General features: G+C 46.4%; 12 protein-coding genes across 65 annotated transcripts; 9 read left to right on the top strand and 3 right to left on the bottom strand.

Annotated features, from left to right (window-relative positions):
* Positions 1–248: 248 nt before the first annotated feature.
* On the bottom strand, positions 249–25,683 carry UBN1 (ubinuclein 1). 10 transcript variants are annotated; one of them, XM_080557137.1, is made up of 18 exons: positions 25,537–25,683; positions 24,824–25,249; positions 23,416–23,502; positions 22,389–22,484; positions 21,958–22,092; positions 21,176–21,279; positions 18,959–19,394; positions 16,217–16,287; positions 14,784–14,913; positions 14,442–14,560; positions 13,825–13,950; positions 12,724–12,867; positions 9,765–9,815; positions 8,566–8,608; positions 6,989–8,218; positions 5,659–5,911; positions 5,244–5,333; positions 249–2,676 (listed from the first exon to the last, which is right to left on the bottom strand). In XM_080557137.1, the coding sequence occupies exons 2-18, from the start codon at positions 25,061–25,063 to the stop codon at positions 2,624–2,626; spliced, it is 3,408 nt and encodes a 1,135-aa protein (XP_080413263.1). In that variant the 5' UTR covers positions 25,064–25,249; positions 25,537–25,683; the 3' UTR covers positions 249–2,623. The 10 variants fall into 10 exon arrangements, with proteins under 10 accessions (XP_080413263.1, XP_080413269.1, XP_080413265.1 ...); XM_080557143.1 differs by having other exon boundaries at positions 5,797–5,911; XM_080557139.1 differs by having other exon boundaries at positions 25,413–25,549.
* Positions 25,684–30,971: 5,288 nt separating this feature from the next.
* Positions 30,972–60,828, top strand: LOC308178425 (TBC1 domain family member 24-like). Of its 5 annotated transcripts, none has more exons than XM_080557029.1 (11): positions 30,972–31,084; positions 34,357–34,440; positions 35,505–35,647; positions 40,544–40,776; positions 42,511–43,543; positions 45,441–45,458; positions 49,987–50,145; positions 51,113–51,176; positions 53,995–54,090; positions 54,516–54,750; positions 56,105–60,828. In XM_080557029.1, the coding sequence occupies exons 5-11, from the start codon at positions 42,585–42,587 to the stop codon at positions 56,257–56,259; spliced, it is 1,686 nt and encodes a 561-aa protein (XP_080413155.1). In that variant the 5' UTR covers positions 30,972–31,084; positions 34,357–34,440; positions 35,505–35,647; positions 40,544–40,776; positions 42,511–42,584; the 3' UTR covers positions 56,260–60,828. The 5 variants fall into 5 exon arrangements, with proteins under 5 accessions (XP_080413155.1, XP_080413153.1, XP_080413157.1 ...); XM_080557030.1 differs by lacking the exon at positions 30,972–31,084 and adding an exon at positions 31,165–31,453; XM_080557027.1 differs by lacking the exon at positions 35,505–35,647.
* Positions 60,829–70,932: 10,104 nt separating this feature from the next.
* ATP6V0C (ATPase H+ transporting V0 subunit c) lies at positions 70,933–82,253 on the top strand. Its single transcript, XM_080557127.1, has 3 exons — positions 70,933–71,284; positions 80,387–80,570; positions 81,432–82,253. The coding sequence occupies exons 1-3, from the start codon at positions 71,209–71,211 to the stop codon at positions 81,634–81,636; spliced, it is 465 nt and encodes a 154-aa protein (XP_080413253.1). The 5' UTR covers positions 70,933–71,208; the 3' UTR covers positions 81,637–82,253.
* A 6,909-nt stretch (positions 82,254–89,162) lies between these two features.
* AMDHD2 (amidohydrolase domain containing 2) lies at positions 89,163–97,708 on the top strand. Its single transcript, XM_080557084.1, has 12 exons — positions 89,163–89,326; positions 89,559–89,663; positions 90,133–90,269; positions 91,056–91,195; positions 91,587–91,641; positions 92,052–92,264; positions 93,319–93,407; positions 93,643–93,787; positions 94,053–94,160; positions 94,853–94,921; positions 95,487–95,588; positions 95,981–97,708. Exons 2-12 carry the CDS (start codon positions 89,581–89,583, stop codon positions 96,067–96,069), a joined length of 1,230 nt encoding a protein of 409 aa, XP_080413210.1. The 5' UTR covers positions 89,163–89,326; positions 89,559–89,580; the 3' UTR covers positions 96,070–97,708.
* Positions 97,709–97,805: 97 nt separating this feature from the next.
* LOC308178431 (UPF0488 protein C8orf33 homolog) lies at positions 97,806–105,217 on the top strand. 14 transcript variants are annotated; one of them, XM_080557078.1, is made up of 7 exons: positions 97,806–97,871; positions 98,507–98,583; positions 100,713–100,850; positions 101,036–101,763; positions 103,250–103,340; positions 103,465–103,611; positions 103,748–105,217. In XM_080557078.1, the coding sequence occupies exons 3-7, from the start codon at positions 100,838–100,840 to the stop codon at positions 103,942–103,944; spliced, it is 1,176 nt and encodes a 391-aa protein (XP_080413204.1). In that variant the 5' UTR covers positions 97,806–97,871; positions 98,507–98,583; positions 100,713–100,837; the 3' UTR covers positions 103,945–105,217. The 14 variants fall into 14 exon arrangements, with proteins under 14 accessions (XP_080413204.1, XP_080413198.1, XP_080413199.1 ...); XM_080557072.1 differs by having other exon boundaries at positions 97,813–97,871; positions 98,507–98,646; XM_080557073.1 differs by having other exon boundaries at positions 97,818–97,871; positions 100,716–100,850.
* Positions 105,218–105,616: 399 nt separating this feature from the next.
* On the top strand, positions 105,617–129,638 carry LOC308178446 (uncharacterized protein). Of its 2 annotated transcripts, XM_080557124.1 has the most exons (7): positions 105,617–106,019; positions 107,276–108,087; positions 120,780–120,828; positions 123,318–123,408; positions 125,999–126,113; positions 126,209–126,259; positions 127,396–129,638. In XM_080557124.1, the coding sequence occupies exons 2-6, from the start codon at positions 107,719–107,721 to the stop codon at positions 126,212–126,214; spliced, it is 630 nt and encodes a 209-aa protein (XP_080413250.1). In that variant the 5' UTR covers positions 105,617–106,019; positions 107,276–107,718; the 3' UTR covers positions 126,215–126,259; positions 127,396–129,638. The 2 variants fall into 2 exon arrangements, with proteins under 2 accessions (XP_080413250.1, XP_080413251.1); XM_080557125.1 differs by lacking the exon at positions 125,999–126,113.
* A 1,037-nt stretch (positions 129,639–130,675) lies between these two features.
* On the top strand, positions 130,676–147,912 carry LOC308178422 (uncharacterized protein). 8 transcript variants are annotated; one of them, XM_080557020.1, is made up of 15 exons: positions 130,676–132,849; positions 133,610–133,690; positions 134,186–135,311; positions 137,713–137,929; positions 139,098–139,255; positions 139,608–139,709; positions 140,514–140,711; positions 142,295–142,854; positions 143,492–143,750; positions 144,338–144,545; positions 145,425–145,567; positions 145,809–145,922; positions 146,107–146,310; positions 146,726–146,819; positions 147,633–147,912. In XM_080557020.1, the coding sequence occupies exons 3-15, from the start codon at positions 134,441–134,443 to the stop codon at positions 147,694–147,696; spliced, it is 3,192 nt and encodes a 1,063-aa protein (XP_080413146.1). In that variant the 5' UTR covers positions 130,676–132,849; positions 133,610–133,690; positions 134,186–134,440; the 3' UTR covers positions 147,697–147,912. The 8 variants fall into 8 exon arrangements, with proteins under 8 accessions (XP_080413146.1, XP_080413148.1, XP_080413144.1 ...); XM_080557022.1 differs by lacking the exon at positions 133,610–133,690 and having other exon boundaries at positions 130,676–132,249; XM_080557018.1 differs by lacking the exon at positions 133,610–133,690 and having other exon boundaries at positions 130,676–132,482.
* Positions 147,913–148,580: 668 nt separating this feature from the next.
* Positions 148,581–156,295, bottom strand: LOC308178436 (uncharacterized protein). Of its 10 annotated transcripts, none has more exons than XM_080557100.1 (5): positions 155,777–156,295; positions 154,367–154,485; positions 151,001–152,413; positions 150,712–150,890; positions 148,581–149,402 (listed from the first exon to the last, which is right to left on the bottom strand). In XM_080557100.1, exons 3-5 carry the CDS (start codon positions 151,383–151,385, stop codon positions 149,025–149,027), a joined length of 942 nt encoding a protein of 313 aa, XP_080413226.1. In that variant the 5' UTR covers positions 151,386–152,413; positions 154,367–154,485; positions 155,777–156,295; the 3' UTR covers positions 148,581–149,024. The 10 variants fall into 10 exon arrangements, with proteins under 10 accessions (XP_080413226.1, XP_080413228.1, XP_080413225.1 ...); XM_080557102.1 differs by having other exon boundaries at positions 154,419–154,485; XM_080557099.1 differs by having other exon boundaries at positions 155,781–156,295.
* A 143-nt stretch (positions 156,296–156,438) lies between these two features.
* RNPS1 (RNA binding protein with serine rich domain 1) lies at positions 156,439–165,532 on the top strand. The gene is made up of 7 exons (XM_080557108.1): positions 156,439–156,592; positions 159,497–159,652; positions 159,959–160,150; positions 161,347–161,449; positions 162,287–162,440; positions 162,907–163,048; positions 164,417–165,532. Coding segments are annotated over exons 1-7 (855 nt in total). The 5' UTR covers positions 156,439–156,590; the 3' UTR covers positions 164,523–165,532.
* A 150-nt stretch (positions 165,533–165,682) lies between these two features.
* TELO2 (telomere maintenance 2) lies at positions 165,683–185,017 on the top strand. 3 transcript variants are annotated; one of them, XM_080557025.1, is made up of 20 exons: positions 165,683–165,990; positions 166,241–166,518; positions 167,076–167,144; positions 167,817–167,964; positions 168,323–168,425; positions 168,744–168,812; positions 169,781–169,922; positions 171,770–171,906; positions 172,652–172,740; positions 173,948–174,058; positions 174,691–174,779; positions 175,103–175,194; positions 176,219–176,335; positions 176,957–177,028; positions 177,598–177,762; positions 178,457–178,548; positions 179,328–179,427; positions 179,820–179,884; positions 180,532–180,647; positions 183,783–185,017. In XM_080557025.1, the coding sequence occupies exons 1-20, from the start codon at positions 165,698–165,700 to the stop codon at positions 183,887–183,889; spliced, it is 2,454 nt and encodes an 817-aa protein (XP_080413151.1). In that variant the 5' UTR covers positions 165,683–165,697; the 3' UTR covers positions 183,890–185,017. The 3 variants fall into 3 exon arrangements, with proteins under 3 accessions (XP_080413151.1, XP_080413150.1, XP_080413152.1); XM_080557024.1 differs by having other exon boundaries at positions 173,945–174,058; XM_080557026.1 differs by lacking the exons at positions 179,820–179,884; positions 180,532–180,647; positions 183,783–185,017 and having other exon boundaries at positions 173,945–174,058; positions 179,218–179,352.
* IFT140 (intraflagellar transport 140) lies at positions 184,854–262,486 on the bottom strand. Of its 9 annotated transcripts, none has more exons than XM_080557005.1 (31): positions 262,124–262,374; positions 261,170–261,256; positions 257,906–258,081; positions 256,440–256,661; positions 253,097–253,218; positions 252,238–252,380; positions 249,083–249,258; positions 246,470–246,561; positions 245,157–245,263; positions 244,207–244,355; positions 241,212–241,415; positions 240,781–240,853; positions 240,562–240,653; positions 239,588–239,715; positions 238,029–238,146; positions 237,454–237,581; positions 233,780–233,927; positions 232,560–232,691; positions 230,106–230,299; positions 194,216–194,393; positions 191,212–191,402; positions 189,970–190,065; positions 189,464–189,596; positions 189,229–189,372; positions 188,659–188,787; positions 188,269–188,451; positions 187,488–187,694; positions 187,065–187,277; positions 186,813–186,979; positions 186,469–186,610; positions 184,854–185,327 (listed from the first exon to the last, which is right to left on the bottom strand). In XM_080557005.1, the coding sequence occupies exons 3-31, from the start codon at positions 258,050–258,052 to the stop codon at positions 185,124–185,126; spliced, it is 4,362 nt and encodes a 1,453-aa protein (XP_080413131.1). In that variant the 5' UTR covers positions 258,053–258,081; positions 261,170–261,256; positions 262,124–262,374; the 3' UTR covers positions 184,854–185,123. The 9 variants fall into 9 exon arrangements, with proteins under 9 accessions (XP_080413131.1, XP_080413130.1, XP_080413129.1 ...); XM_080557004.1 differs by lacking the exon at positions 262,124–262,374 and adding an exon at positions 261,996–262,108; XM_080557003.1 differs by lacking the exon at positions 262,124–262,374 and adding an exon at positions 261,732–261,840.
* Positions 200,471–229,835, top strand: TMEM204 (transmembrane protein 204). The gene is made up of 3 exons (XM_080557118.1): positions 200,471–204,715; positions 216,197–216,352; positions 227,613–229,835. The coding sequence occupies exons 1-3, from the start codon at positions 204,442–204,444 to the stop codon at positions 227,855–227,857; spliced, it is 675 nt and encodes a 224-aa protein (XP_080413244.1). The 5' UTR covers positions 200,471–204,441; the 3' UTR covers positions 227,858–229,835.
* Positions 262,487–265,228: the final 2,742 nt, after the last annotated feature.

The following is a 265,228-nucleotide window of genomic DNA, read 5'->3' as shown; positions in this document are numbered from 1 at the left end:
AAGCAGGATCACGCTGTTGCTCCAGCAGATGTCAACTTCAAACCCACCGAATGAGAGGGCCCAGTTCTACCACCACAGTGGCTACAAAAGGAGCTGTAATTTGCTTACAAAAAGGTGTTAGCTAAAAAGGTAATTGATTCAGTAGTCACTCAAGAAACAGATGATCAAGAGATGATCACCCAAGCTAAAACACAAATTCTTGAAAACAAAATCATGAAACCAGAGGGAAGGAGATGGAAAAAGGAGCATTTTGGAAACTTTGAAACAATTTATTCAGTTGTTCTGTACAAGATTAACAGTTTTCATACCACCCCCACCATCTTCAGCAAGACAGTCCCAACACACACAAAAAAATATAATAGTAAACCGCAGCTCTTACACCCAAAAGGAACTGCCATACTAAGTAAGTGCCATGGGAGCCTCGCCGCCCCACACTGTCACGAAGTGCTGCAAGTTGCCCCGTCAAGGCAGAGGTGCTGGACTCCTGGCTCCCCATCAGCTGTCAGGTCTCCGCGTGGTTCTGCCTTGCTGCGACTCTGCTCAATACCATTCACTCATTCATTATAGCATGTAAAGAAAAAATATCCCACAGAATTTCCACCAAATAAACATTTCCCTGAGGCAAGAGGCTTCACTAAATTCCTAGAACGAGGGCATTCTGCTCTGGCCACGCACATGGGTGCCTCCCAGCAGAAGCATTCAAGTGAAAGCAAAGAGAGGGAGTAGAACCAGTACCTCGGGTCACTCGCTGAGTCCCTATCCTGCCAGGCGTTCGCGTGCTCTTCCAGATACCATGGGAAGTTAAAGGTGCAAAGCACCTCTCAGGATTAGGCCTTCGATGGGAACTGTGCGACATCCGCTGATCAGAGACCATCAGTAACTGCTGTGCTTAGTTTTAGTAACACAAGTTCTGTCTTTGGCTCTTTTGCTACAACCTAGGTATTTTCTGTAAACAAATTTTGATTCTGAGCTGCATTTTTTTTTTTTTTAATACAAACAACGCACTGATCTTGGGAAGTTACTCATCAGCTCAAATTGAGAACAGTCCATCATGGATCTTACCAGAAATGGGGAAAATAAAAGCAGATATTTGCTGGTATACTCGGTGTCAGCATCCTTCCCCAAAGCCCAAGGAGGAAGGCTGCAAGCTTTTGCTTGAAATACCAGTAAAGTTTATGCAGATCAGCGCCACCACTGCATGTTTCAGATGTGGCTATAGGGGCCTGAGAAAAGAGACTGGGGAGAGCAGAAAACCAGAACCCATAAAGCTCACTTGGAATCACAGCCTGCCTTTAGCTACGCACAGTTTGAAAGGGTGTGCTCAGGGGAGAAATATTTAGGTCTAAGAGTTAAAAACATTAAAAAAATAGTAATAAAAATGACACACCCCAACTCCAGATGGTCCCCATTCCTGCAGCTGTGACAAGCACATGATTCTAGTGCAGAAATCATCAAGGAGAGCAATATTATTCTCTGGGATTCATTTGAATAGTAGTGACCTTGGTTAATCTAGATCATTCCCTCTGCCCACCAAAGAGATCATAACTGACGACCCTAGGAAAGAATGGCTTTAGGGGAGGGTCTGGAACCCGCTTGCACAAACTCGGATAAGAACTGGTGCTCTTGCTGGATTTGGTACTGTGTTTGCAGTCACCAAGACACCATTGAAGTCCAGACAGTGCAGCTTTTTTTGATGTGCAACCATAAAAAGCTCTATTAAATAAAACAGAATACATCTTAAATACAGAATGATTAAAAAAGGGTTGAGGAGCACACAAAATAGGGCTGAAATGTGTGTCACTAGTCCATTCTTGCTCCACCATAAAAGGCACTGGAATTATGTCTTCCTATACATGTGACATGCTGAGAAGTGTCCCATTCAATCCAATGCATTCGATGGCAATGACGATAAAACTGAGCAGGAAAAAAGCATCCCTTTGGAGGAAAAAAATCCAAAAAACAAAATATGTAGAAATCTCAATGTCCATGAGTGCATCTAGAAATGTCTCTTCAGAGAGTCTTCATTCTCCTCCAGAGGGGAACATCAGGTGGTTCATCAGATTCACCACACAGGAAACGTTAAGTCTTCCAATTAACTGTAGCACAGCTTTATAGTACAATTGAAAAGTTAGTCAAATGTCTTCAGAAAGCACTGGCAGTGCTAGAATTATCCAAGTAAATCCAAAGCAGAAGAAAGAAGCACCTTTCATACCCTCCACTGGGAGACCAAGGAGGTAACTGGACTTGGAGGTACTTGGCAGACGTAGACACAGGTGGGTGGAATCCACCAGCACCGGACTTTCTGCGAGAAAGCCAAGCCACCCGAGTTCCCCTGCGTATTCTAGCTCGTGCCAGTGCCAGGGAATGCGTGAAGGGCAGCAGCAATAAAACAGTGCTACAAGTGCTTCTCTCATTAGGACATGGCTCAAGGTAGCCCTTGGCGTGGGGATTCGCTCTGAAAGCCTCTGAGCAAACTCTGAAAGCCTCTGAGCAAACACACCAGTGAGCTCCTCATTGCAGTTTAGTCTCTCCAGTTGTCACGAGAAAAAGACGCAGCCGGTATCCATGACCTGGTCCTCTGGATTTGATCCTATGTGTGCTCTAGCTCCCCTCCTTGCAGACGTCACAATTTCCGTTGCTGTGCGTTGGACCCTTTGCCGTGAAGCTGAGAAGCATCTGCAAGAAAATAAAACCAAGTGGGAAGGGGTTTCAGCATCAGCTCCGTGGAGCTGCGTGCAGCCGGGGTGGCAAGATCTCTGCACGGAGAGATGTACTTTCCCTCTGCAGCCCCAAGAATCAGGGGGTAGGAGAATGTGTGTGGAGAAGAATGTGTGTGGAGACATCTGCAGACTGGGAGCAGCCCTTCCCCTGCACCTAAGCAAGAGTCACAGGAAGCACCAAGGCCTCCTATGGCCTCCCAGCAAAAGCACCACAGCACAGATTCAGATTGCTGCGTTGACTCTCCTGGCAGTCTATGCCCTTCTCTAAAAGCCACGCTACCATGTCTCCCCGTCTAGGGAACTATAAATACATGGTACTTGCTGCCTAGCATCTAAAGTTGATTTGAAATATAACCATTAGTAGACCTTTGCCGTTGTAATGAAGGCCTTAGGTGCCCACTGATAGTAACAGGAGTCACAGGAATCTAACCACTGGAGTAAGAGAAAGGAGCAGACGTGAGGGGAAATGAGAAAATGCACTGAACAGAAAAAAGTAAGGAAGTTTAAGGTATAAGAAGTTCTCCAGGAGCAATTAAAACTACCGTCAGACTATGGTGAACAAATGGGTGTACTGAGACGTGCAGTCAAGCAGCAGTGGCACCAAGCAGAGCAGCAACAGCTTCTTCTCCAGGACAAGGACAGTTCATTCCATGCAAGATCTCAGTCCCAGCACAAGGTATTCCTAAAGCAAGCAGTCGGAACCATCGCCACAGCACCAGCACACAGGCACCTCCATCAGCAAACGCAGCAGCGACAACACACAAGTACACGTTGGATGCTCCTTGCTCAAACGCTTTTTGATGAATGCTGGTACAGGCGGTCACATAAGACATCAACACTTCCTTGCATTTGTAGCAACCTCCCATCACACCAGAGTCCTTGCAGCTTTCAGAGCGATACAGCCATGTAATATGTTTTAAGACCATGGTGGCCACTTAAACAGCTACTTTGATCTTCTGCAAAGCACTGCAATTGGTAATATTGCCAGAAGTGATAGCACTAATCTCAGTCTTCCACATTTATGTGAAAACACCAGGTGAGGAAGCAGGTCCCTGCAGAAGCTGTCTCAATGGTCAGTTTGTCCCCACTTATTCCTAGTCACACTGTGTGTACTTGCAGCTCTCGTGGCCCTAAGCCCTGCCTAAGAGCAGCAGTCCATCAAAAAAATCTTTTGTTTTAAGCCCTATAAGCAACAGGGAAGTAACCACTCTAAATTCCCTCAAATAATGAGGCAGGGAACACCTCCTGCGTGACACAGAAAACATTTCACAACCCTGTTTCAAACAGAAATCAATCATCTCACTCTCCTGAAACTGTAAGTTCACAAACAGGAAGGAGAAGTCCCTCACACCAGCAATCGCTGCTGGTAGCTGCTGCTTCTGCTCCACCACATTGGAGAGATGGAACAAGTCACCTCAGACAAGCTTCAGCAGGAGAAGCAAAGGAGATGAACTCTTTGAACTTTAACCAACGCGCAGCAGTCTCTTCTTTCTCCAGCCAACACATGCTGTCCTCAGCAGCCAAGTATTTCACCCCAGCCACACCAGGAGACCACATTACCTCCGGCAGTTTACCCACACATCTGCTCCTGGCCTCAGTGCCACGGCGTTACGGTGGCACATCCGCTCCCCGGCCAGCCTCATGCTGCCCAATAACACAACCGCAACAGAAGCGGGTACTAAGCCAGCGATGCCGTACGGCACTGAAGAGCCAACACATACTTGATCAATAAAGCAAGAATAACTGTAGCGATTACCAGTGGCATAAGCAACTCCCCAAACAGACAAGCCCAATCTGGTAGCCCTACACTTCAGTTTTCGGAATGCTGAACTTACTGCCCTTCCTTCTCTCCTTCTACAACAGCGCTGCCCTGTTTGCACACTCACAGCCCTCCAGGACACAGCAGGCAGGACTCCATTTATGAGCAGAGGTGTTCTTTGGAAATTTCTTCTTTTACGCATTAGCTCTGCAGGCAACAAACTAAGGCGAGAGCAGGCTTAGCTGCAAAATCCTCACATCACCAACACCAAGTGAAGCAGTCTGCATTCACACTACAAACTCGTGAGGGAGATGTAGGCAATTAGCTCAGCGCACAGATGCGAGACATTCTGGTCTGACACATTTTATGTAGGTCACCAGTGACAAAACTCCACAAAGCCAGAATATTCAATTCTGGGCAGTCCTGGCAGACTGCACATAAAGAGGCACAGCTTTAATCCTAGCAGAACAAGCCTTTACCACGACGCAAGCAGCAAAGCCAAATACCTCCAGGAACCAACACTTGCTCTAAGCACTGAGGGCTCCTCGTTTCAGAAGCGCACAAGCTTGCACTGGCTAACACAACAGTAAAGGGCACCGAGGGCTACGCCTAGCTTTGTACCGTGGGGAGGCCGGAGGTCTCAGCAACGACCACACCGGTCAGACAACGAGGGCAACAACTCTGCTTTCACCCCTAAAGTCCTCCTGCTGAGATACAGGATGACTCACGACGCAGAAGACAAACAAGACCGTCTGACAAGTTACCTGGCAGACTTTGCGGTAAATGAGTGGACAGGGCAGAATGTGGGAGTGGCGCTGCATGGTGGGGGCTGGAGTGCAAGCCAGCTAGAAGACCTAGAGAGAAAAACAAAGAAAGGAGAGGGGAAAAAAAGAACAAATACACATCAAAGACAGAAATGAGCAGAGGAGCTGCAGCCGTTAGAGCCTATAGCTTAGTTTCCAGCTGTTGGGACTTCTGGGCTAGCTACAAGGATGTGAGGATGTGCCCAAGGTTCTCCAAATGCAACTGCTAGAGATATAAATGGATGAACTACAGCACGAAGCAACAGCAAGAGAGATGAGTTCCCATCTGCAATGGGTTAACACAGCAGAGCACTGGTTTTCTTGTTATTCGACAGCACAGGCACAAGTAACACACATGCATGAGCAGTACACTCACTGTGGCCAAGGCCATGGTGGAAAGTTCCTGGAGCAGGTCCTGTAACTATTGCATCCTTTGATACTCCTGCTTTCGGGGAGGAGTCTGAAGTGAAGGAGATGACATGAAGAGGGAAGGTATGAATAGGAGAGATAATACCTAAAGGGGTGGAGCTCAGGGCAGCTGGCAGCTTTGGATTGTTGGACTTGTAGGATGGAGACAGGACACTTAAGGAGGAAGAACTCGTTAGCAGCACAGCTCCACTAGTTCCTTTCTGAAAAGCAACAGAAAAGGTCAGTCAGGAGTGGGAAAACCAAGGCATGTCAACATTTATACTTGCAAGAAGCATCTTCACAGCCGGGGCCCAAGAGCTGCCAATTCTCGAGGTCACCTAGAGGCGTCCAGGACACTAAAAATCCAGCTGCTGGATGCTATTGTCTTCTACACATGACCATACTGGATTTGAGCCTGCTGTTCCCTTACTCTGGCACCACGCCTCCAACAGGCAGAGCATGTGGTTTTAAGGCCCATTTAAACATCTCCATCAAATTGCTCGCCTCCTTCCACGTGCCACAACAGAACGCAGACACGAGCAGCTGACAACAAATTAACGCAACTACATTAGGAGTGTCTGCGGATGAAAAACAAGGCCTGTACATCATTAAATGCAATGGCTGAACAATACAAGTTTGTATAGGCATCCCAGGAGTCCTTCACAAGACGCTACATCCCACTGAACTGTCAGACCCAAACACCGCTTCACTGCTTACGGGAGTGACTGGGGAGCAACAGAAAGTGGACGAAAATAGCTGGGCAGGCATTTTGAGTTTATAGCCCAGTATCATAAGTTGTTTATTCTATAGATCAGTAGTGAAAAGTGTCAATAATACTAAAATCACTTGTGATAATTTAAGTAAGGTCAAATTAGCAGACCTAATTAAAAACAAATTGGTAATTATAATTTTAGTTTATGCAATGGTTTTAGCTCTCATGGCAATTTGCTTTACTGTGTTTCCTCCTGGCCTAACCAGGAACATTACTGCCCCCATAACTCACAGTGTCCGGCCAAGAACACTACACAGCCTGTCCAAAATCTGCTGTCTGGAAGGTACCAGTGTATTTTGATTATCTGTTACTTTACGCTGAAAATGAAAGCTTGAATTCTGGAGCACAGACCCATGGCAAAGGCCAGCTCTTCCTAGTCTAAGCAGCCATGGTCCACAGAGTCATTCAAGACTTTGAGGAACTTCTTTTGAAGTCCCCATTTCAGGTCTCAAGTTCGGAGACTGCCTGACGCAGCGCAGTGCCTTTCCTTCCCGACATTAGGCTAGGTCAGCGCGTTCTTGCTTACCGGCACAGAGGTAGAAGATGCGGTGCTGCTGACAACAGCTGGCTTTAGGGAGGAGGTCAGCAATTTGGCCACCCCTTGAGTGCCCCCACTAGAATCTCCATTTGAACCTCCAGGAGGTGCCACCAGAGTCAGCTTCTGCGAAACAGACGTCTTCTTCACTGAGGAGCTCGGGGAGGGGCGGCTGGACGCCTGGCTTGAGGAAGGGGCCTGCACAGCGGGCAGCAAGCTCCCTGAGGAGCAGCCCTGGTTTGCAGATGCTCCCGATGAGGAGCTGCTGGAAGAAGCCCCATGCTTTGAGAGGGAACCAGAAACAAAGGGTGATTTGTAAGATTGTCCTGAAGAACTAGAGCCACTTGAGTGCTTTCCTGTATAACTGATAGACGATGAGGATGAGCCTGGGCTTTTGTGGGAACTGCTGGAGTTTTGGGTGCTGCCTGGGGAGGCAGAGGAATGGAAGCTCTGAGCTTTGGTTGATGATTTGACCTGCTGGAGGAGAGCGCGTTGGGGCAATGGGGAGGAGGACTTGGGATTCTGCAGTTTGACAAATGGAGCCGGGGAGGTGAAAGTTTTCTGTGGCTGGTTGCTTGAGTGAAAGACCTTCACCTGAGCGCCCGGCACTGGGGTGGAGGTCTGAGGCCCATGGCTTGGTCGGACCAGGCTGTGATGTTTCTGTTTAGCCTGGTGTATGTCTGAAAGGATTTTGCTGGGTGAGGCTTGGCAAGAGAGTTCTTTGTAATTAGAGTTTTCTGTCTTTTTGTCTTGAGAAGTTTGGCCCAATGCCAGGGCCTGTTCAGCCAGGAAATTTAGAGGAGACTGGAGAGAGCCAGCAGGGGATGATGTAGGGGCAGGGCTGGCCTTTGGAAATGTCCTCTTCTCCTCTGACGACGCAAGAGTTGGGATCTTCTCCGGAGGAGCTTTTGGAGCTCCAGAAAGAGTAAAGTCAGGGCTCCCTCCCGCTCTGCTGTTGAGCACAGCCAGTTCTTTAGAGACTGCTTCAAGGGAGGTAGTAGGATTATGAATTAAGTCTTCATCCAAGGAGTCATCCATGAAGGCAGCAGGAGTACCAGTGCTGCTGGCTGCCTGGGCTGTCCCGAGGGACAGGAGTTCTCTGGTCTGGGCGCTGATGCCCAGACCTCCCACCTGGGGCTCTGATGACAAAGATAAGGTGTTGCTCGAGTGCATTGAAGGAATAGAAACAGAGATCTTTTTGTCTGGTTTACAGGAGGGTTCCTGGAACAATATGACAACAAAAGGCAGAGTCAGAACAGAGGCAGGGTTTATTGCTGAAAAGGGAAGGAAAGGTTCCTGATTTTGGGATGGAAGGTGCAGTACCTTTGGGACGAAAGGCACAGTTACTGTGCCTGCTGGTCCCCCACAACACCCTCCCGACTGGTACTCCTGCTGCCATCAACTCTAGCTGCTGTTCCAGTTTTTCCTCAAGCCCAGCGCAGACTAGTGCTGTTTAAGAATACAACTTCCTTACACCTGATGCATAGATACACGGCTCAAAAACAGGATCTGAGAGGGCAGTCACTCGACTACTGGGAACCATGAGGACCAGCAAACACAGAACTCACCTTCACCTTCACCTTGGTAGGCGCGATAACTTTCTTCTTCGCCCTGTTTTGAGGGAGAGAAAAGAAACAGGCTCACTGAATGCCTGCAGGGAAGCATTCAATTAGGGAGCACACTTGGGCCCTGTTAATGACGATCCACTGAGCCTTTTGCAAAGAACAGAGGCAGCATCTCAGGTTGCTAGGATTCAAAACCATATGACATTTGTTGCTGCTCTTGGAAGCCCCAACTCCCACACAGGGGAATGAATTAGGGAGCGGAGCAGAGTCTCTGAAATGGTAGCAGAGCAGCGAAAGCACTCAACAGACACATCCTGCACCAGCTGCAGGGCCAGGAGCTACTACTGGAACCCACCGCTATACCAATACCCAGAGAGAAACTGATACACAGACTATTTTGGAGAAAAACTACAAATTTCTTTTTGGTTCCCAGAAGAAGTCAAGGATGCAAAAGCATCTGCCAAATTCACGGAAAATAGATCATTTGGTCTGGTCAGATGCAGTCTCTGGTACAAGACATCCCTGAACAGCTGGAATGACAGGGCCGAGGGAAGGATGACTACGCTATTTCATACTCTTTCTCATACTTCCCCTCATTCATCCAGTGCCAAGAACAGGACCGTCTGTCAAACAGACATCAACCTAAATCCATACCATCGTCTGTTATAGACTGCCAGCAAGATCCATGAGACCCTTTGGCATTAAAGCACCTGCCCAGCTGGATTCCGATGGCTCTCTTGATTTGCCACCCATAAGCCTGTTTCTCCCACCTTCGCTAGCTTGAGCTCATCATAACCCTCCTTCAACCAGGCAACAAGAAAGAGGGAATCCAGAATCCAGGGAGGACTGACTGAACAGGTAGCAATAATCACAGTGCTGGCAGCACGCTCCTTTTTACCTTGATCTGCCTCCCAAGGCCTAGCACAGAGGCCTGACTCCAGTCTGTTGAACAAGGCCAGGAGGCAACCTGGCTTCAAAGCTCTTATCTTTGAGCCTACTCTAAGGCTCAAGCACCTCAGGAAGGCTGTTGTTGGGAGATGTCACACACAAACAGCTACTCTCCCTAGACCTCCCCAGATGAAGCAGCGCCAAACTATCTGACGGGAGCCAAGCAAGCTCAGGTGCTCCTGCATGATCCACCCAGGCCCCAGGGAACGGAGTTCACCAGTTACCACTCTAAAGGAATGCTGCGCGATACTCACAGGACTGATGTGAGGTGTCCGTGTACACGCCTGCTCTCCTTAAACAGTGTCCTAAGAAGGGAAGAGAGCAATGAGAAGTGATATCCAGCAAGACCCAGTAGAGCAGCTGGGATCACTGGAGACAGAGCTGCACAGCACAGCAGGGGACTTAGTGAAATTAAAACCACAGAGAGTAAACAAATATTCATCTGCTTTCCAGGAAAATCCTCTTGAACACCCCCACTCAATTCCCTCTGGGGGGAGCTATGCTTGTAGGCGCTGGAAAGGCCGTTAAGGCGGGCGTTGGACAATAACTAAGAAAAAAGCTCTGCCAGCCTAAAAAGCTGACAGCCAGCTGGAGAGGCAGTACCATCGTTCAAGCTGGGTGTTACTGCTGCCAGAGATCATCCAAGAGCTGGCAGATCAGCCAAGAGCTCTTCACCAACTTCAAGGGAGAAAGGTTTCCTTTCCCTGCCTCACGTACAGCGACACGGAGGAGAAGCCTTCACACTTCACATTGCTGTTGCCTTTGCATCCCCAGCAAACAGCGGAGGTGACTTCTCAAATTAGCACAGCCACTTCTGTAGCAATTGTCTAGCCACGACCAATAAATAGAACTAACAGACCAATAAATAGAATCCAAAAACCTTTACTACTGAAGCTAAGTAAACCAGAATCTTACACAAGCACTATTTCACCTAAAACAGCTGCCACTCAGCTGCTTTCTTAGATGTCAGGGTGAGAAGCTTATAAATACACCATCAGTACTGACACGTGGAACATGCTTTCCCAGCAGACTATTAACATACTGAATTTTTAAGACAGACTTTTGTCATCCTTTTCCTCTTAAAAAGCACATATATTTTAACCTTATATTCCGTTAGTCACCTTTTAGTGCTAACCAGGAAAACAGAATCATGGCAGGGCCACTCTGAACTCATACACAAAGTTGCTATTCTGTCCATCTTCAGGCTCCTCTTGAAGATGAACTTCTGTGCTCACAGTGACAGCGAACCAAGCTGATTAGTCCAGAAAAGCGTTTACAATTCTCTTAATGTTGTCAAACCCTCCCCTTCATTTCTGCCCGGACGGCAGACTAGCTTCTGTCTTTAAACCACAGAGTCCCAGGAGTAGAAACCATTGTCCTTTAGCCACTGGAAAGCAACCAGGAAAACCACTTTTCTTCAGTCATTCTGTGGTCAGCTTCACTGGAGGGCTCTCTACACCGAGTCTTGGGGGAACACAAATACACTTGAGAACAGTTTTACCTACAGCTCCAGGGAAAATATTTATTTACTTTTATTCAAAGAAAGAGGTTTTAAGCTTGGCAAGCCAGGACCCCAAGCTGGCAATATCTTCATTAACTAAGGAGTCTGCACCCAGCTCCTAATGCCATCGTTCAGCTCCCGCACTGAGCGGCACGCCACAAACATGCACAATACTGTACTTCATGTGCACATGCAACTGCAGTAAATGGCTATGGATTCTTCCAAATGGATCTGTAATTTGCTTCTCACACTTACTGCTCTTAAGAGCTGGTACCCATGAAACCCAAAAAGCAAATTCAGCAGAGAAAGAAGACAGTGCCATCCAGCTCTTTAAGATAAGAGATTCCAGCAGTTGGACTGTACTTGATTTAAAACCAGTGAGCAAAACAAAGCAGGCTAGAAGCTGATGACAGTCCCAGCAGAATGACTCTCTGCAATTTGCATGGCTCTCTGCAATCGCCAGCTCAACGGCATGGATGATGGAGGGCATGAAAGAGCAGGAAACAGCAGTGAAGACATGGGATGGGGTAAAGAAAACCACACCCAGTTCCTACTTACTCTGTTGACTCTGATGCGTCTCGTGAAAGTCCCAAAGTCGCTAAAGCTTTCTGCTTTGCTTTCTTTTGGGAAGGTCTAGGGGAGAATTCCCCAAGGGTCTGAAAAGATCTTTTGTCATACAGATTCAAGAAACCACTGGCCAGTCAGCCTCACCTCAGTGCCAGTTCTAACTCGTGACTTGTCATACCCAGGGGCATCCATCAGAGGTCAATGCTGGGGCCAAGACCACTCAACAGCGTCGCTAACAGCCTGGACGACAGCAGACTGTACTCACAGTAAGTCTGAAGGCGACGTGAAAACAGGGTGGGAAGCATTGGAGGGCACGGTTGCCATTCACGGGGACCTAGACAGGCTGGAGAAAGGGGCCAACAACACCTTGTGAAGTTCGACAAAGACAAACGCAAAGTCCTGCAGCTGGGATGGAATAACCCCAAGCAGCCACACAGGCTTGGGGACAACTGGCAATGCAGCAGCCTTGCAGAAAAGGACCTGGGGTCCTTGCAGACAAGCAGAACACAAGCCACTGCTGCAAGGGTGTACTGCTGAAAGCTAACTAAATACTGGGAGCAAGAGCACAGCCAACAGTTCAAGTGCGTATTCTCCTCTGTTTAGCACTTGTGAGGTCACATCCAGATACAGTGTCCAGTTTCAGGGTCCCCACAATACAAGAGATGTTGACAAACTGGAGACAGTCCAGAGCCACTGAGATGGCTGAGGAACATGTGACATACAAGGAGAGGTTGAGGGAACTGGGTTTGCTCAGCCTGGAAAACGCAAAGACCAAGGAGGGATCTAATGGCAATCTTCTACTACCTAAAGAGTTTTGGGGACAGGGAGCCACAGAGACGACGGAGGCACCTTTCTCAGAGGCACTCAGTAAAAGCAAAGAGGGAACAGTCGGTTCAGCGCAGCAAGGGGAATTCTGATTAGAAATAAGGAGAAGAGATTCATGAAGAGTGAAGTATCAGAACAGTGGCCCAGAGATGCTGTCGTAATCTCCATCCATGGAGACTTTCAAAACTCGATAGGACGCAGCCCTGAGCAATCTGACCTAACTTTGAAGCTAGCCCTTCTTTGAACAGGGGTAGGACTTATGACCTTCAGAGGTCCCTTATGATAAGGAATCCCTGGTGTACAACATGATTCTTGCTCACCTGGCCTGCATCCAGCCTTTTGGCCAAAGGGGCTTCACCTCTCCATCTAGGAAGGTCTTCACATAATCCTCCAGAGACTGAGCCTTATTCTTGTCAAGCTCATAACCATCCAACTTAATCTTCACCAAGTGGCAAAGCAGCTCCCTGAAGAACAGGAAGATTTCAAATACAGTTACTTGGATTAACTTTCCCCAGATGGAGGTCATTCTGCTTATCCAGGGCTAGATGAATATGCTAAGATGTGCCTGGCTTTGCATAAGTATTCTGGATCAGACTGTAGCCAGCTGAGCACAGGATTCGAGTCCGGGCATTCCAAACACCCTGCTAATAAAGCTAACCCTGAACTGCCTCTGTAAGAAAGAGGCAGGGAAAGGCACATTTCTCTGTAGGTGTGCACACAGACACAGATGCACCAGAGGAAAAAAGCCTTATACACCTTCCCATTTTAATATCTTCAAACAGCAGAGGTGGTAAACCAGTGACAGAATTAGAGGCGTTATTTAACAGCTGCGGACCCAAACCCCTCTGCAGAAGTTTCTGCTGAGAGCAATGAGAAGGCAGGAAGTGCAGCCCTCTTTGTTCTAAATGAATCTTATGGAGCAGCACCCCAATTTGTTATGGAGTAAGATGAAAAAGATAACACGATTGATTCTTTTTTTATCCTTTGTCACTCTCCCCTTCATCCAGCACTCTGTTCTTTGTCAGACCCTTGGGTGCCAGGGGCAGCAATCCCCATTAGCTTTAACTGTTTTCACAGCCAGAAATCTAATCTTGTTTAAGAGTCTAGTCAGTAGGATTTCAGCAATTCAACCAAGTTACTTCTTTCACCAAAAGATCTGTCCCTCTTTTTGGCCTCCACACAGAGGCTTAGTGCTTCTCTCGGAGTTGGTCTGTACCTGAAAAGAGGTTAGTTTTGTGATGTATTTAAAGGTGAGATTTAGTAACCACAGTAGTGGTTTCCACAAACCTCCAAGGTGACTATTACTAAAAGCCATTAGTGCTGCTCCTCTGAAACCAAGATACAAATATTAAAATGTATTATTCTGCGCAGCTGGAAGTGAAGCAAGTCATAGGTTGCCTTAATATCTAAATTATGCAAACCTGATTTCATTATTCCATTGAAATTTCTTTCGTGGTCCCATAACGCGTTTTCCTCCCTTTTCTTCATCCTCGTCATCATCAGAGCAAACTCGATCTCGCTCTTTGTCCTTTTCCTCTTCCAGCATTCTAAAACAGAGATGAGAACAGTGTGGAAGTCATTGTCCTGGCTAATTCAAAACCAGGATGAATCTCTGAACAAGACTGTTCAGAGGTCTTGCTAGTCAATGATAACAAACCCCCAGAAAAGGGCCTAAAAACCTTGCTTACGGTGCAAGCTGAGCTACGTGCTCAATGTTAAGAAATTTCCCAGTACTATGTAGTAGAGACCACAGGTCTGATCCAGCCTGACTGTGCTCAGACTGCCATCTTTCTAAAAACAGGCCTGGGCAGAAATGAAACACTTCAGCCAAGTTCTGATCCCATCAATGCTGCTGTAGGTGGCATCAGTATAGATAGTGCAAAGAAGACAAAAAGCTTAATTAGGCCAATTAATGCCCATCAGCAATTCTTGAATACAGAACAAAAATGGGTGGTAAACTTCATGAGAGCAGCCTACAGGTCCCAGGGAACCTGCCGAGAAAAGCTACAGATGCTTAACAAGCAAACAATGAGCTTACTTGGCAAATTTGGCCTGAGTATGGGCTTGGCATTCCTCTTGGTACTTAGTCATCTGCTCTGGCATGACTCGACCAATGGCTTCTTTTAGCTTCTGCAGAGGCTCCTTCAGTCGGCCACCCTAGAGCACATCACAAAGCAGACTGAGGTTCTGCACTGTGTTTCAGCCACGACACTCAAACCTGCAGGACAAGACCTTGCCAGTTGGGAATCCGCACCACCAGCTGTGGAGCCTGAAGCATGCTCACATGGAGGACAACAGCACATTACACAGAGAACAATTCTGCTCTGGAGATCGGGGTAACATGCACATGAGACAAGGCTGTGCTGCCAAATTCACTCACCTGCTCATAGAGATAAAGCTTACGGGCACGCTTGACTAGAGTGTCCTTACTGCAAGGTAAGAATGCAGCCAGGTGGGCGTACACCCCTGACCGGATCTGGCTGTTCAGCTCCCGGGTCTGCAGTTCTATGCTGAAGAACAAGACAAACACAGCATTAACCAGGGACCTGGCATGGGTCCTCTAAGCAACTGAAATGCAATTGTGATGCAACCTGGGAAGCTGAAGGCAGGGGGAGAGGGAGAAAGTACATGCCAAATTACATGACGGTTCATTATATTTTAGAATCAATGGACGCAAGCCCTTTATCCCAAGCTATATCTTTCATTGTAGCTTCAGAGTATCTTGAAAAACAACAAAATACGTCAGCAATCTCGTTTATTCTACATTTCATGTTGGCAGCTGAGGAGTGGGAGCATCAGACAATGAAATGGGAGGCACACGCTGCTTCTGTCAGACACTACTGTGGTCTAACTCAGGATAATATAGAATCAAACCTTATCCCTTGGGCTTGAACTTACTTCCCAGTGAACAGGCTAGACAGGTCAATGCATGTCAAACCCATCTATGCAGTTATGTATAACTTAAGAAACTAGCTTTTTAAGCCACCTCTAAGTGTCAGTTGCCAGTGTAAAAACTCCGAACTGATTCTACTGCCAAGTCATACAAATTCTTTTAAATCACTTCTGAAAATGGCTAAAATTATCAGGCTTACAACAGATTAGGAGTGTTTGTACAGTCAGCACTGGAATGTGAAAAGGTGATAATCACCACTTGAAAGGAGAAGCAAACAGACTCAGAAAATTCCTTCCAGCAATTCCCTTCAAATGTCTTGATAAACCTTAAGGAAAATTAAAGCCTCTGTTTAAGCATTACACTGAGATGATCACAAAGCTGTATGCATTCATCCATCTTCTGCAGGCACTTGAGGAAGAATGAAGCCATTGTCAACAGCTGTGTGAAGCTGCCCTGGCATTCTACATTTCTACAAGGATACGGAGCAGTAATAAGTTCCTCCAGTTTGCACAGAATGCCAGTTGAACACAGCAGCCTTATTCCAGTTTAAAAATATTCCATACAGCACAAACAGCAAAGAATATGCCTGACATCTCTGACAGGAGATTTAGTGTTCTTGTATCATGCTGCAATCACAAGTCAAGTGAAAAAAATAAGTGCACGAATATCAAGCATTATCTTGAGAATGAGCTATAGATATATATCCTGCAATCTTCTCCTACCTCAAGTACACCCATTTCGGCAGAAAGCCATTCCTAGGAGACATTCATGTTTTCTTAGGCATGTTCAGTGTGGAAGGCCTGTAGGAGGACACCCCCGCACCTCCTGTTAAACCTGCTCCTGACTTTACCAGAAAGTGATGCTCTCCCTGACATTTTCCTTTCCCCACATCAGCCCCACTCCTTCCTGGCAGCACTTACTCCAGTATGATGTTGTTGATATCCTGAGTGAAGAATCGCTGTTTGCCTTCTCCTTCTGCAGCTCTGGCAGCCTGGAAAATAGCAAATAATGCCAAGTCAGCATCGTTTCGCATACAGATATAGACAGGCACAAGCAACCAAATGGTTTTTTGAACCACTTCAAAAATACTACAGAACAAGACAGCTTTATTTCACTGAACTCTGCACCAGCCACCTGCTGGAGGTGGACTAGAAGCTGCCCCAGGTGACAGACTGTTGAGAGGTTGTGCCCTTTCCGCTTAGGCCTCCTCACTTCAAGTCCAGCTCTACCACCGGAGCTGGTACAGCCAGGCCTGCCCACACACCTTCCCCATCTGGATTCTCCCGTCTGGGTGCGCTGGCATTGAATACAGCGGGGCTGGTACAACGCAGCAAAGATTCCTCCACTTAACGGGGCAAAGGAGACTGCTTGGTGGCAGCTGGGTTCCTCGGCATAATTCCCGTGGGAAGAAGGGACAGATTTAGGACAGGGTTTTAACTTCTCCCTGGAGCTGTTAGATTAAGTAATACGAGCATAGGGCTTGTCCCTGGAACAAGAAAGATCATCCTAGTCACGTTTAATGAGGGGCGGGGATACTCATCACCAGGCTTTCTAGATCAACGTGGACACTGAGCCAAGAAACCAACGGAAAGACTAGTAGCCAGAGGGGATACGTTAGTTCCTATCAACACCATGGAAACTAAAAAAAATCCTGTTCGGGAAGCTTCCTGAGCTATGACTGCAGCACACACAGCATTGCCCAAAAAATCACACCCATGAAAAATATGTCCAGCGGGAAAATAATTCCAGGAGATGAATGAGATGGCAGAAAGTTGTCACGGAGCGTTCAGTCTGTTGACTGCAGGAGAACTGATGTAAACAAAACTGGTATTCGCCACAACAAAACACATCAAGTTACTGCTTCCTTGCATGGGAAAGCCGACCAAGAGAGATGGGCGTGATTTTGAAATCCCCTGATTTAACGCATCCATATTCAGGCTGGTAAGCAATGAAATTACGCCCAGAAGGCACGTACATTCCTGCAGCAATCTCTCTGTCAGGTCATAGGAAGCTGGCGATATCAAAGGAGAAGGCTCAGTGCTAAAGGGAACCCTCAACATGAAAGTTCGTTTAGGAAGGGGAGCGTGAAAAATCAAACCAGTTGAAGCAGAAGAGGAAATGCCTGGAGGCTCTGGTTAACCCCTGAGGTGCTCCCACCTGATGGGATGGAAGCAGCAGGCTCTCAGGCAGAGCTGTGGCACCTCTCCACTCCCACCTGCAACAGAGTTCACGTCCCAAAGTCCTAACTGACCCATAGACTTCAGTTTGTCACTCCTTGCCTTTTGTGCTCACCCTCTTAACAGAGTCCAGCGATGAGACACAGCAGCAGGAAGCTCTGGGGACGGCCTGCTATCACCCTAACTTGCGGCAACATAATCATTAACTTGGTATCACAGAAGCCTCTGCAATAATCTCCTTTGGGTCAAACAGAGCTTGGAAGCAGCTGTTTCAGTGCTTTCTGTTAACAGCACAACTAGCAAGTAGCAACATCCACAAAGAGCCCATCCTTTTCATCAGCGGTGGCAATACTTAGTTCAATTCCTACTTCTCTTCTGTCTGCCCATCACCACTGTGCACGCTTAAAATTTCTCAGCAGAACAGTTATCTTTAACAGAAGCTAATCTTCAGTAACAGGAGTTATTAAGCAAGAGATGCTTCAATAACAGGCACTCTAAATCGATCTGCACCAGATGGCAGAACACACACTGCCACTGCAGAGCTCTACGAGTACTGTTTAGGGCTTAAAATCAATATTTATAAGGAAGCCTAACAGCAGGAACCAAACAGGTCGGCATTTGTTGGCAGGCTGATGGTGACAGCCATCAGAGAACCCCCCAGTCAGAAAGTGTACTTCTCTGGCATGCCAGCAGAGGGATCCCTGACCAGCACCTAAAGCTCCCCGCTCCTCCAGAACTGCTTTCTGAGGCAGGTTACGGCATTTTTGGAGAAGATGGGCAGTCCCACAGAAGTCCAGCTGCAGGAGGAGCTACAGGCAAAGATGCTCACCCTTCTTAATGCGTTCCACTCCCTCAGCAGTGCTGCAACGCTGGGAAGTTAAAGAAGGGGAAAGAACCCAGACTGTCAGCAAGGAGACTCCAGCCTGCGAGCTGCCGAGCAGTACCCGTGCCTCACTGAAGGCATCCATTTGCGTTACAGAGAAAACAGTTTTAGCAAATCCTCCAGCCCCCTCTGCAGGGCTCTCCTCACACTGCACAGCAGGTACTGCTTTCCAGCTGCACCCATTTCACATAGAGAACTCCACATGCCCCTTCGTAAATGCTGCCCTGCTCATCACAGCACATAAAAACCGTTACGGTGGGATTTATCCCTCAACCCCATTGGTTCACATTTTAAGTCCATTCACGTTAAATTGCCTTTGGAGTTACCTATCGCATCAACCCATGCTTAACCAAGGGAGGTAAAGAAACCACAGTGACAGCTGAAATCCTGAGAGCGGTGAATTCAGTCTACAACCAGGCTGAGGACCAGCGCTTTGCCTCTGTCTGACACGCCGGCGTTCAAGAAAGTGCCTTGGCCATAAAAGCAAACCGAGCGACAGAAAGCTGTGCTCCTGCTTGGCCCCACCGGAGCGTGCTCTGAGCCTGGGTGGAGAACCCAGCAGAGCTGCCCCCCGCCAGCAACCAGGCAGCGATCTGCTGTACCTGAGCCAGTTCTTTGATGCGTTTCTCCAAAGGGGCTGGCAGTCCTTCTGGGAGGGAGGGCGGTTGCTTGAAATCCTGCTCCAAGCCTGTCCCAGCAGGATCGCTCCCATCCTCCACGTCGTGAAAGGGACTTCCTTCGGGGGACTCGCTGAAGAGCCGCTCCAGGTCAAGGTCAGTTAACGAGTCCATAGCCGTGGCTGCCTGCAGTAGGTCGCTATCGCTGGCATGGCCAAAGAGCGATAGCAAGGGGTCAGGCATTGCCTCTGCCTCTCTTGGGGCTGGAGGCTCTGCAGGTGGAGTTACCACTTTCTGCTCTTCATCTTTTTTCTTCTGAGCTTCCTTTTCTTTCTGAAACTTCTTCAGCATCTCCTTGACGCTGAGAGCTCCGGAGTATTTCTTCTTCTTCTTCTCCTTACTTGCATTTAATGCTGTAAATCTGCAAACAAAGAAGGGAAGAAGATAAGAAATTAAGAGAGAAATAAGTAAGATCAAGAGGAACAGACAAGGATACTTTCATCCCAGTTCAGCCACATGCACCAATGCTTTGGAAAGTCTTAGCCCTTAACCAATTACACTAGAAAAATAAAGTGTTTCCTCTTAAGGCCATACCTAAGAGTTAAGAATAAGACTGAAGGCCCGAAGCCTCGCTGGGTATCACATGCCCAACAGGACAAAGTATTTTCATTCATTCCATCATGTCTCTCTTTTTCAGTAACTTATCCATCAGGTGTTCACTTATCCCATTTCATCAGACTTAAGTTTCAGTTCCTCTTCTGTAACCTACTAAGCTTCCCAAATGCACTTGTCTCACAACTCCTGTATCAGATTTAGTCACTATCACCCATGAAACAATAATTAGGGAACGGAAAGATGTATGCTGTTTAACATAACTGCCCTAAAGCACATTATGCTGTAGCAGAGGAAACAGTACAGTCGGAAACCAGGGAGACTCGGGATGCGCGTACCACTGCTGCTCTGCATACTTCCCTGCCTCTCAATCTGACAGTTGTTTTGGGCTATATATTCCATTTTTAAGGCATACAGCTGCTTCAGGGATGCAAACCACTCTCTCTCCATCCATTACCCCTGTTCTACGGATCCCAAAGTAAAACCCTTCTCAACTGTGCAACCTGAAATTGAGGGGAAACAAAGATTCATGCAACGGGCTCACGACGTGCAGAAGCACTCACACCAGGGACAGGACTGCCTCAGCACAAGACTCACTGATGTACAAGTCCCTTCTCACTGCAGAGCTGATGGAGCTCAGAACTTCCCCACCCAGTTATGCTCTTTTTTAGCCCTGTGCCTTGTTCTAGAAAAGATGAATTGGAAATGCACAAACAACTAGTGCAGAGGAACCAAAGCAGGAGTGTGACAGCAGCTTGAAGCTTCTCGTCTCTGCTAGAAACAGGGCAGCAAATTCCCTTCCCTTGTTCCCAGCTAGCGGATCGTGCACTGACTGCACTGGGTCAGACATGGTTTGGTGCTGCCAGAAAGCAAATCCATACAGGAAAAAGGGAATCCAAAACAACAGTTACAGGAAGAAGGAAAAAAATAGGAGGAAAATGTAGCAAAAGACACAAAGGCAGCAGACATAAACTGAAACAAAGAGGCCAGGCAGACCTGAGCAAGTACAGACCAGCAGAACAGTCACACTCCTTGAGAACAGAAAAACCACTCAGGTTTATAGCCCTCAAGGAGAGAAACTACAGAAAATGTAATCACTCATCCAAGAAATACTCTGGGCAGGAATACAAACTCTTGGCCAGCAATAGCTGCAGCAGACAACTTTCTTCCTGCTCTTGCCATCCACGGCCTTCTGACTTCTTTCTCCATGCTGGCCTGACACTCACACAGCTCTGAGCTCACGCACTTCCTTCCTGCCTTTCCTTTCCCACCTTGGTCCCAATATTCATTACCCCCAACGCTCTCCCACATCTGTTCCCACCTGCAGTGCCTAACCAGAGCTCCAAGGAAGAAGAGCCGTTCAGCTCCGTGCCCCTTTGCTCTGACAGTCCTGCTGCGGGGCTGTGCTCTGTTCCCAGCCAGGAGCTGCCTTCTCCCGACTCGTGAAGCACTGGCAGCTCACCCCTTGGTGGCTAAGCAGCACGCACCCAAGCCGCCCCCAACACAACACGTGCTACCGCAGCGTAACAAATGCCACCTGTAACCCCGAAGCAAGGCGCCAGGCAGCAAGCGTTCCCTATTCCTCCTTACCCGGCTTTTGGGAACTTGGACTTTTTTGATTTCTTTTCCTTGTCATAAGAATCGTCTTTCTTCTTCTTCTTCATTTTTTCACCTCCATCTTTCAGCTTCCGCTTCTGGAAAGGATTAAAACCAAGTCAGAATCAAAGTGTTTCCTGTTCACGGGATTGGAGCTGCAGCCCCAGAGCCAGTAGTGTGAGAACAGCTCCTTCCCCACCACGCACGTTAGCCCAAACCAAATACACGAACCACCACAGTTCTGGCACATTCCATCTTCAACATTTCACAGTGCACCCAGCTCTTATGCTGGAGAAGATCTTGTCAATAAAGGTGAAGGGATCCCAAGCGCTCCTCCTGTCTCCCCTTTTAGCCACGCCACTTCAGCACTGTGAAAACATTGCTGTTTCTAAAAGACAGTGCCACAGAACGAAAGCACTGGCTTCCCAGTGAAGTCCCCGGCACTCCCCAGATGAGAAAGAAGAACCCTCTAATGCATCTCATCGTTCCTCCAGTGCTAAGCCACTCTGGGGTGACAAGAGGCCGCTATCATTTCTGCTCTGGGAACCAGGAAACTCCACCAGTAGCCTCATGCATGCCAGACAAGCTTCATTTTACCATCAAATACGTGGACAGAACGTGATTATGAAGCGCTCATCTGTGAGCCTGCAGCTCCCTGCCTGTTCTGCCCACACCAATTCACAAGTCTCTCTCTACTTTGAAAGTCAACGCTCTTCATGCGGCAAACCCACCAAGCTCTAACAGAGGGAATACTCCTAGAAAGCTGGCTTGCTGACCTTGGGAGATTTCTTCTTTTTCTCTTTAACATACTCGTCTTCAGAATCAGATGCTTGCCGAAACTGCAGCGTTCCTGAGTTGATGTAAAACCCTCCGTATTTTGTAGTAAGAGAAGCCGGAACAAGCTCATCGTACTGGAAATAAGAGAGAACAATCCATTGGTATTGTAAACTTGTGTCCATAAAATCTCTTTTATTCTCTACTTGAGCTGCTTGGAGGATGGAGTGGGACTTGTGCTCCCCGAGGAGCAGGTTGGGCTGTAGACACCCATGCTAACTAGCGTCCTCCTGCCATGCAGTTGCCCCAGGAGTCCTCATTACCCAGCCCTGGCACACTCCCTGCTCGCACTGAGCTCACGTTCTCCCAGGTGCCAGTCCAGTCCCCCCAGGCAGCTGAGTTTCACCACCCTCACACCTGCCCGGGTACTCACTGCTTCAGAATTATCAATGAAGGAGTCGGATTCGTCGTATCCATACCCCATATCAATCAAGTCCTGAATACGGTCCTTTCTACGTCTCTTGCCACCCTAAACAATAAAAGATTGATGGTATGCTCATCTTCTGTTCTAATTACCACAGGGATAGCCTTGCTATAGCAGACTGACATTCTCGCCAGTTTAGAAAAGAGAACGAGCTCTTTTACGAAACCAGCGTTGACCCACATCACGCTCTAATCTAAGGGTACAATTAAGTTTTAGGCCTTGTCACAAAGAATCAAAAACAGTGCATCCAAACGAAATAAAATGCTGGCCCAACAGAGAAGCCAGCTCTGTACCAGCAGACTTTATGTTACGTTGGGTCTGCTCCCCTGCAAGCTCTCTGCCAGCGCAGAGACCGATAGTTCTTCATAACTGCTGCAGAGCCAGGACAAACTCTGCACTGCGAGCACCGAGCACGCACACAGTGCATGAGGACGACCAAGAGGTGCAATTCACATCACAAGACAACACAGCAACTCACACATCCAGAAGTACCGGCTGTAAAACACAGCACTGTTTTATTGCCATCTACAGAAGTGACGTGAGAGGAAGAACAGCAAGGAAATGGGTAAGACGGATCAGCTCCTCTTCCCCTGTGCAGCTCAGCACTGTCCGAACGGCGGCAGGCTCAGCACCGTGCTTAGAGGCTTGCCAAGCTACGCCATGCCATGACTGCAAGGCCTGGACATTATTTTTGTTGCTTAGAATAAATTTCATAAATTCGTAAATGGCATTTGTCACTCCAAGTAACAATATCATTCCCTTTAATCAGACTGTCGTTGGATTTACGAGCGTATCAGGACTGGTGGAGGGGACACAGAACACAGGCAGCAGCACGCTCCAGCCACGCTAAGGGACTGCACGAAGACGGGACTATACGAGCCAGCGACTGCTGATTTCTGTTAAAGTAATCTTGGTCAAGAGCTGAACAGCATTACCCATTCTAATGGATAGCATCATATAAAGAAGAGGAACGTACATATTTTTCTTCAAACTTCCTAGCGAGAGCCTCCGCTTTATGCCTCTCCTTTTCATCATCATTGAAGGGATCAGCAGGGTCCTTCCTCTGCAGAAAGAGACAAAACCCATCAGAATCAAGCCTGTCACCCTGCCACCCAAACCCATTAAACGTGCATTAGAAGTATCACGATTAGAACACGCAGGCAGAAGCTCAGACCAAATCGGCCTTTGGTACAGTATTCTTAGAGGGCTCTCCTCAGTATGAGCCACCTAGAAACAAGCCCACAGAACTCTACCGGACAAGAAAAGAAAAACCAAGTTTCTTGGAGAAAACGATAAACCACAGAAGTGTAACTAAGGGTCTCTTCTCTCAACTTGGGCTTTCACAGAAGAGAAAGGAGAGGATGACGAGACAGTACCCTACCACTCATCTCCAGATTCTGTGTAAATCCCTCTGGTTTTTTGTTTGTTTGTTTGTTTAAATTACTGCTGTTCACCAACCAACAAACAGATCTCGGGGCATCTCCCTTCCCTCTCCCACCCGCTCTCAAGCTCACATGAATGAGCTTTAGCAGACAGAACCGAGAGGAGCTTGTCCTTACCCCGCTCTTTACCGGATGAGATTTCTGCAGTTCCTGGCTGCGCCTGTGACACCCACAAGCATTCAGGGCTCGCTGCAGTCTCCACATTTTGGGTGCTCTCTCTGCTAGTCCTGTACCTGTCTCTGCTTCTCCTGTCTCTCAGGAAAACAGCACAAACCCCCAACTGACTGCCAGCCAGAACTGAATAGCAGCAGTGAAAACGAGTAGAGCCTGATCAACTTTCTCGAGCATCACCATGCTGCTGTCAGAAGCGGCAGTGACAGCGCTGGAAGAGTCGGGAAACCACAACTCCTTCACGTCAGTGGAAAGCCCAGTGTTCTCTTCGTAACTACACAACACAGAAAAACATCCGTAACACAGAATTTGGATGCTACAGATGTTAGCATGTCACTGCACCTGAGAAATGACTCCCAGGAGGCAAGCAGAGCTGTCAGGCAGCACCTGAGAGCACCGTGGCCATCAAACGGGAATGGATGCTGAGCACTGCAGTGAAAGCATTCACGTGCAGTAAAGCAAAGTCCCAAGCAACTTCAAACTCTATCAGCGCAACACGCCATACTCTGCTGGCAGCACATCGGCTTGCAGATGTGCAGAGCCAGGGAAGAGAGAGGAATACAGCAGCTGTCTGACAACAGGAACCCGCAGCTGGATCCCAGCTCCATGGCCTGCATGGTGTGTGACCGCTGAGCTGTCGTTTCAGCTCTCAGCACCCCACAGGTAACACACCACCACCTCTCACAGCAGCGTTAAGAGAAGACCACTGCGAAAGTCCCTGAAATCTTCAGACACAACCTCAGCTTTGCCACGGGCCGTGCAGACACTCACCTTGTCTCCTGCAGAAACACCCTTGTTTTTTGCCTGAAAATTCTTCACGAGATCCGGGTAGTAAAACTCCGGACACCGCTTGTGGTCCGGCTCGAAGAGAGTCAGCGTGATCCGCATGGACGTGGGCTGCTGCTCCGCATCCTGGGGCTGCTCTGAGTCGTCCTTCCGAGGCTTCTTCAGGAAGCTGCCGCTCAGCGGGCCGTGCAGCGTGGTGAAGGGAACCCTGTGGGGCTCCGTCATGGCTCTAGCCACCCCTCAGCACCTCTCAGGGCGTCGCTCCCATGGCAGCGGCCGAGCCGTGCCCCAGCTGCACACGCACATCGGGAGTCTGCCGGCGGGACGGGGCCGGGGGCAGAACGAGCTGGAGGGGGTGCGGGGTGCCGCGGGGAGCGGCCGAGGCTGGGGCCGTCAGATCGCCGCAGGGCTCTGAGGGGACAAAGCGGGGGTCAGGGCAAGGGGAAGGGCAGCACAGCCGAGCCCCGCAGCCCCCCGCGGCCGCCCCAGCTCCACCTCAGCGCCGCCCGCCCCGCTCCCAGCGGCCCAGCTCCGCGCCGCGTCCCGGGCCCGGCCCCGCTCCCAGCGCCGTTACCCGACCGCGGCCAAACCGGCGGGGCCCCGGCGCCCGGCGGGGCAGGCCCGGGCCCAAGCGGCGGCGCTGGGCTGCGCCTCGCGGAGCCCCGGTCCCGGTCCCGGTGCCGTCCCCCCCCGCTCACCGCCGTCGCTGCCGGCCCCGCTCCTACGTCACAGCCGCGGGGGGCGCTGCCTCGCGTAGAAGCCGGCCGGCGTCACAAAGCCGCGCGCCGCCGCCGGGCCCAATCAGCGCCGCGCCCGCGGTCACGCCTCGGGGGGGCAGAGGCACGTGACGGGGGCGGGCCTATCGCCGCCCTGCCCGCCTCCCTCCCGGCAGCCCCCGCGCGGGGGGCGGGGTGTGAGGGGAGGGGGTAAGATGCGGCGGTGGAGGCCCTGGCGCCCGGCTCCGTGCCGCTGTCGCGGTTCGGCGGCCCCGCCTCGGGTGCCGGTGCCCTCGGGTGCTGTAAGCACGGGGCGGCGCCTCCCCGAGGGGCAGCAGGGCTGCTGCGGGGGCGCTTGGCTCCGATCTCCGCCTGTTAGCGACGTGCCGGCAGGCCGGGGCGCGCCGCTCAGCCGTCTGACCGGGGGGGCTGCGCCTGCGGCCCTGCGCGGTCCGCTGCTTCCTCCGGCGTCGGGAATAGAGGGCAGGGGAGGGGACTGCGGTTCTGTGACCGCTCAGCTGCAGCCACCATCGCAGGGTCCCCGTCACGGCAGGTACCGGAGCGGCGGCTCCTCCCGGTCCCAGAGGTGGCTAACCCCATCGCCGGGGTTAACTCCAGCAGCCTGACTCCCTCACACAGGCTCCCCTACAGTCACCTTCCTAAATGATTTCAATATCTTGACAAGCTGTGGCTCCTTCCCCATTAGCTGTTCCACCTGTGCATCTCCAGGGCATGGAAGAATTGCCACTAGCAGCACGTTCCTGCCAGTGAAAGTGAAGCTGTGTGGCACAGGGAACAAGCTCACATCCCTGCCAGCACCGGTCTAGAGCCACCCCCTCCACCCTCCAGGTCCCCTGGAAAACAACTAGTGGAAGAGGTGATGGGATTCTCCAGAGTTTATTATTAAAAAAAAAATGGATGACTTATGGGAACAAACAATCTCCAAGATGTTTGGAGCTGCAAACTACTGCTTGGAGAAGGCCCTGAAGGCGGGAGGAGCTCTGCCAGAAATGCTGCGTGCTGCAGTCAGGCAGCTGAGGAGAGCTGAGCTCAGAACATCTCAGCCCACACACAGCAAAGCCCCGGGAACCTCGCTCCTTCAGGTTTCACCACGGCTGTTCCACAGCAGAACACACCACCCCTGTCCCTGCCCCTATGCTCTGGCAGGAGGCTCGGGGGACTCAGAGCATAAAGAAACAGGCGGTGGTGTGAAAATCAAGAGGAACAGCGAGAAAAGATGGGGCCCAGGAGCACAGGACAGAGGAACACATTCACACGGGTGGCTCTGAGGCTCTCTTGCAGCAGGTCCTGCCGTCGCAGGAAGCCTCCAGACGCTCACAGCAGGAGCCTGGCTGAGTCCTCGGAGCCTCTTCCTCCTCCAGAGGCCGCTTGCGCCCTGCAGGCAGGGGACAGGTGAAGTGAGGAGGGTCACCGAGCTGGGTCAGCCTTGGTCACCAGCCCCTGCGCTTAGCCCATAGCAGGTTCTTTAAAACCCTTTGGTGGGGAACCTCACAGATGCAGGTGAGGACAGGGATCACACCGCCCCACAGTGACCAGCGCGCCTCTCCCCGTGGCCAGGAGCATGCGTCCTGCGCCAGGCAGTGACAGGAACAGGGCCCAGCTTCTGCTTTCCATTAGTAAATCACCTTGAGCCTGGGATTTTAGGATGCCATAGCAAGCAGAGCAGCTACATTAACTACTTACTGCAGCAGATGGGAGGGAGGGGAAAAAAAAAAAAGAAATAGCTGCAATTGCAGTCAGCTGAAGTACTGAGTTCCAGTCAGAGAGCAGCTCCCAGAACCCTCCACACACAGAAGAGAAACCCCCACAGCGACACCACAGCAGAGCCCCCAGTCAGCCCCAGGGCCTAAATGAAACAGACGGAAACGTCCTGTGCCCGAGCGAGGAAGACCCACGCTTCCCTCGGGCTCCCTCATCACTCGTAGATCCAGCGCTCGGCCGCGTCCTCCCAGCACGTCAGCTCCTCGGGGCGGAACCAGAGGGAGATCTCCTGCCGGGCGCTCTCGACCGAGTCGCTGCCGTGAATCACGTTCCTGTGCGGGAAGAGGAAGGGGTCAGCCAGCACCACGCAGAGAGAGGCTGGGGAGGGGAGCTGCAGGTGGGAAGATTTCACCCTGACCAATTTAACCGAGCCCGCTGAGCCGGTCACGTCACACAGCGCTCCTTGCCACCCCGCAGCCCTCCTCCTCCCAGCTCGGTGGCTGCTCGTGAGGTGGGTTAGGCCACGTATGTGTAGGAGCTGCCAGTTTCCAGCAGTCCTCTCTTCTGTAATAAATTATTTATGTGCTGAAAGCGGCTGTCGGTCTGGGGTTCACCTTTGTTTTTATGTTAGCAACTGAAATTCTACCTCCAGCTTTCCCCCTTCTTTCAGGGGGAATAGATCCTGTGAAGCAGGTTTGGTATCGGACACCAGGGAGCAGGAACCTAACAGGAGGGTGAGATAAAAAGTTCACCTACCGCAGGCCAGGCTCAGCTACAGCCACCGGAGGTCACCACTGGTGCGTAAAGGCTCCCGAAGGGAGTTCGGATCTACCCACAAGCTTCCCTTGGGAGCACTTTTTAATGGGAGAAAGTGGCACCGTACGTGTTTTTTAGGGTCCTAATTAGGGTTCGGCTCAGTGTTACGGGATGCCCGTGGCATCTGTGCTATGGCAAGGTGAGCGCCTGTCCCTGGAAGGCAGGAGGTGCCAAGGCTGGGGAGAGGGAAGTGGCAAAGTGTCAGGAAAAGCCAGTTGCGATCTGTCCAGCTAAACGCGAAGTACAGGGTGTGCGCATCACTTCCTTGAGCCAGGGAAATCGGTGGCCACCCTCAAAACAGTCCCCCAGGACTTCTTGCTGAAACGTCCACCGGCACGCTCCTCATTTTGGTAGGTTTTAATCTTTGCCAGGAAGAACATCAGCAGATCGTCCAGGGGGAGGGATCCAGATCTGGCTGCTGCAGATGGCTGAGAAGGTGATCCACAGCGCTGGGCAAGCATCCCAGCATCCTTTATACGTGACACATAAAGGATCCACTTCATTATCCCACGGTAATTCCCGGTTTTACCCACAGGAGGTCACACTTTGCCAGGCTTATCAGCTTTTGATGCAACCAGCCCTGCGCAAACGGCATTGCTGCGGGACCAGCAAAGCCAGAGGTTTAGTAGCCCAGCTCAGGGTTTGGCCTAATCCCTTCTGCACATCCTGGACTTCTCTGACAATGCTCCGGCCACTCTCCTACCTCCCTGTAAGGGTGCCAGCCCCTCTCCAAAGCTGTTGCACACCCACGGGGACAGCTTTCCCACCTGATGGCCCATTCCACCTCTTTTGTGTTTCCTTGTTTTTTTATTTTCCTTTTCCTTTTCTCTTTTCTTTTCCCCATCCAGCCATCCAGTCCCTCTGTTGCCACTGACAGAAAGACTCCGTTACGTCCACACATGCCTAGACCGTAACCCTAGCATGGTTTCATAAGAAAATGAGGTATGTCCAACTGCATGCATTTCTGTTCAAATACGTTTCAGGAAAATGAATGGTGAGGTGGAAGAGCATCGCCATGCAAATAAATGGCTCAGCATCAGCTCACCCATTTTTGGTCTTCAGAAACACAGACGAAAAGCACAATCAAGACACAAACCCGTAAGAAACCAGGTTTCACTAAACGCTGTACTTGTGGAACTATTCATTTTGCACCACGTGAAAGTTCTCCAAAACTCAGGGGAGTTGTCGACTGGCAGTCCTATAACTCAGTATCTTTCATTAATCCCCAGAAAGCCTTTGCAGGCTCATTGCCCTTGGTGCCTAGGCAGTCAATGGATCTTGCTCTGTATTTGAGTTGCTGCAGTACTTGGAGCCCGAGCATTCCTTGCTTTCTGTAAAAAGCTGCCAGCAATGAACATCTTTCTCCACGAACACAAGTAGATGCGCTCAAACATGTGTCCCATCAGCATTCAACCAGTCGAGCATGGTTTTCACCCACTCTCACACAGTCACAGACAGCACAACAGCTTGAGAACAGGGCACTGAAGGTTATTCACACGGCCATGCAGTCTCCACGGTTTTAAGACAGCGCACAGCATCCACTCTGTCCACACCATCTGCCATTTCTTCAATGTCTGCCGCCCCACAGGCCGCTCTCTCCTTTCGCGCACACAGCCCTCCCCTTCTGGCAGATCTCCCGGCACTGACCTTACCTCTGTGCCCGGCTCCGTCTCCTGGAACACAGCCCTGTGGCACCTGGGTTACTGGAACGGTAGAACTATCAGGCAACGCACAGACTTTGGTGACAAAAGTGTCCTCATTACACTCCTAAAATCTCTCTGAAATCGCCATGGAACATCAGTAGATAAATCTGAAGAGAGCCTTTGATCACTTCTGCTTTTTGAACACTGAGAGCAGTTATTTGTCTAAAGGGTATGTTCAGTTCAAATCATCGTTTGTGCTTCAGCAGAGAAATTCCTCAAGTCCAGTGCATTTCCCTGTGTCGCGCTTCTCCAAAGCCTGTCGGTCCCCAGCTGGGTGCACACCATGAGAACACCTTTTCTCTCTCTCTGTGCCTCAGTTTCCCCCGAGAAGCACGGGAGCACAAGCACTGCTTCACCTCGGAGGGGTGCTATGAGCCCGCGTACACAGACTACGCAGGACACGTGCTACTGTGAAAAGATGCTATAAATACTGGGGACAGATGGAAGCTTTTCGTCCTCCTACAAAACCTTTTTAAGCACTGCCCACACGTCGCTGTTCCCACACCTCTCCGTCCAGTCTCGTCCTCTTCCAAACCTGCTCCCCTTCAGGCGGCCGGGGAAGGGCACGTCGCCCGCCCCGTCCTGCCTGCCGGGGGAGGCTTTGGGGAAGCAGGGGAAGCTCCCCCTCAGGACCCCGTTCACAACCCAGCTGCGACCGATGCGGCTCCGCTCTGTGCCCGACATTTTGTTATCGCGCCTCGCGCCTTCCTTGCAGCCCTTCGTGCCTCCTGTCAGGCTGCAACCCTCCCGGGGAAGGGATTCGTTATCTGTTTGGCGAGAGCCTGCGTTACAACGCTGTGTACATTTACAACACCGTATAAAAGATTAGAACTTTATTGGTCACTTAAGCACGCCTAGTTAATAATCTTTAATGCGGCAGCTATTTATCCAGTCGTGAACAGCGCGCTGCTGCCAAGTCAAGCCAAATAAACACCGCGGAAGTCCTTTGGCTTTGCAACGAGCTGGTTTCTGCCCCAGCCATCGCAGGCTCAGTAAGAAAACAACCGCTCCGTGACTGAGCGCGGAGCCACGCCGGTCCCGAAGCGCCCCTGAAGGAGCCTCGGGGCCGCGCTCCCTCACGGCGCCCTCACGGCGCTCCCGCCTCGCGCCCCTCGCCTCCGCCCGGCCCGCGCCCCGCACGTGCCACACCGCGGCCCGCCCGGCGGCGCGCATGCGCACGCGCGGCCCCGTCGCGGCGGCGACCCTGCGCGCGTGCGCGCGGCGCCCCCCGAGTCCCTCCGGCCGAGCGGCTGGGGGCGCTTGCGCGGGGCCTGACGGGAGCGGCGGCGGTGAGGGCGGCCGGGACGGCGGGGTGGGGGCCGGGCTCGGCGGGGAGGCAGCGGGCGGGGGCTGCCGGCGCCGTGTCCAGCCCGGCGGCAGCCCCGAGCCCGGCGGGTCGCGGGCGGGTCTGGGCGGGGGCCGGCGCTGCCCTGGGCGTGCTGAGGGCCGGGCGGGCCGCAGCGCCCAGCCCCGCGGCGGCTCGTGGGGGTGGCAGCGCCCCGCCGTGCCGTGCGGAGCCCCTCGGGACCCGGAGCGGTGCCGGGGGTGCCCCCAGTGCTACCGGCGTGGGCCCGGCCGGAGGGGCGGTGTGTGCGCGCCTGGAGAGCGGTCTGAGCCCGGAGGTCTCGCTGCTGAGTTTGTTCCCTGAATATTCCCAGGTGTCTGCCACAGAAGGAGCTTTTTTACCGCTTTATTTTCGTGCTCCTCTTCAGCGAGGAGCTGCGTGTGTGCGTACAGCCCGTCCTGAGGTGGGAGACGGCTGCAGGGGTGCGGGGGCTGACGGGACGATTCCCACCGAGCGCCGAGTTTGAGGCCCCCTCCGTAACGTAACCGGGTGCTCCCCGGCCCTCCTGTGCCGGCACACGGGCACGTAACCGGGGGGTGCAGCCTGCTGCCGCTGCTCCCGGCCCTGGCGGTGTCAGAGGCACCGGGAGGGCCGGGGTCCTGCGGGGCGATGGGGGAGATGGGTGGCTCTGTACAGAAACAGGCTGCCTTAAAGCTGGGTTTGTGGCCGGTTCTGTAAGGAAGCTGGAGCATCCGAAAGCTCTTGTGGCTTAACGACAAGCCAGGTAGGATTGTCAGAGTGTCTGGGAACACGCGGGGAACAAAATCAACACAGATCGCATCTAGGTATTACCAGAAAAAAGAATTCCTTGTTAGAACCTCCTTCGTTACACAATCACTGGTAGTTAGGTGGTGTTGCTACAGGCTTCTATCTTAAGATGGTTGCTTTGCAGAAGCAGCACTGAGAACTTGATTCTAAGGACTCCAGCCACGTTTTATATTAGCTCTTTCTTGCTTCCAAGCAATACATTATACTTCTGTCCTTTGTAATTTGTAAAATAGCTGTGGATAGTATTGCATGATAGCTAGCTATTGAGAACCTTTGTACTGAATGTCTTTTCTTTCATTAATATTTGAAAAATTCCAGGTGTTTGTGCAGCTAGAGTTTGAACACTGGGGGAAGAGCTTTCTGCTTCTCTTTCTTGCTGTTAATAATTAAATGTTGCCAAGTAAATTTGTACCAAGCTATCTGTGGACCTTCCACATTCAAGTGCCTCTGCTCATCCTAACTCTCCTTCTATTGCAGCCCTTTGTTTTCTTTCCCCTTGGTTGTTTTTGCTTCTTCATTCTGTTAATTTGAAACCTTGAAACAGCCTCCCCCTGTCCCTAGATCAGCTGTGTCATTTGGATTGTTAAAGTAAACTGAAAGAAGTTACACCTGCACTGAAATTTTTGTATCCATAAATTCAAGGCAGGCATGCGTTAAAGCAAACCAGCCCACGCTGCTTATGTCTCTTGCTGCCTCCAAGATCAAGGTTATTGCAATCTGATAATACTGCCCTGGCATTTGTTTAGGTTGTAAGGGCCTCTGCTTCAGTGCTGAAGCTGGATAGAGTTAATAACAGGCAAATTATTGGCAACAGACCGTAGATTTTGGTCCTTGGTGTTCCAGCTCTTTAAATTGCATTCTGCTCTGCCCGTGAGGTTGGAGAGGCTGTTAAAGCTGCTTGCGTTAGGCTGTAAGGATACGTGCTCCGAGGTAGGTGGGTATATGGTAACACCTGGAGTAGATAAACTGTGTTAATGGCCTGAAAGAAACATTGCTGGTCTCCAGTTATAGCTTTGAATTGTGATTGAGAATTAAAGAGCTAAAATTTCTTTTGGAAGTCTGATATGTTCATCTGGGGATGCCTTTATGTTCAGATATAAGTGGAATGTTTGGATATGTTTGCATAGCATGTAGCTTGGGGACGAGGGCTTGCAGTAGAGCTCATCTAAGTAACGCTGGTCGTCAGCCATTTAGTTCCCTTGTACCTGACTGGGCAGTCACGCGACCTTTCTGATATAAAAATAGGCAGAGCCAGAGCTAATTGCACTATATTAATGATTGACTTGCTTGGATTCCGTGTGTATGGGTGGGAGCACGTGCTGGAGGCGTCCAGCTGCGGAATCAACTGTTTCTCTAAGCTAACAGATGTCAGCACTCTTGTCTGTGTTGTTCGTGCACTTAGGCTTCACCATATCTCATGTGTTCTCCTCTTGCTTAAACCCCTTAAGTTAAAGGACAGCTACCTGAGCTTTCAAACGTGTTGCAAAAGACCAGGTGTTGTTGATTCCCACTGTCTTGGGGAAGGAGTTTGACAGACTGTTTTATCGTGCTTGGTACGGACACAGCTCTGTTCTGTTACCAAATAGGTGTAACGTCTGTGTGGCTACACCGGCACTGGGTTATTTTGTTAGAGTTTTCCAGGAGAAAACAACTGAAGGAAGAAATAACTCACATAAAAAGATGCTCTCATGACCGGATTTTGCAGTCATTACAACTGCGTTATTTCAAAATCTGCTAGGCTGAATATAATTCATTTGAAAAGAAGACTAATGTTTATCAGATCAGTTCAAACTTTCTTACCTAATAGGACAAGAGCCTGGTCTATTGACCGTTGTCAAGTAAGCTGGTTTGAACCTGCACTGCACTACGTATCTTCAGAATATAGTTATTTTTGTTTCAGAACTGGGGATCTTAAACCTAAAAAGATAAATACTGTAAGCTGTAGAGCTAGTATTCTCAAGTCCCCTACCTATGCAGAAACTACCTCTGCCCTATGAGGAGAGATGCTCTTCAGAGATTGCAGGAAGGACACCAAATTCTGTGTTAAACAGGCAATTTCGTAGATCAAAACACTGGGGAGCACTGCGGGAGAGCTGGGGCAGAGGAGAACCAGCAATAAACTACAAAGGGAACATTGGCTAAAAATATTTACTACAAAGGTGCCACAAGCAGTAATCCTGCTTGTGGTTTGAGAGACTGAAATGAGTTGTTTATGCTGTAAGCACTTTAATAGTATGGTTAATTAGCTGCTCTCCTCTGTTGTGAGGGTATTTGCCCCCTTGTTCTCTATACTACAAAGGCAAATCCGAAGGTTGGAAGCCATACAGAAGTGCAGGCAGGTAGCTTTTAAAAGTTACAGAGGTCATTGGTGTACCTAATGCATGTGAGTGCTGCCCGTCACATTCTTTTTTAAATGGTCTGATTTTATTTTTTTCTCCTCATCAACAGACCCAGCAACAACAGAATTAGTTAGAATCCCATCAACAGAAGGGAGCAAGTCAGAAGAAGATCTATACGAAGATAAGTTCTGCGGTAAGCATTAATAAAATCCCTTCAGTCTGGGGGAAGGAGGGGTGTTAGGTTGTTGTTTTTCTGTTGTTTGTTGGTTTTTGTTATAATATCTCACTGTATAGAGGGAATGTTTGCTTTCTAATGTAATTCCCCGAGGGGACAAGATTCCTGCTTTACATCTCAGTATGCCTGTAAGCCCTCTCCTCCGACTGAGAGACTGGCATCCGTGGATCCGTGCAGTGATATTTGACAGAGCAGACGTCAGATACTTTAACTCCCTTTAAGATTACTCAGAATAAGCATGTGGATAAAGAACACCATCTACTGCGAGGCAACTCATCTGTCCTGTGCTCTGAGCCCTGAGCTATCTTAATGGTCCTCTGACAAGGCTAGTCTTCCCAAAATTCTGCCCCGCTAGTAAGACTAGAGATTACCAATCTACAATAATAGTAAGATTAAAAACTCAGCAACCAGTCTGTGGTTATAAATGCCATTTGATTTTTAATGAAATAAGGTAGCACTAGCTTGGGATTGTGCAGTGTTTGCTTTTACAGTATAAAATGCTGTTTCTGTACCTTTGCTGCTCCAGGACAAGTGTTCATGCTATTCTTGGGATTTTGGTAGGGTATAACTTTTGGAAGACTACAGAAATAAGAACAATATGTCGCTTTATTTTAAGTTCCCTGAAATGTAATTGTTGGCATTCTGCCCGAGATTAGATTCTCCTTTAATTCTAAAGTGTATTTGGAGCTGGTTTGGTGTTAGTGTCTAAGTTTTCTCTTGTGTGCAGGATAATCTACCTTTTGTTGTTTCCGAAGAGGGGTAACCCATCACCAGGGATACCAGATTATTGAAGCTTTTCTTTGGGGCAGTCTTGGGAAGAGGGAGAAGATACGGAGTTTTACAGAGCTGGAAGAGAATAGATTCTTTATTTATTGACAGCTTTAACTTTGTAATTTTCATAATGCTTATGTTACTGTAAATCAGTTTTTGTTTTCCAAGAGGAAACCTCTATGCCTTTATCACTTGGTGCAGAAGACAATAAAATAGTCTGATACAATAATGTTTTCCTACTCCATTTTCAGCTGCCAGCTGAAATCATGGGGCTGCAAAACTTACCCTGGAATAAACAAGTTCTGTTGATAGCTGCTGGTGTGCATGGCGTGCACCTCCCCATTTGCTTACTACAGAGCCAAAGAAGGCATGCAGCAATTTCTATAGACTCAGAGTAAGAATCATAGCATCACAGAATGGTTTGTGTTGGAAGGGACCTTAAAGATCATCTAATTCCAGCCTCCCTGCCACGGGCAGGGACACCTGCCGCTAGACCAGGTTGCTCGAAGTTCTTTAGTGTGAGTGTATAATGCAGTCCCTAGGCAGGTATAAAGGATCAAGTGCCTTGAATATTCACAGAGCTAATAAATCATAATCATTTTAAATCGTGTCTTGCTATATGAGACTTCTTATTTTAACTGGAGAGATATTAATGGGGTGGTTATCGACATGGAAGATTACACAGCAGAAGAGGTAACTTGTAGGGACTTGTGTGTTCGATCAGCCCGGGGTTGCTTGTTCAGCTGCCCATTGTCTAACTTTGGTTTCCTTTAAGCACTCTGTGGCTGCTGGACTAAAGCTTTGCATGTTCATATATTGCTCTGGGAGATCTTAAATCAACTTAAACACATTCTGTCATTTAAATTGATAGAAAAGTTAAATTCTTGTAAGTTTCCACACTGATATTTGTACTGCTTTGATTAAAATATTTTTGTTTTGTTTTAAAGATAACATTGGAAATTGGGTCATTGGTCTATTACCTTGATAGACTTTAAATGGCACTCTTCGTATTTTGAAACTTCTGGTTTCAACGTAAACTTTTTAAATGGGTAACACTTAATTCATTGTATAAAATAGATTTGCTGCTTAAATTCAGTGCTTTTTTTTTTTTTAATGGAAAATTCTCCCCTTAGTTGATCATCATGTCTGTAATGACATAGGCAGACCAGAATCTCCTGATCTATGTCTTTGATAACATTTACTATCCAGTACCCTCTTACAATGCTCTGTTCTTTAGCATTTTGCCCCCTTTGTGGAACCATTAATCTTCTGTTCCTTTTTTTTTTCACAAGATTTTTTTTCAGACCTTTGTGTTGTTTTTCTGGGAGTGTTTGGGTTTTCTACCTCTATGGTATCTTTTAATAAGTACAGCTCATGGAATCAACAGTGATAGAGTATCAGAAGTGCTCATGTTGTCCCAGGACAGGAGATGGGAATGAGGGGTTGCTGTTTTCTGTTGAAATGTTTTTAGATATAAGGCCTACACATTCTCTTAAATATAAGCTACTGTCATTTATCAGACCAGCATAGATCGTCATGTTTCTGAACTTTTTATTGTAATAAAATACATGATTGATTAATCACAGATAATTAAAAGTCCCTGTTTAAGAAGACAACATTACCTGTGCTTTCATTTGCAGATGAAAGCACAAGATTCTCAGGCAAACCTTCAGTGACTGTGCTTCATATGCAATGGTGACGTCCACAGAGAAATCATCTAGATGCTTAAAATGATTTGCCCTGTAGCGTGCTCTTACCAGTACTGTCAGACCTTACCAGGTCTTCAGCAGTTTCTCAGGGAAGTCAGAAGTGAACACTCGTTTTGTGTCAATGCGTTTCTAGGCTTTGTCCCTAAAGAACATGAAAAACAATGGGGAGCAAATATCTCAGGTCCTACTGTGACTGATAAACCAGTGTTAGAGCATTATCCAGAAGCAGGAGCCCAGCTTATGCTGTGGACAGTGCCTGGGGCGATCCGTAAAGAGATCGAACTGCATTTAACCTCATCAAAGCAATCCATCGAACTCTTGTGTACTCCACTGAAAAGGATCGTCAATTCAAAATGCATCAGCATGGTCCAAACTGGTTTCCTGCGCATGATGAGCTGGTTGTGTTTGGCTTGTTCCGGTGCTAAATGGAGTGCTTAATTTTTAGCTCTGCATATATCTTCCTAAATGCTTTGTGGAATGGGAAGTAATTGAAGCTGTAAATGTAACAGGGTGGCACTGTGGTGTCCAGTCTTGTTTCTAGATCCGTGTAGCAGAGATGTCAAGGTATGCTGCTGTAAGCCTGGACTCGGAGAAAACTGCAGGGTGCACTGAAGTACTGGGGAAGAAAGAGTAACTTGCAGTTGTCTTTTCTTTGGCAGCATTACTTTCTTGCTGTGTTGCTTTGTTCTTCTATCAGATTCGTTGGTATATAAAGCAGAAATCTCAGATGTGATTCAGTATTGTTCAAGGATGGGAAATCATCTACTTAGGGTTTGGGGTTTAATTTTCTTCAACTGAAGTGAGGATTAATAGCTAGAAATCTCAAGGAAGAAGGTTCATCTGTGCCTTCTGCATGGGTTAGTTTAATGAAGTTATGAAAGAAATTAGACTTGAGCCTTTTCTCTGGCTACATCGCTACAGCATAAACAGGAGACAGTACGCTGCAGCTCTGGGAGGTTAGCAGTAGTCTTTATTTGTTGTACAGCAAAAGAAAATACTTGCTTCCTGTTAGCACGTTGTGAAAACACGAGCCAAAATATCAGTTGTCAGTATCTAGCTGTTCTGTACAGTGCATAGCAAAGAGCTGTATCAGAGGTGTTTGAAAAGTGGGCCTCATTAAAATCAACAACTGTGCATGGGTAAGATGAAAAATGTTACCAAAGTTTAGGTTTCATGTTATACAGGAACTACGCTGGATGCGTGTGTAGTATCCTAACAAGCTGTTAATCTGTAGTACAACTTTCAGAAGGCAAAACTGTAAGATTGTTTAAATAGGATTGGTAACAAGGTTTTCCTGATTATAATTTTTTAAGGAACTTTCCTTTGTTTATTAAAATCAGTACCAAGTAGTTTAATCTCGGGTTTTAATCAAAGCTAGAATTTTTAAATTCCAGCATTTTAAAAAAGTTTAGAATATAAATATTTCACTAATGTGGATATATGTACTCTGGATTTGGAAGAAATATTGGTACTCCACATTAACTGTAATTCAGGTATTTCAGTTTGCTGATTCTTGCATTTTGGAAAGCAAAAATTGATTATTTTAATGAACTGGAAGTAGAGTTGGTTAGTTTTGTGATTGAAATATTTAAATACATCTTGCAGAACTTACTAGGTTGCTGTCGTAATGGAACTTATTAAAGTTCTCCCTAGCCATGTTAGCTTTAGTAAAATTGTGACCTTATATTCCCTTTGATGAAGGGAAGTCATAATTCAAATTGTTTATTTTCTGACTGGTGCATTTTTAGATGCTTTCATAGAATTTTTTTTCAAAGGCAGTATCAGACTTTTGACTGTCACAATTTGCTCCATTGCTCTATAAAATTCAGTGCAGTTTTCAGACATCTTCTGAAAGTAGCCTACACAACAATGGGAAGAATTAAGGGATGGAATGGAAAAATGTGGCTGGACTGGCAAGCTTATTTCTTAAAAATGTAGTCATTGACTTGAAATCCTGCCAGTTCCAGTTCAGTGGTCATTGCCTGGTTTTGAGTTATAATAATTATTTGTTTCATAGTTTTAAACTTAACCTCGGAAAATCTTCTGTCTGTACTGCAGCCATTTTTGGTGTATTTTCAATGTGCTTTTTTCTTTGCACTTAACCGAAGAGCGAGAAGCTCCATAATACACTAATAGATCCAACAATCTCAAACTTGTGTGGTGGTTGCTACTAAAAAAGGGAAGTGTGTTGCTCTGTTCTGTGTTAATTCTTACTTTACAAGTCGGTCAAATTAGAAAGGAGAATGGGGGCTTCTCCTTAAAGGAGGTATAAGTAACTTTCAAGCTTTGCCATTGTCATGAGTAATGTAATTGGCTTTGCTAATTTTTAAAACCCTATTACAATTTTGTCTTAAGAGGTACTTGAAAGCATTCCAGTTCTCTGCAGTTGAGGTGCTATTATCCAGACAGCCAGGTAGAGGATACTGCTGCAACGTGGTGCTAACTTTTCTAAAGTTACTTTACCAAGAGGGAAAGAGTTGTGTTGTAATAAGGAGATATAAATGAGTCTCAGTACCTGCGAGAAGCGGGTGGGACACAGCCCCTGACCAGCTTGCTCTTTGCTACTGAAAATGGGGCAGCTTTTGTCTGCTTTTACCATCAAATCAGAGTTAAACTTTGCTCTTTATGTGGTTGCCAGAAAAGAAAACTTGTACAGAGGGACGAATGGAGGAAAATTCGGAAGGAGTGGGAGGAGGAGACGACAAAGGCTGGCTAGAATTTTTCTGAAATTTCTTAGGCTCTTCTTGGGCTCTTCAATACTCCCAGTTTGAGGCCTGCTGGCTTGCAGTAGCTTTTGGCACAGTGTCAGGAGCTATGCACCATTACACTGAAGCACACTAATTCTGTTGGTTTTGCAAGCAGTTAAGAGCTGGTCATGCTTTAGCAGCCTCGACAATGCCTGTTTGCTTTGCTGTCATTTTTTTTCTTGCAGCTGTCATTTTTTTTCTTGCAGCATTTAGAGCTCTGAGAAGCACAAGCAGCCAGACCTACTTGCACAGCCTGCAGATTTCTCCCAGCCAAAGTGTGTTCAGAAGTTCTGTCGGTCTGATTTCCATCCCCTAGCCGCTGACTTCAGTGAGCTTGCTGAGGAACATGCACTCACCAAATTAGTTAGTTTCTGGAGAAACTTCCAGAGGGAAAGATGACGTGCAACCTTTAAATATGCCTGTGACTCTGAATGATGGAAAATAGCTATGAATTCATATGAATATATGATATGAAGTATGTGAATGATAGAAAAAAGCGAAGAGTAAGGACAGAGAAGAAAGTTTAAAGGAAAAAGGACAGAGAAGTTGTAACTCTGAGTATCTTGTAAGTTCTCTCGTAAGATAGACGTTTTAATTAACCCTCCCTAATATAAACCTAAGTGGTTCCCAAAAAGTGATGGCAGGAAGGGGAAGCTGTTTCATAGTGGAGACTCCAGCAAGTACAGGGTTGTAATAGTTTCTGGACTGAAGTGACCATGAATTGTATGGTTCAACTTTCTGTACATCATTCCCTCCTAAATAGAAATTATTTTTTCTCCACAAGGGTATTACTGTAGAATTTCAGTTAAAGGTAAGTTTCCCTGTGTTTTCCAGGTGGAGAAAGACAGAAAAATGTTAACTTAACAGAGCTACGTTGACTCTGCAGTGGACTGGTATCCCACCGTTACTCCTTTGCACATCCCGAAGACGTGCTCACAAGGAAGCATTGTTTCTAAACATCATAAGATAGCCTGCTTTCAGATCTGAAGTGGGAACAACGTGTTGCCTACTTCAATTACAGTCTGAGAATTAATTTCATATGTGGAAGAACACAACAAAAAGAAAAGGTGAGCATCTCTTTATTGTTCTTACATTCTACAGTGTAACAGATGACTGCCCAAAAAATCTGTTTTTATAAAATCTGAAAAAATATTTGGAAGGAAGGAGCCATCCAAAGGGCTTCTGTGTGTTGCTGACAACCTTATTAAAGAGAAATTAAATTTTGGAGTTCCACCATGTGGTTCAAAAAAAAAAAAGTTAATTTTTAGCCATAACTTAACACTATCTGAATTAGGTATATGGCTGTCCAAGCTAATGCTCATTGTATGTTTATGAACTTCTCTGAACTTGAACCAAAATGTTTGTTGTATTTTACTGTAGTAAAGTAGGAAGGATGAGTCATCTGTCTTGGTGGTGTGTCTGCCTTGAGTTTCAAATCCTTTTAATGCACCTGTTATAAAAAAGGCCGTGGTCTGTGCTAGTAAATGTCAAGCTCTATGCATCGTCCAGCCTGTTGATACAGGAACGACTAAAGGTTTTCTGGAAGCATTTCAATAACTGTTTTTGTTGCTTTGACCTTTGCACATCATGTCATAATTGTACAAATCAGCTTTATTGGCCTGTTGCATTTTATAGGCTTATCTGCCTTTGCAGAGCCTGCAGCGTCAGTGGGGGTGTGCTCCCTGGCTTTAACCTGGCACTGAGGATGCATCGATAGAGATGTTCCTGCAGTGGACTAACTTGTTGCCTGCTGTCACTGGTGTGTTTTAGTCCATCCAGAAGGGGAGATGCAGTAAATGAAAGCTAATTCACATATGGGCATTAGTGGCTGCAGTCACGCCGTCTGCTGGGACACAGGTGTGCTTTGAAGCTGGAGTCAGCTGGTAGATCATGTTCACGTGTGGTTTGAGGAACTAGAGGCTAGAACCTGATCTTCTAGCTCTCGCTGCTCTTAGAGCCTAGTGTGTTTTTAAAATGGTCTAATGTTGGTGATAGCAGGCCCTCTAGAGGGCGATTTGATCATAGAAATGCATACAAAATCAGAACCAGAAGTCCAGTGCAGTGCTCGAGAGGATTAAGACTCAGTTTCATGAAGCTGTTTTAAGCTGCTGTGAGCCCGTATGGCCATCAGAAAGGGTGGTTCTGCCTTGTCATCTTTGCTCTGGCACTAACATTGACCTAGTTGACCCTACAGCTGCACATCTTGCTTACCAGATGGAAAGGAAGAACTGTACATCAACAAACTAGTCTCTGTGACTGTGTGGCCACATGAGAGCCAGTACCAGCATAAAGGAGCAACTAGGAGCACGTGGTTGTGTCTAGCAGGAGGTCAGCGTCTTTTTACTGGCTGCACAGTCTTGGAACAGTTTACGCTGCTCACGAAACTGCATAATTTTAGGATAAATAAGATTTACCTCCCCAGAGAGTTAGGAATAGAGACTGCAAACTGGACAAGCTGGGTATTTCTGAGTGGGATGTTTCTCTTCTGTAAGTGAGAAGTTAATTTTAAGGTCTTTGTCTCTGCTTGGTCCTTCAGTTAGGAAGTTCGCTTCATGTGCAGATGTGCTCAGAATCAGTCTGTGGGCTGGCCATTGATAAATAACTTTGATATGAGTTACTGACGAGTATGTAATGAGAATGGAAGTGAAGTTTGGCTTAACAATAAAAAGTGCTTATATACTTCTTGCTTTAGAGAACAGTCTTGGCAGTGCAGAAACAAGTTGAATGTAGGTATGTGTGTTCCTAAGGAAAATGGGAGATCGTCTGTTGCTCAAACTTTTTTTTTTTTTTACTTCTTTCAGGAAAATCTGCAAGGCATTTAATGATGAAATAGTCTCAGTTCTCATGATTTTTCTCATATGCTTCTCCTCGAGTCATGGATGAGTACAGCTGCTTTGTGGATTGGGACAAAATGGATGTTACTGTCCAGAGCCAGGATGCAAAGGACCTAACCTGCACGGAGTTCCAGGAACTCAAGCAGCTGGCCCGACAAGGCTACTGGGCCAAGAACCATTCTCTGAGAGCCAAAGTGTACCACAAGCTAATCAGCAATATCCCGTGCCGCACAGTGACCCCGGACGCAAATGTTTACCGTGACATTGTTGTGAAGATTGTTGGAAAGCGTAACAGTAACTCCCTGCCACTACCAGAGTTTGTCGATGACAGCCTCGTCCCTACGTACTGCTTGAATGCTGAAGGCATTGGGGCAGTCAGGAAGATTATTTTGTGCATTGCAAATCAGTTCCCAGACATATCGTTTTGCCCCGCGCTGCCTTCTGTGATAGCTTTGCTCCTTCACTACAGCAAGGATGAGGCAGAGTGTTTTGAACAGGTTTGCCGCATCCTTGCTTGCAATGACCCTTCTAAGCGGCTCATTGATCAGACGTTCCTAGCCTTTGAGTCCTCGTGCATGACTTTCGGGGACCTGGTTAACAAGTACTGTCAGGCAGCACACAAGCTGATGGTGGCAGTGTCTGAGGACGTGTTAGAGGTGTACTCGGACTGGCAGCGGTGGCTCTTCGGAGAGCTGCCCATGGCATACATTGCTCGGGTCTTTGACGTGTTTCTGGTGGAGGGCTACAAAGTTCTCTATCGTGTTGCACTGGCTATTCTGAAATTTTTCCACAAAGTCAGAGCTGGGCAGCCCATGGAGTCTGACAGCATACAGCAGGATATTCGGGCTTTTGTGAGAGACATTGCGAAGTCAGTGTCTCCAGAGAGGCTTCTGGAAAAAGCCTTTGCTATCCGCCTTTTCTCACGGAAGGAGATCCAGCTGCTGCAGATGGCCAACGAGAAGGCTTTACAGCAGAAGGGCATCACAGTCAAACAGAAAAGGTAGGGGTCTCCCCACGGGTAGTCCGAGTGGTCTCCACAAACCTGAGATCCTGAGCTTTTCTAAGTAATGAACGGTCCGCTCGTCTTGCGTGCCTGGAGGAGAAGAGCTCTGCTGGTGCATGCTGATACCTCTGCTGACTTTTTCTGTGTGGACTTGGTTAGAAAAAGTCAGCAGCCCAAAAATTAAGCATTGCTGGGACTGAACCGAGAAGTGTGATGAATTCATAATTACCTTTTACGGGTAAATGTTGATTGCAAATATTGCATCTCAAAAGTGTCTATCACTGGCTGATTTTAAACCAAAAGACATTGTATTAAAGCTAGAAAAACACTGGTAACTTACTGGGAAGAGAAGTACCCAAACGAATACGAAGATTCTTAAGATGAGATTATTAGTATAAAACATGAATTTCCTGCCGTCCAGTGCTGTGAACTCAGGTGCTTCTTTACTGCAAGTAGGCAAACGCTGTCTGAGGTGGGAATGTTTTCCTCACCTAGGGAGTTTATTTTATAGGAGGGAAGAAATGAGTAAGTCTTATTTACAGGTTACTTTTAAGAGTAGTTTGACTGCAAACCTCCTGAAAATCAAGGGCATAGTAACCATAGGTAGGAGCTGACTAGTTTTGTGACAGGTACAGGTGCTATTTGAAATAATGATTTTGAAAGAACAATGAAAAAGGAAAGTGAGGATACCAATCCAGAAGACGATTGCATTATCTCTTTTTGAGAAACAAGAGGAGGAAAAGCCCACTGGGAGCAATGGGCCAATGAAATCTTGGTCCGTTATAATGGGTAGCCTTAATAAAAGCTTAGCGGAGAGACCTCTGCATGTATATATCTTACAGCCAGTTATGTTGCTGAGTAAGTCACAGTAGTTGCAAACGGGTGTGTTCCATGGTATTGAAATAGCCTTACCCAATTCTAGCCTACAAAATAACTTCTGCATTAGCTGAACTTCTTACATGTACGGTGTATGCAGAAGGTTATCTCCATGAACTTTGCAGTCTTTTCCGAGGGTTTATTTTCAGATTTACAGTTTGGTTTACAACTGGCTTGTGCCTTACCTTGCTTTTCTCTTGGAAGAGACTGTTCTGCCAGTCTCAAAAGTGCCAAGGCGCTCAGCCACTGGAAGGTCACGTTGGGTACAATTCTGATCACTGCATTCAGGGCTTGCAACAAGCAGTATTAACTCTTGCAGTTTGTGTATATTACCTTTCGTTCATGTACTGAAGTTCAGAAGAGTTGTAATATCCTTTCTGAATATATTAGTATATTCTTCAGCAACAGAGTGAGAGTTAAACAGGAGGTCCAGCTGCACTGAATGTTGTAGAGGCATTCTCACTCGGAACAGTGGTGCCTTCAGAGCAAAATGTAGTAAATTTATACCCAAATAACTCCAGTAGTAATGACCTCGCCAGGCAGAACTGCTAATGAAAAACTTTTATCATCTTTACTTTTTCAAACATACTTCTCATTCTCCATTGTCTGGGTACTGCTGTGAACTAGGCTCAATTTGGATCCTGGTGTACACCGATGCGGTTGCTGGAGAAGTGAGCTCTTCTCCACTGCTCAATAAGATGAAAGTTTTCTTGTCCAGATAGATGTGTTTGGCCCGTGCAAGTAGTTAATGAATTATTTTACAATCAAATAACTCTGAGCAGGCAGCAAAAAGGGAAAAAATAAAAGGTGGAAGATAGAAAATATTTTAACCTAACCTGTCATTTTTTTCCTTTTGCTTGGTGATTCAAATCAAACTGTACTTTGTTTCTTTCCAGGCTCCTTACATTCACTTTGTCATGGATGTAGAAAATCACTGATCTTTTCTATCTTTTTTTGTCTTTCCTTTTACGTTCTTCTTCTGTCAATTGCATACCCACTGCACCCCTCCTGTTTGCAGTGTGGCATCTCCAAAAAGGTAGGCTCAAACACTCGGATCTTTGCGCTTTGCTCGCTTCTTCTGTCTTTGAATGGCTGGTAATTTTTTTCTAATGCTGTCATTATTGCTAATGCTGGGGCAAGAGAAGCAAGGCAGCAATTACAGCATCAGATTGCTGCGTAACATCTACTGAATATACTCTTGCAAAGTTAGTTCAAAGCACCTGCAGAGTCCTAAGATGGGGGGAATGGGCACAGCTGGTCAACACAGCATTTTATTGTACAGCAATACAAGTCTGTGGTTTTCAGGATGGAAAAGCTTGATGTTAATGATGGGATTTAAGTTATCTCTACACTGGAAGAAAAATCGTGTGGGTGTTTTGTTTGCTTTGTTTAAAAAAAGGCAACATCCTCAGAGTTATAAGGTACTGTTCCATGTCCAAGCCTGGTATGAGCTGTTGCAGTTTACGTAAGACATGCTCAATTATTTCCTACTTTGCAAGCTTTCCGCAACTAATTGGAAAGATGTTGGACTGAACCCAATTTGGCACACTCCTACAAGTGACTTGTCTCAATTTATACTACGTTGTATTTACTTTTATGTGGGTAGTTTTTTCAAAGAGGCAAGATGACTTTTTGCTTGTGTGTCAAGAAGGTCAGAGTTACTGAGCCATACAGCATTAGTGGTTAATTCAGTCATTCATCAAGTCTTGGCCTGAAAAGCATTTCTTAAAGAACAAAAACTAGTGGATTGTAAACACCTGATAAGCAGAGAAAAGATAGAGATTGCCCTGTGATTAGTACCACAGATGTATGGGTCTAAATTAATGCTTTTGAGACAATTTTTTTGGCTTTGTTGCAGGTGCCATGGGTTAACTTTAGTGAGAGATGCACACTAACATTTGTACTAATTTATAAAAGCCAATTGGAATTAATTTCCTCGTGTTTTCATGTCTGAAAGAACACCGTAAGAGGAAACTTGTCCAAGTGTGTTTCATATCATATACAGCGGGTTGAGGATTTTGTCTCCGAAAAATCATCTGTTTTTTAATTCCAGCCAAGCAAATCTTCAAAGTTCATATATGATTTTACCTTAGTTACAGGATTCTGGAAACAGCAGAAAGCCTTGATTTCTGCCAGGAAGCACGGAGTTTGGATCTGAGGGGACTGATGTAGGTGCAGGGTGTCTGTTAACGCCGGTCTCAACACAGGATTATGTTTCAGTCTTACAAACCTGCAGCAGCCATTTTTGCCTGAGAAGAAGCATATCGCTTACACCACACGTTCGTGTCCTAACCGAAATTATGATGGCTTTTAAAGGTTATGCAGACCCAGTAAGATTTGATCCAAAACAAAGTAGAGCGGGGAGAAGTAATTTGGTGACTCACACTTTGGCATGTGATATTTGTAAGTTATCTTGGAAAACACATAAGACATGGCTGCTGCGACAGCTGCTACCATACACTGTCAACACTGGCTTTATCTTCAGGAACTCTGAAGTCTCAGAGGGACTTTGTGTTAATGATAAAGCTGCAGAAATAACATTCCTTCTAAAGCTGCAAATAAGCTGGTTTATTAAACACTTAAGTTTTGTTAATTTCTAATCCTTTACTTTCCTTCATGATAATAAAAATTGAACGTGTCTTTCTACTTTCTAATGTCAGCAATTAATAGGAAGTTGCTATGCAGATCCCAATAAGCTGATGTGAAGGATTGAGGAAAATACTAATGAAGGGTAAAACCCCAATGGTTTGTTCAGTTCTGGTGATGCACATCTCAGTGCAGTGCCAGGCCAAATTCAGTGTTCTCTCAGGCAGTGGGCTTTTTATTTGTTTGGGGGTTTTTATTTTTTTGTTTTGTTTTTGCTGGATGATCCTGAAAGGCCTGTGGTGGTGGTGAAGGCTAAACCTGATTTTCAGCAGCTGGTGTAGACCGGAGCCTCTTCTTACTTAGCCAACTTGAAAATCAGCTACCCACTGAGGTGATGGTTTTCAGCATTGTTAACAAATATTTTAAAGTTAACAGAAATACTGCCAAAAATGAGAGAACAAATGCAGGCTAGTTACTTGTATCTCTAGGTGCAATTTTCTGAAAAGCATCAAAAAATGAAGCAGCACAGGATTTGGTTTTGGGGGGACCGATGGAGCTGTGGGCTGTGTAACGGCACTGGTGTCAACACGGGACAGGGTGTCCAGTCTAGGCACCTACAACTGTGATTTGACTGGGAAATAAGTCATTTTATTTCAAGTACTTAAGTAAAGCAATAATCTAGGTTCCACTAATAGAAGGTTCCACTAACAGAATGCTGACACAAAATATAAAACGATTCGCAGTGATAGTCAGGAGCCAGCCTGGAGTAGTTTGAAATGGCCAGTTGACTGTTCAGTGCTTTTTAGCAAACCAGAAGGATCTGTTTATAACGGTGATATTCCACCTACATGGAAAAGCTGTAGGGAGACAGAGGGTACTGAAAGTGATGTGCTGCTATGCATACTGCTGATACGCAGGGCTGGAGGGGGGTTTGGGCAGGAAAGTCCTCACCTCAGCAGCTCACAGCAGCCAGGAGAAGGAGCAGAGGTGAAAGGCAGGCGCACTGCAGTTGAGAGCCTTTTAGGAACGAGCGCTTAGGTTTGTTGCCCAAATAGATCTATGTAAGTGTGAAAAATGTACTGGCTAAGCACAGGAATAATTACAAGGGTTGTTTATTTGATGTTTAGTAAGTTTTAAACAAACTTTGTGTATTTGCTACTAAGTCTTAGCCTATTTATCATCGTTATTTTGTCCTCCAGAATTGCACTGCAATAAACTAGTTAACAGCCCTGCATGTTTTTTAATTCCTTGAATGTGGGAAAAATCTTAATTTCTGATGAACTAAAACCAAGGCTTTGTTTCTCAGATCTGTTCATAGTGCCACCAGTCTTTAGCTGCAGACCAGACAGGACCAGGAGGGCTGAGACCAAAAGTAAGATTCTGAAGATGTGGGTTCAAGTCTTGAGCTGAGACCTAAAGTATGATTCTGAAGGTGTGGGTTCAGGTCTCAGCTCAGACTCTTGTGTCAGACCAGTTGACCTCTCCTGTGCCTCAGTTTGCTTGTTTAAAAGCATAAATAATGTCCTAGTCACAGTGATATGCTGTAAGTTTTAAAACCCACTGAAGGGTAGGCTGTTTAAGTAGGCATCCATATAAGTTTCTTGCTAACTAAACAATGCAGGGCAAGTATGCAAGTAGTGACTTAGTTCATGTTGCTAAAGGAAGCACTATTTTTTTTAAATGACCTAAGACATCACCTCATGAGAAATGTTGGCACTAAGGCAACTATGCTAAATTTCCGTAAGCATTTCCCAATTTCTCCTGGCAAGCACTGCTTTAAAGTATGGTGCAAATGCTGATTTCTTGATACTACAGGGAAGAAAAATAATTAATATATATGTGTGTGTGTGGTTTTGGGAGCAGCTAAGATATCCAGATATGTGCAGATATGCAATATTGAGGTCCTCTTTATGTTCCACAAAGAGAGGAAAGAAGTGCAGAACTGTCCAAAAAAAAAAAAAAGGGAAAATACTTGCAACTCTTCCACAAAGTGAACCCTTGCAAACTACCTGAAACTTAGTTCAATTGCTTTTCAGTAACTTAATATCTTGTGTGAGTTTATATGTCACTTCTACCATGTACTTGACCATCACACTTGCATTTTAAAAGACTTTAACATCAGTCATGGATGCAGTAACACTTGTTTAATCCCCAGGCTCTGAGTTTATGTGCTTATTTAATCTGAGAAATGAAGGCTGGTTAAGATGTTACTATTTTTATTACCTTAAAGTGTTTAAAGGCTAAGAATCGGTTCTCATAATTGTATCAGGCCTCTTGGAGGGGGAATAGGGAGGTTGATTTCTGGTGTGAGCTGCTGGCATTCCCTTACTTCGTGTGGTCAGATTCCATCTGCAACCGTGAGGCTAGGAGCTTCATCACTTCTTAACGAAGTGGAAGTCATTCGTAATGAAGTGTTTCCAATTGGTGGAACTTTAATCCAAGCCAAATATTTGAAGCTTTTGCAAAGCTGTTTGCCATGGTAATAGTGATTTCTGTAAGATTTCTGAGAGTCTTAGGAATTCCCTGATTACACAATACAGGCAGCACCTCAGAGGGAAAATAAGCACTACATGTTTATTTCAGATCCTGGCTATAGGTATTTTGGTACTAGTATTTAAGTGTAGAGATCAGTTAAATAGCAAAAGTAATTTGTTCTGTTTAAGGTCATGGTCAAGCTAGTTGGCTCACCATCATGTCCTTTATATATACAGATGCAGGCAACAACAGCCACGCAGAAGTATTGCTCAAAGTATTCCAGTAAAACCAGATCACTAGTTCTCAAGGATTGTATTAAGCTGTTGTAGTTTATATTCTTCACTATGTCATGGCCTTCTGGTCCCATGGACTGGAGCTTTGGACAGTGGCATATCTGCTAGGGTCTTTAGGTGTTCAGCTCTTTGCTTGTTGCCATCCGGTAATCAGAAACTGTTGGTTTTATTAAAGTATTGTTTCTCAATGTTTTATATTGTATTTCTCAGACAGAATGTGCACTTGGCAGTCCATGCTGAGAACTTCAAGTCTGAAATCGTCAGTGTGAAAGAGATGCGAGATATCTGGTCATGGATCCCAGAGCGCTTTGCACTTTGCCAGCCCCTCTTGCTCTTCACCACCTTGGAACATGGCTGTAGTCTGAGCAGGTAATTTTAACTTTCCCTGCACCTCTCTACTGTAGAGCAAAAAAGAGCAACCAATGAACTGTTCACTGGATTGACGTACGAGCCACGTCTCGACAGAATTTGATCTAAAAAATAGTATGTGATGGAATGTAAATGTAACAAATTCCCGTCGGCTTCAGCATTTGACCAGGATATTTCATTTGCCAGAATGTGGAGAGACATTTTAAACTGTCCTTAACCAACTGGAAAAGTCAAACATACATCAGTTGAGAATATACTGTGCTGAGACTGGTTCATTCCCTACTGGTTATGAATTGTTTAACTTGGTGGCTGCTCTGTAGACGTTTTTGATGGATCTGTTTGAATATGCTTGTCCAGAGGGAAATAAAGGAATTGGAAACTGGAGGTTCCTCTACAGTTTCCGTTTAATCTGTTTGTTATTATTAAAGTGAGGTAAAATAGACATGAGTTTTGCTCGCATTTGACACACAAGACTATGATCATAGAGCTCGTAATCATGACAATATCTCAAATTGAGATACCAAGGTGGGGTGCTGACCTAGCCCTATGTGTCCATGAGGAAAAGTAAAAGCAAGCAAAGAGCATGCATCATAATTATTTGCTGTGAAAACAGAAGGCTCTTGTATTACAGCCATCAGTCCTCAGAACACAACTTACTTTCTGTTGCCTAACGTAAAATAGTATAAAATGCTGCTGTTGTGATAGGTAGCCAGATAGTTGTTCTGCAGAGGCATGAACAGCTCTACAGAGAGCTAGGTAGAGAAGAGCTGCTTGATAATGTTTGCATTCAACTGTTATTTGCAATGGACTGTGGAAAGCATTTGAAGGAATATGCATAGGCTTCAGATATCTCTTTTTGCCAGGCCATCAGTTGGAGGAGGAGGTGGTGTGTATTGTTAGAGTGGAAATGAACTGCAGCTGATAATGGTAGTTGAGCGCTTATTTTTTTTTGTGCTCTGCACTTCAGGTTCTATTCTCATAGTGAGGGACATGAACCAACTCTTCTTCTCATCAAGACCACAGCAAAGGAGGTGAGTGAGGTAAAAGACAACTGATGAAATTAGGTTTTAGTCAATTGTGCAAGGTTATTGCAACACAGAACAGTCCATAATGAAATGGAGAGGCAAGGGACATGGAATTCCTTTTTGTTTGTTTTTAAACAGTGCATGCTTTAATTTTTTCCACTTGTTGATTATGGGACTATAAATCCTTGGTTAAGTCTTGTACCCTAGGTCTCGGTCAGTTATTCTAAGTAATGTGGGATGATGTACTGTGGTAACTCACTGAGATGTCAAACAGACTCAATTACAGAATCTGAAAGAGAGGCTGTGGAGGTGTGTTGAACTCATGGTTCAGAGAGGATATATTCATTTTCTTCAGGATATGAGGAGAGAAAGTAGCAGAATTTAAATGCTATGAACAATACCAGACTAAGATGATTAGAGAGCTGGAGCACCTCTCCTATGAAGAAAGGCTGAGAGAGCTGGGCATGTTCAGCCTGGAGAAGAGAAGGCTTCAGGGAGACCTCACTGCGGCCTTTCAGTACTTAAAGGGCTCTTATAAAAAGGATGGAGAAGGACTCTTTACTCAGGTAGATAATGATAGGACAAGGAGGAATGGTCTTAAACTAAAAGAGGACAGATTTAGACTAAATGTTAGGAGGAAGTTCTCCACTGTAAGGGTAGTGAGGCACTGGCACAGGTTGCCAAGAGCAGCTGTGGATGCCCCATCCCTAGAGGTGTTTGAGGCCAGGTTGGATGGGGCCATGGCCAACCTGATCCAGTGGGTGGCATCCCTGCCCGTGGCAGGGGGTTGGAGTTAGGTGATCTTTAAGGTCCCTTCCAACCCCAGCCATTCGATGATTCTATTCTGGGGTTCTATTCTGGATTCTACATAATCACAGAATGGCCAAGGTGGGAAGGGACCTCTGAAGGGACCTCCAGTCCATCCCCAGTGCTGAGCAGGATCACCTAGAGCACATTGCGCAGGATGGCATCCAGGCGGGTTTTGAATATCTCCAGAGAAGGAGACTGCACAACCTCTCTGGGCAACCTGTCCCAGTGCTCTCTCACCCTCCCAGTAAAGAAGTGCCCCCCATATTCAGCTGGAATTTCCTGTGCTTCAGTTTGTGCCCATTGCTTCTCGTCGTCTTGCTGGGCACAACTGAAAAGAGACTGGCTCCATCCTCTCGACACCCTCCTCTCAGATATTAATATATATTCATGAGGTCTCCCCTCAGTCTTCTCTTTTCTGGGCTAAACAGGCCCAGTTCTCTCAGCCACTCCTCCAAGTTTTGTGTTGTCAGCAAACTTCCTGAAAACATAATGTGAAAACAAAAGCATTAGCTTTATCTCATGCTTTAAAAAATAAAAAAGTAAAAAAAATAAAAATAAAAATGCATAAAACAAGCTTCACAGAACCTTAGTGACCACACACAAGTACCTTGTGTAATGAATGTCTGTTCTCTGATCTACTGTGCTAGACTTCTAAATGTTCTGTGTATAATGTCAAGCTATTAATATAGTATGGAGGCTTATATTTCTGCTTATGTTCCTGCAGGATGACTGCCCATTAAAAATCTCCCGTTCTACTCTTTCACATCTACCTCATGCTACAGGTTATTTTGTAGTTCTGTACGCTGTTTCTGGCAGTCCCAGACTTACTCACATGCCAATGGCTTATATGATGCCCATTCTATCTAAAGGGAAGAAGGAAAGTACATAAGGCGTTATTTTGCTTCTTGTCTTGGAGTATGTTACAAAGTCTAGCTTTAAGTGATGCTGTTCTCATAGTACAGTTAGTTTCTTACTCAAAAAAAAAAAAAAAAGCACACACACAGTCCAAACAAAAAAAGGAGAAAAGTGGTAGGTCTTGTTTTGGTGGGGATTTTTTTTTTGCATGTTTGCTTTTGCCAAGTGACACATTTCTTTTTATTCCAATGTTCCTTTGCATTTTGGAAAGAGGAAAACTAGTCTTCTGTTTTTGCTGGCTCTCATGCATTCCATCATAGCAGATCAAACAGCATTCTAGGCTTTTTGTTTACTTCATGCACGTGCTTTTATCTATATAACAGAATTACTCTTCAGTACTTCCGTCGTAGGAGTTCTGTTTGTAATGCTGATGGAAGCTAAACAGCAAGTGTACCTTGAAATGATTCTGTTTAACCGTAGTTCTGAAAACATGCAGTATTGCTTTCATCTTATTCTTAGAGATTCATTGTTTGGTCTGCCTGCACTTGGCAGCGATGTTTGTTTCTGGTAGTGAGAAATTCTTCCAGTGTGAACAAGGGAGTCCGCAGAAGAACTCAGCCATGTAGGGCTGTTTTTCTTAATCAGAAGCTAGCAAGCCCCATGCTGTTCGAATAGGCTGCTTTAAATATCTGAGCTAGTTTAGAATTGACCTAACTAGACTGATTTTAACCTGCAGTTTGAAATGGAGAGAGAGAGCCCAAGACTACTATTTGCCAGCAAAAAAAAATTCAGCCAGAATTACTCATACTGTAACTTGTGGTGATACTGTTGCTTCGGGTGCCAAAATGAAGTACAAATCAGGATTTACAAGTCTGGAGTGATTTGTGTTTTGGTAGCTGGTATTATGTTAGAACACTTTTCCTTTAAGGCCTATGAGATGTAAAATAATTCATGAAACACTTGGTATTTGAAGGGTACTCTGTAGATTAAAGCATTTTAAATCTATATATAAGTACTTGTGCTGTCTTAATCCACTGTTCCAGAAAGTTTGAAAATTCAACTAAATAGAACCTTCAGTTCTGGACTCTGAAATGTTGGAGTCAGTTGGTTTAACGCGCTTCTTCAACGGAAAACCTCCTGCCCTTGCTGTTTGCGCTAGGTCTGCGGTGCTTATCTGTCAACTGACTGGAGCGAGCGGAGACGAGGCGGGAACAAGCTGAGTTTCTTTGGAACTGGGGAGTGCTTTGTATTTAGGGTGAGTAAAATTTTGTTGCTACACAGCAGTATGGCAAAACGCTGTACGGGTATAAGTAACTCATGCTTTCCTTCCAACTGAAGGGGCTGGATTTTATGCCCTGCTAGTTTCTAAGTCGACTGAGCTCTTAATGTTGAGTGGAGAAAGTTTTACTTCTTGATTTTGTGGTATGACTTTTATTTCCCCATGCACAGAGTATTTTCTAACAAGATATATAAAGGTAACATGGGAACCACCGCATCATTTCTTCAATCACCTAAAAGGCAAAGGCATAAAGAAAAATAACATCTGACCTAACACACAGTTTGGTCCAATCTTTGGTGCAGGTAGACTCTAAGGGGCTTGAATGTTGTTTTCTCTGCAGAACTTTCAGCATTGTGAGTGTTCACTAATTTAAAGTTTTGCTTTTCTCCTCACCTAAACAGCTACAACCAGAAGTAGAACGCTATGAGTGGGTAATCATAAAACACCCAGAACTGGCCACAAGTGGTTCTGAACCAGAAAATCACGTCTCACCAGCTTCCAGCACCCTTTCGTCCCGTAGCCTTCCATCAGACCCATCAGATCGCCTTTCTCCTTTCTTATCAGCTCGGCACTTCAACTTGCCTTCCAAAACAGCCTCCATGTTCATGGCTGGCAGCAGTGAATGCATCATTATAGGTAAGTCAGTATGAAAACTCGAGCATATATCCGACCAGTTCTTCCTATCAGCTTTAGGTGAGAGGGTCACCTGTGTTTACCATATATGCTTTTCAGTATTGCTACAGTTAGAGAGAAAAGTGGCCAAAACCTGATGTCATTACCCAACCAAACTTTCCATGGCAAAACTTAAACGCTGTGCATTTTAGAATAAGATCTTTGATAGCAAGTCATAGTTTTAAGCACAGCCATACCTTCATCCTGCCTAGTGATGAGAAATAGTTCTTGAAGAGGATCTTAGTTTATACTGAGGCTTTTGAATCACAAGGTAAAGTATAAAACATGTTCATTCTGCTGGAACTTTATCGTATCTGTGATGCTGCTGACTTTAGCAAAAACCTGCTTAGTAAGGTTATTGCTTAAGGGAGTTTACAAGCAACAGGTACAGCTGTAGTTTTTCTTTTCCCAAAAAGCTTCACTTGACGCTTGTTGAGACAGCAACTAGTCCAGTGATTTCTTCTGTACCATAAAATGTCTGCCAATTTCCCACTTAGCAACGTGTGCTCAAATCAACCACAAGTTGGACTGTTTAAGCTTCAGCTAGGCTAGTGAAAACTTGAGTGCATTTGTAACTGAATTGGAAATCACTTATATTGATGTATCACAGATAATTGAGATCTTTACTGTTCACTATAGGTAGTAATAAGAGAAACACAACCTTGGGCAGTAAATACATAAAAATGAAAGTTGTACACAATTCCAGGTGTAGACAAGGCTTTCTACCCTTTTGATTCTTCAGATGGCTTCTGTAACTATTCTTACACGGTTGCCCTATAAGCAGTAGGGAAATCCTTCTTTTTGTTTTCCTAACACATTTCTGTTTAAATCTGTTTCACTTTACTACATCTCTTGACTATAAGCTCTGTGAATATTGACATAGATCCACGGATAATCAAAATCCTGTTCACTTTGATGTGTTTTCTAATGATTAAGAATGCTAAGCCAATGCTGTTGCTTATGGATCTTGTTCTCCTCCCAGCTTTGTTTTTGATTGCTAGGTTTCTGCAGTTTTTCTTCACTGAGAGAAAATATGCAGTTGATAGCTTTCACGATTCTCCAGCAATGAAAAACAAGTCGTAAAGGCAGAGAGTTGAGTCAGTATTCTTGTTCTTACTGAATTGCATGAACTTAAAAAAACCAAAACACTTCTGATATTGTCATTTAAAAGCTATGCATTTGATCATAGCTGTTGTACCTGAAAATAGCAAGTAAATACCATTTAAAGCTTCCAATACTTAAGTTGTTTTCTTGTATAGCAGTTTCACATCCTAAGAAATGCAAAGACAGCTTTAAATTCGTCCTTGTCTCTTCACAGGAGGTGGTGATGGCCAGGCTCTTTATCTTGATGCAGACCTGAACCATGGAAGAACCAGCCACTGCAATACTTTCAATAATCAACCATTGTGTTCTGAAAGCTTCCAGATCTCTGTCTTGGAGGTGTGGGGCTTCAGGGACACCATGAATGGCTGACATGACTATCATTATTCAGACAGTTTTTCAGTTGTCTTAGGATTTCCAGGGAAAATTCTAATGCAGGAGCCTAGTTAGAACATAATTACCTGTGGGCACAGTGTTCCTTAATAATTACTAAGCAGTGCACTTGAATGCAGGGCTTAGTTGTTTACTTTTATTTAAGGCAAGTTAAAGTGAAGTGATGTACCTGATTAACTCCTTAGCTCATTACCTCTAGATATCAGATCTGGCTGGATTCAGGTGTTGATATTAGGTAAAAGTGAAAATGGAATGATTTCAAACCATCTTAAATGTATACAAATCAATATCGCAGGACAATTTTGCTGTTCAATGCAATTCCTCGGAGACACTGAGCTGCCTAAGGTGTACTGTAGAGCTGTGTGCCACTGGAACAAGTATCTGGCTTGAGCCAGTAATCTGAAATGTCCTTTCACAGGAATATTGGAGACCTCAGATTTGACAAAAGGCATAAAAAAGTTCATAAAGGCATGACAAAAGTTCATAAAATCATTGCCCTGCTGTAAACAGACATTGTGCAGACAAATCATGAGCTATTATCAGTACCATTTCATGAGAAAGTTCCTTTGAGAATTAAGGACTTTCATCACTGTGATTGCTAGTTAGCTTCCTCCTTGTACCTGAGCCCTTGATACATTCCAGTTGCATCTGTTTGAGGAGGCTGCCTCTGAAGAAGGCATCCAGACAGGACAATCATATCTCAGAGACTTGTTTCTTGTTTACATTTCTATTCCATATCAGTATAATAATTTCAGTCTGACTTGTGTTTCAGGCAGCTGAAAGCCTAAGATTATGTGCAGTGCTTAGACACTTCCATTTCTTTGTCTTTTGTGGAAGCTGAAATGAAGCTTTAAATCCGAGAATAATTGTGCTGATATCACTAAATGTTTGGGGAATTAAACATCGGTGTACAGAAGGTTAACGCGCTCTCCTGAAGTTAAATGGAGGAATGTGGGAGGGGAATCTTCTATGTAACGTTGTTCTGGGAGTGAACGAGTTTCCCAGGAGAACTCTAGGTGACACTGTTTTTCCACATCTTGAGTCTTCCCTGTGATGAGACTCTGAACAAGGTAATGTTCTTTTGCCATCTGTGGTTGGGTCAAGTGTGGTTGATGCAAAGAAGCTTTTGCTTATTCCTGAGAATTCAAGCGTGCAGTTCTGTTCTGCAAGCACACCTCATGCTCTGTGATCTCTGGAGGCAACTGCTGGCTGTCTTTATCTAAAACTGCCTGTATGTACTGCAGAGCCTCTCCCACATGAAGCACAAGCACATAAATATCAGTGGATAGTCCAGAGCGTGCCACAGAGTGTTCTCAAAACTTCAGCAAGAGATTCACTAGTAAGGTGATTTACTACTATGGCTGAAATGAAGGGAAAAGAGGAAGTGAGTTTTTTTTTCAGCTGTTCAATCTAAAAAACTCTATTGGAGTAGGGAAAATGTTGTTACTACTTAATCTTGAAGTTCATAAAGGGAAAAACTTAAAATTTTTAGTGGTAAAATCCCAGCTGGGCTGATCAGAATCATGTTAATATTCAGAGGTCACAGGTCAGTCAGGTTGATGTTGGCTTGTTTATCATGTCAGCAGTGAAGTATGTGTCTTGGTAGATTGTTGCCACTTGCAAAGTCAGTGAACAAACTTGGCAAAAATGTGAGTTCCTTCTTATGGTGCCATTTCGAATTTTTTTCAAAATAACCCCTTGAAATACTAGATTGCATATACAAATTTACGACATCTTTTGCACTGAGTGTACCTGCTATTAGATTATTTCTTACTGTTTGAGAGTAAGCACGGGTCCTCTTTCCCACTTAGCACTCAGTGAGTTTTGCCCGGCTGTTGATTCACGTACTGCCTGCTCTTTTCATGGGTTTACTGTAAGCTTGGTTGAACTGGAAGGGTTGATGTAATCAGTATTACTTATAGATATTGATGGGAAGGGGCTTGAACTTCTGGCTTTTTACAAACATTGGCTGATGCTGCCTTATTACTTTTTTTCAAAGCTGGCAGTATCATGTTGCACTCAGTAATATCCCACAAAGTTCCTCTGACAAAATAAAACACTTGGAAAATGTACCATGTTTAGTAGGATGTCTTGAGTGTAGGTGGGATTTGTTAGCTTTGTCCGTATCAACTCTCTTTTCAGCTTGCCTGTGAAGTGCCCTTGCAAGAAAATAATAGCATTAATTTTCAACTTGTCAAGTTTTTGGAAATTCCCTAGAGCTGCATTTTGGCAGGATTTGTGTGACTTCAGTATTACACTCCAAATGAATAGCTTTTATGTGCAAAATCTCTCCTGCAGCTGGTGGTGGTGATGTGACTTTTCTCTCTCCGTTCTTGCTGGATGCAACTATGTCAGTAAAACCCGAGTACTGTACCATGTCTTAAGTGACACTCTGTTCCTTTCCCTGGTCTGTTCTTAGCGCACTGATATTTGGGTGTTTGAAATCAGAAATTACTCGTAGTGGGTCAGAAATTTGTCAGAGCATATTAGTGTGAGAATTCAGGGACTGATGCTAAAAATCAGTGAGATTCAGACATCTGAGTCTCGAGTCCTTTTCATAAGTCAGTTCTAGGACTCAGCCCAGATTCCCTTATATCAAGTGAGAACAGCTTTTGGTCCCTCTGGTGAAGGATCACAGAAGCCCCCTTTTAGGTAGCTTATCTGGATGACCAACCAATCTTTCGCATGGGACTAAAGGTAGATCTTTTCTTCATTCTTAAAACAGCACACTGCATTGGGTGGCAGGACTCAGTGGTTGGCAGTGTCTTAACAGCTGCTCTGTCCGTGCATCAGCAGTTAGGGGAGGTGTGCTTGGAGCACACACTGCCCACAGAACAATTTGAACTGTGACTTGTACGAGTTTGCAAACCACATCAGAGTGTAGATGCCGTTTCAGACAGGTAGATGGGGTGCCAGGTGATCCTCCTTCTGCTGCCCAGTGATATTCTTACCAATCTTAAACCATTGCTGCAGTGTGTGCTTCTTTAGTCCTTGTAGCCACCTCCTCTTGCAGACATCCCGGAACACTACTGTATTGTTCTGAATTTGAATAACGTAAATAAACAAGAGGCTGCAATAATCTAGCAAGAGGAATTATACAAAGCTGTGTCATCTTCACCCATTCCTTTGATCCAGTAAAAATGAATGTTTCTTTTCAGGTGCAAATCCTCGTGTGTGCTTTTCATTGTTTGTGAGACATCTTAGAGGAATAGCATTGGGACTTGACTTACCAGTAGTGAAGAGGCTTTTCTCTTTCTGTGTAGTTAATGGTTGTTGCTAACCAAGTGTATGTCAAAGTCAGGTAATTAAGCCAACGGTTTGTTATGTTCCATGCAAAACTCTAGAGGTGGACTGCAAACAAACTGCTCTTGAAGAAAATGGGAGCAGTGGGCACCTTATCACAAGGTTAAAACTGTCCGAAGGTCCCCCAGCTGCAGACTGTTTTGATCGCGTTACAACTGACTGTTGGAGCGCCCTCCCTCGTGTCTGTAGTCCTGTTGGCAGCCAAGCACTAGTGTCACTTGATAAACTGTTCAGTGTGAAGCTGGAGAGCCGAAGGCTGTGCGTCAGCTACCACAGTTCTGCAAGAGCAGTTTGCTTTCCTGAGAAGCTGTTCTTGCTTTATGGTATTCTCATGAAGGCAGAAAAGACTAGAAACTCCTGACATTAGAAACTTGCATTTATTTCTAAGTGGCATTTAAGCTGTTGCCAGGCCACAGGAACTGTTTCCAGGTGCTAGACAGACGGGACAGCCTTCCTCTTGAGACCTTGAAGCTGTCCTTCCTACGCTTCGATACACTAACTTTTCTGATGAAGTATGTTGGGGGAGAGGGAAGGGGGAAAAAACTTGGATTTCCTCTGGGTTGAGGTAACTGAAAACAATAATAGTTGGAGGGGCAAGCAGTACTGATCTTTGAGGAGCTGAACCTTAGCGCCCACAGAGATCTGCGTTTAGTCATGGAGGGGTGGGCACATATCAATCAGCTCCTGTTTGTGTGCTCTGAAATTCTGCACCTTCTCCTTTGAACTGTGGCCTCGTTTCTGCGGGGCAGTGAGCTTCCTCTGCTGACGGCGCAGTCACCGTCGTGATGCCGATGCCACGGCGAGTGGGGGCCAAGAGCTCACCTGCAGCTGTGGCGCTGGAGGAGCTGAGCTGCTGCTGCTGACCCCCGGAGTCTGACCGTTAGATCCGAGTCTCAGGCACCCCTCTCTTCACCTGGGATGCCTTTCTGCCAGCCCTGCCGTTGTCCTGAGTGTTGTGCGGAACTCCTCATAGCTGAGACGAATGTGTGTGTTCTTTGGTGTGACGTTTTTGCTTCGGATGAGTGGGTGTGCTGCTGAACTGCTTTCTGCCCCGGTTGTTGGAATTGCTGCCCTGCATTGATGCTGGTTTTGTTACTGTGAAGAATCTTGCATTGTATTAAAAGGTGTTTGACTGTGGAAGCTACTGACTTTGTTCTTCAGCAGAGCTGTCTGTGGATTTTTCCTTGTTGTAGACCTCAGAGCAAGCAATATGGTAAAACTGAGAAATAAACCTTTGAGCGTGTATTCTCTCGTGTGAACTCTTCACAGTGATGGAGCCTGGCGCAGTGAATATGCGGTTTCTGACTGGCTTTGGAGCTTTCACAATGCTTGCAACAAGATCGGGTGCCGGACTGACTGGGGAAAAACTTCGGTTGGCAAATTCTGAAATGAGCAGCCTTCCCTTGGCTGAGGCTGAAGTGTGGTGTGTCCCAGCCCAGCTTGTGTAAAAATGAAGTTTAGAGGTGTCTTCTGCTCACCAGCAGCTGACTCAGGCCAACCCATAACGCACAGAAACCAACTTTGCAACTCGAGGAGAGTTATAACGCAGGTATGTTTATTGCAGCGCTGGGTGCAAGGGGGATCGCTCCTCCTAGCTTGCGCACCAAGGGTTACTACCAGGGTGCTTATATTGATGGAATATATACATACTCATTTCACTTCCCCCTAAATTTCTTGCATATTCATTAGGTATCAGAAGAATCATTAACGTAGGTAGAGTCCTCGGGTTGTCATCCAGCGTACTCTGGTGGTCTTTTGATGAAGGCCAGAAGTCTTTCTCACTGCTAAACTTCTGACCCTTCCTCTCATTTACAGACTTCAGCAGTCCAAGCCAGTTTTTGTTGGTTCTATCATCTGTGTGCAGGAGGTCTTCCCTTACCTTTTAGGGTCGTCCCGTTGATATTCCCTACCTCAGTCCTGTCCTTGTGGTTGATTTAAAATATCCGTGTTGGCTAAAACTTGCAAAATCAGCATTGGGTGACTTCTCTAGATCTGCCACAGTTCTACAGTTAACCCTTTAGCATCTATTTCTTACTTCACCACCAGCACTGCTCCATCCTCTGCATGTGAACAGTGTCATTGACTTAACTACAGTCCCGCAGCATCTAGGTCTGCCGCGCTCTCTCTGGAGGCTGCACCTTCCTGGTGACAGCATAGAGGTGACTTAGCAGCAGGCAGGCAGCTTGATCAGGGAATTGCTTGTTTAAAACCAGTATTTTTCCCTTGATGGCTTGGTTTTAACCTGGATCTCTTCCCTCCCGGTGTCCCTGATAACAGAGCAGTTGCTTTTTGACATGGTTGAAAGAAGTGCTTCTAGTTAGGAGTGCTGGTTTAAACAAATTTTCCTGTTGCTCTAAGCCAGGTCTTCAGCAGTGCCTTAATCGTTAAGACTTGTGGGAACTCCAGCAACTTATTGGTAGAGTTGGAGGATGTCAAGGTATTTTATGAGCAAAGTGTCTTTGCAAACTCCCTGCAGGGGAAAAAAGCTGTTTGAACTTCAAGTGAAATTCCCCTAAAAGGCTGGGGTTTTAAGTGAAATCACTTGTCAGGTAGGAGTTAAAAAGGAAAAAAAAAAAAAAAGAACATGGAAACACCCACATACAGTAGCAGAGGAGGTCCCCAAGAGCAAAGCTGTGCTCTGAGGTGATGCAATGTGGAAAGGAGGGCTTGCTGAGCTTGCAGAAACAATTTGGGTTGTTCACGCCTGCTCTCTGCGCTGCAGTGTCGGTGGTTTGTTGCAAAGAAAGCCTGTGGCCACTAGAGGTTCCCCTTCGACTCATCACGTAGGAAAAACTGGTTCCTTCTCCCTGCGTTACACACAACTAATTTTACATGCCAGAAGTCCCAGAATTTAGTAAATGGAGATTACAGGAGTCTTTTTTTAAAAAAAAAAAAAAAAAAAAAGACGCAGGAGCAGGGCAAATGGGTGTGAGGCAGGCTTTCTCCAGATAAACGTGATTTCCAAAAGTGAGCTTAGCATTAAATACCGTAAATCACAATTTTTACAACTCCATTATAGACCTTAGGCTTCATACCAAAAGTGCTCAGTAGAAGGAAAGTGCAACTGAGGGAACTTAGAGCTGAGCGATGTGGGCTCGTGGTTTAAACTTCGCAGCTACTTTAACCTATGCAGCCTTGCACCTGAAAGGGGAATTAAATGCTTGATGCATCAGATGGTGGGAGCTCTTTATCATACCTGGAGGGCTCGATGGTGTGGAAGTTGTGGGTGGTATCTCACGGGAACGGTAGTTTGCATCCCGAAGTTGGAGGAGCCTTTCCTCCTGGAAAACGAAGGCTGTCCTCTGTCTTGCAGCGGTGCTGCCTTGTGAGAAGAGCGCGATGCCTGCCAGCTCTGCCTTTCTTCTGGATTTTGTACACACTACGTGTACTGTAATCATGGCACAGGTATCTGCTTCCTTGGGAGATATTTTGCAGCCAGCTGATGGCACAAGAGCACTTCTGGCAAAGAGTGAACGTGAAAGCTTTCATACTTTTTAAAGCACCCTGCTGGGTATTTCCATCCCTGCCTTGCTGCCGCCCTCCCCAAGCGCTGCTTTTGGTTGCACTTCCTCTGCGTGAGTAGCTGGGAGGGTTGTGATCTGGCCACTTGGCCACGGTCTGCCGTCTTAGGCTGCTTCTGACTCTGTTTTCAGACCGTGCAATGGGCTGCCCAGTGAAACTGAACATGGACTTCAGCTGGGCGATGTTGGAGAGAATTCGGCCTCTGTTTTGTTTCTCTTGTGCAAATGTAGATAAGGCTTCGGGACTGTCCACGCTGTCACAACCTGGATGCATGCCTCCCTATTGCTGACTCAGCTCCAGTTCTCTGTTTGCTTGGTGATTCACCTCCTTTTTATGGTTGAGTTTTCCTCCCAAAGTCAGTGGCTGTGCCCTCCATCTGCCATTGACTGATTTTCTGCCTGGTCTTGCAGCCCTTCCGATCTCTCACGGCTGCAAGGTGTAAAGAGCCAGCTTGGAAAAACTCTGTGGCAGAGTGCAAATCCAGTGTGCCAACAACCATGCCTCATCCTCCCCGCCTGCAGGAGTCCTTCTCTGTGCCATAAACAGAAGTCTAAATTTTTGACCTATGCTTGTCCCAGACCAAGTAGCACCAGCGTGGGCTCCACCGCTCGGCAGAGCGAGCTGGCCACGACTGGTGCTGTCTTGCTGGTGGTGGCTGGGCCGCAGAGTGTTTCTCTTCACGCTGTGAAATCCTGCTTCCTTCAAGGCCTCTGGGTTAATGTGAAGACCCACTTCTGCCCCTCACATTGGGAAGCTCCTTGCTGTGCTGTAAAGACTACCCTAGGCGGTCAGTTCCTTTACAGAACCGGTGTGTGTGGGCTGCTGTACCAAGCTTTTCTTCTGCAGGGGGCTGAGCATACTGTGTTTTAGTGGACTTCTCTTGCTGGGGCTCTGATTCAAGCCCAACAAAGACCACCAACTGCGTTTGGTTGCTCACTATGAATCTTGCAGAGCAACAGTTAGTCCAGCCTTCTTGAAGGGAGATTTAGGGCTAAAACTTCCAGCGTTTGTCGTCTGGCAGCTGTTTGCTGGGCTGTGTAGGAGCATACGTCCAGCCCAGTGTTTTGTCCCTTGAGCTCCTGCGTGCTGAACCGTGTGCGCTCCGTGGGGACGGTCCTTGGCAGCACGGGGGCAGTTCTGCCTGCCCAGGCAGCACAAGGTTGGGAGCTGGGGGGGTCTCGCAGAGACACGATGTCCCAACGCCCGGAGCTGTGGCAGGCAGCTGATGGCCATGGAGGCAGGGTTGGGGGTGTCTGCACAGCCCCTCCTCTCCCCCCAGCACCCAGAGCTCTTCCATGTGCTCCGCGCAAGCGGTGCGGCACCAGCAGCTGCTGCCTGCCCTCACTGGGGTATGCGGACACAGCCCTTGGGGGACGCTGGAGGAGGGCACTCCGGGCTTCCCTGCTCTCCCCACAGCCAGAGCACCGCTGAGCTTTTCCCATGGCCCAGGCGAACGGCCACAGCATGGTGCAGCCCTGGCTGGGCAGCACAGAGCTCGCCAGTTAGCTGCCTTCAGGCAAAACCAGAGGAAAACTGACTTAGCCATTCCAGGGTGACAGAAATACTCACTGACTTACACTGTGCTTTGAAGGATCTGCCCCTTTTTTTTTCTTTTTTTTTTTTTTTACCAGCTGCCATAGCCAATCTGCTATGTTTTGCTTTCTCTTAAGTTGCTGGGTAATCAGTCAGGGCTCCTAAGTAGCAGTGTGATCTTCTGCTCCTCTGGGGTACATAAAGGAAAAGCGTCCTTCAAGGAGCTTCGCTTGCACCATGGGGTCAGGGGTATGCACATGGGTTAGTTCCCCATTCAGGAATTGTTGACTCCAGAAGCAGCAGTTTACCTTCAAGCACTGTAGGACTCTGCTAGGTTATAATTCTCAGTGGTTTTGAGTGTGTGAGTCTTCTTGGGACAGCTTCCTTTGCTAATGAGCAATGTGATTGTGTACAGAAATTGCAGAAGTAGAAACCACAGGGGGAATAACTGGCTAGCAGAGGAAATTTGATGAACACGAGTTCGACGCAGCCGGGGGGGGGTTGGTATGGGCAAGTATGGGAGGTTTCCAAAGAAGAGGCAAAGCCCCTCTCCTCCCATGATGGTTGCCATGCTCACATTTAGTACTCCAACAGTTTTGGAGCTGCTCAAACTAGACATTTTCTCCTGGTTGCCAGCCTGTGTTTGGGAAGGGAGCTGTTCCGCTCCTTTGGCTGGTGGCAGTAGGCGGTAACCCAAGCCTACGTCCTGTCCGTGGGGGCCTCCAGCCAGTGCCTGCTCCCACTCCTGGGCTGCCCTAAGGAGCTATACGTGAAGAAAGAAGAACATCTGGGACAGGCCAAAGGAAAAAGGAAGGGCAGGGGCTCGGCATGTAAGTCAATGTAAACAAGTTCCTTTGGCCTGAATTGTGTCTCATGACTTCTGCTGCCATTCCTCTCTGGTGCAGCCAGAACCTGCTTGCAGGGGCTGGATCTGTGTTTCCTAGTACACAAGACATGGGTCTGTTCTCAGCAGCATCGGCACCAGCCAGTTCTTGTTCCTGCCCTTACACTGTTTTGTGTTTTTTTCAGGCAAAGGATGTGTGTAAGGGCTTAATGTTTAATCTGCATCCTGCTAGCCAAAAGGACTCGCAAAGGTTAAAGGAACCCGGGAGCTTGCTGCGCAAGGCCCTTGTCCTTCCCAGCATCCGGGCGCCTCCAGGCTGGCCGTGCAGAGCTGGCCAGGCCTGAGATCTTCAGGAGGAGCGCAGGGATGTGAAATCTTGGCACTTGCCGGGGCTGCTGAAAGGCATGGGATGAGCGATCACCGCCCGGGAGAAACAGGAAATTCTGATGGTCCGGGCACCGCTGCTGCAGACGTGGCCCAGGCAGAGCGGGCGCTGCCACAGCACCGCCTGTCCCCCTGCAGTGGCAGCACCCCTGTGCCCGCCGTGTCTGGGCAGGGGCTCCCCAGGCTTCGTCCCAGCCCGAGGTGGGGCCACAGCCTCGTCCCTCCCCGGGGCTGCGGGACCCTGCCTGGTCTGCGTGGGCTCTGCTGGCGCCGGGGCCTCTCCAGGTTCTCTCTCTGTGTGGCAGCTCTCCTGCGGACGTGGGGAGGGGAGGGCTGCTTGCCAGGAGGACAGGCGCATCCCCGGGACTGAGAAATCGTGCGTGTGCCTGGCGTCTGCATCAGTGAGCGTGGCTGATTCACACGGAGGCACTCTGAGCTGGGGAGCTATTCCTGACCTGCCCATGTGAGCCTGGCTGTGTCAGCTGAGGGGAAAAAAGCTCGCTGGGGAAGAAACGGAAAATCTCCCTGTGGAAGAAACCTCCCCTTGCCTCTGTGCCCCTTCCCCTGCTCCGATCCAGCTGTGTGCGAGGGGCGCAGCGGGAGGGCCGAGTGCCAGGGGGAGGCTGGAGGAGGAACCAAACTCAGCTTTGCCTCCGAGCAGTCGAGGGGTGACTGCAGCTTTCCAGGGCTGACCTTAGCCAAGGGGCTCGGCTCGAAGGGCAGCCCCTCGTGCTGCTGGGCGGTGCCGGCAGGGACCACCAGGCCCCTCTCCCACCCAGGGCTGAGAGGACGAGCTCAGAGCGGCGCCAGGCTCCTGGCGAAGCCCTTGCAGGCCGATACCAGCACCCTCGCCCGCGGTGCTGAGCTGCTCGCCTGGCGGGTGTTTGGGGGGCTCCGGCCTGCCCCGTGGCACCGCAGGCGCTGCTCCCTGGCTGCCTCCCGTCGGGGGCATTTCCCTCCCTCTGCCAGAAGAGACAAAGGAGTCACAAAGCTGGGTTTGTTCCCATTTCATAAACCCCAATGCACCTGAAGCCCCGCACATCTATTTCAAACGTTAACAGTATTGCTGCACAAAATCAGCTGCTTTTAATGCTCCACATATGCTGCCCTTTAATTTCTGCACTGCGCTTAGGGGATAAAAAGGGGAGTACAGGGAGGAAGTGAGGGTTTCCATGCACGTCCCGTATTTCCACTGAGTCTCCTCTAACTCTTCCCCTTTTCTGGACAGATATCCCCGTGTGATCTTTTGTCATCCACAAGTGGCTTTGCCCTTTTCATCCACATTTCCTGAACTTTGCTATCAGCTGTGTCTTCTTGAAATGGCAGCGGTGAATGCAGCGATGCTTTTCCTCCCTGAGCAAAGAGCCCAAATCTGATAACTCCCTACAGCTCTAAGGCAAGCTGTGCCTGCTGGACCCACGCTGAAACATCCTGGGCTGCAGCAGAGGGCTGGGTTTTGGAAACCCTGGCGTTAGCCGGAGCCAGAGCCATTGCTTTGGTGGCATTGGCGAGGTGAGCACATCCTGCTGATCCCCTTGGCACAGGGTAATTTCTACCAAACGTTATTTCTTGGGCGTTTCTCCCTTGAGGGCTCCCACCACCAGTCCTGGCTGCAGCCGGACTCTGCCACATCCGAGCTTGAGGTGCCCCTGGCTGCTCGTGTCCCGCGTGGCTGAGGATGGGCGCTGGCAGAGGAGACCCCAGCCCAGGCAGAAGTGGGACCGCGAGCATTGGAAGCGCTCCTCCTCCCGTGCCTTCTGGAGCAGCTCCGTGGGCACGGGGGTGCTGCTCTGAGCAGCTGAGACAAGCAGCTGCAGCTCGTCCCTGCGGTTAGCGAACCGTCCTCCCAGCACCCTGACGGCGCTCTGCGCGGGGTGCTGGAGGACAGGAACTGCCTGGGAGCAAGATGTGAAACCCAGAAAGCAGAACTCTTCAAACAAACAACAAAAAAAGACACTTGCCCCCTCCAATTCCCAAATCCCCCTCCTCCAAGCTTTGGCACGGTCCCGTGTCCCCTCAGCAGACCCAGCGGCTGCTGTCAGAAAAGCCGTCGGGTCCGGAGCTGCTGGGAGCGAACCCTCACAGCCTCGGGCGCTGGCGGTGGCTCCTTCAGCAAAGCAAAAAAAAAAAAAAAGGAAATACTGGGCCAAAAGAGAAATAACAAAACCAAAGGAAAACACTTCTCTCTTTCAGTTTCTCTTTGCTTAACAAAGCGATAACCGAGCGCTGTTTAACTTGGCTCCCTTGCAGCATTTTGTTTGGGCGCTCCAAGCAGGCGAGGACACAGCTGGGAAGGTGGCCGGGCAGCCAGCAGGCGCGCGCATCCTTTGCCCAGCGGCTCGGCGGCCAGGTGGGACTGCAGGGCAGAGCTGGGCAGCGGGAATACCTGTGCCTCCTAGGAGGGGTTTTGAGGGTAAAATGAGCCATCTGCGCTGCATCGGACAGAACCGGCGATTGCCCAGCCGAGCGGCACAAGGTGTGCCGTGCAGCTTCCACCACCAGCTGCGGCAACGCGGGGCCGAGCTGCGTTTTCTCCAGCCTCCTGCAGCGGTTCCTGGGGGCAGTCCTGACCTGACCCCGCTGCCGGCACCTCGCCGGGGAGACGGAGGCGTTTGGTGGAGCTCAGAGCCTGCAGCGGTGGGGGCACGGCAGCAAAAGGAGCGCGGAGAAAGCAGCGACTCGCCACACCACCCCCGGGGGCTGAAGACACGGGAGAAACAACGGTGATTTCCCACCTGCATTCACCCACGGGGCAGCAAAAAAAAAAAAAATCATGATATGGAAAAGAGAGAAAACAGTTTTTAGCAGGGCAAGAAAGCAGGATGGAAATCAGTTCATTAAGCCCCAAGTAGAGGGAGGGAATCCCGATGTGCAAACTGCCCCAGCCCTGATAGACCCCTGGTAGAAAGGGGAGTTGTGCCCCCAGGGACATGGGGCGCAGGGAGGAACCGAGGACGAGCCCGCAGGAGCACCAGCCCCCAGCCCCATGACTCCACCATGTGATTTTGGTGAGATTTCGGTGAGACACCACGGGAGACGCTGAATCAGGGAACGCCGTGGCTGGGTTTGCCCCATTCCCAGTGAGCGTTCGCTGCTGTGGCCGAGGGTGATGGGTCCGCCACCAGCCCCGCTCTTCCCTTGCTGCTGGCACTGGCTCAGCTCCGTGGCCCCTTGGGGCCTGTCCCCAGCCCTGGCCAGGCCGGTGTGAGCTGAGCTGGGGGCTCCTGGCAAGCCGGGAGCATTTTTAGGATGTTAGCACCAGATCGGGTGCTGCCTCAGGAGGGCTGGGCAGCCAGTGCCTCCCCTCCATGTAGCCTGCAGCCACGCCACGTCACCGAGGTGCGCAGAGTCACGGCTGATTTGGGCTAGGCATTGCCCTAACGCTGTGGTTCAGCACCCAATTTTCCATCCATCCCTCCGTCGCTCTGGTCTCTTCCTCCCAGCACGGATCCAGCCTCCAGCAAACCCGCTGCGGTCCGGGAGAGCCCTTCCCATCCCTGCCCCGCAGCGTGCCTGCAGCACGGCTCGCCCAACGCTGGGCTAACCCAGCCCGAACTCAGAGCGCAGGGCTGGGGAGACCCAGCTGAGCAGCAGGACGCTGGCGGCAGTGGAATTTAGGTGCTTTTGAGGAGCAGTAGCACAGGAAGGGCTTAACAGCATCCCTTCAGCACCCCCCCAGTGGCGCTGGGCAGAGCCTCCTGCGTCCCGCCACCGTCGCACCGTGACCTGAGGCTCCCGTGACCCCGCAGGCCGGGCGGGAGGGAAGGGGCTGACGCTGCCGTTCCCAGAGCCCGGGCACAGCTCGCAGCTCGCGGCCGGACGCGGGGGCAGCCGCATCAGCCCTGCCCCAGACGTTTCTCGCCTCTGCCTGGTTGGCTCCAGCAGCCCAGGGACGAGCAGGGGACAGCTGGGCTGGATGAATATGGGGTGCTGTGAAAATTGAAATGTTTTGGAAAAGGCATTGGTAAGAATGTAAAAAATATCCTTTTGATGAACCGTCTCTTTTTGGCAAAAAAAAAATAGAAAATAAAAAATCTACAAATTTATTAGACGTTTAGTGCTGGAGAACCGAAACCCAGAGACGTTACCTGAGCCACAAATGGGGAGCGTGGAAGGGGAGGGAGGAAAGGAGAGGCAGGAGGGCCACGTCCCATTCCTCTGCTCTGCGAGGGGAGCTCACACACCTTCCTCCTGCCCCTCCCCTGGGGATTTAGGTAAAATTTTGGTTCCCGGTGTCCTGCTTCCAGGGCGGGAGCTCTGGGCACCCCACTGCCCCCCACAGTGACTGCTGGAGATCCTCGTTAGTGGTAACAACTGCCGCCCTGGCTGATGAACTACGGCTCCCGGGGCGCGGTGCTGCAGGAGCAGCAGTGTTGGTGATGGTGGTGGTGACGGTGATGATGGTGGTGGTGGTGATGATGGTGGTGGTGGTGGTGATGGTGGTGGTGGTGATGATGGTGGTGATGGTGGTGATGATGGTGGTGGCGGTGGTGGCGGTGGAGGAGGAGCACACACGGGGCCTGCAGCACCCGCGCTGCGGTTCAGGACCCTGTCCCCAGGTGCCACCACACAGCCCCGTCCTCTCCCTTTTGGCAGCCCCCGTGGCACGCGGGCTGCGCGCTAAATCCTGTCAGGGGCCGGCACGGGGCCTCCTGCCCTGCCCCACGGCAGGGCGCCCCCGCCGCCCCCCGCCCGCCTCGCGGCCACAGCAGCGCCCGGGGCCGCGCCGCGCGCCCACGCAGCCTCGGGGACGCGCGCGCCGCGCACGCACGCGCGCTCCCGCGGCCAGGGGCGGGGTCTCCCGCACGCCCCGCCCCCTATGCTAATGAGCGCTGACTCACGCTGGGACTGAACCACCGCCGCGGACGGAGGGGGGGGAAAAGGGAAGGGCGGCGCCCAGCGGCGGCCGCAAAGCCCCCGGCCCCTGCGAGGGACGCGGCGGCGGAACCGCCCCCCGCCCGTTCCCGGGGCTGGGCCCCGCCGCGGGAGCGCGGGGGGGGAAGCGGCAGCGGGGCGCCCCCGGGCGCTGCCCGCGTGGTAGCGGCCGGGCGGGGGCCGCGTGACGGGCGGGGGGCGGCCCGCCGCCATCTTGTGCTGCGGGGCCGTATTTAGGGCGCCGCGCCCGGCCCCGCCGCGCAGTGCCCACAGCGCCCGGCTCCGCGCCGCCCGCAGGCCCCGCCCTGCCGCCCGCCCTCCCGCCCACCTCCCCTCCGCCATTTTGTGGCCGGCCGCTGCCCGCGGAGGACGGCGCCGCAGCGCAGCCTCCTGCCTGCCCTCCTGCCTCCCTCCCGCCCTGCCTCCCGCTCGCAGCCGCGCCTCGCCTCGCCCCGGCCCCCGCAGCCATGTCGTCCGGCAGCACCCCCGAGTACGCCTCCTTCTTCGCCGTGATGGGCGCCTCGGCCGCCATGGTCTTCAGCGGTGAGCGCCCCGACCGGGGGGCAGGGCGGGCTGCGGGGGGGGCTCACCGGGAGCAGAGGGGGGGGGCTCCGCGCTCAGGGCTATTCCCGCACCTCCCCCCCTCCCCGGGGTGCGTGCGGGGCCGGCCCGGGCGCTGCGGGGGCGGCAGCGGCCCCCTCCCCCCCTTTCCCCCCCCGCACCGGGAGCGCGCCGGGGAGGGGCTCGCGCCGCTCCCCCCCCCCCTCCATCCGGGCAACCGGGAGCGGCGGAGGGTCTGCGCGCGTGACGTCAGCGCGGAGCCCCCCCCACGTGACTGCGGCGCCGGCGGGGGCGGCCCCGGGCTGCGGGCCCGGCCCCTCCCCGCGGGGGCCGCGCGCCCCCGGCCTCACCCCGAGCGGGGCGCTGCGGGGGGGCCGTGCCCGGCCGCCGCCGGGGGTTCGGAGCCTCAGCGCGGGGTGTGCCGGGGGGGGGGGGGGGGGGCCGGCCGGGCGGGCACCGCCGGGGGTGGAGGGAGCCGGCGGGGTGCTGCGCTGCCGCCTGGGACCGGGAGCTCCTCTTCGGCGGCCGTTGGTGCGAGGCGGCGAGGCTCAGCCCCGAGGAGCCGGGTCGCCCTGCAGGGCCGTGCCTGTGCAGATAGCCCAGCAGACACCCCAAAATGGCGCTGTGCGCTAGGCAGCCCGTCGTGATTCGCCCCCGTTCCGCGGAGGATGAGCAGGCCTTCGGTGTGGTGTTCCCGCTGTTCGTGGCCGAGCGGCTGGTGCCGTTTCACGGGGCGTAGTGCACAGGCCTGTCGTTTGGGGTGTAACCTGGGGAAGGCTTCACGTGGCTCCCCCAGTGATTAGGAATACGATAATAGCGTTACAACAACTAGGTATAAAACACCTGTGAATTACTGTTCCTCTTCTCAGGAGACTTAGCCGATGTCTCTGTGCACACACATACTGACTGACGTGTCTGTCCTCCTGCCACCTAATCAGGCTCCCAGTTGAGGAGCCAAAGCACTGGCATTCAGAGCTGGTTCTAGCTCAAGGGGTGTATTGCTGCTGTTCATGCGCTTGGCTTCTCTCGCACTAAAGGAGCCTCAGAGAGGGCAGCCAGATCTGGAAGGCAAATTTGCAGAAGCTGTTCCTGGTTGAGTAGTGCAGTAGATCAGGCTGTGTGAATAGTAACGTATACAGGAGATCTTAAAATGTTTGAGGGGAAGCTGTTTAGCTGTGCTGGTGTTGGCAGTGCGGACTGGTGGCTGGCTTCACACCAGCGGTGTTCATGGCTTGTCCCTTACCATGGAAGGGCCTGGCTGGATGTGTTGAGTCTTGTGTAGTTAGTGCCCAGTAGCGGGATGCAGATGCCCAGGGCTGATGGCAGTTAATGGCCTGCTGCCATGGAGTTCAAACATTGTACTTGCGCTCGACAAGTTAAGACTTTCCTGAAACCTGTCTGGAACGCTACAGAAGCCAACTTGAGACTGCTTGACCTGCCTGTCAGCCAGCGACAGCAGCAGAGGAATAGACCGAGTTAGTTGCAGGAAAAAAGTGAAATGGGAGTTGACAGGTGAGTGCCTTCAGTAGTGGCAGTGATTAAGATCTTCAATGACTGCTTCCTCAAGACAGCTCAGTATTTAATTCCTCTCCCAAAATCCTACTGGGAGCAAAGGAGCAGTGTATGGCGTGCCAGGTGCTTTGTGATGTGCACGTTTGCCTCAGTGGAAACCACGGTGAGGGACGCAGAGATGAGTCAACGTTCTGATAAAAATTCAAAGCCTTGCTTGGCACATCTGAACCAGAAGCGAAATTGCCCAGACGCTGCAGGTTTGGTTAACGTTGTACTGGGAGATTGCAAGTTAAAGTAGGCTTGTGCTGGGTAACTCAACGTGAGCGCTGAAGCTGTGTTGGTGAGGGTTTGGTCACTACCATGCTGCTGCTGGTACGTGACTGGTCTGCAGTTGCAGAGTCTGGGTCAGATGATCCTCAGAGCAGCAAGTTGGAGCCGTTTGGTCTCTTGTTAGGGCCTAAGCACATCTGATGAGGTCATTACTGGAAGAAATCTGAATGGAATGTAGATAGTGCTGGTGCAGAGCTATTTCTTAGTTGTGAACATAACTGAATTGCTTGTTTAGTGAAGTAACTTGTTTAAGGAAGTTTGGCATGGGTGTCAACACAGGGTAAACTAAAACTTGCAGTGTCATGCAGCTTTCCTAGTTGGGATTTGGTTCCATAGCATGCTCTGATGCTAATTGAACTGGTTTAAAAAGCAAACTTAAGAGCAAGGAAATAAGGCTGGTTGGACAAACAGCGTGGAAATAGCTAAAACTGTTGTAGATGGGTGTTAGTTGGTTCAGCGATCATGTCTGACTCATGGATCTAAAGATCAGAGTCTTGTGGAGCTTGGATTTCAGAGACCTGTTTCTAGTAAACATGTTGAGTTTCGTACTGTCCAGGCTAGTTTGATGTGAAAACAGGCAACTTCAGGCAGTGCTGTTTGATGTTTGAACATTAACAGCTGATGTTAAGTAGATAGCAGAACTTGTTCTGGTCAGCTAGTACTGATAGCAGCTCGGAAGACTAAGAGAGGCTGCTGTGACCTTGGCTGTCTTCAAGCCTGCTTACTCATTGGCTGGTTACAACCTGTTCTGATAGCTAAGGCTCCTTTATTTCCGATGTGCAGAACATGTAGCTGGCTCAGCGTCAGATGCTGTTGAGTGATCAAATCAGAGGCTTTTCCATGTGACTTCTGCTCGCCAGAAATGAAGAAGCGTGATATTGGGGAAAAGCTGCCTGATCCTGTGCGTGCTAATTCTCACAGGAGAACGTGGTGGCCCGGGCTTACTGCCCTGTGGCCTCCAGGATGGGAAATGGGGTCTTGCTTGGGGTGGGCGTTCAGTGCCTTTGATGCTGGATCAAGCATCTGGAAGACTGCTAATGAAGAGGACTCTAGCCAGCAGTGTTAAGGTTAGTCCTGTGTTCCACTTCACATTGCTACTGCATATTTAACAAAATACTCTTTATTTTAAACTAGGGGCCCCAGTGCTGTAGCTGTTGGTAAGCTAATTAAGTGGCCTTCCCACCCCCTGAAGTGGCTGGCTCAGAGCAGCAGCTTGCTGCAGCTGACAGCCCTGCGCAGTCTGGCTCTGGAAGGCAGCGTGACTCCAAACAGTTTGTACCTTTGAGGGCAAATTCTACTTGTGCTTCCTGAAATGCTGGCTCCTTGGTGGGTGGGGAGCTGCAGTAAGGATATGTAGACCTCATCCGAAGAGGAGCTTGCAGGCTCCTTAGGTGTAACTTGCAGGTAAAAAAACAAAATGGCAGAACAGAGGCAGTCTCTCTTCCAAATCAGAAGAACTCCAAAGGCCAAGTGGTAGGGGCAGGAAAACTCAGTGGGTCAGGGAAGCTACAAGTAAGGACGTAATTTCCCCTCAGTAAATTCTAGGCTCTGGAACTTGAAAATCAGATCTGGCATCAGTACAAACAGAACCAGTCCTTAACCATTGGTCTGCAAGACTTGGCTGAAGCAGGTGTTCTGCTGCTTGTGCCGTGCTTTCCAGGCGTAAATGATGGGATTCCTGTCTCATCCCAAAGGCACTGCAGGGTATTTACCCTCTGGTGCGAGCATGCAGAGCAGTAGCAGTTGAGATGACTGCCAGGTGCCTCAGGATCTGTTGGTCAACTTCCTTTTCCTTCTTAAAATGAGCCTTTGCAGTCTGTCTGGAGTCTGACTGGTTGTGAGCTGAAAAACTCTACAGCCTGATCAAGGTGTTAGGTGGTGAAAGAGAAAAATGTAGCTTCACAGAAATGTGCTCCTATCTGCTTGCTGCCTTCACAAAGCAGTAAAGCATAACCTGCTCAACTTGCTCCCTTTGAATGGTGAGCACAAGGCCAAGCTGGTCTGGCCGCATGCGTGTCTGAACATCGCTGAACGTCCTTCTGAAATGAGGCTTCTGGGCCATGGATGCCTCCTGGTGGACGAGTGGTGTGAGCTGAGAGGACAGCTGGGTGAGAAGTGTTCCTCCGGACTGGTACGTGGGGCATCTCCGCAGTCAGCACCTGGAGTGGAGTGGTCCACCCAGCCTGAAATGGGTCACCTTTAGGTTGCAGGAGAGCTTATATGGTAAAGGAATAGAAATAACGAGCCACCAGGTCTGCTGCTGGTGGCACCAGTGTGCCTTGCTGCTTGCTGAAGAGTAAGGCTGTGCTCCTGGTGGAGGGTTAGGTCTTGCCATACTGATTAAAAATGCTCCTGGCTTCTGTGTGGTGTAGCAGGCTGCACACAGGACCGGTTGCAGAAGTCCCAGCTACTCGGGCAGCTGCCTGGTAACCTCTTTATTTTGGGCTGCCACTTCTGCAGCATAACCATGAGGAGCTGCGACTTGAGAACACTTCAGCTCTCAGATTTACTGACGAAGAGCAAATTGCCTGTTAGCCTTGCAGGTTGATTCTGACAGTTCTGACACTGCTGAAAGCTGGTAGCACTGAGCTTCCTGGAGCTTGTAAGGAGCTCCGAGCACTTGGTGTTGGCTGACAGAAGCTCAGTGTGAGCCTGCAGTGTGTGCTCCCAGTATCCTGGGCTGCACCAACAGCAGTGTGGGCAGCGGGGTGAGGGAGGGGATTGCCCTCCTCTGCTCTGCTCTTGTGAGATCCCTCCTGGAGCCTGCGTTCAGCTCTGGGACCCTCAGCACGAGAAGGGCATGGACCTACTAGAGCAAGTTTGGAGGAGGGCCATGAGGACGATCAGAGGGCTGGAGCACCTCTCCTGTGAAGACCAGCTGGGGTAGCTGGGGGTGTTCAGCCTGGAGAAGAGAAGGCTCTGAGGAGACCTCACAGTGGCCTTCCAGCCCCTGTAGGGGGTCATAGGAAAGCTGCAAAGGGACTCTTTGTCAGGGAGTGTAGTGATAGGACAAGGGGGAATGGTTTTAAACTAAAAGAGTAGACTTAGATTAGATATCCAGAAAATATTCTTTACTCAGAGGGTGGGTGGTGAGGCACTGGAATGGTTTGCCCGGAGAAGTGGGTGCCCCATCCTGGTGGTGTTCTAGGCTGGGTTGGACTGGGTTTTGAGCAACCTGGTGTAATGGGAGGTGTCCCTGCACGTGGCAGGGGGGTTGGAAGTAGATGATCTTTGAGGTCTTCTCCAACCCAAACCATTCTCTGGTTCTATTAATCCACATGCCCTTGCATGCAGTCAGGGAAGGACAAGAAAGTACAGCATCCCTGAGGCTATAGCAGGTCAGTGAGGAACTGCAGCCTGTGTTTGGGTAGGGCGCTCATCTGTTACACCCAGTTATCCCTGGGGATGGGCTACAGCCGGTCTTCAGCCAGCATGGTCTGAATGTGTGCGCGCTCCAGATACTGTGCACATAACTGTCCTTTCCAGGAAGCTGCAGTTGTGCAACCGAACAGCTTTTTTTCAAGGCGTCCATGGAGTATGTGTTACTGTAATCTGATGCAGAGCTGTGTTCATGGTAAGCTTGGTGTGGAGGGGCCTCAGCATATCAGTGGGGGAAAAACTGAAGCATGTTCTTTGAAGGTGACCAAGTTCCTGGAACGGCCCGGAAAGGGCTGTACTTGACCTGGGTGCAGCTTCCTGCAGAGTTCTCCAGCTGGTTAACAACTTGCTCGAGAATGAGCAGGTCTTCAGGTGAACTTATGCCTCCTTCTGGTTCAAGGCAAGGCTACCTACTGCATGCGACAGCCCCTCTGATGTTAGATTGATTATGAAAGGCTCCAGATGCAAGTCTGTAACCAGGATGCGCTCTCAGATTTCCAATTACAATGCCATTGTCTGTTATCGTCACAAGTTTGACTTGTGTCACTAGCTCACTTCCAAATGCAAGGAAATCCAGCCTATTAATGTGCTGGAAGTCTTTCCTCTGCCGTTGCTGTACGCAAACCTACCTTTCTGTGGCGGGAGGGGTCGCTGGCTCTGAATGGACCAGATGCTGCTGCGCTGTGCGTGGCTGGTTCTGGCCATCTCCATTCTTGGGCTAAGCACAAGTGGATTCATTGCGGCTGCTGAAACTGCAGGAAGCTCTATCTCTGCAAATGGTTCTTTGACTTGAAGGCTTCTTAGAGTCACTGTGTAGGTGCACATCCGTCTACAGAAATGGTCCATGCGTGTCTGCAGAGCTTGGCAGAAACAACGTAAGGCTTTTGGTAATAGCCTCTTCCTGCATTGAGGGAGTGTCGCCTGAGGTGACTGGCAGCTAACTTAGCTGCAAGATTACCGTGCTCAGTGCGTGACCTTACTGAACGCCGTAACTATAGCTACAAAAGGTTGGTCCTATTACTTCCGCAGGTCTCTTCAGACCTAGCTCGCTGAGGCTTCAGAAAACAGCCTTCAAACTGATCTGGCACATTCTAAAATGTGGTATGTGAAGTGCATCTGCTTCCAGTGTTAGCAGATGTCAAGCTGTGTGGAACTGCCCGAGGTGCCACGTGGCCCCCAGTGCGTGGCTGTGCGGCGGAAGGAGGTGGGTCCTCGCTCCTGGGAATGCGGTGCTGCGCTAACGGTGGAGCTGTGCGAGGAGCACTGCTCTCGGGCTGGTGAAGAGTGAGCGGTAAGACCAGCTGCCTTGTAAGATAGTGGAGATGCAGCGAGCTCTGGCGTAAGCCTGCTGGTCAAGATGTTGATGAATAAGCAGCGGTGCCAAGCTCTGAGGCTGGGGGTGTGGCATTTGGCCGTCTCCTCACTGGGAGTGTAATAGCTCTTCAGCACCACCTTTGAATTTGAGCTGTGTGACAGCTAGCTGCTATATGTGCACTCTATACATTGATGCGTTTAAACAAAGTTAAAGGTGTAAGTTGCCTGTTTTCCAGAATTGGGAATTGATAACTGGGAACTAACAAGCTTGCTTTGATCATCACCCCACCCTGAAAGCTTAAGCAGGCTGGCTTTCTGTAAGTGGTATTACAAAACCAGCTTCTGTAATCCATTGCCACATTAATTGCAACGCCTCTAAGTAACTTCAGGCTTGGAGGAAGTAATGACTGATTTAGTTTTGAGTAGTGAACTTTGCTTCTCTTGCAAGCCCTTTCTCTTTCTGGAGAGAACTATAAAAGGTTAGGCAGAGAAATGGCATCTGCCAAATGCTTTGGTCTGGATGTAGACAGTCTGAATTTTGATTTGTATCAAGTCCCTAGGAAATACTTCCTCCAGAAGAAAAGCTTCCTAATTCAAGGTAGAGTAACTTTAGGTGTCTAGTGCTTATGACATCTACAAACAGTAGAATCGCTGATATTGCTATTTGACTTTATACACTGTTTTTTGGGGCTTAGCTTGCATTTCCAGGTGAAACTTTTCTCCTGGTTTTGGCTTATGCTTCCAAGAAAGCTGCAGAACTGATGGAGTGCTCTAGTTCTGAACAGCTTTTTACATCTGCCTATGTTATAGCTGAGACTTTAAAAGGAAGAGGATCCAGGCTACAGGAGGCTAAGGAGCTTTGCTAATGCGGAACTAATTTGTAGTTGATGAGGCTTTCTGTTCAAGTCTTTGTAACTAAAATAACTTCTGGTAGTGAGTCTTGTGTTATTGCAGCAGTAGAACCCTTATTAATCTTCTGAAGTGTTGCAATGCAAAGCAAGGAGGATTACTGCTTAGTTCTTGGCTGCAAGAAGTTGCCTTTAGACACTGAGAAGTGGGGAAGTACTTAGCCTAAACCCTTTGAATACCTCAGCAACTCTTTTGGGCCACGTGTAACATTCTGCACTTGAAAACTGGTGTAAGAGGCAGCCACAGGTCTTTGTGGAACAGTCTCTGGTAGAGAAAACTTAATTCTTAAAAGTGATGGACCAGAATTGCATATAAGAAGTCCTGAACAGTCCAGGTGCGTGAAATCCCTATATATTTAATGCTCTCCAGTGACCTTGTTGAGCAGGCAAAAGAAGTTTCACTGTAGTTAAACGGGACTGTTACCTTTGAATGTCAACCTGATGGTATCTGAAAACTTCCCCTTGTAAATAGCCGGTCGTGCTGTTTCGAGTGTAGTTGTGGATGGCTGCATGGTATCTCCTGAGTGGCAGTGGGTGCAGTCCAGAGTTAGTTTCTGAAATGCTGCAGAGCGTGGCTGAAAGAAAATGGGTCTTTCTGAGTAGTTCAGGATCATAGAATGAGGTAGTCATTGAAGCTCTTGTGAGCCTAGTATAAAACTTTCAGGACAGAAGCTATTTTTTGGGGGTAGTACTTTGGGACTCTTGGTTCTAGCAGCTCTTACAGGTGACAAGCCTGTGTTTTGCCTTGAAAAACAAGCTTTGGATTTGTGTGTTACTAGCTGCTTATTCAAATATCTGTCAAGGTGATCAGTGGGCCTTGGGGCTAAGGTTGTTGTGACCATCTCTAAGCTGTGAGCTATGCCGTTCTTTTCTGTGGTTCCAGTGGCTGGAATCCTGAATCCTTCACATGTGGGGTATGCATGGAAGGAATCCCTTCTCCAAGGGCTGAAGTGCAGCAATAATACAAACATTCATTGCAACTTCAAAATGTTTCTGATGGAGCTGAAACTGCATGTTTAACTCCAGGTCAAAGCACAGACCAGATACCTTTTGTGGTAGAAAAGGCCCCACGAAGGATAGCACAGGGCAACTTGTTAAACATTGGGTGCATTTAAGAAATTAGCCCAAGTATCTCAAAGTTCAGCAACTGGAAAACCTACTTTTCTGTCAGGTAGCATCCCCCTGCAGTAACAAGACATGCATTTTTTCGTCTAGTTCAGCTTTGTACTGCATTTTTTCTCTAGTTCAGCTGAGTTCAACTGAGCCTCTGCAGTCTGGGTTCTGGGAGGGCACAGATGCTGAAGTAACATGTTCATATTCAGACCTTGGGGTTTGGCTGCTAAATGGGGAATATATGTCTGCAGAGGTGTGTAGGTAGCTTCACAGCAGCGTGGCTTAGAGGATATCCTGTAGCCAGTAGTAATTGAACGGCACCGTTTTATCTATCTAGTTCCAGTCTGGGACTGGGTAAGTCACTTCCCCATACTTCAAGGAAGTGTTCCTGTCTGACAAACCAAGCAGTCAAGTGACTATTTGACTTGCACAATTCTTCCTATTGCTGACTTCAGCTGTTCTAATACTGCAGTCTAACAAAGGCCGTGTTATTGGGGGATCTGCCTAATGTTTTCTTTTTATCTTCCAGCCTTGGGAGCCGCTTATGGAACCGCAAAGAGCGGCACGGGTATTGCAGCCATGTCTGTCATGAGGCCTGAGCTCATCATGAAGTCAATTATTCCTGTCGTCATGGCGGGTATTATAGCTATCTATGGCCTCGTAGTGGCGGTCCTCATTGCCAATGCCCTTTCACCTTCCATCACACTATTCAAGTAAGTTACATGCCTGTCAGTGTCGTTTAAGTTTGTTCTAGCAATATTTTGATGCTGCTGAATGGGTAGATTTTGCTTAAGACCTTGGGAAGACTGTTAGCACAGTTGGCTGTAAATGCTAAATGCTCCTAACCTGAGCTCTAGAGTACAGACTGGATTTCAGCTCCTACCCAGTGCCTTAGCCTCACCGGCAGTGGTGTATTAGCTAACATCGTAACATCAGACAATATCACTACAAGTAATGTCATGGTTTATGGCTTGAATGAAACTGTACAGACAGTCTGCGGATAGGAGGATGAGTTTGTTTCATGGTGTCAGATTCTAGAGCTGGAGTGCGCATGTCTTTCCAAGAGTTAATGAGGGTCTGAATAGCTCTCCTGTTGCCTGGGAAGTGCAAATGAATAATTAACAATGCTCACTTCTTTACATGTTGGTAAAGCAATCCTCAAGCTGTACATTGTACCTTCATACCAGCTATAGTCTGAAACTTAATCTCAACTTCTGAGAATAGCTGGAACTAGCGTGACTGTCAGAGCAAAACAATGCTTCTGTGAGGCCTAACAGAACAGGTACCTGTGCCACTGTACAAGGTACAGTAGGTGAGCGTTGTGGTTGGCTGAGCTGCGAGCCTTGATCCAAGGTAGAACAGGTAGAAAAGGTCCTTTGCAGGTACCTCTGCCTGGCCGTTCTTGTCTGACATACACGTGGGGTTAACATGTATAACTCCTGCAGCGCAAGAGGCCTCAGAATGACCTGGATATGGTATGGCAGTATAATGGGGCGGGGAGTGAGTTTAGCCTGAAGGCAAAGGGTTGGGTGTCCTGTTGCTTGCCACTGAATCTTTTCTTCTCTGTCCTACAGGAGCTTTCTTCAGCTGGGTGCTGGCTTGAGTGTGGGCCTCAGTGGTCTGGCTGCTGGCTTTGCCATTGGCATCGTGGGTGATGCAGGTGTACGGGGAACAGCACAGCAGCCCAGGTTATTTGTGGGCATGATCCTGATTTTGATCTTCGCTGAAGTCTTGGGTCTCTACGGCCTCATTGTTGCCCTTATCCTCTCCACAAAGTAAATGTTGCAGTATGATGTAAAGAGATGTAACAAATCAACATTTAAAGCTCCAGAATGAAAATGGTTTCTCCAATGTGTACAGTTGTCCCAATTTGGTAGTTGATCTCTTGTAAATGCGCAATGTACGTTAGTGACTTGTCTGTCCTGTGTGTATTTCAATATTAAATTGGATGGGCTGCTCCAAGCCTATTGCATGGCTTGGGGTGGCCTGTGTGCAATTTTCCACCCATTGCTGTTAGTACTTTATGTATAAATATGAACTAGAAATGTAATTTTTCTCTTCACTGGATGTTTATTTATAAAAGACTTGACATGTTCATACATCTATGGAGCAAGGATTTTCAATTTCCCATGCTATATATATTAATCTTATATATAGGTAGATTACACTGTGGGGTCAATTGTAAGTGCAGAGAATTCCTTGGATGTAACTTTGATTCTAAAGATTGCTGTAGTGTCCTGGTATTGGAGTATGAGAATTTCGTGTTTTATTACAGCAATTGTCCGAAACACTCCCGTGTTTCAGTAGTAACTGCGTATGCTCTGGCATCAGAGTTGTGCACCCAGTGTTGGGTTACAAACTTATACCATGTTTCCAAATAAAACTTCCTCACTACATTGCTGTAATGACTCCTCTGCCTCTGATTTAACGTTTTAGCTGCTCCTTTAGGAAGAGGAGGGATTCCCTGAAGGGCAGGCAGGTTCTTCGAAGTGACTGAGCACTGCACAAGAGTCATGTCATCAACTGCTAAAGCATTCCCTATTTCTTCTTGGTCAAAGAGCAATGACTGCTGCTTCCAACTGCTGCGCAGGGGAGCACTTGAGAGCAGGAATGCAAGGCTGTTGCAGTGCTGTCGGTGCTTGGCCCCTGCCTGACAGGTATATTTTGCTATGTGTTGCACAGCAATGCTGCGTAGCCCACTGCAGCGTGACCTGACCAGGCCCAGTCATGGTGCAAGGGTGCCGGCTTCAGCATGTGACAAGGAACGGGAGCTGCCAAGGAGCTTCCAGGCAGCTTGTCCTTCTGATTGCACTGCAGAAGAAACTTGGCTGGGTGGAAAGCTGCACTGTTAGTAGCAATTGCTGCTGGAGTACCTGAACAATAGTCTCATCAGCAAAATGGGTTCATTCAAGAACTCATATTTTTAACTTACGAATCAGGAGCATTCAAGCTGAGAAGTTCTGCTGTTGCAGCTAGCAAATACTGAAGCAATCTCCTCTTGTCTTGAGGATATCTGAATGTCACAGAGCAACACTGGAGCTCATGCAGGAGATGTGTTGGACCCGTAACAATTGTTCCAAGTTGCCTTTGGGAAGTACGTCACCTTAATTTTACTTGCATAGTTTGGAGAACAGAGGAAGCTTTTCTTGGTTCAAGCCAAAATGTTGTTAGACTTAGATACTTAGAAATACCTTGATAATCAATGATCTGCCTATCTGCCTGGGCAGCACTGCACCTCATGGATACTGTGCAGGAAACAGGTCTGAAGTAATGAAGAGCTGTGTCCAGGTGTCAGAGCTGTGGGAGTGAACTTGGGTAATAGAGCTTCTAACCTGGTGGTAAGTCTGCACCTTTAGAGTAGCTTGTCTCCAAACCAGGGACCACGTGGTAATATTGTTGGTGGTCACTAATTACTAATCAAGTAACTGGTTTGTTTGCTAAAAGATTAGTCTAAATACATGTACCATGTAATGTGCTGTCAGCTGCTGGGCTTGGGGCTGGGGTGTGTTCCTGCTTTTATGTTCGAAGTGGCTTTACTTTGTGACACTCCCAGCAGTGGTACCAGTAGTGCTTTGGGGTGGGGGGGCAGGGTGCAGGGATTGGTTGGTTTGTGGAAAATCCTGGGTGTCTGAAGCATTGGATGGGAAGGGGAAAATTTCCTTAACGTTTCCTGATCTGAATCATGTTGCTCACTTTTTTCCTGAGCAAAAATAGTAGACTATAAACCCTTACCTAGGCATTTTAAACATTAGTGGAAACTATAGCATAACTAATTCTCTTTGCAGTGAGTGTCTTCCTGCTACTTCTGCAAAAAGTTCTGGGTGGGCTGAATGATAGATCCAGGCTTTCTGAAAAGCACACCACATACGCTTCTGTCTTGCAGCTCTGGTCAGAGGAGTTGCATTGTGATGGTGTAGCAGGAGGGGAGATGTGCCTGGCTGGGGTGCAATTGTTCGAGATCTTTTATCTTCTTTAGGCAGGACTAGCTGCCAGCCTTGTTTTTAGTCAGATGAGGAGAATATGAGCAAATGTATTTGAGAACAACTAAACAGGGGTAGTTCTCACCTCTGTGAGGGGGGGGGGGGAAAAAGGTAATTTAAAGGCACCATTCTATAGGAACTCCTTAAGATCCCAATGTTGTGTAACCAAATGTAGGTAAAACACTCTCAGCATTTTGATTTGTGCCTTGGGACGTCAAGCCTTCCTCATTATTGTAAATCCATGCTAGTCAGGAGAACAGCATAAAACAAAATCCAGGGTTAGCATGCATAGGATTGCTTTGCGCTGAGTACCTGCAAATACACTGAGCAAAATTAACAGTGAGTCTGTTGCCTTGGCTGAGTGTTTCTTTTACAGCCATGCTGTAGATCCTCGTTGGTGACTCACAAGTGAAAACTTGCATTTCAAGTCCTTTGCTGGTGCTATTGTGTCAGCAAATTTCTCAAGTGATTCAAGAAAAATTTTCTCAAACTTTTCTTTACTCAAGAAAATTGCGGACTTCTCAGTTCCTTTCGTTCATTAACTCACACCTAGATCAGTGCATTTCCATGTACTAGGGATGGGCTTTGGTTTGGAAGAACAGAACAGGCAGCCTCAGACAACGAAATGACAGTTTGTAGAGTGCCTGATTCAGAAGAGGTGGTGTCTACCAGCACATAAATAGTTCCCAGTAATGTGGCGGATTGCATGCACTGCAGAGTGAGTCAGCCCTGCAGTGCGAGAAGGGAGTGGGATGGCTCTGCAGCAGCAGAGGGTAAGCATCCATCAGCAGTCAGTTCAGGCTAGGTAAGGGTGAGGAATGCCTGCTGTCAGATGCTGCCAGCATAGTTAATGCCTTCATAGAGCTTGCCAACTTTTTTCTTTTAACTTTCATACTGGCTTTTTATTACTATTATTATTTAATGCTCTATTTTAGAAGCAGAACCTACAAGGTTGGTCAGTGACTGCTTTTTAAGGCTCCTTTAGTAACCTTTCAAATGCATCTGAAAATTAATTGCAATAAAATAACTCCCGTTTGGAGAAACTCCTGTTCTTCTCCCATAGGTATCAAGGGAACCCTGGGGTTGATGCATTACAGGACATTGGGAATGAGCAACGCTGACCATAATGGTGTAAACCAAGCCAAGCAGAAGGATGTGAACAAGGAGAAAGCTGGACTTGCAGTTCAAGATCTGTGTCCCATTTACAATTTGTGTGATGTTGAGCAGTCTGCCTGCTGGACTTCTACAGTGAAGTGGAGGTGGTAATTTTTTATGTCAGTTACCTGAGTTTGTGCTGCATCCAGCTTTGCTCTGAGGAGAGAGGGTAATGGGATAGCCTCAAGCCGCAGAGGGTGATAACCACCTACACCTAATGGTTCTGTCTACCTCAGGCAGGCTGACCAATCTTAGGAAATCACTGAAGTTCCCAGGATTGGCAGTGTTTCCAACTCACGGATGCAAACAGCATCCCTGGTCCATGTGCATTAAGACAATTTCTCAGAGCTCTTTGTGAATACACACAAAAAAAAAAAAAAAGAGAAGCCAAGGCTGCATCTCCACAATTGCTTCTTTCAGCAGCAGAGCTAGCATAAGCCCTTCCTCCTCTGGCACCTGTACCTTCTTTCATAGCTGTAGTGCGTGCTCCCCTGCTTCTCCTGAAAGTGCTGGTACAGCTTTTCATGTGACCAGGCAGTGAATCTGATTTGGGAATTGAGCCAGGCTAAAAATAACTCAACCTGGAAAAAAATGTTTTGCTGAGGAAAAAGCAAGTGAAGCTACAGTTTGATTCTCTCAGCCTATTACTGGGGCAGTGGAGAGAAAGAGCATGCGGTTATGAGAGGTGGAGCGTGAGGTTTTGGTGATGCAAGACAGGGATAATTTAATACTGAGGAATAAAGGGAGAGCATCCAAAAGGATAATCCTTAAGCAGGACAGGTGGGTGACATAAAGTTGGGCCGGGTGATGCACCTACAGCATTGATGAGGTAAATTTCCACACCTGTCATCTCAGTACAGGCTGTTCTGTTCTTCAGCAGCACGAGAGGTCCAAGCTATTTTTTAGTATTCTAATTCAGTGGTTCACTTCTGGCTTGCATCCTAGAAATTTTGCGTTCTTTTGTCGCCAAAGGGTTGGTGAAAGTGTGTCAGCAGGGTGGACCGTGTGGCAGGATCTGTTATTGTGGACATTGCTGTGTCTAACAGTATTTTCATTTACCTGTATGTCTCTTCCACTGCTGAGAAAAGTTACTGTCACCAGTCTCTTAGCATGTACATTCATATGAAAATGCTGTTTGGCTATAGGCAGTTTGTGTGCTGTATGTGCCCTTTGACATGCGGTTTAGCTGCTTGGAAGGGTACTTCTCCCCCTAGAGAGTTATTTTCGTGAATAAGCAGGCCTGAGGTTCAGTTTTATGTTCTAATCTTCTGAGCTTGGAGTCTCTTTACCTATACTAAAGCCACAAATCCCTCCCACTGACATACTGCTGGTTGTCCCTGGCAATGGATAATTTTAACCATGATGAGTAAAACCTGCCTGAAGCCATTCCTAGTCTCAAATTCTCCAAATTATGTTGTGTGTAGCTTTCTTCGGCTAAACTAACATCATTCCTGGTTCTCCATTTCCATGGCCTTTACTGGCATCCTACTGACAGTAAAAGGTAGCTTCATCATGTGGACAAGCACTGACATAGGGAATAACTACAGCATGAAACCTCATCCAAATTAAATCCTGGCTAGATGGGAATGTTATGTTCAGGCACAATTACGTTCCCTGTCATGTATCTTCTCAGTGTGATTCATAAGAGGAGCTCACATCAGCACCTTGCCTAGACACAGTCTAGATAAGACACTTGTCTCTGCAATCCTGTGGGACACCGAACTAGACAAACACTAGAGTGAGCACTACTTGGATGCTGCTGCAGCAAACAGTTGCCCACGTGGAGCAAAGAGGATGGAAGGAGAAGTGTCTGCAAGCAGACATCTAGGAGTACTTAGTCTGTTGGGGACACTAATCAGAATAAAGCACAGTACTTGCCTTTAACATTCTGAAGGTCAAATATGATTCCCTTTCTACCCACGGAGACTGCAGACATCAAAAGGACCACTGGTGGCATGGTCTGCTGGAGAGAAAAGTCGGGGGCTGGCGGTTAGAGCACAGAATAAACATTGTCTTCTCCCCCAGCTGCTGCTGACTTGCTGAATGGACTGAGGAGCTTGCCTACAGCACTGTTGTCAGCTTAGAAATAACTTTTAAAAGAAATAATGACTTACATGTGATTGTTATTTTTTTTTCCTGAAGCTGAGACTGGAACAGTGAAGTGAGGGGCTCCAGAAACCTTACTTTGCCTGAGCCAATAAAGAGGTTGAATTTCATTTTGTTAGTGTAATTATTTTGGTGTAGTGTGCCTAGCTGGATTTCCAAGCAGGTAAGCGCTTTGCAGCAGATTGTCTGCCAGCTCTCAGGGGCAAGGATCAGCTGATCTTTCAGGGACTGGTACATCTAGCAGGCCTGGGTCTGCCTGGGGTTGCCACTCAAGAAGTAAATAACCATGAGTGGGATGCAGCACAGCCTGCAGCATTGCTTCATCGCACAGTGAGTGCAGCCCATTGGCCCCACGCAGTACAGCGTGCCCGCTACAGGCAGTGCCATGTGTGTGTGATGTGCTGCGACAAAGCAGAGCACTTCCTGCAGGCACACTCATTCCCCGGGGAGAAATGAGTCTACTTTAGCCATTATATCCAAAGTTACTTATTCACAATTCACAGACTTAAAAGTCATTAGGAACCACTAATTCTTCTCATCTGACCTCCCAGGCCAGTGAACTTTGCTAGACAAAAAAGTACTTCAGTACAACATTTCCTCAAAGGCATCAGCGTATGCCAGCCACTAGCTCAGCGATGCTGAGGAGTACAGACAGCACCGAGACGTGCCAGCATGTGACAGGGCTGTCCCGGCAATGATGACAACAGCAGTGCGGGAGCCACGTCATGGCTCGCTGCGGGCTGCAAGATCCTCGACTGGACGATGCCAAGTACTGGTAGCTCCATGAGCTTGTGAAGGTAAAGGTAGCTTGGGCTTACTCTAATCTGTCCTTGAGCTGAGCACTGGTTCTTTAGGGATGTTCCTCTAGACCATCTTCTGCACTGAGAAGATCTAAATGTATCGGTATAAACTCAATGGAAAAGATACTACCCCAGACATTTGTAATCTGAATATAATCTGTGTGTAGAATGTTAAGAACAAGGTAATGAGGAGGTGGCTGCGATGAGTAAAAACTGGTATCTGCATGATGAGCGAAGGGAGGTGTGTGCCTACCAGAGCTCCTCCTGGTTCCTCGCTCCAGCTTATTTGAGCTTGTTGCAGTTGGAATTTCCCTGGATAAGATGGGTGTCCTCAGGAAACATGTCCCTTCCCACTGGGGTTCTGTAGACCTTTCCAAGAGCGTTTCATCGGTGCCGTTACACACCGGAGTGAAACGCCATCACGTGCCGCTGCCGGCCCCTTCAGAGGATATGGAACGTCGCTCACTCATTTTCATTTACTGATTAGTGTGATTAAAACAGACCCAGAGAGCAAATCCACGGAGACATCCAGCTGCAAGCGCGAGGGCTGTGAAGAACAGCCTGGTGGGGGGGGATGTCGTCTGAGGGGGCTGCAGCGGGGTGCGGGGTGGCAGGACGGCAGCGGGGTCTCCCTCAGCACGGTGCCTGCACCCTGTGTGTGGGGAGGGGGCTTCGCTGCCCCCCCGGGCCATGTCCCCTGCAACCAGCTGCCCGCAGCGCCGAGCACTGCCGGGCACAGGCTGCAGGCGGAGATGGACGGACCCCAGCACCGGGCAGGGGGCCCCGGGGCAGCGGTGTGTGCCCAGAGCACCTCGGGCTGCGGGGAAACGGCCGCGGCCTGGCTTCAGCGCCCCTCTGCCTTTGCCGAGTCTCTCACCGAGCTCGGTGCTGGGGCTGTTTTTTCACTATTTTGGGGCTCTTTTTCCGCTCAGCTGCCTGAAGTGGATTTATTTCGGTTTTGCGGCCCCACGGGCAAGAGCGATGCGAGACCGACTTCATTTCTGGCCTTTCAAGCGTGCGGGGAGCGAGCCTGGGTGAGGGCCCGGCCACCGCCCTCCCGCCCCGGGCCCGGCCGGGAGCCCTCTCAGGGGCTGGGGGGCCGCGCCCCGCCGTGGGGCGCCCCTCGCCCCCCTCCCGGCCCCTCCGCCCGCCCCCGCGGCAGGCGGCGACCTCCCCAAGATGGCGCCCGCGGCCGCGCCCTTCCCGTGATGGCGGCTCCCCGGGTGCCGGTCACGGGGCGGGGCGGGGCGGGGCGCTCCCGTTCGGCACCGGAGCGCGGTCACGTGACGGGCGGCTGGCGGCGCCCCCCGGTGTCCGCCGCCGCGGCCGGGCGCTCCCTGGCGGCCCCGCGCCCCCCCTGGCGCCATGCGGGCCCTAGGGGCCGGGCCGGGCTGAGCACAGCCCAGCGGCGGCGCGGCTCCAGCTGAGGTAACGGCGGCACCGGGGCCTGGGGACGGGGCCGAGCACCGGGACGGAGCCCCGGGGCTGGGCTGGGCTGGGCTGTCCGCCGGGGCGGGCCGGGAGGAGGCCGGGGCAGCCCCCCCGTCCCGCCCCGCCCCGCCCCGCCCCGGCTGCCCGGTCCCCGTGGCCGCTGTCCCGGGCCCCCCCGCCCGGGATCCCCCCGCCGCTGTCCCTGCCCTCAGGGCTGCCCCCGTTGCAGGTCGGCTCCCCCCGGCCCGACGATGCCGTCCAACAAATCCGTGTCGGACGCGCCCATCGCCCAGTTCACCAACTGCCGCATCCTGCGGGACCGCCGGCTGCAGCGGTGAGTGGGCCCCGCCGCCGCGGGGGGCACCTGCGGGGAGCCTGGGCGCTGAGCGGGACCTGGCGGCCCCCCGGGCCCGGCCCCGGGCTCCTCAGCGTCCTCGCAGCCCCGTTCCTCCGAAGGGAAGGAGCCACGCGTCTCCCGCAGCCCCCGTCGCGCTCCGCTCTCCTTCGGTCTCTCCTCCGACCCCCCCTCGGTCAGTGCGCGGGCAGCTCGCTGAGCCGCCGCGGTCCGGGAACATCACGTTCCTGTCAGATTTAACCGGAGACCAGGCAGAGGGCCGCCGCTCCTGTCGCTGCTGGAAGAGCAGCCCCCGCAGCAGCCACTGAGAGCCTGCAGGGGAAGGTGCTGCCAGGGTCTGCGGACCCCCGCGGTCCCCCCGCGTTGTGGTGCCGGGTGTGCTGTGGCTGGGGGGGGCCGCGGGCGGTGCGGGGCTGCGAGCGGCGTGCGAGTGTGACCCTCCCTGCAGGGAGGACCTGTGGGTGCGGGAGGGGAAGATCCTCAACCCGGAGAAACTCTTCTTCGACGAGAAGGGCTCTGCCGACATCCAGCTGGACTGCAAGGGCAGCATCATCGCCCCAGGCTTCATCGATGTGCAGATCAATGGTAAGGCGAAGCCACGTGCGTGCGCAAGGAAGACGGTGGGCCCCAGGCTTGTCTGTCCCTGCTCTTCAAACCCTGCTGTATGTGCGCTGCCCGCAACCAAGCGTGTTTCTGCAGGGCACCAGCTACTTGAGGGAGATGGGAGTCACTGAGCTAATGATAAAGAACAGTTTTGCCCATGGTTGCTGCTGCTGTGTAACCGATCCACTTTGGATACGTGTGTTTTCAGCCTGGCTTTCCTCCCGACCTCCCTTTCATCAGTAGTCCCTGTGCTGGTAGTTTGCCTACCGTACGCTACCAAGGACGTGTGGAGGATGGAGCAGGACTTCTCAAGGGATCAAGCCTTACCTGCAGTGACTCTCTCCTGGGTGCTGAGAACTTTGTTCTCTGCTAGAACGTGTCAGAAGCTAGATCCTCTCTTTAATGGGAAATACTCAGATTTTGCCCTTCATCAAAATAAAAAGTTGGTGCTTCTTGCAACACGCTGTGATTCTGTAGGGAAAAGCACTCCAGTAGGATGGTGTTGGCTGGATTTGCCAGTGTGAATGTAGGGCAAGACGAGTGCTGGTGGAGCTCTTTGCCTCCAGTTCATGCCATACGAACTGAGTGGCTTGCTCAGGTCACACACAGTTCAATTTGTTCTGGTCACACACACACACACAAAAGTTTTGGGTTGGGAAACTGAGTGTTCATGAGTCTGGGCCCCTACTAGAGGGGAGGATCCAGGCAGCGAGCCTGCCTTTCCACTGAGGGGGCTGCAGCTTCATCTTTGTTTTGTTTGTGGTGCAGGAGGCTTTGGAGTGGACTTCTCCATGGCTACAGATGACTTCAAATCAGGGATTGACCTGGTCAGTCAGAAAATACTCTCCCATGGAGTGACCTCCTTCTGTCCCACTTTGGTGACTTCTCCTCCATCCGTGTACCACCAGGTGAGTGGCTTTCTCCCCCTCTCATCCGTAGGGTGATAAAGAGCTGAGGGCTGAGGCTGGTACCAAGAGCAGAGAGGGCTGGGGATGATGACATTGCAGAGCTTCTTCAGTGACCGAGACAGCTGCCATGGTGGGAAAGCTGCGGGCATAAGGAGTTGGACTCCAACCCCAGATTTCTTGCCCTTAACCTTTAGACCAGTGAGGCAGCGATGTTTTCCAGGCCAGCAGGTAGCTAGCGGCCTTTTGCAGCGGGGCTCGCAGCTTGCTTTTTCTTTGTGGGCTGTTTGGCCTTTTGTCCCTGATAGCCCAGCTCTGTGGGGACCCGGGGTTTGGGTTGCTTTGCCTGGCAGGGGTACCGTGTCTGAGGTGTCTGACAAACCCCTCTCTCTAGGTTCTCCCTCAGATCAGTGTAAGAAATGGTGGAGCCCATGGAGCAGGTATCCTGGGTAAGTGGTCTTGCCGCTCGCTGTCCTCCCTCGTGCTACTCTAGGAGAGTATCTTTTCCCCTGTTAAGAGGAAAGAAGCCACCGTAGGAAGGCACAAATAGGGGCTGGAGCTCTCTTGGTGGGAGGGATACACAGGTGGGCACAGGCCTGCTCTCTCCCTCAACCTGTCCCCAGCCTTTCTGTGCCCTCTGCCACCCACCCTTTTGGTTTCAGCAGAGTGGTGGCAATGGGGCTGTGGGGCTTGGCCGCTTCCAGTGCTGCGTCTTTTGTCGTACTGATCTCGTAGTTACCTGAACTGTGTTTTGCTGTTGGAGAATGGCAAGAGCTTGGCCCAAGCAGGGTGGACACAGCAGGTTTCTTAGCCCCTGGTGGGGTGAGGAAGAGTCGTGACTCTGTTTCCGTTTGAGCAGGGGCCCACCTGGAAGGACCATTCATCAGCAAGGAGAAGAAGGGGGCACACCCAGAGCACTGCATCCGCACCTTCGAGGCAGGTGCCTTCCAGGACCTGCTTGCAACCTACGGGTCCCTGGACTGCGTCCGGATAGTCACCCTGGCCCCAGAGATAAAGAGGAGCAGCGAGGTGATCCGGGAGCTCACCAAGCGGGGCATCTGTGTCTCGCTCGGTAAGGGCTGGGGAGGAGGCTCGGGGGAGCCGTTGTGTCTGTGCCGCAGGCAGCCTGGGGCAGTAGCATCCCTGGTGGTGTCTCCGTGTGACTGGGCCGGGTGGCATTTCTTTTTGTCACCCCTTCCCTGACCTGTATGGAAGAGACAGACGCATCACAAACAGGGACCTAGGTTGATGCTGTAAATCTGTTGCCCTTTGTATGGCAAGGGCCAAATGTCATCGATTGAAGAGCACTTGCAGTTCTGCACAAGTGCACTGGTGCTGTAAAAACAGGAAATAAGAGCAGTCTTCCTTTTTTTTTTTTTAAGCCTTCAGTTAATAAAGATTTAATTCAAGGCTGACTATGTGGAAAGGTTCAAACTCTGAAGTTCAGCTGCTTTAGGCCTTATTTGACAGGTGAAATTGTTTTCCAAAGGTTGCTGTTGAGTCTTGAAAACTCGGTTTTTCAACTGGAAGTGCCGAAGACCTCTCCCCCTACTGCATTTTTATAAGTTTTTGGGGGGTGAAATTGAACCTTAATTGAGAAGGGTATTTGTACAGAGCATCTCACAGGCATGTAATGAGAAGAATCACAGAAAGACAGAATTTGTTTGCAGAGAGATTTGTTCACATTAGATATGCTGCCTGTACTAGGGTAAACACCTGTTCCTGAGTTGTTTTATTGATATATTCTTTCTTGGAAAGTGCCCGCTGTTTCCCTACTCCTTTGACACCTCTCCACATAAAGCCTTGAGATACCTGTAGACAGCCCGAAGGCACGTCCTAGGGCCTCTAGCCCAGCCAGCAGGCAGCTCTCTGCGATGCCTCTGGGAGCGAGGCAGCGTTGGTGACTGTTGTGAGCAGTGAACCTGTTTGCGTGAAACACCCACGGCCAGAGGCTCCTGTGCTCATAGTCAGACGCCTCTGCAACGAGGCTGGCATCTCAGACCCAAACACAGGTTCGAGCATCAGAGCAGAGCCCTAGTGATGATGCGTCTTTACGCCTGGAATTCCCTCTGGGGAAATAAATGGAGAGGTGGGCAGAAGAATCATACAGCGGTCTCTGTTCCCAGGTCACTCGGTGGCAAATCTTTCCCAGGCTGAGGAGGCTGTGCAGCATGGTGCTACCTTCATCACGCACCTCTTCAATGCCATGTTGCCGGTGAGTAGTCAAGGGCGTTTGCCCTGTGCTGGCATTGCTTTTGGTGCTTTCTCTCTTGCTGCCCATGAATGCTTATTCTCATCAGCGTGCTTCATACCAGGCCTTGCAATGAGGTTTCACTGAACGCTGCCAGGCGGGGTTTGATAGAGATAGCAGCTGCATCCCCTGGCAGGAGGGGTCTCAGCCTACAAGGCCTGTTGACGTTCAACGGTTTTTCCTCTCTCTCCTTGGGCAGTTCCACCATCGTGACCCTGGGATCGTGGGTCTGCTGACGAGTGACAAGATTCCTGCTGGGCGGAGGGTCTTCTATGGCATGATCTCTGATGGCATCCACACCAACCCTGCTGCCCTGCGAATCGCCCACCGAGCCCACCCCACAGGTAAAGCCATACCAGGCCCACGCAGAGTCACCAGCCTGGTGTCACCAACATCCCAGCACCCACTGTGCTGTCTCCCACGAGCGCTACTCTTGCTGCCTGAAAGAGGCCGTTGCCACGTGATGTGATCCACTAGCCCACTTGCCTCAGCTGCAGGTGGCTGGAGGCATCTTGGTCCCTCTCCGGGAGGGTCCGCGTGGCGCAGTGCTCGGGCCTGCAGTAGGATTGGCCGCAAAGCTACCGCGGCGTGTTTGCTTGCCTTCCTCAGGCCTGGTGCTGGTGACGGATGCTATCGCTGGCATGGGGCTGGCACCAGGTCGGCACACCCTGGGCCAGCAGGTGGTGGAGATCGATGGGCTGAACACCTACATTGCAGGTAAGTGCCTTTTGCAAAAGAGCATGGCACAGCACTGCCACTCGTGCCCCGTTCCTGGAGAGCTCAGCACACCTTCCAGCGCTTGTCAGTGTGAGGCAGCACTTCTGCCACCTTCTTGGGTTTTGTTGCCTGATCAGTTAGTGGCTCTGCCATGACTTTGCCTTGGGGAGAATGAGGCACCTTGTGAAGGTGGGAAATGCCCCGTCTTACTGGAGTGAGGAGGAATCTGACAATTTTTAGCTGTCTGCAGAACCTTTCAATTCATTCTTGTCCAGTGGTATGGATGCTAGAAATTGTAGTGGGGTCAGAAAGGACAGAAAAATCTCGTGGATATTTATTGTCTTTTGTATTTTCTGTAACACCACCACTTCTTGCTAAGTAAGTTCCCTAATCTGCTAGCAGTTAGAGACTGGGAAGATATTCTAAGGAAGGGTGGTTCCTTTGTCAGTTCCCTTCCTCTGTCTTTGGTAGCAGGTGCCTGTGTTGTGAGCTAGGGTTTCATCTAGTCCAGCTGGCCTGACACGGAGCTGCAGGGTGACATCCTAGTAACTCCCTCCGCACTGTCAGCACAGACACTGTCACCTCGTTCCGTCACTCAGCAGCAATAGCTGAGAGACCTTCAACTTGCTTCTTGTGACCCAGGATTTCTACCCTTTGGGGTCCTGCTCAGTGCTGTCCTGTTCCTTTCCCAGGCACGAAGACCCTGAGCGGTAGTGTAGCGACCATGGACGCGTGTGTGCGACACTTCCTAGAAGCCACAGGTAAGTGAGCCTTGCCCACAAGCTGTTACTTCTTGTGTCAGCTTGGGAAGAGGTCTTGCTCTTGGCAACTGTCTGCTCAGCCAGGGAACGTCCCCTCTTGCCCGAGACGTGAGGAGAAGGGTTGGCATCAGTGGCACTGTCCTCAGAGATGAGTACCTTTACGAGGGGAGGTTTCATTTTAACCTGTGGCAGTAAGGTGAACTGTCCTGCTCTTTCCTAACAAAGGGACTAAAAGTGAATGATCTCCTCCCCATACCCTAGGTAGTTCCCCTCTTCCTGCTGTCTCACCTAGGGATCTTTTCCCCTCCTTAGCCCCATGCTTACATGACAAGGGCATTCCAGCTCCTCCCGTTTAGGGGAGAGGGAGTAAGACCAGATATTAGTGCCCTATTGTGATAGGAGGGGACAAAGATCTTGGTGCTGGCAAATACAGTGGGGCTTGTGCATGGGTTTGGTTATCCAGATGGGTCCCTGACATGCTACCAGTTGCCTTAGCCACAAGTTTGGGGCTGCTCTGGTGATGGGGCTGTTTGCTGCCCTAATGCCTCCCCCTTCTTACCCCAAGGGTGCTCAGTAGAGACTGCATTGGAGGCGGCATCTCTGCATCCTGCCCAGCTCCTGGGGATTGAGCACAAAAAGGGGACCCTGGATTACGACTCTGATGCAGGTATTGGTATGGGGACAGTGGTATGAGGGCTCGTGTGTGCTGGAGCAAAGCAGGGGCTGCTGCGAATGCAGGCTTTATCTACCGCTTCAGTGGGGGATCTGGGGAGACCCACTCTGCCCAGGATTTGCTGTGGAGTTTTGCTCTAGTATTTTTTTCTCTTGGTGGGGGTGGTGCTTCACAAGGCCTTTGGAGAGGCCCCCGCATCTCAGATGAACAGGGAGCAGAGCAAGGACGGTGCTCCACTGCTGTCCTGCTACCGTGTTTGGGGTGGGAAGAAAGTTCCACATGCAGACAGCCCTGGAGCCCAGCTCTTTCCAGCTAGCTTCAGCTGCCCCAGTTGCCCTCCTTCTGTTTCTCTGACAGCTGCTTCCTTTCTCTCCTATCTGGTGCAGATTTCCTGATGCTGAATGACAGCCTGTATGTGCAAGCCACGTACATCGCGGGCGAGGAAGTCTGGAGACAGGATGTGTTAGGCATGTGATGCTGGGCTGTCCTGGTGCCCTCCCGAGGCTCCCTGGCACTGTGATTAGCAGCTTTGGTAACCACCCCCCCACTTCTCTTTTTTTTTCCTTCCTTCCTTCCTGCAACTCCCCTAAAGGAGCCTCATACCAAAGAGCTGTGTTTTCCAGCACAACCACTGCTTCCAGTTACAGCCATGCCTGCAACAAATTTGTTGGTGCTCAGCTGGTGGAGTGGGGAGAGCAGGCAGGTCTGTGTCAGGAGGGACTGTTGGTCCCTGGAGTGACCTGAAGGACTGCACAGCTGTCCTGTGTGGAGTCCCCAGACAGAGGTGCTCCTATCGCCATCTTACAGTGGTGTGAAGCTGTCCCAGCCTTTGCACTGTTTTATACAGCACACACTAACCTGCCTGTGCCCGAGGCAGGCTCAAGCCATGTCCATGCCTCTCCACGCTGTTTGCCTTGCTCCTGAGCAGCTGTAGCTGGCTGGCCGTCAGTGCCAACCAGCTGAGCTCACAGCTCTTCATGTCAGAAGGTTGCTGTTGCCTCAGCAGAAGCTGAGGACCACATTCTGATTCACTGGCACTGATCCTGCGTTGTGCGTCTTCTGGAGCAAGGCTGCCGCAGCTCACTGACTCGGTGCTGTTGTAGGGCTGTCCATCAGTGTGGGCTGAATCCTCAGGGCAGAGATCAAACCCAGGAAAACGAGGCATTGCTGGTCCTTTGTGCCTTTTCCCTGCATGGGCATTGAGTCCACAGCATGTGGTTTCGGCTGGAGCCATGGACAACATCCTGCCACAGAAAACAATGTTCCTTCCAACCCTTTGTGCTGGCGAGATGGGTCCTGCAGGATCTGCACCCAGCCATGCCTAACAGAGCCCTTGCATCATCTGAAGGGTTGGTGCGTTCCTCAGGCTGCAGAGAGGACACTTCTGCTTTAGGTGATGCATCCAGGCTATTAGTGAGGGGCTCACATGCCCTCAGTCCAGCCTGGGGTCTGAGGGAGATAATCCTATGGCTCATAAGGGAAGAAAATTGCAGAGCATTTTTGGCATTTCAAGACAGTTGCTGATAGCTCATTATTCCTGTGCGCATTATTATCTTCTTCAGTACTTGACTGTCAGTTCTTTTCCTGACACTTGGACGCTTCTGTGCCAAGACTGATGCTGTTTTCAAACCTTGTGACGAGTCTTGGCCCCTGACGAGCCTCCAACCACCAAACAAGATGTTTTTTGTAGTGAGGGGTGCTTAGACAGGGGCGAAGCCTTAGCAAGCACGGAGGTTGTGAGGCAAGACGGAAGTCTGGTGAGGGTTGACAGAAGCGTGCAGATTTTTCCAGTACCTTTTTTATAACCGTTATAAGTGGGAAGTGCTTTCGGGGCACTTTTGAGCCTTGCTGGGATGACTGGCAGCCCTGGGGAGCTTCTAACATCAGCTGCTGGTGTCAGCAGCAAGGAAAACCTCCAGGACTGAAGCACGGAGCTGTCGAACACCCGCGCCGTGGGCGCGATGTGCGTCGTGCATCTCAGCGGGGGAGCGTCCGTCTGCTGTGGGAAGAATCCTCGGGGGGGGGGGGGAGAACCGAATGTGAAACAAGGTGTATAATTCTTTTTTTTTTTTTTTTTTTTTTACAAAATTAAATAAAAGGAAACCTAAAGCAGACGGGGAACCGGACGCTGCGTGTACGCGCCGCCTCTGCGCGCCTGGGGCTGAGGGGCGAGGCGGAACGGAGGCGCCGCGGCCTGGCGGCGGGCGGGCCGCGGGGCGGGGACGGCGAGGGGAGGCCGGGCCGGGCCGAGGCGAGGCCGGGCCGGGCCGGGCCGAGGTGAGGCCCCGCGTGGGCCCCGAGCGGCGGCCGCTGCCCCCCGGCCGGGCCCGGGCCGCTGTGAGGGGGTCGGGGGCCGCGGCGGGGCTGGGCCTAGCCCGGGGCGGGCCGGCGGAGCCGGAGCCGGGTTCGGGTCGCGTGGGGAGCCCCGCACGGCTCCTGCGGGGTGCTGGGGAGGGCTCGCCTGGCGCTTGGGGCCGCCCGGGAGTTTTCTCCGTTTTTCTGGGTCGCCTCGTTACTCTTGTGGTACGGGGAAGAGAGCGAAAGGGTGCCAAAAAGCAAGGGAAAGGAAGAGAGAAAGAGGAAGGGAGGGGGAGAGAGAGAGAGAGAGAAAGAAAACCAGTTGCGAGGCCCGGCTGGATGCTTTGCTGCTCGGGAGGGTTTGTTGCCTCGGGATTTTGTATCTGCTGCCTTCCGAACGGGGCACGTTGCAGCGCCCTGCGCTGTGTTGCTTTATGGCACCAATTGAGCGGTTACACAACGCGCCTCGAGCGTGAAGCCAGAAAACGCGTGTCGTTTTTTGACCTGCTAGTCCGACCTCTCACACAGACTTCAGGAAATAGTTTTAGCATCCATTTTGCAGGTGAGAGATCTGTGCTGATTTGAAACACTGTGCCTTCCCCCCCCGTCCCCAGGGGCAGGTTGCAGGATGAGCTGGAGTGGTTCGTTTTGCAGACGCATCTGCTGTGCCTCAGCCCAACCCCAGCAGGAGGTAGGTGCCTGTCCCGCCATCCACAGCTGAATTCCAGCCTTGGTTCTGAATTAGCAGAGACAGGTATTTTTTGTATTCCTTCTCTCCAGTCTGTTGCCTATGCTCGTGTTACATGGGACTTGTTCTAAATACAAACCAACAAACAGCAAGGAACTTTAAGAACTATCTGATGTAAACAGCTTTATATTTTATACCTGTGACTTCGATTCTCCCTGTTTTCTGTATTGTTTCTTGCATGATAGTTTTAGACTAAACCTTAGGAGGAAATTCTTCACTCAGAGGGTGGTGAGGCACTGGCACAGGTTGCCCAGAGCAGCTGTGGATGCCCCATCCCTGGAGGTGTTCGAGGCCAGGCCGGATGGGGCCGTGGCCAACCTGATCCAGTGGGTGGCATCCCTGCCCAGGGCAGGGGGGTTGGACTTAGGTGATCTTTAAGACCCCTTCCAACCCCAGCCATTCTATAATTCTATGATTTACTGTGTAATTGATTGCCAGTTGATTCTTCTCCAGTTCTACTTCTGTTTTTCAGTCTTAAAGAAATGCTATATTAGTATGTCCGGCCCTTAAACACCAGGTTTATTTTTGTGAAGCTTGGCCCTTGTTGTTTGATGGAGAAATTACTTTAAAGATAACATAATATAAAATGCTTTTCAGGAGAGCACAGTTTTATCCAGTCAGTCGACTTGTTAATATATGAAGTTACGGATCTTGCTTCTAGCAATGGCTAGGGGAGAGGTGTGGTTACCCTTTGCGAGACGCCTTGCTGAGTGTTTGCTGGTGGACCCGAGGTAATTAACGTGTGCCCACTCACCATGCCTGAGCAGCAGACTGCTTTGTTACACCAGTATCTAGTGCTTCCTACCTCGTGTCAAGGAGCAGCAGGGAAGGTTTCTAGGAGCCAAGCACAGTGACAGGGCAGGCAGAGTCAGGGACGTGGCCAGAAGGGGGCCCATTCACACAGCACCTGACAGAGGAGAGCAAAGCAGGACTGCTGAAGGTAACCACGCTCTGCCTAGAGTCCGGATTGCCAGAGAAGTCTGTGGTGATGGGGTAGATCCAAACTTTAGCCAGGAATTTAGGTGTGGATCAGGGTCAAGGTCTGGATCAATGAGGTGTGTGGCTGCAGCAGTGCTGCAACATAGCTCAGGCAGGCCAAGCATGAGATCTTCAGCTTAAAATAGCTCACAAGTGAGTGAGGAGAGAGCTTCCCTTGAAGCTTTTTTTATTTTTTCCTTTGTAACAGCTCTTATTGGTAAACAGTCCTTGAATGCAGCCAGCAAAAGTCTTTGATGTAGGAGGCATGTGTACTCAGGGCCCTGACACGTTGGTGCTGTGAATGTATGTCTTACTTCTTCAGGTGGGCCCAGCCCCGTTGGGGTGTTTCTGCCTTGTACACGCAGTGTTCTTAGGCCCTTCCTACCATGGCACTCTCAGCATTAGATCTGCAATCTCCCTGTCAGGTATCCCTCGTTTGGAGAGTCCTGGAGAAGCACTGCAGCAAAGAGGATGTTTTTGTGTGTGCCCATTCCAAAGTACTGGTCTTGTACATCAAGCTTTTTGTGGCTTGAAATGTGTTAGACAAGCACTGGAAGACAATGCACATACAAAGTTCCCAAACTGAGGTCTTTGGGGCCCACTGGCATGGAAGAACTATGTTTTTTAGGGAATTGGATCTAACACAAAGAACTAATATTACTGTTGTGATATGGGTGGGTTGTATGAGAGTCAAGAAAGATTCCTCTCTTGGGTGTACTCACTATTCAATCAGATCTTTCCCAGTTTTCCAGAGAATCCATGTTCTTGGATTTCTCAGTTGCTTTGGGGGAATGGATGTTAAGCGCTTGGTAACCTCGATGCTGTTAGTAGTGCTGCACTTTAAGATTCCTCAAATGTATAATAAGTAGTTAAGTTCTATCTTTTTTTCCTTTAAGGACATTTCATGGTACTGTTTTAGCTTCTAGAAGCACTTGGAGCTTCCTTTCACTTCAATGCCTGTCACGAGTTAGTTAGAGGTGATATGAACACAGAACATGTTCAGAGGAGACCCAGCCAGCAGTGTCTCACAGGATGTTTTTTAAGGCGCACTATAACCTCTTTGTTGTTTCTCTCGATCTTTTTCTTGCGTGCAGCAGAAGAGACGCAGCACATACCCAAGGTCCTGTGCTTCCATGGGACTCCTTTTGTGAAGGAGCGAGAAGTGACAGACTGCGTGTTTGGGGTTTAGCGTCTCAAGATAGCTGAGGACTGGAAGAGCATGGAGAAAGCAGGTGAGCTCGAACAGTCCCTTCAGGGGAGGGTGAAATTTGGTTCTGTTCTGCAGACTTCCCATCTCGCAGCTTGTGGTTGGATCGCCTCTCTGTAGCAGTACTGTTACAGAGGGAGTTGCAGTAGCAGTGGCATCCCCGTACTAGTAAACAGGTATATTGATAGTAACATCCTTTTTCTTCTCTAGACACAAAAACTGGTGGTGTGGAAGCACAACAAGGCAGTGGACAGGCTTCGGATGGTGTGGCATACGGGAAACAGTCTGACCAAATCTCTGAGGCAAAACCAAAGTGGTCCATGTCATCTGACAACAGCTTCCGATTTGATTTTACACTTCCTGAGACAGACCCAGAGGCAACCGGTGCACCTTTGGAAGCAGTCCCTGGTGTTGGTGGTGCTGAGCAGATACAAACCAGTGTAAGAGCCACTGAGCAGGAGAACTGGAGTGGAGCTCTGCGTTTTGTTGCCTCTGGGCATGAACCCAAATTTGCCTTCAACTTTGCCATCCCGGATGAAGACTGTCCTCCGGTCCCATTAGTTCCAGCAGGCCAACATGCAGAGGGTACGGAAGATCACGAAGTGCTGGGTAATGCATTGCCTACTGAATCAGCAGAGGTGCTGCAGGTTACAGCCTTGCAGAAGCCTGAGTTGGCTCAAACTGCAGGTAGTCCACCCAAAGAGGACAAAAGCCACCCCACATTAAAGATCCCCAAACCAGAGAGTGCTCCTGGAGATAAAACAGTGATGGAGAAATCAACATCAGATGGAGCTACACAGAAGAAGAAAAAGAAGAAGAAACAGAAACCTTCTGTCAGTAAAAAGGAGACAGAAGAAACTGAGGTCATCAGGAAGACAAAGACAGAAGCTAATGGATGCCAGAATAAAGATGCATCCCACCAGGATGAGACTTCACAGGTATTTAAACATTGATAAGATCCCATCATTTATAAAGCCTTCAGTAAAAGAGAAACTTAGTGGCTGTGCGTAGTTTAACAATCAGTATATTGACACGAAATGAAATATGAAAGACAAGAATTACTGCTTGCTTGGAGCAGCTGATTTCTTCCCATGCTAGTCAGTTAAGAACCCAGTCAGTGCCAAGGAATGCGGTGTTCCTTTGTTTCAGACCTGTGCTGAAACATTTGGTGTTTAGACTTGTGATAGCTAATCCTGGGAACCTGAGTGCCACATTTTCTTTAAAACAAAACATTAAAATATTGCAGGTAATTGTCCTCAGTTAGTGCCAAGCTGGTGTGTGTGGGTGTTAAAGCAGGCACTGTACCCCCAACTTCCACATTGCCAGCTGTCACGAATTACATAACGCAAACAGGAAAGTTGCTAGCTGGTGTAGACAAGGCTATGGCAGGTCCCAGTGTGGAACTTCAAGAAGGTTCCCACTGTGAGGCATGGCCCAGAAATCAACTGAAGTTGCAAGTTCTGTGTAAACACACCATTAAGATTTTATGATCTAAACACATCCTGAGATTTCCTAATGTTCTGCTAAGGTCCAGGTCTCCATTTGATTTTTCTTTTCAGCCTCAGTGTAGTTAACAAACAATTAACAAACAATGCCAGCTGGGCTATACTGACATACAAAATTAAAAAAGAGTTGCTTTTGTTAATATTCTAGACTGACGCTTTCCATCCAAAGTATTGCTTACCAACAACCTTACCAGTAAACAGTGCTGAGTATCAGAAAAGTAGAAAGATTTGAGGATGATGTAAAGCCCTTCCCGTCCATTGGAAGGAGATTGTCGTAAGGAAAAGAAGGAGATAGCGTGAGGGCTTTTGCATTTATGTGTTAACAGTTAACAATTGCTTCAGACCTTGGGTGCAGCCCTGTTTCTCTCCCTTTCGCTGTTCAGTTAGCCAGCAGGCTTTATGTGATAGGACTTGGCTCCTTCCATCTTCATGGTCTTCAGCTCCCTAGTCTTCATGCAGTTCTGGCTGAGCAAGCACAAAGGAGCTGAGGCATCAAGACTCAGCTTCTTATTTTGTCCATTACTTACCCTTTGATTTCAGGCAGGTTTTTGGGTAGTTTTCATTGTTGTTTTGTTTTGTTCATGCTTATTCCTCCCATCCATAAGTTGAATTGACAGCTTCTTTCGTGTGAAAGGGCCTGGCCAGCTTTGCAGAAAACTGTCATCTGAATGGCAGCCAGGTATTAAATCCATCAGACAAAGGCAAGGAGTTGCAACAAAACATTTGTCCAGTGCTTTAAGTTTACCCACTGAAAATGTAGGGAATAGGGAAAATGTATTGAAGCCTATAAAGTAATCACCAGAACCAGAAATTCCAGATAGTCCTGCCTTTATGCAGATTTTTTTGTGTGTGTGTAGCAACTGCTGCTGATTTTTGCATGGTTTGTTTCCTCATGCACACTCTGTTCCATGTCGTGTAGCAGTCAGACGACCAGCTGTGGAAGGAGGTGGACTGGTGTGTGGAGCAACTGGAGCTTGGCCTGAAGACACAGAAATCCACTCCAAAGCAGGGTGAGCATTCAAGTGAACGAGAGATCTCCCCTGGGGGAGGGGTTGGCAGGCAGGAACAGTGCTGCAGGGGAGACCCTGTGAAGTGTCTTAAGCTGTGGGTTGTTTCTCCTTTGCACTGCTTCAGCCGAGGAGGCTCTCCGTGCAATCAAGACGCTGCGCAATGACAAGGCTCCGCTGGTGAAGAAGCGTCAAGTCATGAGAACCCTTTTTGGAGACTACAGGAAGAAGATGGAGGAGGAGCGGTGCAAACAGCTGAAGCTCATGCAAGCAGGTAGGAACACTTGGCATGCAGGGGGAAATGAAGAGGAAAGGGCTTCACTCCTGCCCTCCACATAGCTCTGAAGAGTGGGAGCTCACTGTATTAGATGACTAAACATAACTTCCCGCTATTTTCTCCCCTCTTTAAGCTGCAAAATCTGCCAGGATCATGGAAGTGAAGGAAAGCATCCGCAACAAGAACTGCCAGGTCATCAGGAAGCGCTCTGGAGCGTGTAGGAAAAGCCAAGATTCAGCAGGATCCCCTTCAGAGTCACCCGGGACACTTAATACAGGCTCATTCAGATTCACAACTTCCCAAGAAGAGTTTCGCTTTAATTTCTTCTAGGAAAGTATCTTAGATTAAAACTGTGGGTAGAAACTGTGCCAGATCTCCCATAAACTTGAAAAGGATGCTGTGCAGTAGAAAATGTTTTGCAAGAATCTCTGTATTTCCTGAGGAAAAGATTTGTCTTTCAGAGTGCCTTTAGACAAAACGGATCCGCCAGGTATGCACGGACCCCAAGCCTCAATTCTACACAGCAGTCCTCTATCTTCACACTGTAGAAAGGCGCCTTTACAAAGGTGCCTCTGGAAGGAATTGGTTTTCTTCCTGCAGAATTGACATTAACCTAAGAACGTCTTTTATACTGGGAGATTTTCCCATTCTCCTGTGGCTTTTGAATAAAGCAGACCTTTTATAGCGGATTAGGAAGCAATTTGTACAAAAGGGAGTGCTCTGTAATGAAGATCCAGCTTCTGTGAGGAAAAAGGAGAAAAGGCTGTGTAAGCGCACTGGATATCTGAGTGCTTCCACCTAACATCTGTGTGAATGCAGCTCCTGGTATTGAGGAAACACAGGGCAGTATGTATAGATAATCGCTGCCATCTACAGAGCACAAAAGTTCAGGATCTTGGAGGAAAATGAGTGAGAATCATCCTTGCTCATTCATCTGTTTAATTGACAGGTGTTGACTTAAAAGAACTGTAAATGCTGATTTAATCCAGCTTAGGGATGTTAGGGCAGTTGTTTCCAGACAGGGAAAGATTTCTGTTTCTGAAATCAGGCTCTTGTCACTTAGAAAGGATGAACAATCGGTTCTTTAAAAAAAACAAACAAACAAAACCCCACCAACTTTACTTTGTAAGTAGCCCAGTTACAAACAGCAGTGACTCAGAGGATAAATCAGCTGTGTGCTAAACCTTGGGTGGCAGTGAAATGAACTGTGAGAGCCCAGAGGTTCTCTTGCATTTGATTTGTATTAAATTTTTGCTTTATGGACAGTTGAATGTATGTCTCCAGTGTCTTGAGACTGCTTCAGCTAATGAACCAGTCTCCTGTGTTCATGCAGAAAATCTTCACCACTCAGCCTAAAAAAGCTGAAGGAACAGAAGTTCTTAAAAAGGAAACATGGTATCAGGTGTCCCTAGGGTGCAGTGCTTTCCTTCCTTTTTATAGTCCAGTCAGTCATCCTGCATGAGAAGCAAGAAATAGAAGTGTAGGCAGATTCCAAGGTGTGCTGAGAGCAACTGAAAGATGGTGGAAAACATTTGCTGAGAAAAACCTCAAAAAACTGATGCTGACTAAAAAAAATAAAATAAAATTATTAAACTCTGATGCAGCCACTTGCATCTGTGATACTTTTTTCTTTTAAATACGTTACATGTTGACTGCCTAGGCATAACAAGAAACTGAACATGAGTAACTTTTCCAGTGAGTAGAAATATGGAGAGAAGACTTAAATAAAAGTGGAAACCAATAGATTAGCTGATTGTTTTACCTGCTAGAAAGCACTGCTCTTATTTTGACTCTGTGGAACATCACTATACAGTATTTTCTGGATTTCCAGGATTAAATATACAAAAGCTGAATTGTTTTCAAACTTTTAGTGTTCTCATTGCATTTTCTAAAATTAAGCAGCATCCTGTGTACGACCTTGGAACTACAGCTCTTTCCTTACATAGCTGGCTATGCAGAATATGTCTGGGAAATAGTTATTTTTCTCCTTTTTCCATGTAAGGCTAGAGCTGATAAAATATTATAAATTCCTGTGCTGTGTAAGGCTGCAGGAGTATTCTGGGAAGCATTCTTACACAATTGCCTTGTTCTACTTTTCTTTAGGCATTTGCTGTTAGAATAGAAATACTAGTGAGATAGACGTTTGGTGTAACTTAATCCAGACAGTTTATCTCCAAAGAGGGCAGAAAAAAAAATGCATTCTAATATGCGTGAGGCTGCTGTGGTTCTTCAGAGGTCTTCACATAATGCTGACTTGCAAAGCCAACCCATATTCCTTTTGCAGTGCTCCTTTGTTGGAGGACTCAGAAGGCAAATGTTGATCAAAGCCCTTCATAGCCCTGAGTGCCATGCTTGACCTGTGCACTTGAGTGTAAGACCAGAAGTCAGCTGGGTCAGTTCCGCAGGTAGGCCGTGTAAGCTTTGTAATGTTTGACGCATCCCTGTTGCATTATCATTTGGTTAATTTGAAAGGAAACAAACAACATTATTAGAAGTTAAGAGATGCTGTTGCTGCTCTGTCAATTCATTCCCCTTCAGAGAAGTCATAACACAGTCTTAATGACATTTAAAAATAAAATGTCTCCTCTTTGTAGCATTGCTTTCTGAAGGATTTCAGTGACATTTATGGTTTTCGTGACATGTCTTACTACAGCGGTGTCAGGTCTGTAATGCATGTGGCTAGAGACTTGGTCCATGCCCTGAGGCATTAACAGTGTACAGCGATGGGGGAGAAAGGAGAAGTCCTTATCTGCTTGGAGTTTTCTGTTCCAGTTTTCCCAGTTTAAGAAAATGTAGCTCAGTTTTGGTAGAAAATGCGGCTTAGTTCTGATTGCCTGTCTTTCTGCATCCCTCTCTGCAGCTTTATGCCGTGCACCTGAGATCAGTGTGAAAGGGGTGGCTGCAGTTGTGGTGCCTACCGTAGCTCTTTGGTGACTGCCCACCTAACCGTGGTGTGACGGTCCCGTAGTGCAGCAGTTCCAGGCCCAGGCTTGTGGCCAGCAAACCGCTTACAAGATCCTCCAGCACGGTCCTCAGGAAAAGTTTTAAAGATGAGGCAAAATGGGAGTGTGAAGTACAGCAGTGCGATCAGTGAGATCATGAGGTGACAAGATGCTGTAATTTTTCTCAGACCGTTCGTTCTCCTTACCAAAGCAAAGGAGAGGTCTCACTTTTGGGAACAAATTATAGTGGTGTTTCTGTGGCAGGTTGAGACCAAGAATGTTGACACACCAGGGCAGCAGAAATCTGGGCGTGATCTCTGCTCCTTTTAGGCTTGGCATCCCCATCTGTAAAAAGATCCCTCAGCAAAGGTTAGGAAATGCAATCCCGTTCCGTACAGACCCTGCCTCTGGTGGGCCGAGTCACTGGGAGCAGCCTACAAAGGCTGTCCAAGAGATCCCCACAAAGTTCAGCTGAAATCATCCCAGTCCTGAGACTCCCTCTCCCAACGCCAGCGAAGACAGAAGGAAGCCAACAAAACTAGTCCCACCGAATCTGTAGCTTGGGTGACTGATAGTTCCTGCCGACAAGTTTTTTGAAGAGTGCTGGGGGTAGACTGTGGAACCAGCATCTAATGACCCCCAAAGGATAAAATATTCTATTATCTTACTGAGGGGAGGAAAAAAAACAACAATCCTACCTTATTTTTTCTTTGAATTAGAAAGAAGAAAACCTTACCATTTCAAGCAAGACAAGAACTCAAACACTATAAAAGAAGGAAAGATTTCTGAAGCGTGATAAGCATCTGACCTGCAGTTTCTTAAAAACAAGAAGTACTGCTATAAGATCATACGGAGCAGTGACAGAGCTTTCTGCTGAAGCTATTTTACTCCTAGCACAAAGCTGCTTTACTTGCTTTGCTTGAAAGTTTTTTGCTGTTCACTGTGCTGCTTTCATATTTAGAACTGAAGGAAAGTTTGTGAGCCACGCTGCTTTAGAAAACTTTGGCATTAAATTACCACAGTGCTTTGATTACCGGCAGCAGTTCTTTTCTGTGGTTACTGAAAACTTTAAAGGAGTGCCCATCTGCTGTGTTCAGCACATCTGTCTTTCTCCCTTTGAGTGCATCCACAGGCACTAGCCCCTGCGTATCCCACCACCAAGATGGAAGAAGTCTGGGTTGTGTACCTGTGCCTGATCTTGCTTATCATTGTGCTTCTTCTAATGAGGCAGAACCCGCATTTGGAGGAGGCCAAGAAGGACAGGGAAAGCAAAAGCCCTCCACCATCCTCTTCCTTTTTTCCCAGTAATGTTGGCAAACAACTGGAGCACACCCAGGAAGAGCTGGAGCACTATCTGGAGAGGCTAACCCACGTCTTGTTTGACTCAGAAGCCAGGAAAAGGGACGGCCACCATGACCAGAAATCCCACCACCATCAGCACAGAAGCGCTGATGCTAAGTCTGAAACTAAGGAGCACTCAGGAAAGGAGGCAGTGTACTCGCAGTATCTGGCGAGCCATACAAGGGTTCAGGTATGAGGCCTATAAAAACCTTCAGACTCAGCCAGACTCAGAGCTCCGGGCTGAGGTAGCAAAGTCTGTTGAAATGCATAGCGCATGAATTTGGATGGGGATGAGGTGGGGGGGAGGCCTCGCTGGTTTGAAGTACAATAATTCATATTTTTGCACTGTGTATTTCAACACGAAGCAGCCATTGGGATATAGCTGTATGTGGCGCAGCTTGTGAGTACGTTGCATGTATAAGATGTTAATGGTGGCATTAGCATCTATGCACGTGTGTGTATCTATATGTAGATTGCGTTCCCTCCTGTATTAATAGAAACCGGTATCGTTCCTTATTTTAAGAAATTATTAGGCAAATTTCCAGCTGTTTATCTTCCCCTTTTCCCCCATACAGTAGTGTTTTGTTAGTTTGCTCAGCTAAGGATCTGGCCCAGCAGGGTACTGGAGCTCTGCAGACACCTGTCCTAGCCCATGGTGAACACGTGCTATTGAGCCACTGGAAATACTTGGGTGATTTTTCCGCTTTGCGTGAAGATCATGCGTATTGTACTCTGAAAACATGAACGTTGCTATTGGCAACCTGCAAATTTCTGTTCCTTGGCCAAGACACTTGTTTTAGGGAATGGAACGAGGTGCATGCCTTTATATTTTTATCTTTATCCTCATTGCAATACATCAGATTGTGCCCTTGAGATGACAGAGTTTCATGGCAGCTATGCAAGGCTGTGTTACTTTATGCTAGCAGCTGTTTGTATTCTTCATCCTTGAGACACATATCTTGCAGTGCCCATACCCCACTCTGCCAGTGAGCACGTTCTGGGTCTAGGTGGGAACTGCAGGATGAAGACTTCACCTTAGAGGGGAGAGTCAGACCTTGGTGTGGATAACTGCACCCTGCCAGAGAACCAAGAGCCAGGTTCCTTTTCTTAGTATCAAAGGTGTTGCTGTAAACAGCCTTTTTGGTGAGCCAGGCAGCTCCCCGAGAGCGTCCATTACGACTTCGTAGTCTTCAAGAGCTGTCTGAGCTATTTGGAGGAATCAGTACGTCCCATTGGAGGGAGAGGGGCAAATATACAAACTGTGACACTTGCGCAAAATACATGGGCGGAGGAACTAATTCAAGTGGTTATTTACTTACTGGCATATTTCATTTACTGAAGAAAGTGATAGTAGTTTTAAATCTATTGCAGATCAGAAAATAGCAATTTTTTTTCATACAAAAATGCATCATGTTGCAAAATAACATTAGCTTTTTTTTTTTTTCCTAGTATGATTAAAGATGATTGTAGAATACAAATCACAGAGCGAGGGCTGTGGTCACTATTTTTGTACAGGTTAAAATAGTGCTGTTTAGCTTCAGTGAACATTCATTTTTCTTTCACTGGAAAAAAGGAGTGTAATTATTTCACAGACTTGATGCAGCAGATGATCCTCCTCTGGACAGTCGAAAGCTTTCATATAAATGCTGCCGTTACGTGAAAAGAACACAGAGCGTGCAGAAGCAAAGTAACAAATTACCTTGTGTTGTTCCCCATTTTGTGGTTTGGGAGCAATAAGAAAGAAGTCACAACCTGAACAAACACTTACCAGTAAGTTGTCCAGAATGAAAGGCCCGTTTCTGTTCCTGAGGTAAAATGGAAAGCTTCTCAACATTGCTTGGAACAGCTTTGGTGCCAAGACTGCCGAGGTTTCTATGTACTGGTCATGCAAAGTATGAATGTCAGGACAGGTTCAGGAGCTGCGTTTGAGTAAGCATGTTTACACGAGTGCGCGGCGTGGTGGGGATGCAGTCAGCCCAGAATGGGATTTGTGTGCATGGGAACGCGTGTATGTACATATGAAGGATTTTGGGGCCCTCTCTCAGGTCAAAGTTGATGTTTTTGCTCAGGAAAGGGATTCAGCATTCTTTTCTTTCTTAGCATTTTGTGTCTCTTTCAAAGTGAATGTAGGTTGTTGGAAGGTGCCAAGTTGCGAACTCTGGAAAAGGAAATCCTCAGTGTTGTCTAGCAGAGGCAGGATGGCTTGCAGCAAAAGCTTCTTCAGAAATGTCAGCCTCAAGCAGTCACATCCAGAATTTCTGCTTGCTTTACCTGCCCAGTTCTGAGAAAGCCTGCAGGTCTGCTGGTGCTGCTGTGTGGAGGGACTGATATCAAACCCTGCTATGATGGAGGCAGAGAAAACACAACCTAGCTGGAGTAGGAGGCCCTGGACAACAGCATTCAGGAGCAAATCTGGAAATTCAGAATAATGTGACCAGAATAATGTGACTGGCAAAAGGCCTTGCAGATCTCTGAGGTGTATCGGACTTATTAAATGCACTCTGGATCAAGTCACAGACAGTCAGCTATCAGTGTGGACACTTTTGATTATCTCATCTTCCACTGGAGAAAGCTGTTCTGTCTTACAAATAGGTGTTGAAAAGGAGCTAGTGTTTTTGTGTGGTTTTTGTTTTGTTTTGTTTTTTCATTTGTTTGGTTTTTGTCTTTCCTTGTACTCATCTAAGCACTCTCCTAGCAAGTTAGAATCCGTGTTTTCTTATTATTTTCTATTTGTTTTTACTTATGAATATTTTAAATGATAAAAAAAATCATTTTCAGATTTCCCTTCATTTCCCACTGATTCCCTGTTCTCATGGGAACTGAGCACTTCACTCATTACAGCCAGAACAGAAGCAAGTGAACGTACTCAGAAGTGACAGTAAAAAGTGCAGGAGGATAAGATGGGTAAAGGCGGTAGGTGAAACAGAGCAATAAGCACATCATTTGGGAAAAAATGTACTCAGAGGGTTTATTGCTTCATTAAACTAAATCAGAGTGGGGTTATTCTCAGGTTGTTTTCAGAAGCAATGAAAAATTAGTGGTGACAGATGGCAAAGAGGCGTGGGCTTCCTACATACTGGAAAAATAGATTGCCAGCCAATCTATGGTGCCATGGGTGGTGGAGCACGTGTTCATGTTAGGACAAGGCAGGAGCTGGAAATCTTTCAGCATCGCCATAGATTTAGAAAACCCACAGTGCCATCTTTGAGCCACACAGTGGTGAACGTTTTTATTTATAAAGCTGAAATCCTCTCAACGCCTGCCATTGTGCTGCTTTCTAGATGCATCTGTGCCATTTTTTTCGGCATAAAGGCTTGTAGGTAGAGAGGATATCTGTCATTAGACTTCTGGAGCTTGTGTGCCTGAAAGTTTCTCTGCTGCTCCTTTTTATTTTATTTTTTTTTCCCCAGCTGCATCATTTACTCTAAGAAAAGGTAATCCGTCTCGCAGATCCGTGTCTCAGGGTGCCCCCGGTATACATAGCCCCTTGTAGCACCACGGGAATGGATGAGGCTGGGAGGGATGTCCGGCAGCCAGCCTGGTCAGCTAAACCACATTGCCCAGGATTGTGTCCAGTCAGAGTTTTAATAATTCTGTCTAGATAAGTCCTCTATGTACATATATACATCCTCTAACACAGTAATATTTGAACATTTATATACAAAAACAAACAAAAAAAACCCAAACACATTTCTTTTGAAGTCTCTGCTTCTATCCACGTTCTCCTTCATGTCTGTATCGCGTCTCGATATCTCTCCATCTCATAATTCTCTAGCATACACTGTAACCCCAGCCAAGTCCCTTAGACAGATATCAGGATGTGTATCTGAAAACAGAAGTTTCTCATTGTGCTGACTTTTTTTGTGTACCTGACTTTTAGTCGGATACATTCCAAGTAGCACATGAAACATGGTAAACTTCTCAGTTTCTTTTTAACATAGGAATGCAGTTCTGCCCTGCTTTTCCTTTCTGGTAAGGAAGCCAGGATGTACCAACAAGATGATGAGAGGTTCAGTAGCTTTCAAGCCTATCATCTGTAACAAGCATTTATTTACAGGTACAGAATTTCTTTCTCCTTGAATCACTTTCCCTACCCTGGCAGCCGGTGACATTTAAGTAACAGCTATATTTGTAGTCTAGCAGGTTAGGATTTTTTAACTTGCAAGATTTAACTTCCAGTTGGCTGAAAAATCAATTGTGAGATAGCTTTCATGTGATCCACAAGCTCTGCAAGAATCCAGCATGTTCCAGCAGTTTGTAATGTGAGCCAGCAATCAGCAGTGTAGATGTGCATGGATCTGCCCCATATATTACAAGAGAAGGACTAATGAAGACTGAAAAGGAGAAGAAATTCATTTAATCATTTGTGCTTTTTTAGCTTGTAGGAGCTTTTGTGGACTTGATGTCTGGGAGGTGACAGAAGAATATTCAGCGAATAAGTCAATATCATCATCCTGCACTCATCCCCATTTTTAGGCTTGTTGAATGATTTTTAGTTTCAGTAGTGGATGTAAAATTCATGTTACAGAAGGTAAATGGAGGGGTATAAGATGACAAATTAGCAGGATTATTAGAATGGCAGAGGGTAGAAATTTACATTCTTCTTTGGAACTTTGCTCTTGAAAGACTGTCCAGGCTTAAAGTTTCGAAGAGATCTGCCCCAGATTTTGAGGACTTTGTGCAAGTATATTTCAGCATTTGGGTTATTTGTAAGCTGACTATATTGCGTAGGTCATACATTCGGTATCACCATCATGCTTTGTGATGAGGCATCTTTAATTGTGTGGCACTTACTCATACAGCTGGGAGAGCCAAGATGAATAAAGAGGATATGATCAACTTGAGAAGATATTTGGTTCTTTGGGGAAAGGAGGAGGGAGAGTTGATGTTATTTAAGGGAAAACCAATGAATGTTTGGCACAGTCTTGCCAACTTTTGGTATTTCCTTTCCTGGCTGTTCAAATTAGGCACTGTTGGCAAGAACAGGCAGACTGTGGAGATACTGCCGGAGTTTCATTTTCAGCCATGAAATGTCACTACCTGTTCCACTACCTAAATTTCACTGTCACTACCTGTTTACTCTTTCACGGCTATGGTTAGGAAGGTCACACCTTAAGCACCTTTGTCATATCTGCTGCATCAAATCTGGGTATCATTTCAATACATCTGTCCTTTGTTTCTAGTTGTCTTTCTTTGTAGTGAGTTTTACAGACCTCCAAAAGGCACAGGGAAGGTAACTGGTGGCAGCCGCAGAAGAAAATGACCATAGGCAGGCAAGCAAGCTCTTATTTGATAAAATCAGTATGGTTTCATCCTCACAGTTAGCCATGACTATCAGTGCTCCCATGCTGGTTCTCAGATCAGCACGTCGGTTTGTCCCCCAAGCTTTGCTTGGAGTGTCGGTGTCCCAGCCTTTGACAGATAGGAGTCTCTTTAACTGAGAGGAAATTTTGATCACGGTGTTCTCTCTGTACTCTACTTAAAGTGTTACCAGATCTGGAACAGTACCCGTGCCAGCCTCTTAAGGTGAGCAGAAGTGACCTCAGGGGTATTCACACTATCTAACTTCAGACATTTAATTTAGGTGCCCTGAGAGAGAGAGGTGTGATTTGGAGCACTGAAGTTAGGAGCAAAAATAAAATGCCTAATGTAGCCTGGATTAAGGGTGTGATTAACCGTGTACCAACTCCCTTGCCCCTAGCCTGCACCACTCTGATAATTCATGACATTGCCACTGAAAAAGAAAATAAGATTTGCGAGTGCAGACTTGCAGCTTAGGAGTAGCAAAGTGCCATGGTGCCACGCTTGTGAGCACTTTTAAGAGGCTGGGCCTAAATCGTTAACTTGTCTAACTTAAGACATATGTGGCAGGAGAAATCCTGAGCCCAAACTTAGGTGCCTACAAGTTAGATGTCTGAAGTCTGAGCTAATTAACCATTGCTTCCTCTGTAGACAAGGAGAAAAACAGGCATCCTCAGGGGTGACTTATTTTGTGGCTCAGCATCTCAGATCAGGTGGATTGCCCTAGCTCGGCAGTGGGTCCTAGTCCTCTTTATGGCACAGCATAGTGTGGGTTAGATATCTCGAGCTGGTGGTGGAAACAGGCAGTGCAGCTCTGCTGGGATGATACTCCGCTCACACCGGTTAGCTCAGCATTCTCCCTAGCAATTATTTCAAACTGCTAGATTTTAGATTGCTTCACAGTTTGCAGGTCACCGTTCTAGAAGGGTTTTTGCCCATTTCCTGGGCTTTGCAGGTTCTCATGAGAGGGGCAAAAATGGCCAACAAATCTGCATAATTGATACAACTGACAGGTTAATAAAAAAAACCAACAGGAATCTTCCCACTAAATTCAGGGTTTTCAGGACATACTTATGTTCTGGAAAGAATACATCCCATTTAATCCCCATTAAACAAGTTAACAAAGAGATTAACAGATTAACAAATGTATACTTTAGCCTTAAAACGAAATACCTATTTTTTGGACAGGGTAGTTCTTGTGATTATTCTGTGGCTTAAAGGCAGTACAGAAGTGGACCTTTAAAGGTTTTATGATGCGTTTCTGCTGTACAGTAACAGTAGTGCAAAGAGAAATCTCCTGATGGAAAGAGTGATAATAGTCCTTTTCACCGATTCTGGAAGGAAACACTGGGATTTTGTTATTTCTTTTTTGTTTGTTAACACCCATTTACATTATCATAAGCTGCTGAACTCTTGCAGCTTTATGAATTTCTCCTTTTCAGCTGAGCTATCTACAGTGGCAATCTAGAGTCTTAGCTGAAATTACACCAATGTGAACTTTCTTATGATCTATTGATGCATTTGCTTTAGGTTGTTCAAGGAAATCCTTAGTTCTCAATAAATCTTTCTCAACATCAATAATAGCTAAACCAAACCTGATAGGCAGAAGGTCATCTTCAAGTGGATGCTTCGAGTATCAGCTTGTTGGTAGTGACTGAACACTCTGGCATCTGATTTTCCAGTGGCTTCTGTGGCATCTTCTTTTCTCCAGTCCAGTTGTTAGCAAAAACATATTCTTATTTCAGTTTGGTCCCTAACAGAGTCCTGGCACAAGCTGTGGAGTGATCTGTCACTGTCCATGCCATGTCTTTTTTGTATACTCACATAGGATTTTACTCTCTAACACTGTTGATTTTTGTGCTTTTAAACAAGCACCAAATTCAATTTAAATTCAGAAAGCATGAATCTAAATTTCAAATGTATCTGGGAGAAAGGCAGATAAAGAGAATACGGCAAAGTCTGTAAAGCTTGAAGGATGCAGAGAAGGTGAGCTGAGAATGGCAGTGCCTGCAAAAATGGGGGTTAGCCAGCAAAACTAACAAGCACCAGATTTAAAGCAAAGAGCCGCACTCACAAAGCACATAGTTTAATTGTGAATTTCTGCCAAAGAATGACAGGGAAATCCAATGTATTTATTGTTTTTAAAGAACTAAGTACGTTCATAGAAGTTGGGGCCATGACAGGCTCCTAAATATTTCCATCCCTGGTTGCAAGAACCCAGAATCATGAATAAATGTCCTGCGTGTCTTTAGTTAATATATATATATATGTATATATATATAATATATATAATCTTGTTATCTTGTGTATGTAATGTCTTGGATTTGGACTGAAAAAGACTTTTCAATCAGAAGACTGAAAAAGACTTTTTCCCTCAGAAATTGGAATAATTGATAAGTAAACTATTTCGTAGGTAGAATGGAGGCAGGGCATGGCAGGTGTACTGAACATTTAGCCTTTGCAGTCCTGCCCAAAAGGATGAGTTTCCTCAGTGCTAGCAAACACGTAAGGTGAACTTGCAGATAAACCAAGACTGCCATTTGTTCCAGTCTGCCTCACTTCTGATAAACCAGGTTTCAGGATCTTCTGGTCATCAGAAGGGAATTCGGCATGGTTGCTAGCTATCCAAACCTCAGTAATGAGCAATGGTATGAGCATTTGTAGTGACAGATTTACAGTTGATCGTATATCAGTCTTCAGGTCTGGGACAGCTGAAGGGCTTTGTGAGAAATGCTGCTGCATTACAGAGGGCTCTGAAAGAGTACACAGGCCTACAGCAAGATGCGGAACCAAGCTAGGCTGAACCCTCTGAGGAATCATTATAAGCCTAAAAGTAATGTCCTAGACAGGTTAATGAGTTCCTTCTTCCAGTGGGTCAAAGATACTACTTGCTTGAGACGGATCAGGTGAGATTGACCTTTCAGGATTTGGGAGCTGATGGTGAGGTAGTAATAATTAGTGTTAGACTCTTTAGATTCCTGGTCTCTGGTGAGTAGAAAGACTCAGGGCTCAATGGTCAGGGCTTAGCAGTTCTGGGTTCTGTTCTCCGCTTATCTGCTTCAGCTTGGGTAAGTCTCATTGTAGGTGTTATTTTGCAGAGCACTTTGAGGCAGCCCTCAAGACCAGGTTGGCAAAGAGAATAGCACATTCTTCAGATGAACTCTGAGGAGCCATCTGGGGACACTACCAAGCATAAGGCCCACAGATTGCTCAAGGGCCACCTGCAAAGCCTTTGAATGTGTTGGAGGTAGGTTGGAGAGTACATTTGTGCTCCTGGGAAACACAGCCGCAGCCTGCCTTCTGACAACGAAGTCAATTCGCCCATCCTTAAGAAAGCTGTAAGGAAAAAGCAGTATGTGGCTGCAAGAGGAGAAAACATAATGGCTCACCTAAGCCTTTTAACTCTTCAGCCCTCATATGAGGAAGGTGAATGACAAGGAAAAATGAAAGCTTGTGTGCAGGTGCGGAGAGGAGAGGTGCCAATTAATACTCTGAGGCGGTGGAGGCAGTCTAAGGTGACTGAGACAGAAAGAAAGTGATGAAAGGTCTTTCTAAGAAAAAACAGAGTATGCCTGTGGCACATCGAGTTTGACAAAGGTGGTACAGACATCCAAGAGATGAGGCCTTGGCGGAGACACCAAGATAAAGCATTGATATAAATGAAGTAGGTGGAAATCAAAAAAATATTTTTGATTTTGCTCAGAGCTGACAGGAACCAATTCAAAAGTAGAGAAGGTGATTTTCTACTAGTCCAGTTCTAGCAGGAACTGGAAGAAAAGACTTGATGGCAGAGTGAGTACAGAGAGGACTAGAGGACTGTGAGGAATAGAGTAGGTCAGTAAACTGGAAAAGCAGATGAGTATGAAATGTAAACGGGAGTGTGACTGAGGAGGAATTGAAGTATTTTGGATTAGAAAGCTAGATAGGACCAAAGTCTATGGAACAGGGTCTGTGTATTTATGGACTATCAGTAATGGTTTCGTTAGGGACGGAAGAGAGGAGTCAAGATGAATTTGAGGAGTCGTGGGACAACAGGGTTGAATGGAGAAGGTCAAGAGTAGCTAAGTGAACTTCCCCAGGCTGAACAAAGAGTGTTGAAGGCCATCTCAGTAGTGGATGACTGGACAGAGGGTTGCTAAGTCCAGAAGACCTGCAGGGTGGGGAGAGCAGGGCAAGTCCAGAGTGGCAATAGGGGAACTGTGAGAAGTGACCAGGAAGAAACTCATTGAGGGGAATTGCCCAAAAGTGGTGAAACACTCTGTAGGTTTTATTAAAATTCCTCAACAGAGCTGCAGAAGCTATCATGTCCATCCTTTTAGTCCACAGCAAGTCTGAAGATCTGTGTGTTAGTTTAAATCACTCTCAAACTGTTCTAAGCCATTTTGCTTTGAAACCAGCGTAGGCCTTGGCTCGGCTGACTGGCAGAGCGCTAAGATGCAGTCATTTGGTCTCTTGTAGGAATTCTGAGGAAGGATGGAGCAAAATCACCAGAGCATTTTGGCTACGTCCAGTGGCAGTGGCACATCTGTGGGTGCCAGTTCCTTGGCTGGCCTGAAGCTGTTTCCACGTCTGCTCCTCATCAGACACCTTTTGGATTTAGAAAGCACATCTGTGAGAGCTGGGATAGCTGTAACGACATGACATCTAGTTTGTTAAACCCTACCGGGTGTGAAGGAAGTGTTAATCCTGTGTGTAACTGTTTGGCAGCGGGTGTTGCTGTGGTTCTCCTATAAACTGTACCCAGGGGAGCTGGCAGTTTTGAGTTCAACACCACCAGCACGTCAGATCCTTTGGTCTGCTCCTCCTGGCTGCTTTTGCACGAGTCCTGCCCTCACACAGCGGCCTCTCCTGCTGAGTGGTGCCCCTGTTTTTTCTGTGCAGCTGTGCCAGTGGGCAGCACTTGGTTGCATTAGTGGAGCCAGCTGGAAAACGCACTTCTCTTGAAAGCTGTCATCTCTGGTTTGAACCTGTCTTTGTCCCAGCATCCCCTCCACATGCTGCCACCACCTGCACTCTCCAAATGGCCTCAGCACAGCAGCCAGTGGCCTTGGGCTCGTGCTCCCAAAGGCAGGTTTCTGTGGTATACGGCCTGCCTGGCCAGCACAGCATCGAGTTACAGTCAGGCCCCCGCAGGAATGCAGGACCCTGCCAGTATGACCTGTTCAGATATCCCAAGCAACAGCAGGAGTCATTGACAGTCTTTAAACCAGAGAGGTCAAGTTAATGTCACGGCGCACCTTTGCCAAAAGGAAGGCTTCTGAAAGTGCAGTCTGGGGGAGATGGCTGGATATGTTTTTCCCGTCTGTTCTGTATTTTTCCATTCCTTTGTTTGGTTGTTCCGTCCCACAGCTCAGCACTAACCTGCTGAGAAAACATCAGGTTTTGTATGCTGGAGGGCAGTAGAGAAGTCCAGGTCAGCCAACCTTTTCACTGGTTGCTCAGGTGGTCTTTTGGGGTTGTTTGTAGCCCCTGGCTGCTACAGGATGGGGAACAAAATACAAAGAGACCTCTGGAGGGCAGACAGAGATCAGCAAAGAGCCCAAATAGCAGTAAGTCCATCCTTTGGGGAGGTCTGCACGTTGAACAAGTTTTCTCGGCTCAGGTCCTGATCAGCTGCCTGGGCTTGCCATTTGAGTAAGGAACATGAACCAGCTCCCATGCAAGGAAATTTAATAAGCCACAGCTGTGCCTGGAGACAAAAGAAGCAGATTACTAGGAGCTGAGTTCAGAGGTTTATTTCACAGGCATATGAAGAGTGACCCTGAAGGGTGCCTGCTTGCAGGAAAGCCCTGTCTATGAGCTGACTCGAAATGCAAACCTGCTGTTAACAGCATCAGCACACAGGCTGCTGGACTTACAGCTGATCCAGCATAATCCAAGGGCTAGGAAAACAATCTAACACATCCTTAATATTAAATACTAGTGTGAGAGCTCAAAAGTCACTTGTATCCCTGGTTTCTGGTTCATAGCTCCAGCGTGGGGTTTTGTTGATAGGCTGCAGGACTGTCTGCGCCATCGGTGCTATTTGCAGTGAGCAAAGCAAGGGGAGTTGGCTGGCTTCAGCCAGCAGACCTGCAAACTGACTCCCAGCCTCTTGTATCTCTGACACAGCTCTCTTCCTTAAGTCATATTCATTTAGAGGCTTATGGCACAGGCAGGATGAGTACAGAGCATGCAAGGCATGGTAAAGAGCCCAGACGATATTTGGATATTGGTTAAACTATGATTTCTCCGCTGCTTTCATCTTCTGTCTACCCAAGTACTGAGTCTGAGCTGGATCCTGTGCTGAGCAGGGGAAGGGCAGTAGGCACTCCAAACAGTGTAATGAGAGAGGAGGCACAGTGAGAAGCTATCGACAGCAGGGGCACAAAAAATAGCAGCAGCATATAGTTGATGTACACAGGATCAAAACGGATATATTGTATTTGAATTAAATCAAATTAGAACTTCGTTCTTTTCTCCTTATGATTGTAAAAAATGGGTTCTTTATTTGAAGCTTCTTTTATTTATTTTTCTCTCTCTAAATCTTTTTCTTAGTACTTAAAAATCAGATGCCACTTCATGATCTCAGTGGAATTATTTCCTTTGTTATTCCAAATATCAAATGATCAAATAATCCAGCACCTGGGGATCAAAGTAGTCAGTATTTCCACTGAGAAACTCTGTGAACCCTTAAAGAAATCCATAATGTCATTTCACCCCATTCTATCCCAATTCACTTTTTTCTATATGTGCCATGTTTGCTGCATTTAATAGCTTAGAGGACGCTATCCAATGCATTGGGGTATTCGCATGCACCATTCAGCTGGAAATGGGGAAGCCGTGTCAACATTGCAGGCACTGGTTAGCAGAGGGAGGGGATTCCCATTTCGCCTCAGCAGCAAGGATATGCTTTTTCAGTGCAGGAGGGTGAGATCCAGCTCCTGAAGACCTCCACATATCTGCAGGCAGCTCTGATGGGTGCAGCTGCAGGGGAGCATCATCTGACTGGGCTGCAGTGCAAATGGCTGTGTATCATTAGGGTTTAAACCCTTTATATACAGACGCCTCTAATATTTAATTACTCTAAATGTATCAGTCATCGTGTCTTCAAGAATGTTTGCAGGTTTGGGAGCAGCTTTATTCTTTGTTGTTTCTCTGTGTGCACGTCAGTCACATTAGTGGTGTCTTTTAGAAGGATGGACAGTGGCTGGTTTTGCTCTTTTTCCCAAACTCTGGAGCAAGCAATACCAATTTGCAGTTATCTGAATGTTGCTTTTTTAAGGAAAAAAAAAAAAAGAGAGAGAGAGAGAGAGAATGACTTAGCTCTTGGAGTGGTTTTGTAGTAGCATAAGTGAAGGACTTGCAGTGGATGGGATGGCGAGCACTTTGCCGGGTGGAGTGGCTGAAGGCAGCAGATTCTGCTGTTGAGAGCAGGAGGGTTCTGGTTGTGTCTTCATGATATTTGTGGTGTTAATCGTAGTGATGACCAGGAAAGCCCCAGTGCTTAGTAACCTTCTTTCAGAGAAAAGGGACAAGTCAAGGGGGCACCCACCTGAGGTTGTTACTCTTTTTTGTTTGTTTTGTTTTGTTTCTGAACAGGAGAAAACCACTCCTCCTGGAAGCACTGAGAATATTGTGGAAGAGATTGGTGAGTTGGGCCAAACTCTGAGATTATGGCCAGAGAAATCTTTCTCCCATGCAGTTATTTGCTTTTGCCACTTCAGCCAGGAGTGGTGGTAAAAACACTCCTGGCTTTGCCATCTCATGCATGAATATCTGCACGCCCAGCCAACTATTCAGATTTCTTCCTAGTTAGCACCCAGAGTCCAGCTGCAAGTGCTGTGCATTGCCTGCTAGGCAAGCGGGCGCTTCCCTGCAGCTAGTTTTTGAAGGAAAGCAAACCTACAGGGAAATCAAACAAAGAGCTGTCCTGGGGCATTGGTTTCATGAGGGGTTCAAAGGCCAAAAGACTGTTTTCCTGAACACTGAGGTTATGCCTATAGGGTCCTAAAAATGGGGTCTGTGAGTAAAAGCTGCTCCCTGTCCCACTGGCCTAGCAGATAGTCTGCAAGGAAGCGTGGCGCTGCAGCTGGCATGCTCTGGAGAGCGTGGTCCTAGCCCTGACCCACCACAGCCAAGGACTCCTCAGAAAGCAGATGGCAGTGAGGGTCTGGATATTTTTCAGTCCTGCTTTCCTTTTTCCTCCCGTTGTTCTCCTCCAGCCATCCACCTCAGCCATCAGCGGCTGCAGCCACACCACCAGCACCCACCCAGTAGCACCCCAATGCCCAGCTCTGCCTGCCCAAGGAGACCTGGCTCAGAAGCCCTTCCTTAAGCTTTTTCTTCTCAGCCTGATTTGCAAATACATTATTGATTTCAAACCCTTAAATTTTATATTCTCCCCTTCACATGACCCTTCCTTCATGTGAAGGCAATGAGACCAGAAGTTGAGTCTTCAATGGGCAGAGCCGGTCAGATGGAGGTGGGTTTTGCCAGAATGAAAGCTGAGGAGGGCTCATGCTTATCCCAGCCCTTCTGCAATCAGTGGGTTTCAAAACAGCCCTCAACAAAATGTAGCTCAGACCTGCTTTGGTGGCAGCTTTTGGAAGCTTTGTTTTGTTGCTTATGTCCACAACTGCAGCAAGTATTTTTGAACAAAATGAAGTAATTAAACCCATGTTTTGTTTTACAAGAAATCTTCCGTTGCCAAAAGACAAAAATTTATTAGTAACAAGATATCCTTAGTGCAGATTCTGGTCTTACATGGAAAATATTTAAACCTTTCCACCTCCAAATCTACTTTTTTCTCCCTTATCTTTCTCCAGGTGTGGTTGTTCCCTCTTAGCATTTTGTGGGAAAACAGAGTTGACTCCCACTGGCCCCCTACACTTGGCATCACATCTACGGGGGTGTGCTCTAGATAGACACAGTCACTTGTGGTTAAGAGCATTGCAGGTGCAAGTGTTTAAATACTTCTGTAAGGTTAAATACTTAGTCCTATTGTGAACATCCTTGCAAATGTCTGCCTTTGGTTTGCATCACCTATCCTAGAGGATCTTTGAATCCCAAGGATCCACTCACCAAAAGCTTACTGAAAAACAGCTCTCCGATCTGCTAGGCCATGTGATGGATGATTTGACCAGCTCTACAGCAATTTAGTATTGTGTGTGCGGAAGGGAAGGAAGCCCTCATAATTTTAGTTTCCTCTGTTTTATCACACACAGGTAAAGCCACTTCACCCACTTCCTTCCTCATTATGTAAACCCTACAGATTTGTGTTTGGAAAGCACACTTTCTTTATATGCATACTTATGCTAAATGCACACACACATACACATTTAACATAATAAGTATGTATACCACTTCACAGTGGTGAAATGTGTGTGAACACAAGCACAAGCACAGATTTTCAGTTCACCAACTGGCAAGGAAGGGCCTGAAAAGCAACGAGCTGATGGCAGCTCTCCAAAGGGGGAGTCACTTCTGGCCATTTTGGTTTGTGCTCTACTGTGCTGTCTGAACCCATGTGAGAAATACAGCAGGTGAAGTGCTTCTTAGGAAAGCAGGAAGGATGGCTTCAGGTTCTGAAAGAGGGCATGCTGTGTTCATGAGCGTATGCAGCATGGAGGAGAAGGTAGGCCAAGAGCTAGGCCATGAAGCCATTCGGGGACCACTGCTGCTATGAGCACACAAGGGCAGTGCTCGTGTTGGAAGCCAATGACTCCCCTGTGCTGGCTGTGTGGGGCCAGGTACAGTCCTGGTTTCAGAGGTCCCTCCTGGTTCTTGGAGAGTGCATTAGCTCTGGTCTCCTGCGCTGTGCAGTGGTTGTGATCTTCATGAGGACGATATGCTGGGTTTCCAAACATACCACTCAAAAAGAGGCACCAAACTAAAGAAAAAAAAAAAGGATAATCAAGCTTGAGACGATAAAGGCATTTTCAACCAAGGAAAGAGGGCTCCAACATAGCTTTCACAACTTTTATATGAGATTCAGCACTCGGGGTGCCATTCCTAACCTCTCACAGCACCTAATCCCCACCAGCAGCTATTGCCAGACAATCCCCTGGCCCCCAGGGCCTGCTGAAAACTGGAAGGAGCTTATCAACAGAGGTCTATCTTTCTTTGTCCTGCTTCCAGAGCAAGCGGTTCAGGAGACGGTAGACACAGATCTCTATGTGAGGAGAAGACAGCGCCCGACTGCTTCCAGGAGATACCGTGAGGGTCACCGGTAAAGACAGTTCTCCATGAGCACCCTTGTTTTGGTTGTAGTTGTCCTTGTCACCTCCTTCCTTTCTTTCCTTGCTCTTCTGGACTCTCTTTCTGCTAAGCTCAGTTGTGTCCTTTATGGGTTTTGGGGTGAGAGGACAACTGTTGGTGGCTCCGTGGGGGAGGTTTGTGGTAGCCCTGGGGCAGAGGGTGCTGCTGCAGGAGGCAAGAGCAGCTGCAGGAGTGGGCTAGGGAAGGGTGAAGTTGTGGAGATGGGGAACGTTGAGGGACACAAAACTGTCCTGAGATACTTCTCCTCGTTTAATGTGGGGCAGGAACTCTGGCCATGTGGGAGGAGAAGAGGCGAGGAGAGGAGGTAGTATCTTTTTCTTCCTTGGCATGGGCCAGTGAAGGGAGTTTTCCATGGGTGGCCCAAACTGGCTGACATGTCAGCAAAGGCCCCATGTGGCCTCCATCATTCACTGTGCGTGTGTCTGGGGAGCGGGACAGGACCTTGGCTTGGGAACCTCAGTGGGAATGGAGGGGTCTTTCCCAGGGCATTGTCTCTGGGTGGCAGCTGGGCCCTTGATGGAGCCCAGAGTCAGCATCCTGGTGGGCTGCAATGGCTGTGCCAAGTGAGACCCTGGGGACGACACCGTATTCACTGCAACTGTAATGACGGTCGTGCATTGTCCGAGCTATCCTCAGTCTCTGTGCAAAGATATTGGGAGTTGTGCTTTTGAGACACAGAAGAAAGGTTTTATTACTGTGGCAGAGCCCCTGTCCTGCAGGCTCATCTCTAAAAACCACCCATGCTGATAGACTAGAGGTGAACAGTTGTGTTACAGTGGGCTCAGTCCATAGTTTACCTTCACCTAATTGACAGGAAAGGAAGAAATTACACCTATGGAAACTCCATGTGGGCTCTCACAGCCAGGCTGTAAGACATAAACATAACATAAACATTACAACATAAAAAGATAGTCACACTGCTTTTTTGTTGTTTTGTTTTGGTTTGTTTGTTTTTCAGAAACCCTACATCCCCTTTGCTCTCCTTTTTCCTTAAGTGGCTGGGAAACCAGACAGACTGTCTGTGACTATCTCTTTATGTTGTATAGCCACTAAAAAGCACCTGCTTGGGATTTTTTCTTCTCTGTTTCAGTGGTCAACACTTATGCACTCAGAGAACATTTCTATAATCTGCAGCTTGGGGGAGCTTGGTTTCACGCTGCAACACACTGCAGTAGTGCTCTCTGTCTGCTGTAACGCACGGTGTGTAGATGAATGTATGTACGTATATAGATACGTGTGTATGTATTCAACTAGAGCATTCTATGCTCATTTCCACCTGCTTTAGCATGCATTAATTTGTGTGGGTTTCACAAACTAAATGCAGCTGAAAGTAGTTTACACGTGCACATTTATTGTTAGGTATTCCCACAGAGGGATATTTGTGAAGCATTATCTGTATACCATATACGATGTCATATACAGTATGTGTTGTGTGCATAGTATGTGTATGTAATGACACAGTTTAACCTTGCTTTGTCTCTGTGAGGTAAGTCATGCCAGATCCTGTCATGGCAATTTAGAGCTGACACGGAGTCCCTAAGCATCAGGTTATCTTGACAGCTGAAGTAACCTTCTTCAGGCACGCAAAGTATCTGCTAGTTTATAATTATAGCCCTTTCCTCAGCAGCTGCACCAGTGCAGTGTCAGTTCAGAGGATAGTGGGAAGAGGGTAGTAGGTGTGGGACCCCGGTCAGCAGTGTCAGCCACGACCTGCCACGTTGTGGTGGGGGCAGCTCGGTGTGACCTGCTTCCCCAGAGCTCTGCTGCGGGCAAAACTGTGTCCTGGGCACAGTGCTGAGCCTCAACATGGAGCAAGGGTCTGGCCACAGGGCTCCATCATGGAGACCCTCAGCCAGTGCCCAGGATTGGGCAGACGTTCAGGCAGCTTCCCCTTCTTGCCTTGAACATGCAGCAGAAGGGGCAGTAGATTCCCAGAGCCCATCTTCCAGGAGCTAATGAGCAGGGAAGGAGACATCCCTTTCTGCCAGGGTTGCCTGTAGTTGAAAGCAAGAACTTCTCATGCTTCCCAGAGTCAAGGGTTAAGTGTGTGTTTTGACCCCACTTTGAAGTAGGTGCAAACGTTCAAGCACTCCCTGGACAAACAATCTCAGCTTTTCATAGCTGAAATGCTCTTCAAGAATGGGCACCGGGCCCCTGCATGCTGGAAGGGCCTTTGACAATCTGATCTACTGTGGCTGCTGGTTTGCTCATCTGTACTCTGTCACAGCTTAGCCCTGGTCTTAATTCATCCCAGTGTAAAGTCCAGCTTGGGACATTGAAGTCATTTGGGTTTTACACCAGTGCAACGAAGATGAGAGTTCAGGTTGGAGCTGTCAGTGTACAGCGTTCTGCAACTGGATTGGCAAAGAGCTGTCAGGTTGAGCCGACTCTCCTCTCTCCCCTTCCCTTCCTCCGTACGGCAGTATTGATGGGAGCATCACCCCAATCCAGCCTGAGCATCCCCAGGCTTCGCTGGTGCCCTGAGCAGTGATGCTGAGCAAGTGGCTGCTGCAGGCAGCCTCCTGCTTTGTTCTCCCCAGGGTCCTTGCTCTGAGCTGTGTCCTCAGGCCACGAGCAACGTCGGCAGTACTTACCTGCAAGCACTGGGCTGTGGACCACCACTCTACCCTAGTAAAAGCGTCCTCCCCTGCAAAGGTGATGCCACTGTTTTATTTCTCCTCTTGTTCAAGATGCATTTGTATTCCCCTCGCTGACTGCCTGCATGTTTTTGTTGTGTTCTTTCCTTGCAGGCCTGAAACAGCTACCCAGCCTGAGACCGACAGTACTTAGAGCAGTTGCTGGTAAGTGTCCTCACTCACTGCCTGTTTTATCAGCTAAAGGGGTCAGTGACACCCATCTGCTGCGATCGTTTGGTGTGGCTGTCCTGCTAATCCCCCGTGTCCCCACTGAGAAAGGCCATCTCCCCTCCCTACTCCCTCTGCTGCCTTTTGCCCACACGGCCCAACTCCAAGGGGTCGCCTGAGGCACACTGCAGGCCACGAGGGCTGGTCTGATATCCTGACCTCAGGCTGTGCTTCCTGTTACACCAGAAGTAAGGCTTGGGGTCCTGTTGCTTTCTCCTGGCCTGCATGTTATTGCCTCTATGCCTGGACTCCACAGAGCCCTTTGAACTTGCTGCTCGATCGCTTGAAATGGCTGCGGTTGCATTCACCTAGTGCACAGCAAACTCCCGCCCAGGGCCCAGCAAGGGGCTAAGAGATGGTGAAAGCTCCTGTTTGTCAAGGTGAACAGAAATCCAGGAATGTTCTTTGTCTCTATCGCCATTATTGCCATCTGCCTTGAAGTGAAACTAGCCCTGTGTTGGATGCTTGCTCCTGGAGGGCAATTTAGGTGCACACCAGTAGTGTCCAGTGCCAGTGCAGTTGCCACTGGGATCTCCCTGGCCTCCTGCTGCCACTCCACAAGGGTCAGGTTTTCTGTAAGACCCAAGTTATGTCTGTCAGACTTTTTAGTAGTTTCGGGTGCCTTGTGGCATCCCCAGTGGAACCAGATGCCTGTGTTTAAGTATCTAAATTGTGCCCTGGCTTCATCACATTTCCCACATAGGCTTGCAACTGACGTGTGCCTTATCTGCATGTGCTCTGGGTGTAGTACAAAAAAGGACTGCCCTCCCTCCACCATTGTAGGGATCCTGGCAGTCCGCTGCTTGTGGACAAAACTGGGAAAAGAAAGGGAAGGGAAAGGAGAAAGCGGAGTCCACAGTCTGGAAAAGAAGGTCCTCCTCGGGTGCAGTCAGCACCAGCGTGGCTGGGTTTGCCTTCCTACCAGGGAAGTGCCTGACAAGTGCCTGACAGTACTTCCTCCTGCTCCTCCTCCTCCTCCTCCCAGTCTCTGTGCACTTCCCACTCCTGCACTTTGTGTCTTTGGGAACCACCTTCAGCCCAGCTTCATTACCTTTCCTTCTGTTCCTCAACAGCTCCAGCTTCCATGGCGTGTGGTGGCAGCTTGCAGAACTTAGTGGCATCGCAGCCCTCCTGGAGGAGACCTGGAGTGAACCAAGGGGTTTGGTGGGGTGGGATGGGATTAGGGCATCTTTATAGGAGTACCTGGGGGAGGGGAGAAGGAACACTTAGCATTGCAGTTCTGCTGTGGGTAGGGCAAAAAGCTTTCCCTGTGCTGAGGTCAGGTCAGGTACATTTGTTGTTTCTTGAGAATAAACACCCCATCTTGTTTGTGCAGCTGCAGTCTTAACTTAATCAGAAATTCGCTGGCTGGAGACTGCTGCTCCACAGCAAGCCCTTCCTTGCTCCTCTCAGCAGCCACAGCTTTCCACACGGCTGGTGGGCCTGGTAAGCACCACTTGACACTGAGAGAAAAAGCCAATGCCTAAAAACAGGAGGCAGAATCTCAAGAAACACCAGATGATTTGGCCTGGCCAGTTTTCGAGCACACCACTAAAGTAAGTGCCTGCTTCAGGCACTTTGCAGAATGCAAAGCTATTCCACAACCTGAGAACTGCCGGCACTGACAGCTGCCTGGCGTGACCCTTCTGGCTGAGCAGATATGGGGTTTGCACTGCTGACACCAAGGGCTGGCAGTGCTTCCTACCATCGGGGTGTCCAGACCAAAGCTGTTGCCTGCTGCTTTGGTTCAATATCTGTAAACTGGGAGAGACGGCAGAGAGCGTTGGGGCTGAGCACTGGAGCACTTCTTTGGAGCGTTTTCCCTTTCAAAGCCCCCTCCTGCTTGGCAGCGCTGGGAAGTCAGAGGAGCTGGATGTGAGCAGTGACACTGTGAGGCAGTGGCAGAAGCTCAGTGTGGAAAAAGGGTAAATATATCTGGTGGAAATGTTCTGGGTGCTGAGCCATCGTGTGTAACCTGCTATACCCCATCCACCGGCTTTTTCAGTCCTTTTTTTTGGCAATGGAAAGATATTGTACTCAATATCAAATATCAATATCAAAATACCCAAATATTGTACTCCTGGGCTGGCAGACAGGCACACGAAGGAACATTTGCTAACTGCTCCTTAGCCACAGTCCTTTCACTGTGACACGTACCGGTGAGAACACATGGGAAGCACAGTGCTGGTGAATTTGGTCTGCCAAGAAAAGGAAAACAAACAAACAAAGAACAACAACAACAAAAACCTCTCTGCAGATCTCTCAGTTTGTAAGTTTGTGGCGTTCCAGCTAGCAATGAGGGAAGGAAGAAAGTTGAAGTAGATAAATAGTGAGGATTTCCTCGGGATTTCATCTGGAGTGGATGCAGGCGAGCAGCATACAGGTGCTGATAACAGCCTCCAAGCAGACAATAGCTGTCAGGGTCACCCTGCGTGTGGTGCTGTCCCTCCAGGCAGGGACACACCTGTTTGGTGCTGTCCCTCCCCTGGTGGCACACACAGCCCGCAGGGAATGGCTGCAGCTCCTGGAGCTCTGCCCCAGCTCCCCTGCAGTCTTCCCAGGCCTTGACATCTGACCCTGGGGTTGGGGAGCACCCCCTGGCTGGGCGCTATGAAATTCTGCCTGAGGACTTGGCATTGCCCCCCAGTGGGTGTGTACCCCCCTCACCCAAGCAGTAAATGTCTGACACCTCTCAGCCTGCAAGGGACAGGCCAGTCGCTCCACAAGTGCTTTGCTGGAAGCGGCGAGGTCTCTGGATTCGGGAGGGCAGTGCATGTTAGACTTGCTTGCAGCAGTAGCCTTAGAGGCAGCACGCGCTAGGTGAGACGTATCGCAGTGGCCTGCAGCGTAGAGTAGCAATGAAAAGGAAAGGTCCTGTTACCTGCGGGGGGGAGCTCAGGCTGTGGCAGCAGAGCAGGCAGCTGGGCAGTGCTGCTCCCTGCACAGGCTCAGACCACAGCAGCTCCTCCACCTGCTCCACAGAGGGTGGTGGGCGTCCTGCGGAGACGTGGCCAGGCTCAGCTCCCCGTGGGCTGGGGCGCAGCCCAGGACCTCGCACCTCCCACGTTTGCGCAGGCGCAGCTGGAGCCTGGTGCACAGCGCAGCGGCAGCAGCCTGGGGGATCGGGTCCGGCTGCACTGTGCCGAGCTGGCATTGCTTCGGGGCTGCCAGAAGGTCTCCCAGGGCAGCCTCCAGCAACACGTGCGTGTCTGCATGCGGCAGAGTCAGCTCATTCCTCGTGCAGACCGCGAGTGATCAGAACAAAACCAATAAACACTGAGCTCCTAGCGCCTCCTGCCTGCTTTAATCAGGAACCTGAGCCTCGTTGCCCACCTCTTTGCTTCAGCTCCCCACGCCCTCTCACTGCTCCATGTGCCTGGTGGCACCTCGACCACTGCCACCTGGCCAGCACAACTGGGCCCCCATGGCCACAACAACAGGGCCCCCATGGCCACAACTGACTGCCCAGACATGGTAGCCACAGCTGACCACCTGGACGTGATGCCCATGGCCACAGGGAGCCCCTGCACCCCTCGGTGCTGCGGTGCAGTGGTGAGCACCCACGACCAAGCACGCTGTCGCTATCACCACAGCCACCACCCTGGGTCTGGCCACGTCCCTGCCATCCTTGCCACCTCACAGCACGGCCCGTCTGCTAAGGTACAGACCAGCCATGCTCCAAAACCCTCCTGAAGCAGCTTCCTCTGCTGAGGCTGTTTTTTACACTAGAAAAATGTGCCCTTGTATGTCATCTGAACTGTCCGTGTTTTTCCTGCCTTTAATAGCTCCAACCAACAGAGCTTATTCAGAATATGGGTAGGAAATACGTTCTGACATCACAGCACGTTCTCCTAATGAGGTGGGTAAAAGTTCTGCATGGCTGCAGACACTCAACCCATGGAGCTCTGCCTCAGCAAAGCTGCGCAGTGCTGGACGCTGTGCTCTGTACGCTGGAGAGCAGAGACGTGGCCGTGCCCAGCCAGCAGATATGGACACCCCTGAAAGCAGTGAGAGCCCAAGCTTCCCTCCTTGTGCTATGGCCCAGGGCCAGCCAGAACTGCCGGCCCTCATCCTGGCAGAGTGGACACAAAGAGAATTTGGGCATCTGCAGCGGTGCCCGAGTGCATCAGCCACGACTGGGACACAAGCAGGAGGCACGGCCCAGGCCCTGCCCCTCGCCTGGGGCCCTGTGGCTCCCAGCTTCCCGGAGCAGCCAGCAGAAGACCAGTTCAGTCCCCAAATCACCCTTGTTCTGCTTCCCCGCAGCTGGGGGCTGTGGGGAGGGGCCTGGCAGGGAGGAAAGCACTTTCTGAGTGCTCAGACTGGGCAAAGCGAGCCCTGCGCCAAGCACTCGGCAGAGGCAGGGGGCACTTGGTGTGGGCTGGGACCCGCTGCACGCGAGGCCAGGATCCCAACTGGGATTGTGACATCCCTATCCAGAAAGAGATGAGTCAGGGCCCCTCGGGTGAGGGTGTTTCCCCTCCCAAACAGCTCTCCACCATCCTTTGTGGTTCAGTGATTGCATAAACACAACGTCTCCAAACTCTGATAGTTAAACTGAACAAAATGTGCCAGGGAGAATACAGGCTTACAGTACAAAAGTGGAGATGTCGGGCAGGTCGGGGACAGCTTTCCCAGCAGAGAGCTCAGCTTGGCTCCCCGTCAGTGTGTAACGTGCCCCAGCCACGTGCCAACCACTCCCAGACCTGAGCGGGGCCCACAGTGCAGGAGCTCAGTGCACAGCCACGTGATGTGGGACCCTGCTGCTGCAGCCCGGTCCCCACCCCGGCAGGGGGGCAGCCACACAGCCTGGACCAGCAGCGATGGGAAGAGTCAGGGCCTTGGGGCACAGCACCACGCCGCAGACCTCACCAAGTGCACATCACGCCAGTGAGGCTCTATCTCAGATCAACCACCCTCATTTAGCAGCTGTGCAAAGTGCTCAGCCCCAAGCCCCAGTAATTAGCACCATGTGCTCCGAAGTTTGTTCGGCACTCAGATGGGAACTGCTCCAGCACCGCTTTGGGGACGCGGCCAGTCCGGCAGAATTGCAGGACGCTTGCTCTGTGGCTCGTCTGCTGGTGCGGGCACAGTGCTGGGGCTGCCCTGCGCCCCAAGGAGCCCTCAGGGCAGCACCCTGCCCCTTGTGGCTCAGCCTCTTCCCACAACTGCAGCTCCACTGAGGACACAGGCGGAGGCGGCCCTTCTGGCAGAGCTTCCCTCTTGCTGGAGCCCTGGTTTCCAGTTACAAGAGGGAGGAAGACACCAGGCTGATGAGTCACAGAAGCCCACATTTGGCCCTGCAGCACGAGCAGCTGATTTCTCTGCTGGTTGCTGAGCAGTGAGCAGGACAGCCTGCTCCCCGCAGCCTGCCCGCCCCACCAAGCCCTGCACCCACAGCAGCAGGGCAGTACCCACAGGCCTCCCCCAGTGAGGAGAACCATGGAAGGGGCCTGGGCAGCCTCAGGAGCAGGTGTGGGGAAGCAGGCCCTCAAAGCTGGTGGGGAGGAGGAGTTAGGTCGGGCCTGCCCCTCGCCAGGGAGTTGGGTCCCAGCATCACATGGAGGTGAGGAGGCGGCATAATGCCCCCCCGGCCAGGAAGCAGCGTCAGTGGAGACACAGCACTGGGGTGCAGTGGGTTGTGGGGGCCACAAGGACCGGTCCCCCTGGGAAAGCTCTGCCTGTGCCACCAGAGCAGGCTGGGCAGGGCCACCCAGCACTGCCACCAAGCCCTCCGGGTGCCAGTTCCCATGCTGGGAGCGGTGTGAGGAGGGACACCAGTGCTCTGGCAGGGCTGGCTGGGGAGCTCATCCGGGTGGGGAGGCAGGTCCACAACGCCTGCACATCCATCCGTCTGTCCGTCCGTCCATCCATCCATCCAGAAGGAGGAGGGCCGGGAAGAGCCACGGAAGGAGCTTCTGGGATGCGTGAGCTTATTTGGGGGACGGAGCCTTGTGAGGGGCTGCCAGCGACCTGGGGCACGCGCGGCTGACGTTCCGGGTGGGCACAGCACGGCTCGGCTCGGCGGTGCCCGGCGGGGGCCGAGGCCGTGCCGGGACCCGAGGCCCCCCCACCCCCGGCACCGCTCCCGCCCCGCCCCGCCCCGGTGCGGTCCCGACGGGCGCGGCGGCGGCGGCGGGTCCCGGGGCAGCGAGCGGCGGTGAGTCCCCGTCCCCCGGTCCCCGTCCCCCGGTCCCCGTCCCCATCCCCGTCCCCGGGGCGGCTGCGGGCCGGGGCTGAGCCGGAGCACGGAGCCGTGCCGGGAGGTGGCCGCTCGTGCCCCGCTGCTTGCCCGGCTCTGGGTTCCTCCGTTCCTGCTGTTTTCTCTCCTTTCTTGTGGCTTTCCTTGCATCTCACCCCCAGAGGGGAGCTCCCCTTTCTTTCTCTGTCCTGTAACTGAAATGGGGACAGAAACATGGAAATAGGGCACCGGCAAGGATGGGCTGCTGCAGAAGTCGGTAAAGTTTCTTTCGCTTCGGACCCAGCGCTGGGCAGGACCGAGAGGCTGCCGGAGGGGGACGTTAACAGTGAGTTTGGAGAAGATCCGTGCCTGGATGGGAAAAGAGATATTTTTGGTACCAAGCACCTACCAGGAGAGAGGGCAGCTCTGGGGCTGGTCCCACGTCGTGGAGGCACAGGGCACAGAGCAGGGGAGGCTGAGGGGTGCCCAGCACAGCAAAAGGGGGAGGCATTCTGGGGCAGAGCAGCTTACCGTCACCTCTCCATCAGGGTCCTTTCTTTTCTGGCTCACATCAGCTTCATTCTTATCATTTTTCATTTTTATCGCGGTTTTCTCCCATTTATCCTGAGCGTGGCCCAGGTGCCAGCTTTCAGCACGCCGTTAGCACGGCCAGCCCTGGTGGTAGCGACAAGCCGGGCCAGGCTGGCCTGCTGGCTGCTGCTGTCAGTAGCCAAAGCCGTGCTGCTGTGCTACCACTGCAGCTGGCACTGAACTAAAAGGACTGCAGGCGTCCACCCGCACAGCAGTCACCCCCTTGCCTCAGCCACGATGCGAAGGAGTTGGAGGGTTACGTGCGCTCCTCACCCATCAGCCCCAAGGGGGTACGGCCCCGCAGCATGCGGAAGAAACCTCTGCATGTCCAGTCTTGGCTGGCCAGGGGCTGGACTAACACAGGCTGCACAGAGTTTACCTGAACCCCTCAGGTGGTGGCACGAGGGTGTTCGTGGAAACCTCTGTAAGCGAGAGGACAAATTTTCCTTTTTTTTTTTTTTTTGTTTTTTCCACAAGCATCTTTATTTGTCATTTTCACACCGCTTATTCTTTAGACCTGGCTTCAGGAATGACTGAGTTGTGCGCTTTCTCACCGAGAAATCCATATGGGGAAATGGTGCTGCAGATCCCGTGGGGTGCGTTGCTGATGCGTGCGTGGTTCCCCCAACCCCTTGGCTGCATCTGCCGGAGCTGCAGCAGGGCCGAATTGGTTTGGTGGTCAGTGGAGCTACTCTGCAGTGGACGTGACAAGATTCTGCCACGGTCATCTGTCCTCCGCTGCATGGAGAAGATGGTTACTGCCATCTTTAGTGCTGCTTTGTGTTAATTCCCATGGAATAAATTAGACTCAGAGAAACAACTCTTAATACAGATACCACACAACGTTAAGTGTTCATGCAAATCTCAGAACTTTGAACACTGAAAATGGCTGGCTTTGTTCCATTGCAACCACTGTTAGGAATCTTGATAAACCTCTGAAGAAACACGGGGAGGAAAAATTAGAGATGTCCGCACATACTGGGGCTTTAAGGCCATTAAATTGCACTGTTGTGTTTCTGTGTTTCCTAACTAGTTTTTTTGTTTTGTTTTGTTTGTTTGTTTTTTCTCTCCCCCTCCCTCTCCTCTTAAAGGAGCTGAGCTGGGAAAACCTTGTTCAAACCATACCTTTTCCAGTCTGATTTTTGCAAGACCGCTGCTGTGCTTTGCAAACCAGAGCTCCGTAGAGAAGTGCCTCTTCCAGCGCCTCTTCCAGCCAGCAGCCAGGTCGGAGGCCTTGTCTTGCTGTCCTACAGCAGCAGCCCAGCAGCAGCAGTTTCTTTCTGTGCTGTCAGGACAGGCCTTTGCTCCTCTAGATCGGAACTGAAACAGAAATCCCAGCTATCGTCATGGGAGATGTCTGTCTGGTTGGATTGATGGTGCTTGTGTACATCTGGTTTCCCAAGGTTGCTGCCCAGAACCTCATAAAAAACCCCAGGGACCAGAACACAGAGCATACCCTCTTGATTAACGAAGTCAATGCTGACACTCCAGGAGTGGACACTTCTGAGTTTGTGGAGCTCTATCACACCAGTGGCCGAACGGCCCGTTTGGATGGCTACTATCTGGTTTTCTACAATGGCAATGGAAACCGAGCTTACAAAGTTTTGAACCTTCAGGGCAAGGTTACTAACGGCCAAGGGTTCTTTCTCATCGGGTCCCCTTCTGTGAACCCGGCAATACTGATTCCTAAGAACACTATCCAGAACGGCCCCGATGCAATCGCTCTGTACTATGGGAAAGGGAACTACAAGGAAGGCATGAACGTCACAAGTAGTGGACTGGTAGATGCCTTGGTCCATAAGACTAGGAAGATGGACAGAGCTGACACTCTGGTCAGTGTACTGACTCCTGGCAGAGATGCTTTTCTGGAGGACTCCACCTTCAGGAGCATGGATGAGTCAATAGAAAGGTGCCGCGGGGCAGATTCTCAGTGGATCTTCCAGGTGGCCGTGCCTACCCCAGGCACAGACAACCACTGCATCCTGACTTCTCAGCTGAATGCGTCTGCTGTCCTGATCAGCGAGGTCCATGCTGCCTCTTCTTCCGAAGATTTTGAGTTCATAGAGCTTCAGGGTCCCCATTCCACCATGCTGAGAGACATCGTTCTGGTGCTGATTGATGGTCAGACCAAAGACATTTATTTCAGCATGGACGTTTATGGCAAAACCTCATCGGATGGGCTTCTTCTGCTTGGTCCAGCACAAAGCAAAGCCCCAGGTAAGCACTGCACTTTCATGGCTATCTCAGCATTGAGGGAGCCATCGGCCAAGTTTGGGGCTGGAGGATACTGTCTCTTTTTATTGTGGTTTGGCATTCTGATAGATGGGTGAAAACATGAGCTCAGCACTCAGTAGCAGATAAAAGAGCTAATACTGCAAATTGAAAAAGAATTGCATAAAGCAAATAAAATATTAGAAATTATTAAGAGAAGAATTAAGAGGAGAAAAATGGAAGTCTTATGACACTGTATAAATTCATTATTTGCTTGCATCTTGTCTTGTGTGGTACAATGTCTTAATCTCATAAGGATATGTTAGGACTGCAGAAATTCAGAGAAGGTCAAGGATGGTCAGTGCTCTGGAAATGTTTCCACAGAAGAAGCAGCTAAGTATGCTAGCACTCTTCAGCCCAGAAAAGGGAACGCTTAGGAGTGCCATGGCAGAGGTTTTAGAAACGGGAGCAGCCTGAAGAAGATGGGCAGGGGTTGATTGATTGCTCTCCCATGTGGTACAAGAACTAAAGGGCATCAGAAGAAGCTAGAAGGTTGTGGTTTCGGGACAAGTGGGTGGAGGCAATGTGCTTCACAACAGGCAGAGCTGTTCAGGCGAGGAACCTTGTGAAAGATGGAAGTTCCCAAGTGCTTAAGGGGAAACCAGGAAGGTTCACGGGAGAGTCAGTCCTATAGATTTGCTGAACACACACAGCTGCATCCATCTGAGAAGGTTTCTGAGGTAGAGTTAGACAACATTCAGGGGAAGTATCATGTGTGTTCGTCGTCATCTTCCCCAGATACCTGGGTATGGTTAGGGTCGGTGGGAAGTGAACTTCTGTTCTGACCCATCCTGCTGTCTGCAGGCACTGCCTGGGGACGTGCTGTGCTACACCAACACAGACAGAAGGTGCCAGGAGGGACCTGGCTTGTGCCAGGGGACACCATCCTGCTGCTTGCCAGCCTGGCCATGCCACGTCCCCTTCCCCGCCCGTGCCTTCGGGCTGCTCCCAGCAGACACGGGCTCCCCCAGAAAAGCAGGAGGGCTGTTCTCTCGGTGTGCCCTGACCTGTCTGGGCTGTGCTGCCCTTGCTGCTTCCTCCTAGAACTTCTAGGCCACCAGAGGAGGAGGAAACGTCTCATTATTTTGGGCACTTCAGGGGAAGATGTTGCCAGCTGGAGACACTGACTCTGCAGCTGTCTTGTGCAATTCCCTGACTCATGATTCCTGAGTCAGGCTGTGTGTTCATCGCTCACAAACCCGGTTCCCATCTGTAATTCATGAAGTACCCAGAACTGTTGTTTCGCAGTCAGCAGACAGGATGCTCGACAAAGTCGAGCAAAGCTCAGACGATGGGGGAAGCTGAAGTGTTCTGCACTGAGGTTTATTGTCTCTGTGGCAGCTCTCCATCGCGTTTCGCACCAACGGGCTTAGCCCCAAATAATCCCGAACAAAAGAGCCCGTTCTCTGTGTGGGCTCTACTTTTCCCACCAGAAAAGCTGCTTTGCTTCTCCCTGGGGGCTGCCAGCAGCTGGTAGGCTTGGGGGGCTCCAAGGGATGCAAGGGCACAGCCAGCTGTGGGCTGAGCAGGACATTTCTAGACAGGGGCATGGGGGAGTGACCGCTCGTCCTTGCCTCTCTGCCCTGAGCTCTCAGTGCAAGGGGAAGCATGGAAATGGAAATGTCAGCAGTGTTGACAAGGAGAGCAGAAATGCTGCTGCTTACTGTGCTCAGCAACTCCCGCTGTGTGCTAGGGAAATAGCTGGGGAAATAGGGAACAGTACGTACAAGGAAGGAAATTGGGAAACTCCTCCAAATTTCAGCTTTAATGCTGTCTGCTGGTATCCTGGACCCTTGCTGAATAAGTTTGTGTATATATATGTGAGTGTGTGTTTGTAAAAACAAAACAAGGACAATTAGTGAAACACTATATTTTTTTAAATATTTTTGTGTACTATCAGAGTAATTGCTACCTTAGTGCTTAGTTCATCTTGCAGATGTCTTTTGGAATTAAAAAACTTCTGTAAACAACGTCACATCTGTACTTGTTTTCCCATTCCCCTTCTTATGCATGGACCAGCTTTTCTGTTCTGCGCCAGAGCAGCAGAATGGGTGCTGCTCACATTTCCTACTCCAGACCACGAATCTGGCCACCAACGGGGAAATTCAGGCTGTAAGGATGTGGGAAATGTTAGCGAGCAGAAAGAGGAGGCTGTGGGTGCCCAACCTGCACTGACCAGCCCACCCCAGACATTTACTGAGTTACTGCAGCTGAAGTGATGCTGTTTTCCTGCTTCAGAGGAATTGCTTGTGTGTGGCTCATGGAGCATCCCTCACGTCTGCTTTATGGGGTGTCGCTCACTTACGGCTTACCTGGCGTCATTGTTCCTTTCCTCGGTGGTGTGCAGTGGACTTGCCGTTCCCGGAGAACTCTACTCACCCTGTGCTCAGGGATGGCCCCAACGCCGTTGCCCTCTACAGAGGTAACATCAGCAGCTTTGCCCTGGGGAAGGTGCTGCCGACGGCTGGCCTGCTGGATGCCTTCGTGTACACGAACACCGAGGGGGTGAGCCCCGAGCTGCTGGAGACCCTGACGCTGGGCAGACCTGCCCTAGAGAGCACACGGTGAGATGGGTGGGGAGGAGGGTTTGCTGCTGCAGTGGTCCTTCCTGCTAGGGTCCGCCTTGCCCCGTGTCCCCAGCCCTCCGGAGAGCAGCGCAAGCTGCGAGGAGATCGAGGCTGCCGTGGGGAGGTCGGGGGTGGCGGGCGCATACGTCCCCAGGTGGCTCTTGACTTCTCTGAGACAAAGTGGCTCACTGCAAGCAGAGCCCTTGTGCAGTGAGTGCTGGTGGCATCTCGGGTCTCATCCCGTCCCGCCTGGGGCAGCAGGTTCCAGGCATCCCCACCCAGGCCCTTGTCAAGGCAGGGCTGGAAGATGGGTGCCACCTCCAGACCGGTCCTGTCCTCCTGCCAAGTCCAGTCCAGTCAAAGTGGGGAGGCATCCCCCTCTCAGCAGACCTGGCACTGCAGAATAAAGTATCTGGGGAGAAATCTTATGACCAAATCAATACTGTTTATTATTTTATTTTTTATTAATTTATTATTTATAAAACACTACTGGTGAATATCATAGATTTTTCAATACCACTTTCAAAAAGAAAAGGTTTTCCTTAGATTTAGCATGGAATTTCAGGTCAAAATGAGGATGAGGGAGGGACTTTGGTATCTCTGGTAGTGATGATGCTCACCTGACACAGGTGGAAATCCCTGCTCTGCTTCACCCAGACCAAGGCTGGAAGCTGGGTTACTCTTCATTTTAGTTGAGCCACTTTATTTTTTTCTGGTTTTTGAAGAGCATAGATTTTTCCCCAGTGAAGGTTAAAGGGAACATTACTAACCTCAGACTTTTGCGAGACACGAGGACTGTTTCCTTTATATTTGAGGCATATTCTGCTAACTAGAGAAAGAGAGGACAGTGGGTGAAGGGCAGTGAAGCGGGTTGAGGAGCAGAGGCAGTGAGGTGCCGCTCACATGAAGTTGCGTGTGTAGGACCAAGCAGTAAGTAAAAATGATTTGGGCAAGCTCTCATCTGTGATTTTGCTCTTGGGCTCTTTTTTTGGATAAGGAGGTACTGATGAGGATGGGATGTCTCTCCAGACCCTGTGAAGGGAGAATACTTTAAGTGCCTGGTTTCACCCTATGGTGCAGGCAGATGTGAGTGGAGGGTGAAAAGCACTCAGGTCTCTGGCTGGCAGGTTGTGTTTTCTCTCACGTACATGTCTGTTTCTTTCAGGCACCAGCTGGGAAATGTGTCCATGAGCCGGTGCAACTGCTGCTCTGTGACCCGGGACTCCTTGTCCTATGTCCTCAGCAGGCCTACTCCTGGCAAGTTCAATGATTGCCCCAGCAAACGCTTCAGCCAGATGGTCTCCTTCTGCCTTCTTGTAGCAGGTGGGTATTAGACGCCTCTTCTCCTCTAGGTGGAACTCCTAAGGACAAGAGCATGTGCTCAAAGCCAGAGCTGTCAGGACATCCCCTAGGGTTATGCTGGGGTACATGCAGATACACCAAAGGAAATACAGCCAGGGCATCTGACTTTTCTCAGCAGTATTGTTCTTCGTGGCCACATAGTCTGGGCTGAACTTCCCCAGTCTTCATTCTTGTACCCAACTGCTCTGGGTGCAGTGGAGCCATTTGGGCCCTTGGAGTGATGAGCAGGAGCTGAGTTGCACCATCCCAGAATGAGCTGGAACTGTGAATGAGGTTGGAGTGGCTAGGTAACAGTAGGCTTTTTGTTTCCTAGATTGCCAGGAGTGGCTCTCAAAGTCAGAAGAAATCCTGATGACTCTCGTCCAGGCCTTTGACCGATCCTGCAGCTGTGGAGTTTCTCCTGCCTACTTCAAAGGTGAGGTGGTCAGGAGTGGGGCAGCCCAGGGACTGCCAGGGGCTAATGCCCATCCACTCCTGATTTTCAGCCCTCGGTTCCCTACTGAATCGCATCCTCCTGGCTTGGATCCCAGCTAATCTGGGTGCTAGACTTGGTGCTGATCATGAAAGCATTGCGTGTTAGGCTTAGCATGGTGCTGTTCTGCAGTGTGCTCCCATCTGCAGCTCTGCCAGCCAGCGCACATCAGTGCTCATTTGCAGACCACCAGTTATTTTGTCCTTGAGCATTTGCTGTCAGACAGATGTGGCAACAGGGCTGATGTCTCAACTGAGTTTGTTGCCTAGCTGGCTTTGTGATCCATATGAATTAAACCAAGTTTTGGCAGAAATGCAAGTGGACTTACTGGTCTGTGTTGTTTTTCTGATGTCCCTGCTAGATTAGTATGCAAGTGTGATGAGCACATGCAGATACATGCAGAGAAGAGCCATGACTTTATAGCATGCATTGTCAGAGATAATATGTTCAGCTCAAGATGTTTAGATGCCCCAAAGTGATTGTTCCGTTTGCTGTTGGGGCTGCAAGGCTTCTGAAAGGGTGAAGATGTACCTGGGTGGGCTGCGTGACCTGGTCCCAGGCATGGGCAGACGATCTGCAGGGCTCACAGCATTGCACTGACAGCACAAGCTGCACAACCAAACCCTTCCCCTGCGTCAGTCTGACCAGGAGGGAGACAGGAGTTGGTGAGCTCTGTGTCCCTTCCAGGAGAAAGTGCGTCTTCGGAGGGGTGATGGCACTGAGGCAGTTCTCTGCTTGCCTCTGCAGATTCAGAGGTGGCCTGCCAGGACCTGGGGCTTGTGTTCACCACCCTGCTCACTGCAAAGTCAGAAGACCAGCTGAGCAGCCTGCTGCTAGCCTTCAACACCTTCCTGGAGAGCCCCAGGGTTGTGAGTTTTGACAGAAGGAATATCACAGCAGAAAGCTCCTGCTTCAAGGATATTAACGTGCCAGACTTACCTCCAGGTACCAGTCATCATTCATGTATGTTGAGGGACACCGTGTTTGAGGGTGGGCGTGTGGATGTAGCTGCCCAGAGCAGGGAGGTGTGCCTCCCTGCATTTCCCTATCTGACAAAGATCCCCTCCAATTCTATCTCATCCAGCTACTACGTGTTGCTCATTGTCATATTAAGTGACATGGACGAGGGTATCGAGCACACCCTCAGCAAGTTTGCAGATGACACCAAGCTGAGTGGTGCAGCTGATACACCAGAAGGAAGGGATGGCATCCAAAGGGACCTGACAGGCTGGAGAAGTGGGCCCATGTGAACCACATTAGGTTCAACAAGTCCAAGTGCAAGGTGCTGCACCTGGGTGGGGGCCATCCCAGACGTGAGTGCAGACTGGGAGAAGAACTCACTGAGAGCAGCCCTGTGGAGAGAGACTTAGGGATTCTGGTGGACGAAAAGCTTGACATGAGCCAGCAGTGCGCGATTGCAGCCCAGAAGGAGAACTGTGTCCTAGGCTGCATCAACAGAGGGGTGGGCAGCAGGTCGAGGGAGGTGACTGTGCCCCTCTGCTCTGCCCTTGTGAGGCCCCACTTGGGGTCCTGCATCCAGGTCTGGGGCCCCCAGCAAAAGAAGGATGTGGGGCTGTTAGAGTGAGTCCAGAAGAGGGCTACAAAGATGATCAGAGGGCTGGAGCACCTCTCCTATGGAGAAAGGCTGAGAGAGCTGGGCATGTTCAGCCTGGAGAAGAGAAGGCTCTGGGTAGACCTCACTGCGGCCTTTCAGTACTTAAAGGGGGCTTATATAAAGGATGGAGAAGGATTCTTTAACTGGGTAGATAATGATAGGACAAGGGGGAATGCTCTTAAAAGTAACAGAGGACAGATTTAGACTAAACATTAGGAGGAAGTTCTCCACTGTAAGGATAGTGAGGCACTGAACAGGTTGTCAAGAGAAGCTGTGGGTGCCCCATCCCTGGAGGTGTTCGAGGCCAGGCCAACCTGATCAGGGTGGCATCCCTGCCCATGGCAGGGGGGTTGGAGTTAGGTGATCTTTAAGGTCCCTTCCAACCCCAGCCATTCTGTGATTCTGTGATCTAAAATAAAAGCAAACTGTTGTTAGAGTTATTAGGCAGAGTATTGCCAGGACATTTGTAAGGGGTCTGGAGCACACAAATTAAAAAAAATAATAATAAAAAAGGGGGTTTATGGTCAAAACGATATTCAGCTCCTTTATTTTACTGGTGTCCGTATGCAGACAAGCTGCGAGGAGCCACAGAGGGAGTTTCTTTACTCTCCTGTGTTTCCTCTGGGTGCAGGGACACCACTACAAGCTGCGTGTGAGAGGCAGCTCCCATCACCAGCAGGGCACCAGGCTCACGGAAGGCATGGCACAGCCTGGCTCCCTGTGGGTGCTGCAGAGGCCCATGGGGATCTCTGCGCATTGTTGCAAGAGGAGGAATGTGTGTGTTGGGATGCTGGGCCGGCATCCCCAGTCTTCTGCTCAATTTGGTCACACCCCAGCAAAATAGAGTGCAAAGCTGTTCTTTGCCCAGGGTGCTGTGCTTAGGCCCACGTTCATGACATTTCTGCTTTCCAAGGTGTCCCATCACAGGTTCCAGAGGGGACTCGAGAGCCCTCTAGACAAGTGGGTGAGCTGCTCATCAACGAGGTGAACCCAGACAACCCAGGGGGAGGAGAGGACGCAGAGTACATAGAGCTCTTCTACACTGGACGGACATACTTTGACCTCCAGAGATACTGGTTGGTCCTCTACAATGGCAAAAACAGCCGGGCCTACCGGGTGTTGGACCTATCCGGACACCACACGGACGAGCTGGGTTACTTCCTGGTGGGAAGCAGCACCATGCGCCCAGCACCCATGGTCAGGCTGCCCCCCAACACCATACAGAACGGGGCCGACGCCGTGGCTCTTTACTACAGCAACAGCACCCTCTACACGGTGAACATGGCTGTGACCGCTGAGGGGCTGGTGGATGCTCTGGTGTACACATCCCGAGCGGATGAGAAGGCAGAGAAGCTGCTCCAAGTGCTGGTACCGGGGCAGAGCATCCTTTACGAAAATGATTCTCACAGCACTGAGGATGAGTCTTTGAGCCGCTGCCACAGTCTGAGTGCAAGACTCCAGAGCAGCTTCCAGGTGGGTTGGTGGCAGATGTCTGTACTCCAGCTATAGCCACTGGAAAAGAGATAGTTGTGTTTCGGTATGGCCTTGATTCGGGAAAGCGAGGCGTTCTGGTGACACGGTAGCACAGCACTTCACATCCCTGAAACTCAGCTTCCCGTGGGCCAGCGTGTGAAGGACCTGCCTCGACCACTGCTGTGATTGATTTGCATTAATTTGTCCTGACTGTTCTTCCTGTTTCTAAGTGTCTAGCTTCAGATAGTTCCCCTGAGGGAACGCTGGCAGAGTATGTACACTTCTGTACAAAGCTGGGTACGGGCAGGCTTTGATGTTCCCCTGCTGATGTCCTCTGGGGTCAGGCCGGCACAGAATGCTTGGGTCAAAAAACAAGGCAATGAAAGAAGCAGAAGAGGTCTGCTGGCAGCAGGGAGGTGCTGAGTGGGCCCTATGGTCATGTTCAAAGGGATGTTTGCAGTGCGAGCGGACCCCACGTGGTGCTGGCAGGGATGGGACCCCTGGCGCAGCTGGGGGGAGGCAGAACCGCCGTGTCCCTGTCAGGCCTTACCATGCCCCTGTGGGGGATATGTACAGGCAGTAGGGATGTGAGCAGTGGGATCAGTGGCCATGGCAGCAGCTTTGTGTCTCCCCATAGGTGACGGCAGTGACACCGCTCGGAGAAAACTCCTGCGGCGGCCCCCACGTGCCATCGCTGCCTGCTGTCCGCATCAGCGAGCTGGGGCTGGCAGGTGGCGGGGCCAGCGGCTTTGTGGAGCTGCAGGGGCTGCCGGGGACCAGCCTAGATGGCCTCAGCCTGGTCATCTTCACCAGCCAGGAGGGTGCCGCTCATGGCAGCATCCCGCTGGGTGGCAACCTCGGCGCCTCAGGCCTGCTGCTGCTGGGCGGCAGGAATGGTGAGACGGGGGAGTGTGGGGAATCTCCGCTCATCCTCTGATGGTCTGTTACTTCTGTCTTTTCTCCCTCGGCCATTCTATTATGTGTTTTCCAGTGTTTGTTCCTCCACTGGGGCTCTGCCAAGCGGGGAAGGTGGGAGGACTGGGTGCTGGGACTGGGGGCCTTGGGGGAAGCAGGGCCGCTGGGGCTGGTTGAGCCCACACCCTCTGCTGCTGCTATCTCCCCCTGGCCCTGCCACAGCATTGCCTTGGCACATCTGTCTTGTTTTTTGTTGTTGGTGGTGGCTTTGTTTGTTTTTTTGTTGTCTGTGTGTGTTTTGTTCACCTTAAACTCTGGCTGGCCTGCATGCAGAGAGCTCTACGTCTCAGAGGAACCTTGGGCTTTTCAGAAATAGGCCTTCACAGCAAGCAGTCCCTTCTCTGCAGCTGTGCTTTGCCCCGCTCACCATCACTATTTTGTCTCACGTTTCTACCCTTGGAGCTCTCTGCTGAAATGCACTCCTTTTCACCAGCTTCCCCTGTCAGGCTCAAGGCTCTGCCTAAACCTGTCTAGATGTTCACCCTGTGTATTCTCCTGGCATTTCCAGATGGAACAAAACTGATGTTTGAGGACATTGCTGCTAGCGAAGGCTCCAGCGCTATTGCTCTGTACAGCACCAGCGTGATTCCTAGTGGCATGAAGGCAACGTCAGAGAACCTGGTGGATGCCCTGGTGTATACATGTGGGCCAAGCATGGTGGGAGGACACTTGGATGTCCTCGGCCCATTGTACGCTGTGCCCTGCAAGGATGACAGGTGAGGTCACTTCTCTGGAAAACATCTCCGGGTTCTTGGTGCTCAGAGCCTCAGTTAGCACATCACTGAGCTTGCTGCCTTGTCCTGTGTGACTGGGTGTATTCGCCAGCCTTGTGAGGGAAAACGGAGAGGTGGGGAGCACATCACAATGGAAAATGCTTCCTCTGCTTTGGTGTGGGGAACTGAACTTTGTTATTGCACTGCTCGCGTAACTTGCTTCTCCCAGGGGATGTAAATGGCATTGCATGAAGGAGTGCAGCCTTTACAAATAGCAACTGCATACACTTCTTTGCCAAACTTTTCCTTCTATTTCTTTATTTATTTTTAAATCCCAGTGAGCAGAACAAAACAAAACCTGGCATCCCTTTCACTCCAACATGGCCTTTGCTTAACAACAAATGGGATTGAGCCTTTCTCTTGGTGGGAGTGCTAGCAGAGTTTCTCCTGTCCACGAGGTCACCTCTTTTAGTTAAATCTGTCATCCTCATGTCCTCTGCCTCGCTGTCCCACCTGATTGACGGAGGCTCTAAGTTTGCAGCCTGCCCCTGTGAGCACACATGCACAGAGCCACAACCGTATGGGTCCTATTTTCCCAGGAAATAGAGATCTCCGGCTTCTGGTTAGCTTAAGCATGCACTGAAATACCTTCACCAGAAACCAGTCACATCAAATGGGTTTGCTGTGGCCAAGCTCAGGTCTGATGGGGTCAGCTGGACCTGTCTCTGTGACAGCCCTGCAAAGGCTGATGTCACCTCCAGCAAACTGTTCGTCATCCCCAGCAGTGTCGGGCATGGGGGCATGGGGTGGGATTTGTGGATGAAGCCTTGAAGAGAGGTGTGAGAGGCACTGCTGAGCTCAGATTACTTTTCTGGGGGACAGGCCCGTGTCCCTGAGTCGCTGCCCCTCCGGTGATGCCAGCGCAGAGCTACAATTTGCCATCTCAGAGCCTACCCCTGGTGTGCAGAACAGCTGTCCACAGGATGCCTTTGCCGTGGGTCTGGACTTGTGCTTCCTGACACCCAGTAAGCAGGGCTGCATGCACCCCCGCCCCCCATACCCCTCAGGGCGTCCCCCACACCCCCATACCCCCCAGGATGGGGACCCTGCTTCCTTCCCTGGTGTGTTGATGCGATGGAAAGCACACCACTATCCCAAGCAGGCAGCCTTGCTTGCAGTTTTGGTGTGTGGAGCGCAGTTGGGAGGCAATCAGCAGGCCTAAGCTGCATCCAGGCAATTGCTTCTCCACTTCTCCTCGTCCCTTAGACTGCTCTGCCTGGACCGTGCACCACAGAAGGACACTTGAAAGCTTTAGAAGGGTCTTGATGATCTCCCTGGAGGAGGAGTGCTCCTGTGGCGTCTCTGAGCTCTACCTGCAAGGTCAGCGCCCTGCTCCATTCGCCTGGTTTGCAGTGCCCCCCCTTGCCCACACTGCTGGCGCCAGGCAGGGAGAGTTGTGTCCCTGCCCTGCTGGAGGGGCCAGGAGGTCTCATCTTCAGGAGGCAGTCCCTTCTGCAGCAGAAGGGCTCCCCCCTGTTCAAGGTGCCCTGGTGCTTCTCCACAGGGCTGAACCTGACGTGTGTGAACTCCGTGGTGAAGGTCTCGGGCCGGGTGCGTGCTCGGCTGCCGATGCAGCAGCAGTCCATTGAGAGCTGGCGCCGGGGCCTCCTGGCCAGCCCCCACCCCTTCTCCGTGGATGGAAGAGTGCTGAAAACCAGCCCTGAGTGCATCGCCCCCAGAAGCACACCAGTGTCATCACAGAGCAGTTGTGAGTTGGGAGCAGAGCTGTGCACGGGGACCTCCACCCAGCGCCACCAGCGGGGCTGAGGCTGGGCTCAGACATCTGGTGCTACTGCTTACACAGAGCTGTCTTGTGAAACTGAGGGGTTGTTAGAAGAAACGTAACGATGGCTGGCTTCCCCTGGTGCAAGGGGCAATGGGGTAGTCACCCTGCCATGTCCATGTCCCTGGAAGTTCAGCTGCCATGTCCCCTGGCAAGGCTGGGGCAGCCCTGTGCTGCTGGGCGCAGAGCAGAAGTCCTAAAGCCAGCTGCTCGAAGCTGGCCAAGGCTGGAGCAGGAGCACTGCGGAGTGTTTGCAGGGAGGTGAGGGGGGACGTGGGGGGGCTGGAGCCGGCTGGGCAGGGTCCTGACTGCAATGCCCCATCTACCTTCACACCCTCAGCCTTTCCGCGCAGCTGGGAGATCGCCCTGTTGGTCGTGGGAGCTCTGCTGCTCGTGCTCTTGCTGGTTGGCCTGGCGTTGCACCTCATCAAAAGGTAAGAAATGGTCATTAAGGTTAAGGAAATAATTGATAAAGCCGTGGGTGGCACCAGGTGTGTCACTGAGCACGGCGTGAAGCCCATCGGCCTCGCTTACAATATGTTGTGGGGGAGAGCAAATTGCTGAAGGCTTGTGTACAAGGGGCAGTGAGGCAAAGAGCTGCTCCTTTGAGCAGACCGGGAAGTTACGGGTGGTTTAGGATAACCTGGAGAGGAAACAGCTTCCATAGTATAGCACGGCACCATTTTAAACAATTACTTGGTGGCCCTGGTGTTATTAGCAGGTAAACAGCTGCTTAACACTTGAGTGGTCAAAACCAGTGTTAGTGAGTGTGTTATTTAGCCAGCTTAGGCGATTTATTGTGGTGAATATTCTGTGATCTTCTTTTATTGTTGGCTAGGATGCTGCTGTGCAGGTGTCGGAAGTTTGGAAAGTTCTTAAAACACATTTGGAGAATAGAAAAAACTCTGTATTTTATAAAGGAATGTAAAAAATACTTTAAGTCAGGCTTAAGGAATCTCTCAGAAAACAGTGTGGTTTAAAGTTGACCTACATGTGCCAGATGTTGGTAGGTGTTCTGCCCTGTTTTTCCCCAAAATGCTAGAAGACACTTTAGTAAACTCTGTGCCTGCTGAAAGCTGGTCATCCAGCCTTTTTATTTTAAGTGCAAAGCTGAGACGCAGCTTTAGTATCACTGGGTGAGATCCTGGCACCCAGACACAGGAGGGGAGATGGGATTGTCACTCACTGCCTTCTGCAAAAGAGCAGAGCAACTCATTTTGCCTTTTACTTTGTCCATTGCTTTTCAGACGTCCCCCAAATTACACCAACATTGAAATGAACGACTGCAGGGAGATGGCAGCAGACTTCTAATGCTCCCAGGCACGGCTGCAGTGGCAGAACCACCTCCACCACCAGGGCCGGACTTGTGCGTGCAGGCGGCAGAGCGGCTGTTCTGCTCCCTCCTCCTCCACCGTTGCTGCAAGGAGCTGTGTATGTATACATGGGTGTGTGTACACAGACACACGCCTTTATGTACATGTGTCTATATAGAAGGTTTGGAGAAACAGGCTGGTGAACAACTTCTAAGTGAACTTTGTGCTGACTGTGGTGTAACCAGAAAGAAAGACGTCTCCTTGGCTGACACACACCCCTGCTGCAGCCAAAGTCCTGCAGCCTCCCTTGAAGCCCTGTTGCCCAGGCAAGGGAGTTCTCAGCATTGTGCCTCTGAAACCTCTCTGCTCCCGCAGCTCTGTACTGCCAGCAGCCCGCCATAGGAGAGCCCTTGCTGCTGGGGACCAAAGCCAAGAGTTCATCCTTCTCACTCACAGAAAAAAGGGTCAGAGGAGAGGGGAATACACAGCTCATGCTCAGGTACAGCTCTGCTCATGTCCCTTACCTGCACAGTCCCGCAGGACACAGAGCATACGTAACCCATACCCACAAGAGCAGTGGGCAGAAGCCGGGGGCAGTGACAGACTCCAGACACGCTGAGAATCTCGGGGGTGAGGGGCTGACCTGGGGAGAAGCTGCTCAGTTTTTAAAGAGTCTGCTTCCTACACGAGTGTGATTTATCCCTACCAGGTTGGTAGCTGATGCCAGGCCCCTGGCAACGTCCCTGGTGTGTGGAGAGGTGCGCCCACCTCAAAGGTCTGAACACGCTCTGCACATGGTGGCTGTGCCCAAGCCAGGTCCAGCCCAGCTGCTGACAGGGTGAGGGAGATAAAACGAAGAATAAGATCCCACGCTTTCTCAACTATGTTTCTCAACCATAGCCTTTTACTGAACAAGACCCTGCAGGGGGAGTGTTCCTATGATTGTCACAACACTGACCCTCCTGAGAGGAAGCCTCACCTCGAGACCACCACCCTGCTGTGTCCCTCCCAGCTGCATCTTCTACTTGCAGCCCACGCGAGCTGCTACAGTCTGTGGATGGACTGGTCAGCTCCAGGGCCAGCCAGGAGGGGCAGCATGGGAGACGCAAGCTTTCCCTTCCTTCTTGTGCCCAGCAACCCCTTTCAATTAACAAGGCTGAGGCAGAGCAATAGGGAAGCAGCAATGACCTTCTCTGCTGGACACCCCACGTGGCCCTCAGGCAGCTGCCACAGCCTCTGAAGGCTTCAGGACCTCATCCTCTGGCAGTGCTGGCCTGCCCTGCGGACGGGGCAGCCCTGGTAGAGCACCTTGGCATCACGTGGGGGTCAGATGAGCTCCATCTTGAACTGGCTGAAGTTTGGCACGGTGGGCGAGGGCTCTGCCACGCTGCTGAAGGGGACGCAGGGCTGGTTGGCTGGCACAGCGCCGTGGCTCACGGTGGAGCTCAGCTGCTGCAGCATCATCAGCATCTCCTGCTGCAGTCGCTGCTGGTGCTCCTGCTGGCGCTCCAGGCGGCACTGCCTCTCCAGCACCGCGTGCAGCGCCTGACTCAGCTTCTGGATCTCTGCGTGTACAGCGTCCAGCTTCTCAGCAGCGGTGTGGGAACCAGGAGCAGGAGGAAGCACTGCTTCGCCCCAAGCAAGGTGTTGATTTCCAGGGCTCGTGGGGTTCAGTGGGGTGGTCTGTGTGCTGGCATCTTTGACCTAGAATAGCAGGAGGCAGGAGAGAAGTGAAGGTGAAAGATCATTAATTGCCCCTTCAATGAGGATAAGCAAGAGAAGGATTTATTCTGTGCTTCAGATGCAAGGCAGAAGGGAACTACGTTTGGACTGCAGTGTTCTCTGCTGTTCCTCCCTGCCCCATCCCTGTGCCTCTGCTCAGTGGGCACATGCATTGTTCTACCTGCTGCCAACTGGGCTGCCCATGCTCATGCCAGGTGTGTTTGCTCTGCAGGGATGGAAGTAGCATATCTGGGGTGTCCCCTCCCAGCTTTCCTGTATTGTACCCTGGAGGAAAGGGCTGTGCTGCCTGCGGGAGGGGTAAGGTGCTGGATTTTGAACCCCTGGGCAGCCTGTCTCCTAGAAAGGGTGTTTAACAAGTGTTCTCTACAGCAGCTGGCAAGGGCTCTTGACAAACACCTGAGCAGGCTGGAGTAGACCAGGAGCATTTGCTGCACCAGAGCAGATATGGAAAGGTGAGGGCTGCGAGTAGAAGACACAGCTTGGAGGGACACACCAGGGAGATGGTGGAAAGATGCAAAGGCTCAGCCTGACTCAGGGCTGTGTTTTGTACCCAGGGTACCTGGTGCTAGTGTCTTGAGATCCTCCTTTGGGCAATAGCGTCACCCATCAGCAACGCCTCCAGAGGTGGGCATCTGCTCTTAAGGGGTGACCCTTGCACTGGGGACAGCCCCAAGGCCATGCTGCCCTCCTGCAGCCTACTTAGGGCTGGTCACTGACGTTTTTCCCTGCAGCTTGCCACAGCCGCCAAGAAAGCTGCTCTGCCCATGGGAGCCACACATGCACCGTGATGGGCAGGACGGACCCTGCCCATGCGAGACACGGGCCTGCTGGGACACCCGTGAGCATCTGGTGCAGCTGTGTGTGCACATCCTGGGGCTCTCAGGGCATGGTGAGGTGGGGTGTACGCATTACAGACTGCTGTGGCTGGAGCTGTCCCCAGGGCAGCTGTCCTGGCTACCTCGCCCCATCCTGGTGCTCCACTGTCCTCCCATTTGTGGCTCGAAGCTGCTCGGCCCCCTCCCCACCCAAAGTGTCCCAGCTGCTCTCAACTGGGGCGATGCGGGAGCCCCCCAGGCACGCTCAGGAGGTTTGAGCAGCAAGCGTGTGACTGGCAGTCTGGTGCCCTTCTTCCCCCTTGCCTCCCTCCCTGCACGGGCTGGACAAGGACGCGGCAGGGTGCCATGCAGGACTGCTCCCGTGGGTAGCTTGGTGCCAGCTCTGGATGAAGCAGATGGGCCCTCCCACCCCGACGCGCCACCCAGCACCCTACCTCGTTCTGCGGGAGAAGAGCCCTGTCCACGATCTTCTTCTTCGCCATCAGGGCTGGGTTCTTGGCAGGGGGCACGACGAGCCGCCCTTGGACAGGCAGCGGCTGTGTGGGGGCAGATGGGGTCCCTGGTATTTGGCAGCTCCCCAGAGCCGGGAGGGCACCCGTGGAACCGCTGTCACCTGCAAGGGACAGAAGAAAAATGCCTCAAAAGGAGACTCTGTCCCCAGACCTTCTGGGGCAGAACAGGGAGCCCGCGCCAGGGCAGGCCTGGACAGGGGCCCAGCCTTACCCTTCCCAGGAGGCAGTCCCACAGGCAGGGCCCCCCCCGGCTGCCTGCTGCCCTGGCAGAACGAGGCCACGCTGACGATCTGGGTGCCCTCCTTGCCATCCTGGCCGCCAGCAGGAGCCACACTGGGCAATGTGGGGGGCCGGGGGCCTGGAGACTGGTGTAGCTCAGCCTCGTGCCCCTGCAGTGGGGGCCAGGGCTGCTCTTCACCCCAGCCCCCCGCTGCTGGCCCCAGCTCCACACTCTTCCTCTTGAGGAAGAGATACACGGCCTGCGGTGTCACTCGGATGTTGTCCAGCTCCAGCACCTTCTTGATTTTGCGGAAACTCAGCCCCGCCCTGCGCAGCTCCACGATCCTTCTCTTGGCGTGGTCGTCCAAGCGGCCCATCGCTCCCGGCACCTACATCCCCGCCGTCCTGGCCAGCCAGCGGCACCTCTCAGCCCCACGGCACAAAGTGGAGCTGATGGTGGGGACACGGTGGCAGCCAGGTGGCACTGCATCCAGCGCTCGGGCTCTGCTAGCACTCCGCTGCCAGGCTGGTGGCCGTGGGGCCACGCTGTGCCATCCCCAGCCACAGGCAGCGATGCAGGTCCCAGCCAAAGGGCAGGAAAGAGGTGGCTCTTCCCACTGGGAGCGACCAGGGCTGGCCCAGAAGCCTGTCCCTTGCTCACGTGGGACCCCTCAGAGCAGAGGGTCCAACCTGACACCCCAGTCCCACAAGGGCACAGAGGATGATACGGGGCTCAGCTCCACCCAATATCATCAGCGCATCAGCGAGGGGCGGGGAAGAGAGCAGGACCAGAGCGGGTTCAGGAAGGCACGCGTCCCTTCTGACAGAGAGGAGCTGTGTTGTTGGAGGACGAGGCAGAGGGACAAACAGAAGGGGAACTCCAAATCCACTCAGAAAGACACTTCTGGGCCCAGTGTCAGTCTCTGTTGTTACAAACCCCTCGGAGGGCCACGCGGCGCTGGGACAAGCAGCTGGCCAGGACAGCCAGGCCCCCTCACGGCAGGTGACGCCGCAGCTGTCCGGGCCGTGCTGGCTCCCGTTGCGGTGCCACGCGGAGGCTGCTCCCCAGCCGCTCACTTGTGCAGTGCTGCAATCTCCCAGCGGTGGCGAGCCCGCTGTGCCTGGACCTCAGCAGCTCGTGGCTGCAAGCGGCTGCGCTGTGGACGTGCCCTAGTTCCCAGCTGGGGGCCTCAGAAGCAGCTCAGCTCTGCGGGGAGCCGGGTGCAAGCGCTGGCCAGCAGCAGGTCACGGTACGAGGCTGGCAGGTCCCCACTGGAGCCTCGCTCCTGCTTGGCGGCTGGGGAAGTTGTGGCGAGCAGGATCCAGGACGTTGCCGCTTGTGGCGTGGAAACTGTCAGCGCCTCAGAAACGACCCGTCAGGTCTGTAGGTGCCACCGTCCCATACCTTTGAAAGAAGTGAAAGCAAGCGTTTATGCACCATTGTAAAGAAGGTCCAGGTACGCGTGTATGAGTGCACTTCCCGTGCTTCCCCGCCCCGATGCGCACAGCTTGGTGAGGGGACAGCGGGGGGGGGGGGGAAACGTGGCCACGTGCTGCGTGTACGTGGGTGGGTGTAGCTGGGACTGCACTGCAGGTACAGCCCCCGAGATCACACCTACGTGGGATAAACCTATAAGTACAGAAGCACATCGCATCTGTGAGCGTGCGCCTACTGTCACAGTGGACGGTTTTTCCATTTCCTTTCAGCTTCCTTCCTCTGTAGGCATTGCTTGGAAAAATCAGTGCTGCATCTGCTGCCGCACGGACACACTTTGGGGTTTCACTTCCCCAAAACAAACAGCTCCCAAGAATTCCCATAGGACAGCACAATGCTTTCCAGCTCAGCGGTGTGTAACAGGGACCACATCAAGCAGTCACTGTCAAGCAGGTGAGAGCCGAACCTTGCTTCCTCAGGTACACATTGGTCTCAAAAAAAGACACTGTGTTTTGCCTGCCAACATGGCAGAGACTCTTGGAGATCACTCACAGAAAGTGACAGGGAGAAAAGGAGCCGCTTATTTCGATGCAGCAGTTGTGCCCCTTTGCATTTTACTTCTTCCACGGCAAAAGGGAGAGGCATTAGCCAGGAGACACAGAGTGCACTTTGATCCCAAACTATTTGTATCTAAAGGCCACCCCACACCCTGCTACGGACGTGAGAGAGACCTTATCTATAAGAGCTGGGGGAGAGTGGATATGGGAGAACAGACGTGTCCCAGGCTGTAGCCCCTGTGACAGCAGAGCAGCAGGAAGAGGCGGCTTGCACTGCGCTCTCCCTGTGGCCTTCCCCCTTCGCTCGCTCATCCCCAGCCCTCCGCACACGGCTTGGTCTCTCTGACAGCTGGGGTCTGGCTCCATCTCTAGCTAAGCCTTCGTTTGCTTAGGTCCCCTGTGAACATGGAGTTTTCCTGCACTAAATGTTCTTCCCATTTGCACGGATGAGCCCATCGTCTGAGCCCCTCTCTGCAGAGGGGATTTGCTGCAGGAGCTGGATCCCGTGTCACGCAGGCAGCTTACACAACACGGAGAAGAGACCCTTACGCTCCCGTGGCATGCCAAATGTTTGTTACTTTCCAGTAACTGGGGGGAAGGGGGAAGAGGGGGGAGGAAAAATGCGAGGGAAAGATCCAGGAAGACTTCAGGGAGTTTACTAGAGCTGTGGTTTTGCATTGGCAATGGACCTTGCTTTAATTCTCAGGGCCAGCCCAGGGTCCTCTGAAGGTCCCTAAGTTGCACAGGAGAAGCCAGTTCAAGCGGAGGCTTGGCAGGGGCAGGGGAAGGCAGACCAGCAGTGGTTCACGGCGGCGCAATCACCCGAGCTGTGCTCCTACACCAACACTCCTACCCCAGTTCCAGATGTCTTTTACGTCTTTTCATTTCAGTGGATATCAGGAAAACAGAAATGTCTCATTCCCTACAGAAAGTCCCTGGAACAATCTCACCAGGGCTGACCCAGTCTTGGTTATTTCCCAAACGAGCATCTCCGCAGAGGCAGTTTCCATGCAAAGCACAGGCAGCACCGCAGCACCCCAGCCGGGACTCGCGCTTGCCCCCACCCACCCGAGGACTTCACCACTCACAGGACATCTTCGCTTGTGTGAGCAGCTGCGTTTGTTGTTAGACAGCCAGGCCTGCAGAAGGAATTTGGCTTCAGCCTGCCAGTTTAGGCATCTGTCCAAATTTCACATTGGCCACCCTTTCTTCAGCTGCTGCTGAACACTTGCAGTGCCTGAAGTCTTTAAGTACTTAGACATAACCAGAAAAGCTCCTTTAACCAGGAAATCTGCTGGTAATGCTATTCCATAACTGCACACAGGAACGCTCACAGCAATGAGAGGACCAGAGCCTCCCTTCTCACCGTGCTTATTTCTTCAGCTCTCCTGCTCTCTGTCCCAGAAAGCAATACGTACCAAATGGCATAACCTCACTAGAGAAGGAGAAAGAAGGCATCACGTCACGGCTGAGCGAATACAAGACCTGAGAAGGAAGAAGGGTGTGAGTCCGGGTGAACCCGCATCTCCCACCACCTGACCACGGCCCCAGGGGCAAGCCGCAGGCTTCTCCTCTTCTTCTGGCCCAGCCCCGGTGAGGGCCCAGCTGTGCACCCCCAGCAGAGGGGCACTCCCCCGTGAATCCCTCGTGGCCCTGCTGCCATCAGCACGTGCCTGTCGGCGGGGCTGCTGCCTGCTTCTGCCCTGCTCTCTCTGCAAGCCTGCTTTTGGACCCTGAGGTTTTTGCCCTGGGGAGATGCAAGCGAAGCTGCTCACACAGTTCACGCTGGGAAGAATCAGGGAAGGATCAGACCCCAGCAGGGTCTCAAACAGATGGTAGTAGCGTGCCAGAATCCTGCAAATGCGTTAGTACAGGACAGCACTTCTCCAGGGCTACGTTTCCAGGGCTAGCTGCAGGACGGCGCAGCAGCTCCTTGGGAGGGAACAATGTTGGGCGATGCACGCATTCACCTATAGATGGACTTAACCAGAGCAACAAGATTCAGTCCTTCACGTCAGAAACAACACGGCCACGAGGGCAGCAGACACCAAGGTGGAAGGTGGTGTCTCGCTAGCAGGACAAACTGCTGCTACGGAGAATGGCTGAGGAAAGGGGGGCGTGGGAGAGGGGAGCGCTGCAGCCACAGAGCAGTAAGCGCGGCTCATCTCCTGCCTGGTCCTGGCAACCAAAAGCAGATGATTTATGGTGTTAGGATCCCAACGCACACTGCACTCGAAGCTCGCTGTGCAGCACAGAGTGCACACGCTAAGGCCTAAGAATAACCAAGACTTAAAATACACGGACCTAAGAAGGCCCATGGCCTTGCCGCCGCTGTACACTGCAAGGATCAGCTTCAGACCTCCAAAGAGGGCAGGCCAGAAGCGCGGAGACCGCTGCTGAAGGCTTAACTCACCGAGAAGAGTCTCAGCTAAGCGGATAAAATTCACCTCCTCCTCTAGCTTTGGGAGGAACCCCCCCAGACCTCCTCTTCCAGGCGCACGCGGCTCACCCACAGCACAGCCGCTGGAAGCTCAGCCCGACCTCAGCCGAGCCAGCGCGGGGTGCTGCTGCGCTCCGGGATAGCAACCTCCCGCCGCCCGCCCAGGAACCCACGGCGGGGAGCGGCGCCGCTCCCGGGACCGGGCCGCAGCCGGGCGGACACGGGGCAGAGCCCCACGGCAGGGCCCCGCCGCCCGCCGCCCGCCCAGGGCAGCCCCGGGCCCCGCGGCCCCGCTCCGGCCCGGCCGCCCCCGGCCCCCCGGCCCCACGCCCGCACCTACGGGGGGCCGAGGGGCGGCAGCCGCGGCCTCCTGGAGCCGGGGGCGGCTTGCGGGGGCCCCGCTGCTTCCGACGCTGCGGCCCGCTCCGTCTGCGGGGAGCGGGGCCCCGGCCGCCGAGGGAGGAGCCCGGCCGTAACCCTTTCGGGGCTCCGGGCCGGGCCGCCCCTCCTGCCCTCCCCGGACCCCCCCGGCCGGCCTGGCGCGTTGGGGGCTCCTGCCCCCCCCCCCCCCCCAGCGGGCTTGGGCTGGGACATCACCGGGCGGCAGCCCCCAGCCGAGCCCGGGACGCTCGGTGCCGCGGGGCGTCCCACGGAGCGCCCAGGGCTGGGGAAGGAGCGGGGGGGCTCGCCCCGGGGCCGGCCGGCCTCCCGAGCGGCTGCTGCGGCGCCCGGGCCGCTTCCCGGCACGGCGCTGGGCGCCGCCGGCCGGTGCGGAGCCATTGCTTCCCTCCCTGCGCTGCCGCACAGCCTGGGCTTGGGTGGGTGGGTGGGTGGTCGGTAATATTTTATTTTCATTTTTATTTATTTTTTATTTTTTTCCCTCTTCCTTTTCCCTTTAGCCGTCCTTATCTCAACCCGTGAGGGTTTTTTTAAATTATTATTTAATTATTATTATTTTATTTTTTCTCCCCCCCATACTCCCCCCCTCCACCCGAGCACCGACCGAGCGGCCCCTCCCGTCCCCCCCCCTAAGTCTCGAGGCCCCGCCCCCCCCCGCGTGACGCCATCGCCGCGCGCCCCCCGGGCGCGTTCCCGCCCGCGCTGCGTCCATCCCGCGCGACGCGGCCCGGAGCGGCGGCGGCTGCCGAGGATGTGAGTGCGGCCGGGGGCGGCGCGGGGGGCATCGGCCTCCATCCGGCCCGGCCGCCGCTCCCAGCGGCCTCGCAGCCGCCCGGGGGGGCCGAGGGGGGCGCCGCGGAGGAGCCGCCGAGGAGATGGCGGGGGGCCGGCGGGCGGGGGGGGGCGCCGAGGCGCCGCGGCCTAGCGCGGGGGGCGGGCGGGAGCCGGGAGGCCGGGCCGGGGAGGGGCCGGGGCTGGGCCCGCGGCGCTGCCGGGCCCGGGGGGGGGGCCCGGAGGTGGCGGGGCCGTGCTCTCAGCCCGGCTCCGCGCTCGGGGGAGCTGAGGTCGCTGCCCTCGCCGCGGCGTTCGGCTGTGGGGGCGCGGCTCGCTGCAAGGCGGCCCCGGACGGCAGCGCCGCGGGTGCGGGAGTGCCGGGCCCGGGCAGCCTGCTCTGCGGTGGGGCTGCCACACGTCGGCCTGTTACGGGTTCTTTTCTTTTGTTTTGGTCGTTGGGAAGACGCACGTTGCCTAGAAATGCCTCCTATCGTTGCGCGCCCTTGTGTGAAGGTTGAGGTTTGTCCTTCCCGCACCGAGGTGCGGTCCAGCGGCTGTCTGCACACGCGTTGAAGTGCCCCCAGGCTCCGACTTTTAGGCTGAGGTTTCCAGCTGAAGTGTCCCTGAGAAAGGCACATGTTGTTGTGATAGAGAAAAAACTAAAAGTTAGTTTAGAGGCCCCTTAAATGCTGCATCAGAGGAAGTTTGCTGGCTGTACAAACACCACTTGGTAGTTTGTGTGGTAAGTGCCGGGCTGGAGGAAGGCACGGCGGAGCGGTGCCAGAGCGGCAGCTGTTTACCAGCAGTAGCTCCTGCTGCTCCGGCAGGCTGGGTATCAGCAGTAGGTGTGTTGCCCTTCAGCTCTGCTCCCTCCCTGCCGTTCCTCCAGCAGGGCCGGAGCTGGAGCTGACAGTTCGGCGGCCGGTAGCTCTGCACGGCTGAGCTGGTGGCACCACGACCACAGTTGCAAGAGTAGTTGGTGTGTGGGAAGAAGTAATACAAACCCGACTGGTTGTTCAGAAGGGAAGTGAGGAAGGAAAATACCAAGTGCTTTGGTTATGTGTGTCCAGGAGCTTGTCTGTTCTGTTCTGTTCTTCCCAGCGGGTCAGCTGGTCTGTCCCAGTGGTCTTCTGCTTCTGAACAGGGGAGGTGTAGAGCTGGTTAAAAATGTCCTACAGCTTAACGGCAGGCACAGGCTTGCTTTTATCAACCACTTTTAGCACCCGTGGAGGAGTCCCTGGGCTGCCTCCTCCCTGCTGCAGGTGTTAGGGAAGGCCTGCTGGTGTCACGTTTGTGCTGCTGCTGTCCTGTTCTCTGTGCAGAAAAGCCCGGGTGTTCAATAAGGAAGCTGTGGGGAGCAAGGTGTGCGAACGCTCATTTGTGTTGCTTTTTGTGGTGGTTGTGTTAGGGAAGACCCCGAAACGAAAAATCAGGAGAGCCGAGTTCAGCTGTTCAGAAGCGATCTCTTCCCAGTCATAAACTGAATTGAAATTTAGAGAACAAAGCAGTCGATTTATCAGAGTTGGGACACCAGAAGCACAGAAGCAACGAGACCGTTGCATGCAATAAGCTGGAGTTTTTCTCTTGTTAGCGAACTTTGCCTTCACGCATGGAGGGGGAAGTGTTTCCAACACCACGCAGCACTGTGACTGTGGTGTCACTGCTCGTAATTCTGGCAGTTCAGGGGGGTCTCGTGCCCATTCTTCATTTCCCGAATGTTTCATTTGTAGGTAGGTAATTGGGGTCACACCAACTCAAATCTGGCACGTTTTTTAGCAGTTATTAAAATATACGTGGAGGCAGCTTTGTAATTCAGATGTTAAGCAATCTTAATCTGGTCTTTCTAAGGCTGAAAGGGCTTTGGGAGGAGCTTGTTAGGGCTGAAAGCAGCCGGAATTGAGTGTGGGTTTTTTGTTGCTGAAGTTCTCAGCAACACTTGTTGACCAACATGTGCTCTGGGGCACAAATTGGCTGTGGCGGAAGCCAAAGCTTACTCCTCTGGAGGCGAGGCGGCTGTCAGGAGGCACGAGCTGCGTGTACGCCTTGCAGAGGAGCTGGGTGTCCTCCACCTGCTTTTTCTTTTCTGGGGAGGGTTGGAGAGTGAGGGAGGATCCTTTGTACTCCTGCGAGTATCGAAGTGACAACTTCAGACACACATACGGACGTGGATGTGAGACACGGTGCCAGTGTGAGCAGGCGCGGGGTGGGCTGTTACCGCCGCGTAGCGGGGTGTGCAGCTCAGGGACCCTGCAGAAGTCAGGTGTCGTCCAGTACGCTGCCACTGCTGCAAAGCAGTTTTGCTCTGTTATGCCTACCTGTTAATTTCTTCTTTTTAAACACTTTTATCTTGTCGCTAGCCTGCTCTTTAGAGTTTATTGCACTCGATTATGGATCGGTTCTCAGAACCAAGGAGTTAGAAGTGAGATTTGAGATAAGTGAGGCCCATTGGGTGCTGCTTTGGATGCCTCTGAAGGGGAAGTGGATTTATCAGGAGTGAAAAAGAAGAGTTTGCTAGCACTCTAATAAAAAACCCAACCCTAGGTAATCATTCCACCCCAATTTTCTAGGCGTAATGAAACCAGGGATGTTGTAGGGTACTAGGGCTCTCCCAGTGAGGGTGAGGAATTGGAAATGCACCTCTTTTTGTGTGAGTTTGTATGTGACGATTTATGGGTGCTGTAGTTGTCATCTTCAAAGCTGCTGCTCTGTAATGGAAAATATTTTCCTTTTTCTAAAAAGCGCAGACTTGCCTAATGCTTTAACTCTGCAGTTATGGTGATCTTGAGTTATGTTTGAAGTTCAGTGTTTCGGGTTGCCTTTCAGTTCCTTGTTTGGGTGCGGTTTTCTGTATTAAACAGTCCCTTCTGCAATTTGTTCTTTAAGGGCTCCCTCACCAACCAAACGCAAGGATAGGTCTGAAGAGAAATCAAAGGACCGATCAAAGGACAAAGCAGCCACTAAGGAATCGGGTGAGAAGGATCGTGGTCGGGACAAGACACGCAAAAGACGTAGTGCTTCCAGCGGGAGCAGCAGTACCAGGTAGCTACCGTTACAGGTCGTAACAAAAAACAGCGTTTTCAGAAGCCATCAGCCATACTTCTGGTTCATTTCATTCCCCACGTCATGGACTCATTCAAACGTTGCCTTGTGTTAGTCACAGTAAAATTGTGTCTGACTTGAAGGGTTTGGGTCCTGTCAGATACGAATTTCATTTGGCTGAACTAGCGAGCTATGGAGAGTCGATTTTCAATGTTTCAACCTGCAGTTGTTTTCTTTGTAATTCTCAGAAGTTTTTCAGCTATTCTTTTTCTGGGTACTCCACTCATGTTTTTTTTCCCCTATCAGGTCCCGTTCCAGCTCAACTTCCAGCTCAGGGTCCAGTTCCAGCACTGGCTCTAGCAGCGGCTCTAGCTCCTCTTCTGCCTCGAGTCGCTCTGGGAGCTCCAGCACCTCACGCAGTTCCAGTTCCAGCAGCTCTTCTGGATCCCCCAGCCCGTCTCGGCGGAGACACGACAACAGGAGACGTTCCCGTTCCAAGTGAGTTCTGTTTGTCTTTTAGGAATTAGCAGATAGCAGGCTGAGTTCCGAGTAGAATACGAGGGTTTTATCAGAATAGTTTTTTTTCTGAGGACTTTTTTTTTTTTAATAAGTTAGAGATCTGGATTTTGTTAGAATGGGTGTGCTCCAATCAAAATCAAACTTGCCTTACAATCAAAACATACGCTCTGCAGAGATTAAAGAGAGATTAAAAATCTCCTTTTTAAGGGTGATTGCTACATGCTATATTTTGTAGAGGCAGTTTTAATTAATGTTTGCCCATTAGAATGGGAGTATAAGGGCACCAGATGACAGTAAAGGTCTTTATATATTCCCTGTAAATTATAGCCAGAGCAACAGAAAAGCCAGGGCTGATAATGGTGGGTATGTTCTGTGTGTGTATGTTCTCTTATGTGTAAAAATAAAATGGGTGGGGACCAAAGGAAGCATTTTTGTAAGGGTAGCAATCAAACTATCTTAATACCCATACAAGTTTTTTTCCTTTGGATAATTCTGTAAATAAGGTGTGGAAGGCTGATAAAATCTACTAAAGTGTTATAATCCAGTTTGCTTTTTTAGTGTGTCCCTAAATTTATGACAGTAAGATTTGGAAGAAGCCTAAATACAAATGTTTTGCCTACTGAGGGTTTTTAATTTTTTTAAAAAAATCTGGGTAGCAATTTTAAAAACCTGCAAGCAAAATGCAATATGCAGCTATTTAAATAGTTCAGGTGTGATATTTCCAGCCCTACATAGTGAACAGAAGATAGAGAAACACAGATCACTAGATCCATTAATTTTTGGTGTGCTTTCTTCCTCTTTAATTGTTGTATTAAATGATGTTTTTTGTTTTAACAACTACAAAAATCTGTAGCTATTGCCAACAACTTTGAAGAAATGTCTGGTAAATTTCAAATTTATTTCCCTAGCTGTGGTAGGGCTAAAACTTAGAGAAAAGGGGAGCCTCAGATTTCAGAAGGTGCTAAAGTAAAAGCAGACAAGGTAAATGTCAGTCTTGAGATGTTTCTGAGTAGAACACTACCACCAGCTCAACACTTCCTAGCCTGTAATGTCTTTGGAAAAATTCTGCCCTCGCAAGAAAAATGGTACTTTTGAAAATCATGTGATAGGGATTGGCTTCTAGTTTTTGTCTCGCTTTTTCCTTAAGCTATAAACATTTTCTGTTGTGAAATCAGGTCCAAGCCACCCAAGAGAGATGAAAAGGAGCGGAAGAGGCGCAGCCCGTCACCCAGACCTACAAAAGTACACGTTGGAAGGCTCACTAGAAATGTGACCAAGGTAATGGCGTGCTCCCCTGGAATGCCAAGCTTACATATCATGTGTGGGCGTTTGTTGGTGGCTTTCTTAAAGCCTTCAATTTTGTTGTTGTTGTTGCTGGACTGCTGCCAAAATAACTCTTTTGGAAATTCTTGCTTTGTGTCCAAACTGATGAGGGAGGAAAACTTCACTAAAACCTCACCGAGTCAAATATAGTACAGGCTTCTGAGACTCCGTAGTGCTAAAAGGTTTGTCTGCTTTGTTGGAACCCCAGACCTGGTATCTTGCCTTACTATGAAGAAAACTGTCAAAGTCAGGACAGTAGCAGAAATGACCTGGGAGGCGTTAAGAACATCTGGAGGTTCTTGAAAAGGGTCTGAAGAGAGATGGTCTGGCAATGTAGTTTAAAGGTCTTCAGAGGTAAAAGTTCAGGGTGCTGAAAAAATGGTGTTTTTAAAAAGTATTGAGAATTGTACCTTAAGAGTCTCTAACTAAGGGCGCAAGCTCACTTCCATAAGGTCCCCAAGAGGGTTTTTACCGTAGTGGTGGAGTTTTTGTAGCCTGTGATGACATTCAAGCAGTAATGCTGTTAGACCTCAAGGTCTGGAATGATCCAAGGTGAAACTGAATGGACAACAGTATAGAAAGTGGTAATCCAGGTTCCTTTCCACACCTGACGAGTGAAATATGTCTGACCCTGCTGATGGCACCCATTTAAAGCTAACTTAGTGCTGTGTACATCTTGAATTTACTGCTCTGTACCAGCCACACCTGGTCAGTGGTGTGAGTGGTAAGAGACATACGGAACACATACCATAAGGGTGGTATAGGTCCTTAAGTTCTGCTCTTTCTCTGCAGGATCACATCATGGAAATATTTTCCACTTATGGAAAGATTAAGATGATTGACATGCCAGTTGACAGGCTAAATCCACACCTCTCTAAAGGTTACGCTTACGTTGAGTTTGAGAACCCAGATGATGCTGAGAAAGCCCTGAAACACATGGATGGAGGTAGGTGTCAAATGTTGAAGGGAGGCTGGGCGCTTTTTAAAAAAAATAAATCTTTGTAACAGGTGGGCTTGATCTGAAAATGAGTGAGAGATGATGGCATAGCTTTTGGGTAACTGATCTGAAATACTCTCATTCTGTTCTCAGCTTGAATGAGTTTGGCTTTTGTGTGATTTCAGGACAGATCCATAAAAACTGCAAAACCACTAAAACTGATATTTTTTCCAAAATAAAAACCAATAAAATTCTTTAAATTTCTGCTAAAAATCCTTCCCGATTAACATCTGATGGGATATTTGAAGTCCAGTGTGTATGTGTGTGGACTTTACCAACGTAAGTCTGGGGCGGGTGGTGGAAACAGAGCTGCAGACGAAGCTGGTGACAAAGCTGGGAGTTGCAGCAGTGTGATCTGTAGATGTTGGTGCTGGGAAATGCTTGCCTCATCCTACTTCTGTGATTTCATGAAAAGGCCAGATCGATGGTCAGGAGATCACTGCCACAGCCGTGCTGGCGCCACGACCTAGACCGCCTCCCAGACGCTTCAGCCCACCCCGGAGGATGCTGCCACCACCACCCATGTGGCGCAGGTCACCCCCTCGCATGAGGAGAAGGTGAGAGAGGCGACAATTGGTATTTCCTTCTCAGTGTGACAAGAATGTATCCCCGACATACTCAGCGTGAGGGCAGCTTCATCCCGTTGGACTTGACTTGCCCTTCCAAATGATGGTAACTCGCAGCTTTTGGGCATCAGTTGAACCCAGACACTGTGCTTCTGAACCGCTTAGTGCCGGCGCTGACCTGCTGCGGTCTGCCTTCGGAACGCGGTCTGCCTTCGGAACGCGGTCTGCCTTCGGAACGCGGTCTGCCTTCGGAACGCGGTCTGCCTTCGGAACGCGGTCTGCTGGAAACATCAGACGCTTTCCAGCCTGCTCCCTGGAGTCCCTTCCACACAGTGCTTTGAGGCGAAGTGACACACAGTTGTGGCTGGGAGAAGGTTTTTTGGCAGCCTGCTCCAGCTGCTTGCCTTTCTGAAGTCCTTGCACCTCTCTCCCTTAGTTCTGTGAATGAGAACATGACCACAAAGCAGCCCTCCTGCGTCAGGAGGCTGGAGTACACTGACCCCAGGGTGGGACCGGGTGCGTACACACCCGTAGTGTGGTGCAGGCTCTGAAAGGTTGACCTGAGAACATTGAGGCAGCCCTTTCTCAGGATCTAGGTGAGCTCCTCCGCCTCAGAAACCTGCTGAAACTCTTGTAACCACTAAAAGAAGTTCCTGATTGGAACCAGCTGATTGCTGAACGGATAGATGGAGGTTTAAAAGAGAACGTGGCACAAGATTCGCTGCTCGTTGGTCCTCCATAAAATATGCTTTTTACTGAGGCCATGGAAATGGATTGGATGGTTTGTTTGCTTCCCTGGTCCAGCTTACCGTCCTGTCAGGCTCTGTTAATATTCTCTGGCTGGAACCTTGGTGTCACACTGGTGGCTGTATAGATAGTTGTAGTACTGAAGTTCTTGAAGCTCTACCGTTTCTTAGAGTTAGAATTCCCCTAAGAAATGACCCTGTGGTTCTGTGTGACTTAGATAAACCCCTTCCCTGAATCTCACCGTATTTTAGGAGCTGAAGTTGACCTTTCACATGGAGGAGAATCTGATGTAGAATGAACTTGAGTTTGTTTTGCTTGCGAGTAAATAAGAATCTTGTCTGTTCTTTGGATATTAAGCCTTCTTTCAACTTCAGAAGCAGAGGGGCAGTAGCTAGAACATTCCTGCTATAATATTCCTCTTTGAATTGCCTTTTTGCTCTCTGGAGTTGGCTGTAGTTCACTGGAGCTCTTTCAGAGTGGCATTTAGTGTTGTTTTTTTTTTGAAGGGGGACAGGGAACATTGATTTGAAAAAGTGGTAGATGAGCTGACAGATGACTGGAACCTGTTGTCCACGCCTCCTAATAAAAGCTTTCTTCATCCTTCTCTGCCAGGTCCCGATCTCCTAGGCGCAGATCCCCCGTTCGCCGGCGATCAAGATCCAGATCTCCTGGACGAAGGCGCCATCGCAGCCGCTCCAGCTCAAACTCTTCACGATAAAGCAAAAAGACTGGACAGCTTTTTATTTTTTAACTTAAATCCCATGTAACTAAATATTGTACCTTTTTTTATAATGGGTCTGGGTGAGGAGGGGATAGAGGGGGAGAGAAAGAGAGAGAGAGAGAGAGAATCCTGGCAGTGAAGGTGATTTAAGAGGAGAAATTTACAGTTCCTGGCCATTAGATAGCCTCTGCTGTGGGGCTTCTAGTTTCCTGGCATTGATTGAAGTTATTTAAAAAAAAAAAAAAAAAAGGCTTTGATTTTTTTAAAGGCTACAAAAACAGCATCTCTTCCAGATAAATGGGTGGAAAGATGTTATAGCTTCTCTTTCTCCAGTTAGCAGGCTGCTGCTTGATGATTTCCAAACGCTTAGCACGCTGTACAGACGAGCATGTAAATCTGGAGCTGTTTTGGAAACCCTATAGAGTAGGACGGGGGCGTTTGGCTCCATCACTGGGGTTCTCAGAGCAGCTGGAGTGCAGATGACCAAATCTGCCCGAGACGTCAATAATGAGCTGTTGCTTTGTTCCAGTGCTGAAGTGACGATAGTTTCTGCACGTTGAACTCTCCCGTAATGCCAGTACCAGTCGAACGCTGCAGAAACAGTGCGGCCTGGGGAGCTTTAGGAAAGAAGCTGGAAAGCCTGAGCGCAGGTTTGGAGCGGCTGCCCTGGGGGCTTCCCGCCCCCTTTCCGTAAGGTTTTGGGTGAAAGCTTCCCGTCCAGCCCCCCAGTGAAATGGTGCGAGTGCTTCTGCTCCTGCAAATCTCCGGTTAGCAAGGGGGCACCGAGCCGGGGGCAGCCTGGGGGCCGCGCTGCTGCCCGCAGAGGCGCGGAGCTCGCCGCCTCTTGTACAGTCGGTCCTATAAAGTTGCTGGTTTTGTTTTGTTGTTGGTTTTTTTTTTTTTTGGTCGTTGTCGTCGTTTTGTATGACTTTGTAGCCGTTCGGGCCGCGTCGCGTTTGTAGCGGTGCGGGACGCGCCCGCCGAATAAAGCCGTAGGGTTCAGAGCACCGCGCCTCCGCCTCGCTCCTTCTCGGTGGGGGGGGGGTGGGTGGTTAAGGGGGGGGCGCTGCGCCTTTAAGAGAGGCGCGGGCGGTGCCTGTGACGTCCCGCGGGCCGGCGCCGCCATTGGCTGTCGCCGAGCGGCGGCCGGAAGCGAGGCGCGGGGCGCCGCCATGGCGACGGCCGTGGAGAGCGCCCTGCGGGAGGCCCTGGCCGGGCCCGCGCCCGGGGCGGCGGCGCTGGGCGCCCTGCGGGACGGGCTGGCGGCGGCGGGGGGCCCGGCCGCCCTCGGGCGGCGGCAGCGGGAGCGCTTCGGGGCCTTGCTGCGGAGCCTGGCGGCGGCGGCGGCGGAAGGGCCCGAGGAGCCGGCCGGGCCCTGGCGGAGCTGCTTCGTGGAGGGGCCGCCCGGCCTCGCGCTCAGCGCCCTGCTCGGCGCCCTCGGGGAGCCCCCGGGGGCGGCCCCGCGGTCAGTGCGGGGGCGGGGAGGGAGGGGAGGGGGCGGCCGGGCCTGCCCCGCCCCGCCCCGCCCGTGCTGGCGGAGGAGCCCCCGGGGGCAGGGAGGGCGAGAGGGCCTGGCCGTGACACGGCCCTGCTGAGGGGGGCGCCGGGCTGCGAGCGGGGCCGGGGCGGCCGCGCTGGGCACGGCACCCCGCGTGTTTGGTTTTTTATATATTATTTCGGAACCGCCGCGGCTCACGGCCGTTGTCTTTCCCCAGTGCCGGCCGTCGGCTGCAGCCGATCGTGGAGGTGCTGGAGCGGTTCGTGCGGGAGGGCCGCCTGGCGGCCCTGATGTGGGAGGTCTGCCAGCAGCAGGCGCGGGGCGGCCCGGCGGAGCTGCAGGACGCGCTGCTCGCCGGGGTCGTGGCGCTGCCCGACCGCGTGAGCAACAGCCTGCGGGGGAGGAACCCCGCGGTGTTCTTCCCGCAGAACTACTTCCCTCTCCTGGGCGCTGCCATTGTCGAGGTGCTGCACGAGATCTCCGCTTCCCTGAGAGGTACGGCTGCGGGAGGGCTGTGCCACGGAGGCACGTCTTCCTCAGGCGTGCTTCGTGCGCGGACCCCCGTGCTGGTGCTTGAAATGCAGGTAATGGGCGTTGCAGAGCCCCGCGTCCGTCTTCCAGGCTGAGGTTCCTTGCACATAAAAGATACAAGGAATGAGAAAGGTGGCCGAGGCCGTTTAAAATCCTGATGAAAGCTGCGGTTCTGTGAGCTGTTAAATGTCTGCATCCGTTGCTAGAGTTTAGCTGTGGTCTGTGCTCAGTTAATTGTGTGGAAGTAAGCCTGCGGGTGTAGCTAGTCTAACAGTGCTGAACGAACCTGTGGTTTTGTTACCGGTGTGTTAAAGTGGGACTGAACTGCTTCAGGCTTCTCACTCCGCCTGTGTACAGATAATTCTGTGGACTTTTTGTTCTTGAAGGCGAGTGGTGGAGGGAGGAGAGAGCGTGCCTCAAGAGAAAGAAATTAAGCCATGTTTTTAGGCACCTGTAGAAGTGTGCCTGCTCTGGATGCTGCTGGTGGTGGTGATGTTATGTTTGTGTCTGTTTTATCCCAGGTGGCTCGGATTGCTCAATATCATTTGTTTCTCAAGTTCTGGGGAAGGTCTGCGTTCACGGGAGACAAAGTGAGTGCTTTACAGTAGTATCTGGGGGAGAGGGAAAGCCTGGTTTGCCGTGTTAGTGAGGAGGTGTGACTATGACAGTGATCACCAGAGGGAGTTGGAGACTGACGAGGCAATCCTGGCCCTTTAGGAGGTAGGCTGCTCTCTGCTTCCTGAGGTTACTCAGCTACGTATCTGATAGCTGTTGATGCTTTTTTATCAGCTTGCGTGAGTGCGGTCTGCTTGGCTCTAAAAAATTGTTGAGGTTACTCGTCTTCTTGTCTGCCGTTTGGGGCACAGTTATGAAATGACCTTCTAGCACTTCTCATCCAGCGGCCTGAGAGCCTATTGGGAACACCAGCAGAAATCCCTCCCCGTGTGTAACACTCACCTTACGTGACTAGCCTTCAGTCGGGCCCGCCACGACTTTGAGGCCACAGTAAGAGTTAACAGGGCCCGGAGGGTGGGGAGGGGGAAGGAGAGATTTTCTGTCTGTTTACTCTGATGAGGAATACCTACGAGTTTCTTAGGCCTTAGGTTAGTTCTTACCACAGGAGGGATTTAGAATCGCAAACCGTGTGTTGTATTTCTCCACCTGTAAGGATCTTTAAATAGGCAGGCTGACGCTGAGCGCCATCGCGCCGGTTCTGTCCATCCTGTCCGTGTATTTACCTCTCGTTTCCTCTTCTACTTCAGAAGAAATTCTGAGCGTTCTGGTGCCCCGCCTCGCGGATCTCACCAAGTCGGACTGCATCTGGCAAAGGATTTGCTGGCGACTGGTCGAGTGTGTGCCAGAGCGCTGGATGGAGGCGGTGGTCCTTGGCTTTGTTCAGAGAGCACCAGGGTAAGAACTCTGTTTTCTTCCCTGATCCCGAGCAAAGGCTGGAGCCTTCTCACAAATACTTGCGGAGGCCGTTTCTGAAAGATGCTGGCATGCGTGTGTGTGTAGGGTTAAAGGAGCTGACTGATTGTTCCCCCTCGGGTAGAACCTGTGCTATTCTATAAAGGTCTGGGCTGTGACATGGAGTAAAAAAACCATTATTTGGAACCACAGACTGGCTCTTAATGTTTAAAGGTGTTTTAGGGATTCTTAGCTTTTGACTTCTTTGCAATAAGCTGCTGACAGAATTCCATAGGATTGGAGAGAGCGTGACAGTAATTCCAGGGCTTCCTAACGTTTTGCTGTTGTTTTGTCTTGCCAGGGCAGATGTCTTGTCTAGGCTGCTGGGGAACCTGGTTGTGAAAAACAAGCAAGCTCAGTTTGTTGTGACGCAGAAGTTCCTCCTCTTGCAGTACGGCTACACGGTGAGCACTGCGTTGAACGCCTGCCTTTCCCAAAGCGCTGAGCTGGTGGTTTTGAGGCACATTCTCTAGACTGTTTCTGTGCTGTGTTTGTCTGCTCTTGATGGTACAAATACTGATTCCGCTCTTGGTTTTCCATGTTTCATCAGCAATTTCATGTGTTGCACTTTTTTTTTTTTTAATTTGCGTACTTTTCAGTCTCTGAATGTTGTCAACCAATCCCTCACACGTAAAAGTTTAACATAGTAAACAAAACCGTTCGGCATTGCAGGATGACAGCTTTGTTCCCAGTTAATGAAAACCGCGGGTCTTGCTTTACAGACTGCTGTGCTACAGAATCTCCTCGGCTACCTGTCCCTGGACAGTCTTCGGCGTGCCTTATTGATCAAAGTAAGGTTAAGTCATGTTTCTGGTGATGTATCTGCTGGAAAAAATGCTGATCCGAGTGGGTGTCTGTGTGGTGGAGAATTAGGGTGCTTCTCTAAGTCACTTCTGCTCCTGTTCGTGAGAGTGAAGGAAGCCCTGCCGCACTGACTGGTGCAAAACAGATGAATTGTGATGGACTGGGCAAGGACTTTCTGCACTCTGCTGTTAGTTTTTCATATTTAATTGGCAAATTGCCTTCCCAGCAGCAAAACTAATGACACCTGGATTCCTACAAGGGCCTCACATGCCCTGTCCTTCTCAGCTTTCTCCTTCGTCCCCTGCCTGTGTGGCAGATGGCAGAAAGTGCTGAAGTTGACTGAGAGCAGTCTGTGCAGAATGGCTGATGCTTTGGAATCTTTTTTATCTACCTTTGCCTCAGCAGGGATGCAGATCTTTTCCCTCTCCAAGTCAGCAGTTTAATGGAACTTCTAGGAAGTTGTTATCTCTGGAAATTGCTACAGATTTGTAATGGTGATTTTTTTTTTTTAATATATTTTTTCCCACTGGTCAAAGGTTCTAAAATCTGTGAGTCCCGGCACCTATTTAGACTTCGAAGGTGGGACTAAAAGCATTGTGTAAACAGCATACTGGTTTTTGATAAATGGTATGCAAAACAACACGTATTATTATGAGAAACAAAAATACTTAGCGCTTTTAAGCAAAAAGCATTATTTTAACAAGGTATTAAAGGGAGGTGATATGGACTTCTTAGTTGGCCAAGCATAATATCATTCTGGGCCCTGAAATACCAAGTTAGCTCCACTGGCAGGGAGAGTAATTGCACTGTGAAAGCATAAAAACCAAAGGACCATCATAATACATTTCATGGGCTGTATGAAAGCTAGAGTGTTCCTTCAGAAAGGAAATTATGTATGGAAAAGATCCGTTTCAAGCCAATTTGGGCAAACAAAGTTGTTTACGCTCTGATTCAGGTGCTGCAAGAACTCTTGGAGACCTGGAGCAGTAGCAGTGCTGTGAAACACTCCCCGGCTGAGCAGCAGGAATATATTAGCAAGGCCATCCTTATCTGCCTTTCGCACCTGAAGGAGCCTGAAATAGAGAGCTGCAGACAAGGTGAGGTGGCAGGAGAAGCGGGGCATCGATGTGCTTCACGGAAAAACTGACTGTTGAGTAGAAAAAGATCTGGTTTTGATGTGTAGGCTATCAAAATTGTCCCAGTTTCATTTTGGCGAACTGTGCATCCTGCTGGAGTCCTTTTTCTTTAGTACATGTACAATATAACTCCAAGTACGTAGCTGTGAATCATGGAAGCGAAGGCTGATATCTTTGAACTATGGCTCTTACCTAAACAGCGGATTTAGGGATCCGTATGTTTTGTCATAGGAAAAGCAGAATTGCCTCTGGGAGTGGTTAGAGGAATCGGGTGATTTGACTTCCAATTTATAGTCTTGCTCCTGGAGCATGAATAAGGCTCCAGAAATGGGGGTGGGGAGTACACCGAGAATAAAGAGCTGCTTGGTTAGGCTCTGTCCTCTGCGTCGTGCTGCTGCCCGTGGTGGGATTAGTGGCTAGGTGGGTAGGGATGGTGAGTTACAGGCAGGGACTGTCCTGGAGTTACAGCGTGCGTAGCGGAGTGGAGTCACAGAATGGCTTGGGTTGGAAAGGACCTGAAAGCTCATCCAGTTTCACCCCCACGCCATGGGCAGGGACACCTCCCACTAGGTCAGGTCGCCCAGGGCCCCGTCCAACCTGGCCTTGAACACCTCTGGGGATGGGGCACCCACAGCCTCTCTGGGCAGCCTGTGCCAGTGCCTCAGCACCCTCTGAAGAATCTCCTCTTAACCTCTAATCTAAACCTACCCTCTTTTAGTTTTAAACCGTTCCTCCTTGTCCTGTCAGTATCTGACTGAGCAAAAATACGCCCTTCATGTTTTTTATAAAGCCCCCTTTAAGTATTGAAAAGCTGCAATAAGGTCACCCCGCAGCCTTTTCTTCTAGGGGTTGAACAGCCCCAGCTCTCAGCCTGTCCCCAGGGGAGAGGTGCTCCAGCCCTCTGAGCATCTTCGTGGCCCTCCTCTGGACCCATTCTGACAGACCTAATGCTTGCAGTGCTGGGGGCTCCAGCCCTGGGTGCAGCTCTCCAGGTGGGGCCTCACAAGGGCAGAGCAGAGGGGCACAGTCACCTCCCTCGACCTGCCGGCCGCTGCTCTGGTGATGCAGCCCAGGATGCAGTTGGCCTTCTGGGCTGCAGGTGTGCACTGCTAGGGGAAGAAGTGGATCCGATGAGTGAATAAAGAGAGTGTTTACTTGTTTCCCAGAGCAAGAACTAGGAGCTGTCAAATGACACTAAGACAGGTTCAGAATTAACAAAAAGGAGTGGTCCTTCTCTGAAAGGTCCTGGTTTAAAGAGTCCTGGTCTGAAATTTCAATTTCTGTTCCAAGAAAAATATCTGTCCAGTTTCTAGAGTTACTTCTGTGTGTGTGGTTCTTTTTTTAATTGTTGGAGGGTTGATTTAGAAGACCTGTTTTGTCTCTTTTGCTCTAGAGCTAATTCTGCTTTAGGAAAGTTATTTCCTAATGGTATTGTGCTGGTCGGAGCTTGCAGTTTCCTCATAGTATGGTATTACACTTACGTGGCTTCAAAACTCTAAAAACGAGCTAAAGATTGACTTGTTTTGCCATCCTTTTTGTTTTATGTTTCAGTGAAAAAGTAAATGTTCCAAATTTAGAATATACTTGTAATGTTTTGTTGACTTTCCAGCCCGTGAAAAAGCATGTTTTTCCGATATTGGTGCTGAAGGGAAACACTGCCATCGCAGAGAAGTCCTGCTTGCGTAGGCCCTTTTTAGGTTTCTACCCATTGTTGGGTGGTGGGTGGCTAATGTTGCCCTCTTATGGAGCTGGCATGAAGATGCATGGTTTTTTTCTGACTTTGTGTCATGTGCTATTTATTTTTTCAGAACTTCTTACAAGCATGATGGAAGGTGTGAAATGTCACTTGGATAGCAGCCTGCCACAGATCCGGCGTCTGGGAATGATTGTGGCAGAGAGCATTAGTTCAAAAATAAACACCGATGGGCCTGTGCTGAAGTTTCAGGTGAGGGCTATAAGGAATTTTTTCTTTGGTGTGCAAGGCATGGAGGAAATACGAGCTTTAAAGCGGGTGATCTGGGGCGTTACAGTGAGTTCTAACACTACCTGGAAATAAAGAGAGGCAGCAACAGGGTGTCTGCTCACAAAAAACAGTTGCGTAGAAAACAAATGGATGTGTGAGAGTGGCCTTAGGGGTGTATGCTGATGGCAAAGTTTAGGGCAAACTGTTAATTAATAATGGAGTGCTAGAGATTTATCATTGCATGAGATTCTGATCTATGGAAGTGAAGAGGGAACTTCACACCTAGACCAGGGGTGAGCATGCAGTCCCTGCAATGGTAGGAACATCTCTGAGTTGAGATTTTCAAGCTAAACGTGGGGATTTTTGCTGTGCTGTTAGTAGTAGAGTTTGTAAGAATTATGTGATGAAAACTGCATCCTTTCTTTAAAAATCTGCATCATCCATCGTGTTGCAGAGCCAGTTATTAAGTGTTTTGAAGATTGTAAATAACATTCAGACAAGGGCTGACCAAGTACTACCATTAAATATAGGGGTGAAGATTACATATGGTACAATCACCATACAGCATCTTTCTTAGATTACTGCTGGCTGGACAGCGATTGAAACAAATAGGATTGGTGTGTGTTGTCTGTTCTGATTCAGTCCTCATTTGTACCCCGATAAGGGTCAAATGTTGAGTGCTGGTCATGCTTGCAATCTTAAAGTAACGGTTATTCTGAATGTCTAGTACGAAGAAGATGATGAAGCAAGAGAGCTGAAGTCCCTTCTGGTGCAGGCTCCATCGATCTGTGCTGTCCCAAGCCTCCCAGATGACAAGTAAGATATTGCTACTCTTCATTTCCGTGCCATTTAAGGAGCAAATAACAAAAAAACCATACTGGGGAACTTGGCAAGTTAGATTCCCCACCCACCCACCCAGCCCCGACGTTGATTATTTGCAGAGTCCACATCCGGAAAAGATGCATTGTTCCATTTTTACCTTTTTTCTGCTCCTTGTGACTTTATTTGTCTATGGTATCTTCCCTCACTTGTCTCTTCCAGACTGAAGAGGCCTCATCTATTTAGTCATTCCTTGTATTTTCATAAAGCATTATAATGCACCTTATTCTTATAATGCAGTATAATTATTTGAAATTCATAATTGAAATGGTAGCATATATTAGAACTGCCAGTTTGATAGCCACGCATGGCGAAACCGTGCTGCGGTTCCTGGGGGTCTTATGTTCCCCTGAGTAGAACTGAACGGGCCTTTCTGGTCACATCTGGGGAGTCTTTTGATGTTTGGGTCACACGCAGCCACCCCCCACCCACTCATCAGTAACAAAAATCTAGCGTATCCGTCAGCGTAAAGACTGGTTCTGTGGTGCTATTAACTTCCCTGGCATCGGCTGAGGTGCTTGAAGCACTTATTTGTATCAACAGATGGATGAAACACTTAATAGCAGATGAAGCTGTCCAGCACTCTGGTGAAATACAGATTTATTGCTCTCGTTTTAGGGGTGTAATCAGCATAGACAGCTGTTTGAGACAGCCGTTGAGAAGTAGCGAGGTGAAAGGACATACAAAAATCCACAAAAATATCCACAAATATAAGAACAGAGAAATTTTTTCTTTGTTATTAAATTAATCCCATTAGGAATGGTTAAAGATGCTTCTTCCCCATTTGTTCAGTTCCATTCGTAGCTTTGAATACTCTGCAGACCAGCGTGATCCAGTTATCACAGATGGGACTTTCCTTAGCGGTCCTAGACACAAGTCAGTACAGGGAGAATGTAGCAAGCTAGCTAACTTAATTTTTGTTATCTGTTGCTTTTCTGTTATGGGATTCTGATTCTCCCGTCATCCCATTCTGCCTCCCAGGACTTTGTTCTTTATGAAGGCCAAGCTAGGTGGGAGACTGCAGTAGAAATAAGTATCTGCCATTCTACTGAGACAGCGAGGGTTGGTGGTATGGGTGGCTTTTTGCTCGTGAGTACGGACTGTTAATCTTACTGGTTTTAATGCTTCTTGTTGCCCGTAGCAGGAATGAGAAAGCAGATGCTGCGCTGCCACTGGCATCGGAAAGTAACGGAAAATCCCATACAGCAGCGACCCACGTGGTGTCCGATGAGGAGTCGGATGCTGAGCTTGACAGGTGTGGGGACAAGAAGCTGATAGGAAATGGGAAAGGGAGTGGTAGGTTCTTAAGGGAAGACTGGGAGAGAAGGGAGCTATTGGTAGCTGCTTACCTCGGCAATCTTGTGCTTTCTGACCAGAATGAGGGAGCAGGCCTTGTTCAGCCGGGTAGGATGTTGTGTAGGAAACTGCAGGCAAGTTTGTTAATCAGTAACTGGAGCAAAGCCGTTGTCGTGTGCAATCATTATATTTATTCCATTTGACTGACTTAGTATACTTTTTTTCCTGGAATTATCAATGTATCCACCCACTTAGTTAGCGGGCCTGTCTCGTCCTATCACTTTACCAATACATAAAGAAATCTTAAGAATTGGCTTCTTGCCTCTGGGTCACCTGACTACTTCTGCACTTGACCAAGAGATCCAGTTCCAGATCTGGTTGCAGAACTGCTCTTTCACTGGGTTTCAGAGCAATTCATAGAACTCCCTAGGGAACTCTTTTAGTCTCAGCTTCAGCAGTGCTGCTGTATTATCCAAGAGTGGCGGTGTTACGGTAGTGCCTGTGCTGCTGCTTTACGTTCTGTGTGGATAGCTGAGGGAAGGAGAACAGCTGTACCCCATAAACTAACTCCTGCCTTTATTTCTTTTACAGTGATGATGATCTTACTCCTTATGACATGTCAGAGGACAAAGAACTAAAGAAGACTAAGGCTCCAGTGTATATTCGAGACTGTATTGAAGGTAGGAGATCGTGGGCCGAGTTTTCATCTGCTTCTTACTGTTTTGGGCAGAGTGGTCTCTTTAGGTTTATTTTTGTTCTGAGCTAATTTGAAGAAGGTCAGAATTACTCAACGAATTGAAATACTCAATTTGTAGTATTTCAGTTATCTGGACTCAAGTGCTAAACCATCACTTCCGAGTAACTTCTGTAGTTCCTAATGCTGCTCCTGTGCAGGGTCAATGATGCTTTCCTATAAAAAGACAGAATACTGTCAGAAGGAAGTTGGGGTATACACCCAAGCAGAACAATTCTATGAATAGTTCTTGTTTCTCTTGTCTTTCAGTCCTGACAGGATCTGAAGATACAGACAAATGGGAAGCTACAGTCAAGGCTCTTGAGAGCTTGGTTCGAAAGAATCTGGCAGCAACAAGAGAGGTGAAGTAGTTTGAGCTAACGGTTACTGGTGGGCATGTTATCCTTTTGCCCTTGTGAGGAGACTAACTTTGCCAACAGAGCAGCCAGCAGAGCTGTGTGTACCTGAATTTAGAGCTTTCAACTTGGGAAGGGAAATAGAAGCAAACAGTTGCTTTGTAAGTAGTTTGCTAGGCTAGAGAGCACAAAGGAGCAAAGAAGCAGGCGAATGTGCTGGCAGCAGCATGGCATTTAGCAGCTCCAGCACTGAAAATGAAGTGCATTTGCAAGTAGAACTTAGCAGTAACTCGAGGCAGCAGAGCAAGCTCCATACCTTGTGCTGAGCAGAAAAAACTTCATAAAGGAAATTTACAGGGGAGCACCAATCCCACAGACAAAGTGATTTTAATTTTGTATGTCATTGATATTGAATTGAAATTGAATTGATTGTTATTTCCCAACAAAAGGGGGGATAAAATCAAATGGACTTCCCTATTTGCTTGTAGAAGTGTACTTCCTGAGGGAGTAGGTGGTTTGTACTGATCAAGGCAAAAAGCTTTTGTGAGAGGAACTTAGGACTGGTTTGATTGCTCACCACTACCTGTTAGCGAACAGCTGAAGATGGGATTTGTAGTGCCAGTGATAGGTGCCTCGGCCAGCTAAGAGAGGGAAGGGCTGTAATATGGTAAGGGACTGGATGGACGTTGCCTGTGCTACAGTGCCCTTTAACCCACAAATTTCAGTAATAGGCTTTCCTATCTTATGATGTTTACCATTTGTCCAAAAAGCCAAAGTGAAACGTGAATGTGGACAGAGAAATCAGCTTAGGGGGTTGATACGTGTTTTGAGAAATCTGTTTTGATGGCATTTATCTTAATATCTTTTCTCTCCCTCGTGTGAAAGGCGGCATGTTGTTGCCTGTATTCTGTTCCCTCATTTTCTTTACTTAAGCATTAGAAATGGAAAGTGAACTCTGCTCTGTAAATCCTAGGAGAAAGAAAACACCTGCAGTGACTCAATTGCTTTTTTTTTTTCTTATTTTGAGCAGGTTAGTGTCGAGTTGGCAAAAATACTATTGCATCTGGAGGAGAAGACCTGCATTGAAGGCTTTGCAGAGCTCCGTCAGAGGGCCCAAGTAGCCGTTTTAACCGTGGATCCAATACCTGTTAGTCTCTCTTACTTCTTCCCTTTTTCAGTTGAGGCACAGGGAAAAATTTAAGCAGGTGAAGTCTCTTATCTTTGTAGAAGCAGCTATCAGAGTGTGGTAGATCAGCTGGCGGATGTCTGACAGCATTTACACAGAGATGGGCTGTATACTGAAGAATCTGCAATGGATGGCAAACAACAGGAAAGAAAAAGTCAAGAGCTGTAGCAGACTGGGAGAGATTTGGTATATGGGTAAACCATATACCAGGCAAGGCAATTTAGATAAGGACTTGTGCTGAAGGGAGATTGCTTCACATAGAATGAAACCGAGGCACGCACTCTCTAAAAGATTTGACCGCTGTTTGTAATCATCTGCCATAACGTTTGGATGCCTCTGCATAGGAGGGAGAGAAGAATAGCAAAATCCCTTTTGTTGTTTACTTCCTTTGGGAGAATCTAGAAGTGGAAGTGTCTGAATTTCCCCTGTTCATACAGTGTTTCTCTTCCCCTCTCTTAGAGGCTTGTTGTTAACTAACAGGAAGCAGGACTTTGCCTGAAATGGAGAATTTAGAATTTTTAGAATTAGTGGAAAGGCTGTTTACTGGGTTTGTGTTCACCGCTCCTTGATCTTTCTGTCCAGGTAGCACAGTACTTGACCTCCCAGTTCTATTCCCTGAACTACAGTCTGCGTCAGCGCATGGATATTCTTGATGTAAGTGCTCATCTCCTTGCTTCTCATTTTCATTGTGGCTTTGTTGCACCAGTGTAGTGTCCCTAAGATGTAAAGGTGTTAACCTTTATTCCTTGTAGGAACAGGTGAGGAGGAAGCGCAGGCATAGGAATCTGTTATGTTCGTATTTATGCCTGGCATTCCCCTCTTGTTCTTAACCCTGCTACACTCAGACAGCAGTCCTTGCCCACAGAATGCAAAGCGTGTGATGGTCTGCTGCCTAACAGCTGCTGCTGTTTCCTAACGTGTCATCAATCTGTGATCACTTTCTGAAAGACAGCAGTCTGCCTGTGGCTCCTTCCACATCATTTCACTTACCGTGTCTGAAAAAGGAGCCCCTGTTCTGTTTCAGAGTTGAGTGACTGAGCCGTTGACCAAATACCTCGGAGTCAGCTGACTGGGTTCAGGCACTCACCCTGCTTTCTTAATTCTAGAACTGTTGTGCCTTTCTGCCTTGCTATTCTGACTGGTTTGGCTGCAGGTTAGCTGTTGTTGTTGCCTAGTACAGGGATTATCCCCTTTTAACAGAACATCCCTTTTTTTTCCTCTAGGTATTGGTTTTGGCAGCTCGGGAACTGTCCTTTCCCAAAGTGCATGGGAAGATCAAGCATGTCGAAAAGCCTTGTGTCCAGCTCCTTCCTGGAAGTGACAGCTCTAATGACTGGAGAAAAATAGTTGATGAGAGGATCAAAAGCAAGACTAGGAGGTTTGCGAAGGTGAGACCAGGGCAGAAACCAACTTATGTCAAATACAGCAAAAATAAGGACAGTATGACTTGCTGTAGCTCTGTCTGGAAAGAGCAAAATACCTGTGAAATTGGGCTTAATCCAGAGGCAAGACTGGGTAACTTAAAATGTCAGTTTCACTTTAATGTCTTGCCTTTTTTTTTTTCCATGGGAAGTACCAAATCCCATAATCCTTTCCCAGGAGGAAAAGGAAAATAGACCTTGAACTCCTTGTCTCACATTGAGGGATGGCTGTGTCTGCTCTGTGCCTGTTCTGAGCTTGTCTGGCCACTGCAGGGAGCTGTTAACTGCACTCACAGATCCCAGGGCATCCTCCTTCAGACTGGACTGTCTCAGGCTTCTCTTTTTCAGGGAGATGAACTGATGCCAGTTTCATGGGTCCCTTAACTCCCCTGTGGTTTGTCCTAGGGGACTTGCTTTCTCGAACTCTACACCTTGAATGTTCTTGGTTTTAATATGTAACCCAGCAGTACTGAGATACATTGTACTGAAACATTTAGATGTGTGAGAGGATCCTAAGTGGGAAGGGAGGTGACTGGTCTGGAAACTAGCAGTCATAGGGGTACAAGTAAGCAGTAGTTGACAGTGGGTTGGCTGCAGTGGATGAATGTAGAACGGTTGGGTCCTATATCTTGTGTCTAAACTTCATGTTTCTCTTGGACAGGGTCCATCTCAAGTGCAAGTGGCTTCTGGCCCAAATGAATTCAATTCTGTTGCTGGACACTTCTTTTTTCCATTGCTCCAGAACTTTGACAGGTGAGTGAACACCTTGGGATGTGGGTTTGGCAACAGCAAGAGTGAACCTTTCTGCTTGTCTGAGAGCAGCAGAGTAAAGCCCAGAAGCTGTGTGGGGGTCCTGTGACACCATGCTGATGCCTGGCTCATTGATCAAGCTTAGAGAGGACGATTTTGTGCTCTCGGACTTAGCCTATGAAGTTTTCTTGGCCAGGAATATGTGAGACCCTGCAGTAAGTGAATATATGCTACTAAGCATAACCTGTCGGCAGGTACGTAGGGGGATGAATTTGGCAGTACCAAACAGCATTTTGGCTGACCTTGGGGAGTTCACACAAAGCCACAGCACTCAGATTGTAGTCTTTAATAGAAGTTACCTGCCTCAGGTTTTGTCTTGTCACATGGATTGATCCTTCTGACTGTGTTACAGTGCACAGGACACATTTTACTCTCAAGTTTACCTAGGGAAGAATCAGTAACTGATGCCGTAAGAATCCAGATTCTTGTAATATCTGTCTGAATGGTTTGTTTGTAGTATGGCAGCAGTGCTAGCTTTTGCATGCAGTTGCTTCCACGTAAAGCTAGCCTGTTGGTAGGGCATGTGATCCCTGCTGTAGAGGATGTTAGTGGTGTGGGAGCAAGCAGCTGTGGCCCATGTTGAACTGGGAATGACTCTGTAACTTTTTTTAGGGATTCAGACTTGTATGAGACAGTTTGCTCTGCACAGCCACCCTGACCATTCCAAAGACGCACTGTTCAGCCCTGTCACTGCCGCGGGACTGTTTATTTTGTGCTTGCAGGCCTTTATCAACTTTTGATCTCCTGGGGGAAGATCACTTTGTCCTAGGAAGACTGGTCCACACATTAGCAGTCCTGATGTACCTGGCTGTCAACACTGTGGTAAGAATGGCTGAATGAGCTTTCAGGTAGCGGGACTGACTTCTAGCCTGGGAGCTTGGGGGTGCATTCTGGGGCCTGCTACACTTAGACTGGCAGTAAGTTTGAGTCATGTGCTGAGAAGTCCCTAAAAGGGCTGAAAAAAGATGGTCAGAAAGGAGATACGGGATTTAGACATCCCTGCACTTTCTTCTGCTGCTTCTGATAGTTTTTCTTCCAACTTCTGTGGGAAGTTGGACATATCTTTACTATTCACTGCTTCAGTTTCCTCATCTATAAAATAGCTGGTTGTAACCTTGATGTTAGGGTTACAGCAGTATACGTCAAGGCCCGGTTCTTGAGGGTGGTGTGAATGTGAAGGTATTCAGTGCTTGTGTCATAATCCTGTTTTACAGGCAGTTACTGCAATGGGAAAGGCACTGATGGAGTTTGTTTGGGCTCTGCGTTTCCACACTGACTCGTGAGTTGTAGTTGTATGCTTTTGTTTTCAAAGATCCCCTGTGAGTAAGCATCCAGCCACCACCTCTCCTTGTCCAAGACTAGCAGCTGGCTGAGAATGTCAATGATTTAATCTATTCTTTGTGCTTACCTCTGGTCTTGTGTTCTTGTGGCTGAGTATTGCAAGAGCGTGTAATGAAAGCATTGCTTTAACGTCAGACCAACATAGGAACTTAGCTAATGTCTTCTGGTGTTGAGGTACAGTCATTACCTGTAAAAAGCGTGACAGATTTTTCCTTCAACTATTCTTGTGATGTTTTCAGCTATTTCAACTGAGGAAGCTGAGAAAACTTTAGATTCAATTCCTGCATGCGACTTGGAAAGAAATTAAGACGTAGCTAAAACGCTGTAAACATCCAACTTCTGCTTTAACCTTGCACTATTGCAGGTCCCTGAGTTATGCTGGGCTCCCTGAGACACAGCACGGCAGGGGCTCTGTATGTGAGTGCTGTGCCAGCTGGTGCATGGTTACACTCCTAGTCAGTAGGAACATGGCAATAGTTGTAATAAGAAATAGTGGGAGCTGGAGAACCCTGGAGGTGAGGAATAAGTAAATCAAGGTAGAGCAAGAAGCTGCAGGTTTTAACTAGTTCGGTCCTTCTCCAACAGGTATGTGCGTCAGGGTCTTTTATCCTGTATCTCCTCCGTGCTGCTCAGTGTCCCTGCGGAGCATCTTCTAAACAACATGACAGAAGAGCTTTTGGAGACTCAGTCCTGGCTGGGAGGTAAGATGTGGTGGTGTATGCCAATGTTTTTCTGGCTAGTGCTGCAGTTTGCATGCAACATCTCTTTAAAATTGTGACTGTAGCAGTAATGGCCTTGTGCTGTGCTCCTCAGACTTGCATGATAAACATATTTATTGCTCAGTCGTAAGTCTAGGACAAATACCAGACCACGCTCTGTGCTGTAGACGCATTGCAGAGGTACCTAAAGTATAAGCTGAGAGATGCTTATGGCATCTCGAAGTGTGACTGTCCTCAAAGTTTGAAACGGTTGCCAAGCAAATATCCCAAAATATACTGTGGGCTCCCTTTCTCTTTCTAAGCCTCCAACCACTCCCCTCCTGAAGCTGCAGCACACACAGTCATATTACATGTTTGTTGCGGGTTAGTCCTGGCAGGCAGCTCAGCACCGCACCACCGCTCGCTCACTCTTTCCAGGTGGGACAGGGGAGAGAATCCCAGCTTCTGGTGTGCCCCCAGCCTACTTGCTGGCAGGGCAGCATAAAAACCAGAAAAGTCTGTGGCTCTCGTAAGCGCTGTTCTGCAACATCTAAACCATCAGTGTGGTATCACCACTGTTTTTATTTAAAATAAAAAAAAAACAATACACAGCATTGTGTGAGCCTCTATGAAGAAAATTAACTGTGTGCCAGCCCAAACCATGCCTGTTACGTCCAGGCAGTGACTCTGACTGGCAGTAACAGACAAGACTTGTTTTAAGCTATGTGCGCAGAAGGTGGGTTTCCTTAGTGCTAATAACAAAAGGAAGAAGAGCATGGCACCATCTCTGAACATCCTATTGCTGATGAACAACCTATGAAAGAGAGCAAATGATTTGGTTTGTATTGATGTAAGATGCGCTGTGTGCAGGCTGCAGTTTTTATGGGTTGTGCTAAGCTGGGGCTGCACATACTTGTGATTGCGTCTGGCAGTGTGCTGCAAGCACAAGGGGGAATAATGCTGTGTGCTTTGTGCCTCTGAAGCCTCCGCTGTATTCTGAGTGGCCTTCATGTGACTCCCCGGCTTGGTTTCCTTCACCATTCTCACTCTTGGTGAGTTGGCTTCCCCCAGGGAGCAGGCAGGAAGCAACACTGACACAGGCGGCCTCTGATCCTTGCACGTTGTGGAGCTCTGTGTCCTTTAAGAGGAAGAGAGCTGCCTTGTGGGGCCAAAAACTTTACTTTTCCCATGACACGCAGTGTGCTCTGAAGCATCTGTTTGTCTTTGTTGCTAACCACTGCTATTAGCAAGCAAAGACTTTTGAGGAAGGTTATGACCACCTCTTCTGAACGAGGGTCGGTGTAGCCTGCTTTTAATGGGTTACTTTTGGAAGAAGGAGGACAGAGCTAGCAGCATCTCTGATGCCTGTAGGAAGCGTAATCATTTTTTAATGTGGTGCTGTTGCATGAAAATTGCGTGATGGATCCTGGTGGAAATGAATAAACTCAGAGGTGTGCGCATACTAGGGAAAGGGAGATTCAGAAATGGTAAAGAATGCACTTGGCTGCGCATCTGGTCAGATACGATTGAAGTGTATTTTAAAACCTATGTATCCTTCTAGAGCTGCTTCCTGAAACAACTTTTTGGGCTGTGGCTTTGCTGTTTGTTGTAAGATTGTTGGTCAAACACTATCACAGGGAGGTACTGGGCTCTTGCTGCTCCAGCAGCTGAGGTCAGTTGTTAGAGACCTGCTTTTGTGACTGAGTCACGGTTTTGAGCTAGCAGACTTGCTGTTCCAGACATGATTTGAAAGAAGCAACATGTATTAGGTCTGCTGTTATAGCAGGGAAAAATGACGAGCTGTCAAGCATGCAAGCCTTCCACTACTCTGCCTAACAGCTGGGAGACATCACGGCTTCGGGCTTCAGCTTAGAGCTTGTACGTTTCTCCTATGGCTAACACACAAAGAGGGACTGGAAAATGTTCTCCATGCTGCATGTGGCAGAAATCTCTACCTCTGCTCCCGCTTGTAATTACCTCCCAGCCTGTGCAGATTGCTGTAGTTCATAGCAGGAATAACTGTTCCTGCTCTTCAGACTTGGGGCTGGACCTAGAACTGTTTCCCTTTAGAAAGTGTTTGCAGAATGGTGTAAGAAGGTTCGGGTGCTGTCACAGTAGTCCTCTTAGTGGCTGCTTTGGGACATTTCAGCTGTAGAGAGAAGCTACCTACAACTGAGCAGCCTAACTGTTCCTGGGCGGGGAGGAGGGGAACACCTAAGCATTTCTAGGAAACAGTTCCTTCAAAGGCAGCTGCTGAGGAATTGAGGGAATTCCCCACCCCTTGAAAGTGCTGTCATGGGTAAGTTTCTTTTATGGAAGAACCTAAATGTATTCTAGTGCCCAGTGCCTCCCTTGCGGTGGCAGCAATTCAAGGTCTGTACTCGTGCAGTTAGAAGCAGTGCCAACAGCAGGCTCTTAGCTTACAAGCTTGTAGTAACCTGTCTTGTAGCCTTCCCGGTTTTGCTTCTGTAGAGGGAGTTTGGAAACACCATAATGAAGCTCTCCCGGAGTTTATAAATAGCTCTACTCAATCTGAATGAGTCATGTGTTTGGGCTGACAGTGCCGGGCTCTGAGCGCGCTGCTTGTGCGTACAGGATATCCTTACACAGGCGCTCAGCTCTTCCAGGCTCCCCCTGCTCAGACATCCTGCGTGCATCCTGGTTTTTACTTTGCAGGCCTAGTAAGGGCCCCTGAAATAACAGCTGCTTGAAGCAGCTTACTCCCCTCCCTTACATGCTGCAGAAAGTGTAAGAGATTGACTCGTTTATCAGAAGACTAGCGCAACTGAAAATGTGTTGAACCTCAGGGCCTGCTGCTTTCTTTCCTCCAGTCAAGTGTGCTGTGACCACGGGTTTCAGGAGGGAGCACTGAGCGTTTGTTTAGGCTGTAGGAACGGGCAGCATGGAGACATCAGGGTTTTGAATAAGTTGATTTCTAATTGTAAGCTACATTCATGCTAGCAGGTCAGCTGTAGAATAGCTCAAGGGCACAAATATAAATTCTGCCGTGGAGGATGTTTCTTTTGATGTTTCATTTAGTGCTGTTCTGTGATGGTGACTGAAACGGTACAGACATGTTAGGTAAAAGTCCGTTTTTTCCACCTATTTTCTAACTTACAGTGGCTTCTTCTTTTACAGATGTGGTGGAAAAAGATCCAGATGGGGACTGCAGGAGGCTGGCCTTGCAGAACTTGCTACTAATGGAGAACCTGAAAAAGAAACTCAACAAAACTGTCCCTTCCTAGCTGAAGGGTAACAGAACTGACTTTACCTCGTACTCTTGCCAGCTGGATGTATGTAGGCACTGCTGGGGCCTCTTCGACTGTCACCTGGCTGGAGAAGAGGAAGAAGGGGGAAGGGTGCAGAGCTGTACGCCAGCGAACCTGACTTGACATCTGGACTTTGTAGTGGAGGCCAATTTAGTGAGCTACTGCTATCCGGTACGGCGTGTACAGATGCAGGAAGGTAGGCTAGCACTGCCATCCTCTCCACACCTCCCCCAGCCCCCACCCCCAGCTATTTATAACCTTGGCAGGTTTGAGTCCTCTGCTAAAAATACAGGGAAGATCTCATAGCTGACTTCTTGTCAGAAAAACAGGAGGGCTGGAAACAGCCACTTACCTCCCAGGGCTGTGACATACCTATAAAAAAAAGCTCCCATTTCTTCTGGCAGCGTCTGGTGGAATAGTTAGAGGTCTGCTGTTTGAAGCACAGGGTAGGATAGTGTCAGCAATGACACTGCAGCAGCTGAGATGTAAGCATGGAATAGCTGCAGTGAACTGAAAAAATGTGCTAAACATTAAAGGTTTGAGTTAGAGCTGTACTGGAGTTACAAAGCGAGAATTCTTTTGATATAATATTAGTACAGAAAGAAGGTTGTATTAAAGTGTAACTAAGGTCCAGATTTTGATCTCAAAAGCCCTAGTCTGCACGGCCCTATATTTTAAATAAAGCTTTGAGGTGGGGAAGTCTCCCTCCCTTCTGCAGTATGGGAGTAGTTTGACTTTTGACCAAGCTCCTAGCCAAGCAGGACGGAGATTGTTTGTTTTCAGAAGTTCTGCCTTCTAAGGAAAGATAAGTATGTTAGCACCTTAGCAGACCAAAGCTGTACTTGAAAATTGTCAGCTCAGGAATTCTTACCTCAGCTGTTTTCTGGACTTGAACAAGACTGCAGTTACAATACACAGCTCTCTCTCTCTCTCTTTTTCCTTTTTTTTTCCCTTCAGGTTTATTAAGATACTAAAACTAGATTCAGAACAGGCTATGTATATACCCAGCTCTTTGTATGTAGTGTTTGAAATGATACATAATTTCAGTAATGATGCTTGTACAGTCAAGCAGAAAAAAATAAATTTCTTGGTAATAACCAAAAAGTCTGTCTGCAGCAGTGGGTTGACTGGTACGACCCCTAATGAGGACAGAATAAATGACCTAGTGTTAGTGTTAAAGTCAACATTTGTCTTTGGTAAGTACAAATTATCAGGGATCCTCCACTTCATCAGCCACCTCTTCTTCCACTTCCTTGGTCTCCATACTGCTGTGGTGACTTTGCTCTGGAACCAGGCTTTGGTTTATGGGAATGCCTACTCCTCTGTGAACTGCCTCGATGGTCTGCTGGTTGACATAGTAAGTCAGGTTTGTGCATGGAATTCTCTTCCGCATCTCTTCCAGATACTGGTACGCCTAAAGAAAAACACAAATTACTGTTATAGGCGGGGGGGGGGGGGGGTGTACTGCTTCTACAAATTCCAACAAAAGTGTGAAAAGCATCTGCCTTGAGTGCTTGGCTGATGAGCTCTTGAACTGATGGAGTTCACTGGTGGAAAGGAGCTAACACTAGGTCAGGACACTACAGCATTTGATACCATGAAGCCTTTGCATAGGGGCTTGTCAATTCTAGCTTCTTCGGTATAAAAAAGAATGGGTCTCAAAGGCTGGTTTTACATTCTCCTGCTAGCTGAAGCACTGTCAAAACAACACCTTATAAGTAAGGTTAATCAGTACAGCTGGAGAAACTAGCAGCTGGCATCCTTCTGTTCCCTAATAACAGCAGACTATGTTTTAGTCCAAACCCTGGTGCATGTCATAGAATATTCCAGGTTGGAAGGGACCCACAAGGCTCAGAGTGGGGCCAGAGGAGGGCCACAAAGTTGATTAGAGGGCTGGAGCACCTCTCTTACAAAGAATAGCTGAGAGATCTGGGGGTGTTCAGCCTGGAGAAGAGAAGGCTCCAGGGAGACCTCATTGCAGCTTTTCAATAGTTAAAGGGGGCTTATAAAAAGATGGACAGCAACTTTTTGCTGTCAGATAATGACAGGACAAGGAGGAATGGTTTTAAACTGAAATCACTGCCCTCGACTGCCTGGTAATGCTGTGCCTGATGCACTTTGGGACACGGCAGGCCCTTTTGGCTACAGGCACTGCTGACTGGCACTGCCTGACACAGACAATTTGCCATCAACAAAGTGAGTTACTATTTCCTCAAATTACTATAATTTTATAAGTTTCTTTTTTTGTTTGGCCAGGTGACAAATGAAGCCCAGTGCAACTGCTGAGACAATGCACCCAGACCTTTCTGTTCTTATCTCTAGTAATGGGAAGTATTTAAGAATCCAGCATTATTTATGCTCCATGTTCTCTGAGCTTTCTTTTCAGTCCCAAGTAATAATAATTTGAAGATAGTTCCTTAAGCATACGACACCCTGCCAAGCCGTTTAGCTCCTGTAAAGGAGGCTCTACTGTAGAATGTCTTCCCATATGAGTTAAGCGCTTATACCAAGCTGCACTGGTCTATATAAAATTCAGGCTCTAAGAATTAACTTACCACATGGAATTCCTCCACCTGTAAGTAATGTCCAATCAGAAATCCCAAGACATCACCCTGACGGATGGCATTGTCAAGATCTTGCTCAGCTAGAAGTTGTTCACATTGTCTGATTGCTTCTTTGGGATCCTCAGAGTAAACTCTAGTGAAAGAGCATAGTTACTCATATTTCAGGTTACTCTTTGGTCTTGAATGCCAACAGCCCTTTTAAAATTACAGGTGTTTCCCTGCTATAAAAATATACAGAAGCAAGTCTTCGCCAAATTATTTACTGAACTGTGAATGTCGTCTTCTTGTATGATATTTTTGTCATTAGTCTACATGCTCTGAATACCGCAACTTACCTCCGAGCATGGAGGAATCGTTTGATCAGGGCCATCTTGCTTTGCAAATGTGTTAGTTTGCTTTCCTGTTCCAGAGGGCTTCTAGTTTTTGCTTTTGAAAGGCACTTACATGCTTCTATAAGAGCTCCTTGTGCTTTCTCATAATTCTGATACTCATCGATTTCTACCTGCAGGAAGACAGATTAGATGAGTGTCTCGCTCTAGAGCTAACAAACCGAACAAACCTTGAAGAATCACAGAAGGTGGACGTACCTGAGCACATGCATCATAGAATCCTGCCAACAGGTCAAGGGCCCTTCCTTTGGTATAGAAGCTAATGATGTTCTTCATAATCTCTGGGTCCTTACGCCAATCCAGTGATTGTAGGTAGTTGGCTGCCATGATGTAAATCTCTCTCTGTCTGGAGACTCCCGCAAAAAAGATGATTTTCTCTGTGTCTCCAGATTTCATCAGTGCCCTCATAGCCTAGCAATGCAAGAAGTGTGGCACGACAAAAAGGGAAAAATATTGTGAATACAAACACAGGCTCTACTAAAATGGCTAGGAAGTCTCATCTGGATAGCCTACTCTATGAAAATTGTCTCAGGATTTACTTTGCAAACCACTCTTGTTGTAAAATCTTATAAAGGTAAGAGGCTCAGCCTCCCCAGCTTTTTTCTGCCTATCCAAACTGACCTTTAACTTGTTTCCTGCTTGTGTATATTTCTTGGTTGCCAAGTGGTAATTGCCTTGTCTCATGCAGCAATCAGCAATTTGTTCCAGTAGCTCTCTCCGGGACTCCTCAGAGAGGTCCTTGGAGTCCTTAGACACTGTCATCCTCTCAGCCATTTCCTCTGTGATGGTCAGGTTCTGCTTCAGGCAAAGTTGCAGAGCTTCTTGGTACTAAGGGAAGTAAGAAAGCAAGGAGCTGTTGCAAGCGCTACCGTGATACTTCACGTTGTTTGTGGTGTAACCCATAACAATAAGCTATACAAAGGCACAAATGTTAGCAGATGTGGCTTCTCTAAGTAGAACATTTGAGGAGTTGTGCCCTACCATCAACTCATATTCAAGTATATACTTTCTCATTTTGTTCACAAAGAACATATTTGTGCCTTGGTACTGTTTCCAGTAGGATCTTTTCTATGATCTTCCCAGGCACAGAGGTGAGGCTCATCTCTCTGTAGTTCACTGGGTGCTCCTTTCAATGCTTTTTAAAAATGGGAGGAGTGATGTTTCCCTTTTTTCAGTCACCAGGGACTTCACCTGAGGGCCAGGACTTTTCAGATATGATGGAGAGTGGCTTGGTGACTACATCAGACTCCTTCAGGACCCTAGGATACATGTCATCATGCCCCATAGACTTGTACTTGCCTCACAAATGTCTTTCCATAGCTGGTTATTAATAAAGAAAGATAAATCTCAGTGTATGTATGTACATACCTGTTGTGCTCCTCTGTCCATCCACAGAGCTTACCTTTTTGGCTGTTAGCAGCAATTCCATTGCCTTCTCATACTGAGCATGTTCGATAAAAAAATCAGAACAGCGGGCTAGCAGAGCTGGGTCTGATTTCTCATCCAGGTCTTCAGCAATTAGCTGTAGGGCCCCAAACTGCTGTGTGGCAAAGGCAAGCTCCAGAGCTTTGGAGAAGTGTCCTGCCTGCAAAATTCAGGATGAGCCCTTTAAAGACTAGAATAAGTACTGCAGAATTAGCTTACAGGATACCCTAGAGTGGCTTAACAAAGCATCCACCATGAAGAAATGACTGATTGTACATATAGTCAAATGTACCGTTGATTTAATGCTCCTCTGCTGTGGAAATTGCATCAGTTTAAAGTTTGGTATTTTTACTAACAAGTCATTTACCTTATGGTACAACATGACAGCTCTGTCCATTTGCTCCCCCTTTTCCTCATAATAGCAGGCTGCCTCGATCATGTCTTCTGGAGAGCTCAGAAGAGCCAGGTTCATCAGCTGGTCATCTAAATTGTTCTCCTGTTCAAAAGCAAAGATTTGAGTTTTGGTATTCAAGCAAACTGATTTCATAATTCTGTCTTCTTTCAAGCTTCCAGCTTTATACCGTCGCATAGTAGCCCATCAGCCACCTCCTACGTAAAACCTATAGCTACTCAAATGGCTCTGAGCTGCAACAATGACAATTTGTTTCATGCCGTTTTCTGTTGAGAAGTATGATGCATGTATGTATGTATGATGCTGAGATGTATAATCTGTCCCATACAACCAACCCATTTATTGAAGAATCTTCTGCAGAAGATGAAAGCAGAAAACAAGAGCATCTTCATAGCTGGGCTGAAGGAACAAGCAATGCATCACAGGACAGAATGGTACGAGTGTCTTGTAACACTTTCACTCTGTACGCTACCTAAGGGTAGAATCCTACCTTGGTTTTGGACACAGACGTACATCTTCCCATACCTTACACAAGCGAATGGCATTGTTAAATGCCTGGGCCCTGGTGTAGAAATGTACAGCCTGCTTGATTTCCTCCTGACTCTCATACTGGCGGGCCAAGTGGTATGAAGCTGCCCAATTCCCTGTTTCATTTGCTATTTCAGCAGCCTGAAAAGGAAATCATACAGCTTTATGCTACACCCATACTCATCCCAGGCATGAGAAGTCTCTGGAAACAGACAGCAACGGTCTGCCTTACCTTCTGAATGTTGCCCTGAAAGCAGTGGACACGGACTAGGGAAAAATAATCCTGAGCCAGTGCATAGTACTTCAATGCAGATTCCATATCTGATTGGCTCTCCAGATACTGTGCCCACCATTTCCACAGGCTCCTAGAAAAGCAACAATACTAACTGCAGTAACCAGAATTGCCAGAGAATGCATTTCTCACCCCTGGGATCTTGAACTCGAGGCTAGATGCATTTTTTTTTTTTTAAGAATGCAGACAGGTTTTACCAAAATGCAACTGTGACATTCAAAGATCTGTGCTAAAAGGGAGTTCAGCCCAGATACCTATCTAACGTGGCTGTTTTTGAGTGAAATATGGCATGCTCCTGAAAAGCTGAAGGAGGATCAAAGTGGATAGATAAGGCAGGTATTGAACTTGCAGCTGAGAGGATTCTCTTCTCCTTCTCTGCTTTCTACACAAATTTTATTTCTGACCTGAAAGTCCCACTCAAGACAAGGAATGAGCATAGCACTGACTTGTCTTTCATCTTGTTGACATAGTTCTCCAGGGCTTGTAAGTCTTCAGAGAGCATTCGGGGTACCTCAAACCTGTGTGTATCTGACTTCTCATAGCTGTAGAGAAAAAGAACAGATTGCATGTGAAATGACTAGCTTAAGACAATTATTTCACTTCCTGTGTAAAAAATCCACTTAATGTTGGATTAGCCACAGCTACAAAGTGGCAACCCTGATAACAGTGCTCCATTGGTATTATTCAGTTACTCTAAGACTTGTAGCAATCAGCCAGAACCATCAAAAATAAAAGGTACAATGCACCTGGAATCAGAGAGGCGATGTGATCATAGAATTGTAAATACTTCAAAGTTGAATTTAAGAAGAGATTGGACTGTGCACTTAGTTACATGGTCTGAACTTTTGGGTAGACCTGTGCGGTATCAAGAGTTGGACTTGATGATCCTTAAGGGTCCCTTCCAACTCAGGATATTCTATGATTCTATGATTCTATGGTTCCAGTGATGCTCCAAAGAAATATCCCAGAAACCTCTCCAAACATTAAGCACAACCCTGTGCAACTGTCTGAAAAGGCAGCAAAAGCCCTGGACTCATCTTGCTTAGTCCTGCTGCCATCCCCTGCAATTTCAGCCTGTTTTCCACAACTGGGAGATCACTGCATTTATGCCATCCATCTAGTGCTAGAGTCTTTCCTTACCCTCCTGCCCACTTGGATCATCTTACGGGTCTCTCATCACATCACAGCTCTACTTTGCCTCTGAACGTAAGTGATCTTATATTGTGAGATTTCACATGGTAAAAATCATATGAAAACAGCATTTCAAATGAATAAAACACATTAAAAATCATATCCACCAACTTCTCTAGGAATTCATCAGTCACAGCAGAGGACTGGGCACCAGAAGTACCCAAGTCAAACCAAATTCTGTAGTTGTGCCTGAGACTCTCAGAGGAAGTAAACAATTAAATCACTGGTAGTGGTCTTCCAGTGACAAGCACGGGACTGGATTATTATTGGTGTTCAACTATTGGCCCCTGACAGGACACTTAGCCTTAGGGAGGGTGCCGTGCAGTTTATTACAACAATGCTTTTACCCCTGAGATAGAAAGCACCAGCAACAGGAAAAGATTTTAATTAATTGTTAGTAGCCATTACCAGGCATCCTCCTTATCCTGCCTCTAGTCTGCACAGAAGAACAAGGCCCCAAATCCCCCCTGAACACGACGCCATCGGCTGGTGCTTACTGAGTGAGAGCAAGACCGTGCTCCCCTATTGCCTCCAGGTGCTTCGCATAGTTGTAGTAAGTGGTACGCAGGTGAACCCGGTCATGAGCTTCGGCTGTTTCAATGGCTTTCTGCCACTGGTTTGAGGCTTGATAGAACTTGTTCAGGAGGTCATAGCGTTTGCAAGCCTTGTACAGTTGCTCCGCATCCTCCTTAAAGAAGAGCATACAAAGAGCTCATTAGCTCTGTGTTTCATAGGCGTACATGCAAGCAGTAAATCACATCAGACGCCGCACTTACGAGTATTTTATTAATGCAGGTCATCGCAATGCAATTAAAGGAACAATAATTTAGGCAGGGGGGTTAACCAACTGAATATACATAGCCTGGAATAGCACATTACTGGGAAACAGGATGTTTATGTGAAAATAAGGAAAGCATTCAGATCCTGACATTTACTGTACGATATCAACTTGGGGGTGACATGAGCAAGCCATCAACTATTAAACACTGTCAGCAGGAGTGTAAATCACTTCAGAAAGGGGAGATATGCTCGTGTGGGGCTACAGGTAATGGGCACACTGCCAAGAAGTGATGTCCAAAAGGTCCAAGGGACTAGGGTTTTTGGCAAGAAGGCATTAAGTGCCAGAAGATCTCTGGGATCTCAGAGCAGGTCTCAGAGGCAGGAATTCTTTCTTGGATAACTGATAGCCATTCCTGGAAACAAATGCTACTAATTTCAGACAGAACTAGAACAGGAGGATTTTGCCTGTGCTGACGCAACTGCAAGCAAATTAGGAACTATTATTTTTACACTTTGAGAGGTACTCCTGTGGAAGGAGCATTTTCCTGCTCCACCCAATGGCTGTCCAGCTGAACACTATATTTAGTCAATTGAGATTATCTGTCCAAGACAGAAAAATAATTTGTCTCTTATTGTTTCAAATTCAAAAAAAGCATAGAAAGTAAAGATGGAAGTTGCTGGCACTATGACTTTATTACTGTATGAGAGAAAAAAAGCAGAAAAATAGCATCTGTCTTGCTACAGTTCTCCTTCACCTCTCCAAATAGATCTAAATATCCAAAAGAAGGAGTACTAACACTTTTCAGCCTCACAGCTTTCTCTTCCAGGAAGCTTTTCCAAACATTTAGTTAAATTTTCATTTTTTTCCCATCACTTCAATTCAGGGTAGTTCCACTACCTCTCCAGCTTTCATACTGTTAAAATAGCTGTAGATTGCTAAACACCTTTTTAAGCCAAAGTTTAGCTATTTGGCTGTCTTAAAGATTTCCTTGTCTGTAAAACCCTTCCAAGTGCTTAACAATTTGCACTGATTTTCTCTGTACTTGCAGTTCATCAACATTTTTTTCTGGTAATGAGGTGCTTACAGGTGGAAGGCAATATTCCAGCTGCAGCTGCAGCAAACCCATAGACGAAAGTTATCAAATCAAAGCCCCAGGATGTGGTGTCTCCACAAACACAGACCCAGATTTTTGCTGTCGTAGCATTTTGCCAATTTGTGATCTCCTATGAACTGTGGGGCATGGCATCAATTCTGCTGTCTCAGTTTGTCCCTCTTACTGGTCGTTTGCTGGACCTTTCTCTGGTTCCCAGACTAAACATCTCTGTTACGATTTTCTTACAGATCACTGATGAAGACATAAAATAAAGGCTAACCAAGAAGAATACATTCTCTCTCTTACTCATCTAACTTGACAGTGCTCCAGTCAGTTTTCAATCCACCTGATAATATCAGTCATCCACGTGATAATATCATCTCCATATTAGATCTCAGTGATATTGGTAAAGCACAGTAATCAAGGGCAGAGAACTTAGAGTAAAATAAAGCTATGCAGAAAAGACAGAATCCGCTTTGGTACATATTTGCTGTCAAGTCAGGCTCCAGATTTAGGTGCAAGGGACAGCCTGCCACTGTGCCAGGCTATGGGGAGATGGCTGAACAGCCTGACTGCTCTTTCTGTGCTAGAATCCAGGCACGTCACTGCCAGCATAACAGGAGAAGCAGCGACGGAAATCTGGGCAAACGTAGGAGAGCCAACGACTCTGGGACAGCACACGCAGCAAATCTGACTTGACAGAGCTCTCCATCCCCACAGCTAGCCAGCTCCCAGCCTTGGGGCAGGAAACTTTCATTTTGCCTACGCTGCTGAAAAGCGTTAGGCCAGTCCTCACTCTGTTGCAGAACACACCTTCAGCCTTTCATTCTGCAAACACGTCAAAATGAACCTTGCATTTCTCACACTGGACCTTAAAATATGTTTGTTAAAATGTTCAATATAAAACATTTCAAAGTACATCTCTTTTTAATCCGGTCAAACCTAGAATGATTATTTGAAATATTATGCCCCAAGAAAAATGTAAGACAGAACTTAGGATGTTTCATACATACAACATCCTTAAAGGAAGCTTCCTACATTCAGCAGCAGTTTTACTATATATATGTATATAGTAAATATGCTATATTACTATATACTATACTATTTACTATACATATATATATATTCTGTACAGCAATCAAGAAAACGAATTAATTTGTTATAAACAAATTAATATATATATAATATATATATAACAATTTGTTATAAAAGATTAATTTGTTATAAACTTCTGCTGCTATGGCTCTTGGAATTCTTATTTAAAGGCATCAGGTTCTGCAATCCTTATTGTCATCTACTCTTCAAGGACCACAGAAAGGGCCCATAGGGCTGTTGAGCCTATAGAATTCACACTGATTGCAGAGAAAGACAGTTGAGTGTGGCACAGTAATCGTGCAGCACTGGGCTGTACAGTGCTGGAAGGGATGTCTACTTCCCGAGGATAAAAACTCAGCTTCAAGAAAATAATTGTAAGAACTATTACTCCTTGGAAACATGGTAATAGATTTTACTTCCTTATAAGATTTTTGCACCTCTCTCAGATTTATCAGAAACGGTCAATTTGTCAATCTATTCCCTAGTTAAATGGAGTGGATATTCTAGGATGCATACGATTAACAGGGCTTACCAGCATGCCCAGCTGAATTGCTAGCACAGCGACTCTGGCTTCCTCCTCTGGTTCTTGTTCAGCCTCCCTTAATGCTTTGGCTCCTCTTGCATGACCCATGTTTCCAAGGCAAATTTTGGCAACGTCAAGCCTCTGAGTCTTCACACACATGCGAGCCATGTTCTCCCAGATAGTCTCACTGTGATAAAGCAGAAAGAAGGGAAGTGCTGTTAATGGTAGCGCCATCAAGACTTGTGTATTAGGCAGGTAAGGGGCAAGGAAAGAGGAAAGAGTGAAAGGGAAAACCATTAACACATTCCACACTTAACACACATAAACAGACTCCAGTTGTTATGTGAAGATTTAAGAGGAACAGAAATAGTCCTCAGACATAAAGGGTAGCTCTGGAACTGAATGTCTGTAGCTTTAAGCTATGCTTAAACTCTTAGCACAAACTCTTTAACTCTTAGCTCAAAGCTAAGAGTTTACACTTAACAAAATCATCTGCCAACACAGATGCAGTGAACATCTCAGCTTTGTGCTCCCATGCAACGTTGTCAGGTCTCACCAGACAACACTGCTGAATAAGAGGGCCGCAGCACAACCGACAGTTGCACGGGGGACAAGCGAAGATTTACATAAATTCTGGTTATGTGTGAGGCTCTACAGAGTAAAACACAGTATGTCCGACTAATAAAAACATAAACATTCAAAATATGGTGTGTTTTTCAGCGCGTGATCCTCAGTGGAGGTGTGGTCCACACAGTTCTCAGACACCACCACAACACAAAATAAGTACCTAAATGATAAAAGCAGGAAAAAAAAAAAAGCTAAGAGTTGAATGCCACTTCAGGTCTTGCACCTGCAAGCAAATCTTCCACTTTGGGGGTGGGGGGCTGACAATCATGTTTTCCTATGATTAAAATGTTTTTCTCTTCCCAGTTGCTGTGGGAAAGACCTGCACAAACAGGGGAAACTGACTAACCGGGAAGCAGAGAAGCAGATGAGATGCAACGTGCTGTCAAGCACACACAGTTGATGAAGGCAGAAAAGAAAAATGTTTTTCCTAATTTATTTTAAAATAAGATTATCTTCTATTTGCAACTACAACCAGTACAAAATTTTCAAGTAGAAATAAATATAAATATGAGACATACACTTCATTAAGGCCAAACAGGATAGAGAAAATAAAACAAGATGAGAAGTAATAAATCTGGGACAAATTTCAGATAATTCAGAAGTTTTGCTTCTGAAAAGCAAAAACACATCTCTGAATATTTTATAGGATTTCTTATATCCGCCTGTCCATATGGAACCTGGTTCAAACACAGTATGCTCTTGCCCTCTTCTGACATATCCAAGTCCCTCCCAGACTGAAATGCCAAAAGCAACATGGAAACAGAATGAAGTAATTTCTGAACTGGAAAGGCCTTACAAAAACTTCAGGGCTAGATCCTTCCAAGTGTAAGCCTGTGCATCTCCATTCAACATAGAAATGCTGATTTTTATCAGCAGAAGATGCGACCACCCTCATTTTTAGAAAGTTTGAATTACTTTCTTTTTTTATGCAAGCCACTGCCTATACCCCAAAGTGGCAATAGGCAGGAAAAACATCTTTAAAGGACACTGAGGTCATATTAGATATTGTCACCTAGCTTTGATCAACAAAGACGGTAAGTTCTGTCATTAGTACAAGACGCCAAACCTAGCATGTATGTGCACGGCTGTGCTTCACTACACACGAGGAAAATATACGTACTTTCCAAAATCTCTAGCATGCCAGAAGAAGCTGCCAACAGCCATTTCACTCTGTCTGAAGGAACACAAGCTTGCACTGTGCCAAACTAACAAACAGCACGTTTCTGAAAGGAAATCAAAATCTTTAAGAGCCTTGACAGCTTGCAATTCCATAAATGTAAGAGTTCATGGACTTGAACAGAGACAAGAGGATGAGAAATCTTATTAGCCTACAGGGAGTGGAAACTTTTGAAAGGAAATAGAGCAAATGGCATATTTTGAAGTACAAAGTTAAAAATAATAGTGTGCAGAGAAACAAAACAGGACTTAAAAGATCATAGAATCATCTGGGTTGGAAAAGACCTTCAAGATCACCAGGTCCAACCATTATCCTGGCCTACTGAATCCCGTCACTAAGCCATGTCCCTCAGTGCCACGTCCACACACCTCTTCAGTACCTCCAGGGATGGCAACGCCACCACTTCCCTGGGCAGCCTGCTCCAATGCTTGACCACCCTCTCTGTGAGGAAATTCTTCCTCATGTCCAGACTAAACCTCTCCTGGTGCAACTTGAGGCCATTTCCTCGTGTCACCTGAGAAAAGAGACTGATACCCTCCTCGCTGCAACCTCCCTTCAGGTAGATTGATGAGGCCTCCCTCAGCCTCCTCTTCTCCATACCAAACACCCCCCTTTCCCTCAGCCGCTCCTCCTAAGTCCTGTTTTCTAGTCCCTTCACCAGCTTCATTGCTCTTCTCTACACACGCTCAAGCAACTTAATACCCTTCTTGTAGTGAGGGGCCCACAACTGAACCCAATATTCGAGGTATGGTCTCACAAGTGCCATATACAAGGGGACAGCCATTTCCCTAGTCCTGCTGTTACTCATCATCTACTGGCAGCATTATGCTTTCATGAACGGCAATGGCTCCTGCCAACTTCAAAACTCAGTGGGGGAGCTGCTGTTGCTCCAGGGATTCCTCTCTGGGAGCTCCTGTCCCACACACGAGCTGCCAGCATGCCCCCCAGGCACCCATGCCATATGCATACGGTACCCCACCTCAATGCACTGAAGAGCTGGAGCTCTGCCATTCCACCTCCTCCTCCCCCACTCCAAACCATTTACAGAACTAACCTGAGATGCTCCAGAAGCAAGCTACCGACAGGCTGGAACAACAACAATAATAACAATAACAAAAAATATATATATAATTTTAACACCACACTCTATATACTACAGTCTGTTGCTCATAAGGTATTCAAGTGTTTCTGATAGTAACATACTATTTGCTTGCAAAGGCAGTCTTCACGTGCATATAAAGTTTTATTCATATATATGCTTGTCTTTATTGTATTATTATCTATTGTATCTTATTTAAAAACTGGAAAGGCATTACAGTAACATCACCACGTAAAATGCAACAAAGGCTCAACGTGAACCAGCAGCATGCTCTGGCAGACCAGTGGACAAACCACATTTTAGGATGCATCAAACCCAGCATAACCAGCCCATCAAAAGAGGCAATTCTCCAACTATATTTAGTGTTGGTGTGGCCCCACCTTGAATATTGCACGCAGTTCTGGGCTCCACAATATAAAAAGGGTGTTCAGGTCCTTGAAAGCGTCCAGAGGAGGTCAACAAAGCTGGATAAGGGGCTGGAGCTGCAGCAGGGGACGTTCAGACTGGACTTTAGGAAAAATTTCTTTACCATGAGAGTGGTGAAACACTGGAACAGGCTTCCTAGCAAGGTTCCATGGCTGTCAGTGCTCAAGAGGCATTGGGATAATGCCCTCGTTAATATGGTTTAACTTTTGGTTAGCACCGAAACGATCAGGCAGTTGGACTAGATGATCTTTGAAGGTCCCGAATTATTCTATCCTATTCTGTTCTTCAATGATCAGGGAGACATCTCCAGCAGCAGAATAGCATCCCAGAGGGGCAGCTGCACATCAGTTTTGTTGCCACTTTGGATATGTACAAAACAATGCAGGTCAAGTTAAGAAACAAGGAACAGGAGGGGTAGGACACTCTTGCTTAAATCCAAGGCAAAACCATCAATTTTCTCTCAACAGTTGTTAGTGTAGCACGAAAGGCCCATCTGTCCTTACGTCCTTAAAAGGCAGCAACTCTTCTTCCTAGGGTTGGCCTCACTGCCACATACAGAACACCAAGTAATGATCTACCCTTCCCCCAGCTCATATTCTGAGAATTTCCTGTTCTTCCCCTCCTCCTCTTTTTCTTCCCTTTGGAAAGCAGCTCACATCTGTGCTTCGTTAGCCACAACTGGATACTTAATGAAGACCAGATGGAGCAAGAGCACAACCAGAGCCATAAGAATGAGCTCCCTGTGCATTTCGGGGGAGCTATGCCTACCCATGAAGCACATTAATAAATAATCTGCTGCTGCACCCCAAACTTCCCAAGCTTCAGGCCACATCAGTAGCACGATGGAGTCTGAAACAAACAAACAAACAAACAAACAAACAAAAACCTTTGATGCCACTTAGGACTAGATGCAAGTTTTACCACATTTTTCATGAATCAGTTTTTCTTCCAGAATCTCTGATCTTCTGGGTCTGTTTTTCTGTGAAACTATGTTTACAGTATCTAACATTCTGATTTCATAAACTCTTCTGTAACTATACATTTTTCATTGCCCATTTTGCATGGAATTTAAAAAAAAAACAAACAGTAAAAGTAGTACTATTTAAAGTGCTGGAGATTCATGTGTCTGAACATATTACTATCTCCCTGCTCTATTTAATGGGCTATATTTGAAAAAATGAACATACTTGCATTCCATCTCATCTCTAAATATCTTGACCAGTAGAAAAATAAAATCTTTCTTTTCATCTTGGGTCTCACTTTGATGAACAGGATCCTAAGTACTCTGCTTTAAATATTAAATACAGTATCTGTAACAGTACATTATATATATAACATTTTAATAGTATGGAGATGTGGCTAGATTTTCCTGCTAGTCACTGAAAACATGTAGAACAGTTCTCCTCATTTTAACACGAGACAAAAACAACACACACATTCATCCCAGTTTCAGTACAACACCCTCCGGTCTCGACCACCGCCTCCCACTAACTTCAGTGCAAGCAAGGCCACATCCCTTAACACAACCATGTGGAGTGGGTGAGCATCCCCTTGTGCCCCAGACACAGCCGGGACTGTCCAAAAGGGACGCCCAGGTTTCACTTCTGAGAAGTGGGAGAGTCTTTCTTGACCAACAACCAGACATGAGGAAGCTTCACTGTACAAGGAACTGTGTAAGAAATTGAAAGCAGGTTCTCAGCAGCTCAGCTAACCGCAAACAGAGTAGATGTAACATTCTGGTGCGAAGTGTTTACTCTGAGACTCACCATAATGTAAACCACGTCTGGGCTGACCTGGACAAACACTGCGAGGCAGTGGGCACCACCCTTTCCCTATCCTCCACCCACTGCCTACGTGCTGCTCTTGGGTGTTTACCATGCAAAGGAAAAGGATGGAACAAAGCAGGTGCTGCTTCCTAAGGAAAATTATCAGCATCTATTACTATTTTCCAAATGTTAATTATTTGTACCCTTGCCTTGACTTCAGTAACTTCAAGTTACACCTTACATCCCCTGAAAAAAAGCAATAAAATAATGCAATCTAGCTTAAATATACAACAGTGATTCTAATAATATAATTTTTGATGAACTCTACACATATACAATTTGATAGACCAGTCATAGGACATAAGCATCAAGCTGTGGACCATAATAGCTACAGACAGCTTATCCATGGCCAAACAAGACAAACTACTTGACACCTAAAGTTAGTGGGGACTCAAAGCTGATAATTTAGAAGCACTATGTAAAATTTTAAACACATCATCAAAGATGAACTTTGATCTCATCTTCAAATCAATGCAAAATCAATGTAGAGCTAAAATGCCCAAACTGGTAGCACGTGGCATGCTGTCTTTGCTGTTGTAACCTGGAATGTTGATCATACCAAATGAGTTTTCCTCTGCCAAATATGTCAGGCATTTCTCACATACGTTCAGAACATTGAAAATGCATAGATTATTCCTATGAACCCTTCCCTAGAAGAAACAGAATACTTGATAAAGCAACAGAAGTCTTAAAGAACAATATTTAAGATGTTCTATTAAATACATAGATTTGTCTGTTCCAAACTTACCCTGATAAAGTCAATATCAAGCTATAGTTTAGCATGAATTATAACAAACAAAATCCCTTTGTCCCAAGTACTGCAGTAAGTACCGCACTAGACAGAAGAAATACATAGTCACCTAATAATTCCCTCAGGTAGTGACCCAAACTTACTTCTAAGGCATTTCAATACACGATATTCTGTTGCAATACTTGGCATAATCACATTATCTATTTTCACCAATATAGAAATAAAGATGCTTCCTTATCAGTATTCTTTGCTTTTTGTTCTGAAAGTGCATTTATGTCTCAAGAAAGGATTTGAAGGACTAAGAATTGAATATACTTCTGCACATTTATCAATAGACAAGTGTTCATTAGTGATTTTTTTTTTTTAAGGATCAGAAGGATTCCTTGACTGGTTTGTACTAGAAGCACAAGATCTCTCAGTGAAAAAAGAGAATGTCACCAAGCGCCAACAAGAACCTTAATGAGACAGCAAGAAGCTAAATAATACAGGAAAAGTTGCAACAAAAGCTAATAATATTAAATTAATGTTTTTGATTAAAATTGTAACAACAATGAATAACTTTGAGCCACTTTGGTATGAGGAAGCTAGGAAAATTTACTGGATCTTTGCAAAACTCATTTGATTCTGACTTGGTGCAATTACTCATTTCAGGAATTTCCCAATTTTATAGCTTTAGATATTATTATAAAAAGCCATTTGTCATTGGAACACCATGTCAATATAATATTGTGCCCTGCATAAACAAATGTAAACAGAATTTATTAGGTACTAAACGGACAAACTCACTATGGAATGAAATAATTATCCAAATTATTGAGACTCCAGGAGTAAAATTACGTTTACATAACAGACTTCTCACCCAGAAAGACCCCAAAACTACTATACAAATTGCATGGAATAATTTAACCCACTACTGAACAGAACTACTCTTTAGCACATAACACAGCAAAAAGCTAGTTATGGACGAGAACACGCACCAGAAATTTTGCCCTGGAAAAAAGTCACAATGCACTTGCTAAATAACTGCATGCAACCATTACTACTGCCTTGCATCGCTCCCCAGACACTCCTCGTGTTGGTGTATTATCTGGGTGGGCTTGGACTGCTGTGCTGCTATCCTTTCTGCTCTTTAAGGAGGAACCGGAGTTCCCAGAAATATTCCCATCATCACAAGTCTCAAAACAGCTGTGACGAGAGTCCCTACCAACAGAAAGACAATGCGGATTTGAAATTATGCAACCTTTTCTGAGATGACCACCTCACTGTAACTAGAGAGATGAAGCAGTCGGATTTAATGCCACCTTTCTCACTAGTCCCAGCATCAGCTCCCATGTTTTAAGTGGCAGTGAAGTGAGCCATGTGTCTCAGCTGCATCAGTTCCCAGATGCAACTCATGAGACAGCTACCCACCCATCTGCAGCCACAACAAGAAGCAACTTGGGAGAAAGCTTTTTTTTTCCCTCCCCACTTCTATCAAAACTGCCTTAAATGCAAAGTCATTGACTTCTATGGATTTGGGTGCGTAACATGCAAAATTTCTCAAGTAAAATGTATATCAAACCCTAAACCAATATCAGAATGTTTAGATCAGCCAGTCCCCTTAACACTCAAAGACAATTATGACTTAAGAGGAATATGCTTTTATTTTTAATGTTAGTGGAATTCAGAAAAGAGGTAGAAAATTCTCGTGCCAAATAATTTGTGCAGGAAGAAAAAAGAAATTTGACTAAGTTTTAAGTCATCAGACTGGCTTTGTTCTGCTTTTGTAAAAATACAATTGCTGCATTTTTGCATGTACAACATAAGAAGTTTGTGCCCTCAAAATACATCCTCGGGCTTCGAAAACAATCACAAAAAAAAAAATCAGAGACAGGAGAGATCAGAAGATCAGAAACAGGTGCACTGTTGGGCAGAAGTTTGCCTTTGGTATCATCAACAATATGCATATCATCAGCTGCTGAGTTACAGGCTTAAAACAACAACTCCATGGGTTATAAATATGAAAATAAGGTCATTGTTGTTAGGAAACTTCTTCGAAGAATAAATATAAAAAACATACCTATGCCTACCAAACTTCTCAAAACACACATGTATAGCAATATGATTTACAGGAAAAACAGTAATGAATGATGTTGCCCTGCTGTGAAAATATGAAGATGCTATAGGTAACTCAAGATTAATCTGTTTAAGGATTAAAAATGAACCAAGCACACAGAGGACAGATGAATCTATAGCCAGATTTGTGGATATTGTACATATAGATTCTGATAGCTGAAAGCTAACTATAGGGTTATATGAAATTCATTGAAGTATTTTCCACTCCTCTCAGCAACAAGTCTGTTTTCTTCCTAAAAAATTTCCAGTCACTTTGCATGTCAGAAGTGATCTGCTGACTAAGGGTAAAGAAACTTTGCTGACAAGACAAATACTGCTTTAAAATTAAATGTTTTTATTCTAATTTAATTTTCTTCTAATTTTAATTTCAGGAATGTGAACTTTTGTGTCAAAATGGCAGGTGCAGTCAGTGGACTGCAGATACACCTTGTTAACCGGGTTCTCTTCTCGCCTGGATTCCTCCTCCACGACGTTGACAAGAATGCCATACCATTTTACAATATACTATTTAATGTTACACCTTATATGGTGTGGGTTTTTTTTAGCTTAAAGACTATGTTCCCTTGTCCCTGGCCAGCTGCAGGGTACACACACAGCTCCTCACTGCAGAGCAGCTCAGCTCCGGGAGCTGACTCAGACACTGAACAGTTAGCTGCCACTTCAAAACCAGCTTACGCAGACCCAGTGCTGGTGGACATGGCTTGTTACACAGCAGTTAATTCTGTACTGGATTGTGATCCCAGGCATTGTATTAAGCAACTCACAGCAGCTCTTCTATCCCCCAGGCACTGAAAAAGGGCTCAGACAGCATCCTCAGAGACACTGCAGAGCCATGAGTGACTACAGCAAACGAGGATGTGCTCAGGGGCACATCAGCCCTGCGGTCACAACACAATACAGCAATTTTCAGCTTCATCCACATCATGGCACTTGTGACTTTTTTCAGACACCCACAAATTGTTTATCAGTTTGAGAATCTCCGAACTTTAGATTTTCTGTTGATCTGCCAAGTGCCATTCTAGGGTTGCAGGGCAGACGATGGACCCAAGCGCACCCACCACCACCACTTTGTCATGACGTTCGACAGCCAACAGTAATTCCAAAATTGTTTTGCTTTCGGTAAAAAGCATTTCAAAACCCCTCTCCTCAATCTATTTCTGCAGTCCTAACGCTTCACCAGTCGAGTCTCAGGACTTGTGCTTCTTCGTAACGATGGTTTCCTCGGCATCCGCGCTGCACGGCCCGCCCCACAGCAGCTGTGCCTCCCTGCCGGCTGAGGGGAGGAGTGAGGCGTGGAGGGGGACGCTCTGAGGGGAGGAGGGACAACTTTAGAAGCCTCCATAGTCTTTTCCTTTCAGGAAACACATCCTGTTAATGTTTGACTGCTGTGGCAGCGGCTCTGTTTGTTGCAGCCGACTACGCCCTGAGGCTCACCAAAAACAGCCACAAAAACAGCCATTTCCTCTTAGCTGGGGGAAGGGGGGGGGGGGCGGCAGACCTTTTCCTCACAGCAGCCCGTTCTCTGGTCCCTGCCACTTGCAGTCAGACGTTCAGAGACGGACACAGCAGAGCAAATTCCTCAGGATACACCAAACTTTCACAGTTCTTTGGGATGAAAGCATTCATGTGGAGTTCAGCTGCGATTTGAGAATGACATTTGTCAGTGTTCGAGGGATATTTTGAAGTTTGCATCTGGAAAAGGCTTTTGGAGTACTTTGACTCGGAGGAATCCGCACTCCGCACAGTTGCTCTTGAGGGCTGAGGCACGCTGCTGGCAAGCAGCCCTCCCTCCCTCACCCCAGCAGCAGTTCAGGCTCTTCTGCTTCAAGACTGGAGTCCTCCTCCCTTTGCCTCACAAGGAATTTTGTCTCACGAGGAATGGAAGTCCCTATCTTCCAGTTCATCACAGGACTGGCATTGCTTATCAAAGTGCAAGAAGGTGGATAAGCCAAAGCCGGGAAGGACGGAGAAACCTAAAAAAAGCTCCTTTGTGTTCTTTTATTTTATGGAATTCTATCTACCTCACAAAATTCTCATTTGCTTGATCAGAAACACCTCTGGAGTTGACTTTGAGAATGAACGGTGATGTCCTCTAGCCATTCATAACATCATATTGAAGCTGCCTCCATTTCAAGTCCAATTTCAATGTGCTGGAGCTGACTGAGACCTTGTGTCTTCTGCAAATAGAGACTGGCAGTGAGCTGACAGTCAGATATGACTGTCCAGAAACTGGTAGCCACAGCTGTGTTGGTAGCCCTGGTCTCACTTATTCTTAACAACGCAGCTGCCTTTACTCCTAACTGGGTATACCAGACCCTGGAAGATGGGCGTAAGCGCAGCGTGGGGCTCTGGAAGATGTGCTGGCTGGCAGAAAAGAGCAAAGGAGGTGCAAGCACCAGGCATGGGCAAGGGGAGGAGCGCGAGTGTGAAGCCCTGGGCTGGGGTTCAGAATCAGCTGGGTTCCAGGAGTCTCGTAGCACTGTCAAACGTAAGTTCAATTTCTTGTCTTCTCTGCTTCTGCTAGATTGTCATTGATACGTTGTACTAGGTCATGAGGAATTTATAGCCGAAGCAGAACATCCACATAGCGCTCTGAAATCAACGTTAACCATCCGATTCTAAACATCTAAACACCTCTTAAGAGTAATCATGTGAAAATCATTAAGCATGACATATTTCTCATTTGCAAATTCAGACTTGTGGGATCTTAAGAATACATATAGCTTAAACTGAGCCATTTAAAATTGGTTAAGATCAAATCTGTAAGCCAATTTGCAGAGGTATAAAGTTGAGCAATAAAAAAAGTGCCCCTTGTATTCATGATGTGAAGGGTGTGACCCTATTCTCATTAAACTAGAGCAGAATTATGCTTGGAATACTTGTGTTCATCTCTGACACCTTGGTTTAACTATGGCTAACTGGTCCAAGAACTTTTCTCCGCTGAAAGCCTGTGCTTTCAGCAGCTGGCTTCTATGCAGGCATCTAAACAAGCTGATAACAGACAGGGGTTTTGAGCACAGCAGTGCCTTGGGGTTTGTTCATTCAGGCAAATCAAACAACGCTTTAAATGAACCCTTCAAGGAAGTGATTTTTTTTTTCATGGTTTGAAAAGCAGAGAAAGAACAAAATGCTCTGTTCCTCCTTTAAGTCTCTTATATCCCTCTGGAGACTAAACAAAAATACAAGAGGAATTTCTTTTCAAAAAAAAAAGCTTTACTGTGGGCCCACACCACAGCATGTTTTCCAAAAAAAAAAAAGTGCAGTAACTTTTTTCACATGTGCTAGAAACTGTTATAAATGCCTAAACATGACTTTCAGCTTAACTAAAAGAACTTATGTAACGTCAAATCATCACAAATAGGATTAGACTGTTCAAAAAATTCCTTGATGTCTACCTGTAACTTCATTACTCTAATCACTGCCCCAATTATTATTTATAAGCCATGTTCTAACTTGAAAAACATGCATACATTTAAAAGTACGTGGTCTTTATCTAACAGCTAGAATAAGCTCCTGCATATTGAATTTGGCTCCTGCAGCGTTTTAAATCTGCAAACTTGTATTTCTTGCTATGCACAGTTCAAAAGATGGGTGGTACTATAAAGATAGGCATAGAAAAACTAGTTTCATAGCAAAATTGTATGCAATTTTGCATACAGCAAGTTATTTGCAATTTGCATATAGCAATTTCTTATGTCAAATAGAACCAAAATGTGATAGACAATTTTTAAATTTAAAAGTAATAGTTACAGATAATTCTTTTGGGGACATGATGACACTAACACTAAGAAAAGCTCTTAAAATGTTAAAGAAGGATTTTGAAACCCAATGACTCATTTCATCAAGCATCCATTCACTATTTAATCTGAGAGCTAAGAGTAAGCACAAGTCAAATTTTCAGTCTCTACAGCATTTAAAAGAAAATCTCACCTCAACAGCTGTACCATGACAATCTAATGAGGAAACAAAATCAGTTACACATTAAGACATGTTTCCATGCATAGTACGCTTAGTATGGGCCCAATTCTGCAGCCATGGTTTCATCATTTTAAATAAGTTCTTTAATACAAAATCACATATTATTTAAGTAATGTATATATAGCAATCCTCATCTGTCAGTTATAATGACACATGCATGTATATAAATACATATATGTGAACAACTTTTTGAATTCCGTCCTCAAAGAGTTAAGGTTTAGTATTTTTGAGAATTAGCTTTTCCATATACTGATGATTTCTGTACAAGTACTGCATAAATAACAGTCAACTAAATATGCTACTGCAAGTAGGCTCAATTACTGGCAGAGAAGCATGTTCTTAGAACCTATTTTTCACTGAATACAACCTAAGGGCCTGCTCTTTCTCCCACTGAAATCACTGGCAAAACCCCTTTTCAGAGGACAGAGCTATGTTGTACTATGTTATATCTATACTGTATTAGAAACAGGAAAGAAAGAAATCCAGGGATAGTAGTCAGTGATACTATAAAATGAGATGGAAATTTAACATCTCAATGTGAATGATTTCAACAAAGCACAACATGAAAGAAATGTGGGTGACTTAGATTGCAGGGGGAAGTACTTCAACTCCATTCAAGCTAAAACATTACTGCTCCTGGCAGAAGGGTCTGATCTCCCCCCTTCCTTTATCCACTTCTTCCTTCACCTCCCTTCTTGCCATACGTTCCTGCACCCTTCCTTCAACCATCTGTGATACTAAAAAGCTTCTGTGAAGCTATTCACATGGCTAACAGCAAGGAAATATCCAGGTTTAGAGTGGAATTTTTTAGTGTTTGCTTTTTTGCTTGGTTATTTTTCTGTTGGATTAAGCTGTGGTATTGTGAGTCCAACAAGTACTGCTCCTAGCACAAGCCGAGTGATGCAAGTGTGCTGATGGGTGAGAGCTCCCTTTCAGTGGCACCGATCTGTCAGATCTGAAATCTTTGTTTACGTTGAGAATCAGAGCCCAGCTGGGGCTCTGAGGATACCAATGAGGATACCAATCGAAGTTTTTCTAACGTGGACAAGCCACTAGATGATGCAAAACTAAAGGCTTTTGCTGAGAACTCAGATGGCATATTCCCTCTTCAAAACACTCCAAGCAATCTTAGCCAGGTAGCCTAACACTTCTGTCGTCTGTGTGAGGGCAAGGAAGCTTGCCAAAGGTTACAGAGATTGTTCCAGAGATATTACAAATATTCAGAAGATTAGGCCATGCAGTTTGGCTCTTGTCTACGTTTTTTAACCCCTCATAAGTGTAGTAGAAGCATGCACACAGTAAGAACTTATGTCAGACAGCGTATCCCAGGAATTCAGTACTCAGCTCCGTGCCCACTTAGAAGGCACAGATGCTACAGAGCAGTAGCATTGCAGAAGACTCAAGCTAACTCAAGTACTGAGAACGTGTAGCTACAGCACTAGTGACACGCTGTCAGAGCAAACCAGACCTGCACAGCCACCGTTACCTACATCCTGGCCCAACACCAGACTGGTAACGCTGCATTGCACTGTGTGAACACACCAGATTACTTGAAATCAGCTTAGATGTTTTTAACCACGCTGCACGGTACAGCTATGCCCTTAAGCCCTGCAGTGCTACAGACTGTGTGGACAGATGGAGCTGATTTATTCATTAGCAACAGTCACATTCTGTTCTTTTTTGTCTGAAGAACACTACAAACAGCGTGGAACTGCAGGAATAGGGAAGGGTTTAAAATGATTTACAACCTTGCTTGGTTCTTCAAGGTTCCAGGTGAACTGAATGAAAATCCCAGCAGTGGTATCCTTATTTCATCTACAGACAGATGCCAAGAGTAAGATACTTGTAGTCCTGACAGAGTAACCAGTGACAGGGAGAGGCACAGTATCACAAGTGACTACGTGACTCCCGTAAGGGCTAAACATAAACACCTGTCCAGCCTCAATGTATGATTTATGCAAACACTTGCATTATGAAATGCAGTGACTAAGTCAGGATGCTGCTCTGTGTGGGAACAATGAGCTGACAGTTGTTCACATCAACAGCAATTTAGAGCATGCCACTGTCCACTAGGAATTTCTCCGAAGTTTGGCTGTACAGAAACCAGTCTGCGTCCAGCAGCTGAGTGTGTTATAGATGCGTATTAATTTTTCAACATACACAGATGAAGAAAGGAGGCACACTGCACTGGGAGAACACAACTACCATGAGAGCAAAAATAGCCAAAGGCTGCCCGGTAAGCTGCCGAGGCTGTTACACAGAGATACAGTCCATTCAGACAGCTGGCAGCTCCAGGCTTGTGATTTCCCTTCCTAACATCTGCAATATGATCAACATTCAAATAAATGAAATCACTAAATTGTAACGGTGGAGGCCAATATGCAGTCTTTCTGGAGGTAAATTTTAAGAGGCCTACTCTCCTTAGAGTGAATCTTCATTTTAACATGATTTTCCTATGTTGTACACTTTTTTTTTTTGTAGAAAGTTAGAAACTTCATAGAATCATAAAAGTGGCTTGGGTTGGAAGGGACCTTAAAGATCATCTACTTCCAATCTTCCCTGCTGTGGGCAGAGATACCACATTCTTGGTTGATTCATTCACAAACTTCTTGGGATTCAGGCTAATTTAGGATAGTTAATGTTTCAATACAGCTATCTTCACATGTTTCACAAATATCAGAGAAATCATCATTTCATTACCCTCGCTATTGAGGCTTTGAATTCATTTAAAGCTTTAGGAGGGAAAGTGGCCAAGGAGCTTTCAAACATTTCACATTAAATACATTTATTACAGCCACCAACACAAATGGTTATAACCAATCCATTGATGTTTATAACCATGCAAAACTGTCATAACATGTATTCAACCAATATCTCAACACGAATTGTGTAAGAGCCTTGTCTGTTAGAACTGATCACTATATAGAAGCATTCTAAATGTTCTGTTTGAAAAGTCCCCTTAACTTAAACATAATTTATGTTGAAAATAGTTGATGCAGATGCCTTCACTCCAAAACTGAAATGCTTCCTTTCTCCACCAAAAAAAGATTTATACACCTGTTAAACTAAATATTCAAATAGGAAATTGAAGCTCAGATGAGCTCAATCCTAAAGTTCCAATGTACCTAAGATTTCACTAAACTGTCACATAGAAGAGTTCTGTTGGAAGAGAGCTATAAAGGTCATCAAGTCCAACTGCAACATCAGAACATTTAATTGTGCCAAACTACTTGGTCCCCTCCCCTTCCCCCCCTTTTTTAAAATGATTTTGAAAGTGGGGAAAAAAACAGATGGAAATGAGGCAGAAGGCATTTTCCCATTTTCCACAGATTTTTTTTTCATTTTTACCACAAGATCATAAATTGCACACTTCAGAAAAATATCTAGAAGATGAAACCAAGTCAAATAAATGACTTCTAATTTGCAAGACATCCATCCAGCAACAGAATACTCTGCATTTTCATAGCGCTCTTGAAACTCAAGGCACAGCTCCAGCTGATTTCCATGTGAGCTGTGGAGACTTCATCCACATCTGACCTTTGGTGACAATGCTGACATCCAAAACAAGAGGAACACAAAATTAGTTGCCAAAAATTTGGGTAGATTTTTTAGAATGATAAAGAAGTGTTTCTTACAAAATACAGAACTAAGTTCTCCAGCACAGAATTCAGCTTTGTTGCAAGACCATGCATAACAGTCAGCAAGACAGAAGTCAAAGAGAGACACTGTTTACATAGCACCCCTTCAGCTTTTTTGCACTGCACTTTCATGCACTGAATGAATCAAAGCTCCCGTGAAAAAACAGTATAATCCCACTCATGCAAGCATGTACTCTGCTGGCTTTTCCTAATGTTTGGATGCTTGGCTTTGCATTTCTGAAGTCCGTACAACATGGATTTTTAAATCAACTCAGAAAGGCTGAAGAACACCACCACAACACAGAAGCAAGTGCTAACCCTAACTTGAATCATACGCAGACTTCAAACCTTTAGATAAAGCCTAGACATAACAGACTGCTACTTTTTAAATGGCTTACCTAGTGCAGGAGTAAGAAATGGAATTCACCAGACCCACACAGCGAGGACTCAGAGCTTAGAAAGAACTAACTCTTTGCCCTCAGCTCCAGTGCCTGGTAACGTAGTGGATTCCTAGAAGCTCGGCTGAACACACGAGAAGATTGTAGTCAATTTTTTTTGGCATATCCCCTGCTCTGTGACAGCTATGAGCTCACCAGAGGTATGATGTGATGAATATGACTAGCACTCTTGAGCTTTCAGAGGATTTGTCAGCTACAGTTCTGTTAAGCAAACGTGTACTAAAACTTCTAAGACTACCTACTGGAGTGAATTTCTTTAGGAACAGCAAGAGATGCATCCCTTCTCAGGCTAACACGTTAACAAAACGTCAAGTTCCGGATGAAAACCATGTACTCAGAATGTCTTGATTATATTTGAGAAAATCTAATTACTTAGCCTACTTAGATTAAACTGTACCAGAAGCAGCATATGATCTCAGCCTGCAGACACCCAGCCCAAGAAGATGAAGGCTAGCAAAGTTACAAGCAACTGAAAACAGGCTCTTACAAAAAGAAGTGAAGCAGCTTAGGGACAGGAAGCATTGATAGTTCTATCCCTAATTAGAAGACTAGAACTATTTTAGAAGAGCAAGGCAGACTTTATCCTCCTTTCCAGAATAGACATGCATAAACACTGAAGATTTATGAAGACAGATACATCTTAGTATGTATAGTCAATGACTCACTGAATAATCAATAAACCATAGAACCATAAAAAAGAAATCACGAGTAGAAATCCTATAGTTTGCCTTTTATGCTAACAATGAAAAATAACTGAATAATGCTTAAAAAAAAAACAACAAGGATAAAAAGTATTAGTCAGTTGAAATAACCTTTAAATAGATACCAAAAAGTGTAATTTTTGAGATTAAAAGAACACTGAAGTTAAGTGCAACTAAAGTAACCATTTTAACACTATAATATATATATAAATATAAATATATATATATATTATATATAATTATATATATATAACTTAAACTTAATATAACTTATAATATAACTTTATAAGTTATATTAAGTTATAAGTTATAACTTAAACTTAATATAAATAAATAAATATATATATATATATATATATAAAATCACTAGATATAAGGAGGAAATTTCCTCAAGAAAAGAATATCCTAAAACATGGATACACTGACGGCAGCAGCCTAAGGTGGCACTATACTTCAGCTACGCATAATGAACTTCTAATAGCTAAAGTTTAAACAGATTTTTAGATTTAAAATCACGGAAAACAGGACTAGGATAATAGCACGCTCAGAGTCATCTCCTGCAGCTTTGATGCCATGGAGTGAATTGTGCAGTTGTGGTAATAACTTCAGATATAATACTGTTCCCCACATAGTGAGTGAAACTGTGGTCACCGTCTCTTTCCATGGCCGTTAACTTAGGAAGTTACAGCAGATGTACTGAAGTTTGCACTAAAATTTTTGAAAGTGCTATTTCTCAGGGGAAGTTTTAGACAACTACTAAGTTATCTTGGGCTGCTTATTTTCCTTCATTCATACGTTGTGCTTTAATCAGTCAAAAGCTTGAATTCCTGCAGACAGAAGAGGGGAAGAAAACCTCATGCTTTCAGCAATTAGCATAACACGATTTTTCAATGAGATCATTCTTCTTATTATTCTAAAACACTGCAAATTACTCTTCAATATGACTAACCTACTTCTGCAAAGCACAAATAACCCTGGTGGTATCATGTAACACAAAACAAAACCGCTGCTTGCAAATAAAGTCAAATCAGCATTCTTAATCCAGATGGATAATTCTGGTCAAGGAAATGAGCAAGGCAATGGGGAATTGGAATTGGTCTCATCCCTAGAGTTTGGGTTTTGACCCTTGACTGGTAACAGTATTAAACAAAGCAGAATTCATTAGTCAGTGCCCCTAACTACCCAGCTGTACAAGAAACACAGCTAGAATCCCTGTCCATGAATTAATTACTTCTCAAAGCATACTGGGATCCAGATGGGCTTCCAAAAGGAAGAAGTCAGAGACTAGCACTTTGTAATGCTTAACAACAGCTGCAGAGAGCGTTGAAGCCATTCCGTGTCTATCCCCTTCCATTTCTCAACAGCTAAATCACATTTAAGGGAGGTGAAGGAAGGCAGGGAAAAATACCCCCTGTGGTGTCCGGTTCTGTTCTACTAGAAGCATCCACTTCTAGCTATAGGAAATGCTTTTGATGGTTAAACTGCAGGAGACAAGTGACATTAACGAGTTCAAAACAAGAAAGTGGTATGTCCAAAGTACCTATGTCATCATGACAGTCTTAAACGATAGATTCTAGAAGCTAATTGTTAATACAAATACCACCCGTAATTGTGCACACAACCATTATGAACTTCTCGTTCTCACATATGGTGGCTAATACAAATCATTCTGCAGAACTAAAGTTTGTAATGGACATGGGAGGCTGTAGTGGGATCACAATTACTGTAAATGAAGCAGAATGTTTGACACGATCAAACGGACTACTCTACATTCATACTAATTATAGAAGACCCATTGGAACGGGCTGCAGTTGGCTACTGAGGAATTTTTGCTTTACATAAAAATTAAAATATCAACAGGCAGACTAAAGGCACACAGACAAACATCAAATTTCACAGCTCTTACAAAAAATGCAATAAAAGCAAATTTTTTCAAAGATAAGAGCTATCTATTCCTGAATTGACCAGTCACTCAAGTGCGAAAACAGCCTTGTGGCCTTGCCTTCCTCAGCATGTTTGACATCTTTCAATCAAGTCTTTGGGTGCAGGCTCTGAAGAAATGCTTCTCATATGCATGCTTAATTCCCTTCCTTGACCAGCATCGTCCACTTTTTTTGGCTGTCCTCAATAAAACGCAGTCATAGGTGCTTTCCACAACTACCACCTTTTTGGATGGTGCAGTGGCTGGGTGGGTAGCTGGGTTTCATTTTGCAGCTCAGCTCAGGGTTGCACATGCACAAAACAGAATTATCACGTGCTGAGATGACAACATGCGAAGCTACCATGACTGATCAAGCACAGTAAACTAGAGGGGCAGTTCCAGACTCAGTCAAGTCAGCAAGTTCCACTGAGAAAATAATGGAGCTTTTAAGAGTTACACACTTAATTTTGTCACTAGCCCTCCCTCCTCTTTCACCCTCTCCTCCCATGTTTGACCATGTATGACCATTTTGGTTAAAAGCAACAGCTATCCAAAATATTAGTTGTATTTCTGCATCTCCAAACAGCAGTGGATGTTAGTTGAAAAAGCATCCCTAAATCTGCAGTTCATGCAAAAAAAAAGATGTTACACATCCAATGCACTCCAACAGCAATAGGACAGTGATCACCCAACTATTATTTAAAGACTAAATTACAACAAATTCTGTTGAAGGCAGTTGAGTTAGTCAAAACTTGCTATTTTTAGCATGCTAAAAATATCTATGGCAAGGGCAAGAGAATTTACACCCGTTACATTGAAAAGAAGACATGGATAACAGTAAAGACAGAAATCTGTTTCTATGACAATGAGTAGTACATATCTCTGTGATAAGCTTTAGAACCCCCCATTTGTTTGTTTGCTTTGTTTTCTAATGCATGCATACACCATGCAGAAAGGCAACAGAATTCACTATGGCTGTGAACCAAGTATTTTTTGTATCTGACACCACAGATAGCTCTGTCAATAAATGCAAGTACTTTTATAATAATGGCTGTAAGCCTGCTAATTCTAGTATATTTCTCATTTAAAAGTAATCAATTTTCTCTTCAGAAAGTACCACTCCTTGAAGTATTACAGAAATCCGTTTAAGTGGAAATGCAGAAGAATACTCCTAATGCTCAAGATTTTGCTGATATTTACAAAGCTCAGTGGGCTTCCAAACATGATTTCACAGTCAACCTCCATGAGCTATAAATGTTGAACACGGCAAAAGTTAGAATCATTTACTGCTACAAAGGGCAACTTTGAAAGTTAAGATACTTTGAGCAAATTAATTTTGAGTGAAATAATTCTCTTCTCTGGTCAGAAATGAACTCACTAGGAAAAAAAAAAAACACCTTTATCATCTTAAGACTTTATTCAATATGAAAACGTTTAATGGACTACGTATCTTAATTAAATCATGAGTTGTTTCTTACAACACTAGGAGCTAAAAATGAACTATGAAGAGAAAATAAAGATTAAACTAATTCTTATGGTTCACAACAGTAAGACCAGACTGAATGATTACCATTATGAAATTTACTCTTGTTGATATCAAGTTTTGTTTTTTGCACTGCTTGGCAGTCTCCTTAGAGGATCAGGAATTTACTTCAGTTCTTAGCTAAAGAAATAGGGTGGCAAAGAGGGAAAATATCCAAGCACTTGGCAAACATGAATTAAGTCTTAATCAAACAACAGAAGAGATCAAAATTTAAACTTTGACTCCAAACCCTCCTCTCCTTCTCCACTGCTGCCTGCTTTCTTAGGTATCAGCTCCTCAGTCATGGACTGTTCCAATAAATGTAAGGTGGAACATGCCTACCTTACCACAAACAAGCTAGTGCAACAAATTTTACAAAGCCTTACTGCACAGCAATGGGCAATAGGAACAAAGACATCACCAAGACATTCTGTAAAAAGAAAAAATGCATTGTGAGGTTTGGGGACACTGAAATCCACAAATCCTGCTGCCAAAATAAAAAAGTCCCTAGGCAAAGCTGTCTAACTGACAAGTAATTTTTGTTTACAATTCTCCAGAAAATAAAATTCTGGTGGTTAGTGCACCTAAATTCAATCATAAACAGTTACGTTGCTTTTGAAAAATCACATGAATTTTCATGTCTTGAGCCTTTCCTTTTCTAACACGACTTATACATCGAGCTGCTTCTGTTTCAGAATAGCAACAACATATTAGCAAGAGATGTTGAACTGGCACAATGATATTTACAAAACCTACCTTTTGCTAGAGAGGAAGGAAAAGGATGAAAACAGGACATCCACCAGGTTAACAGGAAAAGTAGGAAAAAAAGCCTGACTAAAAGTACCAAACTTTGCAATGAATATATTCGATTCAGCACCCAGCTGAATCAGGTTTCTATCCAAGACTCGAGGTATTTATGTCTATAATTATTTCTGCATTTGTTCTTTATATTTAATATGTATAAATATATGAAGTCATGTAACTTCTTTTACATGTAAATGGCACAAGAACACCTCATTTGGAGCTGTCAAGCATTGACATCTTTCACTGTAAATCTCTCCTTTGTTACACAGGGGGTGTAACATACAAGGGTCTTTGCAGTGTGTCCAAAAGATTTGTAAGTGTTAAAAGAAGGAAAAGTTAAGAATTCTCTATATGAAGTTCTATTATCAGCATCTCTTAAACCAGCAATAAGTTAGCGGTAGTCCACAAAATGTTAAAGGACAATCCAGTTGGACTAGGTGAAAAATTTCAAGTGTTACAGATTTTTTTTTTCTGTGGTATGATTGTCTTAGAGCCTTGAAAACCCAAACCATGAACAAAGGTTCCATTTCAATCAGTGCCATACAAATGCAGAACAAAAGGACAGTTCCTGCCCTAAACAATTCTGGCTACTAATTACATGTAGAATCTTCACAGGGCAGAAACCAAACGCTTTCGGCAGGCTGTTCTTCAAAATTAGTTACCTGCTTCATGAGATTGTTTTGCTCTGAAGCAACAGTTATAGGGTACCGTTTAACTAAAGAAAAGATTCAACACATCCTAAAGAAAATCTGTTCCTAATCAGACCACAGGAAATGCAGTTAAGAGTAAGGGATTGCCAGGATGGGGAATACTATTTGAGAAACATTTTCTGTGGAATACATTTTACATACCTGCTTAGCCAGGATTTTAAACACCGCCTCCCTGCCCCCCTTTGTTTTTTTTTTTAAATCATTTTAACTTTAGACTTCCTTCTTATGTTTCCCTAGTGCAGTTTGACATGATGCGTGCCTGTAACCTCATTGCTACTGTTGCTCTGACTGCTGGCCAGCTCATCTTCGTCCTGGGTCTAGTGGAGATACCCATCATATCACAGGATACCCAGTGGTGGGAGGAGGCCATAGCTGCTGTGTTCCAGCTTGCCAGTAAGTACACTTTTTTTTTTCTGATGGAAAAAACACTTCATCCCTATTAAATCCAGGAAAAAATGAGTTTCTTACTTCAAAAATCTTTCAAGTGATAAAGCATAGCAAAAAGGCCTAAATCTAAAAGTAAGCTTATTGTCTCTTAAAAGCTCTCCCCATGTGATCCTGCAATACATGAATAGAAGCTTTTATGTTGGAAATATCAGAATGAGTCTTCTGCCAGCCTAGAAAAGCAAGCCATTATTATTTCCTCTGAAACCAGGAACACAAGCCTAAAAGAAATGAAATCAATGCAGCGTAATCCCATAGGTTAGCAGAACAAGCAGCTGTTTGAAAACATAGCAGAATGGCAGAACAAATTTCAGGAGTTTTCCTGAAATACTATTATTTGCTTTCAGGTAACTGAATTCTACTCAGTCATGATCAGCTGGATTTTGATACAGCTATCTCTTACAATCTAGCAAAGAAAGTTGGAGTCAACTTGCAACAGTGACAGTCATAAATAAAACTCCCCACAGTAATTCTCGTAGACGAGGACTATACAGAAATGAGTGAGTAAAGGAGGAAATGGTTTTATCACAATATCCTATTGAGAGCAGTGGCAAGAATCTTTATTACATAAAGTCACTCAGTATTTATTATACCAAGTCCAATCCTATAAACTATCCACGTACGAAACTGTCATTAATGGAGTGTAACACTCAGACTGTTTACAAGATCATATTTAAAACATACATTGTTATCAATGTAACTAACAGGTTATAATTAAGTAACACTTTTTAAAAGTCAAAATTGAATTTTAAAACCATCGAATATTTACAATGATATAAATCTGAGATCCCCAGTTTACCCTGCTGCAAGACCAGAAGCTAGTCCAGGTTATTTAAATATGGTTCCCACAGCAATAACCACCCGTTAAGGATGAACCTGAATTTCAAATAAGAGAAGACTGGTGTAACAGAGGTTCTGTAACTCTCAAAGCATCCCATCCAGATTCCAGGTGCAGCAAGACCCCCACGCATCAGTTCAGTAAAACCAAAAGCCAGATATGTAGCCTCACCATAGTAAGGCCTCCCTACAGTCTCATGTATACTATGGACTTTTACAATTCTGGATACCTTTTGCACAGCTCTCCTTGATCTTCAGGTGCAATGCTGGCTTTACTCTTCCCTCCCTCCCATCCTCCCCCAAACTCAACATGTCTGTTTTTCACAGAGGAAATGCATTCTGGCCCTGTTTAGATTTGTTGTTTCATTGACAAACAGCACAGTGGACAGCCCTGTGCCTTTATTCTATCAAGGCTGCTAATTTTAGACTTTTTTTTTTCCTGTGCTGAAGTCTGTTTTAAACACAGTCAGAGAGAGACTGAAGGGCGCCAGGATATCCCGACACAGGAGAAGGAAATGCCTGCTATTACCTGTTATGCAAGCTGAACCTTGAAATCCCCAGTGCTGGGAGGGGAGAAGGGAAGAAAGCCAGAGTCAGAATGATTAGCAAAACACTAATGAGAATGGCTGAAGAAGCTGTTGAATCAAGAAGTTCATCTGCTTGTCTGTGTTCAAAAGGTGTGAGGAGATGGATCTGGCAGCTCATGACAGCTGCAAAGAAAGACGTCATGCCGCACGAATCAAAGCTCTCCCATCTGCAGAAATGATGCAATGACTTCGGTGGTTAGCTCTCCCCCCATACTTTACAGTTATGGCATGCTCTCCTTTGCTGTCATCAGATGGTTTTCTGCCCTGCAGTCAGTAACACAGCATCAATTTTACGTCTCATTAGTTTAATGAGAATTTTATGTTAAAACAAACTCCTTACAGACATCCAGAACTACCAGCTCTACGGATAGGTATTTTGGAAAAAAAAAAAAATGTAGTCACAATATCTGCCCTTATCCCAGTATAAAGTTGACTTCTTTGAAAGCTCTCTAATTTGCCAGGACAGTGGTGTGTGAACTGTGACTGCCCTCAGTAAGTAAGGGTCTGTCCTCACAGGACAGACAGTTCAGAGTACAGCTTGCACTGACAGAAGAGGCTTTTTCCTCTTTCAGAAAGAAAGATGTGCTTTGGAATGTCAGGCCACTCAAATTGGCCAAAAAATCAGCCGCATCAAACAAATCCCTCAGATTTACCCCGCACAACAGCATTTTATACATAATGGTTAATATGTTATTTGTCTGATACCAGACAAAATGTGAAAATTGTGAGCAAGTCCAACATTTCTGTATCTCTGATGAATAACTGCTGCTACAACTAGGACACCATGATTTTTTTTTAATGAAGTGGAAGAAAGTTGACTGCCTCTTACCCTGTAAGCCACAGGTAACACTTCACTTTTGAGCCTCCATTCCAAGATGGTAATCTCCCATCCATTTTCAAAGTACAGTAAAGCATCAGAAGAGAACAACGGATTATTTAAAAGCACTTTGTTCATGAAACAGCTCAAGTTAAATCACTGTGAAGCTCCACCCTACTTCATTTATATTACAGTGCAGTCTTCTGTCACCACTTCTCAGGATTCTGCATTCTGGCTGATCACATTCAGCATTCAGGCCACTTGGTTCAAAGAGCTGATTTGACTCTCCTTAAACAAGCTACCTCTCATTTAACAGTAAAGCAGCTACAGATTAAGTTTCTGTGAAAGACCCTCTGCTTTCACCAAACTTTAATTCAATGAATTTTGGTCTTGTTAAAAAGCCTACTTTCCCTACACATTGAGTAAAACGGAGACGGGATGGTATTTTAAGGGATAAAGCCATAGTGTACATGAGGTTATATTTTAGTGCAGACAGATCATTTGTGTGAGAAGAACAATATTATAAAATCACAGAATAATCTAGGTTTTCAAAGACCTTCAAGATCATAGAACGTACATACTCGGATCTTATTAAATATTTGAGTATTGTCTGGGCGATTCCTATTTATTACACTTTCAGATGTCATCCTGCCACATACTTAAAACAGGCATCCAGCTCCTGTTCTTTTCTTTTCCAAATGTGTGGGTTTCATTACAGTTTCCTGTAGTCTGAACAAAAGTCCTTTCTGTTTTAGAAAACTAAGCGTACTAAGTATCATCTTCCAAACTCTATCACAAGTTCTAATCAACCATGTTTGATCCCACAAGAGCTTTTGATGACTCCAGGCTCCCCTGCTTTTTCACTTCTACAACGTGCACAAATGTTTGACAGTCATTCAAAAACGACAGACCTCTGACAGAAGATAAAAGCCCCAGGAAGCAAAGAGGAAGGAAAGAAGAGAGCAAACAGCGTTGCTCCTGGGAGAGCAATGGGATTCGCACAGCTCCAAAGCTCCACAACCTCACACCTCCCAGTTAACAGGAAAGCAAACTGTTTGCTTTGGAAAAGCAACGTGGTGAAAATGGAACCAGTGCTGTATGTGGAATTTTGTGTCAATGCTCAGAAATTTCTCTCTAGAGGTTTTTCGATATTTTTTTTTTTTTTCCTCCAGGGAACAGTTAAAAACTCAATGTGCTGAATATAAGATGATGAGCTGATGACTCGTTGTAAAGGGAAACCCATACCAACAGGACAGGGAATAAAAAGCACTTCAGACAACATTAAGTTACTGCAAGTAGTAACCTGCCAGACTAGATCAGACCTAACATATTCTAGCCAAGTCTCCTATCTTGTACAACAGCGAATATTAGACTTCAGAGGGAAATGTTAGAAACAGGTGGGGAGGTCTGGGATACATTAGATCTCATCCTAGTTTCTAGAAGTCCAAGACTGGAATAAATCTGAATAATAATGGTTAATATTCCTTCCAATTACTTTTCAGCATTAAATTACTTTAATACCTAATATCCTGAAGATTACAACATTTTGTGTTCCTACTGAGCTTGCCATTTACAGCCAAATAAATTACAATTTTACCTCTTTTGAATTTCAAGCCTTGCACTGCAACTTCTCCTACTGTGTTTTCCATCTGACAGCGTGTTTCACTCTAGACCCCTAACAAATCACAGGAAACCTGAGTTCATACACACTCTTATGTCTGTGCTATTAAGCCTTAAAACCAACAACACTTTAAACCGTTTACCTTATTTACTTTCTCCTTTCCTCCTGGGTATTACAACTTTAGCTCTGTTGATGTCCAGAAAATCTTAGTGCAGAACAGAAGAGCAAAGCAGCCATTGGAGAATATAGCTGACTATAATTGTGATAGCAACGTGATCCTGATTTCTGTATTACTTCCTTCCACCTTTTTCCTTCACAACACCCTCAAGCCAGAACTGTTTTATGAGGAGATCTATGGAGCTCCAGCCTAACACTTCCTGAAAAGGAAGCAAATAAATGATATTAAACCTAAAAATCATAACAAAAAGAACTTGACTGTTTAACTTGTGGTAAATGCTTTTGTTATTTCTCACTTATTTTACCTCAGCACCAAACTTGCATGTTCTTTATGTGGATTGCAAACCTCAAAGTGATCTTGCTTTCATATATCTGCAAAATGGAAGATCTTTAGATATGGAAGACTATCCTGCTTACTTTGACTGATGGTTCACATGAACAGCTGAACCAGCAAACTAGGAAGGGCAGTACCTCACAAGAACTGTGTTGAACTCTTCAACTGCAGCAGGAAAATGGCCCGCCTGTGTTCTTCATGTCTAAATACAGATTTGAGTAGCAGACAATCTGTTGTGACATCTCAACATCAAGGGCGCGTTCTAACTCGAAATATGGTAATAATGTATTACCGATAAATATGCAAGTATAAGGAATGCATTTCATGACTGTTAGAAATAATGCAGTAATGCAGAAAAAAAGCATATGAAGTAAGTTCAACTCAAGTATTTATTTTACTGTTTATGAAGATGTCCACTAAGAAGTTTCAACTTGAGTCATTTAGCTAGAGCCGAAGTTAAACTCCTGTTTATCCTTTGGTGCCTCAGAAGATGGAGAGGACAGAGCTCTTGAAAAATGCATGAAAACAGCTCATCCTTAACGACAAATTACCATCGCTAACATTTCTAGGAGGATCACTTGTCAATGACTGCTTCTCTCTGCAGTTTTCTTTTCTCCATTTTTTTCTCCGAGTGACAAGAGCTCTTACTTGTGTCTGACACACGATCTACTTAGACCAAAAGCAGAACTTCCATTGACTCAAACTGCCAGTGCTTCACAGGTGCCAAACAGCCTTTGCAGCTAACTTTTGGTCTGCAAGCCTGCACATTTATCCTTATTTAAACAGATGGCCGACAGAAATTATGTCTACTTCATAGGGAATGCTTTGCTACGTTCAGCTCAAGGACTGGCATTATTTTTATGGAAATCTCCAAAATGTAACTAAGAAAAGAAAGTTCACTGTCAGTAGACCTACACTTGTTAAACAGTGGTCTGCACCTCCTTTAGAAGATTTCCACTAACAAAGTAGAAATCATTCTCTTACAACAAAGTCTCTCAACCTTACGAGGTTACAAAGACGAACTGACAAATTCAAAAGAACACCATAATTGCCCCTGAGAAGCTTTGTTACTCATAACTTGTTTAATTCTAAGAGATGTTACATTTAACCAAAATCCTTGGGAGCTTTTATTGTACTCAACAATATCCAAATAAGAATTCAAAGTCAACTCAAGTCCTTGGGACATTGTAAACCAAAACGAGCATACGTCTACAGCTTTCAGGCTGGTACTACGAAGAGCACAGAAGTATCACAGAAGCACTGCAGCTGCCTCACACTCTAACAACTCTTTTGTACCAAGCTGAGTCAGGAAAAGGTATTAACTGATTAATTATTTACATTGATTCCTACAGCAATTGAACTTTGGGAATCTACCTCACGTTGATAAATAAAACTGAACTTCTACAAGCAGCTTATCTAAGCTTGCAATTCTCAGCAGCTAAACCATTCCCTGTAAAAGTTCACTGGGTATGTAGAGAAGGGAGTTAAGCATTCCCCTCCCTGTTCACTGTTTTTACAGCACAAGGGTCGTTTGTAAAATGTGAACAACAGGCTGGCTGCTCTGCTTTCCTTCTCCCTCCTCCTGGCAGAGAAAGTCATCCTATGGGACAAGCTGTAAAGAAAAGGATTATAAACCCTTCTTGCACTGACCTACTAAGCTGGCTTTTTCATCCAGATAAATTAGCCTGCTGTGTGCTCTCTGGCATAGCAGGGAGCTAGGGGATGAGATTGTACTTCCTGAGGCAAATTAACACTGTTCCTGATACAGACTTTCTACCAATCCCCCCCAAAACCAACGGAGATTTCTAAGACTGCAGTATCAGTGTTGTAATAAGACCTATGCAAATCAAGGTGTGTCTGGAAAAAAATATCACAAGTAGAAAGCAACTAAGAAAGTTCTTGTAAAATACTAAAAATCTGTAGTTGGCTTACAGCCAGCTACAGTCGAACAGGAAATTCAGTACACAGACCTAAAATGTAAGTTCAAAAAGCAACATTCTCCTAAACCCACCCCCTCCAACACGGTCAAATACTGTCCCAACCAAAAGTCTTCCTAGTGAATTTGTTATCTGTTTCCTTCCCCAGCGGAAAAGCCCCCCCGTTCAGGCTTGTTTTGCTACCGATGGGAAACAACCAGAGATAAACAGCAGCTCTGTGGGAAAATAAAGTACTTTAAGTAATCTCATCAGGATTTTTCGTAGAGATCTGGCCTCTGTGCAGACTTTAGACAATACACAGTAAGTGACCTGAAACGGATTGACATACGTTTCTTTCCAATTAAATTAATACAGGGAAATTCAGCCACGCATGCATCTAGAAGTCCTGTCACGGCTACCCAACAGAAATTAAATTGATCTAGAAGAAAATTAATATTCTCATAACTGAACTGAGTATTAAAGAAATGTTTCCTATCTACAACTCTTAAAATAAATACCAAGAAGTGACACTGTTCCAACAGGTATTTTAACTGCTTTCCAATAGGAAGAGTCCTTTGCAATCCATGACTCACTTTTTCCTCCCCTCCCTTTTTTAATACTGAGATACTTTATAGAACAAAATATTATAATGGATTAAAAAGTGTCTTTAATCATATCACACAGTAGATGCTGCAATTGTAGAGGGGAATAAAAGTATATCATGAATTAAGAGAAAAAGGATTTATGGCGAGTAGAGCAATTTTCTGGTTATTTTTAGTAGAAGTTACCTACGGGAAATAGTCTGGGAAGGCTATAACTCTTTTCCTCCAGGTATTTTACTGGAACATCGAAATTTAATTCAGACACTGTTGTTCAATATTACAAATATTTATCTGAAGTGAAAATCAGTGCAATCACTTTAGTCACTGCAATCAGGGAGACAGAGAAGCTATTCTTAGTGCATGGTTAAAAGTCTGCCAATAAAAATAAGCCTTTCTCAATACAGTGCCAAATTCTGCATTGGCACATTTACATTAACAACTGTGTTATACCCAAATCACACAACCACCAATAGGAGCTGAATTCCAGCACCATTTTACCTACACCAAATTTTCACAAGTGATACACTGAGTGAACATTCAGAAATATTCAAGGCAACAAATTAAAATGTTGTCAAAGCTACGCTAATAACTGGCACAGTGAAGGCAGTACACAAAGCAGAAGATAACAACCCCATGAAAATACTTTGTTGTAGTTGCGTTAGTAAAAATAAAATGTTAGTCAAACTTCAGTTTCATTCTCTTTCAATACAGAAACTGGTTACTATTGCTTCAATGCCCTAGGATTTGTGATCATGTGGTATTCATGTAATTATTTGTAAGGTTTTATCCATCAATCAGAGCACTCCTTGGATATAGCTATATAAGAGACCCAACAAAATAAAAATCTACTTTCCCTGATTAATTGTGGAAACACTCTGGAGCAATGTGCTTCCAACTCTCCCACCTCAGTCATGCTTTCTCTCTCTTAAATGTCAGTTCCTGTCTAGCCTGCGGCAAAGTTAGAATACAGATCCTATGTTTTTCACTCAAGAGCCCCAGTGACTGACTCACTCCTGATATCTGCCAAGTCAGGGAGCTCTGAAACTGATTATCTCCCAATTCCCTCCTGCTCAGGCACTGGCACAAAACTGCAAGAGAAGAGGAAGCCTGTTGCACCATTGGCTGACCAGCTGATCTAGGGTTGAGGAAAAAGGCCTGTGAAGGGAAATAGTCTTGCTAGCATAAATAGTTTTTTGGGGGGGCCTGTAAGTAAACCTTAGTCCTTTTTTCTGGTGCATAATTTCTCCATCAGATGGAAGGATGTTCATGAGGTTGGCCCATCTAGCACAGAGATGTGCTGTCATTTAGGACAGCAATTGCTGTAAGTGATACATAAGGAAGAAATAAAAAGGTGTTTAGGGAAAAAAAAAAGTTTAGATCTTGAAAGCATACCTGTAGCATTTATTTACCTCTGTAGTACCATAAAGGAGTGTGCATAGACTGCTGCTTGCCTCAACTAAGTGAGCAAAGAATGGGGAAAACTCGTGCCCAAGGGAGTACAGCTCACACACACCAGGAACCCTAACATTTTTTCCCAGCAGGCTTGCACAAGAAGATGTGACTTCCAGAAAGGAAACTGGAAGTGCTGATCACCCATTATTTCCCTAATTTAGATGTACCAGTAAATACCTGTAAACCTGAAGTGGGGAAGGCAGCAGTTGCAAATCAGTAACTGGGCATTAAGCTGAAAGACAGTGTGTGTCAGGGTTACTCTATGTAACTGGTGATCTCGAACCTAGCTCCTGCTGCCAAGAAAGCATGCGACAAATACTGCATGATAGCATACAGTGGACTGTTATTAACAAGTATAACTGGTCCTTAGAGGTATTTGTAAGTGGCCACTGATGCACACAGTGTGGCTTCAAAGCTCCTTCCTCCTTAAGTAGTAGTATTAAATTGAACTCTATCTTTAAAAATGAATGTGAATTAAGCTATTTCAAGTCTAGCCAGTGCATCTGACAAGCTATATGATTTGCATTACCTTGTTTTGTTTTTAAATACTTAACTTTTGGGGGAATCCCCTGTGAAACGTGAACTGAAATGAAAACTCAAGAGGAAAACTGATGGCAAACATCTGCCATGCGCCAGGCAGATTCTTCAGTAAGATGAGTCTTTTGTTTTGTACCTCAATACCCTCCTTCCTCTAAGAATTTTAAACCAGCAGGAAAAGAAACAGGTCTACAACTTAGGAAGTACAACCAACCTCCCTTTCTCTCAGCTTCCTGTCTTTATATGAGACAAATGGTACCTATCACCCTTTGAAAAGTGGATTACAACCTGTAGAAGAGCAACTGGTGTTGGTGTTCCACAAATAAAGAATCTGATCTTCACCTGTCTCCTCAGCTACGTGCCTAAGGAGAAATTGAACTCAAGAGGAAGAACGCAGTGTTGAATATATTGCACTGGACACGAGTCACACAGTTTTGTTTCGCAGCTGTCACTACCTTCTTATACACCATTACTGTTAACAATAAAGAAAAAGTCGTACAAGACCCAGATAACACCAAACATCAAAGTCATTAGTAATTCAAAAGCAGTTCAAGGAAACTTCACAGAAAAGGAAGAGCACAACTAACTGTAGCTTCGGATACAAAAGTAGCATTCTGTGAATGCCCTAACATATAAGCTTCAGCGAGGATTTTCACTGCATGAAGGAAAGAACACTTCCACTTTCACATGATGAGATAACAAAGTCCATGAATATTCAGAAAAACTGACACCTTCAAAGATAGATGATACACCTTCTACAGTCCAAGGATGTCGATAATGTGTCTGGCTTCAAGAAACCGAGATTTAAAAAAAAAAAAAGCATGCATAATCTGATACACAGCATGCTGTCCAGCTGTTATTACTGAAAAAAAAAAAGATTTAAGCTTGTCAAGCACTTCACAATTTTTTCTACCCCAACCATAACTCAGTATTTTATCAAACAGGAACCAAGAAGCAACTTTCCAACTTGTACACTTACAAATACTAGAGGACCCATGTATTAATTAATTATTAATTAAGCCCCCATCTCCAACACAGCTAAAGTTAAAATGGCTTCCTCTTTTCCAGTTCTCATACATTTTCAGAGGGAATCCAAAAAGCCCACAGACTCTCCTTGGAGCGCTAACAATTATTGGACAAGTCAGTGATTTCTGTAACTGTGTTCCACGTGGCTACAATTGTCCCATATGAAACTTGTTCAGTTTAGTTAAAAATGAACGATTAAATAACTGCTAGAATTCATGATGCCTCAGAGAACCTTACTGAAAAAAAAAATAAAAATCAAGGAATTATCTCAATTGCTGTCCTTAAAACTAACTTAACAACTTAAAACTCATCCATAGTATGTTAGTCTTCCTTCACAGCAAATGCTATTATAGATTGGAAAAATAGCAGTAAAGACCTGTTTCTAATGTAAGAATCTACTTTCTCATATATCCTTCAGGAGAAATGCCTTACTTTGAGTCTTCTCTGGTATATGCCATCTGTGGGACCACGCTACTTTAGGAGAAGGTGTAGCAAGCAACTGAGTTAGAAACTACCATCTAGGTAGACATGAGAACACCAACAATGCCAGACGTTTCCCAAATTAATACTCATGTTATATCCATTTATAATGGATATTCAGATTTCACAATGACTCTCAGAATAGTAAGTGTCATGCCTATTTGAGTGATGACTGATTTTTTTTCCTCCTGTTTGTATTTCACTTCCAACTTGCATCTTTCATCTTCGCTGTTTTATTAGTCTTTTTCTAAAGAACTTGAAAGCCTGGTTTATCCCCTCATAACACTTCTCCAGCATAGAGAAATTAGGACCGTTAGGTCCCATTTATTTCACCTTCTTTCCTCCCCTCCATTCTGTGAACACACATTCAGCTATTCATTTTTGCATTTAACTGTATTGGCTTGCCTTAAATAAACATTTCAAAATTTGAGAATAAATGCACTGTATTCTAAACAAACAAAAAAATCGTTATCATTAGTATACCTGTTTTCTGTGAAGGCAACACGAATAAGAAAGAGGATATTTGTGTAGGACAAGAGAATTGGGGGGGAGGGGATGTAACTTGAACTCCAGCAAAGCAGGAATAAGGTGGGAGTAAGACATTTAAACCAGAGTCAACAGGTGTAAACTAATCATTAAGACTGCTTTTTAGGTATCCAGTCTTCGCATATACCATCATGTTTACATGTGCTGAAGAACACATACAGCACATTGTAATAAGAAGGGAAAGGCTTCACAGATTCATGAACATTGGGGTTGTGTTGCTTTGCCACTACGGGGGTTCAGGAGTAACCCGTTAAAAAAATTCTCACACTTCTTGCAGGTTTTGTTCTGGTTATTGGATTGGTGACTTTCTACCGCATTGGACCGTACACCAACCTCTCGTGGTCTTGTTACCTGAACATCGGAGCCTGTCTTTTGGCCACACTGGCAGCTGCCATCCTCATATGGAACATCCTTCACAGGCGTGAGGACTGCATGGCACCACGGGTCATTGTCATTAGCCGTACCCTGACGGCTCGGTTTCGCCGTGGCCTGGAAAATGACTATGTCGAGTCACCATGCTGAAAGCATGGACTTGAAACAGGGAAGATCTCCAAGGAGATCTGTATTGGTGTTTTCTATAAATATATGCTATAATTTAAAAGTAAGGGTTGAAGGACATCACAAAGCTCACTCTTGTGGGCAGAGGCCCTCAATTATTATTTGGATGGGCTCCATCTATATACATATGTATAAAACATATAATTTTATATATATTATATTGCCCTCTTCATCTGCTGTACAGCACAGAATATTGGATTGTCAGAATCCTGACAGCATCACAGCTACGTGTCAGCAGGGTTCAGCTGTAGCAGACAGTGTATGCAATAAGACAACAGAAAAGAGGCAACCTAACATTTTCTGTCTGGATAAAGTTATCTTGCTCCCTTAACGGTATAAAAACTATGGGAGACCCGTAACAATCAGTCACTTCGGAGTTAACAGGCAACCTGAGAAAGCAGAAAACTCACTGTAGAATAAGTGACGATTTTTAACAGCTGTCTAAATTTCTTGGCTCTTTATAGTCTTCTATCCCATTCACCCACCCTTCCTCAAGGAACTTCTCACCAACTGCAACACCTGCTTTCAAGATACAGCACAAAGCAAAACCCACAACTTTAACCATTCTAATTGTAAAGTAAGGGACTGCAGAATTAACCTCCGTTTTATTAGATACTGCTTTTGTATCCTAAGAGAGAGGTTTGCGTTTATCCTATAGGAGTCGGACTCGATGATCCTCATAGGTCCCTTCCAACTCTAGATATTCTATGACATTTTTTCTGTATCTAGATAGAAATGCCTTTAAAAATTAAATGGATATGCAGCTAAAACAGGCCACACATGGTGCTGAAAATCTACTTTGGTGTTATACTGTGGGCAAATATCTACAAAAGGTGGCTACCTGGACTCCCTAATAATCATAGATACTAATAATCTACTTTACTGGAAATTATTACTAAGAACTGGTATTTCAGCCCAAATAAATTTCTTCCCAGCTTGCTTTAACATTTGACACGCCATTTCTAGACTAGAGTGCTATGTTAGGAAACCAGCTCTGCCTAACAATGCTCGGAGAATCACAGAATATTGGGAGACTACCTGCCACTCAAGCACCCAAACTGGAAAATAAGACAAATACAGGACAGGTAAAAGACCTGCCTAGTCACTTCATATAATAGCAAAATGAAAATAATTAGCACTTTCAGAATTAGACATGATGTTTATTAGCCTGACCTTGACAAACCCAAAGGCTCACAAGGCTTGCACATGCAACTTTCAGGAAGAGAAGCCAACAGCTCAAAAACCATTCTGCAAAAATCCTTAAGATACAGGAACTACATACAATGGCTGATGTTTAAAAGCTGTCTACAGATGCTCCTCTGAGTACAATTACCGACAGATTTGAAGGACTGAGCTGTGACAGTCACAGATTGTTTAGGATTTTTGTGTTGCTCCCAGCTGAGTACACTGCTTCTCTTCTTTACTATTATTTCCATCATACTCTGCCACACTTAAAATGTGATAATCAAGCTGGCTCTTGAGTTCTGTTCTCAAACTCAGTTCTGATGCAATAAGAAACTCAACTCCAATTGCTACTCTGCATCATGTTCAAAGTCAGCAACACTCTGCAGAGACTGATGCTCCGGAACAATCGTATTGTTCTAGACTATCAGTATAGAATACATCAATGCTGACAAAGAGTTTCTTCTAACAGTAGGTTTGTAAAAACCAACTAAAACTTGTATTCATTTGCCTGCATTACTTTCTGGAAAAGCTCTATCTTTTCTAGAAACTACATGCTATGATTAATTGCAGGGTTTTTTAAAATTAAACTATTGGAATATTTAAAAGACATTATATTATTTCTTCTAATATTGCAATATCCGTATTATAATAATGTACATTTAAATTTAAAAATCATCTATGTGGTCAATAAATGTGTAATACTTGGTATTACTGTGATTATTTTAGATGTATAAATAAAGTTGTGAATGTTCATTCTCTTCTAGTGATAATGTGGGATTTTTTCTAGACACATTATAAAGTTATTCATTCTCCCCATTTCGTAAAAAAGGATTGATATAGTTTACAATGTGTTGTAGACAAAGAATGAGTATACAGTAAATGTATCTAAGATAAAGATATTTCACCTTTCTGAAAATGAAAGAGAAAATGAAATCAAAAAGTTTAAATTAGGAGGATCAGAACTTCATACAAACGTAATGAAAATAAGCTCTACTCATAAAGAAATGCACACAAATGCATATGGTACCTTTTTATCAGCTTGATGGATTTGAAGGCCTCATCCATGTCTCCAGCAGTCAGATAGAAGCTGAAGTTCAGCATGGCATCCTGAGTAGTCTTATCACAGTCTCCTAATCCAATAAAATCTCTCATGGGTCTTCTGGCAGCCATCTGCAAGACCTTTATTGAGCCTGACTCTTGTCCTTTCTCAGTTTCTCCTGGCTAAAACAAGCACATTATCATTTAGGTATCAAGTACAAGGAATTTTACTCCTTTATATATCTGAATAATATTAATTACATGATTTCCACTACAGTCTAAGTTTTCTGTTCCTACAGAACCATGGTCAGACACAATTACAACCACTATGTTCCAGAACTTCCTAAAAAATGTCCCAGAACATGGAATGTCACAGAATAAATCAGTATATCATGAATCATAATGAACAATCACAATACTTCAGTGGTAAATAGTTTAGAGATTTGTAAAATACCACAGAAGAGACAGCCATGATTATAACAACTAATACTGTAATAGAAACTATTATTTTAAGTTGCCAGATTTCTGAAGTTTTCAGACAAACTTCTCTGGGGTTAGTTTTTTCTCAGTAATGAGTGTGCTGTTCTGAAAGTTAACAATACAGACCCAGTTCTTTTATTCTTGCCGTGATGTAAAGCTTATGAATACTAAACCTCAGATTCAAAGCATTGTCCAGACAACAGGCAGGTCAGGAGCCTCTAAAGCTTCAATAATACTTTCAAGTCATTGAAAGCCAGCCCAAAGCAACTTGATTTTTATTCTTTGTCTGAATAATGGTTAAGTCAATCATCAATATCGAATAATCTATCTAGAATGTAACAAAGAAGCTTTCACAAACCAAAGAGTGGAAGATTATAATCTGAGTCACGAAGGACACCAAATTTCACATATACCCTATACCAACCTTATAGTTAGACAGATGAGAAAACTAAGTATAAGAGTTACAGACGCTAATCCAAAAATACTATTTTTTGAAAGTAATAGATACAGTAAAAGACAAACCAAAAGCGCATATGGGTTTGACTACAGTTTGGGGAATTTCTGGAACCAGGACAGGGAAGCCATAATAATAAATGGAAACCCTGGAATGAAACTCAGTCAAGATAGACTTGTTGTATCAACTGGATTTGTTATATTTATAGCAAACTATTCATATACTAAAACACGTTTCCAAAATGAATTACTATATGACAATTAATTTAGACACTAAGATACAGTAATCCTACTGAAGGAAGGAAATAGAAATGAGAAATGAGAAAAGCAAAGAATGAAGAGGAGCAGAATAATGCAGTTACAGATACTTACAGGTTTATATACAAATCCCCTCCGAAAAAATAACTAATGGCAGCAATAATCCATAGAGAGGAAAAAAAAGAGATGTAGTATCAAAGTAAAATAGCATGAGACATGATGGGGAAAGCATTAAAAGATTAGAAAATGCAGCAGATCTTTGACCATTTAAATTGATGGAAAAGGGAAAGTAAAAGATGGCAGCTCTAAAAGCTATATCTGCACAGAAAAAAGTACAACAGCCTGTTCTTTGGAAGGGGGCTAAACTGTAAAGTGCTGCTCTGAATTTAAATATATTTAATTTTTTAAAAAATCTAGGTAAATTCTCCTTGTTTAACACTTCTCCGAAATGATAAAAAATTAGATTTACATGATTATATTGTTCTGTTATTCAGAGGATTAGAAGTCTCATTAAGTTCCTAAAGATTTCACAAAAATAAATGCCTTAGTAGAATAAACAGAGTATTAAATCCCCCTACAAGTAGGCTGCAGTACAAATCATCATCTTAACAGGCACTAAGAAACTCATGTCAGACCTTAAGCAGAAAACCAATCTGCAGGTAGTAGGCTTTATTTTCTCTAGTACAGATAGCATTATTTAAGATACGAACAATTTTGGATTCATAGTCAAGTTTCTAAGAAGTTACAGCATGCATTCCTAGTATTTGTAGCAAGTAGGCATTCAGTGAGAGGGCAAGATGAGTCCCCACTCTGGTATTCTGTGGGGATTAAGTTCAATTTCAACAGGAAGCAGGCTGCTTCTGCTGAAGCTAGTAGGAAGTGTCCCCTCTTACGGCATACTTAAGTCTGACACACACCTCAACTACAAGAGGAATGGTGACTACATAAAGATTTTTCTTTTTTTTTTTTCCCCTCTCCAAAAACACATCTTTAGTTGCAATCCCTGGTAACTATTCCTGTGCCTGCACATCACATCCAGTCTGCAATACCCAGGAAGAACCAATCCAGTGTAACTTTCACTGTGCTGTCAAATACATCCACACTAGAATTAACTTCATGTCACTGCTACATTTTATGCAGCAACTGCCATTGGATTTATTTAACCCAGACTCAGTTTGGTTACATTTGAACCCCTAAGCAATGACATGTCTGCACTTACGGGAGGGGAAGGAATTGTGAAAGATTTCCTCACCTTTTTTGCAAAGTAATAATATGGCACCTCAATACCCAGAAGAACCTGGTACAATGAAGGCAACGGGAAGCTGTCCTGAAGCAAAAGGCCATGTTCTTCACTACTGAAGAACGACATAATCCAAACATCCATCTGGAAAAGGAAGTAAAGAATTGTTTTTCCGGTGCAATACCTTTCTTTCATTTTGATTTTGTTTTCCATATTCATTTGGTAGAACCTTCTCTTGCAAGTAATGTCGCACACTCACACACATGCACCTGCTGGAAAGGGTGCACCCTTCCTCCCTGTTCCTATTGCAATGGGCACTCCACCTCTGCACAGTGGGAACTAACTTTAACAGCCATAAAGAGAGAAGCCCCTGGGCACAGACTGCTATTCTACAAGCCTCTCAGAGATCTGTCTCAGGTTCAGATAAATACTCCCAGCTGTTTTCAACACTTTTCAATACAACATTATAACTTCAGCAGCTCATCGACTGCTTTGAGTTCTCAGGGAATATACTAGTCACTTAAACATTTCTCTAAAGGCTGACTCATTCAAGTCAAAATACAAAGATTTATTTCCAACTCGAGTTAATCAGGCTTCTCATTTCTTAAACAGTTACCCCACAGTTAAAAGTTTTGTGGAATAAGGGCCAAAAAATTAGTTGCACTCCTTCCACATCCTTTTATTTTTCAGCTTCATGTGGAAACCAAACATTTTTGCTTTACATCAGGAATACTGTGTTGAAGTGTTGCTCTTTGCTGGAAGACCCTTGCAAGATATTCCGAGCCACCCTTACTCCTTTCTTCCCAATATTGCTTTCTACATTGATTTTCCCATGACTTTTCTAAGGTCAGTTCATCCAACAGAAGAAAGCTTTCTATCTCTAATTGGAAGAGATAGACCTAAAATCACGTACAAATCAGCACACTAATTCAACATAGACTTTTAAAATCAAACTAGTATTTATGAAGAGACGGGGTTTTTTTGTTTGTTTGCCTTTTTCCTCCTACAGATGAAATGGTAAGGGCCGCTACAAGCACATTAGCAGGTTAAGCAGGGAAGAACTGTTGGACTGAAGAAAGTTCTTTGAATAGATCACTTCTGATCAATAGAAGCTTCTCATTTTTGTACTAGGTAACATATACGACTGCTTCTACAGGTTAACAAATTACCAATGATTTACTACTCAGGAAGAATAAAATGTACAGTAAGAAAAATAATCAAAAAGATCATACCGTGCTCTCAGCCTGGTTTTTGTTCTGATTTGGAGATTGTAGGCCTGGTTCAAGAATTGCTTCACATACAAAAAGTCTTGGTTCACAGTTGTCCCAGAAATGGCAAACAGGGATGTGACTGTGCAAGTCTGGATACTCCACAACAGACCTATCAAAACCAACAAGAAACATAGAAATGGAGACAGAATAATTCCAGTCCATTCAGTGTATAAACTTCAGATAAGGACTAACCAAGGGATAACCTTCAAATGATTATCAGTTATCTTGACTGCTAGCTCTGTGTTGCAACATTAACTATATACATCTTCCTAACTTCCTAGGAGTTTGTATACACTAATGCCACGTTCAGTTTATTTGGCATAAGTCTAACAAGACTATAGGACATAAATCTTTTCAGGAAAAAAGCTGATACTGTCACAAATGCAAACAGGCACTCAAAATATGCCTTCACTGAGGTTACATGTCCTACAGCAGCATTTGAACACACTTCAAACTTTACTACTACTACCAGCTACTGTAACATTGAGACTACCTCAGCTCTATTTTCTTGCAGGTTTTTACAATCTTCCCCAAGGTGGTTGTTGATACCCAGCCAGTTGGGTTAAAGACAGCTTGAGTACACTGACACGCATTTGGATAAGCAGTAAAGTTTCTAGTACATATGCCTCATACTCAAATACAGCTAAGTAGTAGTGGTGGTCTAAGAGATTACAACTAGCAAACTGATGAAAATGATGAGGGGAAAAATAGTTTGTATTCTCAGGCAACAGATCTCTCTGAACTGAGAGTTCAAAGAGAGCTAGATACAGTGATCTATGCCTTCAACTGCTGAACTTCCCAGTGCTGAGGGGAACTGAAGTTGCAACTGAACATGACCTGCAGCTGAGGACCTCAGTCTTTAGATATGCCACTGTTCATTCCCTTTTCTCAGTACTGTGCTTGAAACTAATATTGCATTCTTAAAAGAATTCAGAGACATTACAAAATAGCAGAATAAGCACAAGGACAACCCCAGCAACTTTAGGAAAGCCACCCTCTGCAGTTTAAGTAAGAAATATCTTACTGCCTCCTTCAGGCACTTAAATGTTACTTAGTGCAGGCCACGTGAAGAATCTAGACGTACAGAATCTGACTATTTCAGCAATGACTTCGGATTACTCTGAAAAATGTTTATAAATAGGTGTCAAATCTTAAAAAAGACATTTTTTTCTTTGCGGTCAACACCGAAGGGTGGAATTTGGGGTGTGTTTGAAGGGGATGGAGTAGAGATGGAAGGCAAATTAAGAATCAATAGAAAGTATAAATATGTAGTGTCCTTCCCATGACATTTAAATCAAAATAAATTACTCTTGAATTGAAAAACAGTATGATTTGGGAGTGTTTAGATTCTGCCTCAGGAGAACAGAGAAGGGGAAGAAGTTTTCCTGATTATTCTCTGATGAGTTTACTCATTTTGATTTCAAGATACTCTAAAACGAAGTACAGATAAACAGATTCATGCTGACACTTACCCTAGCCTTTAAGCATCAATGAAATAGTAATACTAGTTTGTAGTGACCTCTGTTGGGCTACACAAGATACTACACTTGAAAACAACTTTCTCATTACGCTTATTACATCGTTTGCCTAACTGACTAAGATATAAGACCCAAAATTTGCACTGTCCATAGTTACTAAGGAGCTGGGTTGTGTTTTTTTTCCTGTTTTCCAATGCTGAAAATAACAACTTTATTTTTTTTTCCCCTGTAATACCTACATAGCTGTTGAAAAAATGAAATCACCTTCTCTTCTAAGGTTGTTATTTCTTAAGAAAAATAGAGTAAGGAAAATCTTTGTAAACCCAGATAAATTTGTACTAATATCCCACTGTACTTCCATGAGAAATCCTAGTTCACTGCATTTTGGTGCCTTGCTACTAGGATTTCTAATACATTGTGGTGGTTTCACACAGGTAGGTAGCTCAGCTTCACCACACCACTCTCACTCCTCCTCAAAGGAGGAGGGAAAAGAATAGGATGAAAAAAGTTCATGGGTTGAGATGAAGACGGGGAGATTGCTCAACAATTACTGTCACGGGCAAAACAGACTCAGCGTAAGGGAGATTAATATAATTTATTGCCTACTGATAATAGACTACAGCAGTGAGAGCTAAAAGCAAACTGAAAACACTTCCCCCCCATACACCCTCTTCCACCTCCTCCCCACGAGTGGAACATGGGAAGAGGCAATGGGGGCTGCAGTCAGTCCAGAACATTTCACCATCCGTCGCTCCTTCATGGTCCCTCTCTGCCCCTGCTCCACGCGGGGTCCCTCCCACGGGATGCCATCCTTCCCAAACTGAGCCTGTGGGGGCTGCCCACAGGCAGCAGCTTTTCAAGAACTGCTCCCACATGGCTCCGTACCATGGGGTCCATCCCCCAGGAGCAAACTGCTCCAGCACGGGTCCCCCACGGGCGGCAGCTCCCCCCAGCCCCCTGCTCCTGCGTGGGCTCCTCTCCATGGCTGCAGCTCCGGCCCGGGGCCTGCTCCTGCGGGGGCTCTCCATGGGCCGCAGCCTCCTCCAGGCCACATCCACCTGCTCCACCGGGGGCTCCTCCACGGGCTGCAGCGTGGAGATCTGCTCCGTGTGGGACCCACGGGCTGCAGGGGGACTTCTGCTCCAGCAGCTTGAATGCTTCCTCACAAACGTCAGTGAAGGAAGGGTCTGCAGGGTTGTTTCTCTAATTTCCTAGTCCTTTCTCCCAGCTGCTCTTGAACAGCAGGTTTGTTTTTTTTTTTTTTCCTTTCTTAAATATGCTCTCCCAGAGGCACAATCAGCATCACCCAGTGGCTCAGCTTCAAGCCTCTGAAGCCAGCTGGAACTGGCTCTTCTCTAACATGGGGCAGCTTCTAGATTCTTCTCACAGAGCTCCTCCACAACTCCCCCTGCTACCAAAACCTTGCCACATAAACCTAATACACGTATTCACTGCAGAGCAGCTTGTATGAATGAAATGAAAACTGTGGGTTCTAAAAGGATGTTTCATGGAAGTTTTTATCCATATGAAACATTCTGTCTTGAAATTTAAAAATATACATTTATATATATATATATATATGTATATATATATATATTATTATTTTTACCTCAGGAGGAACTCCAGAATGTCTTTTTTTTTCAGTTCCTATCTCATAAGCTTGTCATGGAAGAGAAGGTTTCCAATATTTAACAAAATTATTCTAAGACAGGACCCTGATTCCAGTCATATACCTCCACACATACTCCCCAGAGACCTCTTGAGCCAGATATGGCTTCCATGTAGTTACCTCACTGCATTATTCTTTGCTGAATACCTCCAGGAACCCTTCCTTCAGCATTTATAACTTCCTTTGCTAAAGAAGTTCCTTAGCTCAGCTGCATAGTTTCTGAAGAACCACCACCACCTCCTGATTATTTTAAGCTTGTTTTCCATACTTTCATTTAACACTCCCTAGTTCACATATTGGAAGAGAAAGGGATGCGGTATTGGTTAGCATACAATACATCCGTTTTAGTTGAATCTTTAGAAAAAAATAATTGGTATAAATTCCTACACAGACAGAGAAATACCAATATCAAGATGTTGCTCATTTTCATATGACAGATTCCTATCTTAAAGCCTCAGGTAATATTTTTCAGAATAAAAGCTTCTTACCTGTCAATACGTTGTCCAGAAGAAAGCTTCTCTCTACCATTCCCCTGTTCATCCTTGAAATTAAAGAGTGTTACTTTGTCCACTTCAACATCATAGAAACAGATCTTGGAATCAATGCTCCCATTTGCCTGTGAGAAGGAGAAAAAAGTTGCTGAAGCACACAGGTAAAAAGCAAAAATCTGAAGTTCAGGTGGTATGCACATCTAATTCGATTCATGCAGTTTTCAACAGTTTTATGTACTTGCAATCACAAAAGAACAGTCTTTGAAAGACGTATCATAACATTTCTTGCTGTTTCTCTATTCTAGCAAGTCTGCCTTTGATTTCTTTGAAATGCTACGAAACAGCTACTAAAAAACTGGGTTGTTCCCCTCACCAAATGTACAAAACCTTAACAGAGCTTAATTTTAGTGTTTAGTTACATGCAAACTTTCAAGACCAACAATATTGTTCATAGAAAATACAGGTTTATTTCTGTGAAGTTAATGTTGTGTCTTTAGTAATCATCTGGAACTGCACCAGTCTATTAACTGATGGTCAGGCCCTAGGGTGGTATGTGAAGAGCTTCACCTCACCTTGCTAACAAGGATGCTGACTTTGTTGCCATTAGCATTGCACTTGACAGACGCAATGCTTCCCAGGCCAGGAAACAGCTCAGAGAAGTTCTTGCTATTGCAGTGCACTTTTGCCTCTCTGTGAAAAAGAATAACCTTAAGTTGTATGGTAGCAAGAATGCGACAGTAGCTATCAGCCAGAACATTTTCAAATTACAGGTAAGAAAAAAAAAGACCTCAGAAGAAATAATAATTATTTCCTCCTTACAAGACTTCTGACCCAAACTCTAGTTTCCTCTCCTGTTGTGACCTGCCTTTCTTTCAGAAATTAATGAAACACTCATTCCTCAATGAATCAGCAAGGATAATCTTCAATGCTCCTACAGGACTCCGAAGAGAGGGCTATAAACCAAAACATCCTACCAGAATTTTAAATTCAGAGGACTGTTTTTTCCTATGTAAGCTGAACAGTACTGTAAAGCTGAAAATAGCTCATCACAGAAGTTTTGTGCATGGGAAAAATAAACTCTGGAAAAAGAGTAATGTCACTGGGGAACAGAGATGGCATTTATATCATACCAGTCAATTTCCATCTGCACACAATTTACAAAAGCGTATCATCTCAGAAGAATCTCACCAGTGCTATAGATACAAACCCAGAAATTATTCAGCAAAGAGGACAAATCTCATGAATCTAAAGAATGTAACAGAAAAAAAGTGACATTTAGACCCGTAATATGATCCCACGTAGGAAAATCTTTGATTCTGTAAAAATAACATTCTTGGGTTTCATGTTTGGACCTCTCATTTATTCTGTCAGCTCTGTTAACTTTAAAATTAAGGTGTGATATATTGTCCTCATTTAAAAGGGGGTTTTATCATTACTAGCCATGAAAATTTAACAAAGCACAGAGGAGTTCAGCTAGTTGCTTTCACTATCAATCATCATAATCAATCCAATACTTGTGCTAACAACAACCTGCCCAAATCCATTATCTTCAAATTGTGTCCTATGTAGTATTTAGACAACCTCAGTTTAGCAGTCCTCTGGTCACAGTATGTAAGAGAATTTGTTTTACTCTTAATGTTTTTCAAAATCGTATTTGTCCTTAACAAGTACATTTTTGATTTGGACATTATGTCAGGCACATCTTTTACGTGCCATAGCAGTTTGTCAGAAGAGCAACACAGTGTAACCAGAACAAATGTAAGTAAACCTCTCACTTTTTCCTTTATTTCAAAATGTCTGAGATAAAGATCTTCAATTTATTAGAAGAAGCATGTAACATCCTTGTCTAGATCTTCCTTACGTTCTCCGCCTACTTTCCAATACATACAAACATACCTAACAATACCCTAAGTCACTATTACATTACTCATCCTGTGATATGTCTAACAATTCTGTGTCTCTTCGCTTACTTCAGGAATATGCCATCGGTTCATGCAGGCTATACTGTATTGTCTTGAGATTCAAAGAGGTTATCACTTTTCAGTGCATCAAAACCAGCTAAAGATTTCGCCCCTCCCCACAGAAAATGTCCTCAAATATGAACAGATTGTTTTTAAAGGCTTATTAATACCTGCGAGAGAGATCAAAGATTTTAAAGTGAGCCAAATCAGTTCCCACAGCCAAGAAGTTTCCACAGACATCCAAGAGGCACGGATTCCCCTCTGCTTCAGAGAACACCAAAAGCTGTTTAACTGTTCCCTGAGAAAAAAGGTGTAACACTTGGTTTGTATATTCAGAATTAATATTTTATTACTTATTACTAAGCTAATTGCTAAACTTCTATGTTAGACAAATCACTATCAAAAAAATGAGAGAAACTGCACTTTGCATACACATCCCTCACAAAAGGTCTCCAAAACCACAATCTGCTTCAGGTAGAAAACTGGATGTATAGCCTCCAAAAGAGTTAAAACTTATAGAAATACTTGTGCAAAAATGGCCTCTTTGATAATACAACTTTTTCCAACTAAGAGGGATGCATGAATACAGCTCCCTGAAGGTCCACTAATATACATCTAGAAAAACATTAGTTCAGTCCTCATTCTGATAAAACCTCCCTTTCTTAAATATTTATTTCTTAAATAAAATTATGTATCACAGAATGGTAATATTACATTTCTCTTTTTGGTTCTCATGGGCAAGCAGAGGCTGCAAAACGTATGCAGAAGACTCCACAGGAACATACAGAATGTGCACAGGGTATTTTTTTTTCCTCTTAAAACATTTAATATTATAATTTTTCCATCGGTACTATATATTCATATGCATGCAATCTACATGCTCATAAGCATTCTGGTCCCTACATAATTCTGTTTTTTATTATAAATACTTATTAGTATTAGCTACAGTGCAGTAGTGTTTAAACGTAACAGACTGAAGAACACAACATGTAGAACTTACAGCTAAAATCCTCAACACATTTTTCCTATGACAAATTTAGAGTCAATATGTTTACAGAACTTCCAATTATTTTTTAAGCTGTGACACCAGTCTTTGAAAAACAGTAAGACATATTTGTTGTTCCATGTATTCATCAGCCCTTACCTGCCAGGTACGGACCTGGACCCGATATGGCTCAACCGTGTACAGATTTTCTCCATGCATCGACAGAACTGGAGAGTCACAAAGAAAAGAGCCTGGAAGAAGGATCACAAGGAAACCATCATTACAATAATTGTGGGTGAGCTTTTTTTTTTTCTTTTTTTTTTCTTCTTTTTAAAGAAAGAAAAGAAAAAAGGAATTTTGACATAAAGGAATCACTACCTGCACTTCTTAAGGTATCTTCTGAACACTCAAAGACAGTAACTTGCTTCCCGTTCCAAAATACTACAGCATCCTAAAAACAATCAAAAACCAAAACATAACCATTTTTATTCTGGACTCATACTGTAATTTATGCAGTAACACAGTAAGACCTTCCACACAATTGCCATCTTTTACTAGTTCATCTGTATATTGGATTGGAAGGCCTTTAGTAACCCAAAAAAGAGAAGTGAGCATCCAGAGGACTACTGAGTCACTGTGCTACCTGAAAACCAGCTCCACCACAGAATGATTGCTATTGTCATAAGAATACTTCCATTATACCCTAAAATGGAATATCAAAGAATTATATTAAGGACTTGGAAAGTTTGGTCTTTATACATCTAGCTAGGCAAAGAACTGAGAAAAATGAATGAGAAGACCAACATAACCTTAGTAGCAAAGACTCCATTAACAGTCATATCAACATGAAGACTGTGGGTGGTTCCTGTGCTGAAGAAGGTCACGTTAAACAGGCTGGGAGACACTTGTACAGCAGCCACTTGCTGATTAAAGTGACACGACATGGCCTGCTCACTGAGGATCGCCACAGAGCTGATGCTGTTCACTGCTAGTAGATTTTTTCGGGAGCCCCACTGCACATGAGAGCAAGAAAAAAAAAAAAAGCAAAATGCACAATTTCATCTAAGATCTTGAACAGTCATAGCATCATCCCAAGACAGATGAGAAGGGTTAGGATGGTATAAACATTTTATTTGTAAAGATATATATGTACACACCTATACACATGCACACAAATATGGAAGTCCAACTACAGCCAATGACTAGGAATTATTACAGATGAAAGCTATTATGCTAGTTACCCAGCTACTTGGACTCCCTTAGTTTAAGTGGAGGAGCTATTTTTTATATTAAAACCACTTTTTTCTTAAGATAGTTTTGTACCACCTTACATTTATACTCATGAGAGAATCACTTATTTAAAAGGCTTAATCATGCTATGATCTGTACAAGCAAGTTGCATGCATAGTATCTTATTTGATTACCTTATTCTTTTCTGCAGTTTCATATCCCTCTCAATGTTGTACAACCTCCTTACCAAACCCTGCTAAATCACATGCATAAAGGGATCCAAAAGAACACGGGGATTCTTCAAGGAGAAGGGGGGAAAATGTTCTAGCTTTTTAATTGAGTTTCTATGTAGGTTATCCTTCCCTTTTTATTTTAGGATTTAAAAATAGCACTTGCACAGAGCATTGCTAAACCTGGAGATACCTTTGAAAATTTGACAGAACAGTGAGATCTGCTTCTGAGACTGCCTGCAAGGACAGTTTTTAACATACAGCTGATGAATTCTTTCTATAGTAAAGAGAAATTGATGCTCCCATTTTCATTCTGTCTTTCCGTATTCACAATTAAACAAGCATGTCTAGCATTGTTCATGTTTATTCCTATCAAAGGATGATTCTTTTCAAGAAAGCATTGTGGCAGCCAGTGTACTACAAAAGAACTCTTTCGTAAGATTTAGTCAGAGATGATCCATTTATAGTCTGGACCCTATAATCACACACACGGGGCAGAGGTTGGTGCTATGACTGAACTCAAACACTATTGATAATGCTCCTTGATAAGTAAGGTACATAGTTCATGGCACAGGTTTGACACAGGAGTTGCCTTTGTTGCTGGGCCCGGGAAGACACAGAAGGGAGGGATGAGGGGTGTTCCTTTGCTGCTAGATGGCTGTTCTGTTGGCTTTTCTTTTTTTTAAACCTACCAGAGACCATTGATGCAGACATACTACCATGGGCTAAATTAATTCTGAAGTTTCTAATAACTACAGAAAATCCCTTTCAAGACCAACTCTGCTGTTGTACAGCGGCAGATACGCTCTATAAAATCTAGTGCCAAGTCTCAAAGGTCTCTGATTCCTTCGAAGTTATTTGAAGTTTCATATTAATTTCCTGATTTTCAAAGATTTTTTTATTCACTGGTGTAGACATTGATATTTCTGTGACTGTCTTTCCAACAATATTGATTTAAATAGTTGTATTTGGAAGTTATTTCATTTATTCAAGAGCACGATATGAAAAATAAAGCTAATTTGCATGGTTTGTTTATATTTAGTTACTGTTAACTAGAATATTATGCTGCACAACAGACAAGTTAGATTGCATTTCTAACCTCCTCTCTTTAGAAGCCACTATATCAGGTTGAAAAAATATTAGATTTCCAAGGAGTGGAAAAAGAAGTTATTGCTGTCCTTTGACCTCACCATAGTATATGGCTTTCTGTTTTGAGTTTTTCATGGTAACACAGCAAAACTCTTTTATAAGAATTATCAAAAGATTCTACACCTAACAATTTTGAAAAAAAAAATAGAATGCAAGGATTACAAAAAAAAATATATAGTTTTCATAATTAAAGATTACTTGATTATGAGATAAAATGCAGGGACTGTTGATAATTCTTTGGCAATGCTTTTGTTTATGCTAACAAATGTTGCGAAGAAGGTGCTACTTCTGGGCGGCACTCTATATCCTGTTACTTAGAAAATGCTTAAATGGTCAAGCTGACAAAAACCTATGTCTCTTCCCCCCCCCTCTAATTATTAGCAGACACATGATATATTAATGGTACACACCATTTCCCATCTCCTGGGCCTTTTGTTACTGAAGCATATTAGCTTGGGATCTTGACCTAAATATTACCTATGTGTTAATTTTGTAAGTAGGACTGATACAGTCCCTCACTACACATCCTACCTAGCGCAAGCAAATGCCATTGCTTTTAAAGTACTTCCCAGTCTTATGTGAAAAGATTCTCTTGAAAGGCACCAGATATTTGGTTTTTCTTTCTATTCTATATATATATATATATATATTCTATTTGATATTTCTTTCTTTTCTATTTTCTTTCTTGCTATTTTAATAAATTTATGTAAATTTTGGATATTAGGAAGAGGTTCTTCACTGAAGGGGTGGTTGGGCACTGGAACAGACTCTCCAGGAAGCGGTCATGGCACCAAGCCTGACAGAGTTCAAGATGAGCTCGAACAACACTCTCAGACATATAGTTTAATTTTTAGGTAGTCATCCTGTATGGAGCCAGTAGTTGGACTTGATGATCCTTATGGGTCCCATCCAACTCGGGATATTCTATGATTCTACGATCTATTTACATTTCAGCTCATAATCCTGCTGAGCATTTCAACCCTGTCTGTAACACAATAGCTACAAAGAGGTAACACTTCTGCCTATTTCAGTTTTGAAAGTTGCTTTATTCAGAGGTTGTCCTCCTTTAGAACACTGGTTTCTTGCTGGCACGTGTCTGTAGGATAGCAATCATAGTCATCTATTCCACAGACAAGATATATTCAAGTAAGGTTTGTGAAGTCCTAATAAAACACAAGACTCTTTCCTGTGTTACCTTAATCTGAGTGATATTTCCTTCAAGTTCTGTAGGTGCTTGGAGCTTCCACTTCTCCTTGTTCTCCAAAGCCTGGATGCTCTGACTGGATCCTGATGCCTTCCTCCACATAGCTATTCTCCCTTTGTTAGTACCAGCTGCTAGGAGACCTGCCATTCACAGGCATTTTAGACATTTCATACCTTACCAAGCTTCAGAGAAACACAAACATTATACAAAGCAGTAGGAAGCCCCACTCTGGTTCTGAGGTATTGAGAAGCCTTGTTCTAGAACAGTTCATTTCTTTGCCTTTCTGCACACCAGCATTCTGGCCCTGTACTGGAGAACCTTTCTGGAAAAAGGATATAAGTTTCATTTGAAAACCAATGCCCATTTTCTAAGCCATAAGATGAAGTTATCTTTTAAATATATCAGACAATGATTTCATTTTAACCGTTTATTAATCAAATATCTGCTTTTGTAGTATAGATAGGCAAGTCACCATTAAAAACCATTCTAGTAGACCCTAGCTGTGCCTACATTAGCAAACAAGGCAACAGTTAGGAGCTCTGTAGAGAAACCAATTGTAAGGACTTGATGTCCACACTATACATGTTTAGTGAGTTCTGCTTTTCACCAGCTCTAATGTATGCTTGTAGCCTGCCCATAACATGTTGGAGTGCATTATATATACTCCAGGAATACATCTACTAGTTTGCTATCAAAGGGAATCCAGATGGTGTGCTTGGAGACAACTTCACAATAGGAGACAAAGTGTGCTGAGTACAAATGATCTCATTGTTCCTTCGAAAGGGCACTCCTGAGCTAGATTAAAACACTTCTACCTAACGTGCTATTACTGAAACACCCAGTAACAAGAAAATTATACTAAAACGACTAAAGGGCACTGAAGAATAACAATTTGACAAGGTTTAGGATCCAGTAAACAGAGCTGTCATATTATTTCTCACCTTTGGCACTGCAGTAGGAAATACAGTTAATACACTCTCCTGCCTCAAATCCAAATTGCACATCTAGGGATAGCACATAATTCTCACCTCGGTCCAAATCCCAGAACCTAAGGCACACAAAACAAGAGTTAACAATGCTTTTCCTTCCAGGTGTCTTGCTAAACAGTCAATAGGATGCTGTACATGGCATTAATTTGCAACTTCCTGATTCTATGATTCCATAATGCCCCAATCATTTAATTCCTAAAATGAAATTGCTAGCAGCTGCCTCTGGAATGTGAATTTCTTAATCTCCTTTCTTTTCCTTTGTCTTTTTAGTCCACGGGATATTTTGTAATATTCTGTGAAGGAGTCAGAAGCAAATCCAGTCTTAAGAAAAAAAGAAAGTAAATCCAGTCTTAAGAAGAAAAGAAAGTAAGTGAGGCATTGCTGCTACCTTCTTCCACCCAGCTCAGCTCATTAGTTTTAAGAATATTCCATCTCAAGCAGTAGCCCTTTGGATTCCAGATGTACTTTCTAGAACTAAACATTGTCAAATATCTTCCTGCTCAACATTTGGTCTTTATAACATTCTCACAAGATTACCAGATTATTTTGTCTGACAGTAGCAGATAGTTTGTCCGAGAGTAGGGAGACTCGAACAAGTGAAATACTGATGTTAATGGAATAGTCTCCTTTGTCTCCTCAAATTTTGATAAAATACGTAGAGTAAATCATAGGAAAGACAGGGAAAAAATACATAGTACTTTAAAAAGATGCAAAACAAAACAAAAAAAAACTACAAAACATTATAACAGCAACATGGCAAAGTGATGTATTTAGTTTAAAGAATTAGAGACAGAAATAACCAGAATACTTGCATTATATTGGAGCAATAGAGAAATCCTGAAAAGCAAGCACTTTTTTCCTGTTGCTACGACTGTCATAAGAATCAGAAGATAAAGATAGAAAGAACAGTGAAATGGCTTTTTCATGAAAAAAAATATATATATTTTCAAAAAGAAATACAAAAAGGCATTCAGAAAAGAAAAAGTCTGGGTAGTACTGGCTGATAAAATAAAACTACCTTGAGAAAGGAAAATAAAGACAAGTAGTTTCATTTCTCAAGGAAGCAGGTTTTTCAGTTAATTATTTGTATTTTGTGAAAGAAAATGAGACATTTTTGAAGTCTTTTTGTTTTGTTTATACACATTACCAGTTAAAAAAAAAAGACAATACCACTTCAGAAAAAACTTTAGTGCACTGCAGATAATAAACTGTTTAGTTGGCAGTTCTCATGGGCAGCAAAAACAGATTTAAAACAGGATTCTTACCTGACTACTGTCTCACCTATTGCTGTAACAATAAGGCTATGGTCTATTAAAATGATGTCTGCAGAATGAGCAATCTTCCCACTCAACTTAACCTGTTAACCAAAAATAAATACACGAAATGTAGGATCAACACACTGAAAGACACTAAGCATCTGAATTGCTTAGTACGTCCACAAGGTTAAAATGTAAAACGAGATCTGTCAGATAGTTCAGAAAGATCAAGGAGTTCCCCTCACGGATCACCATTAAACATATCAAATATACGATGTATATAAATTCAGTAAAAGAAGTTTTGTAGACAGGTAAGTAGGTAAGGAACAGTGTTTCTTCTTGTACTGGATCTCCTCTTAGAACCTGGTAAGCATTCTTTTAAAACGTGAAATACCAGATCTTAATTTAGTCAAAAATAAGTAATGATTAATAAAAAGATTAACATACAAGTGCTCATTCTTTTCTGATCTTAGATCAACACGATCAGAAAAAAAATGAAGGTTCTCCCTCACCCCCCAAAGGCGCTATTCTTCAACAGTATTTTATTTACATGTTGAGCCAAGTTGGCTATATGTCCTGGATAAGGTCAGTTTATTTTTCTTCCCCATACAATGATTTTTGGGTGACCACATTATTATTTGTGATTCTGTGACATAAGGGTTTCTGTTTTAAACCTTCCTAGACTTTTTGCAGCTGCAATGAACACTTTTACAATCTAAGAACAAAATTATCTTTCAGGTTTGCAGACAAAGACAACATAGACAACATCACTGAGAGGAGGAGGGTACTGCTCCTTCTAATTTAAAATAGAAGACAACTCTGCGCAAATGGTGATGCTAAAACTGAGGATATTAACAACCACCTACCATTACCTACCATCTACCATCATTAACTACCATCTACCTGGACTTCTGCACGGCCTTTGACACTGTCCCACATGACACCCTGGTCTCCAAATTGGAGAGAGATGGATTTGATGGGTGGGTCATTCAGTGGATAAGGAGTTGGCTTGAAGGCCACACCCAGGGAGTGATGGTTAATGGCCCTGTGCCCAGTTGGATGTCAATGACAAGTGGTGTAACTCAGGGGTCTGTTCTGGGACCAGTACTGTTTAATATCTTTATCAACAACATAGACAGTGGGATCGAGTGCACCCTCAGCAAGTTTGCAGATGACACTAAGTACACTGAGTGGCGCAGTTGATACACCAGAAGGAAGGGATGGCATCAAAGGGAACTGGACAAGCTTGAGAACTGGGCCCATGTGAACCTAATGAGGTTCAACAAGTCCAAGTGCAAGGTGCTGCACCTGGGTGGGGGCCATCCCAGACATGAGTGCAGACTGGGAGAAGAACTCACTGAGAGCAGCCCTGCAGAGAAGGACTTGGGGGTTCTGGTGGACGAAAACCTCAACATGAGCCAGCAGTGCGCAACTGCAGCCCAGAAGGAGAACTGTGTCCTAGGCTGCATCAAAAGAGGAGCATGAGTAGGTAAAGGTGCCCCTCTACTCTGCCCTTGTGAGCACTACGTCCAGGTCTGGAGCCCCCAACACAGCAAGGATGTTGATCTATTAGAGTGGGTCCAGAACAGGGCCATGAAGATGTTCAAGGGGCTGGAGCACCTCTCCTATGGAGAAAGGCCGAGAGCTGGGGCTGTTCAGCCTGAAGAAGAGAAGGCTCCAGGGAGACCTCACTGCAACCTTTCAGTACCTAAAGGGGACTTACAAAAAAGATGGAGAGCGACTCTTTGCTCATGCAGATAGCGACAGGACAAGTGGAAATGGTTTTAAACTGAAAGAGGGGCAATTTAGGTTAGATGTTAGGAGGAAATTCTTCACTCAGAGGGTGGTGAGGCACTGGAAGAGGTTGCCCAGAGCAGCTGTGGCTGCCCCATTCCTGGAGGTGTTCAAGACCAGGCTGGATGGGGCCTTGGCCAACCTGATCTAGTGGTGGCATCCCTTCCTATGGCAAGAGGGTTGGAACTAGATGGTCTTTGAGGTCCCTTCCAACCCAAGCCATTCTATGAGTGATCTCCCCGTCCGCATCTCAACCTTTGAGCCCTTTTCATCATATTTTTCCTTTCCCTTAGAGAAGGGGAAGAGAGAGAGTGGTTGTGGTGGAGCTCAGCTGCCCACCTGAGTAAAACCACCACAGTCCTTTTTGGCACCCAACATGGGGCATGAGGAATTTGTGATAAGGATGATAGTTGAGAGAAGTAATGGGCAAATCATGGATTGGATGTTGTTTATGAATGTAGCTGTCCACAAAACATTTTAACTAATATTTGATTGTACTGGAATTAGAGATAAAAGTTGATACTTATAAAATCTAATTCTTCTCTAATTCACTAAGACAAGGTAAGTAAGGAGCAAAGAGATTAATAGAGGGTCAAAATGGAAGAAAATAAGAAAAAAAAAAACACAAAAGCAAGATGAAAACCATCTTTCCAAGTTCAGTAACTATTCAGTAACTACTATTTCACTTTTATATGAGTGTATATTTGCTCATCAAGGTAATATATGAAAAACAAAAAAGCTGGTTCATTTGTGACTAAAGGAAATAATCATCAAAAATTCTAAAAAAAGATTCAACATTGCAACTTTAACTTGCAGTCTGACTCTTACCTTCATGAGCTCCTCTGCTTCTCCCTCAAGAGTAATTTTATGCAAGGACAACAGCAGGTTTTCTGTTATGACAACTAACACATCTCCTTTCTCCATGAACAGAAGCTTTTGTACCAGACTGTCTGCTGACAATACACGGCTCGTCTTTCCTTTCTCATTCACATAATGCACAGAACCTATAGTATACATAAACAAGTTACACAGCTCTTAGGTAACAGCACTTGTAGCCACAAAAATCATTTTTGTTATTTTCTGCTTTAATATAATATTCCTTAAGTGCTAAGAGTAAAATAACCACAATTCTCGCCTCCTGGTTTGTCTCAATTACGATAACTAACGAGAGCAACAGATAAAAATTATTCTCTTTTACTCAACTAGAAAATCCAGATGCAATTCATTTAAATAGCATCATTGAAATATTTTGAAGCTAAAAGTACACTTTCTGCATAGATATGCAGGTATGTGAAGGCTCACCATTAATAACTTGTGAAAGAAGTACAGCTAAGAATTAGTACAATTTACACGGAAGTTTAGATTGAAGAAGCTCATGGATATAAAGTTCTTCATTGTTTAGGAACACCCCACCTTACACACACACGCACTAAATGCAGCTCTTCTACATGAATTTTACAAGAAATTACGTATACTAGAGACATAATAAAAAAGCAAATAAGATTGTGTCTAAGAACACTAACAACGTAACGTGTATCACCCGGTTAAACTGCAATACTGCATAAGTCTTATGTAGGCCTATGCAGTGAGAAATCCTATAATTAGTAGTTTGCAAATTATATTACTGAAATCACCAAACAAATGAGGTCACCAAAATTTAACAGATCCAATGCACGTAACACAACTTCTTGGCAATTCATGGTATTATTTAAATGTGGCATTTCAAATTGGTGCAAATTAAAAAGCTCTAAGAAATATATATATTAAAAAAAAAAAAGCTGAAATAGAAAACAAATGTGTAAGAGTGATCACTAAGGACCTACACCACATTATTGTACCTAAGAGGTAATATGAGGTTCCTTTAATAAAAAGAATGTTTTAATTTACAAACCTCTTGCAAACACATTATCACCCTCTATATATCAACTATATTACCTGCATTAAAAAAAAAAATCTATTTTCAAACTCCTCTCCCACCTGATCCCATACTGTTTCATTTTATGCTTTATCCTGTTTCATTGAATCCTTTTTTCAGATAAGCACCTCATGTAACATATTACCTGAATTTCACACACGCATCCTTCCTTTTTTCCTTTTTTTTTTTTTTTTTTTTCTTTTTAGTAAATACAGAGATTAGAATTTTGGAAGCAACAATGTATCTAGACTAGTACTCAAAACTCGGGATATATTTGATATTTTTTGACAAGCTCTATTGTTTATTTTAAAAGATGCTCTATTGTCCTTAGTCAAGTCTCTTCTGAGATTTAAAAATATACAATAGCAATGTTTAAAACATTAAAAACAATTTGAAGGCAATAATTTTAATTCATTTTTATTTAATAAGTTTGTGGTGAAAACCACAACGGTAATAATTATTTTAGAGATCACATTTAAACCCTATGAAAATGTTAACTGATTTTGAAGTTATGACCGATCTCTGCCTAAAACAAGAACTAGGTCCAAAATACTTATGCATTATCATCTTCTGCAGTAAGAAAGCTCAAAAGAAACCACCAGTATCATCTGACAGAAAAATAAAGAAGAAAAATAAAGAAGAAAAATAAAGAAGAAAAATAAAGAAGAAAAATAAAGAAGAAAAATAAAGAAGAAAAATAAAGAAGAAAAATAAAGAAGAAAAATAAAGAAGAAAAATAAAGAAGAAAAATAAAGAAGAAAAATAAAGAAGAAAAATAAAGAAGAAAAATAAAGAAGAAAAATAAAGAAGAAAAATAAAGAAGAAAAATAAAGAAGAAAAATAAAGAAGAAAAATAAAGAAGAAAAATAAAGAAGAAAAATAAAGAAGAAAAATAAAGAAGAAAAATAAAGAAGAAAAATAAAGAAGAAAAATAAAGAAGAAAAATAAACAGAAGACCTGAGAAACCAAGAAAATGTTGAGGACACCCACTTTCAGGACACTGAGTCTGTCTCTAGAAGGAGATGTGTACCAATACATGCTCCCTTTCAAAGCACCTGGTAACAGCCACAGAGCTATGCAAAGATTTCCACTTTTGACATCTGTCTAACAAGAGTCCTGTATCCCATTTTTATTTGAATAGTTCCTATCTACTGAAGAGGTTTACACCCCACAAATCAAATTAAGGTACAGCTCACTGCTCTGCAAGAAAAATACACAGCTAGACAACGTCACTCCTACGATCATACTGCTGTTAATTATGTCATTTATGACATTTTACTGTCATAATGAATATAAACATTGAATCATGCTGTAATTGATCTGTGGAACTAGCATAACTTAGATAGATTTTTGGCGTAGTTAGCACTTGAATGGAGAGGATTACGTACTCAAATCACCTACCAGAAAAATACTCATTACAGTGCCTGTTTCACATTCTGGCTCTTGTCCAAAGAGTTAACAGGTTAGGGAAAGGCATCATGAGAACAACGGGGTAGGAAGAAAATTAGCTGGTAACAAACTAGCACCCAGAAGAATAAAAGCAGGAGGAAGAGACATGGCAGAGGAAGAAAGAATATTAGGAAGAAACCTAAAAAAACCACCAACAGGTAAAGACATTTTGCCATCCTTATACAGAAGCATCGTACCAAAGCACAGGGAGAAAAAAGTAAACACAAACAAACAAACATTATTTTTAAAATGTATGTTTTAGTAGCATTTGACCATTTCTAGAAAAAAAAAAAACACCACATATTAAAGGCATTTCTCATTTTTGTATAAAATGCTGACAGCTTATCATTTTACTTGCATTTGAGTGTTACACTTTTCTTACACTCACTCCTTTGGGAACCTGACTAATCCAACACATAGTGTTCTTTTTAGAGAGGACTCACCCTGAAGACATTAACATTTTCGGCATTTTATTAATTTCTTCTTACCAAATATTCTTCAACATCTATGAATACCCTATCCCGTTGTATATATGAAAACAGGATTATCTTGCACTGAACAGTTTTGAAGCATTAAGTAGACAAATTTTCATCAGTCTGGAAAAGTGTTTTGCTCTTACCATCCATCAATGTGACAAAGAAGGACAATCCTTCCTGGAGTCCCATTTTCAGTGGTGCTCCTGTTCCACCTTTTCTCCAGTTAAACATATCTAAGGCTTTCTCATCGCCACTCACAGCTGCTTTTGCCAGCTGTACAAAATCCCTGGAAACAATCAGAGATGTTTCATTTCCAATTCCTTACATAACAGAGTACTTTCCATCCTAAAGAACTTGAATTAATAATTCATAAGACACATTGTAAAGAGAGAAGATGTTCCATACACTGGTTGGAAACCAACAAGCCCCCAAATAAACAAAATTTTAATAATAGTATTCACTTGTATTGCTTCACCTTTTTTTCCTCCCTATAAGCACTATTACTTTTTCACAGAGAGACAAAGAAATGGTCCAGACAAAGAAAATTCTTTTTTGGGGGGTTATTGTTTTGTGGTGTGTTTTGTTGGTGGTGGGTGTTGTTTATTTTTCTGTTTTATACTAGAACTGATTCTAATTTCTTGATTGGAGAGAAAAGATGTAATATTTAAGAGCTCAATTGTTCTTGCCAATAATTTCATGGATAATTGTTTTCAGCGTGCTTTCTGCTTTTCACAGTCAGCAACATTGCCACTTAGGACTAAAGAAAGAATCAGCAGCAACAAAGAAAAAGGTATTGACAAAACGAAGATTTGTTGCTGCGTACAGAACACATGGCCTCCATAGCAACTAGAGGGAGAGGAGAACTGGGAACCAGAGGACAATTAGGAGGATGATTTTCTATTTTTATTATTATTTTTTCATTGTCTATAAGCAGGTTTTTCTTTCTGTGGAACAAGAGAAGGACCGAGTCTACCAGTGCTCTGACAGAGGCACAATGCTTACTCGCCAGGAGGTGGTGGTCGAAAGACACAGTGAGACAGACGTTTTCCATACTCGTGTTTCAGCATGGGAGGACCTTGCACTCGACCTCTTTGGTCCATTCTCCATAGAACCAAGACACCATGCTGGAAAAAAGACAACAGTTAATTCATTATACCTTGCACGTAGATGAGAATCCAGATTCTTTACTACTCAGTGCACATTAAGTGATCAATTCAGAATATTTTAGTGATGGAGCAATACCTTTCTTTTAATTTAAAGGACGCATATAATTACTCCATTTTAAACCTAAGCAACAATGAATACAAATGATTTTTAAAATTACAACATTTGCTTATTTAAAATCAAGTTATCTAAAAATACTTGTTGATAACATCCATTCCTAGTAAAATAGCCCTGCAAAACAATGTTCCTCTGCATATGCAGGTATTTTCTTAGGTAGCTCCCTTTACGCTTTTTTTTGCGAATAGTCTGGTTGCTAAAGGAAAAAGTATTGAGCCACAGGACAGTAATGCTTAAGATAAGCAGGGAGCTTTTCTTTTCTTTCACAGAGCAGGCACCTGAGTACAATGAGAATTCATTGTTTTGTTTTTTTTTTTTTTTTAAAAAAGAGAAAACTTAGAAGAATCATAGATAATGAAGGAATGAATACTAGTTGGCTAATAAATTCAACAGTAGTCAATACAAGTTAGCTCTGGAAAATAATTGTGCCCTTTCTTTTGGCCTAATTTTAAAAATACCTTGAACAACAATGCCTGTAGCACTTCTCAAGGAAAGTATTACATAGTCTCAATTTTTTTTTCCGACACTTACCCTAATTGTCCCTTTCCTTAACTCCATTTGCCCAACATTTACATGCTTACCTCATCCCAAACAAAACTTCAGTCTTACAGACAAATCTCAAGATTGTTCCTGTATATTATGAGAGGTTATATTCTTAAGCTTTAATTGGCTATCAATTTTACATAAAAATTAGGAATACATATTCACTTTGTTTTTTCTAATCAAATACTCATAGTTTCTAAAAAATACGTATTTGCAGCATAGATAAAAACTAACTACTATCACATAGTCCCAATTGGTGATTTTTCCTGCAAGCAAAAACACAAGCACACACCAAAGTACCAGCACCGTGCAAGCCTTGGAGCCTGGCACAGGTTTTGGAGACAGCAAGCATTTTGCAGTGCCTGCTCAGAAAGCACATCAACCTCAAAGCCCACTGACCAAAAAGAATGGAGAAGGCAGACGCACAAAAAGACTTGAGCATGACGTATCAATCAACAATCCCAACAGGCTGACTTATGCCACAGCTTCACAGCTGGAATTTAAAGATTATTATTTATTTTTGTTATTCTGTTAGTACTTAGGCAAGCAAACAGCAGTTGGAGGCCCCCTGCATATTACCTGGAAAACTAACAGGTTGCAATACAAAGCTCAATATCATCTTGTTTCATTAAGACAGACAACAATAGAAACGGTATTATAATTTGCTCTATTTTTCTTTGTTTTTAAAAGATGTATGCCCTTCTACAAGTGGAATACTAGTAGCAGTAGTGCACTGTAAGCACTTTAACTTTACAGACCTAACTAGAACCCACACAAGATGCAGCTGAGGTCTTCCAAGGTAACGCTTCTATCTTTTTTCCCCTTCAAGAATGAAAGTTCTACCTTCTTTTCAGAATTAAGATATCATCTATACCACCATACTGCCATCCTTCACAAGAAGGATTTTAAAACTATATTTAAAGACTATTGGGAAGGATATAGGAAACAAAGCGTACGTACGGTGCACATACCACACACTGAGTATAACATGCACCAAGTAGGATGACAGTGAGCATGCAACAGGATAAGCTGGCCCACACAATACAGTTTTTAGCAGAAACAATCTTGGCACTAGCCCCAGGATGCAGAAACAGCTGTGCACCCAGCCTAACAAGCCTTGGCTCTTCACAAAGCTGATTAGCTCAAGCTGGCTGCTAAACAGCTGCAGGGTTTTAAGGACCCACATTTCATTGGCCAGGGATACCACAGAGAACCTTGAACTGTGCTCAGCTGTGTTTATTGAATTCCATTAGAGGCTGAAAGCTAGTTTTTGCTGTACTGAACTTTACTGAGTTCAAACGTCATGCTGTTCTGTCCATTGAGGTTGGGTGTTCCAGTGACAGCTATTTAACCTAGACAAAACTGAAGAACATTCATGTCAATACATGCAGGTCTTGCTTTGTCCTCCTAAGACACTTACTTGAAACCACTGCTTACTCTAGTTTGATAAGTACTCAGAGTAGCACTTAGGATGAGCTTATAACATTTTTAATTAAACTTGCTTATAAGATTGGCTACATCTGTTTTGGGAAGACTTACTGGGATCTTACACCAAAAATCAATTCGAAAAAGTCTGTTCATAAATGTAGGGTTAATGTAAAGTGCAGTTACATTAACGTTATCTCTGTATAAAGCCTCGGTTACACTATTCGTTATCTTTTGTCTGGGCAACATTGTCTCCTTTCTATTTCAGAGCATAAATGCAATTGTAACTCTTAGTTTTCAATTTCTGCAAGTGCAACAGGATTTTACCAATAGTGATTTAAAATTGCATTTTCCTCTGACTCAGATAAAAATTCTAAAAATAAAAAATAAAAATTCTTTGAGAAGCTCAAGCTTATCAGAAAGAATATTTAAAAAGCACTTTTCCATTTGCTGATTCAAGAACTGGCAAAACCATGAGTACTTAATCTTGAATATTAGGTATTCCACTGCTTCGTTCTCATTTCACCATATAAAGGGTAACCAGATTATCAAGAAATAAAGACTGACATTTCAAGCATTTCTAAAACATTTTCCATACAATAAGTTCAACTCATTTTTAGGGTATTGCTATAACGAAACAGACTTCATTAATGCAAAAGATTTGTACAATTCTTGCAGGTGAGTGCACTCACTAAGTCCAGATTAAGTTGTATCTGGACTTCTTGGATTCTTGACATCTGGGTTTTATGCTTGAGTGACACAAAATTCCTGCATATACTGATACAAATAATTCAAATTGCATATACCTCAAATATTCAATCCATCAAACAGCCTTATACCCTAACGTACTACCCAGGACATAGTGAGGTTAGAGACACTTATTTAAAGGTGAATTGAAAGATCTGCAAAAAAGTTAAAACACTAAAATTGGGGTTCATTCCCCATCAATTTTAATTTGTATCTGAAGCAAAGAAATTTATCCACCTACCCCTGCAACTATTCCTTCCCCTAGTAATCCATTCGATAATCTTTTTCTATCACAGGGCTTGCAACACTGTTCCACATCAAATGCACATTTGATACTTCAACTGCTTACCCTATCACCAGACACAAGGTGGGTACCATTTGTACTCCAGTTTAGGACTGTAATTTTGGTGTTATGAGTTGGTGGTACAGCATGGTGCTCCTTGTCTTGTTTGTTAAGTATCGTAACTTCTCCGGTCTCCCAGCCTGCTGCAAGAATCGGCCTGGAAGGGTGCCAGGAAAGTGATGTGACCTGAAAGCTTCTCTCAACATGTGCATCAGACACATGTTCTCCCTGCAAATGGAAATAAAGTACAGGCTCAGTACAAATATGCAGCTAAACTTTCAGATTTGCTTCCCAGTCAACAAGATCTTTTCCTGTGATAAAGGACTGATATGTAACAGAACATCTGGTAAGACATATGAAGTGGCTACACAAAGTATTTATGGATATTTCGTGTGCATAAAAATGTGCTACGACATGCAGTACACCCATTTGAAAATAGCCTGTGAAAACACAGTGGTATTAAGTGATTGCCTCACTCTGCTTTTCAAAGCTATTCCTCCCCCCAGCATGCATGAAGAGCTCTCAATGAATATCAAACTCTTATTCCTGTGTGAATGATAAGAAGGCTTCAATCGCATTTCAAGGTAAAAAAAAAAAAAACACAACAAAACTTTTAAAAAGAATAAAGGACTTAATTAAGAACACAGAATAATCTAATTAAACAGTTCTTTTAAAGGTAGGCTTTCCTTTGTGCATAGTTTGCTGTATTATTTCAGGCAAATCATTTAATCTCCTCATGTATTTATTTTTCTGTTTGTAAAATTTGGATGACAATTTTTAATAATGCTCTTTGAAAATTATGCATTTAAGTGAATAATTTTAAGTGCATTTTTATGCACTTATTAACAGAGTTAAATGTTTCCAGTACATCTGCTGCTAGATAGGTTATACTACCATTTCCCTAAACAGCACAGATACTTTTTTCCCCTGGAAATGATGCCCACTGAAGTGCTACACAAGCCTCTTGTGTAAAGCTTATCAGAGCAGGCAGAGCAAATATCTGTCTACTAAACAACCTACTCAGATGGAACAAGTTGGGTCTAGCAAATCAGTTCAGGCTCAAGACGGAAGAAGGATTTTTTTTATTCATATTTCTTAGTACATTTCATTCACTTAAAGTTCTTTTTTTTTAAAAAAAAGCATATGACCATTTTATTTTTAAGCGTGAAATTCTCTTAATTATGAGCATCAAAAAAAAAAAGATGGTAACTATCACAAATGAGACTTAAGTCTATAAAAATTAAATTTCAATGAAAAGATCAATTTAATTTATGAAGAGCTTTTTATAAAACACGTAATCAGTAGCTGATGAATCTGACATTTTCTAAATAGCATGAAGCATGGACAATAATTAAAATGTAGGGACAGGGATTCAAGGAGCATATAAGTAAACATGCAAATACGATACAAAAGTGAAGTTTCAAAACAGCAGAACGATATTAAGCCCAAAAGCAAAGTTGCTGATTACTCACCTGTTCCAGATAGATATCCACACAGCCCCCAGATGCTGTGCTGATGGAAGCAACTGCCAAGAGCGGATGGATCGAGTGCCACGTTATATGAGATGGGGAGGCAACTGACTCAGGAGCATCTATTCGATGATCCACGTACACGGCCATAGCACCAGGAGCTGTCACAGACTGCAAACCTGCACGAGGAAAATAAGCGTTTGTAACAGGTAACAGAATGCTAAAAGTTGTTAATAAAAGAAGCTACCACATCACCTTCTTAACGTGCTCTATATAGAACACGGAAAAGGTTAAAGCGGTATTGTTAAAAAATGCTGAGGAGCGCTGGGCCTTGTAGTCCATAGATCCCCAGAGTGCATAGACTAGCACCTGGTCTCTCAGTGGCTTGTACTGCTTTATTTCAGAGGGCTCTGAAATAACTCTGAGTTTACCAAAAAGGTATTTCTAGTACTTCATATCTGAAGATGTCAATGTACAGAGTGATCTCAAGTTGTGAAGTCTCATACCTGAGCTTTTTTTCAAAGTAAACTTTAACAGTTGTCACCATTTTAGAGCTTGTACTGTTGAAATTACTGGACAGATTAGTTTAACTCATTCAAGACCCACAAAACCTGTCTGTATCTGAATGAAAATACTAAAATGATGATTTTTCAAGGAAAAGAACCCGAAAGCAATGCTCTTTTCAGAGTTCTTTCTCAGAAATGGAGCAAGACATGAAGCCTTTAAAAGTTTATGCAGGCAGATTGTCTTTGGGATTTGTGTTGTATGATCTCATTGGCTTGGTTTAAAAACAAAACAAAACAAAACAACAAAGAACAGCTGAGATAACCACCTCTTAAGCACCTCATTTATTAACAAACAATGTCAAAACCTGAAAAATATAAAATTCCTGGTAAAGGTTTAGGCGATTCCCTTTCTGGAGAAGATTTTTCTTATGGACAGCTCAACCATGAGCTATTAATCTGTAGGAACATGCACATACAGCAGTTAGATTTGCCTAGGTCACCAATCAGACACTCATTCAATAGAAATTCTTGTTTTAGTCTCTTTACTTCAAATATTCCATCAATGTTTAAAATAAATATTTTGTTTTAAGAGGGCTGTCTTCCCCCAGAAAAGAAAAATTAGATTCAGCACCTTCGATTAGATAGGTTAGAAAGGTAGGCAACATTTCAAAATAGACAGGTAGGTTTGTACCTTGCCGCTCAGATTAAGAACATGAAGTGCCACACGCTGAAACAGAAACAAGCGCAGTCAGCCTCGTGATGTGGAGTTTGATCTTTCAGCAAGATCCATTCACCCTTATGTTCACACTCATTCACAATCATAGAATGGCTCGGGTTGGAAAGGGCCTTAAAGACCACCCAGTTTCAGCCCCCTGCCACGGGCAGGGATGCCACCCACTAGATCAGGTTGCTCAGGGCCTCATCCAGCCTGGCCATGAACACCTCCAGGGATGGATGGGGCATCCACAGCTGCTCTGGGCAACCTCCTCCAGTGCCTCACCACCCTCTGAGTGAAGAATTTCCTCCTAATAGCTAACCTAAATTGTCCCTCTTTCAGTTTAAAACCATTCCTCCTTCTCCTATCATTATCTGACCAAGTAAAAAGTTGCTGTCCAGCTTTTTTATAAGCCCCCTTTAAGTACTGAAAAGCTGCAGTGAGGTCTTCCCAGAGCCTTTTCTTCTCGAGGCTGAACAGCCCCAGCTCTCTCAGCCTTTCTCCATAGGAGAGGTGCTCCAGCCCCTTGATCATCTTCATGGCCTTCCTCCTCTGGACTCACTCTAACAGCCCCACATCCTTCTTGTGCTGGGGGCTCAAGACCTGGACGCAGGACCCCAAGTGGGGCCTCAAAAGGGCAGAGCAGACAGGGACAATCACCTCCCTCAACCTCCATGTATGTGTAACAGCACATGGATCTGGCTTTATTGCCCTCCTCCCCGCCAAAAAAAATAATTCAAATACATATTGGACTGTTTTTCATCTTTATTTCACATTTTTGATAATTTCATTAAATCTCCACATCTGTTATGAAATACTGTACTCATTCTAACACTTCCATTCCTGCTACATCTGCTTCATTGTACTTTAACGGAAAAAGTTGGTCTACATTTAAATAAGCATTATACTGGCTCAAAAGTTGAGTTAATTGAGAAATTCACTTCAAATAAAAATTTGAGATGCCTAAATAAAAAACATCTGGTAGGAAATAGATTTTATTACACGAAATCGTACATCTGTAATTCCTTTAAGGACCACCCTTTTCAGTTTCCTGTTCATTGCATCTGTAATCGCAAATACTTCTTATTCGATTATTCAGTCTCCCCCAGAGAGGGAAGAAAACAAGTTTGTCGAGCTTATGGTCCCTTGACAATTCATAATGTGTGCATCAAGCCACATTGTCTGCTTTACTACATACGTGAGTGTCCACTCAATCCAACTAGGATAGCTGTACAGCTAACTATCCCGTTTGGAATTAAGTGCACACCTTTAAGAGAGCAGACTAGCACTTACTAAAACCAGATTCGGTGATACTGTCATCACTGACAATCCCTAATATACTTTTTGCCATCTCAATAGCTATGCAAACGGTGGAGTAGATTGCTCTATGTAAATAAATAGTCTGTAAGTGGATTACACAGCTGCATAAAGAACTCACAAAACCAACATTCATTATGCTTGCTGTAATCGTGGGAATTCATTATCCCCATGTTTACTGCTGCTTCAGGCTCACGCATTTACACTGACAGTTGCCTCCTCAAAGAAGTCTTCTCAAGGAAGAAACGCGAGGACCGCTTTCTACAAATGATTCTGGCACAGCACGTCCTATTTGTTTCAAGGTTAAAAAGAGAAGAATTTCTGACAAAGTTCAGCACTTTGAAGGTCGGTATAGAACTTGATCAAGTCCAGATAGGTGATCTCTTTAATAGGAGAAGATAAACACCTTCCAAACAATCCACAGGTGCTTCATAAAAGTTCGTATTATGTTAACGTCCACATACAGAGAAAAGTAAAGAGATTCAAGGTCATTCCCTGCCCCTGTTCTTAACCGGCCAGACACAAGCCAGCTCTAGTCCAGACACCGTACACCTGTGCTAACACGGCTCTGTGCTTGGGATACCAAGACCTTCGGGAAGTTGTGTTTCGAGGTTTAGTAGCTCACAGGTCATACGACACCAACACAGTAATGTGGTTTCTGGACTAAAGCAGATTGATAACTGGCTGTCTCAGAGCACGGGCAGAGGAGCTGTATCTGTCTGTACCTACCAACTCAGGCATCCACCAAGATTTCACCAGGTCTCAGAACAGTTGTACAAAGAGGGGAAGATCAGCCTTTGGTATGGAGTGATTTTCCTCCAGAAAAAAACAAACAAACAAACAAAAAAAACCCTCACAATTCATTACTTACAAGTTGACATAGTATTAAAATATATTACAAGCCAATTAGCTTTGATTTGTTTGGAGTTTCAGGACTTCAGGGAAGTAGACTCAAGATTCCTACTGCTACAGATCCCAGCAGGGAGCCAGCACGCACAGACGCATTGCAAAAGACAACCGCCTGCATTCAGATATGCAACTCAAATTTAATTTGAATGTAATTACGCTATTCTGGTTTCGGTGACAATTCTTAAAAAGTTACTTACATGCTCTGTATGGACATGTTGTGCGCATATTTAGAGACGCCGGGAGGCTGACAAAGGTTAGGTTTGCTGTTCTTTTGGAACAGTGTCCAGTCACAGGCTTACCAGAAAACCTGACACCAAGGGCGCTCATACAGCTATTTTCCAGCACGCACCACCGCAATATTTCCCTGACAAGCTTTGGTTACCTTTGTAAAAAGCGTCGCTTCTTCAAAGGCTCCCTGCCTGCCGGAAACGTGAGCTTTCACTTTAAAACGCTTAAAATCGCTAATTTTACCCGCCGGGCCGCCCCCGCGAAGCCGCCCGCGGCGCGATCCGGCCGCCCGCGGCCCCCAGCTCGGCCGGGCCCCCGCGGCCGCGCCCCCCCGCCCCGAGCAGGCCCCGCGCAGGCCCGCCCCGCACCCGCTCCCGCACCCGCCCCCGGGTCTCCGCCGCCCCGCGCGCGCACGCACCCGTCCGGAGCAGGCCGGGCCCGGGCCCGGGCCGAGCCGAGCCGAGCCGAGCCGCAGCGCGCTCCCGCCGCCGTCTCCCGGGCCGCCCCGCCGCGGAAGGCAGCGCTCGCTGCGCGGCTCCGCGTTACCGTGACAACGGGGAGAGCCGCCCGCCCCCGGGCGCTCCCGAAGCGGAGCCGAGGAGGCGCGGAAGGGCCCGAGAGCGCCCCGCGCCGGTAGCGGGCGGGTTCCTGCCGTCAGCGGGCGGCTTCAGGGCTTTGGGGTTTAATCCCCGAGCGACCGGTGCCGGCGGGCTGGCAGCAGGCAGTCCCTAGCAGCCGTGAGGCTAACCCCGCAACGCAGCCCTCACCGCGCAGTCACTTCCCCAACCCTCACGCCGCTCGTCACGAACCCCGCAGCCAGTTGTAACCCCACCGTGGTCACAGCTCCGCACAAACAGATGAAAAGACACCTTCCATACCGCTGTACCTAACAGTTCCTGCGTAATCCAGCGCCCGTTGGCTTCGGCCGTGTAAGCACTGCGTTCTGCGCCTGGGGCACAGCAAACCCACGCAGTGCTAAAGGCTGAGGGGAGAACTGATGGAAAGGGACCTAGGGTATTCGGTCAATAGCTGACTGAACAGGAGCCAGCAGCGTGCTCAGGTGGCCACAAAGGCCAGCGGCATCCTGGCTTGTATCAGGAATAGTGCAGCCAGCAGGGCTAGGGAAGCGATTGTCCCTCTGCACTCAGCTCTGGTGAGGCCATACCTCAAGTACTGTGCTCACTTTTTGGGCCCCTCACTACAAGGACATCGAGGTGCCAGAGCATGTCCGAAGGGCCACAAAGCTGGTGAAGGGTCTGGGGAACAAGTCTTATGAGGAGCAGCTGAGGGATGTGGGGTTGTTTAGCCCCGAGAAAAGGAGGCTCAGGGGAGACCTCATCACCTTAACAGAAGCTATCATGGATCAGTCTCTTCTCCCACGTACTAAGAGATGAGAGGAAACAGCCTTAAGTTGCGCCAGGGGAGGTTTAGAAAAAAATTACTGACTGAAAGGGTTGTAAAGTATTGGAACAGGCTGCCCAGAGAAGTAGTTGAGTCACCATCCGTGGAGGTCTTCAACAACAACATACAGATGTAGCGCTTAGTGACCTGGCTTAAGCGTGTACTTGGCAGAGCTGGGTTAAAGGTTGGACCAGACGATCTTAGAGGTCTTTTCCAGTCTAAATGATTCCATGATCTAAAAACACTGACCAGCTATGCTCAGGCGACCATTATACAGCTTTCACAATTAACTGGCTCCATTGTTAAACAAAGTTCTGCCTAATACCTAAACTACATATGCCTGGTTGCATAGACTTGGACAGAAGCTGAAGTTCCCTGCCCTACTACATTCAGCAGAGAAGCCCTGCTATAGAGCATTTATGCTTTAAAATAAGAAATAAGCAGAGCATCCCAGGATGCTCGGGTCTTCCCTCATCTGAGTACTGCCCTCATGAAAGAGGCCTGATTACTGCAGAGACCCTGAGGCCCCAGGACACACAAAGAACATGCTTCGGTAGCACAGTCACACAGTGGATCTTACCCTTTCCTCTAAGGGCTTGACCTCAGCTGCTGAGAAAAAAGTAAAGCTGCGATTAGGTGACTCCTATTTAGTAAGACATGAAAGATTAACAACAGATGTCTGACCTTTGGTTTAAATCCTCTTACCTGAATGGGAAAGAACTGCTTTGCTAACAAAAATCACCCATTATCATTTGCCAGATTAAGGAATTTAAGAGCTTTGTATGAACAAATAAATTATGAAAATTAATAGCTAAGTGACCTAAAAGGAAAATACAGGATAACATCTACTGTGTTGATTTTTTTTACATCTAAGGCCTTTGAACAAGAAATTTCATGTAATTAGTGTAATAATCATGCACTTGAGATGCAAAATTGAGACCACCACAGACAAGTATGCAGTGCACACAATTTGTTATTCATTTTTAAAATACACAGGATGCCCAAGAAATCCAAGTTAGTGTTCTTGCCTAGTCCAGAGAACCATGGCAACAAACACTGAAAGACTGTTTGCGTTTTATATCTGTGCAGGTTTGCACAAGCACGATCATGGAGACCTCCCTACCATTAAAACAGAATGAAGTTCAAGTGTCTTCTGACATCTCAGCCTTCCCCTTGCCTCTCAGCTCTCGTCCTATGCCTTTTTTTTCCAGTCTCTTTAATGGACATTTATGCACATAAGCAATTTTACATCTTAACAGTCTACTTGAGGCACTGGGGCTATTCAAGCATATGAAGTTATTTACATACACAGAGAATGGGAACCTTCAGCTCTGAGCTCCGTGGGGAACTGAACGCACCTTCACATGTTTTTGCAAAGAACCATGGAAATGAAACACACAGCACTGTAGATGCAGAATGCATCATTTCCTGTCAGTAATGTTAAATTTGGTTGTGGTCAAATCAAGTGGCAAGAATATTTGATATAAGCCATATGATCTTGCATTACATTCTAACAAGACTGAAAAAATACTCTCAACAAACTAATGTGTAAGTTTAAACACAAAGCTTTACAGTTGTGACAAGACCATTAAGCAATTTGGCTCTTCTTAGTTTAAAAATTCAATTTGTAACAATATACTTGTTACTCATAGTTATGCTCTAGAGCATATTTAGAGATGACAAAGCCCAAGGCATGTTTAAATTTAGCTCGCTGTCATGAGTTACTTGCAACACTCTCCACAGGAGCCCTGCCTTCCACAATTTACCTGCCATCATAAAGGTCAAATTGTGAAAACTGATTCCGAAGCTACAGATTGAGAATTTTTCCTCAAAGGAACAGGACTAAGACCTCCTATCCTGCTAGGATATTCAGGAAGTTTTAAAAAGATGAGTATCCAATATTCTTTTCATAAATAGTTTACTCATAGCTATCAAAGAAAAAATCTCATACAAAAGTCTGTTTTAAGATTTTTGGAAATTATTTTCACTAGCAGTTAACATGAGATTGCCACATCTAAGTACCAAACAATGGTCACTGGAAAACGGGACAAAAGATCTCATGCACTAATCTAATTCAACTCTCATTTAGTTTGTAAATCACTGAATAAAGCTTCCTTAATCCTTGAGATAGTTTACTAAGCAAAAAAAAAAGCTCACTAGCTCACCTAATGATCCCTATATAAACTCAAACATCACAAGAAGACTTGAAGTTGTGAAGATGACAGGCCTTCCCAGGAGATTTTATATTTA

This window comes from Anser brachyrhynchus (assembly GCF_964034855.1).
Source record: "Anser brachyrhynchus genome assembly, chromosome: 15".
Classification (NCBI taxonomy): Eukaryota; Metazoa; Chordata; class Aves; order Anseriformes; family Anatidae; genus Anser; species Anser brachyrhynchus.
Note: the sequence above shows the minus strand (reverse complement) of the source record. Positions and strands in the feature narration are given on the sequence as shown.

What these genes read in the sequence shown, in the direction of transcription:
- UBN1 (XM_080557137.1), bottom strand. Translation starts at nt 25,063, where the DNA reads ATGACGGAGCCCCACAGGGTTCCCTTCACCACGCTGCACGGCCCGCTG. An exon ending in AGCTTTATCTCTATGAGCAG is followed by an intron (nt 14,561 to 14,783) that starts GTGAGTGAATTT and finishes GATGTGCTCTAG; the next exon opens with GGTGGCCGACTGAAGGAGCC. An exon ending in CAATGGAATAATGAAATCAG is followed by an intron (nt 12,868 to 13,824) that starts GTTTGCATAATT and finishes CCTGTTCTTCAG; the next exon opens with GGAGCTGCTTTGCCACTTGG.
- LOC308178425 (XM_080557027.1), top strand. Translation starts at nt 42,585, where the DNA reads ATGGATGAGTACAGCTGCTTTGTGGATTGGGACAAAATGGATGTTACT. An exon ending in CATGGCTGTAGTCTGAGCAG is followed by an intron (nt 50,146 to 51,112) that starts GTAATTTTAACT and finishes TCTGCACTTCAG; the next exon opens with GTTCTATTCTCATAGTGAGG. An exon ending in GGGAGTGCTTTGTATTTAGG is followed by an intron (nt 54,091 to 54,515) that starts GTGAGTAAAATT and finishes TCACCTAAACAG; the next exon opens with CTACAACCAGAAGTAGAACG.
- ATP6V0C (XM_080557127.1), top strand. Translation starts at nt 71,209, where the DNA reads ATGTCGTCCGGCAGCACCCCCGAGTACGCCTCCTTCTTCGCCGTGATG. An exon ending in GGCCGCCATGGTCTTCAGCG is followed by an intron (nt 71,285 to 80,386) that starts GTGAGCGCCCCG and finishes TTTATCTTCCAG; the next exon opens with CCTTGGGAGCCGCTTATGGA. An exon ending in CCTTCCATCACACTATTCAA is followed by an intron (nt 80,571 to 81,431) that starts GTAAGTTACATG and finishes TCTGTCCTACAG; the next exon opens with GAGCTTTCTTCAGCTGGGTG.
- AMDHD2 (XM_080557084.1), top strand. Translation starts at nt 89,581, where the DNA reads ATGCCGTCCAACAAATCCGTGTCGGACGCGCCCATCGCCCAGTTCACC. An exon ending in CCATGGAGCAGGTATCCTGG is followed by an intron (nt 91,642 to 92,051) that starts GTAAGTGGTCTT and finishes CCGTTTGAGCAG; the next exon opens with GGGCCCACCTGGAAGGACCA. An exon ending in GCTGAACACCTACATTGCAG is followed by an intron (nt 94,161 to 94,852) that starts GTAAGTGCCTTT and finishes TTCCTTTCCCAG; the next exon opens with GCACGAAGACCCTGAGCGGT.
- LOC308178431 (XM_080557070.1), top strand. Translation starts at nt 98,232, where the DNA reads ATGCTTTGCTGCTCGGGAGGGTTTGTTGCCTCGGGATTTTGTATCTGC. An exon ending in GAAATCCACTCCAAAGCAGG is followed by an intron (nt 103,341 to 103,464) that starts GTGAGCATTCAA and finishes GCACTGCTTCAG; the next exon opens with CCGAGGAGGCTCTCCGTGCA. An exon ending in GCTGAAGCTCATGCAAGCAG is followed by an intron (nt 103,612 to 103,747) that starts GTAGGAACACTT and finishes CCCCTCTTTAAG; the next exon opens with CTGCAAAATCTGCCAGGATC.
- LOC308178446 (XM_080557124.1), top strand. Translation starts at nt 107,719, where the DNA reads ATGGAAGAAGTCTGGGTTGTGTACCTGTGCCTGATCTTGCTTATCATT. An exon ending in GAATATTGTGGAAGAGATTG is followed by an intron (nt 120,829 to 123,317) that starts GTGAGTTGGGCC and finishes TCCTGCTTCCAG; the next exon opens with AGCAAGCGGTTCAGGAGACG. An exon ending in AGATACCGTGAGGGTCACCG is followed by an intron (nt 123,409 to 125,998) that starts GTAAAGACAGTT and finishes TGTTCTCCCCAG; the next exon opens with GGTCCTTGCTCTGAGCTGTG.
- LOC308178422 (XM_080557022.1), top strand. Translation starts at nt 134,441, where the DNA reads ATGGGAGATGTCTGTCTGGTTGGATTGATGGTGCTTGTGTACATCTGG. An exon ending in CTTGTGCTTCCTGACACCCA is followed by an intron (nt 145,568 to 145,808) that starts GTAAGCAGGGCT and finishes CTCGTCCCTTAG; the next exon opens with ACTGCTCTGCCTGGACCGTG. An exon ending in AGTGTCATCACAGAGCAGTT is followed by an intron (nt 146,311 to 146,725) that starts GTGAGTTGGGAG and finishes TCACACCCTCAG; the next exon opens with CCTTTCCGCGCAGCTGGGAG.
- LOC308178436 (XM_080557100.1), bottom strand. Translation starts at nt 151,385, where the DNA reads ATGGGCCGCTTGGACGACCACGCCAAGAGAAGGATCGTGGAGCTGCGC. An exon ending in GGGACTGCCTCCTGGGAAGG is followed by an intron (nt 150,891 to 151,000) that starts GTAAGGCTGGGC and finishes TGTCCCTTGCAG; the next exon opens with GTGACAGCGGTTCCACGGGT. An exon ending in CTCTTCTCCCGCAGAACGAG is followed by an intron (nt 149,403 to 150,711) that starts GTAGGGTGCTGG and finishes CTGCTATTCTAG; the next exon opens with GTCAAAGATGCCAGCACACA.
- RNPS1 (XM_080557108.1), top strand. An exon ending in AGGAGACGTTCCCGTTCCAA is followed by an intron (nt 160,151 to 161,346) that starts GTGAGTTCTGTT and finishes TTGTGAAATCAG; the next exon opens with GTCCAAGCCACCCAAGAGAG. An exon ending in CCTGAAACACATGGATGGAG is followed by an intron (nt 162,441 to 162,906) that starts GTAGGTGTCAAA and finishes TTTCATGAAAAG; the next exon opens with GCCAGATCGATGGTCAGGAG.
- TELO2 (XM_080557024.1), top strand. Translation starts at nt 165,698, where the DNA reads ATGGCGACGGCCGTGGAGAGCGCCCTGCGGGAGGCCCTGGCCGGGCCC. An exon ending in TCTTGCAGTACGGCTACACG is followed by an intron (nt 168,426 to 168,743) that starts GTGAGCACTGCG and finishes CTTGCTTTACAG; the next exon opens with ACTGCTGTGCTACAGAATCT. An exon ending in GGCGTGCCTTATTGATCAAA is followed by an intron (nt 168,813 to 169,780) that starts GTAAGGTTAAGT and finishes GCTCTGATTCAG; the next exon opens with GTGCTGCAAGAACTCTTGGA.
- TMEM204 (XM_080557118.1), top strand. Translation starts at nt 204,442, where the DNA reads ATGACTGTCCAGAAACTGGTAGCCACAGCTGTGTTGGTAGCCCTGGTC. An exon ending in GTCTCGTAGCACTGTCAAAC is followed by an intron (nt 204,716 to 216,196) that starts GTAAGTTCAATT and finishes ATGTTTCCCTAG; the next exon opens with TGCAGTTTGACATGATGCGT. An exon ending in TGCTGTGTTCCAGCTTGCCA is followed by an intron (nt 216,353 to 227,612) that starts GTAAGTACACTT and finishes CACTTCTTGCAG; the next exon opens with GTTTTGTTCTGGTTATTGGA.
- IFT140 (XM_080557000.1), bottom strand. Translation starts at nt 261,676, where the DNA reads ATGAGCGCCCTTGGTGTCAGGTTTTCTGGTAAGCCTGTGACTGGACAC. An exon ending in ATAGGTGAGACAGTAGTCAG is followed by an intron (nt 245,264 to 246,469) that starts GTAAGAATCCTG and finishes TGTGTGCCTTAG; the next exon opens with GTTCTGGGATTTGGACCGAG. An exon ending in CTGTCATGTTGTACCATAAG is followed by an intron (nt 188,452 to 188,658) that starts GTAAATGACTTG and finishes TGAATTTTGCAG; the next exon opens with GCAGGACACTTCTCCAAAGC.